General features: G+C 42.6%; 2 protein-coding genes and 1 non-coding gene across 7 annotated transcripts; all 3 read right to left on the bottom strand.

Moving 5' to 3' along the window:
- Positions 1-7958: 7958 nt before the first annotated feature.
- On the bottom strand, positions 7959-143523 carry LOC112224306 (zinc finger protein 385B). 3 transcript variants are annotated; one of them, XM_042319695.1, is made up of 9 exons: positions 143314-143523; positions 142794-143144; positions 57454-57599; positions 48923-49033; positions 21169-21358; positions 11547-11927; positions 10593-10777; positions 10287-10388; positions 7959-9926 (listed from the first exon to the last, which is right to left on the bottom strand). In XM_042319695.1, the coding sequence occupies exons 1-9, from the start codon at positions 143429-143431 to the stop codon at positions 9702-9704; spliced, it is 1809 nt and encodes a 602-aa protein (XP_042175629.1). In that variant the 5' UTR covers positions 143432-143523; the 3' UTR covers positions 7959-9701. The 3 variants fall into 3 exon arrangements, with proteins under 3 accessions (XP_042175629.1, XP_042175632.1, XP_042175630.1); XM_042319698.1 differs by lacking the exons at positions 142794-143144; positions 143314-143523 and adding an exon at positions 120063-120342; XM_042319696.1 differs by lacking the exons at positions 142794-143144; positions 143314-143523 and adding an exon at positions 81977-82196.
- Positions 143524-193307: 49784 nt separating this feature from the next.
- Positions 193308-253554, bottom strand: LOC112239171 (pre-mRNA-splicing factor CWC22 homolog). Of its 3 annotated transcripts, none has more exons than XM_024407669.2 (20): positions 253533-253554; positions 251737-251827; positions 244629-244891; positions 243585-243640; positions 242656-242742; positions 242143-242385; positions 232481-232609; positions 232131-232299; positions 231759-231948; positions 231245-231451; positions 223928-223990; positions 223507-223611; positions 222571-222655; positions 215937-215997; positions 203725-203802; positions 201574-201726; positions 197197-197324; positions 196896-196997; positions 196123-196301; positions 193308-194549 (listed from the first exon to the last, which is right to left on the bottom strand). In XM_024407669.2, the coding sequence occupies exons 2-20, from the start codon at positions 251807-251809 to the stop codon at positions 193810-193812; spliced, it is 3111 nt and encodes a 1036-aa protein (XP_024263437.1). In that variant the 5' UTR covers positions 251810-251827; positions 253533-253554; the 3' UTR covers positions 193308-193809. The 3 variants fall into 3 exon arrangements, with proteins under 3 accessions (XP_024263437.1, XP_024263433.1, XP_042175633.1); XM_024407665.2 differs by lacking the exon at positions 253533-253554 and adding an exon at positions 253187-253309; XM_042319699.1 differs by lacking the exons at positions 251737-251827; positions 253533-253554 and having other exon boundaries at positions 242656-242761; positions 244629-244763.
- Positions 253555-268989: 15435 nt separating this feature from the next.
- Positions 268990-269046, bottom strand: LOC112246297. Its single transcript, XR_002952897.1, has one exon. It is a non-coding gene; the product is annotated as a U7 small nuclear RNA (small nuclear RNA).
- Positions 269047-288358: the final 19312 nt, after the last annotated feature.

Raw genomic sequence — 288358 nt, forward strand, 5'->3', positions numbered from 1 at the left:
AATGTGAAATTGTGTATTCGTCTTTCAGATGCAACTGATTGAAAATAAGAAACACAGAGACAAGTGTTTTCCTCTGATACATAATGAAAATGTATGTTTTGAAAAAGTCCTCCCAATTCCCAACAATCAAACTTTGTCCCAACAATATTGATTCTTGGCATATGGTCCCTTAATTTAAATAAATTCAATGTTATATGTGTTTTCTATGGTAATACTCTTACTCATTAAGAGTGAATGTGTCTAAGAAGAACCACTAGATGTCTCTGCCTGTCCAATTTCTATTAAAAGCTGTGACAAAATGTTCCCTGCTCACATGCAGTAATTCAGTAGCCGTTGCAGATCTTATTCAGGGCAGACATATAGATTTGTTCACTGACGTATCTTTGTTGTGTATTTTTATGAAGCAACATGCTGACTGTTATTCTGATCCTAAGTACCTAACTTACAAAAGCAGTATTAGTGCTTTAAATACTACATCTACATACTGTATCTATATCATGACATATTCCTTTTGATATGAAGGGCAGTGTATAAAATAAGACTTGCTGATTTTTGACTACATTTGATAGAGAGACTAGTTTGTATAAATGGCAATGATGAGATGAAGCGACAAGGCCCACTGTGACTATTGTTCCTCTGGCAGTCTCCTATGGTTGTTTGGATGTGTACTGTAGATACTTTAATTGCTGTCAATCCCCTGTGTCGACCAAACAGATGGAATGTAACATGGAGTTGTGTGAGCTGTATGTTCAGCTAAACCTGACGTCGTTTCAGAGTCTCAGAATGTTAAACGTGGAGGTGTGTTGGGTTTGAGAATTGAGATCAGACAGAGAAGGATATGTTCTACATTGCTTCCAACAACAACATTGACGAATACGCTGATTCGGTGAGCGAGTTCATTAGAACGTGCATTGACGATGTCGTTCCCATAGCAACGATTAAAACATTCCCAAACCAGAAACCGTGGATTGATGGCAGCATTCGTGTGAAACTGAAAGCCCAAATTTTAACCAGGGCAAGGTGACCAGAAACATGACCGAATACAAACAGTGTAGCTATTCCCTCCGCAAGACAATCAAACAAGCTAAGCTTCAGTATAGAGACAAAGTAGAGTCACAATTCAAACGGCTCAGACACAAGAGGTATGCGGCAGGGTCTACAGTCAATCACGGACTACAAAAAGAAAACCAGCCCCGTCGCGGACCAGGATGTCTTGCTCCCAGACAGACTAAATTACTTTTTTGCCCGCTTTGAGGACAATACAGTGCCACTGACACGGCCCGCAACCAAAACCTGCGGACTCTCCTTCACTGCAGCCGTGGTGAGTAAAATATTTAAATGTGTTAACCCTCGCAAGGCTGCAGGCCCAGACGGCATCCCCAGCCGCGTCCTCAGAACATGCGCAGACCAGCTGGCTGGTGTGTTTACGGACATATTCAATCAATCCTTATCCTAGTCTGCTGTTCCCACAAGCTTCAAGAGGGTCACCATCGTCCCTGTTCCCAAGAAAGCTAAGGTAACTGAGCAAAACGAAGCTAAGGTAACTGAGTAGCACTCACTTCCGTCATCATGAAGTGTGTTGAGAGACTAGTCAAGGACCATATCACCTCCACCCTACCTGACACCCTAGACCCACTCCAATTTGCTTACCGCCCAAATAGTTCCACAGACGACGCAATCTCAACCACACTGCACACTGCCCTAACCCATCTGGACAAGAGGAATACCTATGTGAGAATGCTGTTCATCGACTACAGCTCAGCATTTAACACCATAGTACCCTCCAAACTAGTCATCAAGCTCGAGACCCTGGGGCTCGACCCCGCCCTGTGCAACTGGGTACTGGACTTCCTGATGGGCCGCCCCCAGGTGGTGAGGGTAGATAACAACATCTCCACCCCGCGGATCCTCAACACTGGGGCCCCACAAGGGTGCGTTCTCAGCCCTCTCCTGTACTCCCTGTTCACCCATGACTGTGTGTCCATGCACGCCTCCAACTCAATCATCAAGTTTGCGGACGACACTACAGTGGTAGGCTTGATTACCAATAACGACGAGATGGCCTACAGGGAGGAGGTGAGGGCCCTCGGAGTGTGGTGTCAGGAAAATAACCTCACACTCAACGTCAACAAAACAAAGGAGATGATTGTGGACTTCAGGAAACAGCAGAGGGAGCACCCCCCTATCCATGGGACAGTAGTGGAGAGGGTAGTAAGTTTTAAGTTCCTCGGTGTACACATCACAGACAAACCGAAATGGTCCACCCACACAGACAGCGTCGTGAAGAAGGCACAGCAGCGCCTCTTCAACCTCAGGAGGCTGAAGAAATTTGGCTTGTCACCAAAAGCACTCACAAACTTCTACAGATGCACAATCGAGAGCATCCTGTCGGGCTGTATCACTGCCTGGTACGGCAACTGCGCCGCCCACAACCGTAAGGCTCTCCAGAGGGTAGTGAGGTCTGCACAACGCATCACCGGGGGCAAACTACCTGCCCTCCAGGACACCTACACCACCCGATGTCACAGGAAGGCCATAAAGATCATCAAGGACAACAACCACCCGAGCCATTGCCTGTTCACCCCGCTATCATCCAGAAAGCGAGGTCAGTACAGGTGCATCAAAGCAGGGACTGAAAAACAGCTTCTATCTCAAGGCCATCAGACTGTTAAACAGCCACCACTAACATTGAGTGGCTGCTGCCAACACACTGACTCAACTCCAGCCACTTTAATAATGGGAATTGATGGAAAATATATCACTAGCCACTTTTAACAATGCTACTTAATATACTGTTTACATACCCTACATTACTCATCTCATATGTATTTGTATATACTGTACTCTATATCATCTACTGCATCTCTATGTAATACATGTATCACTAGCCACTTTAAACTATGCCACTTTGTTTACATACCCTACATTACTCATCTCATACGTATATAGTGTACTCGATACCATCTACTGCATCTTGCCTATGCCGTTCTGTACCATCACTCATTCATATATCTTTAAGTACATATTCTTTATCCCTTTACACTTGTGTGTATAAGGTAGTAGTTTTGGAATTGTTAGGTTAGATTACCCGTTGGTTATTACTGCATTGTCGGAACTAGAAGCACAAGCATTTCGCTACACTCGCATTTACATCTGCTAACCATGTGTATGTGACCAATACATTTGATTTGATTTGATTTGTGGTTACTTAGTTATCTCAGATGATGTAGCGGGGTGCGTAATTAGCGGCAGAGAAGTCAGGCGCAGGAGAGCAGAACTGGGTAATAACTGGAGATTTATTAAGCAAAAACCAACGTCATCCAAAACAAAAAGATGAATAGACACAAAAATAACCCATCGTGCGCTTACAGGGAACGTGCACAAGCACTACAATAAACAATCCCACACAAAGACATGGGGAGAACAGAGGGTTAAATACACAACAAGGAAATGAGGGAATTGAAACCAGGTGTGAGGAAAAACAAGACAAAACAAATGGAAAATGAAAAGTGGATCGACGATGGCTAGTAGACCGGCGACGCCTTGCGCCTTGCGCCGCCCGAACAAGGAGAGGACCCGACTTCGGCGGAAGTCGTGACAGATGAAGCAGTAGGCTCAACTCATATGAGTAATACCTGCCAAGCAAACTAGGCTTTATACAACATTTTCAACACTGAGCAGAAAGCTAGAATTATATATCGCTGTATTGGGAGAAGTGACTAAATATGCAGTGTTGAGCAAACATTATGTAATGACACCTTGCATGTTTTGATAATGTAGCCACATTCCCTATACAGTACATGTATCATAATTACAGTTATAGGGATCTCTATCCAATCTACCCAGGGACAGTTCAAGTACAAGTGGACTCTTATTAGTCTTGTGTTTTTTGTGTGTGTGTGTGTGTGTGTGATTTCGAAGATATCAACAGTATTAATTTGGCAGATGAAATCCCTATGTCCATGACTGCAAGATTTCCAGCTCTCATACACTCACGTCTGGCATCGGGATGACTGGGTTCTATGGTCGATAATGTTCCTGAGGCATTACTTCAGAGGCGCTGGGTGTCTGTGGGTATTTATGGAAGCAGTGTTGACTATGTCACATTTGATACGGTTGACCTGGTATTACTGGCACAGACAAAAGGACAAAGGAAGTGACAGAATCGAATGGTGTTTGTTTCAATTTGGCACCCATGCGAGTCATACAATTATTATCTTAATTCAACAAGAAAAACTCGAATACATTCTGTCTGTCCTCCTCATTCCACCACAAGCACAGGTTTCATTGAATGAGTAACTTCTGTTTACTATGCCACCCCACATGGTAATAAGATAAAGAATAGTGGAAGAATAATGGTGAAATTATTGATTGGATATGAAGTGTCAACTAGAATAATGTACGTAGGCTAGTATCTGATGATCTTGACATTGATACTCTGAAGCTTTGTCATCATGTCGTAAATCCCTACTGTATCGGTTACAAATCATCACCTGACAACATGTGTGTTTAGTACCAGAGAACACCTTATATGGAATTGATACTTGATGTATGACATCTTTCTATAATTACATAGAAGACAGGTCGCTCATAGAACAGTCTGTCATTTTAAATGCACTTTCTTTCTCCTTTCTCTCAGAGCCAAGGATGGGTTAGCCATCAATCAGTTATCGTTATACTTACCCTGTGTCATATGTGAGCTAAAGCCATGTAATAAGACCAGGCTTATTCATCAGTGTCATGTTGCAGCTGTCCTTGGTGGTCCTAAATGAACTCATGACATATGTGTACTTATTATAACTTATATAAACATACCAGAATGACAGTCTGATACAGACATCACTGAGGAAATGGAAGGGTAGTGGAGTATCAATTCTCATAGCAAAAACCATTATCCACTATAGCGGAATTGGCACTTCACCTTCAAAATAAAAGCCCCTTATTGAAGGAGATGCAAACGGATACAAATAGTGGAATCATGCCATATTTGGACTAGATAATGCTAAACAAGGATGGAGGGTTTTTATATAAATCCAACAAAAGACAATAATTAGTTAATTTAACAAAAAAAGTAACAATCTGTTAAAATGGATATGTAAACTTCCACATTCTTATATTTCACTGTTCAGCCTTACCTATAGATTGTGGATCCATTAAATGGGGTATCAGTCTACTCATTGACACCCACAGAACACAACGGTGAAGAGATTACACAAATGTCAGCGTCGTAGCTCTTATTGCTGAACTTTGACTGTGGGAAATCCCTCTACAGTGCAATATGAATGTCAATAAGCACAAATTAACTCGTCATTTTTGGGGGTTTCATTTAGGCAAACAGCAAATTCAACTATTGTGGCTAATCCTTATTGTCGGTAGCTTATATAGGTGAAAGCTTGTGACTGTACATATCTGTTACTAACTAAAACGGGTACTTTTGCAATGATTTAAATTGTACCATTATGAATAACAAACAAATAAAATGTATGAATTGATATAGACTGAAATCTATTGATGCATAAGTGATGACGGGATCCCGACTGGTTCAGCGGTCTAAGGCACTGCATTGCAGTGCTAGAGTGGTCACCACAGACAAAGGTTCAATTCCGGGCTGTATCACAACCGGCCGTGATAGTGAGTCCCAGCGTCGGCCCAGCGTCGTCCGGGTTAGGGTTTGGCCTGGGTAGACCATCATTGTAAATAAGAATTTGTTCTTAACTGATTTGCCTAGTTTAATAAAGATAAAATAAATCCAAATAAAATGTAAACAAATTAACATATGTTAGACAGTGTTGTTTATTACCAGATTCAAACAACATCTAAACTAGGCAAATATAATATAGCTGGACATACTGTATGCTGCCTCTGGCATAGTGAACAATATGGTCCAGATTAGATAACTTCATATTCTGAATATTAACTTCAATATCTATGTAATCTAATCATTAAAATTGTATGAATAGGGCATGATATAAAAACAAAAATTGTATATAATTAATGTAAATTATTAAGAGTTGTGCTTTATTCTATAAACCTTTCATAATGCCTTAAACGTCGACTAACTGAGTAATCAGTCTTCCCTAAAAATGTGTTTTCCAATTGAGAGTAATGCTTTTAGAAACGTTTACAAATATCTTAAACATATAGACTGATTAAGTTATTAGTCCTACAAAAGTTTAATCAATAACTCAATATAAGTGATACGTTTGGGTATTTAATAAGACAAACAAAATGTTTAACAAACAAACAAATGATAATACAACCACATATATCAAATAAAACTTAATTTATGCCTCAATCACATCATAGAAAATCATCTGAAAATAAATACTGTACATGTTTACAGAGAGCAGGGAGCAGAGGGCAGGGAGCAGAGGGCAGGGAGCAGAGGGCAGGGAGCAGAGGGCAGGGAGCAGAGGGCAGGGAGCAGAGGGCAGGGAGCAGAGAGCAGAGGGCAGGGAGCAGAGGCAGAGGGCAGGGAGCAGAGAGCAGAGGGCAGGGAGCAGAGGGCAGGGAGCAGAGGGCAGGGAGCAGAGAGCAGAGGGCAGGGAGCAGAGAGCAGAGGGCAGGGAGCAGAGGGAAAGGAGCAGAGGGTAGGGACCAGAGGGCAGGGAGCAGAGGGAAAGGAGCAGAGAGCAGAGGGAAAGGACCAGAGGGCAGGGAGCAGAGGGAAAGGACCAGAGGGCAGGGAGCAGAGGGAAAGGACCAGAGGGCAGGGAGCAGAGGGAAAGGACCAGAGGGCAGGGAGCAGAGGGCAGGGAGCAGAGGGCAGGGAGCAGAGAGCAGAGGGCAGGGAGCAGAGAGCAGAGGGCAGGGAGCAGAGGGAAAGGAGCAGAGGGTAGGGACCAGAGGGCAGGGAGCAGAGGGAAAGGAGCAGAGGGCAGGGAGCAGAGGGCAGGGAGCAGAGGGAAAGGAGCAGAGGGAAAGGAGCAGAGGGCAGGGAGCAGAGGGCAGGGAGCAGAGGGCAGGGAGCAGAGAGCAGAGGGCAGGGGGAAAGGAGCAGAGGGCAGGGAGCAGAGGGCAGGGAGCAGAGGGCAGGGAGCAGGTAGCGGAGGGCAGGGAGCAGGTAGCAGAGGGAAAGGAGCAGAGGACAGGGAGCAGGGAGCAGAGGGCAGGGAGCAGGTAGCAGAGGGCAAGGAGCAGAGGGCAGGGAGCAGGGAGCAGAGGGCAGGGAGCAGGTAGCAGAGGGCAAGGAGCAGATGGCAGGGAGCAGAGTGCAGGGAGCAGGTAGCAGAGGTCAAGGAGCAGATGGCAGGGAGCAGGTAGCAGAGGGAAAGGAGCAGAGTGCAGGGAGCAGGTAGCAGAGGGAAAGGAGCAGAGGGCAGGGAGCAGGTAGCAGAGGGCAGGGAGCAGGTAGCAGAGGGAAAGGAGCAGAGGGCAGGGAGCAGGTAGCAGAGGGCAGGGAGCAGGTAGCAGAGGGAAAGGAGCAGAGGGCAGGGAACAGAGGGCAGAGAGCAGGTAGCAGAGGGAAAGGAGCAGATGGCAGGGAGCAGGGAGCAGAGGGCAGGGAGCAGGTAGCAGAGGGAAAGGAGCAGAGGGCAGGGAGCAGGGAGCAGGGAGCAGAGGGCAGGGAACAGAGGGCAAGGAGCAGAGGGCAAGGAGCAGGTAGCAGAGGGCAAGGAGCAGATGGCAGGGAGCAGGTAGCAGAGGGAAAGGAGCAGAGGGCAGGGAGCAGGTAGCAGAGGGAAAGGAGCAGAGGGCAGGGAGCAGGTAGCAGAGGGAAAGGAGCAGAGGGCAGGGAGCAGGTAGCAGAGGGAAAGGAGCAGAGGGCAGGGAGCAGGTAGCAGAGGGCAGGGAACAGAAGACGATATGAGGATCTTATATCTCTTTCATTTCAACATGCCTTTTATTGACAATATCTTCGTCAGGTCTCCTTTATAAACTAAATTCAGTTCATAATTAAATAATTTAAAGTTATTTTTCATTTGTGTAAAATACAATTTCAATATGGAAGCAAATCATCCAAATATATTACTTTATTTTAAAAGGTAGATTTCAATTTCAATGTACAGTCTCCTATATTGGTTCAGAAGACATCCCACCATCTTGAAAACAACTGTCATTCTTTCATGTTCGAGTGGATTGTTGTTTTCTTTTACTTAAAAAATAGAAATACCTGTGTCTGTCTCTCTGTCGCTCTCCATAACTAGTATTTTAACGTGGAAAGGAAAACAATACATTATACACTACAGAGAATAAACTGTACCAATTCAATGCTCTGTACATTATTGCATCAGAAAGCCACAACATACTGCAGCATCGTTTAAAACTAGGGATATTACATAGATATAAATGAAAGGCCCATGGTAACCCTGCCAAACAACAGGGTGATGCAAACAGGTTAACATCAGTTCAATTTCAATTCAGTCAATTCAGTCAGCAAACTGAAATGAACTGAAGTTTAATTCCTGAATTCACGGTTTTGAAATGGAACAGACCTCATCCCTGGATACAAATGAAGAACACTAATAGATTCTACCTTTCCTCTTAGAAAATAGTGACCGATGATTACATAATATACTGCAGAAACAAAGTACTGTAAGGGTCTAATCCGGACTTGAGCTCTGCACACTTAACTAACATGTTCTTGAAGAGACTTGAAGTCTCCTGTTGACATCAATGCATCTCAAGTTAAGATTCGGCCCTTATTAAGAAACCAAGAGAATGGTTTCTCTCTCTGAAGTGGGGGAAATGAGAACACTGTTACTAAATGATTTGTTACTATGGCTATCTACTGTAAGTTGCTGCATCAGAAGTAAAGTAAACCAATAATACAGACTGTTTGATGATAAGAAGAGTTGTGGTGTAGAGATTCAGCTTATTGACTTACATAATACAGACAGAATAGAGACCAAAACTGCATTACTGTGTTACAGTCACTGACATCAAGCAACAACTGAAACATTTGACTGATTTCACACTACTGGGCCAGACCAAGCAGATCCAAGCTATACTGCTCTGGTCTGGTTATGCATCCACCGTTAGTTGCTGGAACTGTGCTGGAAAGGACAATGTGAGAAGAAAATATTCAAGCCAGCTCAGTATGGTTCAGGTCGGCTCTATAGTGTGAATCAGGTATGACTGTCCTTCTGTCTGGGGGCTGTTATGATAAACACTGTCAAACACACGCAGCTAGAACTGTCCATTAATTTGATCAAATAGGAAGACTATGGGTATTCAAGTCATTCAGGAAGCAGTTTGATTCTCTTTATTATACCACAAGAATCCAATACTTAGACCCTCAGTGGTCTTAGCGGGCCCACTGAACCTCACGAACCGCACGCAGCCAGAGAAAGGTAAACAAGTTCAATCAAATAAATACACTGTTGTTTGTTGAAGCTTCGCAGTGCAGTAGTCCTCTCAGTTCAGTGCATTGGGTGGGTATTGTATGTAAAAGGACATCATCCAGTATGCAGTGCACTCACTGCTCCACAAGGTCAGAGGTCCCCTGGTTCTCTGCTCAAGTCAGTTTCCCTCCGTGTTGCCTCTGGTGCCCTCTCTACCGATTCACTGGGTCGTGTTCATTAGGGTACACCGTAGCAAAATATTTTTGCAATGGGAGACAAAAACAAGCATTTCTTATTGGACAAGCTCAGATAGTACCTCACCGTTTTGCTCAGTTTCCTCCCCATTGCACTCAGGCTCTGTCCATTTTCTTCCATTCCCTGCCTACTGAACACGACCCCTGTGTCAAAACCCAGGAATCAATATGGGGTGAAGAGGATAGAGCCGGAGGTGGGCCGAACTGGCCCTGGAGCAGCCCGGAGGAAGGAGGGCATGCAGCCTGGCAGGCCGGCAGTCTGAAAGATGGAGGCGTTGGGCCGCGGATGCAGGGAGATGGAGGGGAGGGTGGTAGGGCAGAAGGGGTTGGAGAGAAACGTAGCAGGGGAGATAGGCTTCACCAGGTCCTTCTGAAGAGCCAGCTTGGCCTGGAGGAGAGGAGAGGACAAAGGTAAACAAGTTCAATCAAATAAATACACTGTTGTTTGTTGAAGCTTCGCAGTGCAGTAGTCCTCTCAGTTCAGTGCATTGGGTGGGTATTGTATGTAAAAGGACATCATCCAGTATGAGGGAGCAAATCTATTTATAAAGCAATTATTCTTATTGATTAGCTACAAAAAAAACAAGCTATTATTTTCCATGAGCACGAAGGCGTCTTTAAACCCACTGATGCATAAATATTCCTAAACAGTTTTAAGAAACTGCCAATAAATGTATTAACTATTAATCCCTGAAGTCTAAGCAACGGTTCCTGCGAGGCTTTGATTAGGAACATAGATGATACATACAGCCAGGACTGTGGAGCTGCGTTGTTGTTTGTTGTAAGGGCTGTATTTGGGCTTCATCGGTTTCCCAGCTACTCTGTCCTTGTGCCTTCTGCTGGAGATGTGCTAAGAAAATATAACAACAAAAATCAGTGATGTTACCATGGCTGAATCCCATGGGCCCTGGTCAAAAGCAGTACACTAGGAAGGTTAAAGGGTGCCATTTGGGACACATTATGTTGAGCCAATATTAACACGCTTGTAAGGTCCCTTCAAGCTGTAACAAAACAAAACAAGCACGGCATACAAATGCCTGTCATGAGAGACTACCTGTTTGAGCTGTATTTCTGAGTTGACGTGGACATCACAGATCTCACAATGGAACGTTTTGTTCTGTAGTCCGGAACCTTTTAGCACGTTGGTGGCCTGTACTTTGAGCTTCGAGCCTGGTCTGGGATAGGCCTTAATTGGACCTGCTCCGTTTCTCGCCTCAAGCATAGTTTTGTGCTTGGAACCTTCAGGGGACAAAATAAATGGCAAAAACATAATTTAGTACATTGAGCAGTGAAAATAACCAGGTAAAACATAAAAAGAACAACATCTAATTTGTTAGGATTAAAAGTAAACCAGCTTTTGTTTTCCCATCCAAAATTCATATTGGTCAGCTTGAGTTCCAACTGTTTTTTTTTCTGACCTGGGTATGACGTCTGACCTCGCTATAACTACATAACAACGTACATGTCAATGTTAGCTTACATAACAAACATCTGACATATTGTGCCCTTCTGCTTTCAAAGCAATTATGCAAATTTGTTTTACAATACGGTCAATATGGCGTCTATTGTGATGTTGTGGTCAAGTTGTATACTCGTGTTGTATAAATATGTTCTGGAAACGTTTTGTTGTCTTTTTAACAACCAGAAAAAACATGTCCATATAACAACCAAAATATGACATATTTCCCATAACGTCTTGATATCTTCACGACAAAAACCTCTTTACTTTGTAACAGAGTGTTGACCTTGTAAAACCAGTTTACAACCAAATTATTACAATGTGTAGTATACACTGTTTAGGGAGAGTGCTGTGTGAAGGTATTTGTGGACATTGTTGTGAGGTGGGTGTTAATGAGAGTTAAGGAGAGACTAAACAAGAACAAGCTGAAAGTCTCTGGGGGAGTAACCTTAAAATACACACACACAGAACCACACACACCCTCCTCAGAGGGAGTAACACTAACGTTAACCAGGCGGTGATGAAATAGAAACAGATGCTGGAACACACCTATGTTGTGGGCCTCCAGCTGCGACAGAGAGTTGACGGCCACTTTGCACAGCGAACAATACAGGAGCTTTTTGGCTTTTTCCTCCTCCGACTCTGGCGTGGGCTGAGTTGCTGTAGCAGCAGCAGTGGTGGGGGACACGAGCCCAGGCTTGGTGCTGCTGCCGCCACTGCTGCTAGTCTTCAAAACATGCCCCTGTAGTTGTGCTGGCGTAGCTGATGGGGGGCTGGCAGGCGTGGGATCACACAGGACAAGATTACAGGGGCTGTGGACAGACATGGCCATTGATGCTGCCAGGGAGGAGGAGGTGGAGATGATGGGGACGAAATCATTTGGAGAAGCAAAGGTTTTATCCGCCTCACTGGGAGGCATAGTGATTTGCTCTGAGATCAAGAAAGAGGGAGGGAGGGGGGGTAGAGAGAGACACACAACATCTGACAGTTAGTCCGGGAGCGCTATGGAATATTACAACTTTTAGTGACACATTTCTGCATATTTTCATTTTGGTGCATTGTGTAAGAGTCTGATCCCTGGAGGAGGGAGAGTTCCTTTTCACACAGCAGCAGCTCAGTAGCAGTAGAAGCAGGACTGAGCTTTTGGGCAGTGTTTTCTGTACCCCTATCTGCGTGGGTGTGTGTCCATGTGTCCCTGTGTTTATGTTACAGAGCCTAGTCACCCCCCCCCCACCCACCCACCCACTCATAACTATGTTGTACCACAACACCATGGAGGACAGGGCCACAAGGCAAGGCTGCCTGAACCAACACTCACACCCCCACACGATCCCTCCACCCTTCTACCATGACACCCTTACACCTCTTCCCACACGCCACACCCACCCTCCAAACCCATGATCCAACACCCTGCATTAGGAACCCTGCACGTAGCTTTCTATGAATGTCATTCTGCATTCCTCTTCTGAGAATAGTGTGCACTTTACAATGGCTGACTCTATGACATCTAAAAGCTACACGTTACTACACTGGTCTATATTTGTTTGAAACTTCAGTAAGCCTAGCTTCATTAAGCCTAGCTTCATTAAGTCTGATTTCCACTAAAAGTCTTCTATGTACTCTTTGAAGCCAGTTTTAAACTTAACATCAAATATCCTAAGATAAGGTTATCAAATACATTTGGGTCGAAATGTCTATCTGCACTAGAGGGCGACCGATTAATCAAAATGGCCGATTAATTAGGGCCGATTTCAAGTTTTCATAACAATCGGAAATCGGTATTTTTGGACACCGATTTGGCCAATTTATTTCTAATTTTTTTACACCTTTATTTATCCTTTATTTAACTAGGCAAGTCAGTTAAGAACACATTCTTATTTTCAATGGCTGCCTAGGAATGGTGGGTTAACTGCCTTGTTCAGGGGCAGAATGACAGATGTTTACCTTGTCAGCTCGGGGATTCAATCTTGCAACCTTCCAGTTAACTAGTCCAACGCTCTAACCACCTGATTACATTGCACTCCACGAGGAGACTGCCTGTTACGCGAATGCAGTAAGAAGCCAAGGTAAGTCGCTAGCTAGCATTAAACTTATCTTATAAAAAACAATGAATCAATCATAATCACTAGTTAACTACACATGGTTGATGATATTACTAGTTTAACTAGTGTCCTGCGTTGCATATAATCGATGCGGTGCGTATTCGCGAAAAAGGACTGTGTTGCTCCAATGTGTACCTAACCATAAACATCAATACCTTTCTTAAAATCAATACACAAGTAAATATTTTTAAACCTGCATATTTAGTTAATATTGCCTGCTAACCTGGCTCGTTGCGAACTCTGTGAAGACTATTTCTTCCTAACAACGACAGCCAACTTCGCCAAACGGGGAATGATTTAACAAAAGCGCATTTGCAAAAAAAGCACAATCGTTGCACGACTGTACCTAACCATAAACATCAATGCATTTCTTAAAATCAATACACAGAAGTACATATTTTTAAACCTGCATATTTAGCTAAAATAAATCCAGGTTAGCAGCCAATATTAACCAGGTGAAATTGTGTCACTTCTCTTGCGTTCATTGCACACAGAGTCAGGGTATATGCAACAGTGTGGGCCGCCTAATTTGCCAGAATTGTACGTAATTATGACATAACATTAAAGGTTGTGCAATGTAACAGAAATATTTAGACTTATGGATGCCACCCGTTAGATAAAATACGGAACGGTTCCGTATTTCACTGAAAGAATAAACGTCTTGTTTTCGAGATGATAGTTTCCGGATTCGACCATATTAATGACCTAAGGCTCGTATTTCTGTGTGTTATTATGTTATAACTAAGTCTATGATTTGATGGAGCAGTCTGACTGAGCGATGGTAGGCACCAGCAGGCTCGTAAGCATTCATTCAAACCTCACTTTCGTGCGTTTTGCCAACAGCTCGTCGCTGTGCTTCAAGCATTGAGCTGTTTATGACTTCAAGCCTATCAACTCCCGAGATTAGGCTGGTGTAACCGATGTGAAATGGCTAGCTAGTTAGCGGGGTGCGCGCTAATAGTGTTTCAAACCTCACTCGCTCTGAGACTTGGAGTGGTTGTTCCCCTTGCTCTGCAAGGGCCGCGGCTTTTGTGGAGAGATGGGTAATGCTACTTCTAGGGTGGCTGTTGTCTATGTGTTCCTGGTTTGAGCCCAGGTAGGGGCGAGGAGAGGGACGGAAGATATACTGTTACACTGGCAATACTAAAGTGCCTATAAGAACATCCAATAGTCAAAGGTATATGAAATACAAATCGTATAGAGAGAAATTGTCCTATAATTCTTATAATAACTACAACCTAAAACTTCTTACCTGGGAATATTGAAGACTCCTGTTAAAAGGAACCACCAGCTTTCTTTCATATGTTCTCATGTTCTGAGCAAGGAACTTAAATGTTAGCTTTTTTACATGGCACATATTGCACTTTTACTTTCTTCTCCAACACTTTGTTTTTGCATGATTTAAACCAAATTGAACATGTTTCATTTTATTTGAGGCTAAATTGATTTTATTGATGTATTATATGAAGTTAAAATAAGTGTTAATTCAGTATTGTTGTAATTGTCATTATTACAAATACATTTTTTAAAAATCGGCCGATTAATCAGAATCAGCTTTTTTGGATTCTCCAATAATCAGTATCGGTATCGGCGTTGAAAAATCACAATCGGTCGACCTCTAATCTGCACCAACTGGGTCCAACTGGGTCCAACTGGGTCTACAGCACAGGAGCTAACGAGGGATTAGTTATATTAGCATCCCAAAGCAACATTGATTAGAAATACAGTGTAGACATTGTTAATGTTGTAAATTAATATTGTAGCTGGAATTGATTTTTAATGGAATATCTACATAGGCGTACAGAGGCCCATTATCAGCAACCATCACTCCTGTGTTCCAATGGCACGTTGTGTTAGCTAATCCAAGTTAATCATTTTAAAAGGCTAATTGATCATTAGAAAACCCTTTTGCAATTATGTTAGCAGAGCTGAAAACTGTTCTGACAGTGCTGGAATATCTAACAAGTAATATCGAACAATTTCACAACAACTACCTACTACACACAAATCTAAGTAAAGGAATGGAATAAGAATATATTCATATGTGGATGAGCAATGTCAGAGCAGCATAGGCTAAGATGAAATAGATAGTATAGAATACAGTATATACATATGAGATGAGTAATGCAAGATATGCAAACATTATTAAATTGACATTATTAAAATGACAAGTGTTCCATTTATTAAAAGTGGCCAATGATTTCAAGTCTGTATGTAGGCAGCAGCCTCTCTGTGCTAGTGACGGCTATTTAACAGTCTGATGGACTTGAGATAGAAGCTGTTTTTCAGTCTCTCGGTCCCAGCTTTGATCGGATTTCAGGTCTCTCCAAAGATATTTGATTGGGTTTAAGTCTGGGCTGCGCGCTGAGGGTCGTTGTCCTGTTGGAAGGTGAACCTTCGCCCCAGTCTGAGGTCCTGAGCACTCTGGGGCTCATTTTCATCAAGCATCTCTCTGTACTTTGCTTCATTCATCTTCCCTCAGTCCTGACTAGTATTCCAGTCCCTGCCCCTGAAAAACATCCCCATAGCATGATGCTGCCACCACCATGCTTCACTGTAGGGATGGTGCCAGGTTTCCTCCACAAGTGACGCTTGGCATTCAGGCCAAAGAGTTCAATCTTGGTTTCATCAGACCAGATAATCTTGTTTCTCATGGTCTGAGAGTCCTTTAGGTGCCTTTTGGCAAACTCCAAGCAGGCTGTCATGTGCATTTTACCGAGGAGTGGCTTCCGTCTGGTGACTGGATCATAAAGGCATGATTTGTGGAGCGCTGCAGAGATGGTTGTCCTTCTGGAAGGTTCTCCCATCTCCACAGCAGAACTCTGAAGCTCTATCAGAGTGAGCATCGGGTTCTTGGTCACCTCCCTTACCAAGGCCCTTCTCCCCCGATTGCTCAGCGGCCAGCTCTAGGAAGATTCTTGGTGGTTCCAAACTTCTTCCATTTGAGAATGATGGAGGCCACTGTGTTCTTGGGGACCTTCAATGCTGCAGACAGTTTTTGGTACCCTTCCTCAGATCTGTACTTCGACACAATCCTATCTCGGAGCTCTACGGACAATTCCTTCAACCTCATGGCTTGGTTTTTGCTATGACATGCACTGTCAACTGCGGGACCTTATATAGACAGGTGTGTGCCTTTCCAAATCATGAATTTACCACAGGTGGACTCCAATAAAGTTCTAGAAACATATCAAGGATGATCAATGGAAACAGGATGCACCTGAGCTCAATTTTGAGTCTCATAGCAAAGGGTCAAAATACTTATGTGGAATGTGTTTTGTTAATAAAACTTTAAATTGAAAAAAATACTTATGTAAATAAGTATATATATTTTTCTCGCTTTATCGTTATGGGGTATTGTGTGTAGATTGACGAGGAAAAACATGAATTTAATCAATTTAATATAAGGCTTTAATGTTATAATATGTGGAAAAGGGGAAGGGGTCTGAATACTTTCCGAATGCACTGTATATAGGAAATAAGGTGCCATGGCATGCAGACAAAGAATACTAACGAGTAGCATCGCTGGCTCATTATATTTTACATTTACATTTTAGTCATCTAGCAGACACTCTTATCCAGAGTGACTTCTAATTAGTGCATTCATCTTAATATAGCTAGGTGAGATAACCCCATATCACAGTCATAGTAAGTTCATTTTTCCTTTCCAGTAAAGTCAGTGCTGGTACGTTAAAGAACTTCTACCTAATCTCTGAAGATGTAACTCTACATTAGAGGGCTGAGCAGCGAGTTTCTGTCTGTGTCCCAAATGGCACCCTATCACCGATACAGAGCACTACTTTTGACCATGGGATGAAATTTCTCCTCAGGTGTGAGGCCAGATAGTGTGACTTTTTAAAAATCAAGACTCAACAGAAATAATTGCAAATGTACATTTTACAACACTTTGCTTTGAATTTGAAGCTTTCTTTTCTTCCTTGGTTGGTAACATGCTTACCATACATCTGGTAAATTCTGACTATAATCACCTATACATTAGACATGAAATATTATCGGCTTTCCCCTATACAAGACTGAAGCATGGAGAGATATGGATGATATACAAAATGGAAGCCTGAGAGGAATGGATGACATACAAGACTGAAGCATGGAGAGGAATGGATGACATATACGAATGAAGCATGGAGAGGAATGGATGACATACAAGAATGAAGCATGGAGAGGAATGGATGACATACAAGACTGAAGCATGGAGAGGAATGGCTAACAAACAAGACTGAAGCATGGAGAGGAATGGATGACAAACAAGACTGAAGCATGGAGAGGAATGGATGACATACAAGACTGAAGCATGGAGAGGAATGGATGACATATCCGAATGAAGCATGGAGAGGAATGGATGACATACAAGACTGAAGCATGGAGAGGAATGGATGACATACAAGACTGAAGCATGGAGAGGATTTGATGACAAACAAGACTGAAGCATGGAGAGGAATTGATAACATAGAAGACTGAAGCATGGAGAGGAATGGATGACATGCAAGACTAAATCATGGAGAGGAATGGATGACAAACAAGACTGAAGCATGGAGAGGAATGGATAACAAACAAAGAAGCATGAAGCATGGATGATATGGAGAGGAATTGATGACAAACAAGACTGAAGCATGGAGAGGAATGGATGACAAACAAGACTGAAGCATGGAGAGGAATGGACATAGAAACTGAAGCATGGAGAGGAATGGATGACATGCAAGACTAAATCATGGAGAGGAATGGATGACAAACAAGACTGAAGCATGGAGAGGAATTGATGACAAACAAGACTGAAGCATGGAGAGGAATTGATAACATAGAAGACTGAAGCATGGAGAGGAATGGATGACATGCAAGACTAAATCATGGAGAGGAATGGATGACATATACGAATGAAGCATGGAGAGGAATGGATGACATACAAGACTGAAGCATGGAGAGGAATGGCTAACAAACAAGACTGAAGCATGGAGAGGCATGGATGATATACAAAACGGAAGCATGAGAGGAATGGACGACATACAAGACTGAAGCATGGAGAGGAATGGATGACAAAAAAGACTGAAGCAGGGAGAGGAATGGATGACATACAAGACTGAAGCATGGAGAGGAATGGCTAACAAACAAGACTGAAGCATGGAGAGGAATGGATGACAAACAAGACTGAAGCATGGAGAGGAATGGATGACAAACAAGAATGAAGCATGGAGAGGAATGGATGACATACAAGACTGAAGCATGGAGAGGAATGGCTAACAAACAAGACTGAAGCATGGAGAGGCATGGATGATATACAAAACGGAAGCATGGAGAGGATTTGATGACAAACAAGACTGAAGCATGGAGAGGAATGGATGACAAACAAGACTGAAGCATGGAGAGGAATGGATAACATAGAAGACTGAAGCATGGAGAGGAATGGATGACATGCAAGACTAAATCATGGAGAGGAATGGATGACAAACAAGACTGAAGCATGGAGAGGAATTGATGACAAACAAGACTGAAGCATGGAGAGGAATTGATGACAAACAAGACTGAAGCATGGAGAGGAATTGATAACATAGAAGACTAAAGCATGGAGAGGAATGGATGACATGCAAGACTAAATCATGGAGAGGAATGGATGACATATACGAATGAAGCATAGAGAGGAATGGATGACATACAAGAATGAAGCATGGAGAGGAATGGATGACATACAAGACTGAAGCATGGAGAGGAATGGCTAACAAACAAGACTGAAGCATGGAGAGGCATGGATGACATACAAGACTGAAGCATGGAGAGGCATGGATGACAAACAAGACTGAAGCATGGAGAGGAATGGATGACAAACAAGACTGAAGCATGGAGAGGAATGGATGACAAACAAGACTGAAGCATGGAGAGGAATGGATGACATACAAGACTGAAGTATGGAGAGGAATGGATGACAAACAAGACTGAAGCAGGGAGAGGAATGGATGACATACAAGACTGAAGCATGGAGAAGAATGGCTAACAAACAAGACTGAAGCATGGAGAGGAATGGATGACAAACAAGACTGAAGCATGGAGAGGAATGGATGACATACAAGACTGAAGCATGGAGAGGAATGGATGACATATACGAATGAAGCATGGAGAGGAATGGATGACATACAAGACTGAAGCATGGAGAGGAATGGATGTCATACAAGAATGAAGCATGGAGAGGAATGGATGACATACAAGACTGAAGCATGGAGAGGATTTGATGACAAACAAGACTGAAGCATGGAGAGGAATGGATGATATACAAAACGGAAGCATGAGAGGAATGGACGACATACAAGACTGAAGCATGGAGAGGAATGGATGACAAAAAAGACTGAAGCATGGAGAGGAATGGATGACTTACAAGACTGAAGCATGGAGAGGAATGGATGACAAACAAGACTGAAGCAGGGAGAGGAATGGATGACATACAAGACTGAAGCATGGAGAGGAATGGATGACAAACAAGACTGAAGCATGGAGAGGAATGGATGACAAACAAGACTGAAGCATGGAGAGGAATGGATGACATACAAGACTGAAGCATGGAGAGGAATGGCTAACAAACAAGACTGAAGCATGGAGAGGAATGGATGACAAACAAGACTGAAGCATGGAGAGGAATGGATGACATATCCGAATGAAGCATGGAGAGGAATGGATGACATACAAGAATGAAACATGGAGAGGAATGGATGACATACAAGACTGAAGCATGGAGAGGATTTGATGACAAACAAGACTGAAGCATGGAGAGGAATGGATGACAAACAAGACTGAAGCATGGAGAGGAATGGATAACATAGAAGACTGAAGCATGGAGAGGAATGGATGACATGCAAGACTAAATCATGGAGAGGAATGGATGACAAACAAGACTGAAGCATGGAGAGGAATTGATGACAAACAAGACTGAAGCATGGAGAGGAATGGATGACAAACAAGACTGAAGCATGGAGAGGAATGGATAACATAGAAGACTGAAGCATGGAGAGGAATGGATGACATGCAAGACTAAATCATGGAGAGGAATGGATGACAAACAAGACTGAAGCATGGAGAGGAATTGATGACAAACAAGACTGAAGCATGGAGAGGAATTGATGACAAACAAGACTGAAGCATGGAGAGGAATTGATAACATAGAAGACTGAAGCATGGAGAGGAATGGATGACATGCAAGACTAAATCATGGAGAGGAATGGATGACATATACGAATGAAGCATGGATAGGAATGGATTGCATACAAGAATGAAGCATGGAGAGGAATGGATTGCATACAAGACTGAAGCATGGAGAGGAATGGCTAACAAACAAGACTGAAGCATGGAGAGGCATGGATGATATACAAAACGGAAGCATGAGAGGAATGGACGACATACAAGACTGAAGCATGGAGAGGAATGGATGACAAACAAGACTGAAGCGTGGAGAGGAATGGATGACATACAAGACTGAAGCATGGAGAGGAATGGATGACAAACAAGACTGAAGCATGGAGAGGAATGGATGACAAACAAGACTGAAGCATGGAGAGGAATGGCTAACAAACAAGACTGAAGCATGGAGAGGAATGGATGACAAACAAGACTGAAGCATGGAGAGGAATGGATGACATACAAGACTGAAGCATGGAGAGGAATGGATGACATATCCAAATGAAGCATGGAGAGGAATGGATGACATACAAGACTGAAGCATGGAGAGGATTTGATGACAAACAAGACTGAAGCATGGAGAGGAATAGATGACAAACAAGACTGAAGCATGGAGAGGAATGGATAACATAGAAGACTGAAGCATGGAGAGGAATGGATGACATGCAAGACTAAATCATGGAGAGGAATGGATGACAAACAAGACTGAAGCATGGAGAGGAATTGATGACAAACAAGACTGAAGCATGGAGAGGAATGGATGACAAACAAGACTGAAGCATGGAGAGGAATTGATAACATAGAAGACTGAAGCATGGAGAGGAATGGATGACATGCAAGACTAAATCATGGAGAGGAATGGATGACATACAATACCAAAAGTTTCCATATACCTGATTTGTCAGAGTTGCTGGCCATGACAGAGTTGGGTGAGGTGGTGGTGGTGATTTGCATTGCACTGTCCAGGGAAGGAGGAAGAGTAGGAGGAGGAGGGGAACTCTTGGGCGGCTTATTCTTGGTGTTCTCCTGTGCTTTGAGCTTCTTGGCATGTTTACTGCCTTTGTAGTGCGCCTCGGCTTGGCTCTGGAAGGAGAACAAATGAACCATGCAATCAGGCTCGTTTCTCACACAACGGGTCTTAGTCTCACATCATGGACTGCAATAAAACACGTGGGGACATACACAGACACACAGGCACACAGGCACAGGCACATAGACACAGACACAGACACACAGACACAGACACACAGACACAGACACACACACACACACACACACACACACACACACACACACACACACACACACACACCACACAGACACACACACACACACAAAAAACCCTCTTTACTTTGTAACAGAGTGTTGACCTTGTAAAACCGGTTTACAACCAAATTATTACAATGTGTAGTATACACTGTTTAGGGAGAGTGCTGTGTGAAGGTATTTGTGGACATTGTTGTGAGGTGGGTGTTAATGAGAGTTAAGGAGAGACTAAACAAGAACAAGCTGAAAGTCTCTGGGGGAGTAACCTTAACACACACACTCTTCAATCACTCCGAGGAAAAACACAGCTTTCAATAGGCAGGCCCAATCAGAGGGAAAATGAGAGAGATGCTTGAAAGTGTTTGATTTGTAGAGCGGATCAGGATATTGGGATTTTCATAAAGCCGATGGGAGGAAGTTGTGTGTGTGTGTGTGTGTGTGTGTTTGTGTGTGTGTGTGTGAGAGAGAGAGAGCTTTAGACTAAATGTATTCTTGGTAAGAAAATAAATTAAATGCAATCTAGTGAATGAGTATTGTAGACACTCTGCTTGCTTAGGGAGTACCGCTTCCTCCTGATCCTTGCTAGCACACGTGACCGCCCTCCTTGACAATGTACCAACCATTTGAGCTATTGAAAAACATCTAATTAGCTAGCTCCATCCGTGACATTTCAAGCTAGCAGTGGAGTGAGCTTACACCTGGCAAACCGGTGCGCCTGGCACCTACTACCATACACTGTTCAAAGCAGGTGTTCTTACAGTTTTTTTCGATTGCTAAACGACAGTGGACACAACTGGAGTCACATGTGCAAAACTCTAACTACAGTCTGCACAGCAGCAGTTCATGTGGACCAAACTCTAGTTCGTTTTTCATTGCTTGAACACAGTTTTCAAAACTCTACACACTTATCCCATGACTTTAACCACAACCTGCACAACACTGGATTTACAGCACTTTGTTCAAATGCTAACACACTGCTGTCAAAACTGTGAACCACACATTCAAAACGGAATAGATTTCAGCCTTGTGCCTTTCAAACACTGCTGATTGCAATTTCAGCTGAAAGGCTAAGCAGGTGTCTTGTTTTAGACTTGTTAGTGAACACACACACATATTACAGTATATATAGATAGAGCTCAGAAAGACTCATTTTGGAAATGGAAAAAGGAAGATGGGTTCGTGGAGGGAGAAGGGTGGCAGGGAGAGGGCGGATGCGTGGAGGAAGACAAAGAAGACAAAGAGCTGTTATTTCAGATGAAATAAGGGCTACACTTATAGACCATGTCGTGAACCATGGTCTCTCATTGAGAGGCAGGGTTGAGGGTGCAACCCAATCTGCAAAGATCCACAGTGGCATCTGTAATGCGAATTTTCCATCATGCAAACAGGTGAGAGTTACATCCTTACAGTAAATGAAAACATTACAGGAATCTATTTTGTATTGCAATTATACAATATTTACACAGATATATATTACAGTAAGTTTGACTGTAAAATATATTTTTACAACAGGACCCAAAGGCTTCCCCCAACAGGGGGAAGAGGACAAATATTTTCAGATGCGCAGTAAAATGCTATTGTTGACATGGTTGTTGTCAACAATGCAATAAAACTGCGGGATATTCAAGATAGAGTGCTGACTGATAATGATATATTTGAAAATGTTAATTCTGTCAGCACAACAACTATTGCTCGAGTCCTAAAGAAACACCAAGTTACAATGAAACAGTTATACACTGTACCGTTCGAGAGAAACAGTGAACGGGTAAAAGAGCAAAGATACCAATATGTCCAGGTAAGACGTCTGAGGTTACGTACACAGCTATACAAAATATTTACAGTAAAAATAAACACTAGCATTTCTACAGTAAAACTGTGCACTTACTGTTTTTCAGAGAGTAATGGAGGTGGAAGCACTGGAAAGACCACATTCATTTGTATTTATCGATGAGGCTGGATTTAACCTTGCCAAAACACGGTGCAGAGGAAGGAATGTTATAGGTCAAAGGGCCACTGTGGAGGTTCCAGGCAAAAGGGGGGGAAATATCACCATGTGTGCTGCAATGGCCAATGATGGTTTGCTTCTCAACACACCACTCATTGGTCCATACAACACAGAAAGGCTTATAGCTTTCCTAGAACAGCTCTATGCTCAGCTAGTGCCAGCAGAACAGGGGGAGCCAGTAAGAAACCCCCAAGTTTTTGTCATAGTTTGCGATAACGTTGCTTTTCACCACTCTGCAGCTGTCACAGATTGGTTTGCAGCACATCACAGATTTATGGTTTTGTACCTGCCTGCATATTCACCCTTCCTCAACCCAATAGAGGAGTTTTTCTCTGCCTGGAGGTGGAAAGTGTTTGGTCACCACCCACATGACCAAATGTCTCTTTTGGAAGCCATGCGTGCCGGATGTGAGGACACGAGTCCAGAGGACTGCCAGGGATGGATAAGGCACTCCAGAAGGTTCTTCCCCAGGTGCATGGCAAGAGAAAACATTAGATGTGATGTTGAAGAAAACCTGTGGCCTGATGCTAGAGAGAGGCAGGATTAGCCCCTCAATTATTTGTTCGAATTACAGTATGTACTTTTAGTTTCTACCTTTTTTTTCTCATTACTGTAATTCTGTAAATTACTACAGACTATTGAAGCAAACTGCTAATTTTCATTTACCTTAAAGAATTGTTATGTTCTAAAAATTTTAATAAATCATGTGAAAGAATGTCACTCTTTTCGTTGAAGAAAATATTACTTTGTATGAAGTAACTGAAATTGTTCAAACTGTAAAGATGAAAAGTTTGTATTTTCTGTATTGGTGTTTGATGCTAGTGTTTTTACTCTCAGTGTGTTCTGAGTGACAGTGTGTGTTATCTCAGTGAGGGTTGTTCATAGTGTTTGGCTGCACTGAGAGTGTTTTGAGACATGTGTTAAGAGTTGTGTTGCTTGGAATGAGTTTTGCAGGTGATGTGAACTGCTTAGCTCAGGTGACTGTTGGTAGTGCAGACTGTAGTTAGAGTTTTGCACATGTGACTCCAGTTGTGCCCACTGTCGTTTAGCAATCGAAAAAAAAACTGTAATGTTTGTACACTCAGTGTATTTCAGGGGTGGGTAAACTACAGGGGGAGGGGAATACTAGATAGAAAGTATGTAGAAATGATAAATAGACATATATATTTTCAAATAACTGCCCTTTTTCTGGCACACAAATTGATATATATATATATATAAATATATACAGTACCAGTCAAAGGTTTGACACACCTGAAATATGTAACAGACATATTTCAACATCAACTGTTCAGATGAGACTGTGTGAATCAGGAATTCTTGGTTGAATTGTTAAAAAGAAACCACTACTAAAGGACACCAATAATAAGAAGAGACTTGCTTGAGCCAAGAAACACAAGCAATGGACATTAGACCGGTGGAAATCTGTCCTTTGGTCTGATGAGTTCAAATTTGAGATTTGTGGTTCCAACTGCCGTGTCTTTGTGAGACACAGAGTAGGTGAACGGATGATTTCTGCATGTGTTGTTCCCACCGTGAAGCATGGGGGAGGAGGTTTGATGATGCTTTGCTGGTGACACTGTCTGTGATTTATTTAGAATTCAAGGCACACTTAACCAGCATGGCTACCACAGGATTCTGCAATTATACGCCATCCCATCTGGTTTGCGCTTAGTGGGGTGGGTGGCAGGTAGCATAGTGGTTAGAGCGTTGGACGATCAAATCCCCGAGCTGACATGGTAAAAATCTGTCGTTCTGCCCCTGAACAAGGCACTGTTCCTAGGCCGTCATTTACAATAAGAATTTGTTCTTAACTGACTTGCCTAATTAAATAAAGGTAAAATAAAAAATAAAAAATTCAACAGGACAATGATCCAAAACACACCTGGCTGTATAAGGGCTATTTGACCAAGAAGGAGAGTGATGGAGTGCTGCATCAGATGACCTAGCCTCCACAATCACCTTACCTCAACACAATTGAGATGGTTTGGGATGAGTTGGACCGCAGAATGAAGGAAAAGCAGCCAACAAGTGTTCAGCATATTTGGAAACTCCTTCAAGGTTGTTGGAAAAGCATTCCTCATGAAGCTGGTTGAGAGAATGCCAAGAGTGTGAAAAGCTGTCATCAAGGCAAAGGGTGGCTACTTTGAAAAATCTCAAATGTATATTTGTATTTGTTTAACACTTTTGGTTGCTACATGTTTCCATGTGTTATTTCATAGTTTTGATGTCTTCACTATTGTTCTGCAATGTGGAAAATAGTAAAAATAAAGAAAAACCCTTAAATGAGTAGGAGTGTCCATCGCTGTAATTGGTAGTTACAGTCTTGTCCCACTGCTGCAACTCCCATACGGACTCAGGAGAGGCAAGGGTCGAGAGCCATGCGTCTCCCGAAACACGACCCCTCCAAGCCACACTGCTCTTGACACACTGCCCGCTTAACCCGGAAGCTAGTCGCCCCAATGTGTCGGAGGAAACTACAAGGAGTCGCTAGAGCGCAATGGGACAAGGACATCCCAGTCACCCTCCCCTAACCCGGACGATGCTGGGCCAGTTGTGCGCTGCCTCATGGATCTCCCGGTCACGGCCGGCTACGACACAGCCCGGGATCAAACCTCGATCTGTAGTGACGCCTCTAGCACTGCAATGCCGTGATTTAGACCGCTGCACCACTTGGGAGGCCCTGCAAATTGATTTTGATGGACAAATCGGTCAAGAAAAAAATCTGTTGGGCCTCGGTTGAATTATTTGTCAAATACAATATTTGTCATGGCATTTTTCTTGAACCATGATCCTCTGAACCATGATCCTGTGCGAGTTAATTAGAACGTGTGTTGAAGATGTCGTTCCCATAGCAACGATTAAAACATTCCCTAACCAGAAACCGTGGATTGATGGCAGCATTCGTGTGAAACTGAAGGCGCGAACCACTGCTTTTAATCAGGGCAAGGTGTCTGGTAACATGACTGAATAAAAACAGTGCAGCTATTCCCTCCACAAGGCTATCAAACAAGCTAAGCGCCAGTACAGAGACAAAGTAGAATCTCAATTCAACGGCTCAGACACAAGAGGCATGTGGCAGGGTCTACAGTCAATCACGGACTACAGGAAGAAACCCAGCCCAGTCACGGACCAGGATGTCTTGCTCCCAGGCAGACTAAATAACTTTTTGCCCGCTTTGAGGACAATACAGTGCCACTGACACGGCCTGCAACGAAAACATGCGGTCTCTCCTTCACTGCAGCCGAAGTGAGTAAGACATTTAAACGTGTTAACCCTCGCAAGGCTGCAGGCCCAGACGGCATCCCCAGCCACGCCCTCAGAGCATGCGCAGACCAGCTGGCCGGTGTGTTTACGGACATATTCAATCAATCCCTATACCAGTCTGCTGTTCCCACATGCTTCAAGAGGGCCACCATTGTTCCTGTTCCCAAGAAAGCTAAGGTAACTGAGCTAAACGACTACCGCCCCGTAGCACTCACATCCGTCATCATGAAGTGCTTTGAGAGACTAGTCAAGGACCATATCACCTCCACCCTACCTGACACCCTAGACCCACTCCAATTTGCTTACCGCCCAAATAGGTCCACAGACGATGCAATCTCAACCACACTGCACACTGCCCTAACCCATCTGGACAAGAGGAATACCTATGTGAGAATGCTGTTCATCGACTACAGCTCGGCATTCAACACCATAGTACCCTCCAAGCTCGTCATCAAGCTCGAGACCCTGGGTCTCGACCCCGCCCTGTGCAACTGGGTACTGGACTTCCTGACGGGCCGCCCCCAGGTGGTGAGGGTAGGCAACAACATCTCCTCCCCGCTGATCCTCAACACTGGGGCCCCACAAGGGTGCGTTCTGAGCCCTCTCCTGTACTCCCTGTTCACCCACGACTGCGTGGCCACGCACGCCTCCAACTCAATCATCAAGTTTGCGGACGACACAACAGTGGTAGGCTTGATTACCAACAACGACGAGGCGGCCTACAGGGAGGAGGTGAGGGCCCTCGGAGTGTGGTGTCAGGAAAATAACCTCACACTCAACGTCAACAAAACTAAGGAGATGATTGTGGACTTCAGGAAACAGCAGAGGGAACACCCCCCATCCACATCGATGGAACAGTAGTGGAGAGGGTAGCAAGTTTTAAGTTCCTCGGCATACACATCACAGACAAACTGAATTGGTCCACTCACACAGACAGCATCGTGAGGAAGGCGCAGCAGCGCCTCTTCAACCTCAGGAGGCTGAAGAAATTCGGCTTGTCACCAAAAGCACTCACAAACTTCTACAGATGCACAATCGAGAGCATCCTGGCGGGCTGTATCACCGCCTGGTATGGCAACTGCACCGCCCTCAACCGTAAGGCTCTCCAGAGGGTAGTGAGGTCTGTACAACGCATCACCGGGGGCAAACTACCTGCCCTCCAGGACACCTACACCACCCGATGTTACAGGAAGGCCATAAAGATCATCAAGGACATCAACCACCCGAGCCACTGCCTGTTCACCCCGCTGTCATCCAGAAGGCGAGGTCAGTACAGGTGCATCAAAGCTGGGACCGGGAGACTGAAAAACAGCTTCTATCTCAAGGCCATCAGACTGTTAAACAGCCACCACTAACATTGAGTGGCTACTGCCAACACACTGTCAATGACACTGACTCTACTCCAGCCACTTTAATAATGGGAATTGATGGGAAATGATGTAAATATATCACTAGCCACTTTAAACAATGCTACCTTATATAATGTTACTTACCCTACATTATTCATCTCATATGCATACGTAGATACTGTACTCTATATCATCGACTGCATCCTTATGTAATACATGTATCACTAGCCACTTTAACTATGCCACTTGGTTTACATACTCATCTCATATGTATATACTGTACTCAATATCATCTACTGTATCTTGCCTATGCTGCTCTGTACCATCACTCATTCATATATCCTTATGTATATATTCTTTATCCCCTTACACTGTGTATAAGACAGTAGTTTTTTGGAATTGTTAGTTAGATTACTTGTTCGTTATTACTGCATTGTCGGAACTAGAAGCACAAGCATTTCGCTACACTCGCATTAACATCTGCTAACCATGTGTATGTGACAAATAAAATTTGATTTGAATTGATTTGATTTCTATGAGATGGAAGACTCCGGCCTCAATTACTTTTAAAGGTATATGATCCTAGTCATCACACGTATATCTTTCAAATCCCTGTGGCTATAGGAAAGGATTACTGCCGCTACCTTGCTCTCAAACCAAGTTGCATAATTTGAGGATGCAAACTGAAGTGAAGATATCCCTGTGCTTATAACATTTACAGAAAACCCATAGGTATCCATGGAAATTCAGAACCTCCAACCAGGAGTAAGAATTATCTTTCGAGAAAGTCATTGAGTTGTGGGCACATGAGTCACTTGTGAAATTAGATTATTGCTGTGACTCAAGTGTTGCATCCCCAATGGCACCCTATGGGCCCTGGTCAAAAGTAGTGCACTATATAGGGAATAGGGTGCCATTGGGGATGTAAACAAGATGATTCACCCATACTTCCCGGGGTGACCACAAGTCAGATGGAACACTAGCGGAAATGGAAAATCAAGTGTTTTCTCTGTCACAGATCAAATTAGACACCATATGTCTGTGTGTGTGTGTGTGTGTGTGTGTGGATATGGTGTGTGTATAAATGAGAGAAGGGTTTAAAGATCTGCTTTCCTGATAAGTGTTATTTTCACCTCATTCTCAGCCCTGATTTCAATATTTTTTCTAAGAAAGCATTTATGAATAGATATAGTGGAACGATCCTTTAATAATAGATATTTTGCAAAGATAAGATAATTAACAACTGAAAGAGTACCAGATGAGAGTACACACTAGAAAAAGGCTAATATACTGTCGATACAGAGAGCGAGTAAACCTGTCTGTTACCTACAGTAGATGTACTGTAGTTGTCAATGACATCAAATTCCTGATTGGGGGACAAGAAGTGAGTACACATGGAAAAAAGGCTAACATACAGTATTGTAAACACCTTTCTGTTGCTACCTTTAGTAGGTGTTGTTAATGATATCAGTGTATTACTCAACAGCTGCTCCTCCAGGCAATGCTCATCTATTGTACACATAGAGCTGTCTAAGAGAGAAACACACTGGCACACTATTACAACCTGTCTTTGGATCACAATGACTAGTGTTTGCGTTTGTTCTCCATTACAGACACCTGAGGTTCAATATACAGTACATTATGTCAGCAATCTGAGGAGTAGCAGACAGATTTTATAGAGACATTTATAGCTTGAGGGCCGGGCGCCAGTCTCATGAATGGAGTTGGCCCGATGCTCTTGAAAACCAACCTCTTTCTCAGCATTTCTCTCTCCCTCTCTCTTTATTGCACTCTTGCTCTCTCTGCACCCCTCTCTCTCTGCCTCTCTGTCTCTCTCTCGCTCTCTGCATCACTCACCCCCATTCTTTTTCACTTATCATACCCTCTCTTCCAAACCCCCCCACCCCCTCTCCCCCTCCACCCCCCCTCTCTTTCTTTCTCTATTTTCCTGTCTGCTTCACTACATTGTTCCCCCATGCCTGTCTAGTCCATGTTTCCTACATGGTACTGCTAAACAGTTAGTGACAGCCATCCTATGACTGTTCTGTTCTGCAGTACTGCTGCTTTCCTTGCATGCTCATGACACACTCACTCCTGTACTGCAGTGGCTTCCGGATGCCTTTGCTGTGTGTGTGTGTGTGTGTGTGTGTGTGTGTGTGTGTGTGTGTGTGTGTGTGTGTGTGTGTGTGTGTGTGTGTGTGTGTGTGTGTGTGTGTGTGTGTGTGCGTGAGCGTGTGCATGCGTGAGTGGGTGTGTGTGTGTTTGTGTGTGTGTGTATGTGTGTTTGTGTGTGTGTATGTGTGTTTGTGTGTGTGTATGTGTGCAGCCCTATATCCCCAGACTGAATCACTGACTATCTAAGATGAATCAGCCAATTATGCACTATGAGTGTTCAGGTTTTCACGCCAGCTGTCACAACTTATACCTTTCTCTCTCAGTTCACCACTGTCACAGTCACAGAGCATATCCAGTCATCTAACCTCACCTTGGTGCCATAACTCCTTCCCCAAAAATGTTGGTCTAGATACTGTAATGTTGGTGTAGACTTTAGCCCTGGCAGACTCCATGTCAATCTAAACACGTATTGGTTACTCAATAACTGTTACTGCTTGACCAAATAAATATCAAATAAAACCTGATAGACTTAATAAAAGTTAATTGAAAAAAGAATGTGACATTATTTCTACATTTGCAGTGTGTTATGGTATTATAGCTGTTTTCTTTTCCACTCTTAGTGGCAACTAGATAGGGTCGGCAGATGTGTGTGCTGTTGTGGCCTAGTTAAGTTGGGCTTTCAGCAACAACTAATCTGGACATATTCATTATGATGAGAACTCCAGTGAGTATGCATTACACATAAAAAATACACTTGAAACTTGGTTTCTCTTTGTGGGATATATTATTGGTGTGTTTGTCTGTTTCTTTCCCAGTCCCATTGAGGCTATAATTGAGGAGCAGATGCTGTGTTGTGGCCTGATTTGGTGGGATGGAGTTTTGGCCTGCCTGGTGACATCAACAGTGGTAAATGTAGTAAATGAGGCCTAATAGGTCAATAAGAAAGACAGTTCCCAACCTCGCTAGTTGTCAATTTTCCCCTCTCCACTCATACCACTCCCAGAAAATTTTAATTGAAAACAATCACAGTAAGGTACCTAATTGTTACCCAGAAATGATTTGATATTGAGATAAAAATGGATACACTGGATCTTTAAAGATAGGCTTAATCTGGAGTGGCCTGGCGTTTGGGTCTTTTTCTACTCCACTATGTTTTCCTCAGAAACCAAATATCATCCTGTTAAGTGTTAAGAAACACCCACTAAATTAATCATAGCTAATTAAAATGAATTGCTCACTGGAAGGAAACATCTGAAACAAGGACAGAAAGACGTTGTATATGTCCCAAAAGGCACCCTATTCCCTATATAGCGCACTACTTTTGAACAGAGTCCTAAGGGCCCTGGTGAAAAATAGTGCACTCTACAGAGAATAAGGTGCCGTTTGGGACGTAGGTATCACCTCTCGTTTTCCAGCCTCCTCCACTTATCTTGTTACCTTTAACTCTTCTAATGCTCTCCTTGGCCTTGGTAATCATGTTAATGTAGGAGGCAAAGCACCAACACACAACATTAAGCAATCTTTACACTGACAATACCCAGCAGCAGTACTACTACTAGCAGACATGGGTTCAACTACTATTGAAAACTTTCAAATACTTTAAGTGTTTGCTTTAGCCTGCCTGGATGCTTTGCTTTCATCTCAATTATATGTATCTGTCTCTTCAATTTAGCCCAAAATGGTTGAGGAAAAGAGGTCAGGGTATCATCAAGAGGTACTGACCATTATATTCATGTCTGTCTTCTCTCTTCCCTGAAGCTTAACTGTACTCATTTAATATTGGTCCGACTTCAAACATACACTTCTTATGATATTCTCTCTCCTTCTCTCTAAGTTTCTTCAACTACCAGTAACCAATCTGAAACAACAGCGGGAGAACTAAAAAGGAACATGGTGCAACATACTGGTGAGTGTAGTCTAGATAGGGTTATGTCAGTAAAGTTGGTAGCCAATCTGTTCATGTTTAATTTCTATTGCAAAATACTGCATCGAAAGGCTCTTTAACAAAGTAAGAAAAAAAACAGAATATATAAATATTTTATAAACCTGTCAGTTTGCCTATGGGTTTAACCTCAAGCATAACTACTCAATTAAAATGATTCATTAAATAAAAAATACATATTTATTTTATAGAGGCTGCACATAAACCACTGCTGGACACATTAATCAGAAGCCCTTAACTAATATGAGTAATTTCTAAATGTGTGTCCCAAATGGCACCCTAGTCCCTATAAAGTGTTGACTATGAAGAGTTTAGGGTACCATTTCAGACGCAAACAAAACCTCTGGCTCATAAAATGTTCTACATATGTAGAATCTTCATTTGATTACCCTGTTGCAGGAGAACATTTCTGAAATGCAGGAAATGTACAAACTTGTAGTGTTGTTGAGGTTTAAAAAGTTTGGGATTTACACTTTGAAATTTCAGACTTGATTTTCCCTTATGGAAAATGTATCAACCCCTACAGAAATGTCCATGAATTATAATCCACACAGTAATTTACATTTCCTGTTGCTGCAAGATTTTTTTCTGCTGTAGCAAACTGCTCCAATAATAGGCCTAAACTCCATTTCTAAATCTGTGTATTCAGGGTCAAAAATGTACTTAAAGTGTAGCAAGGCTTGATGTGAAATACAATAAAAATCCACTAAAAACCTAACAAACATCAGAGATAGCTACCACACTGTAAACATTGTCAGGTGACAATGTATCTTAAATATATAATACATTGGGTTTAAAGATGGTGGCAATTCTAAATGCCTTTCCATTTAAACAATAAAAAAACCTGTGAACAGTTTACGCTTCATATTTCAAGATTTTTTCATGTTATCTACAGCATTGGTGACTGTAACTGTGCTGCTGGCAACAATTTAATTCATTTTTTTTTTTGCCGATGTTTACTGACACCGGTCATATTCATCAGTAATTCTGCTCTCTTGCACACTCAGACAAGTGTTCTGAAATCGGAGTAGATAGCCAGAGTGAATTTACGAATGCACCCCTAGTGAGTGCATTTTATTTGCTGTGCTGTGTGCTCACTACACGGTTACCTAGCGACAGGCCTTCCTGAATACAGAACAGTACTGTATATTTAACAGCTGTTTTCTCATTCTATTGTAGAATTATATCGCTCCTTAGCTGGAAACAAAAGCTCTGTGGCTGCATCCCAAATTGCACCCTACTCACATATACTGCACCATAGGGCGTTGACCAAAAGTAGTGTACTAGGCAGGGAATTGGGTGCCATTTGAGACAGACACTATGAGAAATTGTTCCTCACTTGAAACTCCATTAGAATCTCATCATGGAGGTGCTCCGGCGCCTGTAGGCGTCTGCTCCTCTCCTCTCGTTGCCCCTCTGGCTCCAGGATTGGATGACACAGAGACGCTATAACAGCTACAGCTACAGCACTCCGAATAATACAAGGTCTTAAATTACACTCCTCAGTTTTACACTCACAGCAGCAGCAGGATGGGGATGGAGAGGCGTTGGTGCTTTAATGAGCCCTGCTTGAGACATAAGTCTTTCCTGCACTGCATAAGCAACAAGGCAGACAACCACCAGAGTGACAGTACTAAGAGGACATGAGGTTTTAATGTAACGCCATCAAAAGAAAGTACAGTGTGGGTAATCATGTTTCCTTTAAGCCACTTTGTTATCTAATCCACGAGGGCATTCCAAATAGCACCATGTTCCCTTTATAGTGCACCTTTTTCAAAACAGGGCCCATAGGGCTCTGGCCATAAGTAATGTACTATATTTGGATTAGGGTGCCATTTGGGAGACAGACCAAGGCTTACTTAAAGCACTTTCTATTTCCTCCAATGTGTGATGACGAGTGCATAGGAAATCCCAATGCACATCACCTTCAATGTACTGGGCCCAAATAATTCCTGTGTGATATGACCAACAAAAGAATAACAAGAACAGGTATGCTGTGCCTTTATACAGTACAGAGAGTGGCATAAGTTTGACAGAGGATTAAGGTATAATTTCATATGAAATGTGTCAGGGTTAGTGACACAGGGCCAAATCGATCTGACACTTCAACAGGGCCTTCTCTTTAGGTTAACAGAGTGGTGAGAGTAGGGTTGAATAGAGGGAACTGGGTTAAATCATATCAAACTTTATTTGTCACATGCGCCGAATACAACAAGTGTAGACCTTACCATGAAATGCATACTTACAAGCCCTTAACGAACAGTGCAGTTCAAGAAGAGTTAAGAAAATATTGACCAAATAAAAGGTAACACAATTCAAAGCATGACGTTAAATGATATGCCTCTCTAAATCTGGTTTCTCTATGGCCTTCTCTCTGCTATCTGCATGATCCATCATCAACGCTCAGGTTGGGGACAGACAGCGCATCTTAGTAGGCTATGGAGCGCAGTCCACAATGCAACTATCATCTTATCATCTTTTTTCTTGTCACAGGTAGGCCTACATTTGCTGCAGCATAGCCTATGCTACAGTAGGATAATATAAAGACTGAATGCGTGTCTAATATACATATCTCCATCTGTCACTTAATTTTTTTATTGTAAAGATACTTTAAAAAATATTTGCAGCTGAAGAGTTATATAACAATATACCACTCGAGTATCATTGCTTCAACTCAGTGCGTACTTGAGCACTCTGTTATTCTCTCTCTCCATCAACTCCATTCAAATTGAATCCAAAATAATCATGTTCAAGATTTAGATATATATTATATATGTAAACAGAGCATTGCATGTTTTCTCCCATCTTCATGGTTTGAACGAGGTGTGTAATTCCAGTCCGTATAATACATTACACTACATTAATCCAGTACACACTCAAATGTATTAGTCTACTGAAGCTTGTTTAATTTATTTACCCAAGACAGAATAGCCACTTCTATGGCCTTTTATGTTTTTCTGTCGTGCGTCACCATAGGCTATGTACTGGATGGTGGCACAATCATTTGGGCTTTTTTTGGGCTTGGGCTCATAAAATGTCTTTAATGTAGGGCTCATAAAATGTCCATAATGTTTGGCTCTAGAAGAAAATGAAACGCACACCTATATAGAAAAGGTTCTGGCTGGTGGAGTAGAAAACGTAAAAATAAAGGAGAGCCGCGTTTCGACAGGCAAGCTGTCTGATGAAGACAGCTTGCCTGTCGAATCGGACAGGGGGGCGGTATTGAGTAGCTTGGATGAATAAGGTGCCCAGAGTAAACTGCCTGCTACTCTGTCCCAGATGCTAATATATGCATATTATTAGTAGTAGTATTGGATAGAAAACACTCTGAAGTTTCTATTACTGTTTGAATGATGTCTGTGAGTATAACAGAACTCATATGGCAAGCGAAAACCTGAGAAAAAACAGGAAGTGGGAAATCTAAGGCTTGTAGTTTTTTAACTCAGCCCCTATTGTAGATACAGTGGGATATTGCACTTCCTAAGGCTTTCACTAGATGTCAACAGTCTTTAGAACTTTGTTTGAGGATGCTACTGTGAAGTGGGCACGAATGAGAGAGGAATGAGCCAGGTGTCTAGCAGAGTGCCACAGGCTCTGAGGCATGGTTACGAGAGAGTTAGCTCTCGTTCCATTGCTTTTCTACAGACAGCAATTCTCCGGTTGGAACATTATTGAAGATTTCGGCAGGGTAGCCTAGTGGTTAGAGCATTGGACTAGTAACTGAAAGGTTGCAAGTTCAAATCCCCGAGCTGACAAGGTACAAAATCTGTTGTTCTGCCCCTGAACAGGCAGTTAACCGCCGTCATTGAAAATAAGAATTTGTTCTTAACTGACTTGCCTAGTAAAATAAAGGTAAAATAAATAAATAAATTATGATAAAAACATCCTAAAGATTGATTTTATACATAGTGACAAGACAACATGACAAGTTTCTATGGGCTGTAACGGAACTTTTTGAACTTTTCGTCCGACGTTCGGCTGGATCTGAACGCGCTTTTGGATTTGTTTTCCAAACACCCTAACAAAAGAAGCTATTTGGACATAAATGATGGACATTATCGAAGAAAACAAACGTTTATTGTGCATTTTGATGAAGATCATCAAAGGTAAGTGAATATTTATAATGCTATTTCTGACTAATGTTGACCACCCAATATGGCAGATATCTTTTTGGCTGCTTTGTTGTCTGAACGCTGTACTCAGATTATTGCTTGGTTTGCTTTTTCCGTAAAGTTTTTTTGAAATTTGACACAGCGGTTGCATTAAGGAGAAGTATATCTCTAATTCCATGTATAACACTTGTATTTTCATCAACAATTATAATGTGTATTTCTGTAAATAGATGTGGCTCTCTGCACAATCACTGCATGTTTTAGAACTACTGAATGTAATGCGCCAATGTAAAAGGATATTTTTTTTATATAAATATGCACTTTATCGAACAAAACATACATGTATTGTGTAACATGAAGTCCTATGAGTGTCATTTGATAAAGATCATCAAAGGTTAGTGATTAATTTTATCTCTTTGTGCTTTTTGTGACTGGACAAATGGCTGTGTTTTTCTGTGAGTTGGTGGTGACCTAACATAATCGTTTGTGGTGCGTTTGCTGTAAGGCATTTTTCAAATCACACACTGTGGCTGGATTAACGAGAATTTTATCTTTAAAATGGTGTAAAATACTTGTATGCTTGAGGAATTTTAATTCTGAGATTTTTGTTGTTTTTAATTTGGCGCCCTGCACTTTCACTGCCTGTTGGCGACATGGGACGTTACTGTCCCACATATCCCAGAGAGGTTAAAAATAAAGGAGAGCCGCACACTCTAGGAGCTCAGATGCAAAAAATGTAATATCCAACGTTTCGAAAGTTGGATATTACATTTTTTGCTTTTGAGCTCCTAGAGTGTGCGGCTCTCCTTTATTTATAATGTTTGGCTCGTCAGGCTCAGGTAGCTGTCACATCAGCTTTCGCATTTGACTCCCCCTCCTGTCCAGCTCAGGCATTCGGCATCACCGGCCATCTAGCTGCTGCCTAACCTGCTGCTGGCAAACGCCCTTCACTCATCAACCCCGGACTTGTCTCATCATCATTACACACACCTGGACGTGCTGTTCCTCCTTTTTCCGTAGTGTATTTCTGTATTGTTTTAGTGATTCACCATAGTGGAGGCGTAGACTCAGGTTTCCTAGGTCTCTGTTTTTGGTAGAACAGGTTTCTCAATTTCTTTCTTAGGTTTTTGCATTCTTCATCAAACCATTTGTCATTGTTCATATTCTTTGGTATTCTGTTTGAAATTTTTAGATTTGATTGGGAAGCTATCAAAGGTCAAATATATATTTTATATTTTCTACTGCCAAGTTTACACCTTCACTATTACAGTGGAATGTTTTGTCCAGGAAATTGTCTAAAAGGGACTGAATTTGTTGTTGCCTAATTGTTTTTTGGTAGGTTTCCACAATACATTCCTTCCATCTATAGCATTTCTTAATATTACTCAGTTCCTTTGGATTTGATGCCTCATGACTGAGTATCACTCTGTTCAAGTAAACTGTGATTTTGCTGTGATCTGATAGGGGTGTCAGTGGGCTGACTGTGATCGCTCTGAGAGACCCCGGGTTGAGGTCAGTGATAAAGTAGTCTATAGTACAACTGCCAAGAGATGAGCTATAGGTGTACCTACCATAGGAGCCCCTCAAAGCCTACCATTTACTATGTACATACCCAGCATGCGACAGAGCTGCAGGCGTTGTGACCCGTTTTTGTTGGTTATGTTGTCATAGTTGTGCCTCGGCGGGCATATGGGGGAGGGAATACTGTCAACTCCAGGCATGTGTTTGTCCCCCTGTGTGCTGAGGGTGTCAGGTTCGTGTCTGGTTCTGGCATTTACAGTTGAAATCGGAAGTTTACATACAAGATGGCGTAGCAGTCGGACGTGTGTTTTTGCCTTGTCCCTTCCAGTCCCTTGTAAACATTGTTGTTTTTCCCCCCGTTTTTTCCCGTATATACAGTGGGGAGAACAAGTATTTGATACACTAACAATTTTGCAGGTTTTCCTACTTACAAAGCATGTAGAGGTCTGTAATTTTTTATCATAGGTACACTTCAACTGTGAGAGACGGAATCTAAAACAAACATCCAGAAAATCACGTTGTATGATTTTTAAGTAATTCATTTGCATTTTATTGCATGACATAAGTATTTGATCACCTAACAACCAGTAAGAATTCCGGCTCTTACAGACCTGTTAGTTTTTCTTTAAGAAGCCCTCCTGTTCTCCACTCATTACCTGTATTAACTGCACCTGTTTGAACTCATTACCTGTATGAAAGAGACCTGTCCACACACTCAATCAAACAGACTCCAACCTCTCCACAATGGCCAAGATCATAAAGCTGTGTAAGGACATCAGGGATAAAATAGTAGCCCTGCACAAGGCTGGGATGGGCTACAGGACAATAGGCAAGCAGCTTGGTGAGAAGGCAACAACTGTTGGCGCAATTATTAGAAAATGGAAGAAGTTCAAGATGACAGTCAATCACCCTCGGTCTGGGGCTCCATGCAAGATCTCACCTCGTGGGGCCTCAATGATCATGAGGAAGGTGAGGGATCAGCACAGAACTACACGGCAGGACCATAAGCCACTACTTGGGCTACAATACCTCTTTTTGCCAACTGGCCTGGACCCCGCCGACTCATCACGACTGGACCACCGACGTGATTCGACCGATGGGGTTTTTCTCAACTGGCTCCGCCGTCGCTTTGTCCCCTGAAATCCCATCCGCTAGCATGCTAGCCGCACCCTGCTAGCTGTCCAGAGCACATGGGACTGTTAGCTTAAGAGGCCCACCGGACAAATTCTTTGGCCACTATACCTATTCTGCCAATTGGTCTGGTTTACCACACGGAGTTCTGCTGATCATTCTGCAGCAGTAATAGGACGAGGGGGCCACAAGAAGACTTTCTTCTGTCGCAACGTCCCTCCAAGGCCCTTCTGTCAGCTTGCTAGCCCCGGCCCGCAAGCTGCCTGAAGCCACTCACTGGACTCCTATGATCACTCGGCTACGCATGCCTCTCGCTAATGTCAATATGCCTTGTCCATTGCTGTTTTGGTTCGAATTTAATGCCTTATTTCACTGTAGAGCCTCTAGCCCTGCTCAATCCGCCTTATTTAACATTTCAGTTCCACCTACCACACATGTGGTGATATCACCTGGTGTAAATTATATTTCTAGGGACAATATCTCTTTCATCATCACCCTATGCACAGGTTTACCCTCACTGTATCCCTAACTATAACATTTTCCGACAAGATAGAACTGCCAAAGGGGTGGTGTTGCAATCTACTGCAGAGATAGCCTGCAGAGTTCTGTCTTACTATCCAGGTCTGTAACCAAACAATTCGAGCCTCTACTTTTAAAAATCCACCTTTCCAGAAACACTGTTTCCGCTTGCTATAGACAACCCTCTGCCCCCAGCTATGCCCTGGACACCATATGTGAACTGATTGCCCCCCATCTATCTTCAGAGCTTGTGCTGCTAGGTAACCTAAACTGGGACATGCTTAACACCCCGGCCATCCTACAATCTAAGCTCAATGCCCTCAATCTCTCACAAATTATCAATGAACTCACCAGGTACAACCCCAAATCCATAAACACTGGCACCCTCATAGATATCATCCTAACCAAATTGCCCTCCAAATATACCTCTGCTGTTTTTAACACAGATCTCAGCGATCACCAACTACTTCTCTGATAGAGTTCAGTGTGTCATTGCCTGCATCCATAACGGATCTGTGGTCAAACGACCACCCCTCATCACTATCAAACACTCCCTAAAACACTTCAGTGAGCAGGCCTTCCTAATCGACCTGGCCCGGGTATCCTGGAAGGTTATTGACCTCATCCCGTCAGAGGATGCCTGGTCATTCTATAAAAGTGCCTTCCTCAAAAGTGCCTTCCTCATCTTAAATAAGCATGCCCCTTTCAAAAAATGTAGAACCAGGAACAGATATAGCCCTTGGTTCTCTCCAGACCTGACTGCCCTTGACCAGCACAAAAACAACCTGTGGCGTTCTGCATTAGCATCGAATAGCCCCGTGATATGCAGATTTTCAGGGAAGTTAGGAACAAATATACACAGGCAGTTAGGAAAGCTAAGGCTAGCCTTTTCAAGCAGAAATTTGCATCCTGTAGCACAAACTCAAAAAGGTTCTGGGACACTGTAAAGTCCATGGAGAATAAAAGCACCTCCTCCCAGCTGCCCACTGCACTGAGGCTAGGAAACACTGTCACCACTGAAAAATCCACTATAATTGAGAATTTCAATAAGCATTTCTCTACGGCTGGCCATGCTTTCCACCTGGCAACCCCACCCCTGTCAACAGCCCTGCACTCCTCACAGCAACTCGCCCAAGCCTCCCCCATTTCTCCTTCACCCCAATCCAGATAGCTAATGTTCTTAAAGAACTGCAAAACCTGGACCCCTACAAATCAGCCGGGCTAGACAATCTGGACCCTCTCTTTTTAAAGTTATCTGGCAAAATTGTTGCAGCCCCTATTACTAGCCTGTTCAACCTCTCTTTTGTATCGTTTGAGATTCCCAAAGATTGGAAAGCTGCCACGGTCATCCCCCTCTTCAAAGGGGGAGACACTCTAGACCCAAATTGCTACAGACCTATTTCTATCCTACCCTGCCTTTCTAAGGTCTTCGAAAGCCAAGTCATCAAACAGATTACCGACCATTTCAAATCCCACCGTACTTTCCCCGCTATGCAATCTGGTTTCAGAGCTGGTCATGGGTGCACCTCAGCGACGCTCAAGGTCCTAAACGATATCATAACCGCCATTGATAATAGACATTACTGTGCAGCAGTATTCATAGACCTGGCCAAGGCTTTCGTCTCTGTCAATCACCACATTATTATTGGCAGACTCAACAGCCTTGGTTTCACAAATGATTGCCTCGCCTGGTTCACCAACTACTTCTCTGATCGAGTTCAGTGTGTCAAATCTGAGGGCCTGTTGACCGGACCTCTGGCAGTCTCTATGGGGGTGCCACAGGGTTCAATTCTCGGGCCGACTCTCTTCTCTGTTTACATCAATGATGTCGCTCTTGCTGCTGGGGATTCTCTGATCCACATCTATGCAGACTTCACCATTCTGTATTCTTCTGTCCCTCCATTGGACATTTTTAACTAACCTCCAGACAAGCTTCAATGCCATACAACACTCCTTCCGTGGCCTCCAAATGCTCTTAAATGCAAGTAAACCCTAAATGCAAGCTCTTCAACCGATCACTGCCCGCACCTGCCCGCCTGTCCAGCATCACTACTCTGGACGGCTCTGACTTAGAATATGTGGACTACAGACTCACATTAAGCATCTCCAATCCAAAATTAAATCTAGAATCGGCTTCCTATTTCGCAACAAGGCATCCTTCACTCTGCTGCCAAACATACCCTCGTAAAACTGACCATCCTACCGATCCTCGACTTCGGCGATGTCATTTTAAAATAGCCTCCGACACTCTACTCAATAAATTGGATGCAGTCTATCACAGTGTCATCCATTGTCACCAAAGCCCCATATATTACCCACCACTGCGACCTGTATGCTCTCGTTGGCTGGCCATCGCTTCATACTCGTCGCAAAACCCACTGGCTCCAGGTCATCTACAAGTCTCTGCTAGGTAAAGCCCCGCCTTATCTCAGCTCACTAGTCACCATAGCACCACCCACCCGTAGAACGCGCTCCAGCAGGAATATCTCACTGGTCACCCCCAAAGCCAATTCCTCTTTGGCCGCCTTTCCTTCCAGTTCTCTGCTGCCAATGACTGGAACAAACTGCAAAAATCACTGAAGCTCGAGACCCATATCTCCCTCACCAGCTTTAAGCACCAGCTGTCAGAGCAGCTCACAGATCACTGCACCTGTACATAGCCCGTCTGTAAACAGCCCATCCAACTACCTCATCCCCATACTGTATTTATTTATTTATCTTGCTTCTTTGCACCCCAGTATCTCTACTTGCACATTCATCTTCTGCACATCTACCATTCCAGTGTTGTCACGGCTCTCGTCGGAATGAGGATCGGACCAAAACGCAGCGTGGTAAGTGTTCATGATTCTTTATTACTCAAAAACACTCAAACAAAAATAACAAATTGAAAAAACAAAACAGTTCTGTCAGGTGCAGACACTAAACAGAAAATAACTACCCACAAAACACAGGTGGGAAAAAGGCTGCCTAAGTATGACTCCCAATCAGAGACAACGATAGCTGCCTCTGATTGGGAACCACACTCGGCCAAAAACAAGAAATAGAAAACAAAGTAATAAAGAACCTAGAATGCCTATCCTAGTCACACCCTGGCCTAACCAAAATAGAGAATCTAATTGCTATATTGTAATTACTTCGCCACCATGGCCTATTTATTGCCTTACCTGCCTTATCTTCACCTCATTTCCACTCACTATATAGATTTTTCTTTTTTCTACTGTATTATTGACTGTATGTTTGTTTATTCCATGTGTAACTCTGTTGTATGTGTCAAACTGCTGTGCTTTATCTTGGCCAGGTCGCAGTTGTAAATGAGAACTTGTTCTCAACTAGCTTACCTGGTTAAATAAATAAAACATAGGTTGGAGTCATTGAAACTCATTTTTCAACCACTCCACAAACTTCTTGCTAACAAACTATAGTTTTGGCACGTCGGTTAGGACATCTATTTTGTGCATGACACAAGTCATTTTTTCCAACAATTGTTTACAAACAGATTATTCACTTAAATTCACTGTATCACAATAACAAATTATGTGGATATATTGAAGCAACATCTCAAGACATCAGTCAGGAAGTTAAAGCTTGGTCGCAAATGGGTCTTCCAAATGGACAATGACCCCAAGCATACTTCCAAAGTTGTGGCAAAATGGCTTAGGGACAACAAAGTCAAGTTATTAGAGTGGCCATCACAAAGCTCTGACCTCAAGCCTATAGAAAATGTGTGGGCAGAACTGAAAAAGCGTGTGCAAGCAAGGAGGCCTACAGACCTGACTAGGTTACACCAGCTCTGTCAAGAGGAACGGGACAAAATTCACCCAACTTATTGTGGGAAGCTTGTGGAAGGCTACCTAAAACATTTGACCCAAGTTAAACAATTTTAAGGCAATGCTACCAAATACTAATTGAGTGTATGTAAACTTCTGACCCACTGGGAATGTGATGAAAGAAATAAAAGCTGAAATAAATCATTCTCTATACTATTATTCTGACATTTCACATTCTTAAAATAAAGTGGTGATCATTACTGACCTAATTGACTCACGTTTTAATGACTCCAACCTAAGTGTATGTAAACTTCTGACTTCATCTGTACATATGACATTTGAAATGTCTTTATTCTTTTTGAACAAGCCCTATGGGCCCTGGACAAAAGTAATCTACTTTATATGGCATAGGATGCCATTGGGGATAAACCCTGTGTCTTGTTTCATCGCTTTGAGGAAACCTTTCCTCAATTACTTTTCACAGTGGGTCCCCTCTATCAGAGTGGGCTCTCTGCCACCCCAATATCATTAATCTCCCATAATAATACCTTAATCAAGGCCAGCAGAGGGAAACAACATGGTAATACAGGAAGTAATTACCACTTCCCTATGGGGGTAGAACAGACCACAACAGACTGGCCACACAGTTGGTCACCTCGGCATCAAGAACCAAATCTCCTGTGTTCTGTACAGTTCGTAGATGAAAATGTTTTGTCTGTCATGGGATACTACACAATAGGCCTTGTTTGGTTGTGTCCACCTGTACTATTTGGTCTTCAACACTTTTCCCATGGGAGACTACAGAAGCCCTGTTTATACCTGCTGCTAACATGTGTCCTTCGTCCTCATCTTGTGCTGATCTTTCCCATTTACACTTATAAGATCTGATCACAAACAGTTCATAATGCATCTTTTAATCATCTACACCAGTCTAAAAATGTGGGCACGATCAGAATGTGGACAAGATCAGGAAAAAAGATGCATGTTAGAACCAGGTATAAACAAGGCTAGACTACCACAGTCTGGCAGGACAGTAGGACACACGGTGGTTGTCTAAACTAAAAATATCCTCCTGCACTGTCGGGTACAACAGAGCTCAAACAGTCTGGTCACACAGAAGGCTATGTAATGTCCAGTGGAGGCTCCTCAGAGGAGGAAGGGGAGGACCATCCTCCTCAGTGAAATTTCATAAAAATAAAAAGAGTAAACATGTTATTGTTTTTAGATAAAACTATATTACATTTTTATTTTTTTTATTTTATTTCACCTTTATTTAACCAGGTAGGCTAGTTGAGAACAAGTTCTCATTTGCAACTGCGACCTGGCCAAGATAAAGCATAGCAGTGTGAACAGACAACACAGTTACACATGGAGTAAACAATTAACAAGTCAATAACACAGTAGAAAAAAAGGGGAGTCTATATACATTGTGTGCAAAAGGCATGAGGAGGTAGGCGAATAATTACAATTTTGCAGATTAACACTGGAGTGATAAATGATCAAATATATTATGTCATCAAATAATTGATTAAATAACACTGTTTTGCAATTAAGGTCTACAGTAACTTCAACAGCACTGTATGGGATAGCACCATTGTGCAGCCAGAGGACATCTAGCATCTGTCCTCCTCTGGCTATATTGACTTCAATACAAAACCTAGGAGGCTCGTAGGCCTCACCCCTTCCATAGACATACATGGTAATTATGTCCACCCCCGGAGGATATCCTCCAACCAATCAAAGCTTTTGCAGTATGAACTGACATGGTGTCCATCCAATCACATAATTAGGATCAGAGAATTAACCTATTGAGTGTTATTGGGATTGTGCCACAGATTAAGTGAAAAGTGATAGTTGAGCATTTTTGGGATATTATTTAATAAAATAAAAAAAATCTAATTATAGGAGGCTGAGGAGGTATATTATAAATAGTTTTCTTGGTTTTAGAACTTTATTTTTGTGTCCATTTAGTGCAATTTATAAAAATGTTCCTTGCTATCTCCAGTAGCTAGATAGCTACCAGCGTGAGTGTTCAGTTTTCTGCGGCAGAATGGTAGAATGGCCAATGCTGCCCTAAAATATTGTGGACTTTTTGTTGAAGAACCCCTTACATTCTCTGGGGTACACAGAAAAGGTGAGAATTAAAAGTGAGGGTCGACCTTTGCCTGAGATCAGTTTCATGAAGAAGGATGAAAGTTGAGGGTGTTCAATAACAACTGGTATCAAAAGTATAGCTGGTTAACAGGGAGCCTTTCATCAAGCCGCCTGTATTGCTGGCCTTGCCTTCGTTTTTGGGCATGCAATCATTTGCTTTTAGAGGACACAAGGACATGGTCGAAAAGCATTAAGTATTTATGGCAATTTAGCTAGCTAGCTTGCACTTGCTAGCTAATTTTCCATATTTAGCTAGCTTGCTGTTGCTAGCTAATTTGTCCTGGGATAAAAACATTGAGTTGTTATTTTACATGAAATGTATAAGGTCCTCTACTCCGACAATTAATCTACACATAAAATGGTCAACCGAATCGTTTCTAGTCATCTCTCCTCCATCCAGGCCTTTTCTTCTCTTGACTTTATATTGCGATTGGCAACTTTCATAAATTAGGTGCATTATCGCCACTGACCTCGTTCGTCTTTCAGTCACCCACGTGGGTATAACCAATGAGGAGATTGGCACTTGGGTATCTGCTTCTATAAACCAATGAGGAGATGGGCGAGGCAGGACTTGCAGCACGATCTGCATCACAAAAAGACCTGACTTCTATTTTAGCCCTTGGCAACGCAGATGCTCGTTGGCACGCGTGAGCAGTGTGGGTGTAACAATTGAATAATATAGATTTCTAAATGTATTTTTAGCATGCGACGCGAGCGGTGTAGTCAGCCTGTTAGGCTTTCCACTTTCCTCCGCCGGTTATTTATTTAGCAAAGATGATAAAACATAATCACTCCGGAGAGACTCAAGCAAAAACTCATGATATCAATGTTGCATCAGCCTAGGCTACACCTAAACATTAGAGATCTGACATACTGTATGGGATGAAAACGAGACTATTTTTCAGTCTGATCAACTGTAGGCTACTAATAAGAGCAGCTGCATACAGCCTATGCACCCTGTCCATCTGGTCAGGGTAAACTAATTGGTAACATTATGTATTTGTAGTGCATTTGTGTGTCAGGAGAAAATGTGATCAAATTTAGTTCATATTCAAAATTGGGCTGGCTAGGCTGCCTATACGTTTTTAATCCATAATGATTAACTGGAATGAATGAATCAACATAATAGTGATGACTGATGTGAGTAAATGTTTTGTAAGCCCTACAGTTGCATAAGCCTGCATGATGCAAACATGCATAAAGCAAGCTCAGCCCTGTGAGTTATATTGTCTATCAGTTGTTGTCTATGTGTCTGGGTAGAGGAAATCCCCTTCCTAATCTAGTCTAAATATAATTTATATGAACAAATATAAGGTAGCTGCAGTTTGACAGGGTTTTCATCCCCCCAGGGCTAGGAGTTTTATCAGGAGTTTTTAAAAATCTGATTAGGAAAAACTGGTTCCATCATAGCCCATATATAACCTTTTAACAACTGAATAATCACTGGCATACCTTATAGTGTCCAGAATTTTCCTAGTTAGGTTAACATATAAGGAAAAACTCCAGGCCCCAGGGGGTAAAAATTGCCCCACTGCTCTGGGACCTATGGTGCCACCAGTCTGCTTGCAGTTGTCAGTTATCGTCAGGTATGTGGATGATCAGGGCTTTATTCAGTAACGTTTCTTGGGACGTTTCAGTAACGTTTCAAGTGGGCGAGATGTGCAGTCTGTGTTTGACTTTATGCATTTTGAGATGTCTGAGTTTAAGTTCATAGAGAAACTCGTTGTCCAAACCTACGATGGAGCAGCTGTAATGGAATGTATCTGCTATTTGTATTTACAGCTAAGTCCCCTCCTGTTCCCTGATTAAGAGGGGATGACTACTCCACTCCACGACCTTTGTCAACTTTCTCCTGACATGAACTGAAGCCCTGTCTCATGTGGCCACTCATCCACTGGCACATTGAATGTTTCCCCTCCAAGCACTGAGTACCGCTATAAATGTTCTCTCATTCCTGTATGTGGAGTTGATCACAAACACAATCACATTATTACACATCAATGATTTTACTCCTTGCTTGGACTAACTCATTCTTAGCTCTTTTGTCTAATTGTGTAGTGTGTTGTGTTATTGTTTTTTGTCTTCCCAATCAAATCCTTCCCTGCACTGGTCAAGCCTCTGAACACCTCAACTCATGCCTCATTACCTCATTCAATCACTGCTGTGATCCCTTTCCCACACACATTGTAAGTAGCCCTCTCATTCCCCATAATATTCTACCATAAATGCATTTATTAAATGCTTTAGGTTAAAATAATTAGTCTTTGACGAGTTTTGAAACACACTTTGTCATCTCTGTGCGTTACACGCCTATACAGTTGGTCTCCCATCCTCCTCAATTTTTCAAGTCACCAGCCTCTACTGATTCGGTTGTGTCTAAACTAAAACTACCCATCTGTACTGTCAGGCACAACAGAGTATGGGCTATTATAGATTACAACAGTCTCTCTATAATAGCCCATACTGTGGTCTACCTTGTCAAAAAATATCCACCTTTCCAGTACTAGTCTGGTCTGCACTACAAAACAACTTCGAACCATTTTGTACACAATGCGTCATCAGCTGTGTTCAAACCGCTTTCAGGATTGGCCATTGATTGATTGATTGGAAGGGGAATACAGACTTGTAAAATGATTGGAGGCACAACTACTATACTACAGCAGCCATTGAAACAAGTAATGGGCAGTCAACAGCTTGTAAACAAATATGTCCTCTTAGCTTGACCCAAAGGATATACACTACATTACAGTACATTATTATTTTTTACTTCTTTATTATTCAAAATATCAGATATTTATATACAGTATGTCTGACTTAATTAGGCTGAAGATATGCCTTCACTTATGTTTAAAGGGATAGTTCACCCAAATGACAAAATGACACATTGGTTTCCTCACCCTGTAAGGAGTCTATGGACAAGGTATGACAGCAATCCATTCTAATGTTTTAGCATTTGTGGCACAAATCCCATTCAAGTTATGGTACTGATATTACCACTTTTCGCGCATCATGTTAAAATCATCCGAAAGTATCTAAAATTAACTGTGAAGCTCAACAAAGTAACTTATATTGGTTGAGCTTCACATTAAATTTGAGATACTTTCAGATGATGTGGACATGATGCGCAAAAAATGCTAATACTGGTACCATGACTTGAATGGGATGTGTCAGGGAAACTAAACCAAATAATGGATTGCTGTCGTACCATAGACTGCTTACATGGTAAGGAAACTAATGTGTCATTTTGTAATTTGGATGAACTATCCCTTTAAGTAAGAAGTCTTTTTCATGGGGTTGATCCTGTTTTAATGTAATATTTCATCTGAATGCTTTTTACTACTACTCTATACTGTATGAATAATTTTATCTGAACTTTCTCCTGAATGTATTAGTACATTTTTCAACTAGAAAAAGATACAAAATAAATAATGACGTACTGTACAAAGTCACACGTTATCACACTGTCTCTCTTCCAGAGGGTGTCTTGTTCTGTACTTACATCTGAGTTGAAGCGTAGTTGACAGATGTTACAGGAAATCACTTGTTTTTTCTTCAGAGGGATGGGGACCCCAAATGTGTGGTTTATTACAGCTTTCTGCACGGGATCCATCTGGAAGACAAGAAGACAGGAGTGCCACTGTTAAGTGTCGAACCGACAGAGATAGAGAGTGAGAGACGGGAGAGAGGGAGATATAGAGAGCTCTCTTCCATCTAACTAACACATTAGCTGGCTTCCACAGACTAGCAGCACCCCAAGATCAGTGGAGAGTGAACACCTTGAAGGAGGACAGATGGTAGCCTGGTAGTGTTCACTACCCAGTGACACTCATCTACAGAGAAAGGTGTTAAAGACATACAGTGCCTTCGAAAAGTATTCAAACCCCTTGACTTTTTCCACATTTTGTTACATTACAGCCTTATTCTAAAATTGATTAAATAAAAACAACTCCTCAGCAATCTACACACAATATCCCACAATAACAAAAAATCTTTGTATTTTCTTTAGCAAATGTATTAAAAATAAAAAACAGAAATACCTTTTTTACATAAGTATTCAGAACTTTTGCTATGAGACTAGAAATTGACCTAGGTGCATCTTGTTTCCATCCTTGAGATGTTTCCACAACTTTAACTTTATTACCTGTGGTAAATTCAATTGATTGGACATGATTTGGAAAGGCACACACCTGTCTATATAAGGTCCCACAGTTGACAGTGCATGTCAGAGCAAAAACCCAACCATGAGATCGAAGAAGCTCTGAGACAGGATTGTGTTGAGGCACAGATCTGGGGAAGGGTACTAACACATTTCTGCTGCATTGAAGGTCCCCAAGAACACAGTGGCCTCCATCATTCTTAAATGGAAGAAACACCAAGACTCTTCCTAGAGCTGGCTGCCCGGCCAGACTGAGCAATCGTGGGAGAAGGGCCATGGTCAGGGAGGACTGAAATGGTCCTCCCACACAGACAGTGTGGTGAAGAAGGTGCAACAGCGCCTACTCAACCTCAGGAGGCTGAATAAATTTGGCTTGTCACCTAAAACCCTCACAAACTTTTACAGGTGCACAATTGAGAGCATCCTGTAAGGCTGTATCACCGCCTGGTACGGCAGGACACCTACAGCACCTGATGTCACAGGAAGGCCAAGAAGATCATCAAGAACAACAACCACCCAAGCCACTGCCTTTTCACCCCACTACCACCCAGAAGGCGAGGTCAGTACAGGTGCATCAAAGCTGGGACCGAGAGACTGAAAAACAGCTTATATCTCAAGGCCATCAGACTGTTAAACAGCCATCACTAACATAGAGAGGCTGCTGCCTACATACAGACTTGAAGTCATTGGCCACTTTAATAAATGGATCACTAGTCATTTTAATAGTGCCACTTTAATAATGTTTCCATGTCTTGCATTACTCATGTCATATGTACAGTATATACTGTACTGTATTTAATACCATCAATTGCAACTTGCCTATGCCGCTCTGTCATTGCTCATCCATATACTTATGTATATATTCTTATTCCATTCCTTTACTTAGATTTCTGTGTATTAGGTAGTTTTTGTGGAATTGTTAGATTACATGTTAGATATTGCTGCACTGTCAGAACTAGAAGCACAAGCATACACTCGCAATAACATCTGCGAACAATGTGTATGTGACCAATAACATTTTATTTTATTTTATTTGACCAAGAACCTGATGGTCACTCTGGCAGAGCTCTAGAGTTCCTCTGTGGAGATGGGAGAAACTTCCAGAAGGACAACCATCTCTGCAGCACTCCACCAATCAGGCCTTTATGGTAGAGTGGCCAGATGGAAATCCACTCCTCAGTAAAAGGCACATGACAGCCCGCTTGGAGTTTGCCAAAAGGCATCTAAAGGACTCTCAGACCATGAGAAACAAGATTCGCTGGTCTGATGAAACCAAGATTGAACTCTTTGGCCTGAACGCCAAGCGTCACATCTGGAGGAAACCTGGCACCATCCCTTCGGTGAAGCATGGTGGTGGCAGCATCATGCTGTGTGGATGCTCAGGACCTCAGACTGAGGTGAAGGTTCACCTTCAACAGGACAACATCCCTAAGCACACAGTCAAGACAACGCAAGAGTGACTTTGGGACAAATCTGAATGTCCTTGAGTGGCCCAGCCAGAGCCCGGACTTGAACGTGATGTGCAAATATGCAAACATTTCTACAAACCTGTTTTTGCTTCGTCATTATCGGGTATTGTGTGTAGCTTGATGAGGGGGAAAAAACTATTTGTGGAAAAAGTCAAGGGGTCTGAATACTTTCCAAATGCATTGTATTTGATGCTCTCTCTCCTACCTCTTGCTAGCTCACATAGAATATTATGAAATCTGGATTACACAGAAGAGAGAACAGATACAAAAATCTGTCGAGATGCAAGTCGTTCTTGGCCAGAGAGTCAATTATTCTACCATTCTATCTATGCCATTAGTTATTCTATCCAATTAGAGATATGACAAGACATGAGTCAGGCAGGGGCTAAATCCATTATATAGTTGAAGAAACAAAAAGAAGAAGTTCCTGGAGTTCATGAGGGATTTCCAGTTTGGAGAGAGAGAGAGAGAGAGAGTGCGTGTTGCATGTGGGGTCTGAGCTATATGCACCCTGTTCTCTCTCCAGGGTCATAAATACACCTGCTTTTGATTCTTCTGAGTAGATCAAAGCTAATTGTTTGCCTGCTGTTTGTATGCCTGCTTGTATACCTTCCAGCTGTGCATGTTTTATGCATTCACATATGCCTATATGAGCCCAAGCACGATTAAAAATGTTTAAAAGTATAATAATAATGATTGTGCCATTATACAATATATAGCCTAATAGCCTACCCACATATGTCAGAAAAAAACATTTTTTTTTTAATTATTTGAGATGTCTTTGGTACATCATTGGTCTAGTCTATACTCTAAAATTAAACAAATTCAAGTAATCGCCTTTCAATCAATCAAATGTATTTATGAAGCCCTTTTTACATCAGCCAATGTCACAAAGTGCTGTATAGAAACCCAGCCTAAAACCCCAAACAGCAAGCAATGCAGAAGCCTTTGAGTGTGGACTACATTATTAAGCATACTGGATGGACTGGGACTGGTTACCTTATGCTATGCTTTCTATCCATGAGTCTGGGAGAGAACGTATTGGCCTAGGCGATGCTGTTGGTTCATTGATTGTGCAGGTCACCTTACGGATTTAGCCTACAATTATAGTGAATTTGCATTTGATTTTGAATAGCCAAGTAATAGGGAATTCTTATATCAATCTCTTCTCTCCCATTCATTCCTTTCTCGAGTGCGCAAAGATAGGGGTCAGTTTAATAAAATATGTTTGGTTGTGATATTTTTTTGTATTGATGTTCTCAAACATATTTCACCTGGTTTCCCAAAGTAAGCACTGGGTAGCTGCAGGAAGAGGGTTGGAGAGCACCTGCCATACAGAGTTGGGTGGAATATCACCTGTCGCACAGCGAGAGGCTGCATGCTCCTCAAAAAGTGGTTGATGCGTGAAGTGAAATAAGTGTTCTTATAAACCCAGACATTTCTACAGTATATGCAAAGAGGAGGATCCCAGTTCTTACTAAATTTATTGCTCAGCTGCTCAGGTATAAAACCGGTGTAGCCTAACAGGCATGATTTAAACTGCAGGAAAGTGGCCTCCATTTAGCTATACGAGTGCCCCTGTTCTGCCCCTGTTCCTACCCATTTGATAATGACCATTCTAAATCGAAACCAAATTTGACATATTAGTAAAAACAAGATTAAATTGAGAATACTCTGATGGGTGGAAATATGATCACCTCATGAGAGAACAAGGTGTGCAGCTTGAGGCAAGCAACAGAGCTCAATATTTTTTGGTAACTTTTTCAAATAGTCAATAGCCTATAGTCACATCATATATTTTTTGATTTTGGATAATTCACAACTAAATTAGTCATATAACTCTAAATCTAGTGTATAGGACATGTTTCAAATTATCACTTTTACGCTCAACACAGCTACTTCATATGCGCACTCGCACCTGAAAAATATTATTTGTATTTTATTCAGCTAAGTTCAATTATAGAATTCTTACAATAAAACCATATATTTATATTCATAATTATAATCATAAAATAATGGCACAGACTTATAAGCAAATCCTGTCTGCTAAATGAACTAGCCTACAGACCGCTGCTCCCAAGTGGCTAGCACTAAGGCACCTCGTCTTAGTGCTAGAGCCGTCACTACAGACACCCTGGTTTGAATCCACGGGCCATGATTGGGAGTCCCATAGGGCGGCGCTCAATTGGCCCAGCGTCATCTGGGTTTGGCCGGTGTAGGACGTCATTGTAAATAAGAATTTGTTCTTAACTGACTTGCCTGGTGTAATTGTTTTAATGTACAGCCAATGGCATGGCATACAGCCAGATAACATACAGTACAATACAGGCCGACTCATATTCGGTTCATCTGAAATACATTTTCTTCATATCATATTGTTTCTTTAGACATACCTAAAATAAATTATGGATTTATTGTGATGGTGTTTGGATGTATTATACTTTTTCAAATGTACTGTAGATGTTCCAAAGGCACACATCTGTGCCTTGTATGCGTGGAGGCCTGGAGATGCTAAACATGTTTGTGTTAATTAACGGGCAATTACAATGAGACCGGCAGTAATTTGCATGACAATAACTGTCTGATAAATTTCGTGACCGCCACTGCTCTACTCACACCACAACACCATGCCACATTACAACAACACAACCCTAGAAAAGTGACTTTATCTATCATTCAGTGACTGATAATTACATTCCAGTGATAAGCAGGCAGAGAGAGCTGCAGGGGTAAGGGCAGATTCAGGCTGTTCAGATGGCTGTCACTGTCCAAGGAATTTCAATTACAACTTGTTGTCATCCCTTGTTCACCACATCAACGCAAATAATAGGAAATCACTTCTGGTAAAGAAATAGTTAACTAATAAACCTCACAACCATAGCTGCGGGAAAAATCAGAATATTTTTTTTACAATTAATAAACAAACAAAAAAGCGGACCAATATAGCACAGGCAATAAAAACACTGCATCAGCACCACCACCAAACGTCTTCCTACAGCACGCAACCCCTCTCACTCTATCACTACACAGGTTCAATACAGCAGGTAAAACTTACTACAGTGTAGAGTAGATACAGTATGCTATCATAAATAATTATCCATTCAGCATGTCGATAAGGCACTCGGTGTGCCAGTGTCATAGGCCTGACTAACTAAGACTGAGGATCAGACTTAGTGTGGGAAAGAAAATGCACTAATTCATTGTGGTTGACGTGTCTCTTACCAAGTGCACCTTCTCTGATGAAGGTAATCACAGACTGAAAGCTTAGCAAATTAAAACAAAGAAATTGCATCTGATGAAATGTGCAGAAACTTTTCCCACTTGCCAGTTTTTCTTTCAGTAGCCTAAATATTGTGTTTCATGGATTATATAATGAAAGCAGCTGCAGAGGTAAACAAAGACATCGATCCACCATCTGTAGGTTTTGTATTCCTGAATACACTGAGTTTCTGACACCTGCAGAGCGGTTTGTTCTCAACAGGTTTATTGATTCAGAACACACAGTAGTACAGTTACTACAGAACAGAACAGTGATGCTGCAACAATGAAGAAATCACCCTGGATATGTTCCAACACCATACTCCCTCCTCGATATGAAAATACATCTCTTTTAACAACATAACCCTAAAGCCTACTGGAAGCAAAACATTTATTTTATACTAAATGTTTTATTCTTTTGGAAACATTGAGAGAGATCTGTCCACCGCTGTTAAACCTCCATTCCTTATATTACCATTATGACTTGGAATGGTTTGGAATCTCCTGTTTTACGTCTGTATTGTACACCTGTCAACTCCTTATGGTCATTGCCATGTTTAATGTGTTGGCAAGATAGTACAAAAAGATCTGGGATCAGTCTAATGCATGCAGCACTTGATACAGTTCCTGTATTTAAACAATGTTACAGAATTAGAATTGAACCTGTTTATCCCAAAGGTGCTAATAACAGCCTGTCTGGATTGGGTTATAGAGCACATTTGATGTTTGTGTTCGCACATGTGTGGGTTCGTGTCTGCGTGTATTTTTGTGTGGAGCCTCACTGTTCTTCACGCTGAGTTGATGGGTACAGACACTAATTATAAATACACACCCGCTCGGTGACATGACCAAAATAAACATGATTCTGCTTCACAAATTGCACCCTATTCCATTGACAGTGCACTAGAACCCATAGGGCTCTGGTCAAAAGTAGTGCACTACATGGGGAATTGGGTGCCATTTGGGACGAAACCTTAGAGTGTGAATGTCTGGACAGGAAAAGCCTTTAGATTCTGTGCTGTAGTAGCCTGGTCCCAGATCTGTTTGTACTGTCTCACCAATGCCTATGTCATTCCTATGTGCTTGGTGTGACAATGACCATAGGAGTTGGCAAGACAGCACAAACAGATCTGGGACCAGGCAATTACTGTAGCCCTTTCAAGAGGGAACCTAGGGTGTAGTAATCATACTTCTGAAAGGCAGAATACGGAAAAGAGCCGCAGTGAGACTATAGCTCAAATTCTAATGTCATAGTCAGGCTTTGGAGCATATTGTTGTTTTGTTGTCACTGTGGTTTTCTAGTGTCTTCCCATTGTTTCCAACCAGACAAAACCTCAGCAGAACACTCAATAAACAAAACTCATTCTAAATACTTGTGTTTCTGTTCTGTTCTGTCACTTTGTATCGTATATTATTCATTACACTGGGAAATATTGAAAACCTTTTGTCATCTACCCTAAGAGCTCATGCTTGTCAAATCACTTTTGTTTACACAGAATAGGCTACCGCCAACAGCACGTGTGCTGTAAATATCTTGGGCTTAATAGCTGTCTGTAAAATGGAACAGAACTTGGCTACAGTAAAGCTAATGACAAACAGGAGGATGAAAGATGGTAGCTTCCTAAATGGCATGAGATTGCCTATATAGTGCACATCTTTTGACCAGAGCATTGTGGGCCCTGGTTAAAAAGTTGTGCACTTTATAGGGAACAAGATGCCATATGGGACACCATCAGTGTGTTATATTTTGCAATTCGTTTTTTCTTCGAAATGTCTTGAAAAATAAATGTCCCTGGAATAACTTGTGGAAAATATTTCATGTTGGTGTCATCATTATAGTCACACTGTATAATCAACATCACTCCCACCAACATGAACTCATCAACTCAGTGCACTACCGCTTAATAGTCAATGACAGCAGTAGAGCCATTATGTCAGGTTTAGATGGGTCTGTCTAAGCTAGTGGAAACACACTGGACTGTGCTGAGATAAACTGGAGCAAGACCTGGGTTCAAATACTATTAAAAATATTTCAAATACTATTGTGTGTTTGCTCTAGCCTTGTCTGGTGGACAGGGTTGGGACGTTTCATATGTTTCTGTTGGTTCTATGCAATCAGCCAGCCTCAATCAATCACAGATAGAGTATTTTAAATGATTTCGAGTAGTGTTCAAATCCAGGTCTGAGCTGGAGACCAGCGCTGTGAGGCAGAGTATTCCTGACAGTTTGCCGTGACCACAGGCGAAGATCTCACTAACTTTGCTAAAGAGTGTTGTCACATCGGTCCATGGCAGGTCTGGGAACACAGGCATTAGCTGGCGAGTCCTCTTGCCTGCCTCTCAGTCCCTCTCATCAGAACAGTGTTCTGTCTGACTCTGCAGGTTGGAGAAGACATATAAATAGAATGGAAATAGGGTTCAAAAAGGGTTCTTTGGCTGTCCCCATAGGAGAACCCTTTTTGGTTTCAGGTAGAACTCTTTTTGGTTCCATGTAGAACCCTCTGGGGAAAGGGTTCAGCTGAATAACCCTTTTAGGTTCTAAATAGCACCTTTTTTTCTCTAACTCTCTCAGTCGATTTTTCATGATATGTCATATTTCCACCTGCCACATCAACTGTCAAAGTGAGATGTATTTTTGGCAAGATAAAAGAAAGAATCGATTTTTGTTTCCTCTTTAATTTTTGGAGGAGTGAAATCGATGCCTTGACGGTGAACTGCAGTGCTTTCTCTCTCTCTCTCTCTTTCCTTCTTTCTCTCTCTCATTCTGTCTCACTCACACTTCTGTTGTGCATTTGCCGTTAAGATTCTTAGGATTCAAACAAGAACACTGAAATCTAAGATCAATAAACTACAAGTACACAAGATGAAAGGACAAGCATCCAGGGGGTGCATCAATCTGCCTCACACTACAGAAACAGGAGATGGTCTCCTGTCCTATGGGACATTCTGGCTCGGGCAAGCATTACTGGCTCGGGCAAGCATTACTGGCTCGGGCAAGCATTACTGGCTCGGGCAAGCATTACTGGCTCGGGCAAGCATTACTGGCTCGGGCAAGCATTACTGGCTCGGGCAAGCATTACTGGCTCGGGCAAGCATTACTGGCTCGGGCAAGCATTACTTACAAGAAATGAAAGCAGCGATTTCTTACCGTGTTAAAATTAGGGAAGAGTCCCACAGCAGAGGACGTGTCCACTTGGTGGAAGGGCATAAAGGGTTTCATATCCAGAGTGGACTGCATCATCAGAGACGGAGTTCGCACCAGCGCAGGCAGCGTGTTGCTATGGCATGAACTTCCTGTGGAGATGGAGAGATAGCGAGAGAAATAGGGGGAAATGGAGAGAGATAAGACAGAGAGATGAATAGGGAGATAGATGGAGAGAAACATGGAGAGTGAGAGGAGAGAGAGAGGGACAGAGAAATGGAAAGAAAGGGAGAGAGAAAGAGGGAGATGGAGAGAGAGAGAGATGGAGACAGAGAGTTGAATAGGGAGATAGATGTAGAGAAACATGGAGAGAGAGAGGAGAGAGAGAGGGAAAGATAAATGGAAAGAGAGCGGGAGAGAGAAAGAGTGTGGGTAAAGGGAAAAACGGAGAGAGAGAAACATTAACACATTTGAGGGTGGTGGGATGCAGGGTTTCTATACATGACATACATAAGAAGCTAACATGCAGAGAAAAGAGCAGCACACACTGTGGCTGTGGGGAGCACTGTGGCAGAGAATAGTGGAAAGTAACTCATCATGTCTTAAATGAAGCATAACCAACATCTCCACTGTCTCATAGGCAAGGCTAAGAAGTGGTGTGAATGTGACAAGAATATGAGCACCTATTTGAAGTTGGTGTGCGTGTGTATGGACATGGTATGGTGTGATATGAGTCACCCTGCAGGTAGGCTGGAGGAATGGGGTAGTATGTTGGTGTAAAGGGATGGATCTAGGAGAATAATGATGAGTCTGGGACTGGGGAGATGATCTGGGGCATAGGATGGGAATGGAAATAGGGCTAGAGCAGCGAGCTCGAGCTGGGGCTGGGGCTTGCTTGGGATGGGGCTGGCTGGGGAAAGAGGTTGGGGCTGAGAGCACGGCTCTGTGAACTGCCTAATGCCTGCCTGCATTATCCTGGGCTCTGTGAACTGCCTAATGCCTGCCTGCATTATCCTGGGCTCTGTGAGAGAGGATGCTGCAGATGTACACCTGCAGGGGGTTTATTCAGAATTTACAACATCATTCCCAACTAAACTCTGCTGCTTACCTGATAAATCACACAGCAGGCTAGTTATATCCTGCTCCCTCACAGAACTCAAAGTTAACCTCACAATGAACATAGAACCTATAATAACCTAGATTCTTCTCTCGTAAAGGGGTATATAAGCTTTTATCATTACGGCTTTCTGTCTGCCACTTATAATAATAGTATTATAAACACACTGATACCCTCATCTGTAATCCTGTCCAGACCATAAACAGATCATACCTGATACAAGGCAGTTCATTGGTAACATAGTTATATCTGCATATTTCTACTTTATATATGTCAAAGTGAAATAAATGTTATTGCTGGTTTACTTCAGACTTTCATACTGTATATATTATACTATATAAAAGCTTAATGGCCAAAGAAAGTCTATGGATCCCAGACCAAAATAAAGAATGATCTTAACTACAGTAGATAATCCACACAGAATTCAAAGTGCTCTTCTCTCCGTCTTCACTGCATATTATGCATGTTTGTGTGTGTGTGTGTGTGTGTGTGTGTGTGTTTGTGTGTATGTGTACAGGAGCTCATCTCAGGAGAGATTTAATAGCAGGTGAGAGGATGAGTAACAATATTTAATTCTCGGAAACCCACAAGCAGACATCTGAGTGCTGACACACACATGCAAGCACGCACGCACACACACACACACACACAGACAAACACACACACACCAACAAATAGGTGCTAATATTATTGTCAGATATTCAAAAGGAACAACATTTTTCAAAAAGGAGAACAAAATCAAGCTATTGCTTCAAATCTCCCTTCATTCTCCTGAGTGGCACAGTGGCACTGTATCTAAGGCACTGTATCCCAGTGCAAGAGGTGTCACTACAGTCCCTGGTTCAAATCCAGGCTGTATCACATCCAGCCATGATTGGAAGTCCCACAGGGCAGCACACAATTAACCCAGCGTCGTCCGGGTTTGGCCGGGGTGGGGCGCCATTGTAAATAAGAATTTGTTCTTAACTGACTGGCCTCGTTAAATAAAAAACTCTAAAAGACTTCATCATAGTGTGTACAACGCCAAGAGAGTATAACATGTCTATCTACGACATCTGTGTTAGTAGCTGACACAGCAGGGAAACTCTTCCAGCTAATTTCATAGAAATTAGATCATCCATCAAGAGACATTGTGATTTAATAAAGCTATGCAGGAGATCACTGTGATGAAACCAATGTTTAACATGGAGATAAAGATCTACTGAGGGTCTTGACTTTATATTGTACAGTATATAGAGATGTAATGTAATACTGCAATCTATACTGGAAAAGATAACCTGTCTTGTGATCATGTTGTCATAGAAGACAGATGGTTAGAACCTCTTTGTGTAGATATTTCCAGTGTTGACAGGAGTGAAATTGTTTGGAATTTAGTTTGTCATTCGATTTGTATGTGTCTGCTGTCAATGTGTCGGCTGCCAATTCATTATAACTGCATGAGCACGAGAACAGACGTCTTACATTGGCAACCGACCCCCAACATTATGAAAGAAAAAATGTATAATATCATGTGTGATCATATCATCCCAAGACCAAGAAACCAATAAACATTAGCATCAGACAATCAGTAACTCATGCTTTGCTCATGTGATGTAAAAGTAAATCATCTCAAACATTTTGCCCAGACTGGCTTGTCCAACTTCATGCCATAGGCTTCTCATTGTCAAAATGAAACCTCTTCAATACGCCTTCTACGCTATGGCACACGCACTTGTTATGTCCTTAAATCACCGATGTCCACACATTCTGTAGTTTACTTCACTTGAATCCAACACCACAACACATTAAAAAGATTGGGTAGAATAGTATGTCTGATGCCATGAAACAGTAAAGGATGAAATCCCTTTTTTGACTTTCAGTGTTAAAATTCATGGGTTGGTTTTATTGCTATTTATTATTATTTATTGCATCAGTCTGAACTTGTACAGATACCCATCGAAATGACTTAGCACAATGAAAATGTGTATCTTTGGAAGCGAAAACTGATTTTTTTATCTGTGCTGATGACTCAAACATGGTTATTTTGTTAACCCATAATAAAGACTTTGATGAGAAACACATGCGAGACCTTTGAAACAGGCACCCCAGTTCATAGCAGTGATGTTTTTGGAGCTAACGTTTACAAAGCCGTACCAGCAACAACAAAGCAACAAAAGAACATGGCACTGTTCCAATAACACTTGTTGATTTCTTTCTTATGAGAACAAACACAATTATGTCTTTATGAACATTTTATAGATCTGAAAACACAATGTAATAGATATACAGTGCCATCAAAATGTATTCAGACCACTTGACGTTTTCCACATTTGTTACGTTACAGCCTTATTCTAAAATTTATTTAAAAAAATGTTCCCCCTCATCAATCTACACACAATACGCGTGATAAAAATAATCTTGAAGAGTTGATTCCGATTGGTTAGACCAGCGTTGGATGGTCCTTGTCACGGATACATCCTGGTTGAGATTCTGCCTATAGGAGGGGAGAAACAAAATGGAATTGTGGTCAGATTTGCCGAACGGAGCGTAAAGGAGGGCCTTGTATCCATCACGTGTTACATCTGCTCCTGCCACGCCCCTATACTTCTCATCCTGGACCTCCCTAACCTGCCACCACACCCCAGTGCTCTCTCTCTCTCTCTCTCTCTCTCTCTCTCTCTCTCTCTGTGTATGTGATTGTGTGAGTGGAGACAGGTGTGCTGGAAGCAGAGCAGATTCCCACCAGCTGCAACCTGTTCCATAATCAAGAACCCTACAAATACTCAGCTCTGCCACTTCCATGCTGCCAGATCGTAGCCTCTACTCAGTCAGTCTACATTTCTAGCTGTTTATTGCTGCATAGATTTTGTTATCCTGTTGTGCCTTTTTTCCCTAGCCCCACACTGCTTTTTCTCTCCGCTACAGTCCCTTCTGCTCTCTGGTACCTATCTCCAGTCTCTTGTCTCCTCAGTCCTGCTTCCCTGCCCTGGATCCCCGCTCTACTGCTTCATTGGATTCCGCTCCAGACCTGCTTCTCCAGTTCCTAATCTCCTTTCCCTCAGCCTCAGTCCGGATTCCCTACTGCCCGCCCAAGATTCCCCTGGACTGCATCCCATCTCCTCTCCTGATTTTTAATAAATACATTGGTTACCTATCCTTGTCTAGTCGTCTAAGTCTGCGTTTGGGTTCACCTACTCCGCCCCGCGTAACATAGCGGAAGTTAGAGTAGCAGTGATCCAGTGTTTTGCCAGCCCGGGTACTACAATCAATATGCTGATAGAATTTAGATAGCCTTGTTCTCAAATTTGCTTTGTTAAAATCCCCAGCTCCAATAAATGCATCCTCAGGATATATGGATTCCAGTTTGCATAGTCCAGTGGAGTTCCTTGAGGGCCGTCGTGGTATCGGCTTGAGGGGGGATATACACGGCTGTGACAATAACCGACGAGAATTCAACGTATCCAAATCATATGTACCGTAAATATGTTTGCATGGTTGTCCAATTTCCCTGGTTCTGTAGTTCTAGTCATTAGAATGTCATTTGAAAGAGATGTACTCGAGACAAGATAAATATTGACTATTGCTGTAGAACTCACGTCCCTTCAAAATAACTCATCAATATTCAGAATACAGAATGAATACAGCCCTGTTACCTGGGAAACTGTACTGCCGATGGTTATTAAATACCAGCGAGCTCATAAGCGGAGAATTTTAAACACCTGTTAGCCTCTCTAGGCTAGATGGGACACTACCGTCCCATCTTTTAACAAGGCACACCTGTTAATTGAATGAAGCTGGTTGAGAGAATTCCAAGTGTGTGCAAAGCTGTCATCGAGGCAAGGGGTGGCTACTTTGAAGAATCTCAAATTTGAAATACATTTGTTTATTTGTCTAAAAGGATCGGACTGTTTTTTTCCATTTACTTCTAAAATGACATACCCAAATGTAACTTCCTGTATCTCAGAACCCGAAGCAAGGATATGCATATTCTTGATATAATTTAAATGGAAACACTTTGAAGTTGGTGGAAATGTGAAAATAATGTAGGAGAATATAACACATTAGACCACATGATTCCATTTGTGTTATTTCATTGTTTTTATGTCTTCACTATTATTCTATAATGTAGAAAATAGTAAAAATAAAGAAAGGCCCTTGAATGAGTAGGTGTGTCCAAACCTTAGACTGGTACTGTATGCTTGGGATCGATGACTGTACTGACTTACAACACAAGAGCAGATGCTTGTCTGAATGCTGTCAGATGCTGTGAAAAACACATTGGATTCTAGTGAGAAAATGTCACTAGAGTGCAGCACCATGAGATGCTACTTCCTTGAGGTGTTCAGTCTGAGATCGAGAGTGTTCAAATCTATGCTCCCTCTCCAGTACAGGTGGTGTAAGTCTGTTTGATCAACATCCAGCCTACCTGTGTATATTTTACCTTGACTGTGGTTGGATATCAAATGGCATCCTATTCCCTATTTGGTGCATTACTTTTGACCAGAGCCCTCTGGTTAAAAGTAGGGCACTATATAGGGAATGCAGTGCCATTTTGGTCACAGCCTGTATTTTCAGAGAACACTATGTTCGGCAGTCAAATGACCTAGTTGTCTCGTGGGTGGAATGTAACATTTTTCATAATTAATAAACATGATTTTTGTAACGGCTTTCGTCTGTTGAAGGAGAGTCGGACCAAAATGCAGCGTGGTGGTTACTCATGTTCTTTAATGAAAAAATAGCGATACATGAAATAACTAAATAAATACAAAAACAGCAAACGAAACGTGAAAACCTAATTACAGCCTATCTGGTGAACACTACACAGAGACAGGAACAATCACCCACAAAATACACAGTAAAACCCAGGCTACCTAAATATGGTTCACAATCAGAGACAACGAGAATCACCTGACTCTGATTGAGAACCCCCCTCAGGCAGCCAAGCCTATGCTAAACACACCCCTAATCAGCCACAATCCCAATGCCTACAAAAAAAAACAATACGACAACAAAATAAACCCATGTCACACCCTGGCCTGAACAAATAATTAAAGAAAACACAAAATACTAAGACCAAGGCGTGACAATTTTAAAATGATTCAATGTTTCAATGATAAACAGTTTTGTTATATTTCAGTTATCTGTGATATATTGAAAGTGTAATATTGGGATGTAAACTCAGCATTGAATACATTTCAACTCTATAGCTGATATGTAAGCCCATAACCATGTGTGTGAGGTGTATACTTTTGTTTCAAAGTAGATTTATTTAAGTCTACTAAGAAACACTCTGTGTGACCCTGATTTAGCCCACTGCTGTACAAAAATGCTTTTGTAAAAAATAAATTAGGAGGATCCTCCTCCTGCTGTTAGAGTTATGATGCCTTATGGAAAGACTTCAGAGGTCCACTGCAGAGATCCTTAATGGCTCATTTAATCTTTAAGTCTGATGCTGCTTTCTCAAACAGCCAGACTGAAAGAGTCTAGTCAGAGAAAGGGAGAGCCAAAGAGAGAGATAGAGAGAGATAGAAAAAGAGACAGATAGAGAGAGAGTGATAGAGAGAGAGAGAGACAGAAAGAGAGAGACAGAGAGAGAGAGAGAGAGAGAGAGAGAGAGAGAGAGAGAAAAGAGCTGTTAAATTCTATAACCACCTAAAAGGAAGCGATTCCCAAACCTTCCATTACAAAGCCATCACCTACAGAGAGATGAACCTGGAGAAGAGTCCCCTAAGCAAGCTGGTCTGGGGCTCTGTTCACAAACACAAACACACCATACAGAGCCCCAGGACAGCAGCACAATTAGACCCAACCAAATCATGAGAAAACAAAAAGATAATTACTTGACACATTGGAAAGAATTACCAAAAAAACAGAGCAAACAAGAATGCTATTTGGCCCTAAACAGAGAGTACACAGCGGCAGAATACCTGACCACTGTGACTGACCCAAAATTAAAGAAAGCTTTGACTATGTACAGACTCAGTGAGCATAGCCTTGCTATTGAGAAAGGCCGCCATAGGCAGACATGGCTCTCAAGAGAAGACAGGCTATGTGCTCACTGCCCACAAAATGAGGTGGAAACTGAGTTGCACTTCCTAACCTCCTGCCCAATGTACGACCATATTAGAGAGACATATTTCCCTCAGATTACACAGATCCACAAAGAATTCGAAAACAAATCCAATTTTGAAAAACTCCCATATCTACTGGGTGAAATTCCACAGTGTGCCATCACAGCAGCAAGATTTGTGACCTGCTGCCACGAGAAAAGGGCAACCAGTGAAGAACACACACCATTGTAAATACAACCCATATTTATGCTTATTTATTTTATCTTGTGTCCTTTAACCATTTGTACATTGTTAAAACACTGTATATATATATAATATGACATTTGTAATTTCACTTTATATATTCACTTTATATATTATCTACCTCACTTGCTTTGGCAATGTTAACACATGTTTCCCATGCCAATAAAGCCTTTGAATTGAATTGAATTGAGTGAGCTCATGGGCTCCTGAGTTCTTCTGCAAAAAGATAGGATTACAGTTTAATAAATGTGTATAAACTTGAATTTTTTGCAAGGACTTATTCAGGATACTAAACTCAACATCACAACCTTCAATACAAATCAAAATTTCATAACTAAAACCTTGATTTTGGACAAAATTACTTGAATGGACTATCACTACCAAGGACTATTAAGAAAAAACATTGAACAAACCAAAACCTGCAGAAGAAACACAGTGGAACATGAAAATAACATCCAACACAAAACTGAGTGAGTATTGTTCAGTCTGAACCTACTTCTGGAGCTAAAAAATAAAAGACAATCTCTAGGTAATTTTGTTATATAAATCTTAATAAATAAGGCTACTAAACTACCAAGCTGCTAGGACAGAACTGACCTCGCTGCCACTTCAATTAGCACTGAAGTGTGAAGTGAGAGGTGTGAAAATTCTTGAGCCAAACAATGGCAGGAGAGTTTCACAGCCCCCCACCCAAATGCAGAGGCATTTGAAGCCCCCATATGGCTTATCTCTTATCCCTGTCATTACAATGCAGTACTTCATATATATAAAAAATAACACTGCACAAAATAAGTACAAAAAATATACTCAAGGACAGTCCAGAGACACTATCTGCTGAATGCTACAAAGAGGGCAACTTCATTTTCCACACAGACCATCCCCTTACATGGCACAGTGCTATAAGAGCACATTACCCCTATATCAAGAGAGAGGGTATTGGCCCAGGGTGGAAACTCAGAATACTAGACATTGAGGAAATTGAAACAACCTCTGTCAACGTGTACAAGTCTGGTACAGTAATGGTGCAGGGCCTCCTCATGCAGTTCCAGCAGGACCTTTACGGGATCAAAGAGAGAGAGAGTACAGCAGGAAAAGCTCTTTCTCTGTGATGACTCCCCCACCCTGAGTGAGTCTGATCACACCTCTTCAAACTGTCCTGCAGATGAGGATAGTCACCCCCCCAGCACTGAACACACCCAGGTCCACAACTGCACTGCTCCTCCATCACTGAGAGGGATACATTCACAGAGCTGGAGAGAGACATGGTGGAGCTCAGAGAGCTAGTACACACAATCCAGACAGAACAAACCCACAAAACAGACCAGCACAACTGCTAATTTGGTAAAGAGCACACCTAACCAACTCTCTTAAATTTGACAAAAAAGGAACATTTTACATCTGGCTAGAAATAATAAGGAAATTATCTCAACAGAGAAAAATGTCCTCATGTGTGCGACCTATTTCCCCCTATTAGAATCCCCATACTTTAACGATGACAGCTTCTCCCCGCTAGAGGGTGAGATCAACGATTTCCAGGCCCTGGGACATGTAATAGTCTGTGGCGACCTAAATGCCAAGACTGGACAAGAACCTGACACCCTCAACACACAGGGGGACAAACACCTACCTGGAGGTGACAGCATTCCCTTCCCGATATGCCCCCCATGACACAGCTACGACAACATAACCAACACAAATGGGTCACAACTCCTGTAGCTCTGTCGGACACTGGGTATGTACATAGTCAATGGTAGGCTTCGAGGGGACTCCTATGGTAGGTACACCTATAGCTTATCTCTTGGCAGTAGTACTTAAGACTACTTTATCACTGACCTCAACCCAGAGTCTCTTAGAGTGTTCACAGTCAGTCCACTGACACCCCTATCAGATCACAGCAAAATCACACTCTACTTGAACAGAGCTATGCTCAATCATGAGGCCTCAATGTGAAAGGAACTAAAAAATATTAAGAAATGCTATAGATGGAAGGAAAGTAGTGTGGATATCTACCAAAAAAAACTATTAGGCAACAACAAATTCAATCCCTTCTAGACAATTTCCTGGACAAAATGTTTCACTGTAATAGTGAAGTTGTAAACTTAGAAGTAGAAAATCTAAACATTTGACCTTTCAGCTTCTCTATCAAATCTAAAAATGTCAAGCATACAACCTAAATAAATGTAAAAGATTGACAAATGGTTTGATGAAGAATGCAAAAACCTAAGAAAGAAATTGAGAAACCTGTCCAAACAAAAACATAGAGAACCAGAAAACACGAGTCTATGCCTTCACTACGGTGAATCACTAAAACAATACAGAAATACACTACGGAAATAGAAGAAACAGCACGTCAGAAATCAACTCAATGTAAATGAAGAATCCATAGAATCTAACCACTTCTGGGAAATATGGAATACTCTAAACAAACAACAGCACGAAGAGTTATCTATCCAAAATGGAGATGTACGGATAAACCACTTCTACAATTTTTTAGCTCTATAGCATAGAACAAAGAACAAACAGAAAAAACATATACATGATCAAATACAAATGTTAGAATCAACTTATAAAGACTACAAGAACCCACTGGATTCTCCAATTACATTTAATGAACTACCTGGCCTGATGAATCCTTGCTGTCCCCAGTCCACCTGGCTGTGCTGCTGCTCCAGTTTCAACTCTTCTGCCTGCGGCTGGAACCCTGACCTGTTCACCGGACGTGCTACCTGTCCCAGACCTGCTGTTTTCAACTCTCTAGAGACAGCAGGAGCGGCAGAGATACTCTGAATGATCGGCTATGAAAAGCCAACTGACATTTACTCCTGAGGTGCTGACCTGTTGCACCCTCGACAACCACTATGATTATTATTATTTGACCCTGCTGGTCATCTATGAACATTTGAACCTCTTGGCCATGTTCTGTTATAATCTCCACCTGGCACAGCCAGAGGAGGACTGGCCACTCCCCATAGCCTGCTTCCTCTCTAGGTTTCTTCCTAGGTTTTGGCTTTTCTAGGGAGTTTTTCCTAGCCACCGTGCTTCTACACCTGCATTGCTTGCTGTTTGGTGTTTTAGGCTGGGTTTCTGTATAGCATTTTGTGACATCAGCTGATGTAAGAAGGCTTTATAAATAACTTTGATTGACTGAATGAACTACAGGACAAAATACAAACCCTCCAACCCAAAAAGACCTGTGGGGTTGATGGTATCCTAAATGACATTATAAAATATACAAACCACAAATTAAAAATGGCTATACATAAACTCTTTAACATCATCCTCAGCTCTGGCATATTCCCCAATATTTGGAACCAGGGACTGATTACTCCAATCCACAAATACTTGGGAAAATCCTCTGCATTATCATTAACAGCTGACTCCTACATTTCCTCAGTGAAAGCAATGTAGTGAGCAAAAGTCAAATTGGCTTTTTACCAAACTACATTATGACAGACCACGTATTCACCCTGCAAACCCTAACTGACAAACAAAACAAGACAAAGGCAAGTCTTCTCATGCTTTGTTGGTTTCAAAAAATCTTTAGACTCAATTTGGCATGAGGGCCTACTATACAAATTGACAGAAAGTGGAGTTGGGGGAAAAACATACGACATTATAAAATTAATGTACACAAACATCAAGTGCACGTTTAAAATTGGCCAAAAAACCCCACACACATTTCTTTTCACAGGCCCGGGGGGTGAGACAGAAAACATAGAGGAGGGAGTCTCAGAGCAACCCCACTTTCCTGCAATGCCCTTAAATTGAAATTGAGAGAAAGAGAGAGTCAAAGAGAGAGGGAGAGAGAACTGGAGTCAGTCAGAGTCAGAAAGAGAGTTAGATACAGTATTTAAATCAGCCTGACCCAAGCTTCATGTCTGTTTCATCTTCTTGTCTGGGTCCTGGGAGGGAGGAGGGAGTCTCAGAGCAACCCCACTATCCTGTCTTTCATTGCCTTGCCTTGCCTTGCCTTGCCTGGCCTCGCCTCGCCTCGCCTCGCCCGCCTTGCCGCCTCGCCTCGCCTTCCCCGCCTCGCCTCGCCTGCCGCCTTGCAAACCCCCCTTGTGTTATGTATACCTGTTGTATTGGGGTACTTGGGGTTTTTAGACTTGTTACGTGTTTGAGTTGTAACACTCAAAGCTCTGATCTCATCATAAAACTTCCAAGTAGGAAAAAACTACATGATGGTTGAGAGATGAGAGTTGTGACATTTTCTGCTCTGATGGAGTGAAGGGTTTGACCCTCCTGTGGTGCATTAAGGGCACTTTTGGCACACCTCACAAACTAGCCATCACTTCCTCCCTCCCTGCTCTCCTCCACTCCACTCTGATTACAGTTGACAATGCCAAATAAAATGGAGCGTGTTGTGAAATTGCTCTTTTCCCAAAGGCTACCCAACCCCATATCCTCTCCACCCTCCTTATCACGGCTGGGAGCACATATTCTCTGTGACTCTGGCAAATTAAAGACAAGATGAAAACATGAATGGTTATTTATCATTATACATTATGCAGACCGTAGATGTTCAATTAGGCTTCAACAATAAGACCCTCTAGCATTTGATATCAAGAAAATACTACACAGATCCATTTGAAATATGGATATAAGTAAGTATAAAATGAAAATGCTTTTATGTTATGGCAAAAAAAATAAGCTTAGAATTGTTCAAAACAAGAATAGCATTATCATAGTAATATGAGAACATAAATAGGAATCTAATCTCATCCTATTGTGAGAAGGGAAATGTGCCTTTATGGTTGCAAGCCGTTAGGCGTATCATATTCATTTTCAACCTTCAGTTGTTTTTCCACGGCCAGTGAAATCATATCACTAAGGAGGGAAAATAAAATCATAGGATTACAGTCCTCATGTATTACACTTTAGCTAAGGTTCATGGCCAGCCATCTTCGGATAGAAGTTTCGACTAGGCACTGATCTAGAATCAGCTTGCCCTCCCCAAATCCTAACCTTAACCATTAGAGTAGAAAATCAAATCTGACCTTAAATCAGTGTCTTGGGGCAACATTATTTTACTCTGGTCAGGACACAGCTACACACAGCTATTATTGGAAGGCTGTCGACCCAGGCATCTATTCCTTTTATAAACAGTTAATGTGTTTAATAGTGAGTTTGTCTGTTGTCAGGGCTCCAGGGGCAAAACATGTATATGTGTGACACAGTCCCACACAGATGGTGACATAGATGGGGCCAAGGCCGAGGGCCAAGACATGAGGGTTTGTTTCTCAATGGGGAAAATTATCTGTCTAAGAATCTGTCTTTGCCAAGTGAGATTGAATCACAACTCGAATTCACTATCTTGGAAGCACAACCTATGGACCAGTTGTGTGTAACGGGAATTTTATGGGGAAAGGGACATTGCCTATCAATAATCTTCTTGGTTGGCTCACTCTCACCCTGGCTTGCAATAGTGGTAAAAAAGCCAAATGCTTCTCATTCTCTGTTCCATCGAGTGTTCTTTCAGTGGGAAAAGAAAAACGTTTTTATGTTGTGAAAGGTGTTCTTTCGAGGCTTTACCATCGAGTCCCTCCACAGCCCTAGACATTGACCAATTAGTGATGACACCTCTTAGATGTGGATCAGGGCAACTATTGATGCTTGTGGCTATTCCAACATGATTAACATCTACAGGTTAAGGACTGAGCAGATCCATTTCGGAGACGTCATTGCTTTGGCTTTGAGTGTGTGTATGTGTCTGGGTACCAGTGGAGGCTCCTCAGAGGACGAAGGAGAGGACCATACTCCTTAGTGAATTTCATAAAAATATTGAAACATTAAAATAATATCCTATACTAAATATATTTACGCTACCAAATAATTGATTAAAACATACTGTTTTGCAATGGTCTACAGTAGCCTCAAAAACACTCTGTAGTGTAGCACCATGGTGTAGCTGGAGGACAGATAGCGTCCATCCTCCTCTGGGCACACTGACTTCAATAATAAACCTAGGAGGGTCATGGTTCTCACTACCTACCATAGACTTACACAGTAATATTGACAACCTCCGGAGGACATCCCCCAACCTATCAGAGCTCTTGCAGCATGAACTGGCATGTTGTCCACCCAATCAAAAGACCAGAGAATGAATCTAGTACTGAAAGCATAAGCTACAGTTAGCTAGCACTGCAGTGCATAAAATGTGATGAGTAGTCGACTCAAAGAGAGAGAAAGACAATAGATTAACATTTTTTAACAAATTAATTTCTTTAAAAATGAAGGAGGATCAAGCGAGAGGGAGAGAGAGTGTAATGTGTAATGTTTACTGTTAATTTTTGTTGTTTTTCACTTTATATATTCACTTTGTATGTTGTCTACCTCACTTGCTTTGGCAATGTTAACACATGTTTCCCATGCCAATAAAGCCCTTGAATTGAATTGAATTGAATTGAGAGAGAGATACCTAACTGTACTTAGGTAGCAAATACAGCTAGCTAGTTTAGCCTTCTCAAACATCCGGCTCAAACAGAGGGCTGCTATGTTAGCTAGCTGCCTATGACTATCCAACACTGGAATTCTTCCAAGTCAAGGTAAGCTTTTGGTTTGACTCATTTATTTCCACTAGGGCCTGCCGGTGTAACTGCTTAACTGCTTACTGACTATACACTGTACTGCATGATTGTAGCTGGTTTGCTAACGCATTAGTTCAATTAGCTATGTTGACTATAACGTTACTTTAGCTAATATGGTGACAACGATGTAGGCTGTGTGTAGTGATTATGATATGAAGGCTTAGCTTGGAAATGTTTTGCCTGGTCACAGACAGCTGATGTGTTGTGCCTTGAAATTCACAAGTGAAAAGAAAAGGTGAGAGGAAGAGAACGCGTAGATGCGAGAAGGAATACAACAAACTGTTTGCGTGTGATCAGAGGTAGGGCTGTTGCGGTGACCGTATTATCGCCACACCAGCAGTCACGAGTCATAAAGACAGTCAAATTTCGGTTACCATTGAGTTACGGTAATTAGGCTTCTTTAAGCAAATATTAAGCACATTACTTATCTTTACCACAAGAATATAGCCTACCTGGCTGGCATGAAAATTAACCACAGGAAAAGCGTCCTCCATTCGCTATTTAAGTGCATAGAACACATGTTTTTTCCCCCTGACATGTTTCGAAACAGATGCATGATAATGGTCCATTCTAAATCAAAACAAATTTCACACATATATTATTTAGTATATGAAAAGACAAGATTAAATCAAGAATAGTCTGATGGGTGACAATATTACTTGTGAATGATGCCCAGCTTAAGCCAAGAAACGATGTATTTTTCGTGACTTTTTCTAATCATAGTCGCACACCTCATGTAGCCTAGCCCATAGGCCTATATGTTTTGATAAGTGTTGTATCACAACTAAAGTGGGCAAATTAGGCCCAATAATCCGCTTTACAAGGGGTGTAGAGCCTAACTGGCATACATACGTAAGCAGCGCTTGAGTTTCAAGTTTGGTGAAGATCATTTTTCCCCATAAAAATGCACCTTTATCATAAAAGCATTACATGCGTAATAGCATTTGCAGTCACTTGTGATAATGGTGCAGTCACTTTTGATAATTCTTATTTACAATGACGGCCTACTGGGGAACAGTGGGTTAACTGCCTTGTTCAGGGGCAGAACGACAGATTTTTACCTTGTCAGCGCGGGGATTCGATCCAGCAACCTTTCGGTTACGTTTTTGGGATGCTAGGGGTTGTATTAATTTGGGATCTAATGCATCACACACCTGTCCCAGACTATGTTTGGAATATTTATTTTGTTCTTTCTGCGGTACCAGAGAGAACAGTCTATGACTTGGGTGGCTGGATTCTTTGACAATTTTTGGGCCTTCCTCTGACACCCCCTGGTATAGAGGTCCTGGATGGCAGGGAGCTCGACCTTAGTGATGTACTTGGCCAAACGCACTGAAGCGCCTTGCGGTCGAATGCCAAGCAGTTGCCATACCAAGCTGTAGAACTTTTTGAGGATCTGAGTGCTCATGCCAAATCTTTTCAGCTTCCTGAGGGGGAAGAGGCATTGTCATGCCCTCTTCATGACTGTGTTGGTGTGTGTGTAAAAATACTTTAAAGTACTACTTCAGTAGTTTTTTGGGGTATCTGTACTTTACTTAACTATTTACATTTTTGACAACTTTTACTTTTACTTCACTACATTCCTAAAGAAAATAATGTAATTTTTATTCCATATATTTTCCCTGACACCCAAAAGTAGTCGTTACATCAAGAAGGCTTAGCTGGACATGAAAATGGTCCAATTCACTCACTAATCAAGAGAACATCCCTGGTCATTCCTACTGCCTCGGATCTGGAGGACACATGCTTTGTTTGTAAATTATGTCATTTATACTTTTACTTTTGATACTTAAGTATATTTAAAACTAAATACTTTCATACTTTTAGTCAAGTAGTATTTTCCTGGGTGACTTTTACTTGAGTAATTTTCTATTAAGGTATCTTTACTTTCAAGTATGACAATTGGGTAGTTTTTCCACCACTGGTGTGGACCATGATAGATCCTTAGTGATGTGAACAGCGAGGAACTCGAAGCTCTCAACCTGCTACCCTACAGCCCTGTCGGAGTGGGGGCGTGCTCGGCCTCTGTTTCCTGTAGTCAATAAGCTCCTTTGTCTTGCTGACATTGAGGGAGAGGTTGTTGTCCTGGCACCACACTTCCAGGTCTCTGACCACCTCCCAGTAGGCTGTCTCATCATTGTCGGTGATCAGGCCTACCACTGTTGTGTCGTCAGCAAACATAATGATGGTGTTGGAGTCATGCGCAGCCACGCAGTAGTGGGTGAACAGGGAGTACAGGAGGGGACTAAGCAGGAACCCTTCAGGAGCCCCCGTGTTTCAGTGTTGCTTTCCTCGAAGCGAGAATAGAAGGCATTTAGCTCGTCTGGTAGGCTCATTTCACTGGGCAGCTAGCGGCTGGGTTTCCTTTGTAATCCATGATAGTTAGCAAACCCTGTCACATCCTACGAGCATCAGAGTCGGCATAGTAGGATTCGATCTTAGTCCTGTAGTGATGCTTTGCCTGTATGATGGCTCGTCGGAGGTCGTAGCGGAATTTGCTATAAGCTTTAGTATTTACGCTCCTTGAAAGCGGCAACTCTAGCCTTTAGCCCAGTGCAGATGTTGCCTGTATTCCATGGCTTCTGGTTAGGATATTTACCCACTCAAATGGCACCCTATTACCTATATAGTGCACTACTTTTGATCAGAGCCCTATGAGCCCTGGTCAAAACCAGTGTACTATGTACAGTAGGGAATAGGGTGCCATTTGGAATGCACCCTAAGAGATAATAAAAAAGTATTTGTGAATTCTCATATTTTTTTCTCATTAATATTAGATTATTCTATCATGGAATAGATTTAGAGTTACAGAATATAAATAGTTAATTCAGTGCTATTCTAGACCTGGTTTGTCTTTCCATTTCCATGGAAAATTACGGATTTCACACTTTAAATACGTCCATGGAGGACCTTCTTCTTTACACCCAATACAAAAAGTTGAATTATGTATTTATGATAGAGTAGTATTTGGTTTAACATTTTAACATACTGTAATTGACCTACAGAACAGAACACAATGACTATAATTAAATGGTGTGAGTGAATTCGGATGCTGGTTAAAATAGCAAAACGATTATCAGGGTTTAGGTTACAGTACAGTTTAGTTAATCCACATAAATAAAGAACATAATGCTCAGCACATTCTCACCCTGTCTGGGTCTGTAACAAAAGACATCGGCTGGGTCTGCAATGGCCCTGGTCAAAAGTAGGGCACGACATAGTGAATAGGGTGCCATTTTGGAACTCAGACTTCAGCTGTCCATTCCTGCCCCTCCCAACCGGCTAACGAGATATTAGACACTCGTGTATGGGCAACTCTGTGATTATTACAAGGTTATGAAATGTTCCAACTATTTATTATGACAGACTAGAGGACAGACATAGTAGTTATGCATCCCAAATGGCACTGTATTTCCTATGTAGTTTACTACATTTGACCAGAGCCCTATGGGTGCCATTTGGGACACAACCATTGATTCATGTTCAGCCATGCACCAAACATTTCAGGAAGAAAATCTAATAACAAACCAAATTCAATTTAAATGCAGATTTGGGAAAGTCAGCCAGTCATGTCAGTATACCTTGTGCTCTGAGTTAGGCAAAACAAGTTGGATCTTTGTGCTTTTGAACTCAATTTATTTGCAAACATTGTGTTTTTTCTCTCTAAAGAAAATCACCTGATGAACAGGGACAATTTAATTACAGAACAAAATAAATTAATGGTCTTATATTGCACCACAACATGAAGAGAGTTCTCTGTGTGTGTGTGTGTGTGTGTGTGTGTGTGTGTGTGTGTGTGTGTGTGTGTGTGTGTGTGTGTGTGTGTGTGTGTGTGTAAATATGTGTGTATATGTGTGTGTATGTGTGTGTTTCTCTGCCCTAGTGCTGGCAGTGTGAAGAAAAATCTAGATAACCACACACACACGCACACACTGGCTTAATCTGTTAAAATAGGCATGGTGAATCCTACAGTCTGAGAGCAATTTGTGATTTCTGACCATAATGTCAATCACATGCAACCACAGGTACAGCTCTTTAAAGATAAACTAGTGCGTTTGCATTTCGATTTTCATAGGCTCCACAGGAACAAGAGAGCCACTGACTGAATCACAACCGCATACTGCGAATTAGGATTTCATTCGATTTTTTTTAAACATGAAAAAAACTGGTTCAGAGAGGTTTACTCTAAATTTCTGTCATGTACTATACAGTACTGAGTAGAGTAGGCATATGTTACATATTGTATCTGAGGTGGATTGAGGTCTCAAGCTGCCATTTGTTGAGTGGATATATGGTTGCATCCCAAATGGCACCCTATTCACATTCTCAAATAGTGCACTACTCATGACAAGGGCCCACATAGGGAATAGGGTTCCATTTGGGACGCAGGGTGCCATTTGGGACGCATCCTATGTCTATGGACAATAGTGGGAACTAAGCACCTATTGCACAACCAGTTATGCTTAGGCCTATTCTGTTTTCACCACACTCTCTGAGTGGGTGGCCAATCTATCTTTGTTTCTATATCTGTGTGTAGAGTGACTCACAAGGGTTGTGACTCAATCCTGCTGCATTTGGTGTGGGAGAGAGGAGGAGGCAGAGGAAGAGGAGGAGGAGGTGGTGGAGTACTCCACTCCAGAATGTACAGTACCTGAGCCAAAATACTAATGTTTAAATGTTTGCAAAACATTCTGGAATGGAATCAGAACCCCTTCCCAACCTTAACTACAGGAGGGCTTTCTTCCAAGAAGTCACAGAGATGATTTCACTGTTGTTATGGGCCTTCTGGAAGGACAATGACTGTGAGACCAGCAGCCAGAGCCTTTCAATAATCCATGATGTTTTCTGTGCACCTGTGAACTCTACTAGTGCTAAGACACTAGGAGGTGAGCAACCACTAGCAGCCGCTATTAGATCGCTATCGGAATGTGAATGCAAAAAGAGAACATGATGCATTGCTATGGTTTCCTGCGGAGTGGGGATATTCCCCTGAACTATTGAAGATAACCGCAATATGTCAGATGTGATGTTGTTGTTGCAACAGAGACAAGAAAATAAAAATGGCACCATTCAATCTCTCAACTTCCCTCCGGTCTCTATGTTAACATCTCTAATGTGAAAATGACTGAAAAAGGGCATGGAATGTATGAATGTATGGATAAATAATCAGATAATTGTCAGATAATAACGTAACAAAATGTGCTCAAGTGACTGAACTATTAATGGAACCCGGTTGTCTGTGGGATTCAATACCAGGTTAGCCCACTGAGCTAAACAACATATAATTGGGGGAAAAAACTACACAAGATACGTCATATCCAAGCTCAAACAAGATCTCAAGTCAATATCAAACTGTGTGTGATAGTGTGACTCACACATACATGACTTACTATCATACATGACATTAACACACACCATTCATTCACTTACATAAAGGAGAACATAAAAGAAAGGACATACAGTACATAGGAATACTGTATATAAAAGAAAGACATACATAGGAATACTGTATATAAAAGAAAGACATACATAGGAATACTGTATATAAAAGAAAGACATACATAGGAATACTGTATATAAAAGAAAGACATACATAGGAATACTGTATATAAAAGAAAGACATACATAGGAATACTGTATATAAAAGAAAGACATACATAGGAATACTGTATATAAAAGAAAGACATACATAGGAATACTGTATATAAAAGAACTACATAGGGATATATAAAAGAAACACATACATAGGGATATATAAATTATTATTATTATTTTTAAATTTAACCTTTATTTAACTAGGCAATTTAACTAGGAAAAAATATTATTTACAATGATGGCCTACCCTGGACAAACCCGGGTGACGCTGGGCCAATTGTGCGCCGCCCTATGGGACTCTCAATCACGGCTAGATGTGATACAGCCTGGATTCGAACCAGGGACTGTAGTGACACCTCTTGCACTGAGATGCAGTGCCTGCGCCACTCGGGAGCCCCCCCAAAAAAGAAAGAACATGCAATCCAGTTGCTTATTAAACCGACACCATCTGCTCTTCAAAGCACTGTAACACAGTAACAACAGCATCAAACCCTCCTTTCTCTGGTTCACAGCGGGGAGCAGGTCTGACATGCAGCATTGTCAACAGCTCTAGGAATAAAACCTGACAAACATGTTACTCCCAAATGACACCCTATTCCCTATGTAGTGCACTACTTTTGACCAAGGCCTATAGAGAATATATCGGGTCTAAATATAGAGAATAGGTTGCGATTTGGGAGACGGTCGTGAAGAGGGCACGAGAATGCCTATTCCGCCTCAGGAGACTGAAAAGATTTGGCATGAGTCCTCAGATCCTCAATAAGTTCTACAGCTGCACCATCGAGAGTATTCTGACTGGTTGCATCACCACCTGGTATGGCAACTGCTCGGCCTCCGACCGCAAGGCACTACAGAGGGTAGTGCATACGGCCCAATAGATCACTGGGGCCAAGCTTCCTGCCATCCATGACCTATATACCAGGCGGTGTCAGAGGACGGCCCTAAAAAATGGTCTGACTCCAACCACCCTAGTCATAGACTGTTCTCTCTGCTACCGCACAGCAAGCGGTACCGGAGCGCCATGTCTAGGTCCAAAAGGCTTCTGAACAGCTTCTACCCCCAAGCCATAAGACTCCTGAACACCAAATCAAATGGCTACCCAAACTATTTGCATTGACCCCCCCTTTTTTTACGCTGCTGCAACTCTGTTTATTATCTATGCATAGTCACTTTATCCCTACCTACATGTACATATTACCTCAATTACCTCGACTAACCTGTACCCTGGCACATTGACTCAGTACCGGTACCCACTGTATAAAGCCTCGTTATTGTTATTTTATTGTTGCTCTTTTATTTTTTACTTTAGTTTATTTAGTAAAAAAAATTCTTAACTGCATTGTTGGTTAAGGGGTTGTCAGTAAGCATTTCACGGTATTCGGCGCTTGTGACAAATAACATTTGATTTGATTTGAAATATAAACATGAGAATCCTGAGAGTTAAAAGACGAGCAGCCTCTTATTGTTATCTTTGTGGTTTATCTAATACTGCCAATGACTTTGTAATACAGTAACACTTAACATTTCGTTGTGTAATACTGTATGGCATCTGTACATGATCCCTACATGTCCAAACAAATTAGAGCGCCTGTACTGTACCCCAGTCAATTTTCTGAGAGTGTATTCATTAAATGCACTGTATATTGTTTTACAATGAAGCTGTATGTGAATGTGGCTTGTGTAATCAAGGTATGCTTTTCCTCTGAGAAAGAGCGGCGTTACAATAGTGGTGTCCAATTCCTTCTCAGCACACACACCCGCGTGTTAGCTGTAATCAATCAATTCATATCATAATACTTTGTCCCTTGATGTGCAAATTATTGTTGTTTTAGCTCTACCGTTTCCATGGAGATTTAGGAACAGAAGGAAGGGGGAGCCTCCAGATAACCCCCTCCCACGCTATCTAAAATACAACTCTTCTTCTTTAACTGACACACACTGCAACTGTAAAGCATTATTCTTCCCTCATCCTCTAAGGAGCAGAAACCAGTTTCTCTAGCCTCTCCGTAGCTCCATATAGCCCCATACTTGAGTCCTACTATTGTTTGTCAAATAAATACTCATGTTTGCTGAAACACTTCCCGTGGCACGAATATCTACAAACCCTCCAGCTCCTATAAAAGCGCTCCGGCAGACAACAGTCGGCACCAGATTTTATTTTACAAGATGCTTTTAGAGCCGTTGGAGGCAGGGCCTACCTCCAAAATGGCAACCTATTCCCTATATAGTGCACTACTTTCAACCAGAGCCCTATGCACTATATAGGGAATAGGATTTGAGACATACCCAGGCACATCATTCTCCACAGTCTCCCAGTGTGTGGGCTTTATGCATTAAGTGGCTGTGCCTCAGCGTCCTCCAAATGTACTTACTGCTGCTATTACTTTATCAACCCTAATGGACATTATCATTCAGCCCGCTGGTAAATTCCATAGTGGATGTAATAATATAGATCGCAAAGTCTGTCTAGAGGATTGTTATCTAGTTTTCAGTGATCTCTCACATATTTGGTTTAGTTCATTGCGGTACAAATGGGTTGTGAGGTATTAAAAATGTGGCCTTGTCTGGCACAGTTGGTAGAGCATGGCTCGTGCAATGCCAATGTTCATGGGTTCGATTCCTGCTGGGGCCACCCATACTAAAATGTATGTATGCATGATTGTGAGTCGCTTGGGATAAAATTGTCTGCTAAAAAGCATATAATAACATAGGGATACAATACAAGTAATATGATATACAGTATTATATAGTGTTGAATGTAGTTATGTGTGTATTATGCAGACCTTATATGAACGATAAAGCATCAGCCATTATTGCCAGAGGTCAACACAGAAGAGGCCTGTAGATGATCATAGTTACTGTTGCCAGAATTGGTGTCATTATAAACCCCTGTACTGTAATTACAAAGTCGTTCCAGCAGGAGCAGAGGAGCAGTTTGTAGAGGCTACAGTATAATTAGAGTTAACAGATTAGAGCTAAAGACTGTAGAGGCAGGCAGCGACCTCTGATTGCTGCAGAGCTTTGTGGTTCACCGTCACTGCTGCAAACACCATTGTACTCAACACACACCAGAAACACACACCAGGTCATGGCTAGCGGTTTTGTTGTTACTTCCATAGAAAATGTTGTGCAACAAACAGTATTTCGAGTACGAAGGTATATTCTACACAGAGCTGCTAAATTCAGATTTCTGCTATCCCCAACCTTACAACATTGTTTTATATGAGCAATGTTCATTATTTAATGTTTCTAATCAGGCACACAATGTCAACGCTGGGGGAATTATTTCACAAAAAGCCACTTTCCAGAAAAGAACATTCACTGACAGAAGTAGGCGTACATGTTTAGTCTGTCTAAAGTCTGTTCTTCCCGCTGAAGAGTGCCAGCCCAGTTTATCTCGCCATATTTTCACGCCTTATCTAATTCCCTGCTGAGGGTTGGCAACAACACCACATCAGACTAGAGAGAGAGAGAACGGGATAGAGAGAGAAATGGAGAGAGAGAGAGAGAGAGAGAGATAGCTCCCTCAGAACAGAGCTCCCTTCACAGCTTCACAGCTTAATTTGAAATCCAACCACCATCAGACTCACTCTCAAGACTGGCTGGTTATAGAGGTTCTGTGGGTCTCCACAAAGTTTGGGAAGATTGCTTTTAGTTATTGTGCCCCTAGCGCATGGAAAGACCTGCAGGCCACGTTGAGCCTTGACTCTTGTCTCAAAGGGTCAGTTCGGGACTTTGATGAGGAATCGGGTGAAGGAGAACTGCACTTGTTTTGATTTAAGTTTTTATTTGTGTGTAATTTTATTTGTCGCTTTTCAATTTGATTAGTTTTAATGTGTAATTGTAATTTGATAGTGTTGTATTGAGACTGATCACGTTGATTTATTGCTCCAGGGTAACCTTGTAAATGAGACCATGGTCTCAAAGGGTTTCCCCTTTTTAAATAAAGGTTAAATAAAAATATCAATAAAAACATAAACAGCTGAGCTGAGGGAAACTGGTCTCAGGAGAAGCCTGATGGAACGTTAAGCCAGCCCTCCTCATTTCCTCTCGAAATGTGCTTTCCCCTCAAGTTCAGCCTCTATTTCAGATACGCTGCAAAATGATCATTTCATTATATAACTTATAACTCCTCAGAGAGAGTGCTGTGAGGATGGGCTATTAGTATACTCACATCAATAGGGGGGTTAGAGAAAGCAGCTTGCTATACACACTACACTTCACAGCCACTGAGCCACAGAGGCTTTACGTCTGAAATGTCACACCACCCAATGACCAACGGCCCTTCAAATGCCTTTATGCCTTTTAGCAGTATGATGCCACACTGTCATGTGAACTGTTTAATAGAATGTCACAACTCACACCCACATCCAACCAAGGAACAGAGGGGAGTTTAAGTACTTTGTTCAATTCCCTTCATGGCAGCAACAGCAATGAAATGGATTTAGGCTGTATTTCTGTTTTGATAGAGAATGCCACCTCGGATTAGACGTAGGCCTAACTTTGCTAAAAGGACACAGAGACGATAAGATTGTTACATTAAAAGCACTCAAATATGTTCACATTTCCTTTTCCCACAGAGCAAGCAAACGAAGCAGATGAAATGAAGGAGAAAAAAAAAAATCTTCTCTCTCCTTCCCGTCGAGTCAACCCCCGTACAGGGTTCTAGCCAGTACTAACTTTATTGAGATGCACCTGATACTCAGAAACACACATACACACACACACACACACACACACACACACACACACACACACACACACACACACACACACACACACACACACACACACACTCTGCCGCTACATCCTTGGTAAAACTTTATTTTATAGATTTAAAATACTGCTTTAACAAGTCATTTCTTAGTAGCTACCTTGTAAATAGCAGGCTGCTAAAAAGGGTTAACAATCACCAAATATGCCCTACTACTCACCCAGAAACATGATAACTGAACCATGTAGCATGTAAAGTCGATCTCCTGGACTATAGACAGCTAAGTGGAGAAATAATCCCTCAGTACTGTAAAAGCTCTGAGTAGACCTGTCCTCCTGGTGATCTGATCTGCTGCTGACTGACTGACGGCAGACTGATGAAGGAGTGACAGAGCGAGTGATGACGGAAGAAGGGATGGCGGTGGAGGGAGGAAGGGAGGGATGTGTTGTGTGTAACATGAAAAGAGAGAGAGAGAGATCCCTGCCTGGTGGGAGCTGAGTGGAGGTGCCACAGAGAGCAGCAGAGAGAGAATGAGAAAAATAGAGGCAGCTGCAACCCCCACAACGCCTGTCGACCCAAACCGAGCAGTGGCACGGTCACAAACAGCCACAAATCTAGGTCAGGCTACCACTCATTCTGAGTGAGGAAACCACGAAAAACACCAAGCCTCAATCGAGCCGATCAAATCCTCCTCATCTCATCAGGATGGGCTCCCCCAGTCCAGGCGGTCTGAATCAATCAGTTTTACAAGTCTGCCTCTGCTGGCTGCGATTCAGGATTCAGGCAGAAGGAATCAGCCCCCAGTGATTCATGGGTTTGTCAGGAGGCAGCTAGTGATCACCACCAAAGAGATAGAAAGAGAGGGGGGAAAGGAGGGAGAGAAAGAGAGGGTAAAAAGGAGGGAGAGAGAAAGAGAGGGTGGATAAGGAGGGAGAAAGAAAGAGACGGAGAAAAGGAGGGAGAGCGAAAGAGAGGGGGGAATGAGGGACAGAGGGAAAGGATGGAAGAGATGAGGAGAGAAGATGGAGGGGGAGAGAGAGACAGAAACAAGAGAGAGATCAGACACCTTGTCTGAGCTCAGTTCACATGGAGCGGTCCATAGGACAGAGGGAAACTTAACTACACATTTGAACTTCACACACTGAGAGATTGTAACATGATACCATGTCATCAGCTGTGTTGAAATGTGAGGTAGCCCCCCTTAATAACGTAGCCTCCTCAGTTAAGTCAGGGTGAAAAACACGCATCCACTGTGGTGACTACATTATATTGTATCTCAAGGGAACACTTACAAAGAGAACACTTAAATTACTTAAAATCACTGAAGAGCCCTGGGAGGAAGAGAGGGAAGGAGAGTGAGGGGAGGAAGGAAAGGAAAGGGATGGAGGGTGAGGAAGGGCGAAGGGAGGCAACACATTTGTGCAGGTTTTCTGTACTCACAGCTGTGCTGTGTTTCCTAAAATTAAACTGCAATTAAGATTGTGTTACCTGACAAAACACTCCTGGCTCGTGAGAAATACAAGACCAGCAACATCCAAGAATACAACAGCAGCACATGGTGTGTAAAGCCTAGAGCTTAGAATGAGGAGAGAGAAAGCGGTTGGTTTCCAAGAGTCAGGCCTGGGCTTAGCCTTACCATCAGTCACTAAAGCAGACAGTAGAGGTTGGAACACTAGAAGTAAGGACAGGGCACAAGAGAAGGAGAAAGAGGACACTCCACCAAAAATAGCAGAATGCTGAAGCACACAAAATAACATTATCAAACACACTTAGACTGGTGAAGTGTTTAAAAGCCCTTTGACTTACTGTAGGCTTGATTGATCAAATTCCCTGACTGATCACTCTGGATGTCTTCCCTTTCAGACACTCACTATCCTGTGCTGGCCAAGGATTCGTGGAAGAGTTGAACTGTAGTTACTCCGCCAACAACAATGGTGTCGATTTCTCTCTCATCACAAACAATATTTCTGTCTATTTCCCCAGAGGCAATTCAGAGAATGGCAATTCACTGATATGCTGCCAGTAGTAGACTCCTGATCAGTCCAAATATTGCTCACCATGGTGGGTTTGTTGCCCAGCCCACATAAATGGGTTCAAATACTATTCAAAATCTTTCAAATACTTTGTACGTTTGCTCAAGCCTGCCTCGATTGCCAGAAGGCCAACATTTTGCACTTTTCAGACAATTGCATTGGGTCCATTAAGCCAGGAAAGATCAATCAAGCACAGGTAAAGTATTTAAAATGATTTTGAATACTATAAGAACCCAGGTCTGTTTAGCCCAGTGTGTTCTCATGTCTCGGTAAAGGTCATTATGGGTTATTACTGCCATTCCCCACAACCTGTTGACATGATTGATGTTCTGGGGACAGTGTCGCCTGCATGCTGCTACTCAGCAGCTCAAGCTTGTCCACTTCTTTGGTTACAGACTAGCAACACACACTCAGTGTGACTCTGATTTAGCCCACAGCAGTACACACAGTACACACACACACACACACACACACACACACACACACACACACACACACACACACACACACACACACACACACACACACACACACACACTAGATCTCTAGATGCACCGATGGGGAACATTGCCTTAACCTTTCTCCCTTTACAACAAGATGCAAAGCTAAGCGTGGAAATATAAATATATCTCGGGATTCCTTCCAACTGACTATAAAATGTATGCTTCCTGGCGTTGGCACACTGTCTGACATGGTGTCTTACATTCCATTTCTGATGTCTCCTTCTTTTTAAGCCCCTAACCATGTGTATGAGGTGTATAATTTTGTTTCAAAGTAGATTTGTTTAAGACTAGCAACACACACTCAGTGTGACTCTGATTTTGCCCACCGCAGTAAAAGGTTAAAAAGCACACTCCCACGGAAAATATGTTTCACCTTGTAGACATAACTGAAGTTGTTGAAGTTAATTTAACACTAGCTGAGTGAGTGAGGGGACTTCACTTTGTTTAACTCAGTTGTCATTGTGCAGCATTGTGCAGTATACCAAACAGTAGGAACACCTTCCTAATATTGAGTTGCAACCCCCCCCCGGATGTGTTTTGGGTAGTGGTGGACCATTCTTGATACACACAGGAAACTGTTGAGGGTGAAAAACCCAGCAGCGTTGCAGTTGCAGAGTTGCAAAGAAAAAGCCATATCTCAGACTGGCCAATAAAAAGAAAAGATTAAGATGGGCAAAAGAACACAGGCACTGGACAGAGGAACTCTCCCTAGAAAGGCCAGCATCCCAGAGTCACCTCTTCACTGTTATTGTTGAGACTGGTGTTTTGTGGGTACTATTTAATGAAGCTGCCAGTTGAGAACTTGTGAGGCGTCTGTTTCTCAAACTAGACACTAATGTACTTGTGTGTTATGTGATATATTCTCCAACATTAATTTCACATTTTCACAAACTTCAGTGTTTCCTTTCAAATGGTATCAATAATATGCATATCCTTGTTTCAGGTCCTGAGCTACAGGCAGTTAGATTTAGGCATGTCATTTCAGGCGAAAATTGAAAAAAAGGGTCTCGTCCTTAAGAGGTTTTTAATACCTTGTAGGCTGACATATGAAGTGCACTATTTGTGACGATAGTCCTATGAGCCCTGGTCAAAAGTAGTGCACTACATAGGGAATACAGTAGGGTGTCATTTTGGACGCACTCTCCATGTTTACAAATTAAAGCCAGTCACGCATGACAGAGTTTAGAGGCAATTTGGAACTGATTAAAATATAGCTGACGTGAGATTAAACAGAGGGAGGAAAAAGCCACACTGCCCCAAGAGTCAACAGTATCACGATAACAGGCTAACAGTATTGTCTGACTACTGTGTGAAATCTCTTCCGCATCCCAAATGGCACCCTATTATAATGCACTGCTTTTGACCAGAGCCTATGGTCAAAAGTAGTGTACTATAAAGGGTATAGGGCACCATTTGAGACAGAGCCTCTATCTGCCTCACCCATTTCCCTAGGATGTAGAAACACATACAGTACTTCAGTAAGTACTTAAGACAAATGCATTTAAATGTCTATCTGTCAATAGGAAGAGTATAACAGCTTTACAGGTTATATATTTGGTCAGTCAGCACGAATGGCATCATAAATCATCATAAATCATAAATCCTCTTGAAAGGGGTTACACAACAATCACGCATTGCACTGCATGTAGGTTTATTCAGTCAAGCATTTCACTTAAGGGTATAAAGGACTTTTAGAATGCTTTACATAAAAAGGTTTTACATAATAAAACCCTAGCCGCATTTCATAGTCAAGGTATTTTACTATACAGTATAACGGCATCTCTCCAACCACATTAGCACAGGACCCTAGTCTACACCAATCCTTTTATCATTTATTGAAGGACTAGATTGCATATTAGCCAGCCACTAAGCGAATAAATGAACCTTCTTAACAGTGTGTTGATGTGAGATGTGAACCACATTGCACTACTGATGGCTGTGTTCAATCTCCACACCTCAATAAGACAGCAGAGCTCCAGACTCAGCCTCTTCTCCAAGAGTTGGCCCTCACAAACTTCTTCCACATGTTAGAGAGAAAAACACACAGGAATGTAGACCGTCTGTTTGCCTGTCTGTCTGTCTGCGCTCAATTTAATATTCCTTAATTTGACTGCTCTTTACTCTTTTCATAGATCTTTCATTCTCTCCCCTTCCTTCAGCCCTGTCTAACACATCTCTCTCCTTCCTTCAGTCCTGTCTAACACTTCTCTCCCCTTCCTTCAGCCCTGTCTAACACTTCTCTCCCCTTCCTTCAGCCCTGTCTAACACTTCTCTCTCCTTCCTTCAGCCCTGTCTAACACTTTTCTCCCCTTCCTTCAGCCCTGTCTAACACTTCTCTCTCCTTCCTTCAGCCCTGTCTAACACTTCTCTCCCCTTCCTTCAGCCCTGTCTAACAATTCTCTCCCCTTCCTTCAGCCGTCTAACACGTCTCCCTCCTTCCCTCTCCTTCCTTCAGCCCTGTCAAACACTTCTCTCTCCTTCTCTCTTCTCTTTCCCCTTCCTTCAGCCATCTAACACTTCTCTCCTTCTCTCTCTCTCCCTCCTTCAGCCCTGTCAAACACTTCTCTCTCCTTCTCTCTTCTCTTTCCCCCTCCTTCAGCCGTCTAACACTTCTCTCCTTCTCTCTCCCTCCTTCAGCCCTGTCAAACACTTCTCTCTCCTTCTCTCTTCTCTTTCCCCTTCCTTCAGCCGTCTAACACTTCTCTCTCCTTCTCTCTCCCTCCTTCAGCCCTGTCAAACACTTCTCTCTCCTTCTCTCTCTCCTTCCTTCAGCCCTGTCTAACACTTCTCTCTCCTTCCTTCAGCCCTGTCTAACACTTCTCTCTCCTTCTCTCTCTCCTTCCTTCAGCCCTGTCTAACACTTCTCTCTCCTTCCTTCAGCCCTGTTTAACATGTATCTCTCTTTCCTCCAGCCCTGTCTAACACTTCTCTCTCCTTCTCTCTCTCCTTCCTTCAGCCCTGTCTAACACTTCTCTCTCCTTCCTTCAGCCCTGTTTAACATGTATCTCTCTTTCCTCCAGCCCTGTCTAACACTTCTCTCTCCTTCTCTCTCTCCTTCCTTCAGCCCTGACTAACACTTCTCTCTCTCCCCCTCAGCCCTGTCTAACACATCTCTCTCTCTCCCTCAGCCCTGTCTAACACATCTCTCTCTCTCCCTCAGCCCTGTCTAACACTTCTCTCTCATTCTCTCTCCCTCCTTCAGCCCTGTCTAACACTTCTCTCTCCTTATCTCTCTCCTTCCTTCAGCCCTGTTTAACACTTATCTCTCTGTCCTCCAGCCCTGTCTAACACTTCTCTCTTTGTCTCCCTGTCTCTCCCTTCCCTCAGCCCTGTCTAACACTTGCTCTAACCCTGACAATTCTCATGTTTTGAATCTGAGGGGTTTAGTTGCTCATTGGACAACAAGCTTCTCATCTCAATCTTTGGCAGGTGACTGCCTGACTGTGTGTGAGAGAGCTCATTTTCCTTCTGGGCTGGGTCTGCTCACATTACCAGAGGGAGTATTGGCATTTGTCATGGTGATGGCCATCCGAGCCTGTCGCCAGCTGTTGATTGGGATGATCACCAGTGTCAGGTGAAGCACAACTGCTTAATCCTGCTGCAATTTCCTGCAGCATCAAGCCTGACTCGTAATACAATACACTCAAAAAGACAAACACACGTGCATGCACATGCACATGCACACGCACACACACACAAACACCAACTCCAACAACATGATGACATTGAGACGGCTGGGGGTAGTGGAGAGAGAGGGACATACAATCTCTCTGATTTGACAAGGTTTTTATATGTATTCCTACATTACAAGTTCCTTTGGATTCAATCTTCAATCTAAATATTAAGGGATTTATATGGACATACAATGTGAAATATATTGTCATCCATTACACATTGTCATCCTGACTACTGGACCTGTCCTTCAACAAAAGCCTGTCAATACAAACTCACCAGCAGAGTTCATCACCAGCAACAATATTGTAGATAGGCAGGACAGTGACCCTGCATCATCAACAATACTGTAGATAGGCAGGACAGTGACCCTCATCATTCTGTAGATAGGCAAAGTGAGCAATACTAGATAGGCAGGACAGTGACCCTGCATCATCAACAATACAGCAGGACAGTGACCCTGCATCATCAACAATACTGTAGATAGGCAGGCAGTGACCCTGCATCATCAACAATACTGTAGATAGGCAGGACAGTGACCCTGCATCATCAACAATACTGTAGATAGGCAGGACAGTGAGCATCATCAACAATATAGATAGACAGGACAGTGACCCTGCATCATCAACAATACTGTAGATAGACAGGACAGTGACCCTGCATCATCAACAATACTGTAGATAGACAGGACAGTGACCCTGCATCATCAACAATACTGTAGATAGACAGGACAGTGACCCTGCATCATCAACAATACTGTAGATAGACAGGACAGTGACCCTGCATCATCAACAATACTGTAGATAGACAGGACAGTGACCCTGCATCATCAACAATACTGTAGATAGGCAGGACAGTGACCCTGCATCATCAACAATACTGTAGATAGGCAGGACAGTGACACTGTATCATAATGACCTCCAAATAAACACTTGGAAGCAAGAAGACTTTGAGAAACTGTAAGAATCCTAAATAAATCCAGTTAGACTTAGATTTGTGCTGCCATTCTTTAGGGATCACTGAACTGTACTGTAATCTCTTGAATTTGAGAGATGGACGGAATGACAGCAGGGCTCAGGGTTGAAGAAGCACATGAAGGGAAGTTATCCCTGTCCCAAATGCTGACAATGCCTATGGCTCAAATGGTACCCTATTCCCTATTTAGTGTACTACTTTTGACCAGAACCCTATGGGCCCTAGTCAAAAGAAGTGCACTATAAAGGGAATAGGGTGCCCTTTGGAATGCAACCTATAACCATGCCCTGCATGGACATAATGTGGAGCTATGTGGCTCGTTTAACATCAATCTGTCCTGCTCAGGCTGACAAAGGGAGCCATCACTTCCCATCTGCGGCCTCTAGCTCCCTTCCTGCTGCCCTGCCTCCCTGGCCCATACGCTGCCAGTTGTCCTCTATGGAGAGGGGAGCACTACTCACTCCCTTTCACCCCCGATGTCAAACTAATGTCCCCATAACCATAAAACAAACAAATGCTGGGCTGGCGTCACCCACCTACAGCACTGAGGGCTCCAGAGGGACAGTGAGGGATACAGACATCCTATCCTGATCAGTCTCCACTCATCCCTAGTCAATGTCCCCATAAACTACAGACCAGACTCACCCACAGTACTAAGGGGATAGTGAGACACACATTCTGTCCTGATCTGTCTCCATCCATCCTCCAGTCCAAAAGTGACAGCTCCGTCTCCATCTGATATGGGTGGTCTTTCTATCCTACCTTCCTCCCATGTCAAATGTTGAAGACCTCCATTTATTCCCCCCAGTCCAAATGTAATACTGTAGCTCTCTCTCCATCTGATGCAGGTGGTCTGTCTGTCTACCCAAATCATGGGGACAAATCAATAATGCTTCCTTCAAACTCTTGGCAAAGAAAATATGTAAATAAAAAAAATAAAAAAATATATAGCTTTTAAATAAACAAATAACACCTCACAGCAGCAATCTCTAGTTTGTACAGTGAAATATCTATATCCCTAGGGCTATAACAGTACACGTTGTCATACCAAACAGTTCAGTATGGTGACCTCGGTTCAATCCGCACTGTGAACCCAAATTAATACATATATATAATACTAATACTAGGCCTGTAGACTATGCCTACGCTGCGTTGTATGCCATTGCCTCATGAGTTAATCTGAGCTGAAAAAACATTACAGGCTATTCCGTTGAAAAACTACAGCCTATGCGCACATTGTAATCAAAATTCTAATCTCAACTGGCGGATTTCAAACTATCATTTTGTGAGGCGCAGCTGGGAACTTTGTAGATGGTGAGTGGTGAGATCGATAAACCATAATTGGAGGATATTCCATCATCGTTTACTTCTCCAGTTTGGGAACATTTTGGCATCACATCACAGTTGATTACAATGGCGACGGACAGAGAACTGTGGATAAAAAGTTAACAGTATGTTCGCCACTGCTCAACGAGAATAGCCTATGCAGAGTGGCGCGTGTAGCATGTTTATTGTTGTCGGGCAAATCAAAAGTAAAACATTATGGAATTAAAAGTTAAATGAAAAGTATATGCTACAACGAACAAGAGCCAACAGGTAGGCTGCTATGTAATAACCTGAATGGAGGAGGAGTTATTTCTAATTGTAGGACAGGAAGAAACCACATGCCGACTCAATTAGCCTAGCTAGCTGGTTAGCTAACTTAGCTAACTATCTAAGCCAACTAGTTTTCTCGGTTTGATGCAGTCAAGACAGGTACAACAGTTGAAGTGGGAAGTTCACATACACTTAGGTTGGAGTCATTAAAATTTGTTTTTCAATCACTCCACAAATGTCTTGATAACAAACTATAGTTTTGGCAAGTCGGTAAGGACATCTACTTTGTGCATGACACAAAAAAATTTGTCCAACAATTGTTTACAGACAGATTATTTCACTTATAATTCACTGTATCACAATTCCAGTGGGTCAGAAGTTTAAATACACTAAGTTGACTGTGCCTTTAAACAGCTTGGAAAATTCCAGAAAATGATGTCATGGCTTTAAAAGCTTCTTCTTTGAGTCAATTGGAGGTGTACCTGTGGATGTATTTCAAGACCTACCTTCAAACTCAATGCCTCTTTGCTTGACATCATGGGAAAATCAACAGAACTTAGCCAAGCCATCAGAAAAAAAATTGCAGACCTCCACAAGTCTGGTTCATCCTTGGGACTAATTTCCAAATGCCTGAAGGTACCACATTCATCTGTACAAACAATAGTACGCAAGTATAAACACCATGGGACCACGCAGCCGTCATACAGCTCAGGAAGGAGACGTGTTCTGTCTCCTAGAGATGAACGTACTTTGGTGCGAAAAGTGTAAATCAATCCCAGAACAACAGCAAAGTACCTTGTGAAGATGCTGGAGGAAACAGGTACAAAAGTATCTATATCCACAGTAAAACGAGTCCTATATCGACATAACCTGAAAGGCCACTCAGCAAGGAAGAAGCCACTGCTCCAAAACCGCCATAAGAAAGCCAGACTACAGTTTGCAACTGCACATGGGGACAAAGATCGTACTTTTTGGAGAAATGTCCCCTGGTCTGATGAAACGAAATTAGAACTGTTTGGCCATAATGGCCATCATTATGTTTGGAGGAAAAAGGGGGAGGCTTGCAAGCCGAAGAATACCATCCCAACCGTGAAGCACGGGGTGGCAGCATCATGTTGTGGGGGTGCTTTCTGCAGGAGGGACTGGAGCACTTTACAAAACAGACGGCATCATGAGGAAGGAAAATTATGTGGATATATTGAAACATCTCAAGACATCAGTCAGGAAGTTAAAGTTAAAGCTTGGTCGCAAATGGGTCTTCTAAATGGACAATGACCCCAAGCATACTTCAAAAGTTGTGGTAAAATGGCTTAAGGACAACAAAGTCAAGGTATTGGAGTGGCCATCACAAAGCCCTGACCTCAATCCCATAGAAAATTTGTGGGCAGAACTGAAAAAGCGTGTGCGAGCAAGGAGGCCTAGAAACCTGACTCAGTTACACCAGCTCTGTCAAGAGGAATGGGACAAAATTCACCAAAATTCACCAACTTATTGTGGGAAGCTTGTGGAAGGATACACGAAACGTTTGACCAAAGTTAAACAATTTAAAGGCAATGCTACCAAATACTAACTGAGTGTATGTAAACTTCTGACCCACTGGGAATGTGATGAAAGAAATAAAAGCAGAAATAAATAATTCTCTATTATTATTCCGACATTTCACATTCTTAAAATAAAGTGGTGAACCCAACTGACCTAAGACAGGGAATTTTTACTATGATTAAATGTCAGAAATTGTGAAAAACTGAGTTTAAATGTATTTGGCTAAGGTGTATGTAAACTTCCGACTTCAACTGTATGTAATCATATTGGATGATAAATATCTTAGCTATGATAAGCTAGAAGTTAGTCTACTAGTTTAAGTTGATGCCTCTCCCTCCCTCCTTGCTCCCGTTTCACTAGTTCACAGTACACACACCGCATGGCCCCTGCTCCTCCGGCTTTCCTTCGCGCTGTATCAGCTTTGGTTAATAAAATAGCTTACAAATGGATTTTTCTGGTGCTTCCCTCACTCGGATCCGACCAAGTCTATGCGGAACGGCCTCTATATTGAAAAATGAATTTATGCATATTTGTCCGGGTGGGAAAGCCGCAGGTCCATTTCGGTACGGGTCCAACTTTTAGACCTCTACTTGAGGCCCAACATAACAATCCCTGTCACAACAGACAATGCCAGGAACATTGTGAATGATGTCACAGAAACTGGACTTGGGCTACAAATAGGGTGCTTTAAATGTTTTCGTATTTTGAACAATAAACAAAAATGAACTACAGTAACTGTTGGAATAAAAATGTTCCGCAATACCGTTACAGTAACCAAACCGTGACCCACTTTAATAGATTGCTTCTACTTACCACAACAATCTCTGCAGGACATCTCTCAGTGTGCTCTATGCAACAACAACCAAAACCAACACAGTCTCACAAATGAAATAGAAAAAGTCACAGACATGAAATGACTCACATACACAAATGACAAGCCTTAAATTCGGAGAAAATACAAAAAATAAAGCAATTCAGGTGCAATTTTGTGTCAGAAAGAAAACAAAAAGAAATGCCAATAAAGAATGGAAGGACCAATACACACAGTATTATGTCCATGGACTCCCTGTGCTGAAAGCCACGTGTCACTCAGAGAACGCTTTTGTACCATGCAACATATTGGTAATGTTCAGAGCTGTCTGAGTGACAGTCATGACAGCCTGCGGTCTCAGGCATAGTTAAAGAGCAGAACAAAGGATCCTAGGTGCTATGACATACATATATGCAGGGTTACAGACACAGGTCCCACTCTATTATTCTATGCCATTCATAGTGATATAAGATACTTAATGTACAGAGTTTGTAAATGGAGATGCTAGACTAAAGGTGTTCCAATCCACGTAACAAAATCATTAGCATGGAAACATTTCAGATAGTATTGCAACTAGCTCTCACAGTCTCACGTCAGAATTAGACGTTTCATCCATGTTTCTCAAACATCAAATTTCAAAGTGTTTAAGGTTAAGGTTAGGCATTAACTCCAAATTTGTAAGGTTAGGTTTAAGTTTAGGCATTAAGTCTGAAATCTTAAGGTTAGGCAATAATAAATGGAACACTAGTCACTTTAATAATGTTTACATATTTTGCATAACTCACCTCATATGTATATACTGTATTCTATTCTATCTATGGACGCTCTGACATTGCTTGTCCAAATATGTATATATTCTTAATAGCATTCCTTTACTTAGATTTGTGTGTATTGGGTATATGTTGTGAAATTGTTAGATATTACTTGTTCGATATTACTGCACTGTGGAGCTAGAAACACAAGCATTTTGCTACACCTGCAATAACATCTGCTAAACACGTGAATGTGACCAATAAATTTGATTTGGAAATGGCACCCCATTCCCTATGTGGTGCACTACTTTTGACCAGCGCCCTAAGGGAATAGGGTGTCAGTTGGGACGCATCCAGAGTCACATATATCAGAGATATAATAACAGATATTATATGATTTATTAAACTTACCACAATAAATTAGCTTATAGCTGACGTCAACACATGTCAACACAGGTCAAAACAGGCACCGCCTCAGTGTTGTGAAATTGTGCAGAGGGTTCTGGGTTCGCATTCTGATTTTGGAATAAACTCACGTTGGGAAGAAATGGCTTTTCTGGGTCAGTTGTATTGATGGTGCCTCTGGAGTTCAGTGTGTTATTGTTCAGAGCAATGTGAGTTTGTGTCCTGTTTTGGGAACACGAGGCCGGAGCTCACACTGTTATACAAACAGTGAATATGGTATAGTAACGTGTTGAGACAACAAGATATTAGTTACACATATGGGACCTTATTTGTCAACATGAATGTCCTGTGGATGTCTGTTACTATGCCTCCAAGAGACACCACTGTAGCATACAAACCATCTCAGATGTGCACATTAAAAGAAGAACTGAAAAAGCCACATTTGACTGCAGAACTATGCATTGGGTCTCAGTGGAGGATATCTTAGTAGTTTGCTGTCAGAAAATCCCAGGAAGGCTATGATGAACCAAATCAAATTGTATTTATCATATGTGCCGAATACAACACCTTACCGTGAAATGCTTACTTACAAGCCCTTAACCAACAGTTTTAAGAAAATAGAGTTAAGAAAATATTTACTAAATAAACTAAAGTATATAAAAAGAAATTAAAAACACAATATAATAACAATAAGGAGGCTAAATATAGGACATACCGGTACATAGCAAGTAGCAGCAGTGTAAAATCAAGGGGGGGGGTGTCAATGCAAATCTTCCAGGTGGCCATTTTATTCATTGTTCAGCAGTATTATGGCTTGGGGATCGGAGATGTTAAGGAGCCTTTTGGACCTAGAATTGACTCTCCTGTACTGTTTGCCGTGCGGTAGCAGAGATAACAGTCAATGACTTTGGTGACTGGAGTCTTTGACAATTTTAGGGGCCTAGTATATAGGGCCTGGATGGCAGGAAGCTTGGCCCCAGTGATGAACTGTACTGGGCCATACGCACTACCCTCCTTTTCCTGTAGTCCACGATCAACTCCTTTGTCTTGCTCACATTGAGGAAGAGGTTGTTGTCCTGGCACCACACTGCCAGGTCTCTGAACTCCTCCCTATAGGCTGTCCGGGAGAAACAGTATATCCTTTGAGTCAGACTCATTATAGAAAAAAAAATCTTTGTCCAGCTCGAGGTGAGTAATCGCTGTTCTGATATCCAGAAGCTATTTTCGGTCATAAGAGACGGTTGCAGCAACATTGTGTACAAAATAAGTTACAAACAATGAGAAAAAACACACAAAATGGCACAATTGGTTAGGGGACAGTAAAAAGGCAGCCATCGCCTCCGGCGCCATTATCACCAGATCATAACCACCATAAGCTATAGCAGAAATTACACCTCATACATGTTTTACCCAGAGTAGACTCATTGCTTATGGGACCTCCTATGCTTTGTTTCTGTTAACTGACGTGTGTGTAGGATTACATAGAAAAACCTCAGATCAGAGAGATTGTATGTCCCTCTCCCGTCCTTACCTTTCAGTCCGCCTACAGTCTCAATGGCATAACGCTGTTGAATGTGCATGCACAGTACCACTCAAAAGTTTGGACACACCTACTCATTCAAGGGTTTTTCTTTAATTGTACTATTTTAACCACTGTAGAATAATAGTGAGGACATCAAAACTATGAAATAACACACAAGAAATCATGTAGTAAACAAACCAAACTTTATTTTATATTTGAGATTCTTCAAAGTAGCCACCCTTTGCCTCGATGACAGCTTTGCACACTCTTGGCATTCTCTCAACCAGCTTCATGAGGTAGTCACCTGGAATGCATTTCAAATTAACAGGTGTGCCATGTTAAAAGTTAATTTGTGGAATCTTTTTCCTTTTTAATGCATTTGAGCCAATCAGTTGTGTTGTGACAAGGTAGGGGTGGTATACAGGAGATTTGTTAAAAAACCAAGTCCATATTATGGCAAGAAAAGCTCAAAAAAGCAATGAAAAATGACATTCCATCATTACTTTAAGACATAAAGTCAATACGGACATTTCAAGAACTTTGAAAGTTTCTCTAAGTGCAGTCGCAAAAGCCATCAAGCACTATGATGAACCGGGATCTCATGAGGACCGCCACAGGAAAGGAAGACCCAGAGTTGCCTCCGCTGCAGAGGACAAGTTCCTTAGAGTTATTGCAGCCCAAATAAGTGTTCAAGTAACAGACACATCTCAAATCTACTGTTCAGAGGAGACTATCTCTGAAGAGAGAAAGAGAGAGAGAGAATCTGGATCTAACTGGAGTCAACGTCATTTCCGGTCACAACTTGCAGGCTTGTTTTCGAGTTTCTGTGCATTTTGTTGCCAACCTGTTTTGCTACCTGACAACTTTACGGTTTTCACTTTTTAATTACCGTTCATATATTTATTTATTTTTTCCTCAACTTTTTCACTCCGGACGCTTTATCTGGACACGATTCGTCAGGACCTCCAACAGCCGAAGCTAAGTAGTAACATTAACATGATGCCTTCTAATTGCAGCCGCTGTACTCGCCTTGCGGCGAGGATAGCTGTGCTGCAAGCCCAGCTTCAGACGCAATCGTTAGGCAAGGGTAATTTCAGTGTAGGAAAGGATGAAACAGCGTCTGTGCCACCAGTAAGTACAGATAGTAGTATAAATCCCCTGGCACAGTCCCCGCAGCCGGACAACTTTCTCACGGTTTCTGGAAGGAAATGCTGTAGGAACGCTCAACCGGTGTCGCTCATTCAGCCGACAGAAACTTTTAACCGGTTTTCCCCATTAAGCAGCGGGTCGGAGTCAGAGGCCGATTCTTCTCTGGTCTCTACTCCTCCCGTTACGGGGTCTGAGACGCCGAAGCTTCCCACCATTAGCTCTGACAAATTGAAAACTCTAGTCATTGGCGACTCCATTACCCGCAGTATTAGACTTAAAGCGAATCATCCAGCGATCATACACTGTTTACCCGGGGGCAGGGCTACCGACGTTAAGGCTAATCTGAAGATGGTGCTGGCTAAAGCTAAAACTGGCGAGTGTAGAGAGTATAGAGATATTGTTATCCACGTCGGCACCAACGATGTTAGGATGAAACAGTCAGAGATCACCAAGCGCAACATAGCTTCTGCGTGCATATCAGCTAGAAAGATGTGTCGGCATCGAGTAATTGTCTCTGGCCCCCTCCCAGTTAGGGGGAGTGATGAGCTCTACAGCAGAGTCTCACAACTCAATCGCTGGTTGAAAACTGTTTTCTGCCCCTCCCAAAAGATAGAATTTGTAGATAATTGGCCCTCTTTCTGGGACTCACCCACAAACAGGACCAAGCCTGACCTGCTGAGGAGTGACGGACTCCATCCTAGCTGGAGGGGTGCTCTCATCTTATCTACCAACATAGACAGGGCTCTCACTCCTCTAGCTCCACAATGAAGTAGGGTGCAGGCCAGGCAGCAGGCTGTTAGCCAGCCTGCCAGCATAGTGGAGTCTGCCACTAGCACAGTCAGTGTAGTCAGCTCAGCTATCACCATTGAGACCGTGTCTGTGCCTCGACCTAGGTTGGGCAAAACTAAACATGGCGGTGTTCGCCTTAGCAATCTCACTAGGATAAAGACCACCTCCATTCCTGTCATTACTGAAAGAGATCATGATACCTCACATCTCAAAATAGGGCTACTTAATGTTAGATCCCTTACTTCAAAGGCAATTATAGTCAATGAACTAATCACTGATCATAATCTTGATGTGATTGGCCTGACTGAAACATGGCTTAAGCCTGATGAATTTACTGTTTTAAATGAGGCCTCACCTCCTGGCTATACTAGTGACCATATCCCCAGTGCATCCCGCAAAGGCGGAGGGGTTACTAACATTTACGATAGCAAATTTGAATTTACAAAAAAAAAAATGACGTTTTCGTCTTTTGAGCTTCTAGTCATGAAATCTATGCAGCCTACTCAATCACTTTTTATAGCTACTGTTTACAGGCCTCCTGGGCCATATACAGCGTTTCTCACTGAGTTCCCTGAATTCCTATCGGACCTTGTAGTCATAGCAGATAATATTCTAATCTTTGGTGACTTTAATATTCACATGGAAAAGTCCACAGACCCACTCCAAAAGGCTTTCGGAGCCATCATCGACTCAGTGGGTTTTGTCCAACATGTCTCTGGACCCACTCACTGTCACAGTCATACGCTGGACCTAGTTTTATCCCATGGAATAAATGTGGTGGATCTTAATGTTTTTCCTCATAATCCTGGACTATCGGACCACCATTTTATTACGTTTGCAATTGCAACAAATAATCTGCTCAGACCCCAACCAAGGAACATCAAAAGTCGTGCTATAAATTCACAGACAACACAAAGATTCCTTGATGCCCTTCCAGACTCCCTCTGCCTACCCAAGGACGCCAGAGGACAAAAATCAGTTAACCACCTAACTGAGGATCTCAATTTAACCTTGCGCAATACCCTAGATGCAGTTGCACCCCTAAAAACTAAAAAAATTCTCATAAGAAACTAGCTCCCTGGTACACAGAAAATACCCGAGCTCTGAAGCAAGCTTCCAGAAAATTGGAACGGAAATGGCGCCACACCAAACTGGAAGTCTTCCGACTAGCTTGGAAGGACGGTACCGTGCAGTACCGAAGAGCCCTTACTGCTGCTCGATCATCCTATTTTTCTAACTTAATTGAGGAAAATAAGAACAATCCAAAATTCCTTTTTGATACTGTCGCAAAGCTAACTAAAAAGCAGCATTCCCCAAGAGAGGATGACTTTCACTTTAGCAGTGATAAATTCATGAACTTCTTTGAGGAAAAGATTATGATTATTAGAAAGCAAATTACGGACTCCTCTTTAAACCTGCGTATTCCTCCAAACCTCAGTTGTCCTGAGTCTGCACAACTCTGCCAGGACCTAGGATCAAGAGAGACGCTCAAGTGTTTTAGTACTATATCTCTTGACACAATGATGAAAATAATCATGGCCTCTAAACCTTCAAGCTGCATACTGGACCCTATTCCAACTAAACTACTGAAAGAGCTGCTTCCTGTGCTTGGCCCTCCTATGTTGAACATAATAAACGGCTCTCTATCTACTGGATGTGTACCAAACTCACTAAAAGTGGCAGTAATAAAGCCTCTCTTGAAAAAGCCAAACCTTGACCCAGAAAATATAAAAAACTATCGGCCTATATCGAATCTTCCATTCCTCTCAAAAAATTTAGAGAAGGCTGTTGCTCAGCAACTCACTGCCTTCCTGAAGACAAACAATGTATACGAAATGCTTCAGTCTGGTTTTAGACCCCATCATAGCACTGAGACGGCACTTGTGAAGGTGGTAAATGACATTTTAATGGCATCGGACCGAGGCTCTGCATCTGTCCTCGTGCTCCTAGACCTTAGTGCTGCTTTTGATACCATCGATCACCACATTCTTTTGGAAACCCAAATTGGTCTACACGGACATGTTCTGGCCTGGTTTAGATCTTATCTGTCGGAAAGATATCAGTTTGTCTCTGTGAATGGTTTGTCCTCTGACAAATCAACTGTAAATTTCGGTGTTCCTCAAGGTTCCGTTTTAGGACCACTATTGTTTTCACTATATATTTTACCTCTTGGGGATGTTATTCGAAAACATAATGTAAACTTTCACTGCTATGCGGATGACACACAGCTGTACATTTCAATGAAACATGGTGAAGCCCCAAAATTGCCCTCGCTAGAAGCATGTGTTTCAGACATAAGGAAGTGGATGGCTGCAAACTTTCTACTATTAAACTCGGACAAAACAGAGATGCTTGTTCTAGGTCCCAAGAAACAAAGAGATCTTCTGTTGAATCTGACAATTAATCTTAATGGTTGTACAGTCGTCTCAAATAAAACTGTGAAGGACCTCGGCGTTACTCTGGACCCTGATCTCTCTTTTGAAGAACATATCAAGACCATTTCGAGGACAGCTTTTTTCCATCTACGTAACATTGCAAAAATCAGAAACTTTCTGTCCAAAAATGATGCAGAAAAATTCATCCATGCTTTTGTCACTTCTAGGTTAGACTACTGCAATGCTCTATTTTCCGGCTACCCGGATAAAGCACTAAATAAACTTCAGTTAGTGCTAAATATGGCTGCTAGAATCCTGACTAGAACCAAAGAATTTGATCATGTTACTCCAGTGCTAGCCTCTTTACACTGGCTTCCTGTCAAAGCAAGGGCTGATTTCAAGGTTTTACTGCTAACCTACAAAGCATTACATGGGCTTGCTCCCACCTATCTCTCTGATTTGGTCCTGCCGTACATACCTATACGTACGCTACGGTCACAAGACGCAGGCCTCCTAATTGTCCCTAGAATTTCTAAGCAAACAGCTGGAGGCAGGGCTTTCTCCTATAGAGCTCCATTTTTATGGAACGGTCTGCCTACCCATGTCAGAGACGCAAACTCGGTCTCAACCTTTAAGTCTTTACAGTAGACTCATCTCTTCAGTGGGTCATATGATTGAGTGTAGTCTGGCCCAGGAGTGGGAAGGTGAACGGAAAGGCTCTGGAGCAACGAACCGCCCTTGCTGTCTCTGCCTGGCAGGTTCCCCTCTTTCCACTGGGATTCTCTGCCTCTAACCCTATTACAGGGGCTGAGTCACTGGCTTACTGGGGCTCTCTCATGCCGTCCCTGGAGGGGGTGCGTCACCTGAGTGGGTTGATTCACTGTTGTGGTCATCCTGTCTGGGTTGGCGCCCCCCTTGGGTTGTGCCGTGGCGGAGATCTTTGTGGGCTATACTCAGCCTTGTCTCAGGATGGTAAGTTGGTGGTTGAAGATATCCCTCTAGTGGTGTGGGGGCTGTGCTTTGGCAAAGTGGGTGGGGTTATATCCTTCCTGTTTGGCCCTGTCCGGGGTGTCCTTGGATGGGGCCACAGTGTCTCCTGACCCCTCCTGTCTCAGCCTCCAGTATTTATGCTGCAGTAGTTTATGTGTCGGGGGCTGGGGTCAGTTTGTTATATCTGGAGTACTTCTCCTGTCCTATTCGGTGTCCTGTGTGAATCTAAGTGTGCGTTCTCTAATTCTCTCCCTTCTCTCTTTCTTTCTCTCTCTCGGAGGACCTGAGCCCTAGGACCATGCCCCAGGACTACCTGACATGATGACTCCTTGCTGTCCCCAGTCCACCTGGCCATGCTGCTGTTCCAGTTTCAACTGACCTGAGCCCTAGGACCATGCCCCAGGACTACCTGACATGATGACTCCTTGCTGTCCCCAGTCCACCTGGCCATGCTGCTGCTCCAGTTTCAACTTCCACCTGACTGTGCTGCTGCTCCAGTTTCAACTGTTCTGCCTTATTATTATTCGACCATGCTGGTTATTTATGAACATTTGAACATCTTGGCCATGTTCTGTTATAATCTCCACCCGGCACAGCCAGAAGAGGACTGGCCACCCCACATAGCCTGGTTCCTCTCTAGGTTTCTTCCTAGGTTTTGGCCTTTCTAGGGAGTTTTTCCTAGCCACCGTGCTTCTACACCTGCATTGCTTGCTGTTTGGGGTTTTAGGCTGGGTTTCTGTACAGCTCTTTGAGATATCAGCTGATGTACGAAGGGCTATATAAATAAATTTGATTTGATTTGATTTGACTGTGTGAATCAGGCCTGCTCCTGTCGAATTGCTGCAAAGACCCCACTACTAAAGGACACCAATAAGAAGAGATTTGCTTGGGTCAAGAAACACGAGTGGAAATCTGTCCTTTGGTCTGATGAGTCCAATCTTAGATTTTTGATTCCAACCGCCATGTAAGACACAGAGTAGGTGAACGGAAGTCCTCCGCATGTGTGGTTACCACTGTGAAGCATGGAGGAGGAGGTGTGATGAAGTGGGGGTGCTTTGCTGGTGACACTGTCAGTGAATAATTTAGAATTCAAGGCACACTTAACCAGCATGGCTGCCGCAGCATTCTGCAGTGATGCGCCATCCCATCTGGTTTGCGCTTAGTGGGACTATAATTTATTTTTCAACAGAACAATGACCCAAAACACACCTCCAGGCTGTGTAAGGGCTATTTGACCAAGAAGGAGAGTGATGGAGTGCTGCATCAGATGACCTGGCCTCCACAATCACCTGACCTCAACACAATTGAGATGGTTTGGTATGAGATCGCAGAGTGAAGGAAAAGCAGCATATGTGGGAACTCCTTCAAGACTGTTGAAAAGCATTCCTCATGAAGCTGGTTGAGAGAATGCCAAGAGTGTGCAAAGCTGTCATCAAAGCAAAGGGTGGCTACTTTGAAGAATCTAAAATGTAAAATATATTTAGTTTTGTTTAACACTTTTTTGCTTACTGCATGATTCCATATGTGTTATTTCATAGTTTTCATGTCTTCACTATTATTCTATGATGTAGAAAATAGTAAAAATTAAGAAAAACCCTTGAATGAGTAGGTTTGTTCATACTTTCGACTGGTACTGTACTGTATGTGTGAACTGAGGTGGGAATCATCCAAAACATATTGACAGAAGTGTGGGCAGATAAAACTGTTCCATGTCATACCTCATCAAAGGAAACATCGCTCCAGTGGGTCTCTATGAAACCAATAAGCAGCCGCCGTGTTTCACTGAACCAAGGAAGCCCCACAGTCGGTTCTCAAAGACAATATTGATGTCCATTCATCAGAGGCATAATTTTGATATGTATCGCTAGAGAATAAAACAAGATTGTGTGATGACTTGATTTTCTACACAGCTGCCTGCTTTGGCTCACATATAGTTTACTGCTTTGGAATAGTTTTCACCCTCGGATGGATTGGATGGCATGTCAACTTCACTGAGGCAAAGCATGTTTAATATATCCACTGCACAATCACACCACACACTCCCAAATCCGAGTCTGATCTGTCTTTATCCTGCAGGCAAATCCTTTTAATTTTAAGAGTTAGAGAGTTACAGAATTTGAGTAGTTCTGGGAGAATAAGAATCCCTTTTTAGGTCATTATCAATAAGAAGTCACAATACGTTGCAGGGCGTTTAATGTGGCTGCTGGTGGACTAGGAGACCCCCAGCCCTGCTAAAACCATTGACAACTACACTTAGTGTACAAAACATTAGGAACACTTTAATAATATTGAGTTGTACCCCTTTTTGCCCTCAGAACAGCCTCAATTTGTCAGGGCATGGACTCTATAAGGTGTTGAAAGCGTTCCACAGGGATGCTGGCCCATGATGACTCCAATGCTTCCCACAGTTGTGTCAAGTTGGCTGGATGTCCTTTGGGTGGTTGACCATTCTTGGAACACACGGGAAACTGTTGAGCATGAAAAACCATTTTTTGTCTTGCCCATTCACCCTCTGAATGGAACATATGCACAATCCATGTCTCAATTGTCTCAAGGTTTAAAAATCCTTCTTTAACCTATCTTCTCCCCTTCATCTACACTGATTGAAGTGGATTTAACAAGTGACATCAATAAGGGATCATAGCTTTCACCTGGATTCACCTGGTCAGTCTATGTCTATGTCAAGGGATTGTTAAACACATTTTCAAATTATTTGGTTTTAATATCATCACCTCTTGAAGAGCATAGTCAGAACCACACATTTTTGATTATTCTACATTTAGCTCTATTATAAGAGTTATACAGCAAGTAACTGCATTATTTTCACGATCAGTAAACATCAAATGATGATGTATTTTCAGATACTTGAGGGCCTATTCATATGGCATGTAGCTAGCTAAGCAAACAACATGTGTAATTTAGCTTGCTTCATCCGAGATTGGGCTTTTGGAAAGAGCTTCACATCAACCTTGTCTTGGCAAAGTTGTCAGTTGGACTACTGTCATCACCACTATAAATTGCAAGCATACATAGCCATCTAGTTTATCAACTGAAACGTGGCTTGACTCTCTGTGGTCACTAAAGACCCCATGGCACTTATCGTAAGGAGTGTTAACCCAGTGTTTTGGCTAAATTCCCAATCTGGCCCTCATACCATCATGTTCACCTAATCATCCCCAGCTTCCAGTTGGCTCATTCATCCCCCCTCCTCTCCCCTGTAACTATTCCCCAGGTCATTGCTGTAAATGAGTATGTGTTCTCAATCAACTTAACTGGTAAAATAAGGGTAAAAAGAAAGTAACAAAATACAACATTTGTCATATGGACGTGATCGGTTATTAGCTAGCTAGCTAGCTAGCCAATTTGACATGGTCCATCAATCAATGTAGCCTATCATGTATGTCAGCAGAAATCGTGATTAAACACTCACAATGTTGAAAAGGGGATAATGTAATGTAACTTCGCTAGGTACTGTTGGTGTTACATCCACCGTTAAGGGTAGACCAAGGCGCAGCGTGATTTGGGTTCATCATATTTTATTAAAACCAGCAAAAAAACAATAAACAATACGATGAACGAAAAGCTTTGTCGCAAAAATACAGACAACCAAACTCAGACAAGATCCCACAACAGAAGGTGGGAAAAAGGGCTGCCTAAGTATGATCCCCAATCAGAGACAATGATAGACAGCTTCCTCTGATTGGGAACCATACTCGACCAACAAATAAATATAAACATAGATTTCCCACCTTAGTCACACCCTGACCTACCAAATAGAGAATTTAAAGGATCTCTGAGGTCAGGGCGTGACAGTACCCCCCCAAAAAGGTGCAGACTCCCGGCCGCAAACCTGAACCTATAGGGGAGGGTGTGGGTGGGCATCTACCCTCGGTGGCGGCTCTGGTTCGGGACGTAGCCCCCACTCCCTACGCTGATCCCTCCGTTTCTGTGGAACCGGACCGTGGATCATCGCCGGAGACTCCAGACCGTGAATCGTTGCCGGAGGAACCGGACCGTGGATCATCGCCGGAGGCTCTGAACTGGGAACCACCGCTGGAGGCTCCGGACTGCAGATCATCGCCGGAGGCTCCGGACTGGGAACCCCCGCTGGAGGCTCTGGACTGCAGCTCGTCACTGAAGATTCTGGACTGCAGCTCATCGCTGGAGGCTTCGGACTGGGGACCGTCGCTGCAGGCTCCTTGCCATGGATCGTCACTACAAGCTCCGGGCCATGGATCATCACTGGAGGCTTCGTGCCATGGATCATCACTGGTGGCTCCGGGCCATGGATCATCACTGGAGGCTTCGTGCCATGGATCATCACTACAGGCTCCGGGCCATGGATCATCACTGGAGGCTTCGTGCCATGGATCATCACTGGTGGCTCCGGGCCATGGATCATCACTGGAGGCTTCGTGCCATGGATCATCACTGAGGACATCGGACCATGGATCATCACTGGAGGCTTCATACGTGGAGCCGGAACAGGTCTCACCGGTTTGAAGGAATTACTGGAAGCCTGGTGCGGGGAGCAGCCACAACACGTCCTGATAACCGGATAACATGGTGCTTAACTGGTCCCCCTCTCCCCACGGTAAGCACGGGGAGTTGGCTCAGGTCTGAACCCTGACTCCGCCAACCTCCCCGTGTGCTCCCCCCAAAAACGTTTTTGGGGCTGCCTCTCGTGCTTGCTTTATTGAGCTATCTCCTCGTATCGTCGCCGTTCCTCTTTCGCTGCCTCTATCTCCTCCTTCGGATGCCGATACTCCCCGGCCCTTGTCCAGGGTCCTGCTCCCTCCAGGATTTCCTCCCCCCTCTAGGATTTCCTCCCAGGTCCTCCTGACCACGCTGCTTTGTCCGTTGGCGGTGGGATCTTCTGTTACGTCCGTCGTTAAGGGTAGACCAAGGCGCAGCGTGATTTGGGTTCATCATATTTTATTAACATGTGAACCAGCAAAAAAACAATAAACAATACAACGAACAAAAACCTTTGTTGTGCATAAATACATGCAACCAAACAAAGACAAGATCCCACAACAGAAGGTGGGAAAAAGGGCTGCCTAAGAATGATCCCCAATCAGAAACAACGATAGACAGCTGCCTCTGATTGGGAACCATATGTCCAACAAAGAAATATAAACATAGATTTCCCACCCTAGTCACACCCTGACTTACCCTGACCTCAGGGCGTGACAGTAGGCCTATGTTGTTTGGAGAAAAAAGTACATTAGGTCTACTTACCACTATGTATAGCCAACTTTATAAAGTTCTACTGGTAGCTTGCAAAGTAAACATTATTAGCTAACAGTACTTCGGAAAATGAGCCCTTCTGGTGCTTGACAGGCAGAGCCCACAAAGGATGGGAAATTAACCTAAACCACTCATATCTGTCAGGTATAGTTCACTTTTATTTTATATCACTCAAATCTCTAATTAATGGTGGCCAATATTGAGAGATATGGTGAGGCTAACCTCATGTATCTGAAATGACATGATCAATTGATGTTTACTGATCATGAAAAGCATGCAGTTACTCGCTGTACAACTCTGATGGTAGGCCTAAAGAAAAATGTGTGCAATTGTTTTGCACGGAATAATCTGAAATGTGTAGTTCTGACTATTAGAACCAAATAGTTATCACTTATTTAACAATCCTTTGCAGTTGTCAATGATTTTAGCGGAGCTTGCGTTCTCCTTGACCCCCAGCAGGCAAATCGAACGCTCTGCACCTTATTGCGAAGTTTTATTGATAAAGATCTATTATTTGATTCTCTATAAAATGTACAAATTGTACAGGTATTAAACAGTCAACAGGTGTGGCTATCCTTTATGATCCTTTCGAGGCATTAATCTGAAATATATGTTTCCAAATGCATGTTATTAATGACGATCTCCAGTCTATACAGCGTACAGCTGACAGTAGGTCTACTGGAGGTTTCAACAGCTCGGAAGCACATTTCCATACACTGGGTCCAAATATATCCGACTGTCTGTCCTCTCAATCAGTGCCACAAATGGAAATGATTTGGGTCAGAACTGGTGTGTTGAAAAAGTTACAATTCCAAATCAAATCAAAGTTTATTTGTCACGTGCGCTGAATACAACAGGTGTAAACCTTACAGTGAAATGCTTACTTACAGGCTCTAACCAATGGTGCAAAAAAAGGTATGTGTGTGTGTGTAGGTAGTGTGTAAGTAAAGAAATAAAACAAAAGTAAAAAGACATTTGAAAAAAGAGTAGCAAGGCTATATACAGACACCTGTTAGTCAGGCTTATTTAGGTAGTATGTTCATGTAGGTATCGTTAAAGTGACTATGCTAATATGATGAACAGAGTAGCAGAAGCGTAAAAAGAGGGGTTGGTGGGTGGTGGGACACAATGCAAATAGCCTGTTTAGCCAATGTGCGGGAGCACTGCTGGGGTGGGCCAATTTAGGTAGTATGTACATGAATGTATAGTTAAAGTGACTATGCATATAACATAAACAGAGAGTAGCAGCAGCGTAAAAGAGGGTTGGTGGGGGGGAACACAATGCAAATAGTCCGGGTAACCATTTGGTTACCTGTTCAGGTGTCTTATGGCTTGGGGGTAAATCCGTTGAGAAGCCTTTTTGTCTTAGACTTGGCACTCCGGTACCATGCCATGCGGAATTAGAGAGAACAGTCTATGACTGGGGTGGCTGGGGTCTTTGACAATTTTTAGGGCCTTCCTCTGACACCGCCTGGTGTAGAGGTCCTGGATGGCAGGCAGCTTTTCCCCCAGTGATGTAATGGGCCGTACGCATTACCCTCTAAAGTGCCTTGCGGTCGGAGGCCGAGCAATTGCCGTACCAGGCAGTGATGCAACCGGTCAGGATGCTCTCGATGTTGCAGCAGTAGAATCTTTTGAGGATCTCAGGACCCATGCCAAATCTTTTTAGTTTCCTCAGGGGAATAGGCTTTGTCGTGCCCTCTTCACGACTGTCTTGGTGTGTTTGGACCAATCTAGTTTGTTGTTGATGTGGACACCAAGGAATTTGAAGCTCTCAACCTGCTCCACTACAGCCCCATCGATGAGAATAGGGACGTGCTCGGTGCTCCTTTTCCTGTAGTCCACAATCATCTCCTTAGTCTTGGTTATGTTGAGGGATAGGTTGTTATTCTGGCACCACCCGGCCAGGTCTCTGACCTCCTCCCTATAGGCTGTCTCGTCGTTGTCGGTTATCAGGCTGTTGTGTCGCCAGCAAACTTAATGATGGTGTTGGAGTCGTGCCTGGCCATGCAGTCGTGGGTGAACAGGGAGTACAGGAGGGGACTGAGCACGCACCCCTGGGGAGCTCCAGTGTTGAGGATCAGCGTGGCAGATGTGTTGCTACCTACCCTCACCACCTGGGGGCGGCCTGTCAGGAAGTCCAGGATCCAGTTGCAGAGGGAGGTTTTTCATCCCAGGATCCTTAGCTTGGTGATGAGCTTTGAGGGTACTATGGTGTTGAACGCTGAGCTGTAGTCAATGAACAGCATTCTCACACAGGTGTTCCTTTTGGGTAAGGGCAGTGTGGAGTGCAATAGAGATTGCATCATCTGTGGATATGTTTGGGCGGTATGCAAATTGGAGTGGGTCTAGGGTTTCTGGGATAATGGTGTTGATGTGAGCCATTATCAGCCTTTCAAAGCACTTCATGGCTACGGACATGAGTGCTACGGGTCTGTAGTCATTTAGGCAGGTTGCCTTTGTGTTCTTGGGCACAGGGACTATGGTGGTCTGCTTGAAGCATGTTGGTATTACAGACTCAATCAGGGACATGTTGAAAATGTCCGTTTTTTTGTTTTTTTATCTAATTGTTCCCATGCACCTGCAACAGGATAGCTCAGATGCGTGAGTGCCTTTTAGAATTTTTAATACTATAAGCAAGTGAAATGATACGACAACAAACTGCAATGAAAGCAGTGTGACCTCCATTGCTGCCGAGTCCCATTTCAATCTACTCGCTGTCATTCCGTCCAGTGTAAATTCAATTTGTATCAACACTTGTCTTTATAAACGACTACTGTCATCTCTGTTTGAATCAATACCATTTCCCTATTTCCTTTGCTGTGATAGTGCTGTCTGCCAGCGGTGACAACATCAATGCAGCTGCCCTGAACCTGTGAACGAATCAGAGTAAATCCACAGGGAGTGTGTTGGTGTGTGTATGTGTTTGTGTGCGAGCGTGTGTGTGTGTGTGTGTGTGTGTGTGTGTGTGTGTGTGTGTGTGTGTGTGTGTGTGTGTGTGTGTGTGTGCGTGTATATATATCCATAGGGAGTGTAACTGGAAATCCTGGACAATGGCGGTCATGGCTAAAGGGCCCATTTCATATCACTCTCCCAAAGCCTTCTGAGGACAGGAATTCAAAGTTACAGGGTCAGCATCTGTTCCACAAGCAAAATACAGTAACATTTTATTTATTAAATGCTTATGACCTGCTTAGGAATGCAGATGCAGTGTGTATGGATTATGACTGTGTTACAAAGTCTTTATACGCTTCAAATAGAGTTAAGAATCCAATTATTTTGGGGGTTTTAAACAACTAATTGACCTACACTACCAGTCAAAAGTTTTAGAACACCTACTCATTCAGTGGTTTTTCTTTATTTTTACTATTTTCTACATTGTAGAATAATAGTAAAGACATGAAAACTATGAAATAACACATATGGAATCAAAAGTGTTAAACAAATCAAAATATATTTTATATTTGAGCTTCTTCAAAAAGCCACCCTTTGCATTGATGACAGCATTACACACTCCTGGCATTCTCTCAACAAGCTTCACCTGGAATACTTGTTCAGCAGTCTTGAAGGAGTTCCCACATATGCTGAGCACTTTGGCTGCTTTTCCTTCACTCTGCGGTCCGACTCGTCCCAAAACATCTCAATTTGGTTGAGGTCAGGGGATTGTGGAGGCCAGGTCATCTGATGCAGCACTCCATCACTCTTCATCTTGGTAAAATAGCCCTTACACAGCCTAGAGGTACAGTTGAAGTTGGAAGTTTACATACACGTAGGTTGGAGTCAATAAAACTAGTTTTTCAACCACTCGTGGACATTTACTTTGTGCAATATACAAGTAATTTTTCCAACAATTGTCATAAACAATTGGCAAGTCGGTTTGGACATCTACTTTGTGCAATACACAACATAAGTAATTTTTCCAACAATAAAAATTACTTGTGTCATGCACAAAGTAGATGTCCAAACCGACTTGCCAAAACTATAGTTTGTGAACAAGAAATTTGTGTAGCGGTTGAAACACAAGTTTTAATGACTCCAACCTAAGTGTATGTAAACTTACGACTTCAACTGTAAATTAAACCTCTCGTTCTCTCAAACAGAGAATCAGTGAGCATAAAAGTTCAATTAGAAGTAACGACAGGGATTATTGAGTCGCAGTACCGTTAAGCTGTTCTTTTAATGACCTAAAACATGTCATTTCTACCCCGGGTGCAGTGCATGCTGACAATGTCGCCAGGTGTACAATGTTTCCTCCAACACACTGGTGTGGCTGACTTCCGGGTTGGATGGGCATTGTGTCAAGAAGCAGTGTGGCTTGGTTGCGTTGTGTTTCGGAGGACGCATGGCTCTCGACCTTCGCCTCTCCCGAGTCCGTACGGGAGTTGCAGCAACGAGACAAGACTGTAACTACTAACAATTGGATACCACAAAATTGGGGAGAAAAAAGGGGTGAAAAACACAAAAAAATCAAAAATCGAATTTAAAAAGGGTTACATTTCTAACTCAAAACAGCATTTCTTCATCAACATCTTTATGCTTTCGTTAATCTTCTTGATCTTCCTTTTTTCAGTAGCAATTTTGAGCAAATTACTCAAGGGCCACGGTTGATTCGTCTGTGAAGATGACGTTATTGAATGTCTCGCCAGCTTTGATCCATGCCTGGGCCTGCAGGACGTAAAGTTCTTTGTTTGTCAGACTAATCATTGGGTCGAAACTACAGAACAGTACAAAACAAGTGAACACACATGATTAATGATCTGAGAATTTAAAAATAATAATATATATATTTCCATGCCAGGCACACCTGTAAGCTCTGGAACTCCACCTCTGACAGGCAGAGTCAACATACGTGGCGGGTTCGTCAGGTTTTCAGTTCACCCTGACATTTCCATTCCTCTTCTGACAACAGAACTTGACCAACTGCTCACCAGGCACAGCAAGGGCCGCCCGACCATTATGCTTTTCTGCTATTCCAAGGATGTGTCACCGAAGAAAGATACCACGAGTGGGCACAGAACACTTGCCCAATCTCCCCCCGTTTATCCTTCACCGAAATCCAGACAGCTGATGTTCAAATCAGCTGGGCTAGACAATCTGGACCCTCTCTTTCTAAAATAATTGTTGCAACCCCTATTACTAGCCTATTCAACCCCTCTTCAAAGGGGGAGACACTCTAGACCCAAACTGTTATAGACCTATTTCCATCCTGCCCTGCTTTTCTAAAAACTTCGAAAGCCAAGTTAATAAACGGATCACTTCTCCACTATGCAATCTGGTTTCCGGGCTGGTCATGGGTGCACCTCAGCTACGCTCAAGGTCCTAAACGATATCAGAACCGTCATCGATAAAAGACAATACTGTGCATCCGGTCTTCATCGACCTGGCCAAGGCTTTTGACTCTGTCAATCATCACATTCCTATCGGCAGATTCAATAGCCTTGGCTTCTCAAATGACTGTCTCGCCTGGTTCACCAACTACTTCTCAGATAGAGTTCAGTGTGTCAAATTGGAGGGCCTGTTGACCTGGCAGTCTCTATAGGGGTGCCACAGGGTTCAATTCTCAGGCCGACTCTTTTCTCTGTATACATCAATGACGTCGCTCTTGCTGCTGGCGATTCTCTGGTCCACCTCTATGCAGACGACACCATTCTGTATACATCTGGCCCTTCTTTGGACATTGTGTTAAATAACCTCCAGATGAGCTTCAATGCCATACAACTCTCCTTCCGTGGCCTCTAACTGCTTTTAAATGCTAGCAAAACTAAACGCATGCTCTTCAACCAATTCCTGCCCGCACCCTCCCGCCCGACTAGCATTATTCTGGATGGTTCTGACCTAGAATATGTGGACAACTACAAATACCTAGGTGTCTGGCTAGACTGTAAACTCTCCTTCCAGACTCACATTAAGCATCTCTGATCCAAAATTAAATCTAGAATTGGCTTCCTATTTTGCAACAAAGCATCCTTCACTCATGCCACCAAACATAACCTCGTAAAACTGACTATCCTACCGGTCCTTGACTTCGGCGATGTCATTTACAAAATAGCCCCCCAACACTCTACTCAGCAAACTGGATGTAGTCTATCACAGTGCCATCTGTTTCATCACCAAAGCCCCATATACTACCCACCACTGCGACCTGTATGTTCTCGTTGGCTGGCCCTCACTACATATCCGTTGCCAAACCCACTGGCTCCAGGTCATCTATAAGTCTTTGCCTTATCTCAGCTCACTGGTCACCATAGCAACACCCCAGCAGGTATATTGCACTGGTCATCCCCAAAGCCAACACCTACTTTGGCCGTCTTTCCTTCCAGCTCTGCTGCCAATGACTGGAATGAATTGCAAAAATCTCTGAAGCTGGAGTCTTATATCTCCCTCTCTAACTTTAAGCATCAGCTGTCAGAGTAGCTTACCGATCACTATACCTGTACACAGCCAATCTGTAAATAGCACACCCACCTACCTCATCCCCATATTATTACTTACCCTCTTGCTCTTTTGCACCCTAGTATCTCTACTTGCACATCATCATCTGCCCATCTATCACTCCAGTATTAATGCTAAATTGTAATTATTTTCACCTCTAGGACCTATTTATTGCCTACCTCCCTACTCTTCTACATTTGCACACACTGTACATTGCTTTTCAATTTTTATTTTCTTTTGTGTTATTGACTCCACATTTGTTTATGTGTAACTTATGTGTAATGCACTGCTTTGCTCTATCTTGTCCAGGTCGCAGTTGTAAATAAGAACTTGTTCTCAACTGGCCTACCTGGTTAAATAAATGTTCCCGCTGTGGCCGTCTATTTCAGCACCGTTTCGCGCTGCTCTGAGACAAGGATGGAGAAACGAAAATGTTAAAATATTCCATGATATTCTAAAGATATGTGTTGACTGAATATAAGCAAGTGATGTCTGCTAAATAATCAAGGTTTCTGCAGAAATAAATAATTCTAAATTACTGGCTTTATTTACAAATTAGTGAGAATGTCTCACCCCATGTTCAAGAATTGCCTTTTTCTCGCTAACTCTAGGTTAAATGAAAACGAAATCTCCAAAATATTGTTACTCTTTAAACAAAGTGATTATTATTACTAATTAATTAGAATTATATAAATGCCCCTTAGATATTAATATACAGTCCTCCCATCCTCTAAATGTAATTATTGGCGGAGAGTCACGTCATTGAAAAAAACTTTTTTTGATATACTGTAGGCCTACCATAGGCGAAATGAGTCTCACAAGTGTTGAGTAATGTGCTGTTAAAAATTATTTAGGTCTCATTTATTTAAAGAGCATATTGAAGTTAGAAGCAAAACACTACAACTATTTTAGCACCGTTTCGCACTTCTCTGAGACAAGCACGACACAGGGATTCTTTAGCTAAATAGCCCAGTACTGTACTGCCAGACTTCACGTTGTACAGCGCCATATTTTCCGTTTCATCCTAAAAGAAACCCAGAGGGTTTTTCTTTTTCATGGAATAGATATGCATGTCAATCTCTCCTGGCTGAAAGTGGAAGAGAGATTGACTTCATCACTACTTTTATCTATGAGAGGTATTGACATGTTGAACGCACCGAGCTGTCTGTCTAAACTACTGGCACACAGCTCAGACACCCATGCATACCCGACAAGACATGCCACAAGACGTATCTTCACAGTCCCCAAGTCCAGAACAGACTATGGGAGGCACACAGTACTACATAGAGCCATGACTACATGGAACTCTGTTCCACATCAAGTAACTGACGCAAGCAGTAACATTTGATATAAAAAGCAGACAAAAAAAACACCTTATGGAACAGCGGGGACTGTAAAGCAACACAAACATTGGCACAGACACATGCATACACACACACACGCGCGCAGTAACATACACACTGTACATATAGGACACATGGATTTAGTACTGTAGATATGTGGTAGTGGTGGAGTAGGGGCCTGAGGGCACACAGTGTGTTGTGAAATCTGTGAATGTATTGTAATATTTTTTAAATAGTTAAAACTGCCTTAATTTTGCTGGACCCCAGGAAGAGTAGTAAACACAAATACAATAAATACAAATACAAATACCTGATCTAAGTGATTGATAGACAGTTAATATTCAGTGATCATAAAAGTATGCCTTATTTGCTTTGAAGAACTACAAAAATGTAGATTTTGTCTCAGCATTTGCAGCAGCTTAGTAGAGATAAGATGATGACTGGGAATTAAATAATAAAGTCATCAAATAAAGGAAACGTAATATACACAAATGAAATATCTGACTAAAGTCATGTGAATAAATGATGGTTAATAAGTGATAAGCATTAATGGGCAGTCACTACCATCACGGGACTTTTATTCATTGTTGTATTCTGTGTTGTTACAACCCACATAATAATTGAAAATGAAATCGAAACGGTGATTATATTTCAAGGTTTTACTGCTAACCTACAAAGCATTACATGGGCTTGCTCCTACCTATTTCTCTGATTTGGTCCTGCCGTACATACCTACACGTACGCTACGGTCACAAGACGCAGGCCTCCTAATTGTCCCTAGAATTTCTAAACAAACAGCTGGAGGCAGGGCTTTCTCCTATATAGCTCCATTTTTATGGAACGGTCTGCCTACCCATGTCAGAGACGCAAACTCGGTCTCAACCTTTAAGTCTTTACTGAAGACTCATCTCTTCAGTGGGTCATATGATTGAGTGTAGTCTGGCCCAGGAGTGGGATGGTGAACGGAAAGACTCTGGAGCAACGAACCGCCCTTGCTGTCTCTGCCTGGCAGGTTCCCCTCTTTCCACTGGGATTCTCTGCCTCTAACCCTATTACAGGGGCTGAGTCACTGGCTTACTGGGGCTCTCTCATACCGTCCCTGGGAGGGGTGCGTCACCTGAGTGGGTTGAGTCACTGATGTGATCATCCTGTCTGGGTTGGCGCCCCCCTGGGATGTGCCGTGGCGGAGATCTTTGTGGGCTATACTCAGCCTTGTCTCAGGATGGTGAGTTGGTGGTTGAAGATATCCCTCTAGTGGTGTGGGGGCTGTGCTTTGGCAAAGTGGGTGGGGTTATATCCTTCCTGTTTGGCCCTGTCCGGGGGTGTCCTCGGATGGGGCCACAGTGTCTCCTGACCCCTCCTGTCTCAGCCTCCAGTATTTATGCTGCAGTAGTTTATGTGTCGGGGGGCTAGGGTCAGTTTGTTATATCTGGAGTACTTCTCCTGTCCTATTCGGTGTCCTGTGTGAATTTAAGTGTGCTCTCTCTAATTCACTCTTTCTCTCTTTCTTTCTCTCTCTCTCTGTTCTGTTATAATCTCCACCCGGCACAGCCAGAAGAGGACTGGCCACCCCAGATAGCTAGGTTCCTCTCTAGGTTTCTTCCTAGGTTTTGGCCTTTCTAGGGAGTTTTTCCTAGCCACCGTGCTTCTACACCTGCATTGCTTGCTGTTTGGGGTTTTAGGCTGGGTTTCTGTACAGCACTTTGAGGTATCAGCTGATGTACGAAGGGCTATAGAAATACATTTGATTTGATTTGATTTTTAGTCATCAACCCAAAACCGAACTGACCTCAAAAAGCACTAATCGCTCAGCACTAGGATGTATCAATTTTTTTCTCTGTGTGTATCTGGCTGGACATCATTGGTGGATCAGTGTACATCACCTTGGATAAGGAGGGTTGTATGGCCAACAGATAAGACACAGCATGCTGTAATAATACCAGGCAGGGGGACAGAGGAATTATGGCCAACAGAAAATACACAGCATGCTGTAATAATACCAGGCAGGGGGACAGAGGAAGTATGGCCAACAGAAAATACACAGCATGCTGTAATAATACCAGGCAGGGGGACAGAGGAAGTATGGCCAACAGATAAGACACAGCATGCTGTAATAATACCAGGCAGGGGGACAGAGGAATTATGGCCAACAGAAAATACACAGCATGCTGTAATAATACCAGGCAGGGGGACAGAGGAATTATGGCCAACAGAAAATACACAGCATGCTGTAATAATACCAGGCAGGGGGACAGAGGAATTATGGCCAACAGAAAATACACAGCATGCTGTAATAATACCAGGCAGGGGAACAGAGGAATTATGGCCAACAGAAAATACACAGCATGCTGTAATGATACCAGGCAGGGGAACAGAGGAATTATGCCCAACAGAAAATACACAGCATGCTGTAATAATACCAGGTAGGGGAACAGAGGAAGTATGGCCAACAGAAAATACACAGCATGCTGTAATAATACCAGGCAGGGGAACAGAGGAATTATGGCCAACAGAAAATACACAGCATGCTGTAATAATACCAGGCAGGGGGACAGAGGAATTATGGCCAACAGAAAATACACAGCATGCTGTAATAATACCAGGCAGGGGAACAGAGGAATTATGGCCAACAGAAAATACACAGCATGCTGTAATAATACCAGGCAGGGGAACAGAGGAATTATGGCCAACAGAAAATACACAGCATGCTGTAATAATACCAGGTAGGGGAACAGAGGAAGTATGGCCAACAGAAAATACACAGCATGCTGTAATAATACCAGGCAGGGGAACAGAGGAATTATGGCCAACAGAAAATACACAGCATGCTGTAATAATACCAGGCAGGGGAACAGAGGAATTATGGCCAACAGAAAATACACAGCATGCTGTAATAATACCAGGTAGGGGAACAGAGGAATTATGGCCAACAGAAAATACACAGCATGCTGTAATAATACCAGGCAGGGGAACAGAGGAATTATGGCCAACAGAAAATACACAGCATGCTGTAATAATACCAGGTAGGGGAACAGAGGAATTATGGCCAACAGAAAATACACAGCATGCTGTAATAATACCAGGCAGGGGAACAGAGGGATTGCTGACATGCGTTGATGTGGTCTGAAGGTGAACTAGACATGGTAGAGCCGTGAGAGATTATAAACGGCCAGTCTAAATCTGAGTCACAAATGGCACCATATTCTCCCTATGTCCCTGGTCAAAAGTAGTGCATTATGTAGGGAATAGGGTGCATTTGATTCTCAGTCTAAAAGGGAGCCAGGCATCCTGCCTCTCACAGTAAAATGTGACTTACACCTCCTCTGGTGGGATCTGTATCGATCGCACAGTGTAGTTAAACTCCAAAAGCATCACCACAAAACACTGCATCACACACTGTCCCTCCCCCCACCACACACACTGTCCCTCGCCCCACCACACACACTGTCCCTCGCCCCACCACACACACTGTCCCTCCCCCACCACACACACTGTCCCTCGCCCCACCACACACACTGTCCCCTCCCCCACCACACACACTGTCCGTCCCTCCACCACACACACTGTCCCTCCCCCACTACACACACTGTCCCTCCCCCACCACACACACTGTCCGTCCCTCCACCACACACACTGTCCCTCGCCCCACCACACACACTGTCCCTCCCCCACCACACACACTGTCCGTCCCTCCACCACACACACTGTCCCTCCCCCACTACACACACTGTCCCTCCCCCACTACATACACTGTCCCTCCCCCACTACACACACTGTCCCTCCCCCACTACACACACTGTCCCTCCCCCACTACACACACTGTCCTTCCCCCAACCACACACACTGTCCCCATCCCCATCAATAACTTACAGAGTACATAAAAAGAGCCATTGTATGGAATTAGGTGCGAGCGATAAATTGAGAACTTTTCCCATCATTGACAATGATCCCAGTGCATTAATGCAGGGATGCCCTTGGTGTTCCAGTTCAGTGGCCTGGCCCACTCTCTGGGGTGTCATTACACCGTTTTATCTCAAAGGGACACCTTGACTGGGCCGATACTGCATCACCCTCCCCATCAGTATTCCAAATGGGACCATATTCCCTATATAGTGCACTACTTTTGAGCATGGCTCATAGGGATCTGGTCAAAAGTAGTGCATTATATAGGCAATAGAGTGCCGTTTGGGGAACAACCCCTGACAGGAGAAATGTCTTATCTTTGCAGTGAACCCTACACTGACCATTACCAGAGAAAGAGAGAGAATGAGAGAGCATGTGCTGGTACAAACCTAATTTCATGCTTTCAAAGCAAATCGTGGAAAGGGGCTACAGGGGACAAGGGCAGCGGTGTGTGTGTGTGTGTGTGTGTGTGTGTGTGTGTGTGTGTGTGTGTGTGTGTGTGTGTGTGTGTGTGTGTGATGGGGGCAGTATAAAGCTGCACCTCAAAGGGTAATGACCAAAAGACACACACTCACACACACACACGCACACACGCACACACACACACACACACACACACACACACACACACACACACACACACACACACACACACACACACACACACACACACACACACACACACACACTACAGCTACATAACATTTGTGTCAAAGTTTGGTCAACCAAATCCACAATACCTGAATATGAACACAGATCTAAAGGACTTGATTGCACGCAATACGAGAAAAGGCAAACAGTTGGCCCACATTTCTATTATTCTACTCATCTATTCAGCGTTCATAATGAGCGTCATACACACCACTTCCACCATCAATGCTTCCCTGATGATAAGAGAAACCATTGCAGGCTCTGAAGCTGTGAATCCACATCCCAATAGTGAATTAACTAAATAATTCCACCCCTGGGAGCCCCTAAAGTCGTCAAAATAACCTCAGATTTCCGGCAAAGACACACATAAAAAAATACTACCCCTCAATACCCATACAACCCCCCCTCCTTCCATAGCCAGGAGCTTACAGTCCCAAAGAGTGTGTTCACAGCATAGCTATGGAGTGAACCAGTGTGTTTGTGTGGAGGGTGCTTATATTTGTCCTATTTTACACATGTACACGTGTGTATTATACGCATGTGTGCATTGTAAATGTTTTTTTTTGCATATCCCACTCCCACTGAGACACCCTCAGAGAGTGGGGTCACGGCCAGGGATCAGCCATTATCAACAGTAACCCAGTAGCAACTAGGGTTAAGTGCATTGCTCAAGGGCACATTTGTGTGTGTGTGTGTTTGTGTGTGCATCAGTTTGTGTGTGTATGGGGACATGGAGGACTCAGTGCTGGTCACACATCACAATTCAGGATACACAACCCAGGATAACCCAGGTTACACAACCCAGGATACACAACCCAGGATACACAACCCAGGATACACAACCCAGGATAACCCCGGACACACAATCCAGTATACACAACCCAGGATAACCCAGGATGCACAACCCAGGATACACAACCCAGGATACACAACCCATGATGAGCCAGGATACACATAATGGTTTGCTATGTCCCGCGCGGACACACGCACAAAGCGGGTCTACTCTGCATCCCCCGCGGTCACAGACAGACACAGACAGACAACTCTCTGTCCCCTATGGGCTATGTCTGCTATGTCCCCCGCAGACACAAGCAAGCATGCACCCGCGCACACACATACAGCAGGTCTACTCTGCGTCCCCCACGGTCATAGACAGACAGACACAGACAGACAGCTCTGTCCCCTATGGACAGCTCCCTGCCTCTCCCTCTCCCCATCTAGCCAGCTGTTTTCAGAACCCAGAACCTGGGACACAACGTGTCAAATCTTCTCCTTCTCCCTGCAAGACTAAACAGTAAGACATTGTTAAGCTACCGATACAAAAGAGCACGATAAGAATGGATGGAATGTTTCATCCTCATTAGTCTTCTTTGGCAACTTTTTGTGCCAAGAAGGGGAAACAAAAAGTATCAAGCGTGGACACTTAAAATCCAACCAACAAAATGTCTGGGGTTCAACATACTGTTAAAGCTCTACACGCATCATATTATACATGTAAGATATAATGTTTTATATTTACAAGGCATAAGCTAAAAACACAAACTACAATCATAGTACTAGTCGTAATCTGCAACACACATAAGCCACATATACCGTATAGTAAAAACCCTTACCTCTGCTGAGGAAGCTGGTCCACATTTTCACTAAAAGCAACCTCTTCTATTTGCAGACTGTTTGATAGAGATAATAAAAAAATAAACGCCAAAGAAGGAGAATCCAGGAGGAGAGAAAGAGCGTGTAACGTGGAGCTCTGTGTGTGCAGAGTGTAGTGCTGGTTGTGCGCATCAGACTCAGACTCTTATCCTCTATGTGACAATAGACTTTAAGATGAATGCAGCACCTTCACAGTTCCCCAGACACTGCCTCATTCCCCCTATCAGTGGAAAGCCCTGACACTCCGGCAGTATGCTAGTTAAAGCAGCAGACAGACGGAAGAAGCACCCATTTGTGAGGAGAAGGAGGAAGGGGAGGAGAAGAGGAGGAAGATGAGAAAGAGGAGGAATTGGAGGAGGAGGAGGAGGAAAAGGAAGTAGGGAAGAGAGATGAGGAGTGATAAAATAATGCGAGCATGAGTGGGTGATTTCACTTGTAGTTCTTGATGTTCATTGTAATGAAGCGAACCACAGGGTCTGACTCACTCAATCTTTTTCTATTGTTTGCTCTCTCATTTATTTTCACCCTCTTTCTCTCTCTCTCTCTTTTGTTTTCTTTCACTCTCTTTCTTCTCTCATGCACAAACTCAGCTAAACCAAACCAGTCGAATGTACTTTGATAAATGGCTCTGCAGCTTCTCCTCTCAACTTTGTGAATATGAATTCACACACAATACAACACAATACTGTCACAGTGCCAGCCAGCAGCTAATAATGCTTTCCATTTCAGCTCTAAACAGGTGAGACCAGGGGACTTGCCTAAATGGCAACTTATTCCATATATAGTGCACTACTTTTTACCAGGACCTATAGGGTTTGGTCAAAAGTATAGTGCACTATGTAGGGAACATGTTGCCATTTGGGACGCAGGCAAGCTAAACGGACAAGTTGTACAAAATTAAAATGGCACACAATGGAAACAGTGAAATAACCAAAGGAATGAATTCTTGTTAGTAGTTAGGCTAGAGGCTGAAGTGAATCACCGACAGGGCTATATATATGGAGCAAACAGAGGCCTGCCAACAGGGGTGACAAAATGAATTGAGAAGTGGCTTGCACAAAGTGACACTTGTGACTAAGAGGGACATTGCTGCTGATCACAGAAGTGTGAGTTAGTGTGTGTGTGCGTGTGTGTGTGTGTTTGTATGTGTGTGTGTGTGTGTGTGTGTGTGTGTGTGTGTGTGTGTGTGTGTGTGTGTGTGTTTTGTGCATGCGTGCGTGTGTGTTTGTGCGTGCGTGTGTGCGTGTTTGTGTGTGTGTGTGTGTGTGTGTGTGTGTGTGTGTGTGTGTGTGTGTGTGTGTGTGTGTGTGTGTGTGTGTGTGTGTGTGTGTGTGTGTGTTTGTATGTGTGTGTGTGTGTGTGTGTGTGTGTGTGTGTGTGTGTGTGTGTGTGTGTGTGTGTGTGTGTTTGTGCGTGCGTGAAGGTGTGGCAGGCACCTGCTCATTCAGCATTTATTTAAATGACGTTTAAGAGAGGCTTTTCAGGAACATGTATGCTGTCATCAGTTATATCGTCATAATATATGTGTCCTACATATTAAAACAAAGGTCTGAAATAAATGAATGTCAGTGCAGTAATGTGATGCACTTTCAAAAAGGCAGGCGAGTTGAAAGGAACTAAGTATGATGATAGACAAGAGTAAAAGAAACAGGGAGCCCTGAAGCTTTCAACATGATTTTGTTCCAATCGTTCTCTCTGCAGTGAATATAAGGGAGATAAGGAAATTCTATCTTTGTTCCAGCCACTGAGCTAACAACTTTTTTTGTTGGTGTAGTGTCTGATAACATGGTTCACCAGTTAGGAGTGGCCAACATGGTCACATACAGTAATATCCTTCAGTAAAGAATTGTCAATAGGCTACAATATCGAACTCTTTTGTGTCAAAAACCATTATCTCAAAGAGCTATTTAAACTACATTCCTATACAGTACTGTATCAAGAAGTATAATTGCACAAAACTACCTAAAATCTACTTTCAAAACTAGGTTAGCACACTACTAGCTTCAACCCCAGCCGTACTAAGTCACCCCTCTGATTTGTGAACGAGAATACAAAGTGATGTCTGGGCTTGCACCACGAGACTAGCAAACAACTGAATAAAAGACAACTGTTTGTTTGTTGTGTGTAATCAGGTGAGGATATACAGATGTTTAAATGGACAGATGGGTGGATGTGGAGAGAGAGAGATTTTGGAGAGAATTCTGTGGAGAGAGAGAGAGTCAGGCCCAGATCAGTAAAGTGTGCCATTCCCAGAGTATGTGCCAACCAGGCCCCCAGTGTCCGGTCTGGAGCGTGAAGGCACAAACTCTGTTGGTTGGCTGCTACCTAGCAACCTAGTGGTGCCAAAACAAAATCAGACGGACATTTTAGGCTCTGAATTTAGTTTATTATGATCAAGTTCAACCCCCACAGTGAAGTAGTTTAAAGTTTGCTACAAATCAAGATATTTAATTAAATAGCAATCCATTCTGACTAATACATTTGTTGTCACACAGGACCACGTGCTGGCACAGACCAATCACAGGCTGGTAGGCTACGAGGAGGCTTTCCCATACTCTTTGTATGTCAACCTAAGGGGGTGTGATGTGCAATCCAGATGAGAACGCGGAGTCAACGAGCCTGTCAAGTGAAGACAGATGGCCTGACCAATGTCTATGGGGCTGACAGAGGATGATACAATGGAGATGGAGGATGGTCATGGAGATGGAGGATTGCACTCATACTATGTTTGAAATATCAAGTTAGTATGCAATTATAATTGAGTACAGGCCTCCCGGGTGACGCAGTGGTTAAGGGCGCTGAACTGCAGCGCCAGCTGTGCCACCAGAGACTCTGGGTTCGCGCCCAGGCTCTGTCGTAACCGGCCGCGTCCGTGGGGCAACGCACAATTGGCCTAGCAGGGATATCCTTGTCTCATCGCACACCAGCGACTCCTGTGGCGGGCCGGGCGCAGTGTGTAACCAAGGTTGCCAGGTGCACGGTGTTTCCTCCGACACATTGGTGCGGCTGGCTTCCGGGTTGGATGCACGCTGTGTTAAGAAGCAGCTTGGTTGGGTTGTGTATCGGAGGACGCATGACTTTCAACCTTCGTCTCTCCTGAGCCCGTATGGGAGTTGTAGCGATGAGACAAGATAGTAGCTACTAAACAATTGGATACCACGAAATTGGGGAGAAAAAGGGGTAAAATTCAACAACAACAAAAATAAACAAAAAAAATTGAATACATTTTGAATCTCAAACTACAGTTCAATCATGTCTGAGGTAATGTTTTATTATAACAAAATTATGCAGTTGCACAATTTTTTTATTTAACTAGGCAAGTCAGTTAAGAACAAATTCTTATTTACCATGACAGCCTAGGAATAGTAGGTTAACTGCCTTGTTCAGGGGCAGAATAACAGATCTTTACCTTGTCAGCTCGGGGATTTGTTCTTGCCACCTCTTGGTTACTGGCCCACCTTTGGGTTACTGGCCCTTTTTTCTCATGGGGTAATCCAATCTAGCCTAACCGAGTTGTGACCGGTTGTTGTGATGGTAGCGCCATTAACTTTTTATTATCAGGTGGATGGATCATTGTCATATTATATGATATATAGACTAGATAGGGTACTCGCGCACACTTAACATGGCATCAATTTGAGTTTGATTTTTACAAAGAGAGTCGCCATGCCGATATGTTCTGTATTTATCTGTACTAATTATCACTCCAGAGATTCTAATCTTCATTTTTTTTCTCGATAAGTCAGTTGTAATTCTGATTATCATAGTTAATATTTGCTGTCCGTTTTGTTTTCCAAATGTTGACCTGGCTGGGTTCTATGTAATGCTGAGCTTTCAAATTAACCTTCTGTTGCAAAGGTTTAACAGTAGGCTAACATCAGGTTATTGCATGATAATTCAGGTTATGATCATACCTGATCGACTTAGCTAACTTAATTTGGTCGTCTTCGTTTTCATGACAAGCAGGAATAAGAGTGTGGCGCTGGTTAGCAGAGAGAACAATAAAGAGAGACATGCAGAATTCCCCTCCATGAAGATCCTCTTCTCCTGTATCATTCAACGCATGCATTGGAGGAATGTGAAGATCAGCAAGGCACGGATCTGGGTCAACAACGTGATGACAGTCTTTGTCAGGCGATTGGGGGAGCAGCAATAAAGCACACAGACATTAAACACAGTCACTGAGGGCAATTTCTGAAGGATGGGGTTCATCTTTCTGAATACCATTCACCTGGGACTGAAAAGATACGGCTGACCTCCTCTGGGCCACTTCTCAGCTGTAACACACATGCTCTCTCTCTTGCACACAAACTCTCCCACACGAACTCCCCCACCCCCACACACACACACAGACAGAGAGAGAGAATGGAATCTTTTTGTTGTTGTTGTGTATACCGGTAGTATTTACTAGGATTGTGGTTATTTTTGTAGGACAAGGCAGTTAGATACCTCTGTGAAATATGTTTTATTGTGACCTTTCATTACAGACAGGATATTGTAATAAATACTATTGAATTATGCATATGCCAGTGTTCTTCGTCTCAATCTTATTTCATCCAATTTAACCTGGTTATAGCAAGGAGGTTTAAATATAACTTATAGTCCTGGTCTAGTGCATCTAGTAGCCTATTTGCTTTCAAATGTTTTTACTGCATAACTAGATCAAATGAAAATGACATGACTGCATTAAGTTAGCTGTGCAGACAAAATGTTCTATTAGGCTACTAGACAAAACTGGACCAGATCGCTATTAGATCGCCAGACATTTTACGAAAAAGATGGTAAAAAATTGTATCCAATTTATCTGAACAGCAACAATTTGCAGGAAATAGTCAATGGAGTTATAAATGAAAAGGGATTAAGTACATAAGACTATACAGGATACTGTAGGCCTGGTTGAACTTTAGGGGATGCATAAAGAGATAGTATCATTAAGGGAGAACCGATACACAAATAAACTAAAAACCTGAGACAATATAGGATATAGCTAAATGTTTTTATAAATTTGAACGCAGGTGACATCTGTTGAACAATGTAACTCATACCACATACGATGTGATTAATCCATATGAAACAGGAAAAACACAACAAAAGGCTTGCGCGTTCCTGACAGAGAACCAAGGCTTCCGGATTTAGCAGCAATGGGTTGACTCTCAGGCAGAAATGAAAACAACTTAATTGACCATGATCCTTTGCTACTTACGGCCACTTTCACCATGATCCTAGCGATTTTTGAGTGCCATTCAGCGTCATTCAGCAATATGGCGCGTGTCACGCCCTGACCTTAGAGAGCCTTGTTTATTCTCTATTTGGTTAGGTCAGGGTGTGACTTGGGTGGGCAAATCTATGTTTCTATTTCTTTGTTGGCCTAGTCTGGTTCCCAATCAGAGGCAGCTGTTTATTGTTGTCTCTGATTGGGGATCATACTTAGGCAGCCCTTTTTCCCACCTTAAATTGTGGGATCATGTTTTTGCATAGTTGCTGTCTAGCGCTGCAGAATGTTACGTTCGGTTTTGTAATTTGTTGTTTTGTTCGGTGTTCAGTACTAAATATCACGAACACATTCCACACTGCACTTTGGTCTCATTCATTGAACAACGGACGTAACAGTAATAAAATTAAAATAAATAACATATAAATATAGGACAAACACACATCACGACAAGAGAGACAACACAACACTACATAAAGAGAGACCTATAAGACAACAACACAGCAATGCAGTAAAACATGACAACACAGCAAGGTAGCAACACAACAACATGGTAGCAACACAACATGGTAGCAGCACAAAACATGGAAAAACATTATTGGGCACAGACAACAGCACAAAGGGCAAGAAGGTAGAGACAACAATACATCACGCAAAGCAGCCACAACTGTCAGTGTCCATGATTGAGTCTTTAAATGAAGAGACTGAGATAAAACTGTCCAGTTTGAGTATTTGTTGCAGCTCTTTCCAGTTGCTAGCTGCAGCGAACTGAAAAGACGAGCGACCCAGGGATGTGTGTGCTTTGGGGACCTTTAACAGAACATGACTGGCAGAATGGGTGTTGTTGGCGCCCCCCCCCCTTGGGTTGTGCCGTGGCGGAGATCTTTGTGGGCTATACTCGGCCTTGTCTCAGGATAGTAAGTTGGTGGTTGAAGATATCCCTCTAGTGGTGTGGGGGCTGTGCTTTGGCAAAGTGGGTGGGGTTATATCCTTCTTGTTTGGCCCTGTCCGGGGGTGTCCTCGGATGGGGCCACAGTGTCTCCTGACCCCTCCTGTCTCAGCCTCCAGTATTTATGCTGCAGTAGTTTATGTGTCGGGGGGCTAGAGTCAGTTTGTTATATCTGGAGTACTTCTCCTGTCCTATTCGGTGTCCTGTGTGAATTTAAGTGTGCTCTCTCTAATTCTCTCTTTCTCTCTTTCTTTCTCTCTCTCGGAGGACCTGAGCCCTAGGACCATGCCTCAGGATACCTCACCATACCTGACATGATGACTCCTTGCTGTCCCCAGTCCACCTGGCTGTGCTGCTGCTCCAGTTTCAACTGTTCTGCCTTATTATTATTGGACCATGCTGGTCATTTATGAACATTTGAACATCTTGGCCATGTTCTGTTATAATCTCCACCCGGCATAGCCAGAAGAGGACTGGCCACCCCACATAGCCTGGTTCGTCTCTAGGTTTCTTCCTAGGTTTTGGCCTTTCTAGGGAGTTTTTCCTAGCCACCGTGCTTCTACACCTGCATTGCTTGCTGTTTGGGGTTTTAGGCTGGGTTTCTGTACAGCACTTTGAGATATCAGCTAATGTACAAAGGGCTATATAAATCAATTTGATTTAATTTGATTTGTATGTGGAGGATGAGGGCTGCAGTAGATATCTCAGATACGGGGGAGTGAGGCTTATCTATAAATTCTATATCTATAAATTATGTCTCCGTAATCTAGCATGGGTAGGATGGTCATCTGAATCAGGGTTAGTTTGGCAGCTGGGGTGAAAGAGGAGCGATTACGATAGAGGAAACCAGGTCTTGATTTAACTTTAGCCTGCAGCTTTGATATGTGCTGGGAGAAGGACAGTGTACTGTCTAGCCATACTCCCAAGTACTTGTATGAGGTGACTACCTCAAGCTCTAAACCCTCAGAGGTAGTAATCACACCTATGGGGAGAGGGACATTCTTCTTACCAAACCACATGACCTTTGTTTTAGAGGTGTTCAGAACAAGGTTAAGGGTAGAGAAAGCTTGTTGAACACGAAGAAAACTTTGTTGTAGAGCATTTAACACAAAATCCGGGGAGGGGCCAGCTGAGTATAAGACGGTATCATCTGCATATAAATGGATGAGAGATCTTCCTACTGCCTGAGCTATGTTGTTGATGTAAATTGAGAAGAGCATTGGGCCTAGGATTGAGCCTTGGGGTACTCCCTTGATGACAGGCAGTGGCTGAGAGAGCAGATTTTCTGACTTTATACACTGCACTCTTTGAGAGAGGTAGTTAGCAAACCAGGCCAAAGACCCCTCAGAGACACCAATATTCCTTAGCCGACCCACAAGAATGGAATGGTCTACCGTATCAAAATCTTTGGCCAAGTCAATAAAAATAGCAGCACAGCATTGCTTAGAATCAAGGGCAATGGTGACACATCCATAACCTGAGCGGAAACCAGAGTGCATACCAGAGAGAATACTATAGACATCAAGAAAGCCAGTCAGTTGATTATAGACAAGTTTTTCCAACACTTTTGATAAACAGGCCAAAATAGATGGATGACGGTATTAGTAAATCAACAAAATGTTGAATTTCCCCCCTTTCTAATGTGTGTTATGGTAATATCCTACTACAAATTGTGTGCAATGGTAATATGTTACAACAAAGTAAGGTTTTATACATTTGCATACTGTGTGAATGTGAATATGTTCATTACACATAATGTGAACCACATGGAGGGTGCATAATAGGCCTTAAGCAGTAATGAGTACTGTACATAAAAACATACTTATTTTTTTACAATGGTGCGGAGAGAGAAATACAGTATTGTTATTTTTCCAAACATTAAAAAACCCTAAAAATCTTTTATTCAAATGAATATTTAATCCAAGGACATATACAACTGAATTCCCAGAAAGCCTCTACCAGTTCAGTACACTCTAGTCAGTGTGTCTACATAGTAACCCAAGACTTACATTCTAAACAGTATGAAATACCAGTCTGCTGAGGCAACCCATGGTAAGGTGTGCTGGCTGCCTTAAATACAAATAGTCTGGCAGAAAGCCACCCTGCCAACACGCTAGTAGTGAGATGTCCTTACTCTTTCAACCGTGACAGAGTTGTTCACCCACGATATGTAGACAAGTGGCCTGACCCAAGCAGTACTATCCTGGCCCCGCCTGTCACTGCCCTGTCATACTATACCCTGTCCTTTCCTGCTCTGGCATGTCCTTAGCATGTGTTGCCAGTCTCTGTAGCATCAAGGTTAGAGAGGTGGTCCAGTAACTGGAGGGTTGCCCTGCCCTGACCTGTCCTTAGTGTGTGTTTGCCTACCCGTTCCTTTCTTTAGCATGCTGTCGTGTATTAGCCTATAATAAATACATGGTTAATTACAACATTACAGTATAACGTTAATAGTAATATTAGTATGCGTAGGTTGCCGTAGCATAGTCAAGGTCAAAGTACATTATGGGAACGCACATGTGAAGTCATTCTGTATTCATCTTGAAGCTTAACAGCATGGCAGCGTCTTGCCTCGTTAATATACCACTGTAAATATTGGTGACGAGCGACAAAAATGGACTAAACTTGGGGGAAAAGACACAAATGTTGTTGGTACAGGGAGTACAATGGCCCAGTTTCGACGAATGGGATGAATTTAAAAACAACGTTGGGTTGTGGTCATTGTATATTGAATGCATGGAACAACACATTGAAGATTACTAACAATTGATCCACATTGCTAAGTGTGATGTGTTCACAAATGTTTGGAGTACTACGGAATCTATTTCAACCACAGAAACCTAAGGATTAAACTTTTGATGAGATGAATGACATTCTAAAGGGACACTTTGAGCCATTTCTCATTGCTGAAAGGTTTTGTATTTGAAAAAAAGCAGGTACAGTTACTCAGTTGAAACAGTGTGCAGTGCATTGTGAGTTCGGGGCAACACTGGAAGATTCCCTGTGACAGGTGTGTTTATTTAACTAGGCAAGTCAATTAAGAACAAATTCTTATTTACAATGACGGCCTACCAGGGAACAGTGGGTTAACTGCCTTGTTCAGGGGCTGAACGACAGATTTTACTTTGTCAGCTCAGGGATTCAATCCAGCAACCTTTCAGTTACTGGCCCAATGCTCTAACCACGAGGCAACCTGCCACCCCAGGTAGCCTTTATTCAGAAGATAAATTCTCTTTTAGTTGTTTACATTTAGACTTGGGCGTAATACCGTGTACCGGGGTATTTGGAAATAGCCACAGGATGGTTTTTCAGTACAAGTAAAACATTTTTTTCAAATATTTGTAGCTACTTTTTAAGACAATATCTGCAGTCAACTTGTACAATACTTTAGCAGATGAAGCAAATTGTGTTCTTCATTTCACCTGTCACATTATTTTACATGATGAAGCTTACCATAGTTCCCCAGAACGGTTCAGCCAGTCACTTGTTTCTTTGTAAATCGCACAATGGGAGAAAGTGGGAGCAGTGAGACCAGCTGTGTGTTGACAGGGGTTGTGTTTTATATTGAAAGTCAACAGTGTTTTCTGTGCTTCAATAGAGTGATCAGGGACTTGCAACTATAGTTTTCCTTCACAGAAAATACATTAGTGCAACACATTTGGCAGAAGATTGCTTCATTTTCATCAGATGACAACAGAAGTGCAATGCTATTTGGCTGGCAGCCACACAAGTAAATGAGCTTACAATGAAAAAGCAAGGTCTTTTTTTGCAAAAACCATGCTTGGCCTTCTTATTACTAATGTTTATCATAGAAATAATGTAGTCAGCTACATTTCCAAATGTTTTGCTTAAAGTTAGTCTTAAATTTTACCTGAGAAAAAAGTAGGTTGGCTACACCGAGAAAAGTAGCTAAACATCAGTCAGAGTACTGTCTGCTGACAGAATGCCCGTTCGTTCACTCATCAGTCAGAGCACTGTCTGCTGACAGAATGCCCGTTCACTCATCACTCAGAGTACTGTCTGCTGACAGAATGCCCGTTCACTCATCAGTCAGAGCACTGTCTGCTGACAGAATGCCCGTTCACTCATCAGTCAGAGCACTGTCTGCTGACAGAATGCCCGTTCACTCATCAGTCAGAGCACTGTCTGCTGACAGAATGCCCGTTCACTCATCAGTCAGAGCACTGTCTGCTGACAGAATGCCCGTTCACTCATTCCAGTGGAGAAGTGCTAAAGAAGCACAAAATGAGTTTGATACCGAGCAGAAATTACATTAGATCTGCTTTTACAAAACGCAGAAAGAGAATCCTTACGTGTTTTCTATTATTATGCGTTAACGCGACCCATAAGTTTAACTGTCTAGGTATCTAATTAAGTTACTGAATGAATAATGTGATGGGGCATCATATTGTTTAAGCTTTCTACCATGTTTGGGTTGTCAAAGCCCTTGGATAAGTTATCTGTACAGCTGCCACTGCCTTTATTTGATATCCTTACCCTTTTCTCCTCTCTGTTCTTGGACCATCTGCTCCTCCCCCATCTTCTCGGAGCAGAGCAGGCAGGCCCGTTGCCCTAGCAACTCCAGACTCCACACAGACACAGCTGCCTCAGTGCCAGTACTGTTCTTCCTTCAGACAAGCATGCATCAAAACTTTTTTCACTTCACACAATGTCTCTTGTTGGCATTCGCTTGTAAATGTCCAAACTCACCATAAATGACATTTGGTAGCTCCTACCTATATATGTATAATTTGATGAGCTGGATTGCACTCATTAGCTAGCAGCCTTCATTTAATCTTTATATAACTAGGCAAGTCAGTTAAGAACAAATTCTTATTTTCAATGACAGCCTAGGAACAGCCAGTTAACTGCCTTGTTCAGGGGCAGAACAATAGATTTTTACTTTGTCAGCTCAGGGATTCGATCTTGCAATCTTTCGGTTACTAATCCAATGCTCTAACCACTAGGCTACCTGTCTCCCCATGGAAATTCACATTCCTGCAGTCAGCATGCCAATTGTGTGCTCCCTCAAAACTTGAGACATCGGTGGCATTGTGTTGTGTGACAAAACTGCACACTTTAGAGTGGCCTTTTATTGTCCCCAGCACAAGGAGCAACTGTGTAATGATCATACCGTTTAATCAGCTTCTTGATATGCCACACCTGTCAGGTGGATGGATTATCTTGGCAAAGAAGAAATGCTCACTAACAGGGATGTAGACAAATTTGTGCACACAATTTGAGAGAAATGAGCTTTTAGTGCATATGGAACATTTCTGGGATATTTTATTTCAGCTCATGGAACATGGGACCAACACTTCACTTTAGAGAGGTGGATCCTTAACTGAAGGATTGACCCGCCTTAATTGCCCTAGCCCTGTCATTCCCTACTCTGACCTGCCTTAATTGCCCTGGCCCTATGATATCCTACTCTGACCTTAGAGTTAACTGCTACCCTGGTGTAACATGCCTGGCCTGACCTGGTCATGTCCTTAGAGTGTGTAGCAAGACTACCAGCAGACCGCATGACTCACCTAAATGACTTAGTAATATAATCTGGTTATATCTGGTTATAGGCTGACTGGTGATGTGACCTGTGATCAGGGCCTGGGGTAATGAAAGTGTGCTAGAAGCTGGGTGGAAAAACATGACAGAGCAGAGTTTTGGGTTTAGTATCCACAGACAGACACGGCCCTGAAAGTTGTCCTTCTACTAGTCTGGCTCATGATAGCGAGCTGAGTGAAGAGACGGAGAAGACAGATATGCCACTAAGATCACACTTTTATCCAAAGCCACCTACAGTACAGTGAGTTCTTAGGGAATCAATTCCTACCAACCGAGCCACAGGGACCATAGAGTTTAGTAAATCCACTGCAGGTTGCCCCATCCCTGCCGGAATATAACCCAACCAAGCCACAGGGACCATAGAGTTTAGTAAATCCACTGAAGGTTGCCCCATCCCTGCAGGAATATAACCCAACCGAGCCACAGGGACCATAGAGTTTAGTAAATCCACTGAAGGTTGCCACATCCCTGCAGGAATATAACCCAACCGAGCCACAGGGACCATAGAGTTTAGTAAATCCACTGCAGGTTGCCCCATCCCTGCAGGAATATAACCCAACCGAGCCACAGGGACCATAGAGTTTAGTAAATCCACTGCAGGTTGCCCCATCCCTGCAGGAATATAACCCAACCGAGCCATAGGGACCATAGAGTTTATTAAATCCACTGCAGGTTGCCCCATCCCTGCAGGAATATAACCCAACCGAGCCACAGGGACCATAGAGTTTAGTAAATCCACTGAAGGTTGCCCCATCCCTGCAGGAATATAACCCAACCGAGCCACAGGGACCATAGAGTTTAGTAAATCCACTGAAGGTTGCCCCATCCCTGCAGGAATATAACCCAACCGAGCCACAGGGACCATAGAGTTTAGTAAATCCACTGAAGGTTGCCCCATCCCTGCAGGAATATAACCCAACCGAGCCACAGGGACCATAGAGTTTAGTAAATCAACTGCAGGTTGCCCCATCCCTGCAGGAATATAACCCAACCGAGCCACAGGGACCATAGAGTTTAGTAAATCCACTGAAGGTTGCCCCATCCCTGCAGGAATATAACCCAACCGAGCCACAGGGACCATAGAGTTTAGTAAATCCACTGAAGGTTGCCCCATCCCTGCAGGAATATAACCCAACCGAGCCACAGGGACCATAGAGTTTAGTAAATCCACTGCAGGTTGCCCCATCCCTGCAGGAATATAACCCAACCGAGGCATTGCAGGGTGCTGGGTTGACAGGTTTGGTCGAGTATCTACTAACTGACGTTTTCCTATTCCGAGCCAGCTCATCAGAAAACTCACTGAGGAACTTAACGACCTGGTGCCTGGTTGGTTGACAGACACACAACGTTTGATGTTGTTTAAATACCAAATCTCCCATGCAGAGCTGCTCTCATATGAAAAATGTGATCTCTTATTTGCATAATTTATATTGCACAAACAGGAGTTGTTTCTATGAGGGAGAAAAGTAAATAGAACATTCTGGACATAATTGGACAATAGGAGAGGTGTTGTTGGTATCACCATCTGTTTGGAGAAAGTTGTAATGGTGCAGAACACACACAAACATGTATACGTGCACGTGTAAAGGACGTCTGCTTGCTTAGCGAGTACCACTTCCGATTTGGCCCGTACCTGGCGCAAATTCTCTGTCTCACAAACACACGTGACCATCCTCCTCAACCGTCAAAGCCGAGCGCACCACCTCAAAAGCTAGCTAATGAGGCGACCAAAGCAGGACACTTAAGGCTGAGGAGTAAGTTTCACACATCCCCAGGTGCTACGCACGAGCGCACGCATGCGCACACACACACACACAAAGTATGTTCTCCCAGGCAGCCACAGTCAAATATGTAAAATGGTGTCAGGGTAAGAGGCACCACCACTTTATAAATCAGAGACTGTCTGGCTATTCATCATTTACTACTTTCAACAGATGCCATTACATTTTGATTTAGAAGACTTGAGCGTCGCTTTGAAAATTCCAGGTGTGTAATCTGCATTTTACTTTGTAGCAATTACACAGCACTTTACCTTTTGAAAAACAATCCCACTGAATTGACATTTTAACAGATGAATTCCAGGATGGTTAAACTAAATAAACAGGCAGTTAATCTAAATAATGCGATTGTGATGGGTTTTCCAGTCCACTCATCATCAGCAACATTCTGCTTCGCTTTGTGACTCTCTGATTTCTGTTATGTTTGTTGGTGTGCTTGTTTGTTGTATACTGCAATTCAGCTTTAAACTGCCAATGTATACATAATACAACTAAGCAAAGCTACATCACCCACGGCTGGGATGTTGTGAGGACGGTTTGCCAACAACTCCCTGATAACTTAATTCAAACAAATATCATTTTAGACCGACCTGCCAAATATGAATACATAACAGGATGTCATGTGGCCCCTGGCTCAAACAGAAAACATTACTCACTCAGAGTAAATAACAAACTTCCCCCAGAAAGATGATGCTAAACATATTCTGGCCTAAAACAACCCTGAATGAATATGAGTGACTGCACGGAGAAGTTAATCGAGTTTGGTTACCTACAATGAACTTGAGCGCAGTTGCTGTAATCGCATGAACAACATTTTGAGAGAAAAATATTTTTTGAAGATGTGAATACTGCCATCTAGTGGAATGCTTGTTTAAGGTTTGTTTCACGGACCCCGAATCCAAAATGAACCCCAGCCCTCATCCAACTATTCCATCTGGCCTAGCAGAGGGCAAGATGGGGCAACCATTATATTGTTAACACCTATGCGATCCCATCAAATCTACACAGTTGGTTGGGGAGTGAGGGCACTAGGATAAAAGCTCCACTCTAGTTTATGCAATTGAATATGAGTGAACAACAAGTCCATGTCTAAGGGAAAGGTAAAGGGGTACATACTGTGATTAAGTTATCAAAAGGCTGTTGTGATGATGAGTGAGAAGAGACCCATCTACATGAAGCCATGAAGCCTTGCTGTGGAGGCTGCCGAGTTGACCCAGTTAGTTGAAATGTGAGACACTGTGATACACAGAGAAACTGTAGAAGAGGCGAGGGCATCATCAGTCCCTCTAAACCAGAGACGGTGTATGTGTGTGAGTGTGTGCTGTGTGCATGCATGCGTGTGTGTGAGTGTGTGTATCATCAGTCCCTCCACACAAACACCATAGGCCTGTTTCCAGTCCACCAGCTGTAATTACATACGTCTGGCTCAGACTACCCAAATAATGTCATGACTCTTTAAAGTTTTAGTGAAACAACAGACACTCCTGATGTGTTTAAAAATGTAGCTGAGGCTCAACTGCCGCCTAACTGCCATGTGATCGTCACATCCAGCTCGTCACTCATCACATCCAGCTCGATAAAAGGACATCCACTCTGATCTAACTAAAAAAGAACAGCTGTGTGTCGACTGACAAGGAGTCAAAATCTCCTATTTCTACTCAGACAAATCATGCGCATTAGTCTATCATGTGCTCCGTTAGTGATGATGCTAATAATGATCACCGTCTTCTGGTAGATGGAAAGGCTTTCCCAAAGTAGTCTACCTTTCAGAATGATATCATGATTATTTGCATCCATCCCATTGCGATTTGTGCAGCAAGCTCTGCAATTACATGTGTGCTACAGAAACACTGCTAACCAAACAAGTATTTTCGTGGTGCACACGTGAATTACATGGTATATACACCCAAAAATGAGCTTTTCTTAGATTTGTCCCAGACCTTAAAAGTAGTCTCCTGGTGTGGTTTAAGAATTGTTGTGGACTTAGAACATCAAATGTAGTTGTTTTTCTATTAAAAAAGTGTGATTTTGAGAGGGAGGGAAGAAACAGAAAACTGGAGAAAATAAATAAATAAATAAACTGGCAAAACATTTACAGATTTTATAGGGCCCTACATAACATTCCATTATGTCCCATTCATTAACCCCCCTGCCACACACTTCACACTATGATCCCTTGCTACACACACACACACACACACACACACACACACACACACACACACACACACACACACACACACACACACACACACACTACACAGTGACCGGTACATGAAACCCCCTTACACACAGGGTACACAGTGACCGGAATTCACTACTTTAAACCCCTATGCACACAGAGTACACAGTGACCAGTATTCACTACATTAAACCCCCTATGCACACAGAGTACACAGTGACCAGTATTCACTACATTAAACCCCCTACACACACAAAGTGCACAGTGACCGATATTCACTACATTAAACCCCCTACACACACAAAGTGCACAGTGACCGGAATTCACTACATTAAACCCCCCTACACACACAAAGTACACAGTGACCGGTATTCACTACATTAAACCCCCTACCCACACAGATGTTATTGTGACCGGTATTCACTACATTAAACCCCCTACACACAGAGATGTTATTGTGACCGGTATTCACTACATTAAACCCCCTACACACTCAGATGTTATTGTGACCGGTATTCACTACATTAAACCCCCTACCCACACAGATGTTATTGTGACCGGTATTCACTACATTAACCCCCCCCTACACACACAGATGTTATTGTGACCGGTATTCACTACATTAAACCCCCTACACACTCAGATGTTATTGTGACCGGTATTCACTACATTAAACCCCCTACACACTCAGATGTTATTGTGACCGGTATTCACTACATTAACCCCCCCCTACACACACAGATGTTATTGTGACCGGTATTCACTACATTAAACCCCCTACACACACAGATGTTATTGTGACCGGTATTCACTACATTAAACCCCCCTACACACTCAGATGTTATTGTGACCGGTATTCACTACATTAACCCCCCTACACACACAGATGTTATTGTGACCGGTATTCACTACATTAAACCCCCTACACACACAGATGTTATTGTGACCGGTATTCACTACATTAAACCCCCTACACACACAGATGTTATTGTGACCGGTATTCACTACATTAAACCCCCTACACACAGAGATGTTATTGTGACCGGTATTCACTACATTAAACCCCCTACCCACACAGATGTTATTGTGACCGGTATTGACTACATTAAACCCCCTGCAAACACAGATGTTATTGTGACCGGTATTCACTACATTAAACCCCCTACACACACAGATGTTATTGTGACCGGTATTCACTACATTAAACCCCCCCTACACACTCAGATGTTATTGTGACCGGTATTCACTACATTAAACCCCCTACACACTCAGATGTTATTGTGACCGGTATTCACTACATTAACCCCCCCCCTACACACACAGATGTTATTGTGACCGGTATTCACTACATTAAACCCCCTACACACTCAGATGTTATTGTGACCGGTATTCACTACATTAAACCCCCTACCCACACAGATGTTATTGTGACCGGTATTCACTACATTAAACCCCCTACCCACACAGATGTTATTGTGACCGGTATTGACTACATTAAACCCCCTGCAAACACAGATGTTATTGTGACCGGTATTCACTACATTAACCCCCCTACACACACAGATGTTATTGTGACCGGTATTCACTACATTAACCCCCCACACACACAGATGTTATTGTGACCGGTATTCACTACATTAAACCCCCCTACACACAGAGATGTTATTGTGACCGGTATTCACTACATTAAACCCCCTACACACTCAGATGTTATTGTGACCGGTATTCACTACATTAAACCCCCCTACCCACACAGATGTTATTGTGACCGGTATTGACTACATTAAACCCCCTGCAAACACAGATGTTATTGTGACCGGTATTCACTACATTAAACCCCTACACACACAGATGTTATTGTGACCGGTATTCACTACATTAAACCCCCTACACACACAGATGTTATTGTGACCGGTATTCACTACATTAAACCCCCTACACACAGAGATGTTATTGTGACCGGTATTCACTACATTAAACCCCCTACACACTCAGATGTTATTGTGACCGGTATTCACTACATTAAACCCCCTACACACACAGATGTTATTGTGACCGGTATTCACTACATTAAACCCCCCCCCCACACACAGAGATGTTATTGTGACCGGTATTCACTACATTAAACCCCCTACACACACAGATGTTATTGTGACCGGTATTCACTACATTAAACCCCCCACACACACAGATGTTATTGTGACCGGTATTCACTACATTAAACCCCCCCTACACACACAGATGTTATTGTGACCGGTATTCACTACATTAAACCCCCCTACACACTCAGATGTTATTGTGACCGGTATTCACTACATTAAACCCCCCTACACACACAGATGTTATTGTGACCGGTATTCACTACATTAAACCCCCTACACACAGAGATGTTATTGTGACCGGTATTCACTACATTAAACCCCCTACACACACAGATGTTATTGTGACCGGTATTCACTACATTAAACCCCCCACACACACAGATGTTATTGTGACCCTTTATTCACTACATTAAACCCCCCTACACACTCAGATGTTATTGTGACCGGTATTCACTACATTAAACCCCCTACACACACAGATGTTATTGTGACCGGTATTCACTACATTAAACCCCCTACACACAGAGATGTTATTGTGACCGGTATTCACTACATTAAACCCCCTACACACTCAGATGTTATTGTGACCGGTATTCACTACATTAAACCCCCTACCCACACAGATGTTATTGTGACCGGTATTCACTACATTAAACCCCCCCCTACACACAGAGATGTTATTGTGACCGGTATTCACTACATTAAACCCCCTACACACTCAGATGTTATTGTGACCGGTATTCACTACATTAAACCCCCTACCCACACAGATGTTATTGTGACCGGTATTCACTACATTAAACCCCCTACCCACACAGATGTTATTGTGACCGGTATTCACTACATTAAACCCCCCTACACACACAGATGTTATTGTGACCGGTATTCACTACATTAAACCCCCCTACACACACAGATGTTATTGTGACCGGTATTCACTACATTAAACCCCCTACACACTCAGATGTTATTGTGACCGGTATTCACTACATTAACCCCCTACACACACAGATGTTATTGTGACCGGTATTCACTACATTAAACCCCCTACACACACAGATGTTATTTGTGACCGGTATTCACTACATTAAACCCCCCTACACACACAGATGTTATTGTGACCGGTATTCACTACATTAAACCCCCTACACACAGAGATGTTATTGTGACCGGTATTCACTACATTAAACCCCCCTACACACTCAGATGTTATTGTGACCGGTATTCACTATATTAAACCCCCCCCTACACACACAGATGTTATTGTGACCGGTATTCACTACATTAAACCCCCTACACACACAGATGTTATTGTGACCGGTATTCACTACATTAAACCCCCCCACACACACAGATGTTATTGTGACCGGTATTCACTACATTAAACCCCCTACACACTCAGATGTTATTGTGACCGGTATTCACTACATTAAACCCCCTACACACACAGATGTTATTGTGACCGGTATTCACTACATTAAACCCCCTACACACTCAGATGTTATTGTGACCGGTATTCACTACATTAAACCCCCCCTACACACACAGATGTTATTGTGACCGGTATTCACTACATTAAACCCCCTACACACTCAGATGTTATTGTGACCGGTATTCACTACATTAAACCCCCTACCCACACAGATGTTATTGTGACCGGTATTCACTACATTAAACCCCCCTACACACACAGATGTTATTGTGACCAGTATTCACTACATTAACCCCCCTACACACACAGATGTTATTGTGACCGGTATTCACTACATTAACCCCCCTACACACACAGATGTTATTGTGACCGGTATTCACTACATTAAACCCCCCTACACACTCAGATGTTATTGTGACCGGTATTCACTACATTAACCCCCCTACACACACAGATGTTATTGTGACCGGTATTCACTACATTAAACCCCCTACACACTCAGATGTTATTGTGACCGGTATTCACTACATTAAACCCCCTACACACTCAGATGTTATTGTGACCGGTATTCACTACATTAACCCCCCCGCCTACACACACAGATGTTATTGTGACCGGTATTCACTACATTAAACCCCCTACACACACAGATGTTATTGTGACCGGTATTCACTACATTAAACCCACCCTACACACTCAGATGTTATTGTGACCGGTATTCACTACATTAACCCCCCCCCCTACACGCACAGATGTTATTGTGACCGGTATTCACTACATTAACCGTCTGCTGTACTGTAGCATGAAAAGCTTTCTCGCATGAGCTGCCTGTGAGGCCTGCAGCACTTTTCACTCTAATTGCTATTTATTGAGAGTATGTGGGGCACCAGCACAGAGAGTTGATGTTGCTTCTGCTGTGGGGTGTGTATGTGTATGCGTGTTTGCATGCGTGCATGCGTGCCTGTATGTAGAAGGGGGTGGGGTGTTACAGCAGGAAGGACCCAGGCCATGTGACGCCTAACCCCCCTCGATCTCCCAGGGGCACCAGCTGTCATGGCTGGGACAGTCCACAGACCTTGTCTCACATACACACACACACCACTATGATGGAGGCACAGATAAGCTCCCCTGGTAGGGAAAGTACACACTCAATCCTTCCTCTACTACTCTAAGCACCACTGTCACTATCACTGACACTGTGACCCACTCCATCACTCTGTCCTGTCAGCCTGGGAGGATATAGAGGAGATAACGTGTTTGACTCCATCTATACATCTGTAAATCAATCCGAATTCAACCTCAAGGCATGTACATCATTCAAGAATCATACTCACTGCATTGTAAACCATTCAACTACAGTGTGTTAAATGTCTGAACACCAGCTGTCAACATGTTTTTCATGGCCATATTGCATAAACTTGGATAATTAACCAAACTTCAGATAAAATGTCACTGTCACTATATTACAACTCAGGCATTTAAAACAACATAGTTATTATTTACCAATGAATTTGCTTTGTCTGTTCAAGTCTTGATTTTTAAATTGCAATGCAATTTAAGTTCCACACATTCTTTCAGCCAGTCTGGACAGACTATCTTTATCCTCTGCCTACGGAGCATTTGTGTCACGAATCCCGCCGAAGATGGTGCCTCTTCCTGTTCGGGGGGCGCTCGGCGGTTGTCGTCGCCGGCCTACTATCTGCCATCGATTCCCTTTCCTTTTGTTCCTGTTAGTTGGGTCTAATTGGTTACACCTGTTTTGAGTTTAGTTTTGTTTGTAGGCTATTTAAGGGCACTAGGCCCACTGGTTATTGTGCGGGCTTGTTCTCTGTTTTATGGTGTTGGTTGATTATTGTGATCTCTATTTTTCCGGACAGTTTTAGTCCTGTTTATTTGGACGGGTTGTTTCATGCGCCCTTGTGTTCTGCATGTCCGTTTTTCCGCTGTCATTGGAATAAAAGATCCACGTACGGAACTACCTGCTCTCTGCGCTTGACTCCTCCCCCCACCATTCATAGAAGTCATAACAATTTGTTTTGCTCCAGTCTGACCAGAACAGAATCAAGTCAACAGAACATTTCTACAGCCAGGCACTAAACAGTCAAAATGATTGTATTTAAACAAGGAGTAAAAAACATGGGCATTGCACTAATCACCAAGCACTAATCACTAATCACTAATCACCAAGCACTAATCACTAATCACCAAGCACTAATCACTAATCACTAATCACTAAGCACTAATCACCAAGCACTAATCACCAAGTACTAATCACTAATCACCAAGTACTAATCACTAATCACTAAGCACTAAGCACTAATCACTAATCACTAATCACTAATCACTAAGCACTAATCACTAAGCACTAATCACCAAGTACTAATCACTAATCACTAAGCACTAATCACTAAGCACTAATCACCAAGCACTAATCATCAAGCACTAATCACTAAGCTCTAATCACTAATCACTAAGCACTAAGCACTAATCACTAATCGCCAAGCACTAATCACTAATCGCTAAGCTCTAATCACTAATCACCAAGCACTAATCACTAATCACTAAGCTCTAATCACTAAGCACTGTTTCATGAAATTAGCGTGTTCCTATCTTATATGAAATCCTCTGTTTTAACAACTACAAACAACTTATGCAAAAGCAAACGTCACCCATAGGTCAACACAGAGAATTTGGCACCCAGTCAAATACTATGTAAAATCAAAAGGATATGAAAATCCTTAGGCCACTACTGGTGAGAGTGTGGAGGCAAAGATTACAGCTTTAGTAAACAGAGCAGTGCTACTGAAAACAACACACATACACACACTGACTGCCATGGCAAAGGACTAAAGTATTTCATAATAGACACCTCAAACTCCCAGCAAACGGACTGATTTATTTCCCTCTATCGCCAGCCACTGTAGACATAGAAAGCTTAACATTAATATTCATTTTCCCAACTAATATAATATAAAAGGGCCTCTGAGCAAAGTTTGTTAAACCGAGCAGTGAAAGAAAACAACAAAATGGCTGAGAGGGATGATGAAGCCATGTGTGCATCCCAAACGGCACCCTACTATGTATTTAGTGCACTACTAACCAGGGCCCATAAGCACTAGAGGGAATAGGGTGCCATTTGGGACATAGATATGTCTCTGAGTCAAATGCTGCAAACTAACTCAGCATGCATCACCATCACCTCTAGTCTGTTTATGCCTCTAGAAGAGAGAGTACTACCGTCCAAGCCCTGCTATTTCTACAGAGTTATCTGTGGGTGTAGGAGAGTGCTCCCTCTCCCTGGGTGAGCCAGGGTTAGTCACTACAGACCTCTTAGTCAGGTCTCTCGTCTGACCTTAATGGGACTCCCTGGTTACAGGCGTCAATTGTGTTGGTAAACAGCTGAGGGATTGGGCTCGAGAAATGTAACCAAACAAATATTTTTAAAACATTGACAGAAATTCACTGCAGGCCTACCTGTACTGCTGCTGGTGGTGCTTCTACTGAAGCTCAGCGTAGAGGTGGGTAGAGACCCAGTAGCTGGTGCCGGAGCCTCCCCATTGTTCATCTGTTTGACCCTCTTCAGGTGGGATCTCCCATTGTAGTGCACCTGGGCCTGAGCCTGGGAGTTCAGCTGGATGTTACACACCTCACACATCGAGTAGAACAGCTTCTTCTCCTGCTGCTGTAGGTCCATGTTTATCTGACCCTGGCCGTTGGTGGTAGGCTCCATCCCTGTGAGCTGATTCAGCTCCAGACAGCCTCCGAACGGAAAGGCCATCCGGCCATGCTCTATGAAGTGGGCCGGACTGAGCGGTGTCTTCATACCTGCAGAAAACAGTGACAACAGTGGATTAGAATGACAGACTTTGCTACTGGAAAGCAAGCATGGTGCAGGCACGCACACAGGCCCGCACACACATGGACAGACGGACGGACAGACACACACACTCACTCACGTACAAAACACACATACACAGCCATGGCAAATACTCACATCCTCCTTGTAACATCACTCTCCAATTAAACATAAATAAATTGATGTTTAGGCTACATTCTACAGATTGTAAAATACAGTGCTGAATCAGGGTCTCCCTCTCCTGTGGAAGCAACATACAACTGTGACTGTGTTAGAGGAGCAGTAGACACTAAGCGGGTGTCTGATTCTGAATCTCTATTCTTTCCTGTTATAGAGCTAGAACACAGCTCCACCTCTGATAGTGTAGCTATACTGTCTGACAGTCTGGTGCCACAGCATCATTCAGCCTCTCTACCTGTGGAGCCGGGATGGGGCCGGGGCGAGGCTGCTGTCCAGACCTGGGTTCAAATAGTATATGAAATCATTCAAATATTTGATCTGCACTTGATTGAGCTTGACTGACACGATGGAACCAATGGAATAGTCTACAGACTGCAATCTCTGCCTATCTGGCACTCCAAGGCAGGCTCAAAGAAACGCTGAAAGTATTCGAGAGATTTCGAATACTATGTGAATACAGCTTTGCTGGTAAGTGACCTCCTGTGCCCATCTGTTTCCCTCGCGCTGTGTGTGTGTATGTGTGCCCTCACAGAGGAAGCAGAGGGGGATAGAGCCCAATTCACATGTCCACTGCCCATGGGTGTTACACAACCCTCAATTGCAGCACAGACACGGGACGGAACATACGACAGAGCGGGCAGTCTCTCAATCCCCAGACACGACAAAACAACCCATCAGCTTAGATCCACATTTGAAGCTAAATATTTCAAATGGTGAATTTTGTATATATCCCCATCCAATCCAGACACAGCAACACACAGCATACATTTACTTCTATCAGCATTCAAAGCTGAAATATTTCAACTAGGTGAAGTGAATTTTATCTCCATATAGTATTACATTTGTCATGGTTGATTAATGAGTTGCAACTCTGGACATCGCAGCGGTACTACAGCTCCGGAGTGCTGACATAGGCAACGAGAGGATGAAAAATGTCTTGCTGTATTGAACTGGGAATTACTGTATACCTAAAACCCACAAAATATCCCTTTGTAAGCGCAAAGAAAATAATTTACGTTCACATTAATACTGCATTTTCAGCAGCAAATCTTTGCAAATGTTTGCAAATCTAATCTAAAATGTTTGCAAATCTGATATTATACTTCTTGTATGGTATCTGGCCAGGCACAAGGGTAATCTGTATCCATGGATATGATGTCTGGATGAAAAGGAAAAGCAGCAGAAGCTTCTGATTGACCGGAATTCTGATTGACCGGAACTTCCCCTTGCAGTAGCTTCCTGTGTATGATACTGTATGGGTACGTCCAAAATAGCACCCTATTCCCTATTGGTCAAAAGTAATGCACTATATTGGATATAGGGTGCCATTTGGGACACAGACTGTGTCTGTGAGGCTGTAATGAATAGGAAGGCTGTATTATGAGGGTGAAGTATTCGTGCAGTGTGGCCATGTTACGTGTCCCTCTCACTGGACAGTAAGATAATCCGTCTTACACACATGCACGCACACGCACACACACACACACACACACACACACACACACAATCCCTCTGACACAGACTGGGTAATCTCTATGGGCAGCTGCAGGCCTCTAATACTGACAGATAAACTTCCTTCACAAACTTCCTCAGGGCTCAGTGCTGTGGCCATTCAGCTTAATTTATTACCAACCCCTTCCCTCAGCATACTTTTCATTTTACACCACAGTCAAGTAAGCAAGGCAAGCACAGCGAAAATGATCACCATTCAATAGGTTGTGTAAATATCCCAAACTTTCTCTGTAAAAGCAAAGTTGCTGTATTCAGTGGTTGGCCTAGTTAGATGAAGTAAGGAGAACACACTGAGAAGGAAGGGATGCTGCAGCGCTTTGTTGGGGCTGACTCTGTGGAAAGATATTGTGTGTGTGTGTGTGTGCCTCCCCCCTAACAGATGAGATTACCAGAGAGAGCAGTGTTCCTTGCTGCAGGGTCGAGGAAAGAGACAGATCTGACTGAGTGTGAGGTCCTACATGGTCATTCCATCAGACAGAGAGACAGGGGGCCACGGAGATAGGGGACCAAGGAGGGCAAGGAAGACAGGGAGCTGGGAGAGCTAAAAGGGGACAGGGGGCCAGACGGAATTAGGGGACCAAGGAGGACAGGAATACAGAGAGCTGGGGGAGCTAAAAGGGGACAGGGGGCCAGACGGAGTTAGTGGACCAAGGAGGGCCAGGAAGACAGAGAGCTGCGAGAGCTAAAGGGGGACAGGGGGCCAGACGAAGTTAAGGGACCAAGGAGGGCCAGGAAGACACGGAGTTGGGGGAGCTAAAGGGGGACATGGGGCCAGACGGAGCTAGGGGCCCAAGAGTACCAGGAAGACAGGGAGCTGAGGGAGCTAAAGGGGGACAGGGGGCCAGACGGAGCTAGGGGCCCAACAGTACCAGGAAGACAGGGAGCAGGGGGAGCTAAAGGGGGACAGGGCGCCAGACGGAGCTAGGTGCCCAAGAGTACCAGGAAGACAGGGAGCTGGGGGAGCTAAAAGGGGACAGGGGGCCTGATGGAGCTAGGGGACCACGGAGGGCAAGGAAGACAGTGGAACCGTGGAACCGGACCATGGATCGTCGCCGGAGGCTCCGGACCGTGGATTGTTGCCGGAGGAACCAGACCGTGGATCGTTGCCAGAGGAACCAGACCGTGGATCGTCGCCGGAGGCTCCAGACTGGGAACCCTCGCAGGTGTCTCTGGACTGGGAACCACCACTGGAGGCTCTAGGCTGCAGACCATCACTGAAGGCTCTGGACTGCAGACCGTCGCTGGAAACTCTGGACTGTAGACCGTCGCTGGAGGCTCTGGACTGTAGACCGTCGCTGGAGACTCTGGACTGCAGACCGTCGCTGGAGACTCTGGACTGCAGACCGTTGCTGGAGGCTCTGGACTGCAGACTGTCGCTGGAGGCTCTGGACTGTAGACCGTCGCTGGAGGCTCTGGCCCATGAATCATCACTGGAGACTCCGGGCCATGGATCATCACTGGAGGCTCTGGGCCATGGATCATCACTGGAGGCTCCGGGCCATGGATCATCACTGGTGACACCCACCTCAGGACGAGCGCGAGGAGCAGGCACAGGACGTACTGGACTGGGGAGGCGCACTGGAGGCCTGATGCGGTACAGGTGGCACCGGGCTGGTGACACACACCTCAGGGCGAGTGTGGGGAGGTAGCACAGGACGTACTGGGCTCTGGAGGTGTATATCAGGGCGAGTGCAGGGAGGAGACACAGAACATTCCAGACTGGGGAGGCGCACTGGAGGCCCGATGCGTGGGACTGGCACAGATTGCACCGGACTGGTGACACGCTCTTCCAAACACCTACATTGCTGCATACTCCTCGCAAACTCCATTCTCCGGTATCCCTCCTCGCACTGTTCTATTGAATCCCAGGCGGGCTCTAGCACTCTCCCACACACCTCGCTCTAGCACACCTCGGCACCGCCGTCCACACCGTGTGTCCACCCCATGTGGCCACCCCGTGTGTCCACCCCGTGTGCTGTCCTTTGGGCTGTCTTTTTGGCCGCCGCTGTTGTCGCTGTTGCTCCTTCGCTGCCTCCGCCTGCTTCCACGGCAGGTTTCTGTCTCCTGCCATGATTTCGTCCCACGTCCAGGATATCCTCCACTCCTCCTGGGCACGCTGCTTGGTCCGTGGGTGGTGGGATCTTCTGTCACGTTCGTTGAAATTAGCGGACCAAGGCGCTTTGTGCATAGAGTTCCACATGTTATTAAAATGAAACTCACCAACAAAAGCAATAAACAGCAAACAATACGTAACGACTGGAGTGCTCACAGGCACTACACAAAAACAAGATTCCACAAACTAAGGTGGGAAAAAATGCTGCCTAAGTATGATCCCCAATCAAAGACAACGATAGACAGCTGCCTCTGATTGGGAACCATGCCCGGCCAACAAAGAAATAGAAAAACTAGAATGCCCACCCAAATCACACCCCGACCTAACCAAATAGAGAAATAAAAAGGCTCTCTAGCAACTAGGAAATGGGCCTACTACAACTTCAAATGGTACTCCACTCCCTGAGTATTTTGAGTTATTGGTATGGCATTGCATTGGTATTATAACAATCCTTACGACATCAACTACCATGTCATAATCTTTATACTTCCTCTTTGAACCAAGTAAAGATGTTTTCAGCCTGATAATGCATCCGTTTAAAATCCTAAGGGGGTTCAGAAAAATAATACATCATATAAGAGCATGTCCGTTTGTCAAAAGTCATAATTCAGCAGGCTACAAATAATGTAGTATAGAGATGTATCTGAGGTGGAGTCAATCATTAATCAACCCAACACTGTCTCTGCGTCCCAAATTGTACCCTATTCCTTACATAGTGCAGTACTTTTGATCAGGGACATATGGGCCTTCGCCAAAATCAATGCACTACGTAGGGAATAGGGTATAATTCGGGACATGTCCTGTCTGTAGCATTAAGGGAAGCCTACTGTACTATCAGTGTTGCCTTCCTTCCCCACTCTCCCCACACTCTTTTGTCCAGGTTGCAACTCTAGAGCTCCATGGCAGATAGAGTGCTCTGCTCTTACTCTTCCCTGCTCCCACTCTCCCCTGAAGCTCTGAAGGTCCTACAGTACACAATACACAATACAGAGGGAAAGCCATCACTATGGCCTAAAGCACTGTAGGCCTAATGCACTGTGTAGGACTCTCAGCTATGTCCTACAGCACAGGGGAAACCCTTAGCTGTGTTGGCCCTAATGCACTGTAGGCCTAATACTAATGGAAGTGGAAACAGGCAAGTGAGTAATCCTGGACGTTTCCAGGCCCAGCCAGTAGTGGAGGTCCTGCCTCCACAGTGCACACACCAACAGCATAACACTATACTGATCTGGCCTCCACACTGCACACACCAACAACATAACACTATACTGATCTGGACTCCACTACACACACCAACAGCTTAACACTATACTGATCTGGCCTCCACACTGCACACACCAACAACATAACACTATACTGATCTGGCCTCCACTACCCACACCAACAACATAACACTATACTGACCTGGCCTCCACTACACACACCAACAACATAACACTATACCGATCTGGCCTCCACAGCGCACACACCAACAAGATAACACTATGCTGATCTGGCCTCCACACTGCACACACCAACAGCATAACACTATACTGATCTGGCCTCCACACTGCAAACACCAACAACATAACACTATACTGATCTGGCCTCCACACTACACATACCAACAACATAACACTATACTGATCTGGCCTCCCCTACACACACCAACAACATAACACTATACTGATCTGACCTCCACTACACACACCAACAACATAACACTATACTGATCTGACCTCCACTACACACACCAACAACATAACACTATGCTGATCTGGCCTCCACAATGCACACACCAACAACATAACACTATACTGATCTGGCCTCCACAATGCACACACAAACAACATAACACTATACTGATCTGTTTGAATGGAATTTAAGTCTCTTTGACATACCACTGACATGAAATGGGGGGAGAATTATCTTTCAAAGAAGTATAATAACAACAGGCAAAAAAATGGAGATGTTATGCCAAGTTACAGTACATCACGCCACTCTGCAGCTAGTTCCTAGAAATACACTATTTGACAGAATCTCTCTCTCTCTCTCAATGTTTATCTGAGGGTGTGTGGCAGATGACACAGGATGTTTATGTGTTCTGAAAGATGCGAAGAAGACAACTCAGAACACACACATTCGGAAAATTATCAATAGCTTAGATCAACTTCAATCCTGACTGTTTGTTTTCCTCTTCACCCCAGAGATCCCCCAGAAGCCCTCAGAGAGACTCTCTAGTGTCTGAGTCACAGCTGGTGTCAGATGTACTCTTCAATAAGAGATCCGAGATGTGGACACATGGCAGGTTCTTAGAGGGCCACTACACAGACAAAAACACACACATAAACACACACAAAAACACACACAAACACAAACATAGCAGGTCTTACAGGGACATCCTGTCAGCTTAGAGAACAAAGCAGGTGCAAAGCCCCAAAACAAAACCCAGCACTACAGATAAAGAGAAGATTTCCAAGCAATCTATCTGTCATTCATTTGCCTTGAGGGCTGCTTTCCAATACAATCTAGAATGGTTCCTAAAGGGGGTTTCTAGAGAGGGGGTTTCCTATCCCATTGTAATGCCTAGCAAGTGGGTTTCCTATCCCATTGTAATGCCTAGCGAGTGGGTTTCCTATCCCATTGTAATGACTAGGGAGTGGGTTTTCTATCCCATTATAATGTCTAGCGAGGGGGATTCCAATCGCATTATAATGCCTAGAGAATTTGTTTCCTATCGCAATGGAATGCCTAGTGAGGGAGTTTCCTATCCCATTATAAAACCTTAGCAAGTGGGTTTCCTATCCCATTATAATGCCTAGCGAGTGGGTTTTGTATCCCATTGTAATGCCTAGTGAGGGGGTTTCCTATCCCATTATCATGTCAAGCGAGGGGTTTTCCTATCCCATTATGATGTCTAGCGAGGTGGTTTAATATCCCATTATAATGACAAGCGAGGGGGTTACCTATCCATTTACAATGTCTAGCGAGTGGGTTTCCTATCCCATTGTAATACCTAGTGAGGGGGTTTACTATCCCATTGTAATGTCTAGCGAGTGGGGTTCCTATCACATTGTAATACCTAGTGAGGGGGTTTCCTATCCCATTTTAATAGCTAGTGACGGGGGTTCCTATCCCATTGTAATACCTAGTGAGGGGGTTTCCTATCCCATTTTAATAGCTAGTGACGGGGGTTCCTATCCCATTGTAATTCCAAGCGAGTGGGTTTACCATTCCCATTGTAATTCCTAGTGAGGGGGTTCCTATTCCATTGTAATGTCTAGCGAGGGGGTTTTCAATCGCATTATAATGTCTAGCGAGGGAGGTTCTTTTCCCATTGTGATGCCTAGCGTGGGGGTTTCCTGTCCCATTGAAATCCCTAGCGAGAAGGTTTCCTACCACATTGTAATGCCTAGCAAGTGCGTTTCCGATCCCATTATAATGTCTAGCGAGTGGGTTTCCTATCCCATTGTAATTCCTAGTGAGGGGGTTCCTATCCCATTATCATGTCTAGCGAGGGGGATTCATATCCCATTATAATGACTAGTGAGGGGGTTTCTATCCCATTATCATCTCAAGCAAGGAGGTTTCCTCTCCCATTATAATGCCTAGTGAGGGGGTTTCTATCCCATTATCATCTCAAGCAAGGGGGTTTCCTATCCCATTATTATGCCAAGTGAGGGGGTTTCCTATCCCATTCTAATGCCTAGTGAGGGGGTTTCCTATCCCATTCTAATGCCTAGTGAGGGGGTTTCCTATCCCATTATAATGCATAGTGAGGGGGTTTCCTATCCCATTATAATGCCTAGTGAGGGGGTTTCAACAAACAGATTACCGACCATTTCGAATCTCACCATACCTTCTCTGCTATGCAATCTGGTTTCAGAGCTGGTCATGGGTGCACCTCAGCCACGCTCAAGGTCCTAAACGATATCTTAACCACCATCGATAAGAAACATTACTGTGCAGCCATATTCATTGATCTAGCCAAGGCTTTCGACTCTGTCAATCACCACATCCTCATCGGCAGACTCGACAGCCTTGGTTTCTCAAATGATTGCCTCGCCTGGTTCACCAACTACTTCTCTGATAGAGTTCAGTGTGTCAAATCGGAGGGTCTGCTGTACGGACCTCTGGCAGTCTCTATGGGGGTGCCACAGGGTTCAATTCTTGGACCGACTCTCTTCTCTGTATACATCAATGAGGTCGCTCTTGCTGCTGGTGAGTCTCTGATCCACCTCTACGCAGACGACACCATTCTGTATACTTCCGGCCCTTCTTTGGACACTGTGTTAACAACCCTCCAGGCAAGCTTCAATGCCATACAACTCTCCTTCCATGGCCTCCAATTGCTCTTAAATACAAGTAAAACTAAATGCATGCTCTTCAACCGATCGCTACCTGCACCTACCCGCCTGTCCAACATCACTACTCTGGACGGCTCTGACTTAGAATACGTGGACAACTACAAATACTTAGGTGTCTGGTTAGACTGTAAACTCTAATTCCAGACCCATATCAAACATCTCCAATCCAAAGTTAAATCTAGAATTGGCTTCCTATTTCGCAACAAAGCATCCTTCACTCATGCTGCCAAACATACCCTTGTAAAACTGACCATCCTACCAATCCTCGACTTTGGCGATGTCATTTACAAAATAGCCTCCAATACCCTACTCAACAAATTGGATGCAGTCTATCACAGTGCAATCCGTTTTGTCACCAAAGCCCCATATACTACCCACCATTGCGACATGTACGCTCTCGTTGGCTGGCCCTCGCTTCATACTCGTCGCTAAACCCACTGGCTCCATGTCATCTACAAGACCCTGCTAGGTAAAGTCCCCCCTTATCTCAGCTCGCCGGTCACCATAGCATCTCCCACCTGTAGCACACGCTCCAGCAGGTATATCGCTCTAGTCACCCTCAAAACCAATTCTTTCTTTGGCCGCCTCTCCTTCCAGTTCTCTGCTGCCAATGACTGGAACGAACTACAAAAATCTCTGAAACTGGAAACACTTATCTCCCTCACTAGCTTTAAGCACCAACTGTCAGAGCAGCTCATAGATTACTGCACCTGTACATAGCCCACCTATAATTTAGCCCAAACAACTACCTCTTTCCCAACTGTATTTAATTTATGTATTTATTTTGCTCCTTTGCACCCCATTATTTTTATTTCTACTTTGCACATTCTTCCATTGCAAATCTACCATTCCAGTGTTTTACTTGCTGTATTGTATTTACTTTGCCACCATGGCCTTTTTTGCCTTTACCTCCCTTCTCACCTCATTTGCTCACATTGTATATAGACTTGTTTATACTGTATTATTGACTGTATGTTTGTTTTACTCCATGTGTAACTCTGTGTCGTTGTATCTGTCAAACTGCTTTGCTTTATCTTGGCCAGGTCGCAATTGTAAATGAGAACTTGTTCTCAACTTGCCTACCTGGTTAAATAAAGGTGAAATAAATAAAATACCTATCCCATTGTAATTCCTTGCGAGGCGGTTCATATTACATTGTAATGTCTAGTGAGGGGGTTTCCTATCCCATTATAATGTCTAGCGAGGGGGTTTCCTATTCCATTATTAAGCCTAGCGAGGGGTTTCCTATCCCATGATCATGTCTAGCGAGGGGGTTTCCTATCCCATTTTATGTCTAGTGAGGGGGTTTCCTATCCAATTATAATGTCTATGGAGTGGGTTTCGAATTCCATTATAAAGTCAAGCGAGGGGGTTTCCTATCCCATTTTATGTCTAGTGAGGGGGTTTCCTATCCAATTATAATGTCTATGGAGTGGGTTTCGCATTCCATTATAAAGTCAAGCGAGTGGGTTTCCTATCCCATTGGAATGTCTAGTGAGGGGGTTTCCTATCCCATTGGAAAGTCTAGTGAGGGGGTTTCCTATCCCATTGTAATGCCTTGCGAGGGGGTTACCTATCCCATTGTAATTCCTAGCGAGGGGGTTCCTATCCCATTATCATGTCTAGTGAGGGGTTTCCTTTCCCATTATAATGCCAAGGGAGGGGGTTTCCTATCCAATTGTAATGCCTAGCAAGTGTGTTTCCTATCCCATTGTAATTCCTAGCGAGGGGGTTCATATCCCATTGTAATGCCATGGGAGGGGATTTCCTATCCCATTGTGAAGCCTAGCGAGTGGGTTTCCTATCCCATTGTAATGCTAAGCGAATGTGTTTCCTATCCCATTGTAATTCCTAGCGAGAGGGTTCATATCCCATAATAATGTTAGCGAGGGGGTTTCCTATCCCATTGTAATGTCTAACTAGGGGGTTTCCTATCCCATTGGAATGTCTAGTGAGGGGGTTTCCTATCCCAATATAATGTCTAGTGAGGGGGTTTCCTATCCCATTGGAATGTCTAGTGAGGGGGTTTCCTATCCCATTGGAATGTCTAGCGAGGGGGTTTCCTATCCCATTGTAATATCTAGCGAGGGGGTTTCCTATCCCATTGTAATGCTAAGCGAATGTGTTTCCTATCCCATTGTAATTCCTAGCGAGAGGTTTCATATCCCATAATAATGTTAGCGAGGGGGTTTGCTATCCCATTGTAATGTCTAACGAGGGGGTTTCCTATCCCATTGGAATGTCTAGTGAGGGGGTTTCCTATCCCATTGGAATGTCTAGCGAGGGGGTTTCCTATCCCATTGTAATGTCTACCGAGTGGGTTTCCTATCCCATTGGAATGTCTAGTGAGGGGGTTTCCTATCCCATTTTATGTCTAGTGAGGGGGTTTCCTATCCCATTATAATGTCTAGCGATGGGGTTTCCTATCCCATTATAAAGTCAAGCGAGGGGGTTTCCTATCCCATTATTATGTCTATCGAGGGTGTTTCCTATCCCAATTTAATGCCTAGCGAGAGTGTTTCCTATCCCATTGTAATTCCTAGTGAGAGGGTTCAGATCCCATTGTAATTCCTAGTGAGAGGGTTCAGATCCCATTGTAATTCCTAGCGAGGCGGTTCATATTACATTGTAATGTCTAGTGGGGGGGTTTCCTATCCCATTATCATGTCTAGCGAGGGGGTTTCCTATCCCATTGTAATTCCTAGCGAGGTGATTTCCTTTCCCATTATAATGTCTAGCGAGTGGGTATCCTATCCCATTGTAATGCCAGTGAAAGGGTTACCTATCCCATTGTAATTCCTAGCGAGGCGGTTCATATTACATTGTAATGTCTAGCGAGGGGGTTTCCTATTTCATTATTAAGCCTAGTGAGGGCGTTTCCTATCCCATTATCATGTCTAGCGAGGGGGTTTCCTATCCCATTGGAATGTCTAGTGAGGGGGTTTCCTATCCCATTGTAATGCCTAGCGAGGGTGTTAAACTTTTGATCTGACTGCTTGTTTTCGTCTAGTTGCTGATTCAAATCCAATGAAAGTGTATTGGTAGTGTACACAGAGTTGCAGATGTTATTGCAGATGCAGAGAAATGCTTGTGATTCTAGCTCCAACAGCAACACAAAACAACACATGCATAATCCAAAAAGTAAAAAGAAAGAAATGACGAAATATCAGAATAAGCAATGTCAGAATATACACTGAGTATACAAAATAGTAATACCTTTCCATAACATAGACAGACCAGGTGAAACCTATGATCCCTTATTGATGTCACTTGTTAAATCCACTTCAATCAGCGTAGATGAAGGGGAGGAGACATGTCAAAGAAGCCTTGAGAGAATTGAGACATGGATTCTGTATGAGTGCCATTGAGAGGGTGAATGGGCAAGACAAAATATTTAAGTGCCTCTGAATCGGTTATGGCAGTAGGTGCCAGACGCACCAGTTTGTGTAAAGAACTGCAATGCCGCTGGGTTTTTCATGATCAACAGTTTCCCATGTGTATCAAGAATGGTCAACCACCCAAAGAACATCCAGCCAATTTGACACAACTGTGATAGTCATTAGAGTCAACTTGGGCCAAGCATCCCTGTGTCACGCTTTAGACACCTTGTAGAGTCCCTGTAGTAGTTATATGATGATGAGCCATGACTTGAATACAGTATATACATACAGTTGACGTCGGAGGTTTACATACACCTTAGCCAAATACATTTAAACTAAGTTTCACAATTCCTGACAAAAATCTTAGGTCAGTTAGGATCACCACTTAATTTTAAAAATGTGAAATGTCAGAATAATAGTAGAGAGAAGGACTTATTTCAGCTTTTACTTCTTTCATCACATTCCCAGTGGGTCAGAAGTTAACATACACTCAATTAGTATTTGGTAGCATTGCCTTTAAATTGTTTAACTTGGGTCAAACGTTTCGGGTAGCCTTCCACAAGCTTCCCACAATAAGTTGGGTGAATTTTGGCCCATTCCTCCTGATGGAGCTGGTGTAACTGAGTCAGGTTTGCCTCCTTCCTCACACACGCTTTTTCAGTTCTGCCCACAAACTTTCTATGAGATTGAGGTCAGGGCTTTGTGATGGCCACTCCAATACCTTGACTTTGTTGTCCTTAAGCCATTTTGCCACAACTTAGGAAGTATGCTTGGGGTCATTGTCCATTTGGAAGAACGATTTGCGACCAAGCTATAACTTCCTGATTGATGTCTTGAGATGTCCCTTCAATATATCCACATCATTTTCCCACCTCATGATGCCATCTATTTTGTGAAGTGTACCAGTCCCTCCTGCAGCAAAAGCACCCCAACAACATGATGCTGCCACCCCGTGCTTCACGGTTGAGATGGTGTTCTTTGGCTTGCAAGCCTCCCCTTTTTCCTCCAAACATTATGGTGGCCATAACGATGGTCATTATGGCCAAACAGTTCTATTCTTGTTTCATCAGACCAGAGGACATTTCTCCAAAAAATACGATATTTGTCCCCATGTGCAGTTGCAAACCGTAGTCTGGTTTTTTATGGCGGTTTTGGAGCAGTGGCTTATTCCTCGCTGAGCAGCCTTTCAGTTTATGTTGATATAGGACTCGATTTACTGTGGATATAGATACTTTTGTACCTGTTTCCTCCAGCATCTTCACAAGGTCCTTTGCTGTTGTTCTGGGATTGATTTGCACTTTTCTCACCAAAGTGCGTTCATCTCTAGGAGACAGAACACATCTCCTTCCTGAGCGGTATGATGGCTGCGAAGTCCCATGGTGTTTATACTTGCATACAACTGTTTGTACAGATGAACATGGTACCTTCAGGCATTTGTAAATGAGTCCCAAGGATGAACCAGACTTGTGGAGGTCTCCAATTTATTTTCTTAGGTCTTTGCTGATTTCTTTTGATTTTTGATTTCTTTTTTATTTCATTTGATTTTTGTCAAGCAAAGAAGCACTGAGATTGAAGGTAGGCCTTTAAATACATCAACAGGTACACCTCCAATTGACTCAAATGATGTCAATTAGCCTATCAGAGGCTTCTAAAGCCATGACATAATTTTCTGGAATTTTCCAAACTGTTTAAAGGCACAGTCAATTTAGTGTTTGTAAACTTCTGACCCACTGGAATTGTGATATTTATAAGTGAAATAATCTGTCTGTAAACAATTATTGGAAAAATGACTTGTGTCATGCACAAAGTAGATGTCCTAACCGACTTGCCAAAACTATAGTTTATTAACAAGAAATTTGTGGAGTGGTTGAAAAACGAGTTTTAATGCATCCAACCTAAGTGTATGTAAACTTCCGACTTCAACTGTATTAAGTGGGTAAAACAGTATGTAAACATTATTAAAGTGACCAGTGTTCAATGACTGTATGTACTGCATGTAGGGCAAAGCAGTTTCTAAGGTGCAGGGCAGGGTTCTAGGTGGAGGTCGGCTACTGATGACTGTTTAACAGACTGATGGCCTGGAGATAAACATCCCTCTCTTACATATCCCATGTAATGCATGCCTCAAATCCAATTTGAGACTTCATTCCGGCGTTTGGTCTCAAAGATTCAGGCTTTCGTGTTTCCACCTATGAACATCGGACCAACATTTTTTAAATATGGAATACATTAACTGTCTGAAAAGGTACATGACTTCCTAAACTACACAATTATGTCATTTCCTCCCGAGCTTTACCTTGGTGTGTTTTATGAAAACAGCAGTACATGTATTTGAGTGATGATTTCAATGTGGGTAGCCTTAATGGAAATCATGACCATTAGCCTCAGTGCACGTCAACAGCAGAGCAGACACCAACTCACTGATTCCCACCTTTTTCAGGTTTGCGTGGGCAAGGTCGTTGAGCATTCATGTAGGCCTAGATGGAAATAGTACAATTAAAACCGATGTTCTAAAAAGTGATGTTCAGGTTCTGTGGAAACATGAGGACATTTTCCCGGTAGACTTTGCCATGGATTGCATGGTATGTACTGTATGCTGCCAAGTGTCAAAAAGTAGGCTATAAAAATCACAGAAACTTCCCAGTGGCAAGTTGCATCACACTGACTGAAACCCGTCACTATTCTGAATTTGAGGAAGACAGAAATACTCTCTCCTCCCCTCCCTTCATTAAATTATTTGAAGAGAGGAAGTCCATCCACTGGCTAGGCTGGTACAGCCTGGATTGAGTTCACAGTTACATCACTGCTTATGACATAATGATTTACACACTAAGCTTGTTTCTGCCTAATATAATCTTATATAATCAGCTAAATGCATGAGATCACTGGGCATTGAACATCAACCCGTGTTTGGTCGTACAGTGCATTGTTTCAGACAAAGTTATCCTCTCATCTATGCATGGCAGAGTCAGGCTTTCTAAACCCCTGTTCAGATTTCCATCAGGACTCAGGTTTAGTGTAGGAAGGCATTTGATCACAGGTTACAAGCTGTTAAAAGCTGTTTGGTCTAGAATTAGAGGTTAATACAATGTGAACAGAGCTCAATGACCTGTGGTGGATTTGTAGTCTGGTCTAGTCTGAGTTAGTCTGACATTAACACACTGGATAAATATCCCACAGAGCCAGATTACATGTCAAAAGTTTCACATTAATTCTAATGGAACAAATGTTTTATGTAACCACATTTGGAGCCATACGGGATGATTCCAATGTTTAAGATAGAATATCAAACTCTCTGTCTCCCACAGTGTTTCCTTGCTTGATTTATAATGGCCCGCTGTGGGTTCCTCTATAGCACCCAGTAGCACTGGATTTGCCACCGCGTGTAATGACATATGTGTGCAATGAGTTCCATTTCATAGTCACACAGACATTCACCTTGAACAAAGTCATCCATCCTGTGAATAAGTATCAATATATAGTGGTACTATGAGCTATTTACTGGTTGTCTAGAACGATGACGCCACACTTTGTTGCCAGGTTCTGTGTACTAGTCACAGTGACATAAAAGTTGAGAGTGAGTAAGAGAAAGAGAGAGAGAAACGGAGGGAGAGAGAGAAAGTGAGAGGCCTGCCTGTAAGCTGTGAGGACCATATGGCTTGGTGCTAGGCAATAAAGCCACAGAGGTTAAGGGGCAGCTTATTAACATGAGAGGCACATAACCATAACCCACCACAGACAGGAGTGGAATGTGACACTATTACTAAGAACAGAAAGAGGAACAACATTAAGATAGGTTGTTTGGCCTAAGAAAGAGAAAGCACTCTCATTAAGAGTAGAGAAAGTGACTCTCCAGTCATGTTCAAACTTTTCTCTTCATTCCTGACAACTTCAGGCTGTTCGCCCAAGCAGCTGACTAACCTAACCAAGAGGGCAAAGCATTTCCATTTGCTTTCTGACAGGTTGGAAATCAGACTTGTTTCTCTGAATTATTTTCCTCCCCCTGAGAACACCTGAAAGTCATAGTGCCCAGTAGGCCCAGTAATTGCCTGGGCAGCCCTGCCTGCCTGTCTGTCAGAGTAGCATTCTAGAGAGACAAGTCTGTCAGAGTAGCATTCTAGAGGACGACAAGGACCAAGTCAGGCGATCCGAGTTAACATCATGGATGGCTGTGTCCCATAACATGCTCTGATCACACTGCATGTCTCAAATGGGACACATTCCTCCTGGTGGCAGGATGGTGGTGGTGGCAGGTTGGTGGTGGGGGTGGGGGTGGAAACCATATTTCTATGGAAAAAAATCGGTCAGTCAGTTGTGCTCCAAACACAAAGGCACATGGAACAAAAGAAGAGACTAGTGCACAGTACGCTGCAAACCAGTTACCCATCTAGGACAATACAGTGAATACAAATAATCCTACCACTACTGATATTACTATAGATTAGAGAACAGACTACTGCTCAGGGAACAGAGCAGCTCTCAGATGGTAACAGACCAGCTCTCAGCAGGTGCCTGGAGAAGCATGCGTCAGAGCTACTGAATCAGGGACAGGCCAAGAACAAGCCACTAGGAGAGTGTGCCATGTGCTGTGCATGTTTTGGCAAAACATTATAAGCTTGGGTTGACCTTTTATAATGAACTGGCTGGCTTCCACCAACGATGCAGGTGTAAGGAAGCCAATTTACTGAGAACTACAATGGCTTTAAAAAAAGATGACAACACAGTCAGGGTAGCAGCAAAATAACAAAAGGTTAAGGACACTATTCAAGTGCTGCCTTGTCCTGAGTCCTGCCACAATTTATTTACAGAGATGAGGGAGCAGGACGAACACTGTGTGGAAAGTGAGAGTGAACTAACAGAGTTACAGGAGATTAAACAGACAGCAAACAACTGAATGTGTACACCACCACCAAATGCAAATACTAGAAAAAGCTACATTTCAAATACTGGGAGGAAATATGGGAGAATACCAGGAATGTACATAATCAGTTATCACACATAAAGATCAATGGTATGCTGTGTCAGAGAATTAAATAGAACAGTGTATTATCTATCTCTACGGTATGTGCTGTGTTTCCTCAGTGTCACAACAGTAGGGTCAGAAGTGGGGAAACCGATCACTCACTGTCTGTGACATAATGTAATACACTACGCTCATATTTTGTGTACTGAAGAGACCCACTGGATTAGAGATGATGAAAGGTCACAAGCGATTTACTATCACGGTAGCTAGCTACATCGTTAAACCACGAAATGGAGGGAAAGGCAGAATGATGGGGGAGGAAATTATTTTCAATATCATAACCGTGCTTTAGAGATGTTGAGCCGGACAGCTGTTACACATTCAGGATTATGATTATTTAACCTCACAATTATCTCTGGGTTAGTAATCCTAATCTGGCCTGGACCAATCAACTCACAGCCTTTACCAAGCCTGGTTGTTAACCTACAAGCTGGGCCCTTTGTGCTAGAATTTAAACATCCCTGCAATCAGATTACGTCTAATATAACTGACTTGCATCCTCACTCACTGGATAGATTATCCCTAAGAAACAGACAGGTTACAAGTGTTGTTCAGTGAGATCTGTGTAGTATTGTATGGCAGAGCTGGTTGTGATGTAAGTGTGAGGTCAGTTGGGGGATGAGGTAGGTTTCGCCCTAGCACTTACACAGCGGATTGAACTAATCAAAGCTTGATGATGACTTGTTCATTTGACGTGCGCCCAGAGGTCCCCAGAAGTGAGTTTGGGTAACCCTGCTGTAGCTATAGACTTCTAGCCACTACATTTGTGACTGCCCTGCTGCCACACTTTGCACTGCACTTTGATTCAAAGTAGACAAATAGAATGAAAAAGGGAAAATAAAGCCTCATAAAATATTAAGCCACAACATTGAGAGTAAAAAATTAAACAGAATATCCCAGGCTAGTCATATACAACAGAAATAAAGGCTATTCTGGCTGTAGTGATTTCAGACGTGATTTATGTGTGATTGTGTGATTTCTGTCAGGCCCAGAGAGGATAATGACAACATTTGCAAAGAGGAAGGAGGTGCAGTGCGCCATTCACCATTACTACAATTCCCATTTATATAGTGGAACCATAAAAATTCAACAGCAATGCACTTCGGCTAATGGACGTCTTCATGATCCCTGTAATATTACTCCCAGACAGAAACACCTACCTGAGGCTGAGGGTAGAGAAGGAGGGCAGGCTAGGGGAATTAGAATGATACCATTATGCTACCCTCTGTAGCAGACTAGCCATACGGGACAACCGATGCCTCCCAATTGCACCCTATTCCCTTTATAGAGCACTACTTTGACCAGGGCCCTCTGCACTATATAGGGAATAGGGTGTCATTTGACACAGCCTACAGTATGTTAAACTCTATTTAAAACCCTCTGTGGTACACTTGCCATAAGGGAGTATGTTTAATGTACAAAATTGAATGTTTCTATAAAAACACCTTTTCTATTGACCCAGTGCAGATGTTAGGGACTGTGGGACAGAAGCAGACCATGTGTGTGTGTGTGTGTGTGGCCCACTGACTGCAGCTGACCCTCACTCAGTTTCTCGGCCCGTATAAGGACCTGGTTAATGTGGTGTGTTCCCTATAACCTCAATCGTGTGTGTGTCCTGCCCTGCATGGCTCTGTGGTGTCAGTGTTAAAAGGATTAGAGGTGCTGTAATGTTTCCCAGCTGTAACTGAGTCAACACCCTCTCTTTCCCAAGTTTGATGAAGCTGTAAAATTATCACATTTAGATTCAATATTCAAATGAACCCTCAATTTGCTTCCCACATGCATTCCCATGTGGAATCTGTCTGGCACTCACACGTCTCTCTCTCTCTCTCTCTCTCTCTCTCTCTCTCTCTCTCTCTCTCTCTCTCTCTCTCTCTCTCTCTCTCCATACAAATGATTATACATGTAACTTAATGCCTACTTTGGCATAAACCCCCCTCTTTAATGCATTTTAACTTTGAGCCTTGCTGATTTTCACTCCTTCTCTCTTGCACAGGTTTTACAGAGTGAATCCATTATATTTACATTTACATACTAGTCACTTAGCAGACGCTCTTATCCATAGCGACTTACAATTAGGGCATTCATCTTAAGATAGCTGGGTGAGAAAGCAACACATCACAATCGTATCAAGTAAATTTCCCCTCAACAAAGTATTTAACAGCAAAGTAATTTAAGATACTCTTCAAAAGAGGTAGGGTTTCAGACGTAGGGGTGGGAGGGACAAGAGACCAGAGGTGGCAGAATGGAGTGCTCTGGTTCGGGTGTATGGTTTAAGCATAGCCTGAATGTAAGGAGGGGCATTTCCCCTTGTTCTCAAACTGGGGTAAGCGCAATGCCTGTCGGGGGTACGCCAAATAAAAATGTGATCCACATTTAAGCAGTATTTAAACAACATTTTCAAACAGTACATTTATATTTTCCAATGGGGCTATACATTTGGGTGAGGTTTTTTCCTCGCCTGAGTAGCCTCGTTTCACAGCCAAAAATAAAACTAAACCATCTAGTTTTCAGTGAAATAACAACATAATGTCAAATACATATGGCTGGGACAGTGCTGGGGGAAAAGGCCAAAAAAACTATACAGACAACGCCTTCATCAAACGACACATCAGTGACATGGCAGGAGATGTTTCGAAACAATTACTGCTTCGCATACAAGCCAGTGAATTCTATGATTTACAGCTGGATGAGTCAACAGATGTGGCAGACCTGGCACAGCTCCTGGTATATGTCCGTTATGTTTATGGGGGGGTCAATTAAGGAAGACATCCTCTTCTGCAAACCACTGGAAACCAGGACAACATGAGAGGATATGTTTAAAGTACTGGACAGCTTTGTGATATCAAATGGACTTTGGTGGTCAAGATGTGTTGGTATCTGTACTGATGCCGCAAAAGCCATGACAGGGTGTAACGGCCGTTGTTGGTGGAAGAAGGTGTGGACCAATGCGCGGCGTGGTAAGTGTCCATATTTTTTTTCAATAAATTGTACACTGAACAAAAACAACAAAGTGAACGAACGAAACCGAAACAATTCTGTCTGGTGCAGAATACAAACACTCAACAGAAAATAATCACCCACAACTCAAGGGTGAAAACAGGCTGCCTAAATATGGTTCTCAATCAGGGACAACGATTGACAGCTGCCTCTGATTGTGAACCATACCAGGCCAAACACAGAAATACCAAATCATAGAAAAACGAACATAGACAACCCACCTGACTCACGCCCTGACCTTACTAAAATAAAGACATAACAAAAGAACTAAGGTCAGAACGTGACACAGGGAGACACGTGGTAACGCGTGTGCAAGCCGTTGCTCCCGACGCCACTTGGGTGCACTGCAGCATCCACAGAGAGGCTCTTGCTGTCAAGGGAATGCCTGACAGTTTGAAAAACATTTTGGACACTACAGTGAAAATGGTTAACTTTGTTAAAGCAAGGCCCCTGAACTCTTGTGTATTTTTTGCATTATGCAATTATATGGGAAGTGACCATGTAACGCTTTTACAACATACAGAAGTACGCTGGTTCACGAGGGGCAAAGTCTTGACACGTTTTTTTTTTACTTGTCTGACCGCTTGCATGTTGACGAGTTTCTCACACAACTGGCCTATCTGGGTGATGTTTATTCTCACCTGAATTATCTGAATCTAGGATTTCAGGGACTCTCCGCAACTATATTCAATGTGGGGGACAAAATTTAGACTATGATTAAGAAGTTGGAGCTCATCTCTGCCTGCATTAACAAGGACAACACAAAGGTCTTTCCATCAATGTATGTTTTTTTTGTGTGCAAATGAACTCAAGCTTACGTACAATGTCGAATGTGATATAGCGAAGCACCTGAGTGAGCTGGGTGTGCAATTACGTGGGTACTTTCCCAAAACAGATTACACAAACAACTGGATTCGTTATCCCTTTCATGACCTGCCTCCAGTCCACTTACCGCTATCTGAACAAGAGAGCCTCATCGAAATTGCAACAAGCGGTTCTGTGAAAATTTAATTGAATCAGAAGCCACTGCCAGATTTCTGGATAGGGCTGCGCTTAGAGTTTCTTGCCTTGGCAAATCGCACTGTTAAGACACCGATGCCCATTGCAACCAGGTACCTATGTGAGAGTGGATTCCCTGCCCTCACTAGCATGAAAACTAAATACAGGCAAAGACTGTGTGTGGAAAATGATTTAAGACTGAGACTCTCTCCAATACAACCTAACATTGCAGAGTTACAGTTGAAGTCAGAACTTTACCCCTTAGCCAAATACATTTAAACTCAGTTTTCACAATTCCTGACATTTAATCCTAGTAGAAATTCCCCCGTCTTAGGTCAGTTACGATCACCACTTTATTTTAAGAATTTGAAATGTCAGAATAATAGTAGAGAGAATTATTTATTTCAGATTTTACTTCTTTCATCACATTCCCAGTGGGTCAGAAGTTTACATACACTCAATTAGTATTTGGTAGCATTGCCTTTAAATTGTTTAACTTGGGTCATACGTTTCGGGTATCCTTCCACAAGCTTCCCACAATAAGTTGGGTGAATTTTGGCCCATTCCTTCTGACAGAACTGGTGTAACTGAGTCAGGTTTGTAGGCCTCCTTGCTTGCACAAACTTTTTCAGTTCTGCCCACAAATTTTCTATAGGATTGAGGTCAGGGCTTTGTGATGGGCACTCCAACACATTGACTTTGTTCATCTTAAGCCATTTTTCCACAACTTTGGAAGAATGCTTGAGGACATTGTCCATTTGGAAGACCCATTTGTAACCAAGTTTTAACTTCCTGACTGATGTCTTGAGATGTTGCTTCAATATATCCACATACTTTTCCTGCCTCATGTTCCCATCTATTTTGTGAAGTGCACCTGTCACTCCTGCAGGAAAGTACCCCCACAACATGATGCTGCCACCCCGTGCTTCACAGTTGGGATGGTGTTCTTCGGCTTGCAAGCCTCCCCCTTTTTCCTCCAAACATTATGGTGGCATAACGATGGTCATTATGGCCATCTTAGTTTCATCAGACCAGAGGACATTCTCCAAAATGTACGATCTTTGTCCACATGTGCAGTTGCAAACCGTAGTCTGGCTTTTTATGGCGGTTTTGGAGCAGTGGCTTCTTCATTGCTGATGTCGATATAGGACTCATTTTACTGTGGATATAAATAATTTTATACCTGTTTCCTCCAGCATCTTCACAAGGTCCTTTACTGTTTTCTGGGATTGATTTGCTCTTTTTGCACCAAACGCGTCTCCTTCCTGAGCAGTATGATGGCTGCGTGGTCCCATGGTGTTTATACCTGCATACTATTGTTTGTACAGATGGACCTGGTACCTTCAGGCATTTGGAAATACCAGACTTGTGGAGGTCTACAATTTGTTTTCTGAGGTCTTGGCTGATTTCTTTTGATTTTCGAATGTCAAGTCAACTTACCGTATGTAAACTCCTGACCTACTGGAATTGTGATACAGTGAATTATACATGGAATAATCTGTCTGTAAACAATTGTTGGAAAATTACTTGTGTCATGCACAAAGTAGATGTCCTAACCGACTTGCCAAAACTATAGTTTGTTAACAAGAAATGTGTGGAGTGGTTGAAAAACGAGTTTTAATGACTCCAACCTAAGTGTATGTAAACTTCCGACTTCAACTGTATGTGCATCCTTCCAAGCACACCCTTCTCATTAACTCGTGGTGAGTTATTCACAACTGTTGATTAACAAATAAGGTTCTATATATAAGATGGCTAAATAAAAAGCAAAATTATTGATGATTATTATGTTATGATTTGTGCCCTGGTCCTAAGAGCTCTTTGTCACTTCCCATGAGCCGGATTGTGACAAATACTCATTCTTATGTTTAATAAATGTATTGTATAGTGTGTGTGTGTAGCAGGCTTACAAGGGTGGCAAAAAACAGCATTTGAGAGTGCGCTGACCCTGGTGCTAGAGGGGGTATGAATGTTTGAAGGGGTACGGGACTATAAAAGTTTGGGAAGGATGAGAACAGAGGAGAGTCAGCTTTCACATAGCGGAGAGCCTCTGTAACACAGAGGAGAGTGGTCTCAGTTGAGTGAGCCGCCTTGACTGGTTAGGGTGAGGTGGAATTATTATAATCAAAAGGAGAGACTTTTAGATTTGTTCAAAAACAATCTAACTTTATTATTTAATTAGTGCAGTAATGGATCTGGTCGGTAATCACCCCTGGAGGTGATCACTGAGAACTCAACCAGCTGGTTTACTGCAGTAATGGATCTGGTCGGTAATCACCCCTGGAGGTGATCACTGAGAACTCAACCAGCTGGTTTACTGCAGTAATGGAGCTGGTCGGTAACCACCCCTGGAGGTGATCACTGAGAACTCAACCAGCTGGTTTACTGCAGTAATGGAGCTGGTCGGTAACCACCCCTGGAGGTGATCACTGAGAACTCAACCAGCTGGTTTACTGCAGTAATGGAGCTGGTCGGTAACCACCCCTGGAGGTGATCACTGAGAACTCAACGTGCTGGTTTGAGCCACAGCATTTTACATCAAAGTCCATCCTCCTTCAGTCTACATGACAAACAACAGATTTAAGGAATGGGTCACAAGGTTAAGATTAGTATGAAAGATACTTATAATTCACAGCAGACAGTATGTCACTGTGCTGAGACCAGTGTCTGTCCCTGGAGTCATCTCTCCCTGGTACCTTATAGAACAGAAACATTAATTCATGCTCTGGAATGCGGTATCACCCTAAGACATCGGAAAATCTTCTAGAGGTCCATCCTCAGTAGAATACACACAGATGAGAGTTCTAACAACCCCTTATTCTGTTGCATAAAACAACCATTTGATGCAATAACAGCATTATAACATAATCTTGTAATTTCCACCATAAGGGTCAAAAAGATTGTTCTGAAAGAGCTAATGTGAGTCGGTGAGAGAGAGCACGCTCAAGTGTTTTGGAAAGAAGGGAAACCGGTCTGTAGTTTTTGACATCAGAGTGGCTGAGTGCTGGTTTCTTGAGGAGGGGAGCGACTCTGGCCATCTTGACGTCAGAAGGGATGCAGATATCGGTCAGGGATAAGTTGATGAGGGAAGTGAGTAATGGGAGGTAGTCTCCAGAGATGGTCTGGAGAAGGGAGGAGGGGAAGGGGTCAAGTGGGCAGGTTGTTGGGTGAACATCACTCGTCGTAGGATTTCATCTGGAGAGAGAGGGGAGAAAGAGGTCAAAGCGTAGGGTAGTTCTGTGAGGGTGGAATCAGTGGGCTCAGTAGGCTACAGGTGAATGAGGAGCGGATGTCGTCAACCTTTTTTTCAAAGTGGTTGACAAAGTCATCCGCAGAGAGGGAGGAAGGAGCAGGTGGAAGATTAAGGAAGGAAGAGAACGCGTAGAAGAGTTTCCCAGGGTTGGAAACAGAAACTTTAGCAGCAGATAGAGAGGAAGAGAAGGTTTCGAGGAGGGAGTGGAATGATTCATGAATTTTCTTCCATTTCTGCTCAGCTGCCTGCAGCCCTGTTCTGTTAGCATGCAGTGCATTCACAAGATTTCTGTGATTTTTGCAATGATTCGCACTTTTGTAACTGATATGATGTCTCAATCCCTCTTACTGAAATCCATACAAAAAGAAGCGGCTGCTGCTACAACTAGGGTAATCTTAATTGAGTGGAAAATGATTAAGGACTCACTGAAATTCTAAAATCAAATGTGAGAAAAAAAGACAACAGTCTACTGTATGTATGAGGCATTTTTTTACCCAGTCGCTGTCAGTCAGGAAGTCTGCTTTGAATTAGTGTGACAGTGCAGTTGTAGCCTTTGGCAATTTCAACTGAAGTGAAACATGATTAAGTACATTTTGAAATTCTAAAATCTAATGTGAAAAAAGACAACAGCTTCCTTGTCAGTGGTAACTAACATTCAACCGATCATCTCACTGAAACTCTTACTTCTAGAAATCCCTAAATAATTTATCACACATATATATTTAACCAGGGTCACCTCTGCATGAGTACGCTAAAACACTAAAGGTTTCACTCCACTCTAACCCCACTAGAAGAGCTGTTTTTCCTTTTAAACAACATTGACCTCAAAGAGAGTAATGGGTCTAGAGGAAGATATCAGGGCTCATAACAATATATCAGTAAGGGCCTAGAAGAAGACAGACCAACTGAAAGGTTCAACCAAGGTCACAGATAGATTAATTAAAACATACAAAGCATATTCTAGCCTTTCTAATCGACCTGGCCGGGGTATCCTGGAAGGATATTGATCTCATCCCGTCAGTAGAGGATGCCTGGATATTTTTAAAAAATGCCTTCCTAACCATCTTAAATAAACATGCCCCATTCAAGAAATTTAGAACCAGGAACAGATATAGCCCTTGGTTCTCCCCAGACCTGACTGCCCTTAACCAACACAAAAACATCCTATGGCGTTCTGCATTAGCAGAATATGCAGCTGTTCAGGGAAGCTAGAAACCATTATACACAGGCAGTTAGAAAAGCCAAGGCTAGCTTTTTCAAGCAGAAATTTGCTTCCTGCAACACTAACTCAAAAAAGTTCTGGGACACTGTAAAGTCCATGGAGAATAAGAACACCTCCTCCCAGCTGCCCACTGCACTGAAGATAGGAAACACTGTCACCAATGATAAATCCACCATAATTGAGAATTTCAATAAGCATTTTTCTACGGCTGGCCATGCTTTCCACCTGGCTACTCCTACCCCGGACAACAGCACTGCACCCCCAACAGCAACTCGCCCAAGCCTTCCCCATTTCTCCTTCTCCCAAATCCATTCAGCTGATGTTCTGAAAGAGCTGCAAAATCTGGACCCCTACAAATCAGCCGGGCTAGACAATCTGGACCCTTTCTTTCTAAAATTATCTGCCGAAATTGTTGCCACCCCTATTACTAGCCTGTTCAACCTCTCTTTCGTGTCGTCTGAGATTCCCAAAGATTGGAAAGCAGCTGCGGTCATCCCCCTCTTCAAAGGGGGACACTCTTGACCCAAACTGCTACAGACCTATATCTATCCTACCGTGCCTTTCTAAGGTCTTCGAAAGCCAAGTCAACAAACAGATTACCGACCATTTCGAATCTCACCATACCTTCTCTGCTATGCAATCTGGTTTCAGAGCTGGTCATGCGTGCACCTCAGCCACGCTCAAGGTCCTAAACGATATCTTAACCGCCATCGATAAGAAACATTACTGTGCAGCCGTATTCATTGATCTGGCCAAGGCTTTCGACTCTGTCAATCACCACATCCTCATCGGCAGACTCGACAGCCTTGGTTTCTCAAATAATTGCCTCGCCTGGTTCACCAACTACTTCTCTGATAGAGTTCAGTGTGTCAAATCGGAGGGTCTGCTGTCCGGACCTCTGGCAGTCTCTATGGGGGTGCCACAGGGTTCAATTCTTGGACCGACTCTCTTCTCTGTATACATCAATGAGGTCGCTCTTGCTGCTGGTGAATCCCTGATCCACCTCTACGCAGACGACACCATTCTGTATACTTCCGGCCCTTCTTTGGACACTGTGTTAACAACCCTCCAGGCAAGCTTCAATGCCATACAACTCTCCTTCCGTGGCCTCCAATTGCTCTTGAATACAAGTAAAACTAAATGCATGCTCTTCAACCGATCGCTACCTGCACCTACCAGCCTGTCCAACATCACTACTCTGGACGGCTCTGACTTAGAATACGTGGACAACTACAAATACTTAGGTGTCTGGTTAGACTGTAAACTCTCCTTCCAGACCCATATCAAACATCTCCAATCCAAAGTTAAATCTAGAATTGGCTTCCTATTTCGCAACAAACCATCCTTCACTCATGCTGCCAAACATACCCTTGTAAAACTGACCATCCTACCAGTCCTCGACTTTGGCGATGTCATTTACAAAATAGCCTCCAATACCCTACTCAACAAATTGGATGCAGTCTATCACAGTGCAATCCGTTTTATCACCAAAGCCCCATATACTACCCACCATTGCGACCTGTACGCTCTCGTTGGCTGGCCCTCGCTTCATACTCGTCGCCAAACCCACTGGCTCCATGTCATCTACAAGACCCTGCTAGGTAAAGTCCCCCCTTATCTCAGCTCGCTGGTCACCATAGCATCTCCCACCTGTAGCACACGCTCCAGCAGGTATATCTCTCTAGTCACCCCCAAAACCAATTCTTTCTTTGGCCGCCTCTCCTTCCAGTTCTCTGCTGCCAATGACTGGAACGAACTATAAAAATCTCTGAAACTGGAAACACTTATCTCCCTCACTAGCTTTAAGCACCAACTGTCAGAGCAGCTCACAGATTACTGCACCTGTACATAGCCCACCTATAATTTAGCCCAAACAACTACCTCTTTCCCAACTGTATTTAATTTTTATTTATTTATTTATTTTGCTCCTTTGCACCCCATTATTTTTATTTCTACTTTGCACATTCTTCCATTGCAAAACTACCATTCCAGTGTTTTACTTGCTATATTGTATTTACTTTGCCACCATGGCCTTTTTTGCCTTTACCTCCCTTCTCACCTCATTTGCTCACATTGTATATAGACTTGTTTATACTGTATTATTGACTGTATGTTTGTTTTACTCCATGTGTAACTCTATGTCGTTGTATCTGTCGAACTGCTTTGCTTTATCTTGGCCAGGTCGCAATTGTAAATGAGAACTTGTTCTCAACTTGCCTACCTGGTTAAATAAAGGTAAAATAAATAAATAAATAAATATATTCCTTAAATAAATAAAGAAATGTAGAAGCAGATAACCTGACGTTGCATCAGTCCAGTTAAACTCACTCCTACATCAGTGTGTTTATGTGTGTGTGTTTTGGTTTTACTATCCTTGTGGGGACATTTCGCCAGCTATTTCACGCTTAGGGGTTAGGTTTAGGGTCAGGGTTAGAATTAGGGTTATAGGTGAGGGATTAGGTTTTGGGTTAGGAGTTAGGGTAAGGTTTATGGGTTTGGGGTTAATGTTTGGGAAAAACGACATTTTTCTTAACCTGCGCCCAAGAAAGCGAAGGTAACCTGCCTAAATTATTACAGCCCCGTAGCACTCACGTCGGTAGCCATGAAGTGCTTCGAAAGGCTGGTCATGACTCACATCAACACCATCATGCCAGAAACCCTAGACCCACTCCAATTTGCATACCGCCCCAACAGATCCATAAATGACACAATCTCAATCGCACTCCACACTGCACTTTACCTCCCGGACAAAAGGAGCACCAATGTGAAAATGCTGTTCATTGACAACAGCTCAGCGTTCAACACTATAATACCAACAACGCTCATCATTAAGCTAAGGACCCTAGGACTGAACACCTCACTCTGCAACTGGATCCTGGACTTCCTAACAGGCCGCCTCCAGGTGGTATGGGTAGGCAACAACACGCTGATCCTCAACACTGGGGTCCCTCAGGGTTGTGTGCTTAGTCCCCTCCTGTACTCCCTGTTCACCCATGACTGCATGGCCAAGCATGACTCCAACACCATCATTAAGTTTGCTGACGACACAACAGTGGCACCGACAACGATGAGACAGTCTATTGGGAGGAGGTCAGAGACCCGGCAGTGTGGTGCCGGGACAACAACCTCTCCCTCAATGTGAGCAAGACAAAGGAGCTGATCGTGGACTATAGGAAAAGGAGGTCCGAACAGCCCCCCATTAACATCAACAGGGCTGAAGTGGAGAGGGTCGAGAGTTTCAAGTTCCTTGGTATCCACCTCACCAATGAACTATCATGGTCCAAACACACCAAGTCAGTTGTGAAGAGGGCACAACCACACCTTTTCCCCCTCCGGAGACTGAAAAGATTTGCCATGGGTCCCCAGATCCTCATAAAGTTCTACAGCTGCACCATCGAGAGCATCTTGACTGGTTGCATCACCCACTGGTATGGCAACTGCTCGGCATATGATTGTAAAGCACAACAGAGGGTAGTGCGTACGGCCCAGTACCTCACTGGGGCCAAGCTTCCTGACATCCAGGACCTACAGTACCAGGCAAAAGTTTGGACACCCCTACTCATTCAAGGGTTTTCTTTATTTCTACTATTTTAATAATAAGAATAATATAATATTATTCTAATATTAATAGAATATTAGAATAATAGAGAAGACATCAAAACTCTGAAATAACACATATGGAATCAAGTTGTAACCAAAAAAAAGTGTTAAACAAAAATATATTCTTTAAAGTAGCCACCCTTTGCCTTGATGACAGCGCTGCACACGCTTGGCATTCTCTCAACCAACTTCATGAGGTAGTCACCTGGGAAACATTTAAATTAACAGGTGTGCCTTAGGGCGGCAGGGTAGCCTAGTGGTTAGAGCGTTGGACTAGTAACCGGAAGGTTGCATGTTCAAACCCCCGAGCTGACAAGGTACAAATCTGTCATTCTGCCCCTGAACAGGCAGTTAACCCACTGTTCCTAGGCCGTCATTGAAAATAAGAATTTGTTCTCAACTGACTTGCCTAGTTAAATAAAGGTTAAAAAGTCCATTTGAAGGACACCAAGAAGAAGAGACTTGATTGGGCCAAGAAACACAAGCAATGGACATAAGACTGGTGGAAATCTGGTCTGATGAGTCCAATTGTGAGATTTTTGATTCCAACCACAGTGTAGGTGAACGGATGATCTCCACATGTTCCCACCGTAAAGCATGGAGGAGGAGGTTTGATGGTGTGGGGGTGCTTTGCTGGTGACACTGTCAATGATTTATTTAGAATTCAAGGCAGACTTAACCAGCATGGCTGCCACAGCATTCTGCAGCGATACGCCATCCCATCTGGTTTGCATTTAGTGGGACTATAATTTGTTTTTCCAAAGGACAATGACCCAACCAATCTCCAGGCTATGTAAGGGCGATTTGACCAAGAAGGAAAGTGATGAAGTGCTGCATCAGATGACCTGGCATCCCCAATCACCCACCCTCAACCCAATTGAGATGATTTGGGATGAGTTGCAGAGTGAAGGAGTGATGAGGACCACAGAGTGAAGGAAAAGCAGCCAACAAGTGCTCAGTATATGTGGGAACTGTTGGAAAAGCATTCCAGCTGAAGCTGGTTGAGAGAATGCCAAGAGTGTGCAAAGCTGTCATCAAGGCAAAGGGTGGCTATTCTGAGGAATCTAAAATCAAAAATATATTTTGATTTGTTAACACTTTCTTTGGTTACTACATGATTCCATATGTGTTATTTCATAGTTTTGATGTCTTCACTATTATTCTACAATGTAGAAAATAGTAAAAATAAAGAAAACCCTTGAATGAGTAGTTAACTAGGCAGTGTCAGAGGAAGGCCCAAAAAATGGTCAAAGACTCCATTCACCCAAGTCATAGACTGTTCTCTATGCTACCGCACAGCAAGCGGTATTGGAGTGCCAAGTCTAGGGCCAAAAACAGCTTCGACCCCTAAGCCATAAGACTGCTGAACAATTAATCAAATGGCCAGCCAGACTATTTACATGGTAGTCAACTAAAGAGTCTAAGAGTATAGTGTGCTGATCTAGGATCAGTGTTGTCTCTTAAATCATAATGAATACGAGTGGGGACCTGATCCTAAATCAGCATTCCTACTCTGAGACGCTTTGTGAATACCGGCCCTGACCTGTGCCAATACCTGCTGTTCTGTTTTTACTGGCGGCATGTCCATGTTTGAGGTCTTGCATATCGTTCCATAATAGTGTTGAGTCACGATAAACTGATGATACACTACTTTATTACATAATACAAAGTACTGAAATGCAGTTCCATCCCGTGATCATCGGTATATTGCCTTTTCCAATGAGTGCATATCTTAATATTTTAGATTACAAACGTTGGAATATGACCTTTAGCTCCTGACAAGAAGAAAATGGCCAAATTAGCATTTTTCCTGGCAGCCCGTGGCAGTGTGCTAGCTGTGCCATGTGATTAGCATTTTGATTAAGAGACAAACAAACAGAGAAATAACACATGCATAAGGAGAGCTTAGTTAGAGGGTGTCATGCCAGTGAGCCACACAGCACAACTAGACAAACTGACAAGATCCGATGTAGGGGAGGAATTAAAAGTCCACTTGAAGGAAAGAAATATTGGCTGCAATAAGCTGTTTTAATCAGAGGTGAAATGGAAGCTGCAGTGATGTGTCTCACTTGGTAGAGTATGGCACTCGCAACACCAGGGTTGTGGGTTCAATTCCCATGGGGGACAGGATGAAAATGTATGCACTTACTAATGTAAGTCACTCAGGATAAGAGTGTTTGGTAAATGGAAGGCAGGCAGACTCTACTTCTGCCAGCCTTCCATAGTCGTTAGCTACCGGTTCGTCTGGTTAAGGAACACAAGCTGCTTTACGAAGTTAAAAACAATAGTATTAAGTAAAACAATAGTCTCTAGCTTTGATTGTCTTTCTCCCCCTCGAGTATAGAAAAGTAGGCTGTCTTGCTCAACCCTCCCACTTTCCCAATTTCATTCCATAGTCAGGTTCTGACAAGCCTCTCTTTCTACAGAGAAAACCATTTTTTTTCTAGCCCTAACTGTTCAAAAGCTATGACCCATATTACCGGCGCTAAGTATTTTTTAAATTATTATTATTTATTCATTTTAAAAAATGCCTTAGGGACTCGTCACTCGACTCGTGACTTGGACTCGAGCACTGGGGACTTGGGACTCAACTTGGACTAAAAGTTTAGTGACTAAAAGTTTAGCGACTCGTCTATATCACTGGGAAGAAGTACCTAAGACAAACACACAAGAAGGTGGCAGGTAGCCTAGTGGTTGGAGCATTGGACTAGTAATTGGAAGGTTGCAATATCAAATCCCTGAGCTGACAAGGTAAAAATCTGTTGTTCTGCCCCTGAACAAACCACTGTTCTCAGGCCAACATTGAAAATAAGAATTTGTTCTTAACTGACTTGCCTAGTTTAATAAAGGCAACAAAAAAAACAATAGTCATGTTGTTATGGTTTTCTTCCGTCAAAGGAGAGGACCAAAATGCAGAGTGGTTAATGATACACTAACAATACAAAACAATAAACGTGGAAACCTAAACAGCCTATACTGGCGCAAACAAACACTGAGACAGGAACAATCACCCACGAAACACTCAAAGAATATTGCTGCCTAAATATGATTCCCAATCAGAGACAACGATAAACACCTGCCTCTGATTGAGAACCACTCCAGGCAGCCATAGACTATTCTAGACAAACCCACTAACCACAATCCCATGACCTACAAAAACCCCAAGACAAAACACACCACATAAAATAACCCATGTCACACTCTGGCCTGACCAAAATAATAAAGAAAACACAAAATACTAAGACCAGGGCGTGACACATGTGCGGTTTTGTGTGGTACAGCTAATAATAGCATAGTCCTAGCAACACCAGAGTTGTGGGTTCAATTCCAGCTTGTGTCACATACAGAATATATAAAAATATATGCACTCACAGAACTGTAAGTTGCAAGTCAGCTAAATGGTATATAAAAGTTTGCAGCATGGATTTTGCACATACAATCTCTATTGGTTGTTCTCTGACAGACTGTGTTCTCTCTCTCTTTCTTCCTCTCCTGATATATAACCTAACGTCCTAGTCCTGTCAGGAACAACACAATATGATTCATTACCCCTTTAGAAAAAAATCAGAGTCTTCCTCCCCTTCCTCTCCTCTACCGTCCATCCTGCTAATTACTAAAACTAGCTGACCTTCCCTCCATCTCTTCATCCCTCCACCCAAATGGCACCATATTCATTATATTAGGAAGGGAATAGGTGGCTATTTGGGACACAGACTCAGTCTCCTGGGCACGGTGCGGTCAGTTATCATTTGCGCTGTAGAGATGTGGAGGCAATGTATTACTTTCTGCCCCATTCCTGCCCACTTTAGGAGAGGCAGCCCCTGGGCTCAGCTCCACCAAAAGAAGAAATAGGCCTACATGCGGAATGTGAATATATTTGCTGCATTCACAGAAAGAAAGATAGAGAGATAGAGACATAGAGAGAATGAGAGAGAGAGAAAGAGACCAGACAGAGGTGTGAATTGGCATATTTCATATATATAACAATTAATTGATTTAGCTAATTCTACTTTGTAAACAGTTTATATAATTATGTAACCTTTGACCAGAAAACATCTTGCAGTTAGTTAATGCAAGTAATGTACTGTTTATAATATGCCAAATGCATTGACTGATATAATCCATAAATGCCAAAGAAGTTGGTTACAGTCAGCATCACTTATTCATATCATAGTTAGATAGTGTCAGTGATATCAGGTTCTCCCTCTGGGTGTGAAACAGTAGTGTTGTGCTGCTAGACAAGGCTCATCATATCACTGTCAACAGTGTCAATGTCATTGTTTCCCCATCACATGGCAGACAATTATCTTCCAATAAACTGAGAATGATTAGAACCATAGCTACAGGACAGGACAGGTGGACGGCTGACGAGGAGATACAGTGTCTGTGTCCCAAATAGCACCCTACTCCATATAGTGCCCATAGGGCTCTGGTCAAAATTAGTGCACTAAAAAGGGAATAGGGTGACATTTGGGACACATACAGTGCTTAAGCATCCCATAGATCACCTTCACACTGAGTTGGAGGCTCTATAAATCATACCAGACAGAATGGGACTAATTACAGGCTGCACCCCAAATGGCACCCTATTCCCTATATAATTCCCTTAAAGCAAATGCTAAAACGTATTTTAAATATTTCAAATATATTTTTATCCCAGGTCTGCCAGTCACCTAAAAAGCTATCTCATCTCACTACACAATAGCAGTCACAGGGACAGGGACCATATAGGAATATCCTAAGTGTTTGCACAAGAGCGAATTTGCAGTGATAATAGCTTATTACTTATTACTTAGATGGCGATTAATCAACCCTGAGTTCATTTCAGCCTAACAACAGTCCCGCACGACTTGATTTGGAATTGAGGAATGGGGCTGGGGATCATATTGGCATGATAATTTCTGACTGAATAAAGCAAGTCCATTTCTTCACAATCAAAATAGCTTATTATTAAATTAACTATACCCAGTGGGGAACCGTGAGGGCATCCTGCGCCTTCAGAGAAGCCCTAAGGATTTATAAAATAATTGTTGTAGTTTTAAAATATAAAATGCTGTTTTAATTTCTATTTCATCTTTTCAGTAATTTTTCAATGGTATTGTAATTATGTGAATATTTTCAATGATATTCTGATTTAATCTTGCATAGGAAAGGGTTAACGGTGATGAGAAAAAATATCCAATCAGGATTTTTCTTTGGTAGTCTCTGGGTAGATAAACCTGGCTAGCTAAGTCAGCCATTGGCTAAGCCCTCAGAAGCTAGATAGAAGGCAGCTGCCATTGAGGGAGTTCTATTAACCTGAAAAATGGTGCATCGGTCTATGGACCATGACGTGAAAGGGAAAAAGAGGTAAGGGAGGGGCACCCTTCTCAAATCGAACCGTAATCTGCCCCACTCAGTCAAACTAGTTTTGCATGTGAAAACACAGATTCCTACTCATTACTCTACATGCTTAATGTTTTTGTTTTGAGCCGACTTAGCTGTGGACTTTGAACAGGGCACCTGGCTCACACCCAGAGACAGCCCTGTTCCGAAACTAATTCCAAAACTAATTCCAATCACTTTTCACCCGGTGCAAGATAATCGAATCACCTCACTCAACTGTATCAGTGCAGAAGTTTGGAGCGACAACTGTCTCAACCAATCACATTTTGACTTGTAAAAAAAAATAATGGAAAGGCAATGGGAAGAACAGTAGGTGTCCCAAGGTCTAGCTAGTAGCTAGCTAGCTTTTGTTGTAGGTTAGTTAAAAGTGTGTAGCATCTGCAACAAGTGTTATCGAAGAGGATGTTGATGCTAATTTGTTGGCTTTGCCTTTTTCAAGATAAACTAACGCTGGATTAATTGGTGCCTCTAGGGCAATTTATGTGAATGTTGATGAGCATGTTGATATGTATAGTGTACACTAAGTGAACAAAACATTAAGAATACCTGCTCTTTCCATGACAGACTGACCAGGGGAATCCAGGTGAAAACAACAGTATGATCCCTTATTGATGTCACTTGTTTTTCCCTTTTAATCAGTGTAGATGATGGGGAGGAGACATGTTAAAGAAGGATTTGTAAGCCTTGAGACAGTTGAGGCATGGATTGTGTATGTGTGCCATTCAGAGAGTGAATTGGCAAGACAAAAGATTTAAGTGCCTCTGAACGGGGTATGGTAGGTGCCAGGCGCACTGGTTAGTGTCAAGGTTCTTAATGTTTTGCACACTCAGTGTATATTGATGTGTTAGATGTGTATTGATGTGTATACAGTGCTCATCTGTGAAAGAGACCTTGGTCTCAGCATGAGTCCCTGTACATTCCTGGATCACTCGTCTTTTCAGTTCGCTGCAGCTAGCGACTGGAACGAGCTGCAACAAACACTCAAACTGGACAGTTTTATCTCAATCTCTTCATTCATTCAACTCAATCATGGACACTACTACTGACAGTTGTGGCTGCTTTGCGTGATGTATTGTTGTCTCTACCTTCCTGCCCTTTGTGCTGTTGTCTGTGGCCAATGATGTTATTACCCTGTTTTGTGCTGCTACCATGTTGTGTTGCTACCATGTTGTTGTCATGTTGTGTTGCTACTATACTGTGTTGTCATATGTTGCTGCCATGCTATGTTGTTGTCTTAGGTCTCTCTTTTTGTAGTATTGTGTTGTCTCTCTTGTCGTTATGTGTGTTTTGTCCTATATTTTTATTTCATTTATTTTTATTTTGAATCCCAGCCCCGTCCCCGCAGGAGGCCTTTTGCCTTTTGGTAGGCCATCATTGTAAGTAAGAATATGTTCTTAACTGACTTGGCTAGTTAAATAAAGGTTCAATTCAAATTTAAAATAATAATAAATAAAGGCTAAATATCCAAATATAGTAAGCACATCTAAATAGAAGACATTATTTTGATACTTCATAAAACTTATGTCATTAAAGATAAGCATTCTGCTCTAAAAGCTGTATAGTCTACTAATAGACAGAAACATGCGAAAAATGGTTGTCACTTAACTCTGCCCTGCAGTAAAATGTGTATAAAGAAGAATCTGTCAATGTCAGACAAGATCCAAAATGTGGATGCATACAGTCATTCAAGCGGCAGGTGGCCTAGTGTTGGGCCAGTAACAAGGTAGCCTAGCGTCGGGCCAGTAACCGAAAAGTTGCTGGATCGAATCCCCGAGCTGACCGGGTAAAAATCTGTTGTTCTGCCCCTGAAAAAGGCACTTAACCCACTGTTCCCCAGTAGGCCGTCATTGTAAATAAGAATTTGTTCTTTAACTGACTTATCATCCACTTATTGTAAAATTATCAAGCAGCATTCTGGGCACTGTAAATAGATCAGCTCTTCATTTTAAACAAACCACATTTACCTAACAGACAACAAAAGACAAGACTTTACGTCGGAATAATGGATTTCTAAAGGATTATCTCATGACAACAAAGCTTGTAGCCCATTGACAGCATTATCACTAGGCTGCACAAAGCGAAACCGTTAGCCCACTCTCAGTCTTCTCCCCTGGACTTATTTATTCATTTCTTCAATCTTACTCATTGCCTACAATCAGGGTGGACTGACCAGCCTGAAAACGATCACTGAATCGGACTCAGAAATCGAATTTAAAACCTAATAATTATATGGAGAGATGTCCTTTTATTTTATTTCTTTCTTTTTTGGATTAAATGCATGCCATGCTTAGCCACCATGGAAATTATATGACATTACTTAACACGAAGCTATGGATTTATTTCCTAACAGGTGGCATTTGTGCAAGAGCCAAGACAAATTAATAACATGTGCATTACTGGTCCGCAAAATAGGAGAACAAACTACGCTCGACGATGCTCAGTTGACATAACATTCTCGCATCACAGCGCAGTCAAGCTCGCTTTCAAATTCTGAAGACACAACATAACAATTTTATTGCAATTCAACTTTCAAATAACTTTCAACTAAGAAAATTGCTTCCAAAAACAGACTAGACTTCGCGTAAAATGAAAGAATAATGCCCCATATCTATTATTTCAGTGAAAAAATGTAAAGAGTTCGTTAAAGTGGGAACGTCCAGTTGACTCCATCTATTTACCTTGCAAATGGTTCGGTGTGAAATGATGAGGAAATCCGCTCAAATCCATTTGATAATAACTCACGTCTTGCAGTGTATTGCATTACCTGTAGATACCCTTGGATGTCAGGAAAGTAAAACCGTCTCCGTTTTGTTCTTGCCGGTTGTTCCAAACGCCTTCTCCACTGACTCGCGCTCAGAATGTTTGACTGCGATGAGCTGCATGCGCTTGCTCTGCTTTGACCAAAAAACCTTCACGCATGCTCATCCCGGGGCCGAGGCAGCAATAGCAGACCTACCTGAGCCCGCGCAGTAGACTATGGCCTAAATTAGGCTTCCAGTACTCTGTCTTCCTGCTCTGAAAAAAAGTGTTTTATTTCTCTCAGCTTTATTTAAAAAATAAAAATAGTTTGACATTAATCGCTGGTGTTTACTATAATAAACATGCGTAAATGCGCACAGTTATAAACTATATTTAAGTATTCAAAATAATCAAATCAACATTAACAATCTATTGGGAGATGAGACTTAATTGTATGCTATAGTGTTGGTCATCCTGTAAACCTACTATTTTAGAAGTTAAATGCAGGGTTCAGAACACAACCCACACACTGAGGTCTTCCTCTCCTCTCATAAACTTCCTGTGGTCGAGTTAGTTAGGTGGTTCTACACCCTCTCCTTCTCTGGATTAAAATGTATTCATGAGTAAAGCCACTTGAAAATGCACACACTTAGTGTGTTCTAGTAAAATAGTTAGAATACTTACAGTACAAGTCAAAAGTTTGGATACACCTACTCATTCCAGGGTTGGTCTCTATTTATACAATTTTCTACATAGTAGAATAATAGTTAAACGTTTATTTATGGAATTTCTTTCCAAGTTCATATTAAGGCAAAAACAGCTTAAATAAGCAAAGAGAAACAACAGTCAATCAATACTTTAAGACATGAAGGTCAGTTAATGGGGAAAAATTTCAAGAACTTTGAAAGTTTCTTCAAGTGCAGTCGCAAAAACCGTCAAGTGATATGATGAACTGGCTCTCATGAGGACCGCCATAGGAAAGGAAGTCCCAGAGTTACCTCTGCTGCAGAGGATAAGCTCATTAGAGTTACCAGCCTCAGAAATTGCAGCCCAAATAAATGCTTCACAGAGTTTCATTTCAACATCAACTATTCAGAGGAGACTGAATCAGATGTGAATCAGCGTGAATCAGGCCTTCATGGTCAAATTGCTGCAAGGAAACCACTACTAAAGGACACCGATAAGAAGAAGAGACTTGCTTGGGCCAATAACCATGAGCAATGGACATTAGACCGGTGGAAATGTGTCCTTTGGTCTGATGAGTCCAAATTGGAGATTTTTGGTTCCAACCGCCGTGTTTTTGTGAGACGCAGAGAAGGTGAACGGATGATGTGTGGTTCCCACCGTGAAGCATGGAGGAGGAGGTGTGATGGTGTGGGGGTGCTTCGCTGGTGACACTGTCAGTGATTTATTTAGAATTCAAGGCACACTTAACCAGCAAGGCTACCACAGCATTCCGCAGCGACACGCCATCCCATCTGGTTTGCGCTTAGTGGGACTCTCAATTGTTTTTTAACAGGACAATGACCCCAAACACACCTCCAGGCTGTGTAAGGGCTATTTGACCATCCAATAGTCAAAGGTGCTTCATCAGATGACCTTGCATCCACGATCACCCGACCTCAACCCAATTGAGAAGGTTTGGGATGAGTTGGACCGCAGAGTGAAGGGAAAGCAGCCAACAATTGCTCAGCATATGTGGGAACTCCTTCAAGACAGTTAGAAAAGTATTCCTCATGAAGCTGGTTGAGAGAATGCCAAGAGTGTGCAAAGTTTTTATCAAGGCAAAGGGTGGCTACTCTGAAGAATCTCAAATGTAAAATATATTTTCATTTGTTTAACACTTTTTTGGTTACTACATGGTTCCATGTGTGTTATTTCATAGTTTTGATGTCTTCATTATTATTCTACAATGTAGAAAATAGTAAAAAATAAAGAAAAACCCTTGAATGAGTAGGTGTGTCCAAACTTTTGACTGGTACTGTACATCCTAATCTAGAATAAAACTTGCACACTTAGTAATTGTTCCGGACAGGTACTATAGTTACATGCATCCATCTTCAAATGCATCCCTTCCCGACCTACGGTACAGAGAGAAACATTCTTCAGTGGGACACCAGTAAATGTACATGATATTGCACACTGCTCCAGTAAAATAGTAAATTAGGCTACATCCATCCACACATCCCTAGTTCTACCTAGCCTACTGTAGAGGCATTCTTCAGTGAGACACTTCTTCAGCAACAAGTCAGTTCGTCAAATTTCTGCCTTACTAGAACTGCCCCGGTCAACTGTAAGTGGTGTTATTGTGAAGTGGAAAAATCTAGGAGCAACAACGGCTCAGCCGCAAAGTTGTAGGCCGCACAAACTCACAGAACTGGACCGCCAAGTGCTGAAGCGCGTAGCGCATAAAAATTGTTGTTATAGCAGCAACTCCTTATTAATGCCCATGATTTTGAAATGAGATGTTCGACGAGCAGGTGTCCACATACCTTTGGCCATGTAGTGTATCTTTGTGCCTCTGTCTTATGTATGCCCCTCTTAATAAGCTCATAGGTAGTAGAAAGCCATTACCAATTTACAGCTGCTTTCATTCATTCACTTTACATCTACTATCTGTGAGACTGGCAATAAAGGTTACATATCACATAACTACGATATATTGTATATCATATATGTCCTTTAGGGCACACTGTAAATACTTCTCAAACTAACTAAAATCTGTTGTTGTTATAATGTTATGTATTCTGTAGGGTTAAATAGGATAAATGTTCATATCCGTAAGGGGGAATATTTTCTTAGGCACACAGTACTGTTGTATAATAAAAAAAACAGTGCACCACAGGAGGCTGGTGGCAACTTAATTGGGGAGGATGGGCTCGTGGTAGGCTGCTGAGGGGAGAAGGCTCATAATAATGACTAGAGCGGAATTGGTGGGATGGTATCACATACATCAAACACGTGTTTCCATGGGTTTGATGCCATTCCATTTGCTCCGTTCCAGCCATTATTATGAGCCGTTCTCCCCTCAGCAGCCTTCACTGCAGTGTACATGGCACAATTAAACATCTACACAATGCATACATCGCACGTTACCCATGCCATATACAGTACATTGTACACATCTTGTGCCTAAAATATCAAACAGATACCTGATTGTTGCAAAGTTAGTCGATCTACAATCTTATCTCCAGCACATCCAAGAGACAAATGAGAAAAAGTGTGAAAATCTGTAGCCTGCGTCTAAAACCCCTGCATCTAAAATTACCTCCATTCACAGAGGTGCTACATTCCTTTCAGATACTGGTGCCCCTTCACTTTACTTCCATTCACTTCTACAGACTTAGGGCCCGACTCAGACTTAGGAAATGTACACATTTCCACTTGCTGGCCAACAGATTATTTTCTTGGAGTGTTCATTCAATAGGGTTTTCAGCACATTATCTAAAGCCATCCAGTTAAATTTGGTGAACCTTTAATTGAGTTTTCTCGACAGACTCACGATAAATTATGGAGAGAATGTTTCAGAATAATAGGGATCAATGAAATAAATCCATGTATAAATAAACTCAGCAAAAAAAAGAAACGCCCTCTCACTGTCAACTGTGTTAATTTTCAGCAAACTTAACATGTGTAAATATTTGTATGAACATAACAAGATTCAACAACTGAGACATAAACTGAACAAGTTCCATAGACATGACAAAAGGAATAATGTGTCCCTGAACAAAGGGGGGGGTCAAAATCAAAGGTAACAGTCAGTATCTGGTGTGGCCACCAGCTGCATTAAGTACCCCACTCTTCCACCAAGGCACCTGCAAGTTCCCAGACATTTCTGTGGGGAACGGACCTAGCCTTCACCCTCCGATCCAACAGGTCTCAGATGTGCTAAATGGGATTAAGATCCGGGCTCTTCGCTGGCCATGGCAGAACACTGACATTCCTGTCTTGCAGGAAATCACGCACAGAACAAGTAGTATGGCTCATGGTATTGTTATGCTTGAGGGTCATGTCAGGATGAGCCTGCAGGAAGGGTACCACATGAGGTAGGAGGATGTCTTCCCTGTAACGCACAGCGTTGAGATTGCCTGAAATGACAACAAACTCAGTCCGATGATGCTGTGACACACCGCTCCAGACCATGACGGACTCTCCACCTCCAAATCGATCCCGCTCCAGAGTACAGGCCTCGGTGTAACGATCATTCCTTCAACGATAAACGCGAATCCGACCATCACCCCTGGTGAGACAAAACCGTGACTCTTCAGTGAAGAGCACTTTTTGCCAGTCCTGTCTGTTCCAGCGACGGTGGGTTTGTGCCCATAGGCGACGTTGTTGCCGGTAATGTCTAGTGAGGATCTGCCTTACAACAGGCCTACAAGCCCTCAGTCCAGCCTCCCTCAGCCTATTGCGGAAAAGTCTGAGCACTGATGGAGGGATTGTTTGTTCTTGGTGTAACTCAGGCAGTTGTTGTTGCCATCCGGTACCTGTCCCGCAGGTGTGATGTTCGTATGTACCGATCCTGTGCAGGTGTTGTTACAAGTGGTCTGCTACTGCGAGGATGATCAGCTGTCCGTCCTGTCTCCCTGTAGCGCGGTCTTAGGTGTCTCACAGTACAGACATTGCAATGTATTGCCCTGGCCACATCTGCAGTCCTCATGCCTCCTTGCAGCATGCCTAAGGCACATTCACGCAGATGAGCAGAGAGCCTGGGCATCTTTCTTTTGGTGTTTTTCAGAGTCAGTAGAAAGGCCTCCTTAGTGTCCTAAGTTTTCATAACTGTGACCTGTATTGCCTACCGTCTGTAAACTGTTAGTGTCTCCTTTTCAGCACCAATTGGTAGATTTAAAAATATTCTGATCTTGTATATTATTTAGGGTTAGGAAAGTATTTATGAATAATAAAAAGACAGGTTCGGATAGGCTTCACACCAAAAATACAGTGGTTTGATTCATCCTGAAAGTTGCCATATTCAATTGCTCAATCCATTAAATATTGGAAGGTGAGAAAGTGTTCAATAGTGGTTAACAGTAGCCCTATAATTCTAACCTAATAAACCTCACTAATCACAGAACTGTGATGACAATGGTCCAGTCATCGACAACTGTGCGCCAGGCTCCAGATTTAAACTGCTACCTATGGTCTGCATTACACAATGATTCAAACTTAAGGAAACTAACACTAAAGTGACAGTTATAAATGTATGTGGGTATAATTGATGGTGGCTACCGATAGTACTAATATTTAACACAATACAAATTGTAAAGAACACAAAGAGAAGTCCAGGCATATTATTAAAAATCCGACCATCACCCCTGGCCATTTTGATGTAATGTATCACTAGCCACTTTAAACAATGCCGCTTTATATGTTTTCATACCCTACATTACTCATCTCATATGTGTATACTGTACTCTATACCATCTACTGCATCTTGCCTATGCTGTTTGGCCATCACTCATTTATATATTTTTATGTACATATTCGTACTCATTCCTTTACACTTGTGTGTATAAGGTAGTTGTTGTGAAATTGTTAGGTTATGTTACTTGTTAGATATTACTGCATAGAAGCACAAGCATTTCGCTACACTTGCATTAACATCTGCTAACTATGTGTATGTGAAAAATACATTTGATTTGATAAAACATTGTAGAAATCATAAATCAACTCGGTAGGTTTGGCACTCAACTGTTATTTGCACATGGCTACAAAAGCCTATAGCTTGGGCCTCCAAATTTCCTCCCTGCAGGTTATAAGGCCAGCATTTCATAAACTTGGTTGATATGCTTTAGTTTGCTGCCATATTACTGGTTTCACATTTGTCACGAGCGATCATAAGGTAAAATAGATCTTAAACAATTGTAATTTATATTTACAATCCATTATAAATAGTTCAGCCTCTTATCAATTAGTAAATGAGAGTGCATGGAGAATAGTGATATTTCTATCAAGGGATGGAACCGTTTCAGGGAACAGAACAGAAAACCAGACAATAACTAAATTATTTGAGGAAAAGAATATGAACCAGAAATGAAAGTGATCTATACTGTTCTGGAACATTCCAAGCATTTTATTTCCAGTCCCACAAAAATTGCCTATGCAAAGCCCTCACTCTGTCACTCAGAAACGTATTGCAGTCTGCCTGCCAGCTGGAAATCTTTTCCAGTGGGTGTGGGTGTGTGTAGTAGGGTTGAATGGCAGGAACCCGGTTACCGAGATTTACAGAGATTTACCAACCAAAACCACTCCATTTTCCCAGGATAAACAACTGTGAGAAACTGGTAAATTATAACAAATGATTTATATCAAATCAAATTTTATGGGCCTTCCTCTGACACCGCCGAGTATATACAGTGCCTTGCGAAAGTATTCGGCCCCCTTGAACTTTGCGACCTTTTGCCACATTTCAGGCTTCAAACATAAAGATATAAAACTGTATTTTTTTGTGAAGAATCAACAACAAGTGGGACACAATCATGAAGTGGAACGACATTTATTGGATATTTCAAACTTTTTTAACAAATCAAAAACTGAAAAATTGGGCGTGCAAAATTATTCAGCCCCTTTACTTTCAGTGCAGCAAACTCTCTCCAGAAGTTCAGTGAGGATCTCTGAATGATCCAATGTTGACCTAAATGACTAACGATGATAAATACAATCCACCTGTGTGTAATCAAGTCTCCGTATAAATGCACCTGCACTGTGATAGTCTCAGAGGTCCGTTAAAAGCGCAGAGAGCATCATGAAGAACAAGGAACACACTAGGCAGGTCCGAGATACTGTTGTGAAGAAGTTTAAAGCCAGGTTTGGATACAAAAAGATTTCCCAAGCTTTAAACATCCCAAGGAGCACTGTGCAAGCGATAGTATTGAAATGGAAGGAGTATCAGACCACTGCAAATCTACCAAGACCTGGCCGTCCCTCTAAACTTTCAGCTCATACAAGGAGAAGACTGATCAGAGATGGAGCCAAGTGGCCCATGATCACTCTGGATGAACTGCAGAGATCTACAGCTGAGGTGGGAGACTCTGTCCATAGGACAACAATCAGTCGTATATTGCACAAATCTGGCCTTTATGGAAGAGTGGCAAGAAGAAAGCCATTTCTTAAAGATATCCATAAAAAGTGTCGTTTAAAGTTTGCCACAAGCCACCTGGGAGACACACCAAACATGTGGAAGAAGGTGCTCTGGTCAGGTGAAACCAAAATGGAACTTTTTGGCAACAATGCAAAACATTATGTTTGGCGTAAAAGCAACACAGCTCATCACCCTGAACACGCCATCCCCACTGTCAAACATGGTGGTGGCAGCATCATGGTTTGGGCCTGCTTTTCTTCAGCAGGGACAGGGAAGATGGTTAAAATTGATGGGAAGATGGATGGAGCCAAATAAAGGACCATTCTGGAAGAAAACCTGATGGAGTCTGCAAAAGACCTGAGACTGGGACGGAGATTTGTCTTCCAACAAGACAATGTTCCAAAACATAAAGCAAAATTTACAATGGAATGGTTCAAAAATAAACATATCCAGGTGTTAGAATGGCCAAGTCAAAGTCCAGACCTGAATCCAATCGAGAATCTGTGGAAAGAACTGAAAACTGCTGTCCACAAATGCTCTCCATCCAACCTCACTGAGCTCGAGCTGTTTTGCAAGGAGGAATGGGAAAAAATGTCAGTCTCTCGATGTGCAAAACTGATAGAGACATACCCCAAGCGACTTACAGCTGTAAACGCAGCAAAAGGTGGCGCTACAAAGTATTAACTTAAGGGGGCTGAATAATTTTGCACGCCCAATTTTTCAGTTTTTGATTTGTTAAAACCTGTTAGGGAGGCTGCGAATTTTCGCAGCTTTTTGTTAAAAATCGCGCAACATTTCAGCGCCCTGCTACTCATGCCAGGAATATAGTATATGCATATGATTAGTATGTGTGGATAGAAAACACTCAGACGTTTCTAAAACTGGTTAAATCACGGCTGTGACTATAACAGAAAGTGCGTTTCTTCGAAAAGTGCAGGAAAATCTGATCACTGAAAATGGAAATAAATATCCATGCGCCACTTCCAGGAATTGTTAAAGGTGAACCGGATTAAATGAGGCCGAGGTTGCAGTACCTACAGCTTCCACACGATGTCTAGAGTCTTGTCATTTGCTTAGGCTTTGATTCTTGGTCAAACCGACCCAAGGGAACCGATTCCCTCCGGCCTCAAACAGGATGTTTTGGTTGAGATTTCTCCGGGCATTTTTTCCAGACGGTCACCTATAGAATTTACATCGCCTCCTGATGAATTTTATCGCTTATTAACGTGTACTACTACCTAAAGTTGCATTACAAAAGTATTTCGAAGTGTTTTGTGAAAGTTTATCGTCGACTTTTTTAATTTTTAAAAATGACGTTGCGTTATCAAACTCAGTTTTTTCCTTGATTACACAGTCTTCATAGATCGATATCTAGGCTATATATGGAGATTTAATCGAAAAAAATACCCAAATAAATGTTTATGGGACATCTAGGAGTGCCAAGAAAGAAGCTCGTCAAAGGTAATGAATGTTTTATATTTTATTTCTGCGTTTTGGGTAGCGCCGGCTACCGCAAAATCTGTCGTGTTAGGTGACGTTGCAGTATTTTGGGGGTACATGCTATCAGATAATAGCTTCTCATGCTTTCGCCGAAAAGCATTTCACAAATCTGACTTGGTGGATAGATTCACAACGAGTGTAGCTTTAATTCACTACCTTGAATGTGTATTTTAATGAAAGTTTAATGAAATTATGAGTTTTATCAAAAACTATAGGTGGCGCTCTGAAATCCGCTGAGTGTTGTTCCTGCATGGGAACAGTATTCTGCGTCATCCTTAAGAAGTTTTTAAAAAGTTTGAAATATCCAATAAATGTCGTTCCACTTCATGATTGTGTCCCACTTGTTGTTGATTCTTCACAAAAAAATACAGTTTTATATCTTTATGTTTGAAGCCTGAAATGTGGCAAAAGGTCGCAAAGTTCAAGGGGGCCGAATACTTTCGCAAGGCACTGTAGGTCCTGGATGTCAGGAATTTTTGCCGCAGTGATGTATTGGGCAGAACGCACTACCCTCTGTTGCGCCTTACGGTCAAGATGCCGAGCAGTTGCCATACCAGGCGGTGACGCAACTGGTCAGGATGCTCTCGATGGTGCAGCAGTAGAACTTTTAGAGGATCTGGGGACAAATCTTTTCAGTCCCCTAAGGTGGAAAAGGTGTTGTCGTGCCCTCTTCACAACTGTCTTGGTGTGTTTGGACCATGATAGTTGGTTGAAGATGTGGACACCAAGGAACTTGAAACTCTCGACCAGCTCAACTTCAGTTCCATCGATGTTAATGGGGGCCTGTTCGGCCCTCCTTTTCCTGTGGTCCACGATCAGCTACCGTTGTTTTGAATTTGGCGCCCTGCACTTTCACTGGCTGTTGTCCTATCAATCCCGTTAACGGGATTGCAGCCCTAAGTTAATGACTCCAACCTAAGTGTACAGTGGGACAAAAAAGTATTTAGTCAGCCACCAATTGTGCAAGTTCTCCCACTTAAAAAGATGAGAGGCCTGTAATTTTCATCATAGGTACACTTCAACTATGACAGACAAAATGAGAAAAAAATCCAGAAAATCACATTGTAGGATTTTTAATCAGATCTCCTCTAGAGCAGTGATGTTTTGGGGCTGGGCAACACGGACTTTCATCTTCCTCCAAAGATTTTATATGGTGTTGAGATCTGGAGACTGGCTAGGCCACTCCAGGACCTTGAAATGCTTCTTACGGAGCCACTCCTTCGTTGCCCGGGCGGTGTGTTTGGGATCATTGTCATGCTGAAAGACCCAGCCATGTTTCATCTTCAATGCCCTTGCTGATGGAAGGAGGTTTTCACTCAAAATCTCACAACACATGGCCCCATTCATTCTTTCCTTTACACGGATCAGTCGTCCTGGTCCCTTTGCAGAAAAACAGCCCCAAAGCATGATGTTTCCATCCCCATGCTTCACAGTAGGTATAGTGTTCTTTGGATGCAACTCAGCATTCTTTGTCCTCCAAACACGACGAGTTGAGTTTTTACCAAAAAGTTATATTTTGGTTTCATCTGACCATATGACATTCTGCCAATCTTCTTCTGGATCATCCAAATGCTTTCTAGCAAACTTCAGACGGGCCTGGACATGTACTGGCTTAAGCAGGGGGACACATCTGGCACTGCAGGATTTGAGTCCCTGGCAGCGTAGTGTGTTACTGATGGTAGGCTTTGTTACTTTGGTCCAAGCTCTCTGCAGGTCATTCACTAGGTCCCCCCGTGTGGTTCTGGGATTTTTGCTCAACGTTCTTGTGATCATTTTGACCCCACGGGGTGCGATCTTGCGTGGAGCCCCAGATCAAGGGAGATTATCAGTGGTCTTGTATGTCTTCCATTTCCTAATAATTGCTCCCACAGTTGATTTCTTCAAACCAAGCTGCTTACCTATTGCAGATTCAGTCTTCCCAGCCTGGTGCAGGTCTACAATTTTGTTTCTGGTGTCCTTTGACAGCTCTTTGGTCTTGGCCATAGTTGAGTTTGGAGTGTGACTGTTTGAGGTTGTGGACAGGTGTCTTTTATACTTATAACAAGTTCAAACAGGTGCCATTAATACAGGTAACGAGTGGAGGACAGAGGAGCCTCTTAAAGATTTGTGAGAGCCAGAAATCTTGCTTGTTTGTAGGTGACCAAATACTTATTTTCCACCATAATTTGCAAATAAATTCATTAAAAATCCTACAATGTGATTTTCTGGATTTTTTTTTCTCATTTTGTCTGTCATAGTTGAAGTGTACCTATGATGGAAATTACAGGCTCTCTGAACTTGCACAATTGGTGGCTGATTAAATACTTTTTTGCCCCACTGTATGTAACTTCTGACTTCAACTGTATGTAAATGTGATATTTTATTTTTTAAATAAATGTGCAAAAATTTCTTAAACTTTTTTTTGCTTTGTTATTATGGGGTATTGTGTGTAAATTGATGAGGGATTAAACTTTTTTTTTTAAGGCTGTAACAAAGTTCTGGATAGAATCAAGGGGTCTGAATACTTACTCAAATGCACTAATGTACTGGATAACAGCACACTCATTTTGGCTTTTTTGGGCTTGTGTTTATAAAATGTATTTAATGGAGGGCTTATAAAATGTATTTCATGTATAGCTAGCTCATCAGGCTCCGTTAGCATCAGGCTTGATTTTTTATCAAATTTCCAATCAAAGTCAGACATAGGCCTATTTAAATGCTTATTAATATACTTTTGAATTACACTTCTGGTTTTTGCGGGAAATAGCTAAAAAGCTATTTATTTTTAGGATGGAACATTTAGTAAAATACCAGGAAAATATTCAACCATAGTGTGTAGGCTTATCTGCCCCTCCCCTCTGAAGCATAGGTTACCATAGCCCACCTTACAAGCGTGATTGGCTTCCCCAGTGATTTTACCCATGTACCTCTACTGGCAGCACAGTGTGTGTGATAGTCTTTCATTATGATTAAACCATGCTGTTAATGCAATATATAATTTGCTCTTAAAGACTTTCCTCTACAGATTAAATAGTTTACCCTCTCCATAGCACGCTGCTCTATCCGCACTGATTGGTGAAGTAATTTAATGTTGAGCTAAATGTAAAAACAATTTCGATTTCAGAGGTTTAAAAAGGAACAGAAAAAAACAATATTAACCAATACTTTTTGGGTGTTTGAAACCGTTCAGAATTTTTATTTTGCTGGTCAGAACAATGGAACGGAACAAAAAATAATGGTTCTGTTCAGAACAAAACTATTGGAAAATCCAAAACGATTTCTATAAAAAAAAAAAAATGTTGTTCCACTTGGAACAGATGTTGCTCGACCTTATTCGTTTCATCAAGCCTAAAGGTGGTGGAATTATGAAGAAATGAAGTCAAAACCAGAATACAGTGTATCTGTAGACACACCATCCCAAACGGGAATTACGTTCCATTTACTGGCGCTTAACTCGGGGCGGAATTCCCCCCAAAGAGACTGTTCTGTGTCTCGGGAGTTGAGCAGTCTTAACCCAGTGCAACTGATAACGGAAAAGCATGGTTCTATCTCAATTAGTTTTCTATCGTTCCTCGCAACTTATCTCCTTGCTTCTTTTTCAACCTTATTGGAGTTCTAAGGTCCCTCCTATCAGACCTTCTTATGCAATGCATTCTGAGGAGGATGGTCGATGCAAGGATTCAAGGAAAGATTAACTGAGAAAGAGTCACAGATTCCTTCAAGACAACACACTGAGACTCAACCAGGCACTATAATATGCAGTATGGGAAACTTGTCTATTGTTCTCCATGAATTCTTAACCGTTTGTATTAATCGTAAGACAGTTGAAATGAACCCTATTCTTCGCTTGGAATCTAATATTTGAAAAGGAATACATTACACAGGAAAAAATTAAATTGCGGAACACTGGTAGTTAAAGAATTTAACAGCATACCAAAACGAAAACACTGGCATCATGGTCTTCCTTCCTAGCACAGAACCAACCAAATGAATTAAAATATTAACAGTGCTAGTCCTTTTTAACAGAATATGTAGTCTATGCTGATTTTATCAGTTCTATTGTGCTTCCACTTTTCAGTTACATCTTAAAACAAAGCTTGAATCTGCCTCCTACCCATTTCTCCTCCACTAGGCAGGATTCTACTGACAGACATCAGTTCCTTCCAGTGATTTCCCAGAGTTCCGTATTCCATCCCAACGGAAGAAATCTTCCATTCTACTAGCCAAAACACAAATTAAAGATGACCCAGTTTTTGTGATACATACAGTACACCCTTAGGGAGAATGCTGAAGGTCAAATAAGGTAGGCTCTATCTGGAGATCAGTGTGAAGACATGTACATTTTGTAAGAGGCATGTATTCATGCATAATGACAGGGTCTTGAATTCATTCTTGCAAGTATGTTCAAAATGAATAATGTCAGAATTGACAAGATCGGATCCTTGAATTGATCTGTGTTAACAATCACCTGCTGGGTGTCGAAAAATGGCAGCGATTCAAACATTTTATGAACTGGCTGATGTTCTTTAATCACAGGTGTTCAGGTTAGACTGCACCCGATGTTTTTAAGTGGACAATGTGTGGCTCAGTCGGTAGAGCATGGAGCTTGAAACACCAAGGGTCATGGATTGGATTCCAGCTGGGGCCAGCCATACGTAAAATGTATGCACACATGACTAAGTTGCTTTGGATCAAAGCATATGCTAAATTATAAGGACACTGCCATGCATTGCTCTGGTGTATTTCCCCTCTAACCTGTTTCAATATAGTGCAAACAAGTTCAGTATACTGTATAATATTTAGTAATAAATCAAGTACAATTGAACCGTTGAAAGGTTTTTAATATGTTGTCTCATTCTTTTTACCCCCCCCTCCCCAAAATAGGTTGCACTAATACAAAATAGGTTGCATCAAATGCAAACTTCACACATTTTCTTGACATTACCAGTCTTACATTGATAGAACCCACAGAAAGAAACATTCATATATACACTACTTCTGCAAGCAGAGCTTTGTACTGTTATTGTTCCAATACAACCGCTGAACCATTTCTAAGAAAGACATTTCCTTGGGCGATATAAAACATACATTTTATGCATAAAATGTATACATTGAGAGGCACAGAACTATGGCAGAGGATGAGATGGATGAGTCCAATTTACAACTGGCTTATGAACAGCATGACTACAGCGTAGGCTCTGTTTCAACGTTCACACTAGCACACTACTTAGAATGAACTTCTGGACATGTACTTGTAGTATGCTAGTATGGACATTGGAATGTAAGGCTACTACATTTCCTTTTTGAGTAACGTCCGTCCGGCTATCTCCGTCTACGTGGGGAGCTATCCCTCCTCCGTTCCTCGTTTCTCCTGGGTTCTCTGTATCTGTCAGAGTGATGGCGGTTCTCCCTGTTCTCCTTGTCCGCCCGCTGCTCCACCCCGTTCCTGTACGAGTTCCTGGAAGAATCCGTGTCTTTCTCCTTGTGGCTGCTCTTCTCCCGTGACTTTGACCTCTCTCTGTTTCTGTACCTGGCTGGTTCCTTCTCTTTCTCAGGGCTGCGGTGTCTGACTCTGTCATGGACAGCCTGGTCAACCTGGGGGGCTTGGCGTTTCCCATCATATTTCCCCCCATTATCCCTGTTGTGCCTGCGGGACTCTGGATGTCTGTCACTGTCCTCGTAGTCTCTGCCTCTGCCTCTGTCAGGCCTGCCACGAGGCTGCTCCTCATCTTGATGCCCCCCACGGTCGCGGTGGGGTCTCTCATATGTGGGTTGCGGCGCGTCTTCTTCTCGACCCCTGTGGCGAGAGAATTTGTGGTGGTCCTCGGGCTCTGGTCTACTCCCACCGCGCTTCGCCGCCTCCTCATCGCTACTGCTGTCATCGCGGTGACGGTTGTCATTTCTCGGACTCTTATTGGGCCGTTCCTCCAGGGGTGACTTCTGATTTGAGGAGGTATTTTTGGAAGAAGCCTTGGACTTGGTCATCTTGTCTTTCTTCTTGTCTTTGTCACTCTTCTTATTTTTTCTCTGGCCCTTGCTCTTCTTACGCCTCGAGTCAGAATCTGTAAAACAGTAAGTACGTCTTAGAAGAACGAGATAATTCCAGACTTTGAACCAAAATCTGTTAAACATAAGCAAAGAACCTAAATAAATCTAGAAGCATGCAAACAGCACACCACATTGCAATCCCATAGAGCGAGACATTATATAATGCTGTAAAATTAAATTAAAATCGCCCAACATCTGCACACACAGGTTGTCCCCCAAATAGCACCATATTCCATATATAGTGCACTTCTAGGCCCCATAGGCCCTGTTCAAAAACAGTGCACTAAATAGGAAATAGGGTGTGATTTCAGACACAACCTGTGTGTGCAGATGTGTGGCGATGACAGACTGCTTTTAGCAGGTGCCTGGCGTGCCCTACTCTGCCATGTTAACATGTCACTCTACCCTACAGAGAGCAGGCCAGGGACACCCAACACCACACCAGTCAAACAGTCACCAGACTGCCAGAGCACTGACTGCAGGGAGGGTGTACTTGTGTGTGTGTGTGTGTGTGGCCATTGCAGGGACTGACTGACTGTCTTTACATGCATGTTTTTCATAGATATGTGCATACAAACACACAGGATGAATGGTAAATAGCCACATCAACATCACAGCAGGAAACACCTCTAGTATCTCAAACAGGCTTGATATCATGTTCAGGACAATTGAGAACCAACAGAAGCTCAGAGGACATTTCAGTGCTATCAAGGAAATGTTTTGTGCTGTTGGACAGACATTTCAGTGCTATTGGACATTTTAGTGCAAGGTCATTTCAGAACTATTGATTTGATGTGAAAGCAGTGATTGTGTAGAGAACATCTTTCTCCAGGACAATTGCTGCTCTCTTCTCAAATAGGACATTTCAAGTTCTGCTCTGACAGACATTTTTCTTTAATTGAATAAGTGAATACAGACAGGTCCTCGGTTGGCTGTGGTTGCATGTCATCAGCAAGGGACTGACACGAAAAGCCATCTTAATGTCCAACAATCAAACAAGAGTTTGCCTAAACAGGTCTTTGGATAAAAACCTTTGCAAAATGGAATTTGGGGAGAAGCATTTTCCAGGGAAACAGTGAAGTCCTTCAAACATCCAAGTTTCATTTCAATAGAGCTGGTCAATTAAAATAATTAGCATGCCGAGTGAGAGGGGCTGAGTACAACACAGTGACATTCTTCAAGGTGAGGCAAGCGATGACCCATAACCCAGGCGCGCGCACACGCACACAGGCAACAGGCTGTACCACCCTCACATCAGGGACAGGACCTCGCCGACACAACACAGGCATTATAATTAGGTAGAGGTGAATGTGGAGGGCAGACAGTTAATAAATACTAAACTATCGAAGGATGAATTAAAGGACAAGCACTTTGAATTCCTCAGAAATAATTCAGATATTGCTGTTAGAAGAGGGCTGGTTGTAAATTGATTGCAACTACCTAAGTGTTTCAATAAAAAGCCTAGTTAGGGTAGCCTGGTCCCAGATCTGTTTAAACTGCTGTTTGTGCTTACAATGACCAAAGTCAATACAGTATAAGAAACCACTCTGGGACCAGGCTACTGTAAGGGTGGTAAAATGACTGTACCTGAGCTGCTGCTGGATGAGGAGGAGGAGTCACTGGAAGAGTCAGAGCTGTCACTGTCGCTGCTGTCACTGTCTGAGGAGGACGAGTCAGAGGACGAGTCGGTGTCAGACGACTCCACTTCCTGGTTCTGGGTCATGATAATCTTGGGGGCGTTCTTTAGATGCTCACGGAGCTCATCCCTGTGGTAATGAAGAGGAGAGATAGAGCAGGAGAGAGAGTGATTGAAAGAGGAGAGAGAAGGAGCGAGTGGAAATTATGACACTGGCAAGAGATCACAGGAGGCTGGTTACGCAATACACCAGCCTGTTATAGATGCCAAGGTTGTGGGTTCAAATCACACAGGGATCACAACACAGAAGGTTGGTGGCACCTTAATTGGGGAGGACTGCCCTATAAAATCAGTTTTATTTTTAAATACATTTAGTTGATAACCTATAAGTTCAATACATTTTTGGATATTGTTGAATTCCGTTTTTGTTGTGTGGATTAAGTGATTCAGTCTGCGTCCTCTGTATCAGATTTTATAGTGCCCTAGTAATGGCCGGAGCGGAATGAGTCGAATGGGATCAAATACATTAACACATGGTTTCCATTAGTTTGATGCGATTCTATTCACTCCGTTCCAGCCATTATTACGAGCCTTCCTCCCCTCAGCATCCTCCTGTAAGATCACAAACATACATCAAATCTATGCACACATTGAGCTGTCGCTTTGGGTGAAAGCATCTGCTAGGTGGCACGTACTATCATATTATTAGGATGGAGGCACTTACGTAAGTCCACCCAGGCCGATGGAGGTGAAGAAATTAATGGCGAATCTGGTGTTCCTGGGGTTGTCACGAGGAAAAAGACCCTCAAAGAAGGGCTGCAGCGTCCTGGAAGATACAGAAAAGACCAGAAGCAGAAAAAAAAAACAGAAAAAAAAACCCAGTAATTTGCCATTCAGTTAAATTAATGCAACTTTATTTTTCCTTTCAGGGGCAATAAAGAAAAACAGAGCCAGACTACAAATATCAACATCCTCAGGTAATATATTAGTTTACAGTGGATGAGGAAAAGACTAGATTGACTTACATATCCTTGAGTCGTTCATTGAGCCTGGGAAGTCCCATATAGGCACAGAGCTCCTGAAACAAGATCTTAACGAAGATACGACTGGATGAGGTTGTGGTGTCCTCACTGACTTTAATACATTCCAGCACCTGAGAGAGAAAAACCCAGACGGAGTAACTAGATTAGTAGCTGTTTAAAGGAAATCAAATCACCAACCCCAAAACAATCTTGGCTGACCGAAAGTCGTAAGTTTATTTCGACCTATCGATTGGTTGAAATGTTTAAACATGTATTATTCCATATAGAGACACCCTATGCATTTTAATAAAATCAACTATATGCTTGTCTGATTCTGTTTGGTGAAATAAGACAGAAATTACTCAAGAGGGAGTCAGAGATCAAGATAACCAGAAGAGAAAACCCTTAACCCGACCATCCTTCACCCGCTCCTGCTAGCTTTCGCAGATTCTGCCATTACTCTCCTGAAGTTGCCGGTAACAGGCTACACGAGGAGTCGGCAACCTTTGTCATGTGGCATGCCAATTTATCTGAACATTTCTACCAATCAAAGTGCCAGTTATGGTTTTCATATGCACATTTTCTTCGAACAATTAAATGTATAATAACGTCTTCGTATCTCAAAATCATTGTCGTGTGGTTAATTAAAATGTATTCAAATCTGAATGAAAATGATAAACCTAAAATGTTGCATCTATTGCCAACTATGTAAAAAATATCCTACATAAAGCCCCCCCCAAAAAATATTGCAGCCTGCAGGTAGAACAAAAATATTCTGATAAAAAACATCATATAAATCACACTGGCTACACATGGCCTGTCTGCAACGAACTTGAAACATTGTATAAACTATCAACTTTGGTCCAGCCGTGCCAGTGAGCTCGGGACAGACACAGCTTTAGGCTATTTTCCATAAGGGATAAGAGGTCATCAGATAGACCTATTTATAAAATAAAAATAATACGTTTCCACTGGATCAGAGCATGACATTTTCCCCTTTCACGCTGAGAGATTATCAAAAGGCAGAGAGCTGGAAAGACCTTCCAAATACATTGAGTGTCATTCTCAATGGATGTTTAAAAAACAGACTCCACAGCTCATTAGTGGTAGTGCGTTAAGACAATTAGAAATACTATCAGATCCCCAAATGAGCACATTTATATGCCTACATTTACATGCAGGCCAGGTAGCCAACTTCTATGCGTAATCAGGTGCCTGCCCTTACTCATCATTGACAGTAGCGCTTTCTCACAAGTGTAGCATAGGTTGTGCGCTCTGCAAGCAACGTGTCTACTGGCCATGAGAACGGTAAAAGACGAATAATATACTGAATGCATTAACAGAAATGACCATAACCAAACAAACATTGTAGATGAGAAATTACAGGAATTAACAGTAAATGTAGGCTACTAGTGGTGATATATATAGTGGAGAATAGACACTAGATCAAGGAAAACAATTCACACAATTAAGTTACGAAACAATGAATGTGCACAAATTGGCGGGAGAGTGCATTGGATAGAGACTTGAATTGTGCGGTGTCTTGTGTGCCATAAAAAAATATATATATACAGTACCAGTCAAAAGTTTGGACACCTACCCATTCAAGGGTTCTTATTTATTTGGACTTTTTTCTACAATGTAGAATAATAGTGAAGACATCAAAATTAGGAAATAAAACATAATGGAATCATGTTCTAACCAAAAAAAGTGTTAAACAAATCCAAATATATTTTAAAATTAGTAGCCACCCTTTGCCTTGACAGCTTTGCACACTTGGCATTCTCTCAACCAGCTTCATTAGGAATGCTTTTCTAACAGTCTTGGTGTTCCCACATTTGCTGCTTTCCCTTCACTCTGCGGTCCAACTCACCACAAACCATCTCAATTGGGTTGTCAGGTGATTGTGGAGGCCATCTGATGCAGCACTCAATCACTTTCTTTCTTGGTCAAATAGCCCTTACACAGCCTGGAGGTGTGCTTTGGGTCATTGTCCTATTGAAAAACAATTGATAGTCCAACTAAGCTCAAACCAGATGGGATGGCGTATCGCTGCAGAAGGCTGTAGTATCCATGCTGGTTTAGTGTGCCTTGAATAAATCACTGACAGTGTCACCAGCAAAGTACCCCCACACCATCACACTTCCTCCGTGCTTTACGGTGGGAACCACACATGCAGAGATCTGTTCACTTACTCTGCGTCTCACAAAGACACAGTGGCTGGAACCAAAAATATCAAATTTGACTCCTATTCTCATTGGTGTCCTTTAGTAATAGTTTCTCTGCAGCAATTCGACCATGAAGGCCTGTCTCATCTGAACAGTTGATGTTGAGATGTGTCTGTTACGTGAACTCGGAAGCATTTATTTGGGCTGCAATTTCTGAGGCTGGAAACTAATGAACTTATCCTCTGCAGCAGAGTTAACTCTGGGTCTTCCTTTCCTGTGGTGGTCCTCATGAGAGTCAGTTTCATCATAGCACTTGATGGTTTTTGCGACTGACCTTCATGTCTTAATGGACTGTCGTTTCGCTTTGCTTATTTGAGCTGTTCTTGCTATAAAATGGACTTGGTCTTTTACCAAATAGGGATATCTTCTGAACAACACCCACACCTTGTTACAACACAACTGATTGCCTCAAACACATTAAGAGATGGTTTGGGATGAGTTGGACCGCAGCTGTACATTTCAATGAAACATGGTGAAGCCCCAAAATTGCCCTCGCTAGAAGCCTGTGTTTCAGACATAAGGAAGTGGAAGGCTGCAAACTTTCCACTTTTAAACTCGGACAAAACAGAGATGCTTGTTCTATGTCCCAAGAAACAAAGAGATCTTCTGTTGAATCTGACAAATCTCAGCGTTACTCTGGACCCTGATCTCTCTTTTGACGAACATATCAAGACTGTTTCAAGCACAGCTTTTTTCCATCTACGTAACATTGCAAAAATCAGAAACTTTCTGTCCAAAAATGATGCAAAAAATTTATCCATGCTTTTGACACTTCTAGGTTAGACTACTGCAATGCTCTACTTTCCGGCTACCCGGATAAAGCACTAACACTTCAGTGCTAAATACGGCTGCTAGAATCCTGACTAGAACCAAAGAATGTGATCATATTACTCCAGTGCTAGCCTCCCTACACTGGCTTCCTGTTAAGGCAAGGGCTGACTTCAAGGTTATACTGCTAACCCACAAAGCATTACATGAGCTTGCTCCTACCCATCTTTCCGATTTTGTGCTGCCAAACATACCTAGAAGTACGCTACGATCACAAGACGCAGGCCTCCTAATTGTCCCTAGAATTTTTAAGCAAACAGCTGGAGGCAGGGCTTTCTCCTATAGAGCTACATTTTTATGGAATGGTCTGCCTACCCATGTGAGAGTTCAGACTCGGTCTCAACCTTTAAGTCTTTACTGAAGACTCATCTCTTCAGTAGGTTATATGATTGAGTGTAGTCTGGCCCAGGAGTGTGAAGGTGAACGAAAAGGCTCTGGAGCAACGAACAGCCCTTGCTGTCTCTGCCTGGCCGGTTCCCCTTTCTCCACTGGGATTCTCTGCCTCTAACCCTATTACAGGGGCTGAGTCACTGGCTTACTGGTGCTCTTCCATGCCGTCCCTAGGAGGGGTGCATTACTTAAGTGGGTTGAGTCACTGACGTGATCTTCCTGTCTGGGTTGGCGCCCCCCCTTGGGTTGTGCCGTGGCGGAGATCTTTGTGGGCTATACTCGGCCTTGTCTCAGGATGGTAAGTTGGTGGTTGAAGATATCCCTCTCTAGTGGTGTGGGCGCTGTGCTTTGGCAAAGTGGGTGGGGTTATATCCTGCCTGTTTGGCCCTGTCCAGGGTTATTATCGTTCGGGGCCACAGTGTCTCCTGACACCTCCCGTCTCAGCCTCCAGTATTTATGCTGCAGTAGTTTGTGTCGGGGGGCTCGGGTCAGTCTGTTATATCTGGAGTACATCTCCAGTCTTATCCGGTGTCCTGTGTGAATTTAAGTATGCGCTCTCTAATTCTGATTTGAAGAAGCACATAAAAGTTCATGTGGAATTTAACAATCACACCTGTTAATTGTAATGCAGTCCAGGTGACTACCTCATGAAGCTGGTTGAGAAAATGACAAGAAAAGTGTGTAAAGCTGTCAAGGCAAAGGGTGGTTACTTTGAAGAATCTAAAACATATTTTGATTTGTTTAACACTTTTTTGGTTACTACATGATTCCATAGTGTCATTTCATAGTCTTGACGTCGTCAGTTTGATTCTACAATGTAGAAAATAGTCAAAATAAAGAAAACCCCAAACTTGTGACTGGTACTGTATATTTTCTACTGGTTATAAGTGCACCATATAGGGAATAGGGCGCCGTAGAGAGCAACAATACGTACACTCCACGGGACTGAATCTGTGTACAAGAGATGGGCGAACATTCTAGCAACGTTCCTCAGTTTATTGGTCTCTAGGCGATGGATGGTTTCATACTGCTCCATGAAGATGGCCTCAAAACTCTCCATGTAGTCCTTCTTCAGCAGACAAAACCTCTGAGAAAATAACAGTCACGGTTAAAAATGTTAGTTGATCATCGAATAAAGTTGTTTTTAAACTTAGTGCTCTTGAAGGAGAGTGTTAAAGGCCACATTAGTGAACTGTACTACTGTACCTTAAAGCTTACCAACAAATGTACTTTCAAGGGTGATGAAATTCCCATTTTCCCAATGCAACAAACAGATTTCAACTAAATAAAATAATGTCTCAGGCATAAAAAAGTATTACATTTTAGTAATTTAGCAGACACTCTTATTCAGAGTGACTTACACAAGCAATTAGGGTTAAATGCCTTGACAGATGTTTAATTCAGTCGGCTCGGGATTCGAACCAGTGACCTTTCGGTTACTGGCCCAACGCTCTTAACCGCTAGGCTACCTGCCGCTACTATGAAATATACACTGCTCAAAAAAATAAAGGAAACACTTAAACAATACAATGTAACTCCAAGTCCATCACACTTCTGTGAAATCAAACTGTCCACTTAGGAAGCAACACTGATTGACAATAAATGTCACATGCTGTTGTGCAAATGGAAGACAACAGGTGGAAATTATAGGTAATTAGCAAGACACCCCCAATAAAGGAGTGGTTCTGCAGGTGGGGACCACAGACCACTTCTCAGTTCCTATGCTTCCTGGCTGATGTTTTGGTCACTTTTGAATGCTGGCGGTGCTTTCACTCTAGTGGTGGCATGAGACGGAGTCTACAACCCACACAAGTGGCTCAGGTAGTGCAGCTCATCCAGGATGGCACATCAATCCGAGCTGGGGCAAGAAGGTTTGCTGTGTCTGTCAGCGTAGTGTCCAGAGCATGGAGGCGCTACCAGGAGGCCAGTACATCAGCAGACGTGGAGGAGGCCGTAGGAGGGCAACAACCCAGCAGCAGGACCGCTACCTCCGCCTTTGTGCAAGGAGGAGCACTGCCAGAGCCCTGCAAAATGACCTCCAGCAGGCCACAAATGTGCATGTGTCTGCTCAAATGGTCAGAAACAGACTCCATGAGGGTGGTATGAGGGCCCGACACCCCAACACCATGCAGGACGGTTGGCATTTGCCAGAGAACACCAAGATTGGCAAATTCGCCACTGGCGCCCTGTGTTCTTCACAGATGAAATCAGGTTCACACGGAGTACGTGACAGACGTGACAGAGTCTGGAGACGCCGTGGAGAACGTTCTGCTGCCTGCAACATCCTCCAGCATGACCGGTTTGGCCGTGGGTCAGTCATGGTGTGGGGTGGCATTTCTTTGGGGTGCCGCACAGCCCTCCATGTGCTCGCCATTAGGTACCGAGATGAGATCCTCAGACCACTTGTGAGACCATATGCTGGTGCGGTTGGCCCTGGGTTCCTCCTAATGCAAGACAATGCTAGACCCCATGTGGCTGGAGTGTGTCAGCAGTTCCTGCAAGAGGAAAGCATTGATGCTATGGACTGGCCCGCCCGTTCCCCAGACCTGAATCCAAATGAGCACATCTGGGACATCATGTCTCGCTCCATCCACCAACAACACGTTGCACCACAGACTGTCCAGGAGTTGGCAGATGCTTTAGTCCAGGTCTGGGAGGAGATCCCTCAGGAGACCATCCCCCACCTCATCAGGAGCATGCCCAGGCGTTGTAGGGAGGTCATACAGGCACGTGGAGGCCACACACACTACTGAGCCTCATTTTGATATGTTTTAAGGACATTACATCAAAGTTGGATCAGCCTGTAGTGTGGTTTTCCACTTTAATTTTGAGTGTGACTCCAAATCCAGACCTCAATGGGTTGATAAATTTGATTTCCATTGATCATTTTTGTGTGATTTTTTTTGTCAGCACATTCAACTATGTAGAGAAAAAAGTATTTAATAACAATATTTAATTCATTCAGATCTAGGATGTGTTATTTTAGTGTTCCCTTAATTTTTTTTGAGAAGTGTATATTGTGGTTATATTTTGTTATATTTCATATAATAAAACATGTAAAAATATATTAATTTGGTCTACTTACCCCTGCTAGAAGACCAAAGAACTTCTCGTATGTCCTCTGTTGGGCACAGCAGTCCAGAATCATGTTGCACAGCTCTTTCTGTTGAGAGAAGACACACAAAAATAGCTTTAATCTCTGGCACATGGACATAGAGAGGGGATGCTGGCCGAGCCAGGCAGGGCTGCACCTACGGGGGATAGAAAATACCTTGTACTGGCCTGGAGTGGAGACCCATCTGTTACAACCTCCTGCAGACAGCCAGAGGCTGCTTCTGAAATAGGACCCTATTCTCTACATAATGCCATTTGGGCCTGGTCAAATGTAGTGCGCTGTAGGAATAGGGTGCCATTTTGGACAGAGCCATTGTCTTTCCTCTCTCATTCTCCAACAATTATCCCAGCCAAGCAGGTTATTGATTTCATAAGATTCTATTTTCGATGAGGAAGCCAGCCTTGGGCGACCATGGGCTGCGGTATGATCAATCTTCACACTAACGTCCTGGACAGGCCATGACAAAATTACACTGGTAGTGAGGAGAGATAGGAGAAAGTAAATATCTTGGGCTAATAATATAACTATAATATGGAGATTTGAAAATGTATTTGCTATTTGTTTGACTAAAATATGAACATTCAGATAACACAACACCTCAATGTCTCTCTCAGCACAGTTATTATAATAATGATGGGTATGAGGCTAGGCGCTGTATGTATAGTTTGTTATTGAGAAGCCATTCTGTCTGGCAACGGTCTCTCTCTCTCTCTCTGCCACAGAGGAAGCCCTGGCAGCAGCATCAGGAGACTTATGTTGTTGTGTGATACAGAGATTGAAAGTGTGATGTTCACAGTGTGCCTGATTCACACGCCGTCCATGCCTGGCAACACGATGGGAATGCAATGAGACTGCTGTCTGTCCCCTATCTCATCTGCAGAGAGGATATTGAGGGTACCTCCCAAATGGCACCCTATTCCCTTGTTTAGGGATGGGCAACTTTGATGGGTGGGGGCCACATGAAATCGTAACGCATCATGAGGGGATGCAGTGGTTTGTGGGTCTGCATACCCACATCCATACCCAGGTCCAACCTTTTGGGGTCCCTAAGCAAACTTTTGTTGCAGGAAATTAGTTAATTTCCTACAATTCTACACATTTTGCCATAGGGTAGAGAGAAATGTTTGCAGTTTTAATATGATACACTACATGATGAAAAGTATGTGGACACCTGTTCGTTGAACATTTAATTCCAAAATCATGGGCATTAAAATATGGAGTTTGTCCCCCCTTTGCTGCTACTTCTCATAGGTCCTCTTTTGTCTTTTGGGCACAGCAGTCCAGAATCATGTTGAATAAAAAAAAAATGGCTTTAATCTCGGGCACATGGACACAGAGAGGGGATTCTAGAGATTGCTGTCCTGCTAAAGGTGCCCTGGTCAACTGTAAGCACTGTTATTGTGAAGTGGAAGGAGCAACAACAGCCCAGGTGCGAAGTGGTAGGCCACACAAGCACACAGAACGGGACCGCCGAGTGCTGAAATGCGTAGCATGCAAAAATGGTCTGTCCTCGGTTGGAACACTCACTACAGAGTTCCAAACTGCCTCTTGAAGCAACGTCAGCACAATAACTGTTTCAGGGAATGGGTTTCCATGGCTGAGCAGCTGTACACAAGCCTAAAATCACCACGCACAATCCCAAATGTCGGCTGGAGTGGTGTAAAGCTCACTGCCAGTGGAAACGCGTTCTCTGGAGTGACAAATCCCGCTTCATCATCTGGCAGTCTGACGGACTAATATGGGTTTGGCGGACGCCAGGAGAACGCTACCTGCCCGAATGAATAGTGCCAACTTTAAAATTTGGTGTAGGTGGAAAAATGGTCTGGGGCTGTTTTTCATGGTACGGGCTAGGCCCCTTAGTTCCAGTGAAGGGAAACCTTAACGCTACAGCATACAATAAGATTCTAGATGACTGTGCTTCCAACTTTGTGGAAACAAATTTGTGTAAGGCCCATGCCTGTTTCAGCATTACAATGCACAAACAGGGATGCAAACTGCTGAGGGCCCAAAAAGGTGTTTTGTTTTTTCTTTCACTGAAACATGCAAAAAAAAATCCCTGATAGGGGGAAATGCAGGTTAACTAATTAAACAAAGAATATGATCTACATGATCAAGTTGTTAATGTGAACCTAACTCACAGCTAAAAAAAATAAAGCAATCCAATGTTATTTGTTGCCTAGACTTTACTGAAAATGAAACGTCTTGAGAAAAAAACAATATGAACTACTATTGCAGTTTGCCATGACAGCCTTTATAATAAATAGAATGCTTGTGACCACACACATCTAAATATTGCACTTAGGAAAAAAACTTCTTAAAGTAGAAATATCATGAAACAAACAGGCATTCTATTTTCTCTCTATTATAGTAGCTAGTATAGCAGACATTGATCAAGTGCACAAGGCTACTGATGCTGTGACTAGCAAGTTGGTTGCCTATTTCGTCAGTCATGTGCTGTGCTGCATTCTGTTATGTGAACAATTGGCTGAGAGTTGGATACAGACAGGGTTGCTCCAAATGCGCATCACTTGTTCACTTACAGCCAGTAGTGATCCAATGCCCCCCACTTTTCTAATCGGATCTACACGAATCACGTAGGTCACCTATTTTGGATTCATAACGGCGAATTTCACCAAAAGGTGACTAGTTCACATCCCTGACAAAGCAAGGTACATAAAGAAATGGTTTGTAAAGATTGGTGTGGAAGAACTTGATTGACCTGCATGGAGCCCCGACCTCAACCCCATCGAACACTTTTGGGATAAATTGGAACGCCGACTGCGAGACAGGCCTATCATCAGTGCCCGACCTCACTAATGCTCATGGCTGAACGGAAGCAAGTGGAAGTACTTGGCGCCGAAGAGGATGGCTGAAGTTTCACATGCTCCTAACCAACTGTGCTATATTGTTAGTTTTTTTGCATTGTTTGTAACTTGTTTTTTACATAATGTTGCTGCTATCGTCTCTTATGACCGAAAAAAAACTTCTGGACATCAGAACAGCAATTACTCACCACGAACTTGAAGCTTTTTCCTTTAACTTCTTTACGCTACCCACCCCTTAAGCGGGATAATTGTCAACAACCGCTGAATAGCGTAGCATCACAGTCAAATAATATTACTAAAAATATTCATATTCATGAAATCACAAGTGCAATATTGCAAAACACAGTTTAGCCTTTTGTTAATCCACCTGTCGTCTCAGATTTTGAAATTATGCTTTACAGCGAAAGCAATTCAAGCGTTTGTGTAAGTTTATCGATTGCATGACAAAACATTAAGTACACTTAGCATCAGGTAGCTTCGTCACGAAAAACAGAAAAGCAATCAAATTAATCTATTACCTTTGATGATATTCGGATGTTTTCACTCACGAGACTCCCAGTTACACAACAAAATGTTCCTTTTGTTCCATAAAGATTATTTTTATATCCAAAATACCTCCGTTTGTTTTGCGCATTATGTTCAGGAATCCACAGGAAAGAGCGGAAAAGACAACGCAGACAAATTCCCCCAAATATCCGTAATGTTCACAGAAACATGTCAAACATTTTTTATAATCAATCCTCAGGTTGTTTTTAAATAATATAATCGATAATATATCAACCGCAAATGTCTATCAGTAGGAGAGGGAAAAACAATAGCTGTCCAAATTCTGTTGCGCGCGCAAAACTCATGTGACCACCTGACGCGATGTTATCTTTCTGGCTCATTTTTTCAAAATAAAAGCCTGAAACTATGTCTGAAGACTGTTGAGACCTTGAGGAAGCGATAGGAAAAGGAATCTGGTTGATATCCCTTTAAATGGCGCAATGGGAGGCTATGGAACATGGAGTTTTCAAAATAGAAGCCACTTCCTGGTTAGATTTTTCTCAGGGTTTCACCTGCAATATCAGTTCTGTTATACACAGACAATATTTTGACAGTTTTGGAAACTTTAGAGTGTTTTCTATCCTAATCTGTCAATTATATGCATATTCTAGCATCCGGTCCTGAGAAATAGGCTGTTTACTTTGGGAACATTATTTTTCCAAACATAAAAATAGTGCCCCCTAGCTTCAAGAGGTTAACGAGTCCGACGAGGATATAGTGCTTTCCCAGGAACAGGCCCAAATGCCCGTCATTTGCGTGAAGAAAAGAGAGGGGAAAGAGGACGCAGATTGGGCTATACAGCTCAGCTGTAAAATACAGCTCAGCGTTATTGTGTTACTTTTTGCTTTAGTTCATTTGGTAAATATTTTATTAAAACTCTTCTTCAACTGCACTGTTGGTAAAGGGCTTGTAAGTAAGCATTTCACGGTAAGGTCTACACTTGTATTCGGCGCATGTGACAAATAAAGTTTGATTTGATGTCCCCATAACATGATGCTGCGATCCCCGTGCTTCACAGTTGGGATGGTATTCTTCGGCTTGCAAGCATCCCCCTTTCTCATCCAAACATAACGATGGTCATTATGGCCAAACAGTTCTACTTTTGTTTCATCAGACCAGAGGACATTTCCCCCAAAAGTACAATCTGTTCCCAATGTGCAGTTGCAAACCGTAGTATCGCTTTTTATGGCGGTTTTGGAGCAGTGGCTTTATCCTTGTTGAACGGCCTTTCAGATTATGTAAATATAGGACTCGTTTAACTGTGGGTATAGATACTTTTGTAACTGTTTCCTCCAGCATCTTCACATGGTCCTTTGCTGTTGTTCTGGGATTCATTTGCACTTTTCGCACCAAAGTACGTTCATCTCTAGGAGACAGAACATGTCTCCTTCCTGAGCAGTATGACGGCTGTGTGGTCCCATTGTGTTTATGCTTAAGTACTATTGCTTGTACAGATGAACGTAGTACATTCAGGCGTTTGGAAATTGCTCCCAAGGAAGAACTAGAATTGTGGCGGTCTACAATGTTTTTTTTCTGAGGTCTTGGCTGATTTCTTTTGATTTTCCTATGATGTCAAGAGGCACTGAGACTGAAGGTAGGCCTTGAAATACATCCACAGGTACACCTCCAATTGACTCAAATGATGTCAATTAGTCTATCAGAAGCTTCTAAAGCCATGACATAATTTTCTGGAATTTTCCAAGCTGTTTAAAGGCACAGTCAACTTAGCGTATGTAAACTTCTGACCCCCTGGAATTGTGATACAGTGAATTATAAGTTGGAAAAATGACTTGTGTATTGCACAAAGTAGATGTCCTAACCAATTTGCCAAAACTATAGTTTGCTACCAAGAAATTTGTGGAGTGGTTGAAAAATGTTTTAATGACTCCAAACTAAGTGTAAGTAGACTTCGGACTTCAAACTGTCTGTTCTCCTTTAAAAACAAACAGAGGCAGACAGGCAGCGTTTCTGTGTGTCCACAGTCCAGTGAGCCGTGAAGAGAAACGGGCTATACTCTGCTGTGGCTGTGAATTGGTTGACAATCACTGCTTCATTCATTAGCTTTTCTAATGTGTCTATACAATCACAGCTAAGATATTGAGCAGTCCATAACTCAAGGTCTCCGTTATTATCCTATCCACTTGGCTGTCGGTCCAAGGAATTCTCTAAATGAATGTGTACCCATAGCCTAGAATATGTGAATTATAGAATGTGTGTGTGTGTGTGTGTGTCCTTGTCCACCTGGTTGTGAGGGCAGAATCCTCCATCACTGACCCTCCGAGTCCTTGTAGCTGGGTGGGTATTACTTGCTAAGGTCGGCTCTATAGGAAGTGTGAGGATTATATATGCAGACATAGAGAACTATTTCTATATGGTTCTGTGTGTGCATGCTTCCCAGCAGCATTAAATAGTTCACTTTAAATAACATTTGGTTCATTACCATGAAAGCAGTTTGTGGACATGGAAAGACAGCAGTCATGCTTTGGGTTCATTTACTGAGCAATTTCTTACCAAAAACCAACGCAGCTCTGACCATCCCTGCAGCTTACTATGGTATTTCTCTGGGCTGCAAAGAAATTATTCAGCCTCATTGCTACGAGAAACAAAATTGAGCTCAAGTGGATCCTGTGTCCATTGATCATCCTTCAGATGTTTCTACAACTTTATTGGAGTCCACCTGTGGTAAATTCAACTGATTGGATGTGATTTGGAAAGGCACACACAGTTGATAGTGCATGTCCGACAAAAAAAACAAGCCATGAGGTTGAAGGAATTGTCCGTAAAGCTCAGAGACAGGCTTGTGTCAAGGAACAGATCTGGGTAAGGGTACCAACACATTTCTGCAGCATTCAAGGTCCCCCAAAAAAACAGCGGCCTCCATTATTCTAAAATGGAGGCAGTTTGGAAGCACTAAAACTCTTCCTAGAGCTAGCTGCCCTGCCAAACTGAGCAATTGGGAGAGAAGGGCCTTGGTCAGGGAGGTGACCAAGAACCCGATGGTCACTCTGAATGAGCTCCTCTGTGGAGATTGGAGAACCTTCCAGAAAAACAACCATCTCTGCAGCACTCCACCAATCAGGCCTTTACAGTACAGTGGACAGACGGAGGCCACTCCTCTGTGAAATGCACATGACAATTGGCCAAATGCCGCCTAAAGACTCTCAGAACATGAGAAACAAGATTCTCTGGTCTGATGAAACCAAGATTGAACTCTTTGGCATGAATGCCAAGCGTCACGTCTGGAGGAAACCTGGCACCATCCCTACGATGAAGCATGGTGGTGATAGCATCACACTGTGGGGATGTTTTTCAGTGGCAGGGACTGGGAGACTAGTCAGTAACGAGGGAAAGATGAAAGGAGCGAAGTACAGAGAGATCCTTGATGAAAACCTGCTCTAGAGTGCTCAGGACATCACTGGGGTCAAGGTTCACCTTCCAACATGTCAATTACCCTAACCACACAGCCAAGACAACGCAGGAGTGGCTTTGGGACAAGTCTCAATATCCTCGAGTGGCCAGAGCCCAGACTTGAACCTGAACAAACATCTCTGGGGAGACCATAAAATAGCTGTGCAGCGACGCTCCCCGTCCAACCTGACAGAGCTTGAGAGGATCTGCAGAGAAGAATGGGAGAAACTCCCCAAATACAGGTGTGCCAAGCTTGTAGCGTCATACCTATGAGCCTGTAGTCTCTGCCAAAGGAGCTTCAAAGTACTGAGTGAAGGGTCTGAATACATATGTAAAATGTCATATTTCCATGTTTTTATTGTAATAAATAAACAAAATAAAAAACAGATATATTTTTTCCTTTGTCATTATGGGGTATTGTGTGTAGATTGATGAGGAAAAAATACAATTGAATATATTTTAGAATAAGGCTGTGACCTAAAAATGTGGGAAAGGTCAAGGGGGCTGGAATACTTTCCGAAGGCACTCTAGATAAAGGCCAAAAGGGTCTCACTCCACGCTGCAGCATCATAGGAGGCTGAAGATGAAACAAATCCTACAAACTCTTAAATACAACAGCATAAAATTTCTAAACCAACCCTAGACAATCGGAGACTCATCAGCCGAAAGACTAAACTGATAACATTGGTGTGCTTTCTTTTTTGTGTTCACAAGGTGAAAAATAAATCCTAGCTGAAATGTACATTTTTGCAATATATTTCACAGCAAGCGTATTTTTATGGAAGCATGTCATTCCGGTATGAGCAAGTAAAATGCATGTAAAACGTGTAAATCTCCATATAAACATTTCAAATATTTAAGAGCACAGATTCTGATTGATAAAGCGGGGCCGACAATCTCAATCTTTGTTTTTTTCTAGCAGAACAAACCTTCACGGTGAAGCATGGAGAGGCAGGCAGGGGTGCTGGGAACAACGAGAGACCTAGCTGTAGAAACGACTGACACTGATTCATGAATTAATTATTCATTCACTCCCCTTAAAAAATGACATGTTCGCTCTCTCACTGCTGATAATAATAAAAGGGCAATAATTAGGCCTGCTGTCAAGTCAGCTACATGGTGCCAGACTAGTAGACAGAAAGAGGTGATAGAACTGATAATCATCCACACACAACTTTATTAAGTTTGCGTCACAGTTCACACCACATAGAAATGAATGACTAATAAACTGTGCGACTGTCATATAGGCCTATGTAGCAATATTGGCCTGGTGATGGTACGATGCTTAAAGGCTCATCCCAGTTATGACATTATACTATACATTGACACAGAGGACTGAAAGTCATTGAGGGTCAGTTTTATCTGAACCAGATTAGCCTAAACCTAGTCCTGGACTAAACAGCATGGTCAGTGGAAAATCACCATTTCAAGTTCAAAATCATTTCAAAATCACCATTTCAAGGAGCCCTGGAGTAGGCTTAATCAGAATCCAGGAAACTGGCCTTCAACGTGGGTGGCAGGTAGACTAGTGGTTAAGAGCGTGTGGCCAGTAACCAAAAAGGCATTGGTTAGAATCCCCAAGCAGACTAGGTAACAAAAAAAAATCTGCCAATGTGCCCTTGGTCCTGCAAGTCGCTCTGCATAAAATGTAGGGCTGTCCAACTCAAATAAATAATCATCTTGGTCGACCGAGAGTCCTCCTGTTTTTTAAACCTTATTTTTCCATATATTGGACACACACCCTAGGTGTTTGAATATAATCAAATACATATGCACCGAGCTTGTCTGATGTTTTAAGCACACTGTTAGATTAAATAATTAAGAAACAAATGACCCCAAAAAAAGAGCCCGATGGTCACACTTAAAAAATGACGAGTGAATGTGTGACTGGCGCACGTTGTCTCACTCTCTCCTCTACTGCAGCAAAACGGCACCACAGCAAGTGTTTATTGCGCGGTCCGTGCTGAAGCTGCAACATTTCAGCGATTTAGTTTCTTACTTGTTTTTGCCTGTCAAGTTCTGTCACTGATATCGTCTATTTGTTTGGAAAAACCTTCCCTCAACCCTTGCTCTCTTTATGTGAAACATGTACACATCTCATGCATGTGAAACATAGGGCCTGACCTATAGCCTATCATAAATCACATAAATAAATTGGTCATAAATTCAGAACACAGTAACAAGTGACAGCAAAATGGATGCGGAGGACGTGAAAAGGAACTTGAAACAGGCAAATGTTTACTGGTTGTTCAGGAGGGAAAGGGGAAGTCAGACTTATTTGTGGAAACTACTAGAGATCAAGATAAAGGAGGGTATAGGAGCAAGCTTTGCGTGAGTATTGTGTGCCAAACAGTTGCTCTTAGATTACAATATCATAAATAAATAAGTGTACCAGAGTCTGTTCTGCCCCCAAAAAATATATAAAGCCTTTATTACAGCAGAAAATAAACAGTTGCACGCATTCGTGAATTGCATGAATGTCTCGTATGCTGTGATGGCATGAACAAATTAATGATTGATTGATACAGTAGCTTATATATTGAAATAGGCCTAAGTAAGTTACAGTATTTAGACTAAACAGGCCTACAGCTAGGTGGTGGTTATACAAAGATACTATACAAAGCCTACTCATAGCGACATTACTTATTATTATAATAATTGTAATAATAACAATAAGGAAATCAAGAAAAGGGAGGATATAGGAGCAGGAGCTGCATGCATATTATGTGTGACAAACAGGTACTGTTAGATTATTATATTATTCTGCCTGTTTGGAACAGTGTAAACACTAAATAAATTAAAAGTAATACCAGTCTGCTCTAACGAAAACAATTGTAAAGCCTTTATTATAGCATAGCAAAGATAAAAAAACAGACAAATCTGTGAAATTGCTTTATCCAACATTTTGCCGTTGCATGAGGCTTGGTGATCATGGTAAGCTATTAAACCACACACACTCAAAAAGGGAACAAAGCAATATGTCTTATTTCTGTAGGATGATTTATAAAGCCAGGCACATTTAACAGTTACGCTATTAATTATAGACCTAATTAAGTTGGGGTTTCCGCTCTCCTCAACTTTCTTAGACAATTAGGCTAAGGCAAGGGCTGTTTCCTCTTGTCTGCTGCCTCTGCCACATTGTTCTCAATCCCAATATTTTTTTTAATTTTACCTTTATTTAACTAGGCAAGTCAGTTAAGAACAAATTCTTATTTTCAATGACGGCCTAGGAGCAGTGGGTTAACTGCCTGTTCAGGGGCAGAACGACAGATTTGTACCTTGTCAGCTCGGGGGTTTAAACTTGTAACCTTCCGGTTACTAGTCCACCGCTCTAACCACTAGGCTACCCTGCCGCCCCGATGGTTATGATGGTTACCTTTGCTATTATGCACATAGCAACATAGGGAAAGTTGCCAATTCTACTGCGCACTGAAGAATGTCCGCGGTTCTGAAACAGTGACCGTATCCAACACAGGAGAAAGCATGTGTTATAAAATAGTATTAGATTTATTAGTGCTGCTTCATTATTTTTTACATAATATAACGATATACAATTTCAGTATCACATGTCTTAGGGTAGGGCTCTCCAACTCGGTTCCTAGAGAGCTACTCTCATGTAGGTTCATTCCAACCCCAGTTGTAACTAACATGATTCATTTTATCAACCAGCTAATTAGAATCAGGTGTGCCAGATTGGGGTTGGAGCAGAAACCTACAGGACAGTAGCTCTCCATGAACAGGGTTAGAGAGCCCTGTCTTAGGGTGATGGAAAGTGCCATCCACAATGTATTAGTCCACTGAGACAGGTGTCTTGTGCACCATGACAAAATAAATCTTGGGTGACCAACAGCCTATCGACGAAATGGGGTCAGCCCTACTAAAATGTCAATGTAAATAAATCATGAAGAGGATATAGAGCAACCACAATTGTGTTCCCCTCCAGTCTAATGACCTTGCATTTCAGCCAGACAGGATCTGCCGAATATGTAGGTCAACCTGTTTAAAATCGGGTTTAAGTGTCTTGTCCCTAAATGACAGCACCGTGTGAACAACCCATCAGCACTCAGTCACTAGTCACACACCTCACGTAAAGACCTTCGTCTACGCATTTAATACAAAGACCTTTCTCCATCTTCTTCCATCTCTAATTATCTGTGACTGCTATGGTAACAGAGATAGGGGAAAGGATAGTAGGCAAGAGTGAAAGAGAGAAGGGGAGAAAGAGACACCTAAAAAGACTACTCAAGAAAAATGTAAACTCAGCAAATAAAGAAACGTCCCTTTTTCAGAACCCTGGCTTTCAAAGATAATGTTGATATAGAAGCGGTGATCAAAACACAGCCATAGGTTCAGAGAACATGCTCATTAAAATACCACGTTACAAATACATAAACCAAGTAGTCTCGTATTTAATTTATTCACGAGCCCAAAAAATAAATACAATAATAACAGTATAGCTATAGTACTATATGAATACAGCTGTAAACTTCATCATGCACAACTCTATTCCTACACTAAATACCTAGATGGGCACAAACTGAGGAATTATTTGGATGTTAAAAGTGACCTAGTAGTAAGCTCACAAAAGCAGCCATTTGATATGTTACACAACTGCTGGCCCTGTGGCTATACAGCACAGTGTACCCATGATATACACCTCAGTGATTCCTTTATAAAGCAGGGAAAAGACAGATGTATCAAAGACGCCTGGGTATATTTTCTTTCACTATTTACTTACACATCATAGCTTTATTTTCAACACTTATTTCTTATGGAAGTAGCCAACTTACAATTGCATAAGAGACTAAACATATTGCAGAGTACAGGTACATGAGTGAACACATAATATTATTTCCACCCACAAACATGTGTACTGTAGGCTGGCCACGAGAAAACATGACCTATCGCACAGCTATTTTAAGGTAACATAAATCACAGGCAGTAAATCACTGCGTTGCATTACATAAAACGTGTAGGTGCATTAACGGTGTGTAGGATGTCTCTAAACCTCTCCGCTCTACTGGGGTTCTACTGTAAAGACTACAAGATATTGAAGCTTGTTATTACAATGTCCACAACTGGCACAGTTAATAAAAATGGCAAACTTCGGGGAAACAAACTACTTGATCGGCTAAATCATAGTGGGGAACACCCAGTTCCTAAAGGAGGGCTTTCTTTGGCCTGGCGAAGACGCAAAACAAAGAAATTAAGATGACAAATGCTTCCCGGGTGACTGAAGAATCCAACAACCCAGCAGACCAGAAACTATTTAGATGAAGCTAAGAATTTCAATAAACAGCTCTGGAAGCTCTTTAGATTAGATGGCCATGATATGTCAGTCTGGCAGCTAGGGGGAAAGTATACTGGTGGAAGGGTATTGGGAGGAGAAGTATTTTAACCTACTGTTTGGCTGTCAGGAAAGTCCATCTTGATCAATTTGTGGGCACACTCCTCAAAATCCAAACTGTTGAAAGAAGAGAAACATGTATTCACTATTCATCATGACTTAATAAGACAATAATAATTAGCCAATAAGTGCATAAGTTTGCATTATCATATTCCAAACATCTTTATCATGCCATATGGACTAGGACAGAGTGTCCAGGCACTAGGCAGGGTTATGTCTTTGTTTGGATGGAATTTTAAAAACTTATCACACAGAAAAAATAAACTTTATCTGCCCTCATGTTTATTTTAGAAGTACATTCAGTACGCATTTAGACTTTATATATCCATAAACAAACACGGGGAAAATAAATGTCTTATTTTGTTGTTTCATCACTTTGGAAAATTCCATCCAACCCAACTGCATTTAGGAAGCAGGCAAGACTGCATTCCGCAGACATGGTGTAAAACTGTGGTAAACACCACGGACCTCTCATTTCATTCATACATTTCCACCAGCATTCTGCATCTCTTCTCTAACCGCTGACAAACCCAGACAGACACACTGCTGAGCCAACGTGTCGATCCACGTGTTCCAAAACCACACAACACTCTAGAAAACTGTCCTGACCATTTCATTTACCACGACTAGACAGGGGAATTCTGATGGGACGGTGTTAATTCACAGAGGTTGGATAATCCCAGTAACAGTTATATAGCCTTCTTCAATACATGTGACATGTCATAAATGTTATATCACATTCATAAAGGACAATTTGTATAAGCTCCTTTTGAAAGAGACACTGATCTGCGTGGAACTCCACAGGTTATGCATCAAACCGGCTATATTCATGCATCCGTAGAGGTAAAACAGTAGAGAGCAAGGCCTCGTCGAATTTCCTATGTAATCACTTATCAGGGTTCCTAAAGTTCAGTCCTGTCTCTGTGTTGATGCTACTGCCTTTCTACCAGCTGGAACAGAAAACCTCACACCAAGTGGAGTTGAACTGGGCCAATGTGAGTCAAAAATAGCTACGCCAGCCCAGTTCGATTCAGGTCGGCACAATGTGAAAAGGCTAAGAGAGAACAAGGACCACAGCACTACCTCTTTCAGATTGAGTACAGTGTGGCCATTTATCACACGGAGACAGACAAGCCGGCCGGTCAACGGAAACTGATTTGAGTATATCACAGAAATTATGGAAGAATTATTGAAAATATGACAAACTACTTGCCTTTACTGGAAGGCCACAAATATGCCAAATGTCTATGTCCCCATGCTTATACAAAGGTGCATTGCAGTATGCAAACACATGTAATACAAATATGTGGGAGACCTACACTGCACATACAAATACTCAGCCTGTCTATTAGTGGCCTGAAGATGTTTAATTCAGAAACAAGGAAAAATAGACTGCAAACACATATAACCTCTTATCTGAAAGGGCTTAAGAGAAGAGGAGCTTTCAGCATCATCATCAACATATGACTGGTCACTGACTGGCCCTGAGGTAGTATGTCTGAGACAGTTGATGGCTATGCACTCTGCTCTTCCAAACATTGCGGTGTGTCTGAGAGTAAGTGGATTGCTCTGCAGTGTGTCATCCTTCCACCTGCAACATCTTGAGAGCAAGTCTGCTCTGTTCTCTCCTTCCTACATCAGCTGGAAAAAGACCAGCTCAGATTTAGAGAAACAGAAACTAAGAAAAATAGCCAAAAATGGTTGCCATTCTCTCGGACCTCTATGGCCAGGTTTTACTCATTAGGCAGAAAATGGAAGAAACTGTGATTGGACTACCTGGAAAAATGTATTGTTATAGTGTGCTTTAATGATAAAGATCCATCGCAAAGAGAGAAAACTTCCCAAAAAGATGAAACTAGAGCATGGTGCGTTCTGATCTTAGAATTCAGCAGGGCTGCTGCGTATGAATGAATAGCCTACTTCATCACTTGCTGCAGCAGTCTCCCTAACAGCAATGTTTTAGCTAGTAACTAAAACATGGTTTAAAACACCCCCGTCTCTCTGGACAATGACAAGTCTGTTCCTCTTCAAATCTACCCCAACATCCCTTAGCACAATGCTATTAAATTCTGCTCTGCAGAAGTCTGTGCAATTGAGAACTTAACCCTATAAAAACATTTTATGCCAATTAATTATGAATGCGTGCAAAACAAAAATGTTCATTCAATTAAGAGAAAAACGACATTCAGCAAATACAGCTTTAACTACACTGCATTCGAGACTTGTCTATCTGCCGTGGACATGCAGTGATTTTCAGCCATCTAGGTTAGGCCCAGAGGAAAAGTCTACTGCCCCATTTCTCCTGAAAACATCCCTGGATCTGGACCCTTTCCCATTCTGTTCTGTGGTTTGGCAGATCTAGTTTACTTTTCTTAACAGAAAAAACATTCAGGCTGCACGGACACACACAAAAAATAAGATGGATTTCAATAAGGGTGATTGAGTCATATCAGTGAATCATTGCAAAAATTATAGCTAACTTGCAGATGCACTCTGCATTCACCCTATAAAACCTGTGAAAGAGTGAAAATCTGCATTTATCAATATTAAAATGCATCAAAAAGTTTTTTGGGGCCAAAGCAGGCAGTAAGTCATGTGCAGAATCATTTGTATGGGGTATGCAATGTAAGTAGTGTAAAAACTAGCAGAATGATGCTGAAATTTGGAACGAGAGAGGCAAATTGAGGGTTCATTTGAATTTCAAAATGTGATCATTTCACCACTTCACCTGACTTGGGAGGGCTCAGTGACCGCTGGCAAACATTACAGCACGGCTATCCTTTTAACACACACACACACACCACACACACACACACAAGACTGAGGTTATAGGAAACACACACACCATGCTAACCAGATCCTGATAACGGATAAGAAACAGAGGATGGGCTGCAGTAAGCGGGCTGCACAATTCATTTAATTTTAATAGAAATTGCGACGTTGACATGTGCAATATGCAAATAGCAATGTCTTTGACGTCTCTATCCAGTCACCCTCGCTTTCATGCAGCTGCTTGCTGCCGACACAAACCAAGTCACTGCCGACACAAACCCTTGTCACTCAAGCAGGCACAGCTGGCTGTTAGATTCACTCACTCAGCTTGAGTCGGCATGCTTGTTTGCTTCTTCGTGTCAATCCACATTTCCTGTATTAGACTATTTGTTTTTGTATCTTTATCTCTGCAAACAGCTAGTTGGTTAAAGACCCACACCACGTGAATCCCCAAAAACATGTTAGCTTCTTATGTTAATTTCTCTAATACAGGCTGCTGCCAGTGACTGAGGCCGCATGTTGTTTGTGCAACGACATGTTCTGAGTCAGAGAAGAACACGTGAAGCGTATTTTAAAATCTTGTCTGAATATAACAGCTCTATTTAAAATGTTTTTCGGGTCTCCTGGGAAACACTGACCAACACTTTGGATTCTACCCTGTCAACTCCTTCTATAAGGTATTTTTTATTCATTGTCATGCCGAACACCAGCCATATAAATGTCCATAGGCTACTCATTCTATTTCTATGATTCCAATGGTTCACATCACACACACACACACACAAACTGCCTTCAATAAGTATTCAAACTCCTCAGTTTATTCCACATTGTGTTACAGCCTGAATTCAATCTGTTCTTTTCTCTCATTCATCTACACACAATACCCCATAATGACAAATTAAAAATGTATTTTTAGAAATACCAAATATATTGAAAATGAAATACAGAAATCTAATTCACAAGTATTCACACCCGAGTCAATACTCTGTAGAAGCACCATTGGCGATGACTACAGCCTTGGTTTCTACCCTGTGACAATTACTATTTTTTTTTTAAAAATCCGTTGTCATGCCAAACACCAGCCATAACTTCTGTGAGTCGTCTTGGGTATGTCTGCATCAGCTTTGCACATCTGGATTTGGGGATTATCTCCCATTCTTGCAGATTTTCTCAAGCTCTGTTAAGTAAAATGGGGAGCTGCAGTGACCAGCAATCATCAAGTCATTCCACGGATTTTCAATGGGATTCAAGTCTGGGCTTTAGCTGGGCCACTCAAGTACTTTCACATTCTTGTTCTGAAGCCATTACAGCTTTGCTTTGGCTGTATGCATTGTCCTGTTGGAACGTAAACCTTCGGCACAGTCTAAGGTCGTTTGCTGACACCACCATGAAGCTGACACCACCATGCTTCATGGTAGGGATTGTGTTAGATGGGTGATGAGCTGTGCCTGGTTTTCTCCAGACATAATGCTTAGCATTCAGGCCAGAGTTACATTTTTGTCTCATTAGACCACATAATATTTTGTTTTACACTCTCAGACTCTATCATGTGTCTTTTTGCAAACTCCAGGTGTGCTGTCATGTGCCTTTTCTCAGGAGTGATTGGTCACCTCCCTGACCAAGGGCCTTCTTGCCCAATTCCCCAGTTTGTTAGGTCTAGGCTGGGAAAATCCATACATCTATTTCCCAACTTTTAACACTCAAGAATGTTGTATACCCTTCCCCCGATATATAGTACCAGTCAAAAGTTTGGACACACCTACTCATTCAAGGGTTTCTTTATTTGTTACTATTTTCTACATTGTAGAATAATGAAGACATCAAAACTATGAAAAAAAACATATGGAATCATGTAGTAACCAAAAAAAGTGTTAAATCAAAATATATTTTACATTTGAGATTCTTCAATGTAGCCACCCTTTGCCTTGATGACAGCTTTGCACACTCTTGGCATTCTCTCAACCACCTTCACCTGGAATGCTTCTCCAACAGTCTTGAAGGAGTTCCCACATATGCTGAGCTGGCTGCTTTTCCTTCACTCTGCGGTCCAACTCATCCCAAACCATCGCAACTGGGTTGAGGTCAGGTGATTGTGGAGGCCAGGTCATCTGACGCAGCACTTCAACGCTCTCCTTCTTGGTCAAATAGCCCTTACACAGCCGAGAGATGTGTTGGGTCATTGTCCTGCTGAAAAACAAATGATAGTGGGACTAAGCCAGATGGGATGCCGTGTCGCTACAGAATGCTGTGGTAGCCATGCTGGTTCAGTGTGCCTTAAATTCTAAAATAAATCACTGACAGTGTCACCAGCAAAGTAACCCCCACACCTCCTCCTCTATGCATCACTGTAGGAATCACACATGCGGATATCATTCTTTCACCTACTCAGCGTCTCACGAAGACATGGCGGTTAGAACCAAAAATCACAAATTTGGACTCATCATCCCAGGTTAATGTCCATTGCTCGTGTTTCTTGGCCCAAGCAAGTCTTCTTATTGATGTCCTTTAGTAGTGATTTCTTTGCAGCAATTTGACCATAAAGGCCTGATTCACGCAGTCTCCTCTGAACAGTTGATGTTGAGATGTGTCTGTTACTTGAAACTCTAAAGCATTTATTTGGACTGCAATTTCTGAGGCTGGTAACTAATGAACTTATCCTCTGCAGCAGAGCACTCTGGGTCTTCCGTTCCTGTGGCGGTCCTCACGAGAGCCTGTTTCATCATAACGCTTGATGTTTTTGCGACTGCACTTGAAGAAAATGTCAAAGTTCTTGAAATGTTCCAGATTGACTGACCTTCATGTCTTAAAGTAATGATGGACTGTCCTTTCTCTTTGCTTATTTGAGCTGTTCTTGCCATAAAATGGATTTGGTCTTTGACCAAATAGGGCTTTCTGTACACCACCCCCTACCTTGTCACAACACAACTGATTGGCTCAAACACATTAAAGAAATGAATTCCACAAATGAACTTTTAACAAGGCATACCTGTTAATTGAAATGCATTCCAGGGGACTACCTCATGATGCTGGTTGAGAGAGTGCAAAGCTGTCGTCAAGGCAAAGGGTGGCTACTTTGAAGAATCTAAAATGTATTTTAATTTGTTTAACACTTTTTTGGTTACTACATGATTCCATGTGTTATTTCATAGTTTTGAGGTCTTCACTATTATTCTACAACTTAGAAAACAGTAAAAATAAAGAAAAACCGTGGAATGAGTAAGTGTCCAAACTTTTGACTGGTACTGTATGCCTCATCACAATTTTATCTCTGAGATCTACAGACAGTTCCTTGGACTTCATGGTATAGTTTCTGCAATGACATGCACCGCCAGCTGTCGGACCTTATATGGACAGGTGTGTTGAATTGGCCACTGGTGGACTCCAAGTTCTAAGTGACATCAAGGATGATCAAAACAAATTGGATGCACCTGTGCTCAATTTGGAGTGTCATAGCAAAGGGGTGTGAATACTTAAGTAAATTAGATATTTCTATTTTCAGTAAATGTGCTAACATTTCTAACACTATGTGTTTTCAATTTGTCATTATGGGGTATTGTGTGTAGAAAGGTGAGAGTAAATGTTTTACTTAATCCATTTAGAATTCAGGCTGAAACAACAAAATGTGGAATAAGTCAAGGGGTATGAATACTTTAAGGCATATATGCCATTTAGCAGAAGCTTTTATTCAAAGTGACTTAGAGTCATGCGTTCATACATATTTTCCGTATGGGCTGTCCCGGTGATCAAAGTGTTTTGATCTAAATTGCAATAAAAATTTATAAATCGCGGTAAACAAATAGATTTTTGGCACATATCGTGCAGCCCTAACACACACACACGCACAGCCCAACTACCCACCTTGACTGGATGGCGAGATAGATGGTACGGCGAAATGCGACTAGGTTGACTTCCGTCTGGTCAAAGATGGTGACTTTCTCTGCTTCTATAAAAGTAAAACAGTACATAGTTATAAGGATGAAGGAGGGTTGTATTGATTGTTACACTGTCAGGTGTTGTCATGCTATCGGTCTCCACACAGAGGTCAATCTGTTTATCTCACTCATTCTTTTGGGAGTTATTTCCATTTCCCAAGCATGGCGTTGCCAATGCCAAAGTCGTGTGTTTGATTCCCGCAAGATACTAAAAATGAATGCACTTACTGAAGTCGCTGTGGATAAAAGTGGCCAAGTGGCATGTATTATAATAATAAAACTGGGGTAATTCAAGTTGATACAAAGTTTAATGAATAGAGTGCCGAAGTGTTCTGACAGACCATCTAGGAGAGAGCAGTCAGTGAAACGTAAAAGCAGTGACCGATCTCTTGCTTGCCATGGGATAGCATGGAGACACTGAGAAATGACCATGCGCATCCCTAAATGGCACCCAATTCCCTATAGAAGGGACTACTTTTGACCAGAACCCATTATAGTGCATTATATAGGGAATGGGGTGCCATTTGGGATGCACACAGAGAAGCAGAGGTCTCCTTCCTACCTAATGGTCTTGGTATGCAGTGCATTTCCTTTGCAGTACTGAGCCACTGGGGATGATGAGATTTCTGGGGCAGATTACCTCTGGGACCATCAAGGACAGCCAAGGCCACCACTATAACCACCACTGTCCCCAAGTTACCGCAGTACAGAACGCGTCACTGAACTAAGCACTGTTAACAGTATCCTTCCTCTTGTCACATGTTTAGAGTTTTGAACCATACTCTTTGTAATTGTTGAATGTCAGTGTCCTTCTGTGTTAATCTTTGTGATTTTTCAAATCAATAAGATGTTGTATGCATACCATCTCCACCCTCTTCCCCGTCCTTTTCTCCATCATTATCATCTTCATCATCATCACTTCCATTGGCATCCTCTCCAGAGTCACTGCTGCCCTCATCCAGGATCTCTGTGGAGAAAAGAGATGGTCATATGACATATTCTACACTAAAACACATTACTTTCTCCAACATTTGTATTTATTTAACTAGGTACGTCATGGAGGAGACCATCTTTTACAATAACTATCTGAAATTATGGCACAGTATGGTGGAATTCAGTTGATCATACAGACTTTATACACTGTAGTAGCTGCAACATGAGCTAGGTAGCTGCCAGACAACAATAACCTATTACACATTAAACCATATTCAGTTCAAAGTCAAATGTTTTGCTTTGTCTTAAGGCAATAATTGACATTGTGATCCATCCATCTTGCAACTCACCCTTTTTAATTGCTTTGTACTTCTCCTCATTCTCCAAGAAGTCTGTATCCATCTTAAAGACATCTGCAAGATACAGAACATTATTGTTTTTAATAGCAACCGTTCGTTTGCAATTACTACATTCCAGAACAATTAAAATCACTGCAAATGAGCCACAATCAGAAGTAATTACCCATAAAAACACACTCATTGTGTATTAGGATGCATTTCATATCAGAGCTTAAAGTGATAATGGCTTTCTTCCCTTCTCTTGCACCCTGAAGGAACGCTTGTATAGATTTTCCAATTAGGACAAGTGTGTATGTGCTGAAGCTACAGAAAATGTTCATCTGTTGAATTGAACAAATATAAATAAATAGAAGCGGAATCTTAATGTCAGCCTGAAAATATAACCCTCTTTTACGAGAGAGCGAGGGAGTGAGATAGAGGGCAGAGGCGAACGCTGTGATTTTTCTCCTCTCAGAGAACATCATTCCACACTGGGACATCTATAGAGAGACTGATAGAGGAAACCCCCAGCTATACCAGTATAATTAGCTCAGAATCCTTAGGGGCCTAAAGGACAGCAGGTGAATTGACTGAATAATGGGACGGGGTATTCTCTCTCTCCCCTGGCAATGAACATGCTGAAAACTAAGCCATCACAGATATGGCTCAATAGTATTTTCTTAAAAACATGTTCTCACCTTGTCTCCTCCCCTTCATTTACACAGATTCAAATAGTCTTGATCGTTGAAAACCACATGGTGGAAGCTAACCATTGGCTGGCTTTCACATTGTCAGTTATTTCAGAACAGCGCAATTAAGTAGGGTGAGGATAGGACTGTTGTGGTGACCATAGTGCCACACCGGCAGTCACGAGTCAGTCAAATTCCACATCAAATTTTTTGGGTCACATACACATGGTTAGCAGATGTTAATGCGAGTGTAGCGAAATGCTTATGCTTCTAGTTCCGACCGTGCAGGAATATCTAACAGGTAATCTCACAACAACTACCTTATACACACACACACAAGTGTAAAGGAATGAATAAGAATATGTACATATAAATATATGGATGAGCGATGGTCGAACGGCAAAGGCAATATGCAGTAGAGGGTATAGAGTACAGTATATACAGTGCCTTGCGAAAGTATTCGGCCCCCTTGAACTTGCGACCTTTTGCCACATTTCAGGCTTCAAACAAAGATATAAAACTGTATTTTTGTGAAGAATCAACAAGTGGGACACAATCATGAAGTGGAACGACATTTATTGGATATTTCAAACTTTTTTAACAAATCAAAAACTGAAAAATTGGGCGTGCAAAATTATTCAGCCCCTTTACTTTCAGTGCAGCAAACTCTCTCCAGAAGTTCAGTGAGGATCTCTGAATGATCCAATGTTGACCTAAATGACTAATGATGATAAATACAATCCACCTGTGTGTAATCAAGTCTCCGTATAAATGCACCTGCACTGTGATAGTCAATGTTAGTGATGGCTGTAGTGATGCTGTTTAACAGTCCGATGGCCTTGAGATAGAAGCTGTTTTTCAGTCTCTCGGTCCCAGCTTTGATGCACCTGTACTGACCTCGCCTTCTGGGTGATAGCGGAGCGAACAGGCAGTGGCTCGGATGGTTGTTGACCTTGATGATCTTTTTGGCCTTACTGTGATATCGGGTGATGTAAGTGTCCTGGAGAGCAGGTAGTTTTCACGCGGTGATGCGTTGTGGAGACCTCACTACCCTCTTGAGAACCTTACGGTTGTGGCCGGAACAGCTGCCATACCAGGCGGTGATACAGCCCGACAGGAAGCTCTCGATTGTACATCTGTAAAATAGTGTTTTTGGTGACAAGCCAAATTTCTTCAGCCTCCTGAGGCCACCTTCTCATTGATGTGGATAGGGGGCTGCTCCCTCTGCTGTTTCCTGAAGTCCACGATCATCTCCTTTGTTTTGTTGACGTTGAGTGTGAGGTTATTTTCCTGACAACACACTCCGAGGGCCGTCGTGTAGTGTCATCTGAAAACTTGATGATTGAGTTGGCCACACAGTCATGGGTGAACAGGGAGTACAGGAGAGGGGTGAGAACGCACCCTTGTGGGGCCCCAGTGTTGAGGATCAGCAAGGTGGAGATGTTTCCTACCTTCATCACCTGGGGGCGGCCCGTCAGAAAGTCCAGAACCCAGTTGCACAGGGCGGGGTCGAGTTTGGAGGGTACTATGATGTTAAATGCTGAGCTGTAATCGATGAACAACATTCTTACATAGGTATTCCTCTAGTCCAGATGGTTTAGGGCAGCGTGCAGTGTGAGTGTGTCGTCTGTGGACCAATTGGGGCGGTAAGTGGGTCTAGGGTGTCAGGTAATGTATATGTGATATGATCCTTGACTAGGCTCTCAAAGCACTTCATGATGACGGAAGTGAGTGCTACAGGGCGGTAGTCGTTTAGCTCAGTTACCTTAGCTTTCTTAGGAACAGGAACAATGGTGGCCCTCTTGAAGCATGTGGGAACAGCAGACTGGGATAGGGATTATGTCCGTAAACACACCAGCCAGCTGGTCGGCGCATGCTCTGAGTACACGGCTAGGGAGCCTTGCGAGGGTTAACACGTTTAAATGGTTTTACTCACGTTGGCTGGGGTGAAGGAGAGCCCACAGGTTTTGATAGCGGACCTCGAGCAAAGTTGTTTAGTTTGTCTGGGAGCAAGACGCCAGTGTCCACGACGGGGCTGGTTTTCTTTTTGTAGTCCGTGATTGACAGTAAACCCTGCCACATGTGTCTCGTGTCTGAGCCGTTGAATTGTGACTCTACTTTGTCTCTATACTAACGCTTAGCTTGTTTGATTGCCTTGCGGAGGGAATATCGACACGGTTTGTATTTGGTCATGTTTCCGGTCGCCTTGCCATGATTAAAAGCATTGGTTTGCGCTTTTAGTTTTGCGAGAATGCTGCCATCAATCCACGGTTTCTGGTTGGGGAAGATTTTAATAGTTACAGTGGGTACAACATCATCAATGCACTTGCTAATAAACTTGCTCACCGAATCAGCGTATACATCAATGTTGTTGTCTGAGACTATCTAGAACATATCCCAGTCCACGTGATTGAAGCAATCTTGAAGCGTGGAATCAGATTGGTCAGACCAGCGTTGAACAGACCTGAGCAGGGAGCAACAAAATGGAGTCGTGGTCAGATTTGCTGGAAGGGCGAGGGAAGGCTTTGTATGCGTCGCGGAAGTTAGTAGCAGCAATGATCCAGAGTTTTGCCAGCCCGGGTCATGCATTCGATATGCTGATACATTTTAGGGAGCCTTGTTAAAAATCCCCAGCTACAATAAATGCAGTCTCAGGATATGTGGTTTCCAGTTTACATAGAGTCCACTGAAGTTCTTTCAGGGCCGTCGAGGTGTCTGCTTGGGGGGGGTACACACGGCTGTGATTATAATCGAAGAGAATTCTCTTGGTAGATAATGCGGTCTGCATTTGATTGTAAGAAATTCTAGGTCAGGTGAACTTGAGTTCTTGTATGTTGTTATGATCACACCACGACTCGTTAATCATACGGCATACACCCCCACCCATCTTACCAGAGAGATGTTTGTTTCTGTCGGTCCCGATGCGTGAAGAAACTGGGTGGCTGTAACGACCCCGATAACATGGCTCACTCGTGATGCGTTTCCGTGAAACAGAGAATGTTACAATCTCTGATGTCTCTCTGGAAGGCAACCCTTGCTCGAATTTAGTCTACCTTGTTGTCAAGAGACTGGACATTGGCGAGTAGTATACTCGGGAGCGGTGAGCCTGACCAGAAGACCTCTCCGTCTGCCCCTTCTGTGGCACTGTTGTTTTGGGTCGCGTACTGGGATCCGATCCATTGTCCTGGGTGGTGGTCCAAACAGAGGGTCCGCTTTGGGGAAGTCGTATTCCTGGTCGTAATGTTGGTAAGTTGACGTTGCTCTTATATCCAATAGTTCTTTCCGGCTATATGTCATAAGACTTAAGATTTCCTGTGGTAACAGTGTATGAAATAATACCCCAAAAAACAAAATACTGCATAGTTTCCTAAGAAAGCAAAGCGAACATCTCTGGCGGAACCATATCACACACGTTTAGTCACAATTATTTGGATTCTCCAAGCTCTGATGCTGCTGCTGGTCATTTAGTAGCCTTCCAAACTTGCTAACTGCCTGGTACTCAGCACTCTATTGTTCCTTTAATCACTATGACATAAATGCAAATGTATTAGAAAATCTAATCAAACACTTCATGAGAGCCCATGAGCTCATGTTGCGCAACATTTCTATAGGCTATTCAACTGTGGGAGAAAACAGAGTGACAGCCGCTAATAAAAAGAGGATTCCATCAGCTTTCTATAGGCTAGGCCTACTAGATTAATTTCTCAACTTTCCTAATATTAAGTACATTGCTTATATTTCCAACAGGAGTAAAGCCTACGTGAAAATAAACCATGGGGAAAAGTGTCCTCCATTCGGTATTTAAGTGCATAGATGACATGTATTTTTTCCCGTTGCCCCTGTTTCGAGACAGGTGTATGATAATGGTCCATTCTAAATTAAATGTCAGACATATGATTTGGTATATATAAAGACAAGATTAAATCAAGAATAGTCTGATGGGTGACAATATTAGCCTATCACTTGTGAATCATACATTATCACTTGTGAATGATGCCCAGCATCAAGGTCAGAAATGCCTTTTTTTGGCAACTTTTTTGAATCAGTCGCACACTTTTTTTTGAATAGCCTAGCCCATAGGCTTATATGTTTTAATGAGGTTTGTATCACAACTAAAGTAGCCAAATAACTTCTTAAAATGAAGCACATTAATCCGTTTTAGAAGGGGTGTAAATCCTAACTGGCATACACAAGCAGCGCGTGAGTTTCAAGTTTGGGGAAGAGCTTACCAACATTTGAAGATAAATATTCTGATCTGTTGAGTCAGCCTCATTACTTAAAAAAAATGTTTTGATGCTAATGGATGTATTAATTTGTTATCTGTCGCATCCCACAACTATGTTTGAAATGTGTTCCTCGCACAGAATAGGTAGACTTTCGTACTACGGGGAAGCAGACTGACATAGGATAGTCCTTTTGCTGTTCGTACGCCTACTCATCTTGTTGGCTGACGAAATGTAAATGTGGACAATTCTTCCAATATCTTCAATTTGCACCTCGGAATTGGAGGACGTGCGCAGTTGCATCCCAACGTGTATGTCTTCACTTGTAGCCTGTGGGAAAGACCAGATCACATGATGGCGAGCAATGTAAGTGAGAGACGCTTCGGATTGCACAGCACACTCAGGGAGAAGGGCACAATGCAGCACTCTGGGCCACAAAATGAATGGATTTTTTGGGGGTGAATTACAGCCACAAAAGGGATGCCACTGTGAAATTCAAGACATGATCAAGTGCTTGTCAAATTGTGAATGAGAGACTACTGGAGTGTGCACAGCCTGCCCAAAAAACAAAGCAGAGCTCATGCCTTTCAAGCAATGTTTTTCAAATTATCATTAGTCTCATCATGCAGCCTTACAACGTATTAAACATCTAAACATATAGCCCAACATTGGTAGTAGAACTAAAGGTAAATTAATAACTCTAAATGAAGCATATAGGAGTACCTATTTCTTTGTTAACCACTCAACACAGAATAGCCACGTGTGCGCACTCCTTCAAATCATTGAGAAAATATTTATATTTTATTCATCTTTGTTCAATTCTATTCTTCAGACTATAAAATAATGCCACGGAATTCTATGGAAATCTTGTCTGCTAAATGAACTAGTGTAGCCCACATCCATTTGGCATAGCCACATCAGGACAACTCATAGTATGCTATTCTGTTCTTCTGAAATAGACTACATTTTCCTCATATCATGCTTCTTTAGACCCGTCTAAAATAAATAATGGATTTATTGTGAAGGTGACTTTTTGTCTTGTAGGCTGTGTGTGGAAGCCAGCAGATGCTAAATGTGTTTATGTAAATTAACTGTCAATTACCGTGAGGACAACAGTTATTTCCTTGACAATCGCCGGCAGACAAAATTGTGACCGCCACAGCCCTAGGTGAGGACACTTTGTTTTTTTATAAAGTCTTAGCTGGTTAGGCCTACAGTATTTGAAAGCCTGGGCCTACCTTACTCAGGATATCTTCTTGGTTGTAGTGATCCTCTAGGGGCAGCATGGGTGTGAACTGACCCTACTAGGGACTCCCTACTAGAGGCTCCAGAGTGGCGCAGCGGCCTAAGACAATGCATCTCAGTGCTAGAGGTGTCACTACAGACACCCTGGTTTGAATCCAGGGTCTATCACAACCGGCCGTGATTGCGAGTCCCATATGGCACCCCACAATTGGCCCAGTGTTGTCCGGGTTTGGCCTGTATAGGCCGTCATTCTTAACTGACTTGCCTAGTTAAATGAAAGTTAAATAAATATTCTATACACAGGGCCACTCAGTGACTAGTTTATTTGGTACACCACCCCCCGTTCACAAAAATGGTTCTCTCCTACCGACAGTGAGTCACGTGGCCTGCTATATAAGGCAGGCAGACAGACAAAGGCATTCAGTTACTGCTCGATTAAAAACAAGTGACCTAAGCGACATGGTATGATCGTCGGTGCCAGGCACACCGGTTCTAGTATCTCAGAAACATTCGGCCTCCGAGGCTTTTCACGCACGACAGTGTCTTGGGTTTACCGAGAATTGTGAGACAAACAAAAAAACATCCAGTCAGTGGCAGTGCTGTGGCCAAAAACAGCTTGCTGATGAGAGGTCAAAGGCGAATGGCAAGAATAATGCAAGGTGACGGGCCACAAACAGGCAAATAACGGCGCAGTACAACAATGTGTGCAGAATGGTATCTTGGAATGCACAACTCGTCGGTCCTTGTCACAGATAGGCTATTGTATCAGACGACCACACCGGGTTCCAATCCTATCGGCTAAAAACAAGAAGAGGCTCCAGTGGACACGCGATCACCAACACTGGATAATTGAGAAGTGGATAAACATTGCCTAGTCAGACAAATCCCGGTTCCTGTTGCGTCATGCTGATGGCAGAGTAAGGATTTGGAGTAAGCAGCACGAGTCCATGGCCCCATCATGCCTGGTGTCAACGGTATAGGCTGGTGGTGATGGTGTGGGGAAGGTTTTACTGGCATACGATAGGTCCCTTGATAACAATTGAGCAACGTTTGAACGCCACACCTTGTAGAATCTATGCCCTGAAGAATTCAGGCGGTTCTGGTGGCAAAGGGGGTCCAACCCGGTACTAGCTGGGTGTACCTAATAAACATTATAATCTGTAGCATCTTACTGAGTATATCTTCTTGGTTGTAGTCGTCCTCTAGGGGCAGCATGTGTGTGAACTGATCTTCTTCCTCCACCAGGTCCAGCCCCTCTGGGACGATAGGGTGGTCCTTAAACCCATCCTTCCTGATGGCAAACATCACTTCGATCATGTACTGCACCCGCTTGTCAATCTCTGACTCGTGAAGGATGTTGCGCAGCCGCTCGAAAATGGCTAAAAACAGAAGAGACAGTGTTTAAATTAGATAACAAGCGAAATGGGACGTAAGAACACCAGAGAAATAAAGAAATCCCTTGATTTCTCTGAATGAGCTGTGATGGAGTGCTAAAAGGATTCTGTAGCTTTGATGGAACTAATGCTTCCTTAAGAACGGACGTGTTCTGTATAGCCATGGACCATTAATGCCACTAGGAGACCTCAGTGTATAGCCATGGAACATTAATGCCCCTAGGGGAGACCTCAGTGTATAGCCATGGAACATTAATGCCCCTAGGGGAGACCTCAGTGTATAGCTATGTACCATTGATGCCCCTAGGGGAAACCTCCGTGAGTTTGAGGCCACACTCCTTGAGGAAGCTAATGGACACCTCCACACTGTCGTCAGTAGGTCTCTCCAGGAGCAGAGTCAACATCTCCAGACACAAGACCTCATGGGCCACATTCTGATTGACGAGATGAGCAACAAACTTTGATGCCGTGAGACATTGTGCCTGAAAAACAAGAATACAAAATGTATTAGAAAGAGTTAAACAGCTGAGCTCTGAACTTCTCCATAATATGTATCAACGTTATATGTATAAATGAGGCAGGAGTGACTGAAGTAGCTGAAGCAGTCACCGTGTCTTCCCATCACATCGTTATGTCAAAACTAAACGAGGCGGCAGCTAGTCACCTTGTCGTTCCTCCGGTAGCCCTTGCGGAAGTTAAGGATGAGTCTCTTGAGGATGAGCTCTCCTATCTGAGGGAACTTGGAGTTGATGATGGCAACCACAGCAGCATAGACGTGGGTGAAGGTGGCCGAAGCACTCTGGGCCTGCAGGGTGGACCTGGCCAGGAGACCTCTGAAGAATGGACACGGACACACACAGGCGGCACAGACAGAGACAAGGACAGACAGACGGATGGACGGACAGACAAACACACATTAGTGAGCTGCACTTAAAAATGACTTTACCCAAATAATCCATGTCTCAAAGCTAAAGAGTAATACATTTGATTGATAAATCAAGCTGGAGCCATTACCTGCCCCTAACAATGTTCTCCTGCAGCAGCTCCTGAATGATCATGGCGATGTTGGACACATTCACCTTGTTGATCAGACCGTTGATGGACTTCTTTAGAGCCTCCCAGCTCATGCGCTGGTACGCCAGACTGGAAACAGGAGGAAAATCATCCTTATCAATAAAATGTATTCATGAAGCCATTTTTACATCAGCAGTCAAAAAGTGGTTATACAGTAACGTAGCCTTAGAGCCGCATGCTGAGTCGACTCAGCTCATTTCAGAGTGATTGCAGCAGGGATGTGTGCAACCAAGTAATAACAGTACATGCTAACAGCGCATTTCTAAAACACACTTTCCATGAAGCAGAACATATTTCATATTCTTTTGCAAAACAATACATCCTAAAATGTCAGTACCTACACCAGACTACCGCAAAACAATTCTAATTTTTAATTTCAGCCTGGTTAAGACATATCTGCTTTTCCCACAACAAATAAATAAATATATACAATTGAAGTAGGAAGATTACATACACCTTAGCCAAATACATTTAAACATTTTCACAATTACTGACATTTAATCGTTTAAAAAATTCCCCATCTTAGGTCAATTTAGGATCACCACTTTATTTTAAGAATGTGAAATGTCAGAATAATATTAGAGAATGATTTATTTCAGCTTTAATTTCTTTCATCACATTACCAGTGGATCAGAAGTTTACATACACTCAATTAGTATTTGGTAGCATTGCATTTAAATTGGTTAACTTGGGTCAAATATTTCAGGTAGCCTTCCACAAGCTTCCAACAATAAGTTGGGTGAATTTTGGCCCATTCCTCCTGACAGAGCTGGTGTAACTGAGTCAGGTTTGTAGGCCTCCTTGCTCGGACACACATTTTCAGTTCTGCCCACAAATATTCTATGGGATTGAGGTCAAGGCTTTGCCATGGCCACTCTAATACCTTGACTTTGTAATCCTGAAGCCATTTTGCCACAGCTTGGGGTCATTGTCTATTTGGAAGACCAAGCTGCCAAGCTTTAAATTCCTGACTGATGTCTTGAGATGTTCCTTCAATACAGTGCCTTGCGAAAGTATTTGCCCTCCTTGAACTTTGCAACCTTTTGCCACATTTCAGGCTTCAAACATAAAGATATAAAACTGTATTTTTTTGTGAAGAATCAACAACAAGTGGGACACAATCATGAAGTGGAACGACATTTATTGGATATTTCAAACTTTTTTAACAAATCAAAAACTGAAAAATTGGCGTGCAAAATTATTCAGCCCCTTTACTTTCAGTGCAGCAAACTCTCTCCATAAGTTCAGTGAGGATCTCTGAATGATCCAATGTTGACCTAAATGACTAATGATGATAAATACAATCCACCTGTGTGTAATCAAGTCTCCGTATAAATGCACCTGCACTGTGATAGTCTCAGAGGTCCGTTAAAAGCGCAGAGAGCATCGTGAAGAACAAGGAACACACTAGGCAGGTCCGAGATACTGTTGTGAAGAAGTTTAAAGCCGGATTTGGATACAAAAAGATTTCCCAAGCTTTAAACATCCCAAGGAGCACTGTGCAAGCGATAATATTGAAATGGAAGGAGTATCAGACCACTGCAAATCTACCAAGACCTGGCCGTCCCTCTAAACTTTCAGCTCATACAAGGAGAAGACTGATCAGAGATGCAGCCAAGAGGCCCATGATCACTCTGGATGAACTGCAGAGATCTACAGCTGAGGTGGGAGACTCTGTCCATAGGACAACAATCAGTCGTATATTGCACAAATCTGGCCTTTATGGAAGTGGCAAGAAAGCCATTTCTTAAAGATCTCCATAAAAAGTGTTGTTTAAAGTTTGCCACAAGCCACCTGGGAGACACACCAAACATGTGGAAGAAGGTGCTCTGGTCAGATGAAACCAAAATTGAACTTTTTGGCAACAATGCAAAACGTTATGTTTGGCGTAAAAGCAACACAGCTCATCACCCTGAACACACCATCCCCACTGTCAAACATGGTGGTGGCAGCATCATGGTTTGGGCCTGCTTTTCTTCAGCAGGGACAGGGAAGATGGTTAAAATTGATGGGAAGATGGATGGAGCCAAATACAGGACCATTCTGGAAGAAAACCTGATGGAGTCTGCAAAAGACCTGAGACTGGGGCGGAGATTTGTCTTCCAACAAGACAATGATCCAAAACATAAAGCAAAATCTACAATGGAATGGTTCAAAAATAAACATATCCAGGTGTTAGAATGGCCAAGTCAAAGTCCAGACCTGAATCCAATCGAGAATCTGTGGAAAGAACTGAAAACTGCTGTTCACAAATGCTCTCCATCCAACCTCACTGAGCTCGAGCTGTTTTGCAAGGAGGAATGGGAAAAAATGTCAGTCTCTCGATGTGCAAAACTGATAGAGACATACCCCAAGCGACTTACAGCTGTAATCGCAGCAAAAAGGTGGCACTACAAAGTATTAATTTAAGGGGGCTGAATCATTTTGCACGCCCAATTTTTTCAGTTTTTGATTTGTTAAAAAAGTTTGAAATATCCAATAAATGTCATTCCACTTCATGATTGTGTCCCACTTGTTGATTCTTCACAAAAAAAATACAGTTTTATATCTTTATGTTTGAAGCCTGAAATGTGGCAAAAGGTCGCAAAGTTCAAGGGGGCCGAATACTTTCACAAGGCACTGTATATCCACATAATTTTCTTCCCCATGAAGCTATCTATTTTGTGACGTTCACCAGTCCCTCCCGCAGCAAAGCACCCCCACAACATGATGCTGCCACCTCCGTGCTTCACGTTTAGGATGGTGTTCTATAGGCTAGCGAGCCTCCCCCTTTTACCTCCAAAAATAACGGTGGTCATTATGGCCAAACAGTTCTATTTTTGTTTCATCAGACCAGAAGGCTGACGATCTTTGTCCCCATGTGCAATTGTAAACCGTAGTCTGGCATTTTATGGCGGTTTTATAGCGGTGGCTTCTTCCATGCTGAGCGGCCTTTCAGGTTAACTTGGAATCCAAGATGGCGTAGCAGTCAGACGTCTTGTCGTGTCCCTTGTATATACCGTTTTTTTTCTTCATATTTTTCTTCGCATATCTTTTAAAACATTTTGCTAAACCTCAACATCTAAATACTCTCCTGCAACCCGCCTCACCCAATGTAGCGCGGATCTGCTTTTTTCCCCTAAAGTATTTATATTTACTTCGGATCGGGAACCCCTCAACTGAAGCTAGCCAGCTAACTATCAGCTATCAGGCAGCAAACCATTGCTAGCGGTCATCAGCTAACCTTTAGCTCGGAAAGCTCTCGCCAGTTCAAACAACGCGACTCTAACCAGAGCATAACGGACCTATTATTTTTATCCCCGGATTCCCAACGCAAACGGAACATTCTCATCTGGATCTTCACAACTAGCTAACCGCAACCTCGGATGATTACTCCTGGCTAGCGTTTCCATCCACTTAGCCTGAAGCTAGCCCGGCCAGAGCTCCTGTGCTACCACCGAAGCATACTCCTGGGCTACAATATCCGGACCCACGACAGGTCTATCGATGTCACTGCATGAAGAGGCATAAACAGACTTAACCCCATCGCAACGTCCCCCAAAGGCTAACTTTCTAGCCCTTGCTATCTGCTTGCTTGCTAATTCGGCCTGCTAACTGCTAGCTTGTTTAGCCCCGGCCTACTAACTGTTAGCTTGTTAGCACAGGCCTGCTAACTGTCTGAATCGCCGCGTCCCCAGCCAGCCCAACCACTCACTGGACCCATATTTACTTTCAATCTCTTTTAGATTTTTAATTCAATTATACCTTCCGGTAACCTGCCTCACCCAATGTGATACAGAATCGCTATTATTTTTAATTTTAGAACACATTCAAGAACCTCCAGAAGCTAACCAGCTAACTAGCTACAAGCTATTTAGTCATTGTTAGCCACTGCTAGCGGCTTTTACCTTCTGCACAGCCAGCCAGTTTTTTTAACCTGGATAATACTCGCCAGTCTAGCTTCCCTGTCCGATCCACCGCTGCCCCCTGGACACTGATCACTTGGCTACATAGCTGATGAATACTGGACTGTCCATTAACCACGGTACTCCATTCTGCTTGTTTATGTTTAATCTGTCGGCCCCAGCCGCACTCAGGCTCTGTGTGTAGTCAATCCGACCCTCTCTGCCTATTCAACGCCATTTTACCTGCTGTTGTTGTGCTAGCTGATTAGCTGTTGTTGTCTCACCTACTGTTTTAGCTAGCTATCCCAATCAACACCTGTGATTACTGTATGCCTCGCTGTATGTCTCTCTCAAATGTCAATATGCCTTGTATACTGTTGTTCAGGTTAGTTATCATTGTTTTCGTTTACAATGGAGCCCCTAGTTCCACTCTTCATACCCCTGATACCTCCTTTGTCCCACCTCCCACACATGCGGTGACCTCACCCATTACAACTAGCATGTCCAGAGATACCTCTCTTATCACCCAGTGCCTGGGCTTACCTCCGCTGTACCCGCACCCCACCATACCCGTCTGCACATTATGCCCCGAATATATTCTACCATGCCCAGAAATCTGCTCCCTTTATTCTTTGTCCCCAACGCTCTAGGCGACCAGTTTTGATAGCCTTTAGCCGCACCCTCATACTACTCCTCCTCTGTTCCGCGGGTGATGTGGAGGTAAACCCAGGCCCTGCATGTCCCCAGGCACCCTCATTTGTTGACTTCTGTGATCGAAAAAGCCTTGGTTTCATGCATGTCAACATCAGAAGCCTCCTCCATAAGTTTGTTTTACTCACTGCTTTAGCACACTCTGCTAACCCTGATGTCCTTGCCGTGTCTGAATCCTGGCTCAGGAAGGCCACCAAAAATTCTGAGATTTCCATACCCAACTATAACATTTTCCATCAAGATAGAACTGCCAAAGGGGGAGGAGTTGCAGTCTACTGCAGAGATAGCCTGCAAAGTAATGTCATAGTTTCCAGGTCCATACCCAAACAGTTTGAACTACTAATTTGAAAAATTACTCTCTCCAGAAATAAGTCTCTCACTGTTGCCGCCTGCTACCGACCCCCCTCAGCTCCCAGTTCTGCCCTGGACACCATTTGTGAATTGATCGCCCCCCCCATCTAGCTTCAGAGTTTGTTCTGTTAGGTTACCTAAACTGGGATATGCTTAAGGATAGGGCTGATTGCTGCCCCCTTTGGGGTGATTGGGTGCCCATAGTAAACAGAAAAAAAATCTGTCAAAAATTGCTAATATATGCATATAAAAATTATTATTGAATAGAAAACACTCTAAAGCTTCTAAAACCGTTTAAATTATGTCTCTATGTAAAGCAGAACTCTCAGGGCACTCATTCTCCCAAACTCTCTCTTGTCATCATAAAAGTTGGCCCAACTTTGACGTCATCGCCCCCACCCTTCCCAAGCACTTACAGTCCTGGGAACAGTTCCTATCTCTTCAGCGCGATGTCTGCTTTCAATGGGGCTTCTCATTGCGAGAATCGCGCGCTCACGAGGGTTTTGGCGGGCCGAAACCTTGCGGTCACGGGAGAAAACAGGCTACTCTCATGCGCGCTCTGTCTTTGTTCCAAGATTGATTAAACGACTCGTGTGTTTCTCTTCGTCCTGAGAATTGCTGTGAAGCTAGATAACATGCTAATGCTGTGTTCTGAACATAGTTTTACAAGTTTAGTCGACATATAATATGTAATTTCGACGTTTTGGTGCGCACCCACTTGAATTTTGGCTGCATTTCAACCGAAATGTGTCGTGTTTGATCACCGAAAGACACAGACTTCCAAACTAAAGCTGTTTTTGGTAAGTATAAACCCTTCCAGGTCTACTGATGGAAGAACAGCAAAGGTAAGGGAATATTTATGTGTTTATTATGGGTTTCTGTGGACTCCGAAGTAGAGGAGCCAAAATGCTAATTCCTGAGCGCCGACTCATATTATAGCCTAGTGAACGAAATCTGTAACGTTAAAAATAAAAGTAACACAGCGATTGCATTTAGAAGAAGTGTATCTTTCTATACATATGTAGAACATGCATATTTAGTCTAAGTTTATGTTGTGTATTCCATGTTAGCTGACGGCATATGGCGGAGCTATCGTCATTTCTCCGGACATTTGAGTAGCATTTTTTTGAACATGCCGTCATTGTAAACAGATTTATGGATATATATAGCATATTATTGAAAAAAAAAAAATGTACTGTGTAACATGTTATATTACTGTCATCTGATGAAGATTTCAAAAGGTTAGTGCAATTATTTTTCTTTTAATCCTGCGTTTGGTGATTGCATATTTTGTGGAATTTGGCTATGGAAATTAGCTTGGTCTTCGGTGCGTCTTCGGTGGTGGTTTGACATAAATATGTGCTATGTTTTCGCCGTAAAACATTTTAGAAATCTGACTTGCTGGCTAGATAAACAAGTTGTTTATCTTTCATTTGAGCTATTGGACTTGTTAATGTGTGGAGGTTACATATTTTTAAGAATATTTTTTGCGTTCCATGCGCCACATTCCAGCTGACGGTGGGAGGGCTGGTTCCCAATTGGGACTCAACATGCTTAACAGGTTTAACACCCCGGCAGTCCTACAATCTAAGCTAGATGCCCTCAATCTCACACAAATCATCAAGGAACCCACCAGGTACAACCCTAAATCTGTAAACAAGGGCACCCTCATAGACGTCATCCTGACCAACTGGCCCTCCAAATACACATCCGCTGTCTTCAACCAGGATCTCAGTGATCACTGCCTCATTGCCTGTATCCGCTACGGATCCACAGTCAAACGACCACCCCTCATCACTGTCAAACGCTCCCTAAAACACTTCTGTGAGCAGGCCTTTCTAATCGACCTGGCCCGGGTATCCTGGAAGGACATTGACCTCCTCCCGTCAGTTGAGGATGCCTGGTCATTCTTTAAAATTAACTTCCTCACCATTTTAGATAAGCATGCTCCGTTCAAAAAAATGCAGGACTAAGAACAGATGTAGCCCTTGGTTCACTCCAGACCTGACTGCCCTCGACCAGCACAAAAACATCCTGTGGCGGACTGCAATAGCATCGAATAGTCCCCACGATATGCAACTGTTCAGGGAAGTCAGGAACCAATACACGCAGTCAGTCAGGAAAGCTAAGGCCAGCTTCTTCAGGCAGAAATTTGCATCCTGTAGCTCCAACTCCAAAAAGTTCTGGGACACTGAAGTCCATGGAGAACAAGAGCACCTCCTCCGAGCTGCCCACTGCACTGAGGCTAGGTAACACGGTCACCACCGATAAATCCATGATTATCGAAAACTTCAACAAGCATTTCTCAACGGCTGGCCATGCCTTCCGCCTGGCTACTCCAACCTCGGCCAACAGCTCCGCCCCCCCCCCGCAGCTACTCGCCCAAGCCTCTCCAGGTTCTCCTTTTCCCAAATCCAAATAGCAGATGTTCTGAAAGAGCTGCAAAACCTGGACCCGTACAAATCAGCTGGGCTTGACAATCTGGACCCTCTATTTCTGAAACTATCCGCCGCCATTGTCGCAACCCCTATCACCAGCCTGTTCAACCTCTCTTTCATATCGTCTGATATCCCCAAGGATTGGAAAGCTGCCACAGTCATCCCCCTCTTCAAAAGGGGGAGACACCCTGGACACAAACTGTTACAGACCTATATCCATCCTGCCCTGCCTATCTAAGGTCTTCGAAAGCCAAGTAAACAAACAGGTCACTGACCGTCTCGAATACCACCGTACCTTCTCCGCTGTGCAATCTGGTTTCCGAGCCGGTCACGGGTGCACCTCAGCCACTCTTTTGCACACCAGTATTTCTACCTGTACATGACCATCTGATAATTTATCACTCCAGTGTTAATCTGTAAAATTGTAATTATTCATCTACCTCCTCATGCCTTTTGCACACAATGTATATAGACTCTTTTTTTAATTTTTTCTACCGTGTTACTGACTTGTTAATTGTTTACTCCATGTGTAACTCTGTGTTGTCTGTTCACACTGCTATGCTTTATCTTGGCCAGGTCGCAGTTGCAAATGAGAACTTGTTCTCAACTAGCCTACCTGGTTAAATAAAAGGTGAAATAAAAAAAATCTGTCGATATAAAACTAGTTTTACTGTGGATATAGATACTTTTGTACCCGTTTCCTCCAGCATCTTCACAAAGTCCTTTGCTGATGTTCTGGGATTGATTTGCACTTTTTGCACCAAAGTACGCTCATCTCTAGGAGACAGAACGCGTCACCTTCCTGAGTGGTATGACGGCTGCGTGGTCCCATGGTGTTTATACTTGCGTACTATTGTTTGTACAGATGAACGTGGTACCTTCATGCATTTGGAAATTGCTCCCAGGATGAACCAGACTTGTGGTCTACAATTTGTTTTCTTTAGATTTTTCCCATGATGTCAAGCAAAGAGGCACTGAGTTTGAAGGTAGGCCCTGAAATACATCCACAGGTACACATCCAATTGACTCAAATTATGTCAATCAGAAGCTTCCAAAGCCATGACATAATTTTCTGAAATTTTTCAAGCCGTTTAAAGGCACAGTCAACTTAGCGTAGTATGTAAACTTCTGACCCCCTGGAATTGTGATACAGTGAATTATAAGTGAAATAAACTGTAAACAATTGTTGGAAATATGACTTGTGTCATGCAAGTAGTAAATATCCTAAAAGACTTGCCAAAACCATAGTTTGTGGAGTGGTTGAAAAACGAGTTTTAATGACTCCAACCTAAGTGTATGTAAACTTCTGACTTCAACTGTACGTGATATATATATATATATTGATGGTGATGCTTTATTCAGGGACCCTAGAGTAGGCTCATAGTGTACCTGTGTGTATGTATGTGCGTCTGTGGACGTGCTGTGTGCATGTGTGTGTACGTGCTGTGTGTTAGTTTGTGCTTGAAGGCTCTGTGAGGAAAGAAGGATAGCAGGCCAGGCTAACTCCTTCATTGCCCTGCTCCAGAAGATCTCATTGAACCAATCACTACTTCATTTTCTTTGCCGCGTCCCAAATAGCACCCTATTCCCAATATTGTGCACTACTCCTGACCAGGGCCCAAGGCACTCTGATGAAAAGTAGTGCACTACATAGGGAGTTGGGTGCTATTTGGGACGCAGACCTCATCTCAGGGTACTCGGACTTAAGGCCACAAAATGCTATTCCAAGAAATGACAGGAAGGTGACTGAAAACACCTTGAGCTACAGATAGTCTGTCTGAAATAGCATCCAGGTCCATATATAGTACAATGCAGGGATTCCCTATATAGTACTACGTAGGGATTAGGGTGCCATTTCAGACACAAACTTAGATATTCACGCCGCTCTCAGAGTCAGCTGTTCATTTTAGCCTCTTGCTTCAACACCTTGCTCCCGCCAGACCAAAAATGATTATCTATTGTGTTGCCATCAACTTACTAGACAGTATCTTAGAAGAACATAATTTATAGCATTCTTTTATATTAGAAATATGATAATGTTTCATTCTTTGATTGTAGTCTTGAGTTTGACTTCACCATCCATGAGTATTTGTTCTGTGATGACAGGCAGATATAGAATCCATAGAATGGACAAAGCCCCTCAGACCACAGCAATCTAAATGGGAATGTCCATTCTAATAATTATATTTCTAAGTTTTCAGACAACAGCTTAACTCACCTGCTCTTGTCAGTGATCTGGGCCTGCATCATGCGCAGTTTGGCCGGGGGGATGTAAGCTCCACCAGTCCTGGTCAGGATAGGGTCCAGTTCCTCCTTCTTCTTCTTCACTGGTGGTTCCTCTGTAGCAGGGTCTTTCTTGGCTGGGGAGGGCGACCGGCCTCTCCTCCTGAACTCAGCCTCTCTGTCACGACTTGACTGGCGCCCGTAGTATCGGTCCTTGTTACGATCATCCTCCCTTGACCTGTGGTTGAGGCAAGGGCAGGTCAATATATCAATACTGTAGTGATCTTTTTAAGAATGGAGCTATGGCTAGTCTAAATGTGGTCTACCCTAAATTATCTGTAAACATGATACAGATCAATCATATTTAGAAAGCCCTTTTCACATTCATCACAAAGTACTTTACAGTAACTTAGGCCCCAAAGAACAAGCAGAAGTGGCAAGGAAATACCTCCACAGAAGGAAACCTCAAGTGGAAGAGGGCAGACTGTGCCGTGTTCCGTTTTCGTACCTGCCATAACCTCCTCCACCGTAGCGCCGGTCCCTCTCCTGACTTCTGGAACGGGACCTAGAGCAGGAACTGCGGCGATCACCATCCCTGGAACAATGAGAAACAGCTGTAGGGTTGCAAAATTAGAGACTTTCCCAACGTTCCCAGGTTCTTCATAAATACCAGTTGAAGAATTCCCGGAATCAGGAGGGAAGCCCTGGAGAATGTCGTGGAATTATCAGAATTTGTTGGTAACATTTGTAAGATGTTTAATATTCATCAAATGTGTGTAAGTTACTTCTCATAAGAATGTATTTTGTTGTACTATAGTGGTGGCCATTGGCAGTTATCTGTTCTATGTCAGGACTAAGTTGCATGGGCCACATGAGAGGGGAGAGGTCAAAGTGTCATCATGTGTAAACATATCTTATACTCCCTACCTTTCCCAGTGGGGAAAGGAGGGGTTGCAGTGTCTGGAATCATTCTATGCTCCCTCTTATTGTTGTTTCTATCTTAACCTATAGCCTCACCTCCTATCCGTGAGTTTGTCCAGGAGTTTGTATTTAGAGTGGGTTGTATATAAATGACAATTTGATATATGCCTGTTGATATGGAGGATTTGGTTTATGGTTCTGAGGTTTGGAAAAGAAGACAAAGCTGAACGATGAGTTATGTCTATGCTGTCTGACTATGTGTGTTCTTTGCTATTAAAGGAACTCAGTTGCATTGTAAGGGGACTCTCAGAGAATTCACTGGGGAGACACTGAATTTATCTGAGAGTCATAGGATTGTGATAAGAGCTCATATAATTAAAGATGGACTTTTATAACTAACTCTGACGTGTATGTGTGGTTTGCTCCCATGATTAGGTAAATAGAGGAAATTTCCACGACAAGAGTAAGGGATGACCTATAGCTCTTATCTGCAGGTTAACAGAGATAGTCACTCACCTGTCATCTGAGGTGGGGCTCCTGCCTCTGTTCGCACTCTGGTCATCTGGACCACGCTGGAACACAAAACGTCAAAATCCCCCATCCGGTCAGTGTTGACCAACATTACCACAGCGCAAACTTTTGTAATCGCATAACGTTAACAGTATGTACGAATATCAGTTTGGAGGGTTTGTTTCCCGGACAGTCGGACACAGATGAAACATAGTCCTCAACTAAAAAGCATGGTCAATAAAGTATCTCCACTGGGCAGTATACCATATTTCACGATACACCGGTAGTGACGCAAGGACCGGTTTGGGTTTTTACTTAACCTTCTATAAATGGTATTTGAATGTACTTGAATGTCTGGTTTGTTAAATGTGATATGCCGACACCATGTGTAACATCCATTTTTATAGTTTACTTTGCTACTTCAGTCATCTCTCTCGCTTTCAACACAGACCTAGAACCCGCCCCGTCATTCAAGGAGCATATTTTAAACGGATTATACGGTCCCCTAGGACACACAACACTTTGATTCCTACCCTGTCACAATAACTCCTGCCTGGCATTTTCATTCATTGTCATGTCAAACACTGTATTCAAATTATAGAATTAGATTAATCATTATATTGCCATGATTCCAAAAGTTAACTTAAGTGGTTGGTTCTAAATCGCAAGGCAAATCACAAATCACAAAATAAGGCATAGATTGGGCTGTACGATATGGGTAAACAAAGTGGCAGTGTGGAAATCATCTCAAATGAGCACAGGAAATGCAGAAATGTATTAAAATAATTTGGGGTTGAAAGCACAACACAATCAGAATAGAGAAAGAAACCACTTAGAATGTATGTGTTGCCACACCAGGGTAAGACACTACTCATAAAGCACATTTAGAACTTCTATTTTTCAAAAACATAAAATAGTTGTTTTTTTATACAGTGATACAATATTTTGGCCATAACGCCCAGCCCTAGCTGAAAGTATTTTTGGGGTGCAGGATTACTTTCCAAACTGTCTGGCAAACGGGCCACGAATGTGGCTGAGTCAGTCACTCACCATGATCTGTGCCACGCTGCTCTTCATCCTGCAGCCTACTGCCTCATCACTGCTCCCATCATCAGAGCCGCTGGACTCATCTTCCTCCTGGCTGACACTGGCACTGGATGGGGCCCTACTACCCCTGGTGGCTCTGGAGCTGGCTACTCCTGGACTGGCCACTCCAGGACTGCCTAGAACTATGGGGGCCTCTGAGCTGGCCGCTCTGGGACCTTTGGGTCCAGGACTGGCTGCAGAGCCATCTGCCCCCTCTGTAGCTTCCACTGCAGAAAAAACAAAGTTTGGTTAATAAGTGTCTTTTACTACGCAGTTCTACGTGATATTGTAGGACAAGGTAGAATGTTGTCCAAAATGACAGTTTTTTCTTGGAGACAAAGTTATACAGTGCATTCAGAAAGCACTCAGACACTTGAATTTTAACACATTTTATTATGTTACAGCCTTATTCTAAAATTGATTAAAATTGTTTTTTTCCCCTTCATCAATCTACACACAATTCACCCCTAATGACAAAGCAAAACCGGTTTAGAAATTGTTGCAAATTACAAATAAAACCTGGAATATCACATAAGTATTCAGACCCTTTACTCAGTACTTTGTTGAAGCAACTTTGGCAGCGATAACAGGCTTGAGTTTTCTTGGGTATGACGCTACAAGCTTGGCACACCTGTATTTGGGGAGTTTCTCCCATTCTTCTCTGCAGAACCTCTCAAGCTCTGTCAGGTTGGATGGGGAGCGTTGCTGCACAGCTATTTTCAGGTCTCTCCAGAGATGTTCGATCGGGTTCAAGTCCGGGCTCTGGCTGGGCCACTCAAGGACATTCAGAGACTTGTCCTGAAGCCACTGCTGTGTTGTTCAGGATCATTGTCCTGTTGAAGGTGAATTTTCACCCCAGCCTGGAGCAGGTTTTTAAATCAAGGATCTCTCTGTACTTTGCTCCGTTCATATTTCCCTCAATCCTGACTCGTCTCCCAGTCCCTGTCGCTGAAAAACATCCCGACAGCATAATGCTGCCACCACCATGCTTCACTGTAGGGATGGTGCCGGGTTTCCTCCAGAAGTGACGGTTGGCGTTCAGGCCAGAGTGTTAAATCTTGGTTTCATCAGCCCAGAGAATCTTGTTTATAATGTTCTGAGAGTCCTTTAGGTGCCTTTTGGTAAAGTCCAAGTGGGCTGTTATGTCCCTTTTACTGAAGAGTGGCTTCTGTCTGGCCACTCTACCATAAGGTCCTGATTGGTGGAGTGATCCAGAGATGGGGGAACCTTCCAGAAGGACAACCATCTCCACAGAGGAACTCCGGAGCCCTGTCTGAGTGACCATTGGGTTCTTGGTCACCTCCCTGGGCCCTTCTCCCCTGATTGCTCAGTTTGGCCGGACGGCCAGCTCATGGCTAGAGTTTTTCTCTGACATACATGGTCAACTATGGAACCTTATATAGACAGGTGTGTGCCTTTACAAATCATGTCCACTCAATTGAATTTACCATAGCTGGATTCCTATCAAGTTGTAGAAACATCTCAAGTATGATCAATGGAAACAGGATGCACCTGAAACAGGATGCACCAGAGATACATTGAGTCTCATAGCAAAGGGTCCGAATACTTCTGTAAATAAGGCATCTGTTTTTATTTTGTATACATTTGTAAACATTTCTGAAAAATTATTTTTTGCTTTGTCATTATGGGGTAGTGTGTGTAGATTGTTGAGGATTTTAAAATATTTTTGTAATTCATTTAAGAATAACTTACAAAATGTGAAAAAAAGAGAAGGGGTCTGAATACTTTCCGAATGCACTGTATGTCTTAGATTCATTGCGCTTGCATATTTGTTTTATTTAACGGGGTGGATCAGCTTTAACATTGCAAATACATTGTGGCTTCCCTCAATGTAATTGCCTGCATCATTTCCAATCCCCCATATATATATTTTCTTTATAAATATATTACTTTAAAACATATTTTAAATAAATTTTCCATTATCTTCCCCCAACTAACCCTCCCCTAATGGACAACGACACAGACTTCTACTCACAGCTTATACATTTCATGGACACATATATTAGTTATCTATTGTTTGTTTTTAATCCCATCCTTCAGCTCCCCTCAACTCCTCCCATCCATCTCTGAACACCATCCAGTTTTGATTTGACATTTTCAGGTGTGCCGTTAAAAAAAAAAAAAACGAAACCTACATACATTTTATGGACACAGTATATTTTAACATCAGTGAGCTTGTTTTTTGTTATTTTTAGTCCCACCCTTCAGCTCCCCTCAACCCTTCCCATCTATCTCTGATCTCTCTCTGTTTTGATTTATATTTGACATATATTTCTTTCAATGGTGCTGTTTCACCAAAGTTCTGAACCTTTCTATTCTCATAGTTTCTACAGATTATAAAACATTATTTTTTTTGCTAAGAGTATTATTATATTATGCTTGTCTATTGTTGAACACGTTGAATGTTTTGTTAATGAAAGTGGGATATGGAAATGTGTCTTGAGAGTCTTTTACAATATGTAGACAATCTACATTCAGACCACAAGCAATCGACAAGCAAACAAGAATGAACAGGAGCGAGAGTGAACTTCAACTGACATTCAGTTAATGCTCTATTTGAGAGAACTGACTGTGCTGAAGGCTTAAGAACAGGAAGGCTGTATTAAATAATTGATGAAGTGCACTGTAGTGGCCTGCTGAGATACATCCCTAGTTGGACCAGTGACTCATCTCCTGCCCAGTCCCCAGCTCATTCCTTCATGCCCGTTGGTTGATTTCTAAGTAGACTCTGACAACGTTAACTTAGCACATCATGCAGTTATTACAGCAAACGTTTTCAAGAAATAATGAAACATGAAAGTTAAATATTGTGAGAATTACTTCAAGCGCTGTCTATGCATACAGCGAGACAATTACAAAATCACATGAGAATAAGAGTGGTCTACTAATTTCATAGCTGGAATCCCAAAGCAGTGTGGAGTGTCTTGCAGGCAACTGCCATCAGAGTTAAAAGGTGTTCCAAAAGGTCTCCGACAGCAATATCAATTTCTAGATGCTACCACAGCACTCGGCTCTGTTACACACACACACACGAGAGAAGACTCTGCAATGCATTGTTGAGAATTGGCACTGTGTGATTTGCATAATACCAATTTTAATATTCAATGTTGACACTGAGGAATAAAATGTTATTTGTCACATGCGCCAAATACAACAGGTGTAGTAGACCTTAGTGAAATGCTTACTTACAAACCCTTAAGAAAAAAAGTGTTAACTGCATTGTTGGTTAAGAAAGTATTTACTTAAATAAACTGAAGTAAAAAAATAAAAAAATAAAGAGCAACAATAAAATAACAGTAGCGAGGCTATATACATGGGGTACCGGTCCAGAGTCAATGTGAGGGGCACCGGTTAGTCGAGGTAATTGAGGTAATATGTACATGTAGGTAAAGTTAAAGTGACTATTCATGGATAATAAACAGAGAGTAGCAACAGCGTAAAAATGGGGGGGGACTAGAGGTCGACCGATTATGATTTTTCAACGCCGATACCAATTATTGGAGGACCCAAAAAGGCCGATAAGGATTTTATTTATATACACACACATGACAATTACAACAGTACTGAATGAACACTTATTTTGACTTAATATAATATATAAATCAAATCTATTTAGTCTCAAATAAATAATGAAACATGTTAAATTTGGTTTAATTAATGCAAAAACACAGTGTTTGAGAAGAAAGTAAAAGGGCAATATGTGCCATGTAAAAAAGCTAACGTTTAAGTCCCTTGCTCAGAACATATGAAAGCTGGTGGTTCAATTTTCCCAGTTAAGAATTTTAGGTTGTAGTTATTATAGGAATTATGACGCGTCGACTATTTCTCTCTATACCATTTGTATTTCATATAACTTTGACTACTGGATGTTCTTATTGGCACTTTAGTATTGCCCGGCATAATCTTGCGAGCTGATAGGCTTGATATCATAAACAGCGCTGAGCATTCAAGCATTGCTAAGAGCTACTGGCAAAAAGCAGTAAGTGTTGTTTAAATGAATGCCTGAGCCTGCTGCTACCTACCACCGCTCAGTCAGACTACTCTATCAAATCATAGACTTAATTATAACATAATAAACACAGAAATACGAGCTTTTGGTCATTAATATGGTAAAATCCGGAGACTATCATTTCGAAAACAAAACGTTTATTCTTTCAGTGAAATACAGAACCGTTCCGCATTTTATCGAACAGGTGGCAACCCTAAGTCTAAATATTGCTGTTACATTGCACAACCTTCAATGTGATGTCAGAATTATGAAAAATTCAGGCAAATGAATTGCGTGCAACCATATGAAGATCAAAGGTAAGTGATTAATTTTCTCTCTATTTCTGACTTGTGTAACTCTACTTGGCTGGTTACTGTTTGTAATGATTTGTCTGCTGAGCTATGTCCTCAAATAATCGTAAGGTATGCTTTTGCCGTAAAGCATTTTTGAAATCTGACAGCGTGGTTGGATTCACAAGAAGTTCATATTTAAACATTATGTAAAATCTTTGTATCTTTTCTGAATTTTTATAATGAGTATTTCTGTATTTCAATTTGGCGCTCTGCAATCTCACTGGATGTTGGCATACCCTAGAGAGGTTAAAATAAATTAATGTTAGCAGGCAATATTAACTAAATATGTAGGTTTTTAAGAAAGGCATTGATGTTTATGGTTAGTTACATTTGTGAAACGATTGGGCTTTTTTCGCCAGCACCACATTGATTATATGCAATGTAGGACAAGCTAGTTGAGGAATATCATCAACCATGTGTAGTTAAGTGATTATGTGAAGATTGATTGCTTTTTATAAGATAAGTTTACCGCTAGCTAGCAACTTACCTTGGTTCCTTGCAGCCACAAGGTACTTTTGACACTGCACTCGTGTAACAGGTGGTCAGCATGCCACGCAGTTTCCTCGTAGCGCCAATGGCCATAATCGGCATCCAAAAAGGCTAATTACCGATTGTTATGAACACTTGAAATTGGCCAATTAAAATCGCTAGACCTCTAGTTGGGACAATGCAAATAGTCCAGGTAGCCATTTGATTAGCTATTCATGAGTCTTATGAACAGTCAATGACCAGAGAGGCTGGAATCCTTGGCAATTTTTTGGGCCTTCCTGACACCGCCTGATATAGAGGTCCTGGATGGCAGGAAGCTTGGCCCCAGTGATATATTGGGCCGTACACACTACCCTCTGGAGTGCCTTGCGGTCGGAGGCCGAGCAGTTGCCATTTTAAGTATCTGAGGACCCATGTCAAATCTTTTCAGTCTCCTGAGGGGGAATAGGCATTGTCGTGCCCTCTTCACGACTGTCTTAATGTGTTTGGACCATTATAGTTTGTCTCATTGTTGTCGGTGATCAGGCCTACCACTGTTGAGTTGTCAGCAAAAAATGACAGTGGAGTCATGCTTGGCCATGCAATCATGGGTGACCAGGGAGTACAGGAGGTGACTGAGCATGCACCAGAGGGGCCCCTGTGTTGAGGATCAGCGTTGCATATGTGTTGTTACCTACCCTTACCACTTGGGGGTGGCCCGTCAGGAAGTCCAGGATCCAGTTGCAGAGGGAGGTGTTTAGTCCCAGAGTTTTTAGCTTCGTGATGAGTTTTGAAGGCACTATGGTGCTGAACGCTGAGCTGTAGTCAATGAATAGCATTCTTACGTAGGTGTTCCTTTTGTCCAGGTGGGAAAGGGCAGTGTGGAGTGCAATAGAGATTGCATCACCTGTGGATCTGTTGGAGCGGTATGCAAATTGGAGTGGTCTAGGTTTTCTGGGATAATGGTGTTGATGTGAGTTTTGACCAGCTTTTCAAAGCATTTCACGCCTACAGATGTGAGTGCTTCGTGTCAGCAGTCATTTAGGCAGGTTCCTTGGCGTTCTTGGGCACAGGGACTATGGTGATCTGCTTGAAACATGTTGATATTAAAGACTCGGTCAGGAACAGGTTGAAAATGTCAGTGAAGACACTTGCCAGTTGGTCAGTGCATGGTCAGAGTACATGTCCTGGTAATCCGTCTGGCCCTGCGGCCTTGTGAATATTGACCTGTTCAAAGGTTTTACTCTCATCGGCTCGTCCTGTAATGATGCTTTGCCTGTGTGATGGTTCGTCGGAGGGCATAGCAGGATTTAGCAGGAAGCGTCCGGGTTAGTCCCGCTCCTTGAAAGCGGCAGCTCTACCCTTTAGCTCAGTGCGGATGTTGCCTGTAATCCATCGCTTCTGGTTGGGGTACGTATGTATGGTCACTGTGGGGACGACGTCATCGATTAACTTATTGATGAAGCCATTTGCAACCAAACGATGGAAGGAGGAACGTTCTTACTCTTTGTGCAAGAACACAAATAGCACAAGTCCCTACTGGACTGCTGTGGGGGGAAATGCAACAGCTCTAACCCTGTTCTCTAACCCTACTTTTGCCCAGAGCCCCATGAGCCCTGGTCATAATTAGTGCACTGAATAGTGAATAGGGTGGCATTTGGAATACAAACCCCTGGGTGTTACAGAGGAACTAGTTTTAAGGGACTATCAGCAGCAGACAGCACATTCTGTGCTCTGACAATTTTCAAATGCCCTTGGGTTGAGGGCAGCTTGTGCTGCTCTGCCCTCTCTATCATCGCTCACTCTCCTCTAATTCAGAGCAGAGGAAGGATTTGCAACAGCTTAACAGAAGGGATGATTGAAAGCATTATCTGGACAATAAGAGAGGCTAAAACTAGGCTACAACTGTCTGTCAGTGATGAGGTTGAGAAACCATGGAGACCTGGAGTGTTTGATCAGATAAACAACAGATGGGAGATAGCAGGATCCAAGGTTCAACAAGACCCGTGCAAAAAAAATATATGGGTTCTTCTCAACAGAAACTGATCGTTGATAGCCTAGTTGTTCACTTTTTCCACCAGTCAAGGGTTTATTTTGTAAGTGATAAGATTTCATCACACATTTTAAAACAAAAGGAAGCTTTTTAGATGTTTATCTTGGCCTATTACATAGATTACAATGACAATTTATCTTCAGGTGACAAAACCTTTGTTTATCTGGGGAAAAAGTCATTTCCACTCACTGCTGTTGCTCTGCTGTGCCACATCGTTTCCCCCCTCTCCTTCCTCTGACGGGCTCCTGCGGGGCTGACCCATGCCACTAGACCTGGAATGCTGGAGGACGTACAGAGGACACAGCTGGTTTAGACTACATGGATATCTGAACTGAAGTTTGATGTTATGTGTTATGAAAGCAAAGGGCCTGGAAACAAATGGTAATGCAAGCTGCTCACAGAACAAACCCCTCCTTGAGCAGAGACATTAAAATGCATAACAGCAGGCAAATTAATATCATTACTGAGATCATGTTGTAGGTAACTGGGCCAATGTGCTCTGGCTGCCACTGCTGGAAGGAAACTGAAATCAGAGGCTGTAGTGTAGAGGTTATATAAACACAGGTTATAATAAACCTGAAGGAAGCTAAATTAAGCCTGCAGCTGTTAGATATGAGGTCATAGGTGTTTGTTGATTAGATGGAGGCACATAAACAACAAGTAGCCTATATGCACCAGCAACACCTGTGTCTGCAACCACAACAGTACAAGACATGTCAAAGGAAGTGGTCATTTTCCCTTCAAACATTACATAAAGGTTGCCACTTTCCAACCATGCTGCCTCTAGCTCAACCAAATGCAATGTGCTCTATCAGCAGGACTGGCAGGCCTACGCCTGTCTAAGCTCATCCCTCGTGTGTTGCTGAGGCGGGTGTCACTGGGCTGAACCAGTCCCTGATGGAGATGGATAGGGAGCTGGGTAGGAAAGAAAAAGGCAACTAATAGCAACAACCCACGGCTACGCTTTGCTGCTAGATGCTTTCCACTGCATAAATGAAATGCGTTATGAAATTAGACTTTGTCTCTAACATTCAATGACAAACTGCCATGCTGATGGGAATCTAACAATGGACATTTGTACATAGGTGACACCCGTCTGCAGGTAGCTAACGTAAGACACTGCCATGTTCTGTTGATCAATGTGTACACAAACATAGCTAGCTAACAAAACCCTAGTAGCTGGCGACACACTGACAATCAACACTGACCACATTGAACAAGAGGTTTGGACTGAAATGTACACCGTTGTTCCATGTTTCTGTTATCATGTTTTTGTTTTATGTGGCGTAGCTAGCTAGCTAACTAACATCGATATGAAACTAGTTAGCTGCTAGCGATTTTATTTTTACCCAACAATAAAACATTAACATTTTACTGACCAACGGACTATCTAGCAATCTAACTAACTACCCAGTAACTAACTAGTTACATCGAGGCGAAACAGCAACTAACCCCTTGCTACATGGCTAGTGTTTAGCTACAAATGCGCTCTCCTCCATGTGTGCCACTTCTTGCATTTGAGAAGCGCGATAGATAACTTTGCTAGCCTGACTAAAACACAACCTGGAATAACTAATACTTCCGTATTCATGTATGGCCTTTTATCTTTCGTGTATTTATATGAGTGTAAACTTCCTACCTCTTCTTTAGAAGTAGAGCTCAACTCCACTGCTAAATCGTTGTCGTTTGTCTTCGTAGCCATTTCCCCCCTGTCCTTTTCCGCAAGTTTTGCTACGGATAGCAGTAAGGGCCATAAAGAACGCACGTAAACGCGAAATCAATGAGGCCTACTGTTCTAATGTAATTTGCAAGCGAACAAATAAAACACCAAAGTAAATGAACTATGTTGCCGTACATCTCATATTACGATGTAACAAGTGCCCTGTATGATGATCTCAGATATGAGGATTAGTGATGCGCTGATTTACTCAACCCTGTAGGGTGGTTTAGGGTCGGTCATCAAAGGGATACTTTAGCTACTTTACCTGATTCAGATGAACTCGTGGATATCATCTGTTTGTCTCCATGTCCAGCACAAAGGAAGGTAACTTTGCGAGCTGATAGAGTACCACAGTATGAGTCATAATACCCATAAAACCTAGCAGTCAAACAGGGAAATGGTTCCAATCGTTTTTCCACCATACATTTTTTCCCATAGGGGATTTTAGAAACACTTAAGATAAGGGCCGTGTTTCATGTAGGCATACCCTGGTGTGTCGTTATGATAACCGTGTAAATCTCTCTAGGAGAACCTGATTTTTATCAATATATTCACCTGTATTTAACACCCCAAAATTAAATGCTAATTAGCTGCTAATGTGGCTATCATAAAGAACTATAAATGCCATGATGCTCTGGGCAAGACTGACGAATGGAGGCAAAGGTAAGAATCTCTGGATTAGCTCTACTTTTAGCTAAATGTAACAATAAATTGGCAACATTTCTTGCAATTGACAATTCTGAAAACTGTCTTATGCAAGTTTTAAATTGTCACAATAACTTTTAACAAAAGTGTCAACTTGAGATCACGGCAGTAGCTTGCAGGGATTTCTAGTTTTGCACAATGTCTCCTTTGATGCTAATTATCATTTTAGAATCAGAGAGTAAATAGAGCCAAATATATTCATAAAAGTCACCTTGTCTGAGAGAGATTAACATGGTTCTAAAAATGTCACACCATGGTAAGCCTAAACGAAACACATCCCTTATTTTAGGTGTTTATAAAATCCTGTGTGGAAAAAAATGTATGATGGGAACCATTTCCCTGTTTGACAGCTAGAGTTTAATTCAATAAGAGTAAAGCTGGGTGAGAAAGGAGTTGGGTTCAGTTGAATCAGTGAAGGTAACCTGTAGTGGACTTGTGATATTTGTTTGTCTCTTCTGATCAGAGGGAGGGGTGCTCCTTCTCATGCAACTTGGGTCAAGATTTGTTTCTTACTTTGCTCTTAGGAACAGGGCACCATTGAAAGGAATTATTTCTGGGGTAGCATTAATTGTGGCGATGGAGCAATTGAAGTTGAAGATTCCTGGTGTTTGTAACGCCCATCGCTTGGTGCGTCGCAGACCCTGTGGAGAGCGTGGTAAAACAGAGGATTCACTGCCAGTCCTTTTTGAATTTTGAGTCCGTCTTTACCTGACAAAGTTTGTGCCGAATCCACTGCGTTGTTTCAGGTGTAACGTTTATGGCCATGTCGCAGCAGTGTGTAGGAAGGAGATTCCAAGATGTGGGAAGTGTGCAGAAGGGCATGGGACAGAGGACTGTGTAGTTTTGGTGGATCAAGTTGTGTGCATTAACTGTAGGGGTGCCCATTTTACTGATGATCAGAAGTGTCCAGTGCAAGAGGCAGGCTGAAGTGGCTAGAGTCAGAGTAGTGCAGAAGGTGTCATATGCTGAGGCAGTGAAGAAAGTAGAGAGGGATGGGGAACCTGAGAGGATTCCAGTGAGTCATATTTGTGCCATGACAGAGGGACAGGAAAACAAGGGTTTATGATTCAGTAAGATTGGCTTCTTAATGTCCTTACTGTAGCAATGGTCACGGAAAATATATGTTGTGTTGACAGCTGCAGAGATGTATACTTCCGGCGCCGACAGAGATGGCCGCCTCGCTTCGCGTTCCTAGGAAACTATGCAGTTTTTTGTTTTTTTTACGTGTTATTTCTTACATTAGTACCCCAGGTCATCTTAGGTTTCATTACATACAGTCGAGAAGAACTACTGAATATAAGATCAGCGTCAACTCACCATCAGTACGATCAAGAATATGTTTTTCGCGACGCGGATCCTGTGTTCTGCCTTACAAACAGGACCATGGAGTGGATTCCATGCAGCGACCCAAAAAAACGACTCCGAAAAAGAGGGAAACGAGGCGGTCTTCTGGTCAGACTCCGGAGACGGGCACACCGTGCACCACTCCCTAGCATTCTTCTTGCCAATGTCCAGTCTCTTGACAACAAGGTTGATGAAATCCGAGCAAGGGTAGCATTCCAGAGGGACATCAGAGACTGTAACGTTCTATGCTTCACGGAAACATGGCTCACTGGAGTGACGCTATCCGAGGCGGTGCAGCCAACGGGTTTCTCCACGCATCGCGCTGACAGAGACAAACATCTTTCTGGTAAGAAGAGGGGCGGGGGCATATGCCTTATGACTAACGTGACATGGTGTGATGAAAGAAACATACAGGAACTCAAATCCTTCTGTTCACCTGATTTAGAATTCCTCACAATCAAATGTAGACCGCATTATCTACCAAGAGAATTCTCTTCGATTATAATCACAGCCGTATATATCCCCCCAAGCAGACACATCGATGGCTCTGAACGAACTTTATTTAACTCTCTGCAAACTGGAAACGATTTATCCGGAGGCTGCATTCATTGTAGCTGGGGATTTTAACAAGGCTAATCTGAAAACAAGACTCCCTAAATTCTATCAGCATATCGATTGCGCAACCAGGGGTGGAAAGACCTTGGATCTTTGTTACTCTAACTTCCGGGACGCATATAAGGCCCTGCCCCACCCCCCTTTCGGAAAAGCTGACCACGACTCCATTTTGTTGATCCCTGCCTACAGACAGAAACTAAAACAAGAAGCTCCCACGCTGAGGTCTGTTCAACGCTGGTCTGACCAAGCTGACTCCACACTCCAAGGCTGCTTCCATCACGTGGACTGGGAGATGTTTCGTATTGCATCAGACAACCATATTGACGAATACGCTGATTCGGTGTGCGAGTTCATTAGAACGTGCGTTGAAGATGTCGTTCCCATAGCAACGATTAAAACATTCCCTAACCAGAAACCGTGGATTGATGGCAGCATTCGTGTGAAACTGAAAGCGCGAACCACTGCTTTTAATCAGGGCAAGGTGTCTGGTGACATGACTGAATACAAACAGTGCAGCTATTCCCTCCGCAAGGCTATTAAACAAGCTAAGCGTCAGTACAGAGACAAAGTAGAATCTCAATTCAACGGCTCAGACACAAGAGGCATGTGGCAGGGTCTACAGTCAATCACGGACTACAGGAAGAAATCCAGTCCAGTCACGGACCAGGATGTCTTGCTCTCAGGCAGACTAAATAACTTTTTTGCCCGCTTTGAGGACAATACAGTGCCACTGACACGGCCTGCAATGAAAACATGCGGTCTCTCCTTCACTGCAGCCGAGGTGAGTAAGACATTTAAACGTGTTAACCCTCGCAAGGCTGCAGGCCCAGACGGCATCCCCAGCCGCGCCCTCAGAGCATGCGCAGACCAGCTGGCCGGTGTGTTTACGGACATATTCAATCAATCCCTATACCAGTCTGCTGTTCCCACATGCTTCAAGAGGGCCACCATTGTTCCTGTTCCCAAGAAAGCTAAGGTAACTGAGCTAAACGACTACCGCCCGTAGCACTCACATCCGTCATCATGAAGTGCTTTGAGAGACTAGTCAAGGACCATATCACCTCCACCCTACCTGACACCCTAGACCCACTCCAATTTGCTTACCGCCCAAATAGGTCCACAGACGATGCAATCTCAACCACACTGCACACTGCCCTAACCCATCTGGACAAGAGGAATACCTATGTGAGAATGCTGTTCATCGACTACAGCTCGGCATTCAACACCATAGTACCCTCCAAGCTCGTCATCAAGCTCGAGACCCTGGGTCTCGACCCCGCCCTGTGCAACTGGGTACTGGACTTCCTGACGGGCCGGCCCCAGGTGGTGAGGGTAGGCAACAACATCTCCTCCCCGCTGATCCTCAACACTGGGGCCCCACAAGGGTGCGTTCTGAGCCCTCTCCTGTACTCCCTGTTCACCCACGACTGTGTGGCCACGCACGCCTCCAACTCAATCATCAAGTTTGCGGACGACACAACAGTGGTAGGCTTGATTACCAACAACGACGAGACGGCCTACAGGGAGGAGGTGAGGGCCCTCGGAGGCGCAGCAGCGCCTCTTCAACCTCAGGAGGCTGAAGAAATTTGGCTTGTCACCAAAAGCACTCACAAACTTCTGCAGATGCAAAATCGAGAGCATCCTGGCGGGCTGTATCACCGCCTGGTACGGCAACTGCTCCGCCCTCAACCGTAAGGCTCTCCAGAGGGTAGTGAGGTCTGCACAACGCATCACCGGGGGCAAACTACCTGCCCTCCAGGACACCTACACCACCCGATGTTACAGGAAGGCCATAAAGATCATCAAGGACATCAACCACCCGAGCCACTGCCTGTTCACCCCGCTATCATCCAGAAGGCGAGGTCAGTACAGGTGCATCAAAGCTGGGACCGAGAGACTGAAAAACAGCTTCTATCTCAAGGCCATCAGACTGTTAAACAGCCACCACTAACATTGAGTGGCTGCTGCCAACACACTGACACTGACTCAACTCCAGCCACTTTAATAATGGGAATTGATGGGAAATGATGTAAATATATCACTAGCCACTTTAAACAATGCTACCTTATATAATGTTTACGTACCCTACATTATTCATCTCATATGCATACGTATATACTGTACTCTATATCATCGACTGCATCCTTATGTAATACATGTATCACTAGCCACTTTAACTATGCCACTTTGTTTACATACTCATCTCATATGTATATACTGTACTCGATATCAGCTACTGTATCTTGCCTATGCTGCTCTGTACCATCACTCATTCATATATCCTTATGTACATATTCTTTATCCCCTTACACTGTGTATAAGACAGTAGTTTTGGAATTGTTAGTTAGATTACTTGTTGGTTATTACTGCATTGTCGGAACTAGAAGCACAAGCATTTCGCTACACTCACATTAACATCTGCTAACCATATGTATGTGACAAATACAATTTCATTTGATTTGGGTATACGAGATTTGACTTCAGAAAAGTTACAGGGTGTGTTGAGGGGTTGTGTCCCATCCTCCCAGGCCGTTGGCATGGTCCATAGGGTCAAAGTAGTGGAATGGGGTAGTGGGTTTTTAATGAGTGTAGGTGGTGGTGTCTAGGGCTATATTCATTTTCTTAGAGGAACGGGACTAATGAAGAGAATTGAATGTATGTAGGCCATGACTGGCCTCACACTTCAGTACAGTAGGTGGTGGTGTGCACACCAAAAAGTTGGATGCAATCCTCCAACCAAATCCCGAAGAAGAAGGGAACTGCCTACTGTTCAGATGGTTTAAATGGAAACTGAAATCTGACTGTAGCACAGGAGGTTGGTGGCACCTTAATTGGGGAGGACGGGTTCTTGGTAACAGCTGGAGCAGAACATTTTTAGTCAGGAACAGAAGTGGAGAAATATTATTTTTCTTTTAGCATCTTGAAAAAATGTGAACCTGTAGAGGGGTTATCTTTATCAGCATCATAAAAGCTGATAGTATTTCAACCCCATAAAATATGCATTCAAGCCAAACTGAAATCTTATCTGAAATATATATGGGACGTGTTCACAGCTTTCTATTTCCTGACAACCCTCAAACGGATGTATTCCCCTTTTTCTTTTAGTTAATGCATTTTCCTTCCGGTCTCTAAACGTCTTTGCTCTGTGAAAGAAGCAGAAAACTTGACCTTTGCCAACTAGATTGAAGCGTCCATTCTATCGATTTCTGACGTTCTAGTGATCAAGGGTTTATTTAGTCTTCTAGGGCAACATATAATGACAGAGGAGAAGCTGCATATATCTAATTACAGACAAGTTAACTACCAAATAGCCTACCAAAAGGTCAGAAATTATAGTCAGAAACATCTAAATCAGGCAAAAAAATATTACACCCCTGTTAAAAAATCGTTCTGCCTACTCTGACTGTAGCCTACAGCGCATTTTCTAAATTGGCAGGTTGGGTCCGATGCGGGCCTCAGATTTTCACTTTATCACATATAGTTGGGCGGTTGAGGATGGGTTATTAGCAATTGCGGGCAGGTACGGGTGAACAAACAGCTAACACAAGCACCACTAATGAGGATGCCTGAAGATACTAGCTAGATATTAACTTAGAAAAAAAGGACGCTAGGTTGTATATTACTGGATCTTAGTTGGAGTCATTATGATTGTGAGGGTAGGAACTAGTGATGGGAATGTCAGGTGTTCTGAAGCATTTGGCGCATTCACCAAATTGTGTTGAAAAACGATTTATTACTCAGAGCTTTTAACACAATGCACATTAGTGACATCTGCTGGTCAGCAATAAATAGCAGCTTCTGGTGTTCACTCAAATAAAAGTTTATTCCACATTGTCTATTAAAACTCTGTGGCACAGTGATTAGTCGAAGGCTTTGAAACCCAATAGTCACATCCCTTTTTTGCCTTTAACTCAGCTAGCACAGTGGATCTGGGCCGATCCCGGCTGAGAGTCGAGGCACTCCGCTGAGAGTCAGATTCGGCTGATGTCATGTGGCCTGAGTTTGGGCCGTCTTCGGCATTATTACTTATGGCTAGGATGTGGGGATTGAGCTCGGGCTGATTCCGGTGTGAGTTATCTGCCCCAAATGTATTACTTGGGTCTCAGGCAGATTGGGGCTACTCATGGGCTGCTTTATTTAAGTAATATTTCATTCTTTTATTTTTCAATATTTTCTCATTGTTTCAGTAATCAAAAAATACAATTAACATTTAAATGAAATTCTTTAAGAGTCCTGTGTAGTACTTTAGCATTTTCATACTTTGCGAAAGGCAATTGATAAGCATAAAACAAATTGTCAGATGGAGACTCCCAAGTAGCTCAGCAGTCTAAGACAAACTGTGTTGCTACAGATGCTGGTTCAAGACCTGTGCTGGCTGCACCCGGGATGTCCTTGTCCCATTGCACTGTAGGTACTCCTGTGGCTGGCCAGGCACGCTGACAGGTGTATGGTGTTTCCACCAACACAAAATATTTTTTGTGGATGGGTAAAATTTGTATATATAAAATGTATAATAGTAATGTTTAAAATTACTAAATCGGGTAATTTTGTATACATTTATTTAAATTTGCATCGGCCCGCTTCTGGAGGGATTCTGGTAAGATGCCAGAAGAGTCGGCTGAATTCCGGTAGACTGAAACGGCCGGATGTTCTTGGGCCTATTCTGGGCAGTCATTCATTTTGATTCCGGGCCGAGTCCGACACCCGATTCCGGGCTGATTCAATCAGTTCTGACCCCCGGAAGAGGGCCGCTTCTGGGCCGATTCCTCAATGCTAGCTGGGAAGTAAAATAATTTGATCCAAAAAATATGAATTAATGGAATTAGCCTACTTATGCATAGGACAAAAGCTTTATTATTATATAATAGATAAGGTAATTAACTGCGGTCCTTCCACGGGTGCAGAAATTCATACTTTTGAGAAAAATGTTTATCGAATACAACCACTTTTTCCTAATTTGTGTTGCTCAAGTCAGCACGAATGTGCATGTGCCAATTGAATATCAGCTTATGTACAGTTGAAGTCGGAAGTTTACATACACTTCGGTTGGAGTCATTAAAACTTGTTTTTCAACCACTCCAAAAATGTATTGTTGACAAACTATAGTTTTGGCAAGTCGGGTAGGACATCTACTTTGTGCATGACAAAGTAGTTTTTCCAACAATTGTTTACAGACAGATTATTTCACTTATAATTCACTGTATCACAATTCCAGTGGGTCAGAAGATTACATACACTAAGTTGACTGTGCCTTTATTCAGCTTAGAAAATTCTAGAATATGACGTCATGGTTTTAGAAGCTTCTGATAGGCTAATTGACATAATTTGAGTCAATTGGAGGTGTACCTGTGGATGTATTTCAAGGCCTACCTTCAAACTCAGTGCCTCTTTGCTTGACATCATGGGAAAATCAAAAGAAATCAGCCAAGACAGGGGGGCGCACAATTGGCCCAGCGTCATCCGGGTTATGGTTTGGCTGGGGTATGCCGTCATTGTAAATAAGAATTTGTTCTTAACTGACTTGCCTAGTTAAATAAGTGACTTGACAGTTAACTAATAAAGCAGGCAGCGGACTATTTTGTGGTGCTGAAATGTAAAGCGGCAACCGCGTCTGTACTGGTTCCTGTCGTGAGTCTTAATTGTATTCATAGAGAAAATACTTATTTTCCACCATCATTTGCAAATAAATTCATTAAAAATCCTACAGTGTGATTTTCTGGATTTTTTTCCCCTCATTTTGTCTGTCATAGTTGAAGTGTACCTATGATGAAAATTACAGGCCTCATCTTTTTAAGTGGGAGAACTTGCATAATTGGTGGCTGACTAAATACTTTTTTGCCCCACTGTATAGGGAGCCATTTGGGATGCATTCGAGGTCTACTGAGGTCCCTGTGGCCAGACAGACAGCTCAAGTCCTGCTGTGACCTCAATGAAACACAGACACTATGGTCTAATTCAATTAACCAGCCAGCCTGGCAGTGGCAGCTAGGACATGTCACTGTGCTTCCCTCCCCTAGCCTTAAGCACTCTGTAATGTGAGTGAATGCCACCAGGCAAAGGCTTATCATCACACAGACGGGGTTAGAGTTTCTTTGGGTCACTGGTTTCACCAAAACAAACATAGCTAGGAATACTAAAATTAAGGATCCTGGATTTCTCATCAAATAAATACATTAGTTTCATGGCTTTATCTTGAAAATGTGAATAGACACGCATCACAACCTCAGTATCCCCTCATCCATCCAGGCACTCAAAGACAAATGCTCCCGCCCTAAGGGCACTCCAGGATTCAGCTATCAACCAATGCTCTGTGGGTTATAAAAGTAAAGGCCATTTTCTATTCCAGCCTAGTTTATTCTATTATTTTGCTGTTGTTTATATACAATAGGTTAAACTAACATCTAGTACATTGTATTTAGTACAGGGACTACAGGAAACGGAGTTAACCCCCATCCACATCAATGGTGCTGTTTTGGGGAAGTTCGAGAGCGTCACGTTCCTCAGTGTCTACACCACTACGGAATTAACATGGTCCATACACCCACACAGTTGTGAAGGAACGACAGCACCTCTTCTCCCTCAGTAGACTGAAAAGATTTGGCATGGGCCCTCAGATCCTCAAAATATTCCACAGATCCACCATTGAGGGCATCTTTACTGGCTGCATCACCGCTTGGTACGGCAACTGCAAGGCACCCGACCGCAAGGCGCTACAGAGGGTTGTGAGTACGGCCAAGTACATCACTGTGGCCGAGCTCCCTGCCATCCAGGAACTCTATACCAGGCGGTATCAGAAGAAGGTCATAACAAATTGTCAAAGACTCCAGCCACCCAAGGCATAGACCAGGGGTATTCAACTCTTACCCTACGAGGTCTGGAGCCTTCTGGTTTTCTGTTCAACTTGATAATTTATTTCACCCACCTGGTGTCCCAGGTATAAATCAGTTGTTGATTAGATGGGAACAATGAAAGAATGCTGTGGAATTGACTTCGAGGTCCAGAGATGAGTTTGAGTGTCATAGACTGTTCTCTGCTATCGCACGGCAAGTCTGGAACCAACAGGACCCTGAACAGCTTCTATCCCCAAGCCATAAGACCGCTAAACAAGACTGCTAAATAGCTAATCAAATGGCTACCCAGACTACCTGCATTGACCCCTATACTGACTATGCACACACACTGGACTCTAACCACACACTCACACATACTTACCACTGACACCCCAACACACACATGTATGCACACCATACATGCATGCATGCATGCATACATACGTACATACATACACACACCGTACACTGCTGTTCCTGCCTATCATCTATCCTGTTGCCTAGTCACATTATCCCTACCTACTGTGCATATGTACATAGCTACCTCAATTACTTCGTACTCCTGCACATTGACTAGGTACTGATAGTCCCTGTATATAGCCTTGTTATTTTTACTTTATATTGTTATTCGTTATTCACTGTGTATTTATTCCTCATGTCACTATTTCTATTTTTCTATTACATTTTCTATCTTTAACTCTGCATTGTTGAAAATTATCCATAAGTAAGCATTTCACTGTTAGTCTACACCTGTTGTTTACGAAGCATGTGACAAATATAACTTGATTTGATATAAAACATTTGTTTTACACTCTGCAACTCTGCAGTGAATGGCCTCCATAATATAGCTCTTTTGGGAGGGAATGCTGTGTCTCTGTTCGCTCATGGACGTCTTTGGCATTTTCTCTGGCTGGAGTGAAAGAGCAATGCCTCCAAGGCTGCCTTTCTCTCCTCCGTGGCACTTTGCTCCTTAAACAGATCATTGTGAAGGGACCTGTGTTACATTGGTGTTATTGTTATTCTCTCCCTTGACTTTTTCCACGAGGCAGTTAGTGTCAATAGTGTTAATGTCAAGGGATATGAAACATATATTGCAGTTTAGGGCGAACTAAGCTGTCCTCCACATTCAGTGGCTGAGCATTCCACAGATAATACATATAGGGAGCAGTGTTGACATGTTTTATTGTCAATATTAAGCCATGAAAAGCAATTATTAGAACACAATAAATGTGCCATGATGATCAAGAAACATTTTAAACCATACGCATCTCTTGATGAATCATTATAAGCAAGACAAGATTTTTATAGTATAACCCAAAAGAGGAGATGCCTAGAGAATAGATCCTTCTCTATTTATATAATATTTATGTCTCAACACAAAGATTGGTATGATGGATGTGAAGGGAATGTTTTTTTCCAGTCGCAAAATGTAATGCATAGTAATAGACTTCACTATTACTTAGCCAATCTATCATTTTTGTTTTGTAATTGAGCTGCAACCATGACATGAGCCATTAAAGACACAACACTGTCATCTACTGGTCATAGTGAAATACACTGACATTATATCTGTGCCATAAATCAAGACTAATCGACCTCCTGTCTTTTGAAAAGTAATATCTGTCTGGTTCTACATTACAAGTGGTGAGATCATATTTAGCATTTTATCTTATTCAGACAACGCACTGTGTGCTTTAAGGCTGAATCTGATGGCTTCATCACAATGTATTTAATAATCCACTGTCAATATTTACCATTGATGCACAGTGGAGAAAAGGAAAAATGGATGTTCTGTGTATTAAAGAGACCACCAGACATTGGATTGCATACTCGTATCAACCATAAAAGAGACTCATCTATAGTCTACTGCTACTGTCTATCAAGCAAATACAGTGTCACTTTATCTTTACTTTATTAATATAAAGGAAATATAATTTCCTGAAGCGAATATTAGTAGCTAACAACCGGTAGGCTTGAGTGAGCTAGGCAGTGCACGTGAGGGTAAATACCAAAATAAACCTCTGGCTCTTGATCGTATGTGGATCAGGTTACCCCCACACATAGCTACACACGGACACACAGGGTCACACACAGTCACACACTGACACACACACAGACACTTGTGAGTAGCAGCAGGACAACTCCTCATTGGTCTCTGGTTGAGGAGTCAGAAGCTAAAAGGTCATGGAAGTAATGAATAGCACCGTTCCAGCCAATTGATTTACTGTAGCTAAGTGTGGATGGGGGCATCAGAAAACCTATCTAGAAATCATACGTTTATGCACTGTGTGGGTCTCTGTCTCTGACTCTGCCTCTCTATCGGTCCATCCTTTCTCTCTTGGTCTCTCTCTCATTTTAACATTCATAGAGCATTTAATGAAATTTAGACGCAACAGGATAGTGTTGCTTTTATGTGACATTAAAAAAGGATAGATCAAACCAACACCTGTTACAGTAGAATAGAAAATAATTGCGGCCTATATGATCTTAGCACTATGTAGGTATGAATAAACGCCTCTTCTGGACTGTTTAAATCTCTCTCCCACATCCATTAAATATGGCTAGTAGGTTTTAGCTGCCACTGGTCTGAGCCCCACATACATTAGTCTCTCTCTTTATATCTGGATTAGATGTTATATTATCAGTATAAGAGGGCAGGATATAACGGCTTTAATGATCCAACATGTTTATTCCACGGCTGTACCGCTGCTGGCTTTGTCCCAGATGGCACCCTAACTGCCCTCAGTTTTTCACAATTCCTGACATTTATTCAGAGTAAAAAATCCCTGTCTTAGGGCAGTTAGGATCACCACTTTATTTTAAGAATGTGAAATGTCAGAATAATAGTAGAGAGAATTATTTATTTCAGCTTTTATTTCTTTCATCACCTTCCAAGTGGGACAGAAGTTTACATACACTCAATTAGTATTTGGTAGCATTGCCTTTAAATTGTTTAACTTGGGTCAAACGTTTCAGGTAGCCTTCCACAAGCTTCCCACATTAAGTTTGGTGAATTTTGGCCCATTCCTCCTGACAGAGCTGGTGTAACTGAGTCAGGTTTGTAGGCCTCCTTGCTCGGACATACTTTTTCAGTTCTGCCCACAAATTTTCTATGGGATTGAGGTCAAGGCTGTGTGATGGCCACTCCAATACCTTGACTTTGTTGTCCTTAAGGCATTTTGCCACAACTTTGGAAGTATGCTTGGGGTCATTGTCCATTTGGAAGACCCATTTGCGACCAAGCTTTAAATTCCTGTCTTGAGATATTGCTTCAATATATAGACATAATTTCCTCCCTCATGATGCCATCTATTTTGTGACGTGCACCAGTCCCTCCTGCAGCAAAGCACCACCACAACATGATGCTGCCACCCCTATGCTTCACGGTTAGGATGGTGTTCTTCGGCTTGCAAGCCTCACACTTTTTCCTCCAAACATAACAATGGTCATTATGGCCAAACAGTTATATTTTTGTTTCATCAGACCAGAGGACATTTCTCCAAAAAGTATGATCTTTGTCCCCATGTGCAGTTGCAAACCGTAGTCTGGCTTTTTAATGGAGGGTTTGGAGCAGTGGCTTCTTCTTTGTTGAGCGGCCTTTCAGGTTATGTCGATATAGGACTCGTTTTACTGTGGATATAGATACTTTTGTACCCGTTTCCTCCAGCATCTTCACAAAGTCCTTTGCTGCTGTTCTGGGATTGATTTGCACTTTTTGCACCAAAGTGTGTTCATCTCTAGGAGACAGAATGTATCTCCTTCCTGAGCGGTATGATGGCTGCGTGGTCCCATGGTGTTTATACTTAAGTACTATTGTTAGTACAGATGAACGTGGTACCTTCAGGCATCTGGAAATTGTTCCCAAGGATGAACCAGGCTTGTGGAGGTCTCCAATTTGTTTTCTGAGGTCTTGGCTGATTTCTTTTGATTTTCCCAAGATGTCAAACAAAGAGGCACTGAGTTTGAAAGTAGGCCTTGAAATACATCCACAGTTACACCTCCAATTGACTCAAATGATGTCAATTAGAACACCAGAAGCTTCTAAAGCCATGACATCATTTTCTGGAATTTTCCAAGCTGTTTAAAGGCACAGTCAACTTAGTGTAAACTTCTGACACACTGGAACTGTGATACAGTGAATTAGTGAAATATTATAAGTGAAATAATCTGTCTGTAAACAATTGTTGGAAAAACTAGTTGTGTCATGCACAAAGTAGATATCCTCACCGACTTGCCAAAACTGTAGTTTGTTAACAAGAAACTTGTGGAGTGGTTGAAAAATTCGTTTTTTAATGACTCTAACCTAAGTGTATGAAAACTTCCGACTTCAACTGTATATAGTGCACTACTTTTGACAAGGGCACAAAAGTAGTGCACTATATAGGGAATAGGGTGTCATTTGGGATACACAACGATGTGAGGGTGTGGTTTAGTTTTACTATCCTTGTGGTTACCAGAAGTCCTCACAAGGATAGTAAAACAAGGGAAATTCGGACAAGCGGGGATATTTCACCGGTCCCCACTGGAAAAAGGATATTTTATGCTTGGGGGCTAGCTTTAGGGTTAGGGTTATAATTAGGGGTTATGAGTTAGGGTTAGGGGATAGGGTTAGGGTTATGGCTAGGTTTAGGATTAGGGTTATAATTAGGGGTTATGAGTTAGGGTTATAATTAGGGATTATGAGTTAGGGTTATTTATTTGTATTTTTATTATTTTTTAAAATTTTATTTCACCTTTATTTAACCAGGTAGGCTAGTTGAGAACAAGTTCTCATTTGCAACTGCGACCTGGCCAAGATAAAGCATAGCAGTGTGGACAGACAACACAGAGTTACACATGGAGTAAACAATTAACAAGTCAATAACACAGTAGAAAAAAAAGAGTTTATATACATTGTGTGCAGAAGGCATGAGGAGGTAGGCGAATAATTAAAATTTTACAGATTAACACTGGAGTGATAAATGATCAGATGGTCATGTACAGGTAGAGATATTGGTGTGCAAAAGAGCAGAAAAGTAAATAAATAAAAACAGTATGGGGATGAGGTAGGTAAAAATGGGTGGGCTATTTACGATAGACTATGTACAGCTGCAGCGATCGGTTAGCTGCTCAGATATCAGATGTTTGAAGTTGGTGAGGGAGATAAAATTCTCCAAAAGTCTTATAATTAGGGGTTAAGAGTTAGGGTTAGGGTTATAATTAGGGGTTATGAGTTAGGGTTAGGATTAGGGGATAGGGAAAATAGTATTTTGAATAGAAATACGTTTTTTGGTCCCCACAAGAATAGTAAAACAAATGTGTGTGTGTGTGTGTGCATGTGCACATGTCTGTGTAAATTCTTGTGTGTGTGTCATTAGACTAGAAGTCTACTGGAGATGAGCCCTGCGAAGCAAAATAAATGGTGTAATACAGAATATGAAGGTTGGTTTTATCAGACTATTCCTCAGGGCTTGGAGATCTAATGGAGGGAGAGGTGTTGCTGCTCTGCTGTTCACTGTAGGAAAGTGAAGCATTTCATTTCAATTTGAACTGAACGCATGAAGAGAAGGCACTGACTGCGACCTCTATGAAAAATTGTGTGTGTGTGTGTGTGTGTGTGTGTGTGTATTATGTCCAGAGAAGGCCAATTAAGAGAGGCATATTCAGAGCTATTCATACTGGAGCTGTTTAGTGATTTGCATCTGATAAAGCTTTGCTTGAGATCTGACAATTTCCCAAATTTGGCAACCTTTTTGAATAAATTGAATTGCGTGTGAGTATACCACAGGGAGTGAGGTGTACCTGAACGGCATACCAATACACTGTTAACAGTCTACCTATACTCCCTGAGTTATTATCCACAGAATTAATTGTCCCTTGGTAAATATGTGATAGAGAATGTTTTGAAATAACTGGTTTGAACTATGACAAGTTGATCAAGATGAGTCTAGCCTATATTTTCAACATAAGGGGCCGGTGTTGTAGGCACAGATTAAAGAACAACTGCCCCTAAAAAAACCTTCTAATTCAAAATCGACTACAAAGTGTAAATAGAATCATTCTGGTCATAACCCAGTGTAGTGTTTTTGTGGATTTTGCAGATTGTAGTATATTTGAGTATTTACTGCAATATTTTTGCGGACTGTAATATACTGTATTATTTACTGTAGTGTTTTTGCGGATATTACTGCAGTAAATACTAAAATACTGCAGTATTTACTATAGGGTTTTTGTTTTATTATCTTTGACATAGGCTTCCTCCTTGAGTAAACCTACTGGAGAAATACTAATAGAGCAAATGTTCTATAACCTGTAGGTAGGAAGGACTGGGGTCTGAATGGATAGTTTAGAGCTTCTGCTCTTTTCTATAACCTGTAGGTAGGTAGGACTGGGGTCTGAATGGATAGTTTAGAGCTTCTGCTCTTTTCTATAACCTGTAGGTAGGTAGGTAGGACTGGGGTCTGAATGGATAGTTCAGAGCTTCTGCTCTTTTCTATAACCTGTAGGTAGGTAGGTAGGACTGGGGTCTGAATGGATAGTTTAGAGCTTCTGCTCTTTTCTATAACCTGTAGGTAGGTAGGTAGGACTGGGGTCTGAATGGATAGTTTAGAGCTTCTGCTCTTTTCTATAGCCTGTAGGTAGGTAGGACTGGGGTCTGAATGGATAGTTCAGAGCTTCTGCTCTATTCTACGGTATACTACAACATTATAAAGTAAGTATTACATATAATCAAGGGTTACTACAGTGTGTAGTATGGTACTATACAGTATACTACAGTTCCTACAGAATTATACAGTAAGTTATTTTGTGTACTATAATTATTCTCCACAATTTCGATATTGTCTCATCGCTGCATTTCCCAATGGGCTCGGGAGGTGAAGGTCGAGTCATGCGTCCTCCGAAACATGACCCGCCAAACCGCAATTATTAACACCTACCCGCTTAACACTGAAGCCAGCCGCACCAATGTGTCGGAGGAAACATTGTTCAACTGACAACCGAGGTCAGCCTACAGGCGCCCGGCCCACCACAAGGAGACGCTAGAGTGCGATGAGCCAAGTAAAGCCCCCCCGGCCAAATGCTGGGCCAATTGTGCGCCGCCCTATGGGACTCCCTATCACTGCTGGTTGTGATATAGCCCGAGATCGATCCCGGGTCTGTAGTGACACCTATAGCACTGTGATGCAGTGCCTTAGACTGCTGTGCCACTCGGGAGGCCCCCAGTACTGTATTATTCTATAGCAAACTGTAGTATTTTTGGTCACACTTTATTTGGATAGTCCAGATTTTCCATCTGAAGATGCTCATACTATCTGAAGATGCTCATACTAGTCATACTATCTGTTGATAAGCAACTGCTTGCTAAGGTTACGGTTAGCGTTCGTTAGGTTTAGCATAAGAGTTAGGGTAAGGGTTATGACAAAGGTTAGGGTTAGCATATAGTTAGTTGAAATGTTACTGATAGTCTGTAGATTGTCCATCTGTAGATGCTAGACAGACTATCCAAATCAAGTGTTACTGTATTTTTTCATATGGGAAAGTCAGTCTCACATTTGAATTCAGTCATGCCGCTAGCATTTCTTAATTAACCAAATAAAAAACGAGGCCAAATCAGGAAGTTCAGTCACCCTTTAAAGGTCAACTGCCTCTTAGAACCAACATCTCTGGTTTTAAACATCAAAAACATACATTTACTCCAAAGTGTCAATAGGATAATTTTGGTGAGTTTGTCACGATTTACAGGAGCGTTGGTGCTGTATTACTGTATTACTTAATGCTCACTTTTGCCAATGATACCCAATTGCCCAGAGACAACACTGGGGTCTGCCCCCAGTTGCTATGTGGACATTTGTTGTCAAGTCTTCATATGGGTCTGATCAAAGAGGTTGGTGGCACATTAATTGGGGAGGACGGGCTCGTGGTAATGACTGGAGCGGAATTTGTGGAATGGTACAGAATACATCAAACACATGGTTTCTATGTGTTTGATGGCATTCCATTTGCTCTGTTCCACCCATTTATTATGAGCCGTCCTCCCCTCAGAGCCTTCACTGCTTGATCAGCATGGTCTTCATTCACCCAGAGATTGGCCAAACAAATTAGCTTTATCCTGTCAGATCCAACAATTACTGTCTGCTCACATTAGGCCCAAGAGGGAAGGGAACAGAAGTGTTTTCTCTGGTGGGTTAGCAGCAACACAGCCCTGTTCATGTCCTCTTCATCTATCTACCCCATGGTGACTTTGAGAACTAAAGCCTGTTGGGCCTAAGAATCCTAGCCTGGTTCCAGATCAGTTTGTGCTGTCTTGCCACAAGTTTGTGCTGTCTTGCCACAAGTTTGTACTGCTATTGCATGACAATAGAAGTTGGCAAAAAACACAAACTGATCTGGGACCAGGCTACAAGAATCCCTCCAGCCCTCCCTGGTGGAGGGTTTGGTCTAGCTAGCAGGACAGAAAGATCACTGCCTGGTCCAATATCTTGCTTAGATAGTATGCAGAAACAACCTCCAGCAACAACCAAGGTCAGGGGATGGAAATGGTGTAACTGACTCAGAGCTGTCTCTCCTCAAACACTGACAGATGAGAGATGAGACTGATCCACGAAGACAGAATAGGACAGTGGTAGAGGGTCACCGAGAGAGCTAGGAGGGAAACTGCTCTGATGGCTTTAAAAGGTGGTTTATGAGGATCTAAACTAGACAAGATATGTGATGGATATATTGATTGTTCATCCCTCGGTCAACAAGACATACTGAATACTGTATCTGCACTGTAACAACAATTAGGATGTACCTTTTTAGATTCAAAATCCAATTCCTTGTGATCAAAACTGTAGTGAACTGCTGTCCAATCATCAACAATGTAATCATATCCTGTATCCTTTAAGTGGAGTCGGTGGACAGACACTTTACACTTCTACTAACCACCTTCAAAGTCCATTATCAGCCTTACCTAATTAATATAACACACATTGTTGCGTTGCTCCTAAGCAGGGCGAGGGCATAAGAGAGGAGGGTTCATTTCATGCCAGTAAATTCAACTTTAGAGGCTTTCAATGACACTGACTCTACTCCAGCCACTTTAATCATGGGAATTGATGGGAAATTATGTAAATATATCACTAGCCACTTTAAACAATGCTATATATAATGTTACTTACCCTACATCACTACTGCTTATGTAATACATGTTGCCACTTTAACTATGCCACTGTTGCCACTTTGGTATGGCTTTTATTTGTTTTAAATAATTGCACTTAATGAATACTTAAATACATGTATCACTGCCACTTTAACTATGAACTTGGTTTACATACTTATCTCATATGTATATACTGTACTCGATATCATCTACTGTATCTTGCCTAGATGGCTGTACATATTCATTTGTATAAGACATGACATTGTCGGAACTAGAAGGGGATAAATCACAGTATGGACAGATTTGATTTGATGACATGACCTGGGGATAAATCACAGTATGGACAGAGAGGGAGAGAGGGGGGAGGAGAAGGGAATGTGAGGATAAGGGGGGAGGAGAGGGGAAGAGAGGAAGATAGAGACAGACCAAAATAATGGTGTTCCCGTCGCGAGGACCACAAATACAAATTCCATCTAGACACCGTTGCCCTAGTGCACACAAAAAAACAATACATACCTTGGCCTAAACATCAGCGCCACAGGTAACTTCCACAAAGCTGTAAACGATCTGAGAGACAAGGCAAGAAGGGCCTTTCTATGCCATCAAAAGGGACATAAAATTCTACATACCAATTAGGATCTGGCAAGAAATACTTGAATCAGTTATAGAACCATTGCCCTTTATGGTTGTGAGGTCTGGGATCCGCTCACCAACCAAGAATTCACAAAATGGGACAAACACCAAATTGAGACTGCATGCAGAATTCTGCAAAAATATCCTCTGTGTACAACGTAGAACACCAAATAATGCATGCAGAGCAGAATTAGGCCGATACCTGCTAATTATCAAAATCCAGAAAAGAGACGTTAAATTCTACAAACACCTAAAAGGAAGCGATTCCCAAACATTCCATAACAAAGCCATCACCTACAGAGAGATGAACCTGGAGAAGAGTCCCCTTCAAGCAAGCTGGTCCTGGGGCTCTGTTCACAAACACAAACATGCCCCAGGACATCAACACAATTAGACCCAACCAAATCATGAGAAAACAAAAAGATAATTACTTGACACATTGGAAAGAATTAACAAAAAAAAGAGCACACTAGAATGCTATTTGTCCCTAAACAGAGTACACAGTGGCAGAATACCTGACCACTGTGACTGACACAAACTTAAGGAAAGCTTTAACTATGTACAGACTCAGTGAGCATAGCCTTGCTATTGAGAAAGGCCGCCGTAGACAGACCTGGCTCTCAAGAGAAGACAGGCTATGTGCACATTGCCCACAAAATGAGGTAGAAACTGAGCTGCACTTCCTAACCTCCTGTCCAACGTATGACCATATTAGAGATACATATTTCCCTCAGATTACACAGATCCACAAAGAATTCGAAAACAAACCCGATTTTGATAAACTCCAATATCTACTGGGTGAAATACCACAGTATGCCATCACAGCAGCAAGACCTGTTGCCACAAGAAAAGGTCAACCAGTGAAGAACAAACACCATTATAAATACAACCCATATGTATGCTTATTTATTTTCCCTTTTGTACTTTAACCATTTGTACATCGTTACAAAACTATATATAATATATATATATTATATATATATAATATGACATTTGTAATGTCTTTATTCTTTTGGAACTTCTTTGAGTGTAATGTTTACTGTTTATGTTTATTGGTTATTTCACTTTTGCATATTATCTACTTCACTTGCTTTGGCAATGTTAACATATGTTTCCCATGCCAATAAAGCCCCGTGAATTTAAGTGAATTGAATTGACAGAGGTAGGGCGAGAGAAGGATAGAGAGGGAGAGGGGTAGGGAGAGCGAGAGAAACTGAGAAAGAGATCCCAGACATCCAGAAGAACTCATAAAGGTTCATAGTAGTTCATGTGGTTCCATCCAGAACTGCTCATAAAGGGTTATAGTAGGTCATGTGGTTCCATCCAGAACAGCTCATAAAAGGTCACATGGTTCCATCCAGAACTGCTCATAAAGGTTCATAATGTGCTTCCATCCAGAACAGCTCATAAAAGGTCATAGTAGGTCACGTGGTTCCATAAACATTACTTGATGTTCATTCATCATTCATCACCAGGTGAAATGAAAATCACAAAGCATACTTCCAGAGATAGAATTCATTAATTTGTTCTTTCGTTAATTTGTTCATTCATTCATTCATTCCACAGGGGTAATGCATTGCAGTTCCTCTCTTCACCCACAATAAACCTCAATGGGAAGTTACTGTGGAACACATTAACCTCAATGGGACTGTACTGTGTAACACATCCCCTGACTAGGTTGACGTCCCTGAGCTAGAGAGCGTTAAATCTGTGTTACCATAGGAAAACACCAAGTGGTAGGTCTGTTGACTATGCTAGCCCCTGTGGGGCTCAGCCATGCAGGGTTGAGACATTTATAATCGTCTCCTATTCCTATCCCACGTCTTACTCCATAAAGCTGGTCTAAGCTACTAATAAAGTTTGATGTTAGTTTGACGTTATGTTCTAGCTTCAGGCAGCAGTGGCGGTCTCATGTAGCTAAGTTGGTAGAGCATGATGCTTGCAAGGCCAGGGTTGTGGGTTCGATTCCCACGAGGAACCAGTATGAAAAAAAGAAAATGTATGCACTCACTATTGTAAGTTGTCCTGGATGTATAAAATGTGAGCTGTTTATACTCAAGAGATTTAATAATGTTCCATTTAGAGATGCCTTCAGTGCACATCCGGCACGCTCATCAGGCAGGAGTAGGCAGCCGCCTAAGGAGGCAGATTGACGAGGGTAGCACTTCCTGAGCTAAACCGACCAAGACGCACCTCCAACACAAACCTCACATACTTGACAATTTCTCTCAACCAGTAGCATATGGGCTTTTTAGGTGAGCACTGACGCCGTCCTTTGATAAGCAGTGCCCACTTTGTCTAAGGCATTGGCGCAAAATACTTACCTTGTCCGTTCCCAGCGCGCCTCTCCAGGGTGAAGTTGGAGAGATGCATCTCTGCAGCGCTCCACCAATGTTCCGTTAAAAAGATCATCTAACATAAATCATGTAGCTAGAAAGAGTGTGCCATTTTCTGTAGCCTACAGACGGGAGATAAAATGGATGACAATGTAATGAGATGGACACTTTTTACATCATGCAGGTTTCTCCGATCAAATAGCCTAACCTAAATGGCACTCAATCAAATAAATGAGCTGTTATGTTTGCAAACAACACATCCTAAAAACAGGTCAGGTCAAAGTTAAATGGATAATATGGAATGGACAATCACAACTGTTGTCCAGGAGTTTCACCCCATTGTGATGATCAGTGGTTTCAAGTTTATATTTGTCAATCTTTGACAAGCTGATCATAGTGAAAAATAAAATACTTGTGCATCTCCCGCTGTGTAAACACATTACAAGTAGGCTCACGATAACTCCTGTTAAAGTCGGGTAGCTGATATTCAAAGCTTAAATAGCCAAATTGATTAGTCACAGGAATCAGGACTAATAAAGCCAATGCAACAGCCTGTTTTACAAACGTTGGGCCTAGCACATGGATGGGCATTCATCAAATTCCATTAAGGGCCGACATGGTAAGCTACACCCCAGTAAGCACTAGCCAACAACGTCTTTTGGACTTTTTTATTTGGTCCAGTCCGGATGTCTTTTTTTTTTTAAAGTCTACCACATAGATGGCATTCATAAAATAAAATTTTAGGCAACACTATAGGCTACACCTCAGTAAGCATGGACCGACACTGACGCCTTTTGGACATCTTTTTTTGGTGCAGTTCCAGACTTAATTTCCACATCCACGGACATTGGTCTGGACCAGCCTTGATTTGGCCCAAACATAGATGCCTATAAATGACTTATTTTCAACTTTCATTCAGGACCTAAAATAAGCCTGATTTCAACATTTGGAAAATACATATTTTCAACTTTCATCCTGATTTCAACGTCTGGAAAATACGTATTTTTCAACATCCGTAAAAGATGCCTTTTCAACGTACTGGAAAATATGTATTTTTAAACATACAGAAAATACATTTTCACCTTTCATTGAGAACCTAAATTGAACCTAACTTCAACGTCAGGAAAATACTTTTGCTTACTGGGACTATTCTAGTTTTGTGGGGGCAGCATTTTTTGGTCTAGCCTAGGGCGGCAGAACGGCAAGGACCGGCCCTGCTTCAGTGATATATGTTCCTAATCATAAAGATCAGATCACTTCAATAATAGTGTACACTATAATATGTCTAATTGTCCATGTTGTATATCAAGTACGCTAACAGGTTTGTACATCAATGCTCTTACTTGTTTTCCCAATAATTGTGTTTCAGCTAAATATAATGGCAGATAACATAATAACAGTATAATTATGTACTTTGGTATTGAAGAATATGAGTTCCTGAAATCCGTGAACCCTCAGGAGTGAAACACCATGTAAATTGTATTTGATGAGCATCTTAGTTTTTTTTCAATTGCTAACAATTATCGGTCAATACTGATGCCAATCTTTCAAAACTCTTTACACAGTCTGCATTACCAACATGCATCTTGGCCAAACAGTTAATCTCACCTCCAAAACTCACTCAAACCACCAAAACACTTCATACATGTCTCAAAATAAGCTTGTTCGACTATAACACTGGCAACAATTCTCACTCAGAAAGCATACATTGTCATATACTAAAGTATATGTTACGAATGAATCAGAAATGCAGCAATTTGTTTCAATACCCATAATTCTTTCTATATCTTTGAATATAGTAATTTACTTGTGAAAAATAAAAAGTTGAAACAAAATACAAATTCCTGAAATTCCAGGGCTGCAATAATACTAAATTGAAAAAAAAACATACTGTACAGTACTGTGAGGGTTCTAGTTCTCATCACCATGTATAGTATAAATCACTCATACTGTACAGTACTGTGAAAGTTCTAGTTCTCCCTCTCTTTGGCCACAAGTTCTCATCAACCTCACATCTTATGTCTTCTCTGGCGATGCATCTTGGAAAGTATCTTCCTGAATGTCTAATCGAACCCTGGCAGTCTCCAGGAGAAGTGTCTCCACACCCCGCATTCATGGCATTCAGTAAGGACATCTGGCCATGTGAATGGTGGTCATAAACCTTCCACCTCCATGCAGAGAAAAACTCCTCTATGGGGTTTAGGATAGGGGGAGTATGGAGGCAGGAATAGTACTGACATCCTGGGATGTGCAGCAAACCAGTCTGTGACTGCAGCAGAGTGGTGGAATGCCACATTTATCTCACACAACGAAGGTAGGGGAGTTTCTTGCCCCTCTCTCCTCTGCTGGCGCAAGTCAATTATGCAGGTCAAGCAGAAAATAAATATGCCTCTGTATTGTAGGGGCCAATGAGTGGTTTGTGTAACAGCAATCCATCATTGGACAGTGCTGCACACATTGTGATGTTACCTCCTCTCTGGTCTGGGACATCCATGGTTGCTCTCTGTCCAATCACATTTCTTCCCCTGCGGCATGTTTTTGCCAGGTTGAATCCAGCTTTATCCACAAAGATGAATGTTTGCACTTCCATCTCCATTACTCTAAAATACTATAAATACACAGTTTTACAGTAATTTCGTTATGCATAGCTGTGTATGTACCCTGTTTGATTATTGAACAGACATCTTACCTGGACATATTGATACGAGAGTTCTTTTACACATTTCACACACATTCACACCGTTTCTCTCAAAGGGTACAGAGTACAACTGCTTCATCCTTATTTAATGTTTCTCTAGGACTCTGGCAATTGTCGTTGTGCTGACCGTATTCACATTCCCAAAAGTGATATTGTCTGCCAGCACTCTGTCCCAAATTTCCCGCAGTTTTATTGCTTTGTTGCCAATTAACCATGTCAACAATTGCATTTTCCTGCGCATCTGATAATTTTCTGCCTCTCCCTTCTGTGGGAGGCAACCTTTGGATCCTACTGAAAAACACAAAACAATCAATATATTTCAAAATGTCAGTACATGTAAAAATGGGAACACCCTTAAACCGTCCTCTCTCAAAGAGACCATGGTTTACAACATGGTCAATAATTGTGGCCCTTATCTCATCAGAGACCACCGCTCTTGGTCTTCCTCTCCTTTGTCCTCCACGCATTCTCCCTCTCCCTGCCACTCTTCTTTCCCCACCAACCTGTCTCCCTCTCCCTGCCACTCTTCTTTCCCCACCAACCTGTCTCCCTCTCCCTGCCACTCTTCTTTCCCCACCAACCTGTCTCCCTCTTCCTGCCACTCTTCTTTCCCCACCAACCTGTCTCCCTCTCCTGCCACTCTTCTTTCCCCACCAACCTGTCTCCCTCTTCCTGCCCTCTTCTTTCCCCACCAACCTGTCTCCCTCTTCCTGCCACTCTTCCCCACCAACCTGTCTCCCTCTCCCTGCCACTCTTCTTTCCCCACCAACCTGTCTCCCTCTTCCTGCCACTCTCTTCTTTCCCCACCAACCTGTCTCCCTCTCCCTGCCACTCTTCTATCCCCACCAACCTGTCTCCCTCTCCCTGCCACTCTTCTATCCCCACCAACCTGTCTCCCTCTCCCTGCCACTCTTCTTTCCCCACCAACCCGTCTTCCTTGATCCATGTTTCCAAACTAAATCATTCCGAAGCTGCCCTTTTTTGTCTGTTTGGTAAGGAGACTAAAAACAGGACACTTGGGTAGGCGTTCAGCTGAAATTGCAATCAGCTGTGTTTGGAATAATTAAATATTCTGCTGAGATTTTCTATATGTTTCAATCTGGTTACTGCAGAAATGCACGACATTTGCAATCATTCTGTTTTGAATGTGTTTTAACAGTTTTGGAAACAGTGTGTTTGCATTTGAAAACGTGCTGCAAATATATAGTTTTGCAGGGCTGGAGTATGAATGACAAAATAGTTCATGGATTTTGGAGAATGTGGTCATTGAATGGATTTTGTGTGAAAGCAATGAAAAATGATTCACAGTTTGGTCCACATACACTTCTGTTTCGCTGACTGTGTGAAGAGTTTTGAGAATGTGACTTCAGTTTTGACCAGTGCATGTTAGCAATTGAAAAAAACTGTAAATTGTTATCTTGAATGTGTCTTTTAATGGAGCAAATAATTTGTGTATGTGACACATTTTGTTCACCAAAGAACAATGCATGTTTTCCTCCTGCTACATTGTTAACTGAGACAGTCACAGTCAGTCAACATATGTTGATGGATGGAGCCTGGTGATGTGGGAGAGAGGTGAAGCAAGATATTGTGTTGTGATAAAAAGGTGCCCAGAGTAAACTGCCTGCTACTCAGGCCTACAAGCTAGAATATGCATATAATTATTAGATTTGGATAGAAAACACTCTGACGTTTCTAAAACTGTTTGAATGATGTATGTGAGTATAACAGAACTCATATGGCAGGCAAAAACCTGAGAAGAAATCCAAACAGGAAGTGGGAAATCTGAGGTTTGAGGTTTTTCAAGCCATTGCCTATCGAATATACAGTGTCTATGGGGTCATATTGCACTTCCTAAGGCTTCCACTAGATGTCAACAGTCTTTAGAACCGTCTTTAGAGCTTCCACTGTGAAGGAGGGTGGATTGAGGGCTATTTGAGTCAGTGGTCTGGCAGAGTGCCATGAGCTCAGTCTCACGCGCTCCCGTGAGAGTTATTTGCGTTCCATTGCATTTCTAAAGATAAAGGAATTCTCCGGTTGGAACATTATTGAAGATTTATGTTAAAAACATCCTAAAGATTGATTTTATAGGTTGTTTGACATGTTTCTACGAACTGTAACGGAACGTTTTGACTTTTCGTCTGGACCTAGTGCTAGCGCCTCATGAATTTGGATTACTGGGCTAAACGCGCAAACAAAAAGGAGGTATTTGGACATAAATGATGGACTTTATCGAACAAAACAAACATTTATTGTGGAACTGGAATTTCTGGGAGTGCATTCTGATTAAGATCATCAAATGTAAGTGAATATTTATAATGCTATTTCTGACTTCTGTTGACTCCACAACATGGCGGGTATCTGTATTGCTTGTTTCTGTGTCTGAGCGCTGTACTCAGATTATTGCATGGTGTGCTTTTGCGTATTTAAAAAAAAAAATCTGACACAGCGGTTGCATTTAGGAGAAGTTGGTCTAAAATTCCATGCATAACACTTGTATTTTCATCAACATTTATGACGAGTATTTCTGTAAATTGATGTGGCTCTCTGCAAAATCACCGGATGTTTTGGAAGCAAAACATTACTGAACATAACGCACAAATGTAAACTGAGATTTTTGAATATAAATATGAACTTTATGGAACAAAACATACATGTCTTGTGTAACGTGAAGTCCTATGAGTGTCATCTGATGAAGATCATCAAAGGTTAGTGATTAATTTTATCTCTATTTCTGCTTTTTGTGACTCCTCTCTTTGGCTGGAAAAATGGCTGTGTTTTTCTGTGACTAGGTGCTGACCTAAAATAATCGTTTGGTGTGCTTTCGTTATAAAGCCTTTTTGAAATCGGAAACTGTGGCTGGATTTACAACAAGTTTATCTTTAAAGTGGTGTAAAATACTTGTATGTTTGAGGAATTTTAATTTGGCGCCCTGCAATTTCACTGGCTGTTGGCGAGGTGGGATGCTACCGTCCCATATATCCCAGAGAGGTTAATGTCTCGTTTCCAAGGGAGCCCTGCATGAACACAATTTCTAAAATGTACAACATTAAAACATACGATGTAATAAATCTCGTAGATCAATGCACTGCTCTCTTAGTTTATAAAGCCCTCTTGTGCAAACTTCCTTCATACTTCATCCTTCATTGTTAAATTACAGACATATGAGTCACCAGCCCCGGATCTCAGGGAAGGCTGACTCTAGAGATCCCTTCTAGAGATCCCTTCTAGAGATCCCTTCTAGAGATCCCTTCTAGAGATCCCTTCGGTCTCCACTGAATTAGGTAGATCTGCACCTTACTTGTGGAATGATGTCAAAAACTCTATAAAGTTGGATGTCTTGGTACCGCTAGGGCATTTCAGACAGCTGGTTGATTACTTTTCTACTGAGGAATGGGTTTTTTTCATGATGGTGTTTTGTATGTTACAATATTTACAAGTAATTTAAGAAAAGTATGTTTTTACTGTGTTGGAATTGTAAATATTCTGAATTTGTATGACTGTGTGCAGGGCTCCCTTGTAAAAGAAGCCTTGGTCTCAATGGGATTTTTCTGTTTAAATACATTTTAATAATACAAAATACATTCAATAATACAGTCAATTTAAGAAGCAAACATATTCCTCAACAATGAGGTCATCCATTAACAACTTGAACTGCCCAAGAGGCAGAAGAGCATCAACGTGCAGAGAGCTCTGCAGATCATTGCATATACAAGGCACAAAAAAACTGAATGCAGATTTACCTAATGCTGAAGAGATCAATGGGGCCTCTAGAGTTAGCCATGCCTGTGATCGGGTCTGGTGACTCGCATGTCTGTAATTTAATAATGAAGTAAGGTATGTTGTTTGAACAAGATAGCTTTATAATCAAAAAGAGAGCAGGGAAATGATCGAGAAGACTTAAGAGAGGGCCAGCCTACTTTCTGACACAGAAGACAGTGATGTGTATTGAACCTGTCACCTGTAATAAAGTGCAGTGCACTATGATAAACTGTATCCAATGGTTTCAATACAGCGGCAGCCACATTCATATAGACGATTTCACCATAATCTATAACTGGGTTGAATGTTGACTGAATTATTTGTTTTCTGCTATTTAACGGAAGGCATGCCCTATTTTGGTCTCCCGAGTCGCGCAGCGGTCTAAGGCACTGCATCTCAGTTCTAGAGGCATCACTACAGACCCTGGTTTGATTCCAGGCTGTAACACAACCACCTGTGATTGGGAGTCCCATAGGGCGGTGCACAATTGGCCCAGCATCGTCTGGGTTAGGGTTTGGCTGGGGTAGGTTGTCATTGTAAATGATAATTTGTTCTTAACTGACTTGCCTAGTTAAACTAATTAATAAAAAATGACTACTAATAATCAGTGGTGAACAGCATCAAAAACCTTCGACAGGTCGATTGAAAAGGCCAGCACAATACTGCCTTTTGTCAATGCAATTTACAATGTAATTTATCACCAAAGAAGCAACAGATATAGTGCTATGATCTGGCCAGAAAACCAGACTGATGGACTTAGAATACATGTTGTGGCTAGAAAAGATCTAATGTGTGTGTTGGAAAAGATTCAAACATTTTTGCTAGGCAAGACAGTTTAGAGATCAGACGATAATTATTCATGTCAGAGGGGTCACCACCTTTGTGAGTGACCCTATGGGCCCTGTTCAAAAGTAGCGCACTATGTAGGGAATAAGATGCCTTTTGGGAAAATAATGTGTATTATCTCTTTTGGAAGACAAGTGAAAAAAGATTTTGGTGAAGAATACAACACTAATCTTTGTAGGGGATTTACATGAGCATTGAACCTTCAAGCACTGACACTGACAGGCAGGCAGGCAGACTGGTGAAGCACGCTTCTTGAATCGTGAAGTACTACAAGGTGCAATGATTCTAGTACTATCTACAGCACAAGGTGGCATCTACAGCACGGAGTGTGCATCCCAAATTGTACCTTATTCCCTATATACAGTTGTATAATACTTTTGACTAGAGCCCTATTGGCCCTGATCAAAAGTAGTGCACTAAATATGGAATAGGGTGGCATTTGCGATGCAGCCAGAGGCTGAGTTTCTAGGCTTCAATAGGCATACAGACTGCTTCATTAAATCTGTATGTCACATCACCCCAGATTTACTCTGTATGGACAGAAATGCTTACAGGGCCAAAAACTCTGCCGACACATTTCTCCTTTCTCCTCTTTTTTCTCCGTGCCCCCGAGGCTTAGTACGCTGATCTCAGAGAAAAAGTCTTGCTCTCTACTCTTGGTTGTGTAGGCTATGTGTTTGACACAGACCTCCCACTGGGCACACACTGGTTGAATCAACGTTGTTTCCATGTCATGTCAATTCAATTACGTTGAACCAACGTGGAATAGACGTTGAATTGACATCTGTGCCCAGTGGGCTGCATAGACAACTCTGTTATGATTATCAAAGTTCCCAAAAATGTGGGTAATCTTTGTACCTTATCACACACATAGGCTATATAGAGTAGTTGGGGTTCCTTATTTGCCTTCCTGATGCTGTTGTATGGGGAAACCTGTACTGTATAGCTTGATTTATAATGAAATTGTTATTTTATTTCATTGTTTTGAAATACCTTGGGGTATTAGTTATGAAGATGATGTCATATCCCTCTTGGTTATCTTGTATTTTGGTTATCGTGTATTATTCACTTTGCACTGTGTAAAACTACTCTCTGTGGGACTGTGTATTATATTTTCCCTATGATTTTATTGGGTGAGAGAAAATAAGAGTCTGATTTTATATTTAACATGTGGAGAGGATCTGAGAGATGTGAGTCAATTGCTGTACAGATCAGTAGGCAGAATTTGAATATAACCATGTAATCAGAACTGGTTTCCTTAAAGTGGTGTTCCCACAGTGTGCTGGCTTGGCTGGGACTCACATTATAGTCAAGATGTCTCTGGCCAAGTGCCTCACACCCCATATATTTTAAGATTGCCATTTACTGAAGCTACTGCATAGAATAAATCAAATGTAACTTTATTGGTTGCATACACATATTTTGCAGATGTTATCACAGGTGCAGAGAAATGCTTATGTTCCTAGCTCCAACAGTGCAGCAATATCTAACAATACAAAAAACAACAATACACGTAAATACAAATGAATGAAAGAAAGGAATTAAAAATCGAGAAATATTAGAACGAGCAATGTTAGAGTCCAGAATATGAATACATATATGTATATGATAGTGTGTATAAACATTATGGACAGTATATGAATAGAAAAGGTGTGTACAGTAGTAGTTACATTGGATGAGCCTGGATTAGAATACAGTACACAGTGCCTTCAGAAAGTATTCTTACCCCTTGACTTATTCCACATTTTGTTGTTAGACTGAATTCAAAATGTATTAAATGTGTTTATTTTCACTGGTACACATGGTACTCCATAATGACAAAGTGAAAACAGGTTTTTAGAAATGTTAGAACATTTATTGAAAATTAAATACAGAAATATCTCATTTACGTACCAGTAAAAAGTTTGGACACACCTATTAATTCAAGGGTTTTTCTTTATTTTTACTTTTTTCTACACTGTAGAATAATAGTGAAGACATCAAAACTAGGAAATAAGACATGGAATCATGTAGTAACCAAAAAAGTGTTAAACAAATAAAAAATTGTTATATTTGAGATTCTTCAAAGTAGCCACCCTTTGCCTAGGTGACAAACTTTGCACACTCTTGGCATTCTCTCAACCAGCTTCATGAGGAATGCTTTTCCAACTGTCTTGAAGAAGTTCTCACATATGCTGAGCAATTGTTGGCTGCTTTTCCTTCACTTTGCGGTCCAACTCACCCCAAACCATCTCAATTGGGTTGAGGTCAGGTGATTGTGGAGGCCAGGTCATCTGATGCAGCACTCTAGCACTCTCCTTGGTCAAATAGCCCTTACACAGCCTGGAGGTGTGTTTTGGGTCATTATCCTGTTGAAAAACAATTGATAGTCCCACTAAGCTCAAACCAGATTGGATGGCGTATCGCTGCAGAATGCTGTGGTAGCCATGCTGGTTAAGTGTGCCTTGAATTCTAAATAAATCACAGACAGTGTCACCAGCAAATCACCCCCACGCCATCACACCTCCTCCTCCATGGTTCACGGTAGGAACCACACATGCAGAGATCATCCGTTCACCTACTCTGCGTCTCACAAAGACATGGCGGTTGGAAACAAAAATCTCTGCATGTGGACTCATCAGAACAAAGGACAGATTTCCACCTGTCTAATGTCCATTGCTTGTGTTTCTTGGCCCAAGCAAGTCTCTTCTTCTTATCGGTGTCCTTTAGTAGTGGTTTCTTGGCAGCAATTCGACCATGAAGTCCTGAATCACGCAGTCTCCTCTGAATAGTTGATGTTGAGATGTGTCTGTTACTTGAAATCTGAAGCATTTATTTGGGCTGCAATCTGAGGTGCAGTTGACTCTAATGAATTTATCCTCTGCAGCAGAGGTAACTCTGGGTCTTCCTTTCCTGTGGTGATCCTCATGAGAGACAGTTTCATCATAGAGCTTGATGGTTTTTGCAACTGCACTTGAAGAAACGTTCAAAGTTCTTGAAATGTTCCAGATTGACTGACCTTCATGTCTTAAAGTAATGATGGACTGTCGTTTCTCTTTGCTTATTCTTGCCATAATATGGACTTGGTCTTTTACGAAATAGGGCTATCTTCTGTATACCACCCCTACCTTGTCACAACACAAGTGATTGGCTCAAACACATTAGAAATTCCACACATTCACTTTTTACAAAGCACACCTGTTAATTGAAATGCATTACAGGTGACTACCTCATGAATCTGGTTGAGAGAATGCCAAGAGTGTGCAAAGCTGTCGTCAAGGCAAAGGGTGGCTACTTTGAAGAATCTTAAATCTAAAATATATTTTGAATTGCTTAACACTTTTTTGTTTACTACAGGATTCCATACGTGTTATTTCATAATTGTGATGTCTTCACTATTATTCTACAATGTAGTGTCCAAACTTTTGATTGGTACTGTAAGTATTCACACCCCTGTCAATACATGGCAGCAACTACAGCTGTGAGTCTTTCTGGGTAAGCCTCTAAGAGATTTGCACTCCTCGATTGTACAATATTTTTCCATTATTATTATTTTTGAACTCTTAAAGCTCTGTCAAGTCGGTTGTTGATCATTGCTTGACAGCCATTTTCAAGTCTTGTCATATATTTTGAAGACAATTTAAGTCAAAACTCTAACTAGGCCACTCAGGAACATTCAGTGTTGTCTTGGTAAGCAACTAAGTTTATATTTGGCCTTGTGTTTGAGGTTATTGTCCTGCTGAAATATGAATTTGTCTCCCAGTGTCTGGTGGAAAGCAGACTGAACCAGGTTTTCCTCTAGGATTTTGCCTGTGCTAGTTCTGTACAGTTTATTTTCATCGTAAAATAAACCTCCCTAGTCTTTGCCGATGACAAGTATACCCATAACATGATGTAGCCAACACTATGCTTGAATATATGAAGAGCGGTACTCAGTGATGTTTTGGATTTGCCCCAAACATAACGCTTTGTATTCAGGACATTGCCAAATTGTTTTGCAGTTTTACTTTAGTGCCTTATTGCAAACAGGATGCATGTTTTGGAATATTTGTATTCTGTACAGGCTTCCTACTTTTAACTCTGTCATTTAGGTGAGTATTGTGGAGTAACAACAATGTTGTTGATAGATCCTTAGTTCTCCTATTACAGCCACTAAAGTCTGTAACTGTTTTAAAGTCTCCATTGGCCTCATGGTGAAATCTGTGAGCGGTTTCCTTCCTCTCCGTCAACTGAATTAGGAAGGACACCTGTATCTTTGTAGTGACTGGGTGCATTGATACACCATCCAAAGTAATGAATAACTTCACCATGCTCAAAGGGATATTCAATGTATGCTTTTTTTTACCCATCTACCAATAGGTGCCCTTCTTTGTGAGGCATTGGACAACCTGCAGTTGAATCTTTGTTTGAAATTCACTGCTCGACCCGAGGGACCTCGACCGAGGGACCTTGCATGTGTAAAATACATTGATGAGGTAGTCATTAAAAAATAATGTTAAACAGTGTTATTGCACACAGAGTGAGTCAATGGAACTTATGTCTGTGTGGATGGTCCATTTCAGGTTGTCAGTGATGTGCACGCAGAGGAACTTAAAGCTTTCCACCCTCTCCACACGGCCCTGTCAATGTGGATGGGGGTGTGCACCCTCTGCTGTCTCCTGAAGTCCACGATCAGCTCTTTTGTTTTGTTGATGCTGAGGGAGAGGTCATCTGCCTGGCACCACTCCACTAGGGCACTCACCTCCTCCCTGTAGGCTGACTAGTCGTTGTTGGGACTTCAGGCCTACCACTGTTGTGTAATCTGCAAACTTAATGATTGAGTTGAAGACGTGCGTGGCCACGCAGTCATGGGTGAACAGCGAGTACAGGAAAGGGATGAGCATGCACCCTTGTGGGGCTCCTGTTTTGAGGACCAGTGTAGCAGAGGTGTTGTTGCCTACCTTCACCACCTGGGGTCGGCCCGTCTGAAGTCCAGGACCCAGTTGCATACGGCAGGAGAATAGATCTCTGTAGTGAAAGCCTTGTCAAAGCAGCATGGATCAGAATAGGAAGTACAGTAGAGGTGTATATTGTCATAATGTGGTTAACTGTCTTGAAACTTTAACTGTAACTATCTTAAACTGTCTATAAAAATTCAACGTTAAAATTGGTAATGTAATGTTATCAGCTTAGTCAGGAGGGCTGATCAGCAATCAAGTCAGCGAAGTAACACACACACGACCACCGTAATGAGAATTGACTCATCAGTCAATAATTGACTGATGCCAGGTCAGGTTTGTGAGCTTATCTTTATGCATCATGTACTGTGAAATAGATTCCTTTGAATCATGATCAATGACACATTGCAATGACACAGTCATGGACATGGCCCCGTGTGGCTCAGTTGAAAGAGCATGGGACTTGCAACACCAGGATTGTGTGTTTGATTCACATGGGGGACCAGTACGAATGAAAATGTATGCACTCACTACTGTATGTCTCTGGAAAAGAGTGTCTGCTAAATGACTAAATTGTAACAAGTCATTTTTAAATCATACACCTCAGTGTGTGAATTGACACCTGAACTTGTTTCACTTACCTAAACCCATTCCCTTCAAGGCTCATTTAATTCCCCCTAGTCTTCTTCTTCACCCCCTTCCTTCCACAAAACAATCTCACAACACAACACCTTGCTGTAGTTAGAGCCAAATGCAGCACAGGCACGGGATACTTACAGTGTGACTGCCATACAAGAGACAAGAGGAGTCGGCTATCTGGACTTTTACAGCACAGGAATGAGAATGACAGATCCCAAGGGTGTTGAGAGAGAAAATTGAAAAGAGAGAGGGAGACTACCAGAATACAGAGTAAACCTAATCTGGCTTCTCTACTGTGGAAACTATGAGAGAGAGAGAGAGAGATTTGCACCATGCAACACTCCTGGATGTAGCTACTGTGGAGACGAGGAGAGGGGGAAGAAAGGAGAGGGAGAGAGAGTCTCTGATTTGTACCATGCAACTGTCCTCCTGGCTCCAATGTTCTCCACTTTACTCCCCAGCAGGACAGAGACAGACAGAGCTTGTTTCTCTTCCTCTCAGCCTGGAGTGAAAGAGCGGAACAGAGGGCTGCCAGTCCCCCGCCAGTCCCCCAGTGGAGTAGGCTGACTTGGCTGGGTGTGAGGGCCAGATGCTGCAGATGGATGGAGCAGGGCTCAGACTTAGCCACCATACCTCCCCTGTCCCT

The sequence above is a fragment of the Oncorhynchus tshawytscha genome, linkage group LG03 (genome assembly GCF_018296145.1).
Source record: "Oncorhynchus tshawytscha isolate Ot180627B linkage group LG03, Otsh_v2.0, whole genome shotgun sequence".
Classification (NCBI taxonomy): domain Eukaryota; kingdom Metazoa; phylum Chordata; class Actinopteri; order Salmoniformes; family Salmonidae; genus Oncorhynchus; species Oncorhynchus tshawytscha.

Coding starts and splice junctions, on each gene's coding strand:
- LOC112224306 (XM_042319695.1), bottom strand. CDS start 143,431: ATGTTGCTTCCACAGGAGAGGGAGACCCTGATTCAGCACTGTATTTTA. Junction 10,389..10,592: donor CAGAAATACAGCTCAAACAG/GTAGTCTCTCAT, acceptor ATATTTTCTTAG/CACATCTCCAGCAGAAGGCA. Junction 9,927..10,286: donor GCAGCTCCACAGTCCTGGCT/GTATGTATCATC, acceptor CCTCTCCTCCAG/GCCAAGCTGGCTCTTCAGAA.
- LOC112239171 (XM_024407665.2), bottom strand. CDS start 253,249: ATGGCTACGAAGACAAACGACAACGATTTAGCAGTGGAGTTGAGCTCT. Junction 242,743..243,584: donor AGCCCCACCTCAGATGACAG/GTGAGTGACTAT, acceptor TCATTGTTCCAG/GGATGGTGATCGCCGCAGTT. Junction 223,612..223,927: donor GTACAAAGCAATTAAAAAGG/GTGAGTTGCAAG, acceptor TTTTCTCCACAG/AGATCCTGGATGAGGGCAGC.